This window comes from Paroedura picta, chromosome 2 (genome assembly GCF_049243985.1).
Source record: "Paroedura picta isolate Pp20150507F chromosome 2, Ppicta_v3.0, whole genome shotgun sequence".
Taxonomy (NCBI): domain Eukaryota; kingdom Metazoa; phylum Chordata; class Lepidosauria; order Squamata; family Gekkonidae; genus Paroedura; species Paroedura picta.
In genome coordinates this window covers 97,333,620-97,621,977 of record NC_135370.1, presented here as the reverse complement: position 1 = coordinate 97,621,977, position 288,358 = coordinate 97,333,620, and positions in this window count along the sequence as shown.

Below are 288,358 nucleotides of genomic sequence, written 5' to 3'. Positions count from 1 at the left end.
AAAAATTGTTTATCCGGAATCTGTTTTGGTTTATGTTTGTACATCATAGATATGAAGGCAATATCTACGGAATAAATTTGAATAATTATAAACAAAAAAGATTACATTTTTGTACCAGCCAATTGGTTGAATTTTTTCTAGTTTGGACTATTCCATTTGGCCAGCCCTCTTTTTTCCCCCAGGGGAAAATGGCTGCTTTGCAGGGGGGACTCTGCAATGACAACTCTCCCCCAGGACAGCTTGTTTGGGTCACAGTTTCTTCCTTCAAAGAAAAATTTTAACTGATAGCAAAATTTCCTTGAAAAACTGAAAAATTTTCAAAGTAAATAAAGAACAGTTGTATGCTAAAATCAAACATGAAAACATTGGTTGGCAAAGAACTTACAGAGGGTTTTTCAATTACTGTCACTGTCAGCTTTTCTCAAGTTTTGCCATTGAGAACACCCTGAAAAAGAGAAACCTGAGAAATGAAATCTCCAGGTTCCAGCTGGAGCATCCCTGCCACTGTTCAGGGATGCCAGCCTCCAGGTGGGACTTGGAGAACCCCCAAAATGAAAGCTCCTCTTCAGACTGTAGATATCAGTTCCACTGGAGGAAAGAGCTGCACTCCCCTCTATCCCCCTCCCACAGAGAGAGAGAACACAGAAGGCAAAAGCATTACATCCTTCTCAAATAGCAAGCTTTATTAACCAGGCAATCACTTCTCCGTGTAGGAAATACCTAAGTGTCTCCCTCCTTGGATTGCTCTGAGAAGCCTTTGGCCAGGAGGTCCACATTTAAAGGAAAAGAATCCCCTAACAGTCAATGAGCAAGTCAAAAAAGCCTTACACCATCCTCCTGCGACAGCTTCTTCTGCCTGTGCTCTAGCTACATCTCCTTAAGGCAATGGCAATTTGTATAGCTTGGTGCAGTGGTTTAAGACAGGGGTAGTCAACCTATGGTCCTCCAGATGTTCATGGACTACAATTCCCATGAGCCCCTGCCAGCATTTGCTGGCAGGGGCTCATGGGAATTGTAGTCCATGAATGGAGGACCACAGGTTGATTACCCGTGGTTTAAGAGAACCAGCTTCTAATGTGTGAGCTGGATTTGATTCCCTGCTCCTCCACATGCTGCGTGACCTTGGGCTAGTCACAGTCCTGTTAGACATTGTTCTCACAGAGGAGTTTCTCTCAGAGATCTCTTAGCCTCACCTACCTCACAGGATGTCTGTTGTGGAAAGAAGAAGGAAAGGAAATGAAAAGCAGGGTATAAAAACCAACTCTTCTACTGGGAAGGTGCTCCTGGGAAACAGTGTCTCTTCCCCCTCCATATGTCCCCATGGCCTCATGGTGCGTCTTTCCCCATCTTACATGCCATTAGTCTCAAATTTGTTTGTTGTGATGGTCTTAGAAAGACTGCAGCAAGACTGCAGCAAGGTGGTATCCATATGGAAAAGGAAAGTCTTCCCAGTCTCACCCACATCAGCATTATTTTGCCTGCTGCAATTTCCTGTGATGGTTACCCTGAAAGCATTCCTCTCTTCTAAGATTGCAAATTGCAAGCCTCACATAACTTACTCATGAGTAAACATTCCCAGGGCAAAGGATTTTCCTGGCTGCCCTGAGTCCCAGAGGGCCAACAGGGGGCAGTTTCTGGGCCACCTACAGCACCCCCTCTTCCAGAAGACATGCAGTGGCTACATCAGGAGGTGCCTCTCGCACACACACACCCCATGTCTGCTGAGTTGAAAGAGGTCTGGAGGCCAGGGCAATTTACTAGCAGCAGGGCATGCTCTGAGGCTGGCTCTTCTTCCACCCAGCAAATTTCTGAAACTAGCATGAAGTTAGAGGTGGATAGCTGTTCCCTTATTAGCCCTTCCTTGTCAAGGGTTCCCTCCAGATTGGGGCTAAACAACCAGGGTAGACTATTCCTGGCTGAGAGCCATCTCTTATTGGGATAATATTTGTGAGGGGCCCATCAGGTAGGGAGTAAATAGTCTGCATGCAATTTGAGCTGATTGGTCCTCATTGGCAGAGTGCAATTTGCACTGATTGGCCCTCATTGGCGGAGTGCTCTCTCCCCATTAGCAGCACACCCCCAGGAAGGGCCAATCAGGCAGGGAGTGAATTGTGTGCACACAATTTGAACTGATTGGTCCTCATTGGCAGAGTGATCTCTCTCTCTCTGGCATACCCCCACAGATGGACAAAGAGGTAGGGAGTTGTCAACTTGAACTTTATTATATTTAATGATGAAAAAGTCATATTGAACACACCTACTGAGTAAAGGGTATAGAATTGGGTTGCTACTATACAACCTTTTGCAAAGTTGGTCCAGTTTAAGCCCCTTTAAATCAATGGTATTACACTAGAATAACTCTACTCACGATTGCTGTCTTAAGTCTATTAATTTCATTTCTGGATGAATTGCTCACACAAATCCATGAAAAGCTGCTGATGTTTGACCTACTTTGTCCTGTTTCCCAACTTTAAATGACATCTTTTCTATTTCTTCTACTTCTGCTGATTTTACGAACTTAGGCAGATTGTGAGTAGGTTGCCTGGAAGAGATGTGCCAGTGTTTGTTTCTTGTGGCCCTTCCTTGCATACCCAGGGAATTGCTGGTCTCCACTATAGGATGGTAGGTGAATTTCCTCCAGGCTAGGCTGGATTCTGGAGATTTTTGGTGATCACTTGGGCATGGAATTGGGGTCACTGTGAGTGGGCAGATAGTTGTGGGTTCTTGCATTGTGCAGGGGGTTGGACTAGATAATTTTGAAAGTACCTTCCAACTCTATGATTCTCCTTTTTCTTTCACAAGATAAAGGAAGAAAGCAAAATGAGAGATTAAACAATTTCTTATTGGCTCTGTGCTTCCTATTGTGTATATGCTGCTATTTACTTATTTAATAGTATGGATGAATTGCAAGTTTAATTTACTAGGAATATTCAGAGCAATGTTCAGAACTTCGAAAGATGCTGCCATCTAAAACAGCAGTTTAAACTCTGTAAAAGCAATAAAGTACACACACCCCCATAGAGCCAAACAGAAGCTGACCAGCCAGAAGCAAAACACATAGTGATTACCTTTGAGTATAGCCAAGATTTTAGATGGTGACAAAAACTCAAAGAGAGAACAACTAGCTATCCTTTGGAAGACAGATACAGTTTTTTTTTTAAAGGCCTCATTTGCATATTCTGTCATTTTTATACAGTGGAAAAATGAATTCTATAGCCACTCAGATATCATGCAATGAAGAAGACCTACATTGATGGCATTAATGAAGTAGAGAAGAATGCTACATCTTAGTTAAATAAATCAAGACAAATGACATGTTAAAAATCCAAGGAGAAAATACCACAAGTACAAAATATATTTAAATTGCTTTTTAAAAATAGTTTACTGTAGCCCCAACACAACTTGAATCACAAGAAGAAACAGCCCCAGACTTGCCTGGAGCTGCCTTGGAAACCTCAGAGGAAGGGTAGAGATTGGAGACTGGCTGAGCTGCCCATGTAGTTCTTGATCGCTTGGGTAGTGTGGTTCTTAGTGGACTTAGGGCTCCCCAGTCCTGTGTGCTGCTCTGGACCACCCTCCCTTCCTTTAAAAGTCCACACAGCTACTAGGAGCTCACCAGCCTGTTTGGGGCTGTCCCTTCCTTTTGTTTTCTCTTTAATCATTACAGTTTTAAGCCGTCTTAGGCACTGGGCTGGATATATTTTGAGGAAGGCTATATAGGGCTCCCTGGAATGTATCTGCTTTGTATCTAATCTTCCTTCTCAGTTTTCCCTGTGATCTGATCATATAAAATGTAAAATATCAAATATGGTTCTAACATGTATAGAATCAGTTGGAAGGGGCAATAAGGGCTATCTATTCCAACCCGCTGTTCAATGCAGGATCAGCCTAAAGCATCCATGATAAGTATCTGTCCAGCTACTGTTTAAAGACTACCCATGGATTAGAATTATAGAATCATAGAATAATAGAGTTGGAAGGTACCTCATGGGTCATCTAGTCCAACCTCCTGCACTATGCAGGGCACTCACATCCCAATTGCTCATCTACTGTAACCTGCCACCCCTTTGCCTTCCCAGAATCAGCCTCTCCGTCAGATGACTATCTAGCCTCTGTTAAAAAATTTCCAAAGATGGAGAACCCACCACCTCCTGAGGAAGCCTGTTCCACTGAGAAACCGCTCTGTCAGGAACTTCTTCCAGATGTTTAGATGGAATTTCTGTTGAATTAATTTAATCCCATTGATTCTGGTCTGTCCCTCTGGGGCAAGAGAAATCAATTCTGCTCCATCCTCCATATGGCACCCTTTTAAATACTTGAAGATGGTTATCAGATCCCCTCTCAGTCGTCTCCTCTCTAGGCTAAACAGACCAAGCTCCCCCAACCTTTCTTCATACGTCTTGGTCTCCAAATCGCTCACCATCTTTGTTGCCCTCCTCTGGACACGTTTCAGTTTGTCAACATCTCTCTTCAATTGAGATGACCAAAACTGAACACAGTACTCCAAGTGAGGCCAAACCAGAGCAGAGTAAAGCGGTACCATCACCTCCCGTGATCTGGACACGATACTCCGTTTGATACAGCCCAAAATCCCATTTGCCTTTTTAGCCACTGAGTCACACTGCTGACTCATGTTCAATGTATGGTCTACTAAGACTCCTAGATCCTTTTCACACATGCTACTGCCAAGACAAGTCTGCCCCATCTTATATTGGTGTATTTAGTTTTTCCTATCTAAATGCAGAACTTTACATTTGTCCCTATTAAACTTAATTTTCTTCAGTTTAGTCCAATTCTCGAGCCTATCAAGATCATCCTGTATTCTGTTGCTGTCTTCAGTTGTGTTTGCTACCCCTCCCAGTGGAATAGCATAGATATGGAATAGCATAGATATGATGAGCCCAGCATGGCTTGATTCAGTTTCAAAGATTTCTATGCCAGCACCATAAAAACAGTACAATGAAAAATATTTTAGAATTGCCAATTACCTCCCTTGTGATAAATTTGCCTTTTCTGGGGAAGGAGATCAAGCAGCTCCAGATGTTCTTGGATTATAAAGGTAAATGTATCCCCTGTGCAAGCACTGAGTCATGCCTGACCCTTGGGGTGGCGCCCTCTAGCATTTTCATGGCAGACTCAATACGGGGTAGTTTGCCAGTGCCTTCCCCAGTCATTACCGTTTGGATTATACATCTGCTTTAACCCATGTAAATTCAGTTTTAGGCCTGCTTTGGAACAGAGAGAGCTTTAGTTGCACTGATGGACAATCTTCCTTAAAAGGTAGACAAGGGATAGCCCTCCTTGTTCATACTGTTAAATCCATCATTAGCCTTTGACCATTCCATTCTTATCCAATTATGGGAATACTAGTAAAAAAGCCCGCTGTAAAAAAAATACAGCGGGTGCTAGCTGTTCCCAACCACCCTGGCAGTGCTGCCTGGGCGGTTGGGAAAGGCTGGGTCCCCCCTAACTTTCCCCCCTAAGGAAAAAAGTCTCCCCAGGGCCAGGGAGGGAGTAGTTCCCCACCCCCAGGGAAAAGCGTCCCCGGGGCCTTGGGAGCGTGTTTGCTCCCCCCGATGCAAAAATGCTCCCCAGGCCCCAGGGAGGATGATCGGCGGCTCGGGAAGCCGCCGATCGTCCTCCCCGGGATCTGGGGAGCGTTTCCCCCCACCGAAGCAAAAATGCTTCCCAGGCCCCGGAGCGGATGACGGATCATCCTCCCCGGGACCTGGGAAGCGTTTTTCCGCCCCCCAAGCCAAAAGGGTCCCGAAACCCTGGGGAGGATTACCGGTGGCTCGGCAAGCCGCCGATCGTCCTCCCCAGGGCCTAGGGAGCGTTTTTCCTCCCCCCAGCCTGAGCAAAAACATTCCCCAGGCCCCGGAAAGGATGATCGGCAGATCAGCGAGCCACCCATTGTCCTCCCCGGGCCTGGGTAGCATTTTTCCTCCCCCTAGGCTAAGCAAAAACGCTCCCCAGGCCCCAGGGAGGACGATCGGCGGCTTGCTGAGCCGGCGATTGTGCTCCCCGGTGCCTGGGGTAGCGTTTTTCATCCGTTCGGGGGAAGGGCTCGTCAGGATGGCCCCCCCACAGAAGCGTGTGGGCGGGAGGGAGCGGCATAAGGGTGGGATGGCACAGAGCGCTGGTGGCCGGGCCGCGGAGCAGGCTGTCGGCTCGGCGGTGACAGAAGTTGTGGGGAAGGGAACAGCGGCAGCGAGCAGGCGGCAGACAGGCCATTTGGTGCGCCGTGAAGGTAGAGAAGCAGCGCCCGTTCCCAGGCACACAGGTGGGCCCCTGGCGTCCCCGGGGAAGGTTGGGGGTGGGCCGGGTGGAGGCCGGTGCCGGACTGGGCAGGCAGGGTCTGCATGATTGTGTGGGAGATGAAGGAGTGGGCTCTGGGCAGCGGCGGCGGGACTCCTTGAGCCCCTCTCCAGGATAAGGCGGGTGCGTGTGTGTCGGAAAAGGAGCAGGATGCTCCTTTCCCCAGCGTTGAGGGAACCGAGCTGGGAAAGGAGCAGGGATGCCGTGTCTCTGACAGGGCATCCCTGCTCCTTTCCTGAGGGCGAGGGGAAGGCGGACGGAGCACTTACTTCATGGAAGGTTCTTCCTTGGGCTGGCGAGTCTCCGGTTAGGCCAGGCGAGGCTTCGCACACCTCCCCATTTGCCGCTTGGCTCTGGATTGACACTCGGAGGGCCCAATTAGGAGCCGCTTCACAGCTCCTGATTGGGCCCTCCGAGTTTTTATCCCAGGCAGAGCCCGCCCTTTCTCCTCCCCTTTAGCCTTTACCCTTTTATTTCTACCGCTCTGCAGGAGCGGTTTACAGATGGAGTTGGTGATAAGACACCTTTATTGCTTGCTTTCAACAACACAATGAATCCTTAGCACCATCTCCATTGTGGAGCAACACCTCTAAAACAATACAAGTTTGGAAGCTGGGTGGGGTGGAGGCAGAGACACGCTGGGTGGGGCAGAGACAGGCAGGAAAAGGTTTATTGCAGGTGGGAACAAGACACTTGAGACCACTATTACTTCCGAAAGAAAAGTGTCCCTGAGAACACAGAAGGAAGGGAGGATTCCACCCACCTCTACCAGGACACTGGAGAGTCTACAGTGTGTGAATACATCTTCATTGTACTTTAGTGCTAAGGATGTCAGAGTTTTTCCTGATGATTCTTGCCTGCAAGCCCCCGTCTGTCTGAACCTCTCCCAGAAATCAGTGATGATCTTTAAGAGTGGCCATATGCCAGGTCATCAAAAACACCCCTAAGAAAAGTGGTGATATTATGCCTAGAGACTTCCTACTGCAAGATTTTCCTTTTGATACAAAGAGGCAGTTCTCTTCTGCCAGTTGTTACTGGAGTTTAGATAATGGTTTAAGGATAAAGGTTTAAAGGAACTGGATTGTTGACATTGTGTAATGCTGTCTGTAGTTTCTGTTGCAAATTGTTTTATAAAGTTGGCAAATCATCATACACAAGTGCAGAAGGGTTCAGAAACTGGAAGCATCTGTCAGGCAAGTAAAGTTGGTTTATCCATGTAACACATGTAGCATGTGCTATGGGCCCTACCTTCCCTCTGATGGATGAGAGCCGTAGCCCCTCTCCTTCCACTTTCCCCCTCTTAAGGACACACTCCTTTTAACTGTGGGGGCCACCTCTGCCCCAAGTGTAGCTGCTCCCACCATAATTGTACTGGCTAGGTTCCTGGCTCTGGTGTACAGGCCCCAGTAATCCTTAAATCATCCCTACAGGCAAGGGATCTCTCCATGTACATGAGATCTCCAGCTACCATCTCAGTGATTATTCTGCATAGAAATAGCTGGAAGCTATTAAAAATAAAATGTTACCATCTCCAAAGCATGCAAAGACAGCTTCATCTGGAGTCACAGTGATGGCATCAAGTATTGCTTTGCCTTCTAGATTTCATTCAGTGCATGGCTAAAAACAATGTGAACATTGGAGAATCACAGAATCATAGAGTTGGAAGGGGCCATACAGGCCATCTAGTCCAACCCCCTGCTCAACGCAGGATCAGCCCTAAGCATCCTAAAGCATCCAAGAAAAGTGTGCATCCAACCTTTGCTTGAAGACTGCCAGTGAGGGGGAGCTCACCACCTCCTTAGGCAGCCTATTCCACTGCTGAACTATTCTGACTGTGAAATTTTTTTTCCTGATATCTAGCCTATATCGTTGAACTTGTAGTTTAAACCCATTACTGTGTGTCCTTTTCTCTGCAGCCAATGGGAACAGCATCCTGCCCTCCTCCAAATGACAACCTTTCAAATACTTAAAGAGGGCTATCATGTCCCCTCTCAACCTCCTTTTCTCCAGGCTGAACATTCCCAAGACCCGCAACCTATCTTCATAGGGCTTGGTCCCTTGGCCCCAGATCATCCTCGTCACTCTCCTCTGTACCCTTTCAATTTTATCTACGTCCTTCTTGAAGTGAGGCCTCCAGAACTGCACACAGAACTCCACGTGTGGTCTGACCAGTGCCGTATACAATGGGACTATGACATCTTGTGATTTTGATGTGATGCCCCTGTTGATACAGCCCAAAATGGCATTTGCCTTTTTTACCGCTGCATCACACTGCCTGCTCATATTTAGTTTACAATCCACAAGTACCCCAAGGTCTCGTTCACACACAGTGTTACCTAGAAGCGTATCCCCCATCGAGTAGGCATGCTTTTCATTTTTCTGACCCAGATGCAGAACTTTACACTTATCTTTATTAAATTGCATCTTGTTCTAATTTGCCAATTTTTCCATTGTGTTCAGATCTCATTGAACTCTGTCTCTATCTTCTGGAGTATTTGCCAGTCCTCCCAATTTGGTGTCATCTGCAAACCTGATGAGTAGTCCTTCCACCCCCTCATCTAGATCATTAATAAATATGTTAAAAAGTACCGGACTGAGCACCGAGCCCTGAAGTACCCCGCTACTCACCTCCCTCCAGTCTGATGAAACACCATTGACAACAACTCTTTGAGTGCGGTTCTCTAACCAATTTCCTATCCACCTAACTATCTGAAAATCCAGATTGCAGTCCTTCAATTTATCCATCAGAACATCATGGGCAACTTTATCAAAAGCTTTCTAAAATCCAAGTAAACAACATCAACCGAATTTCCATGATCCAGCAAACCTGTCACTTGATCAAAAAAGGAAACCAGGTTGGTCTGACAGGACCTGTTGGAGACAAATCCATTCTGACCTCCTTGGATGACCAAATTGTCCTCCAGATGTTTGCAGATCGCTCCCTTTAATATATGCTCCATTATCTTCCCTACAACAGAGGTCAGACTCACTGGTCTATAGTTTCCCAGGTCATCCTTCCTCCCTTTCTTGAAGATCGGAACAACATTTACTCTCTTCCAGTACTCCGGGACATCTCCAGTCCTTAAAGAGGTCCTGAAGATGATGGACAAGGGTTCTGCAAGTTCTCCGGAAAGTTCTTTGAACACTCTTGGGTGCATTTCATCCGGCCCAGGGGATTTGAACTCATCCAGTGCAGCTAAATGCCTCTCAACAACCTCTCTGTCCATGTCAGCCTGCCACCCAGACACTATCTCTTGGCTACTGCCATATCTAGATGTGCCTAAACCCTTTGACCTGTGGGAAAAAATGGATGTAAAATAGGCGCTGAGCCTTTCTGCTTTCTCTGCATCCTCTGTTAGAGTTTGTCCATCTGCACCCAACAGTGGGCCTATTGCCTCCTTTACTTTACGTTTGCTCCTCACATAACTGAAAAAAAATTCTTGTTACAGTGGGGGTTCCCTGACCAATCTTAGCTCACTCTCAGCTTTGGACATTCTTATGATTGATCTACAGTGCCTAGTAACCTGTAGGTACTCTTCGTTAGAGCTCTGTCCTTCCCTCCATTTCCTGAACATCTCCCTTTTCTTTCTTAGTTCCTCTTGAAGTTCTCTGTTCATCCAAATAGGCTTCGTAGTGCTCCTGCAGTGTTTTCGTCTTTCTGGGATAGTCATTGATTGAGCATGCAATAGCTCTTGTTTGAGTAGCGCCCACCCTTCACATGCTCCCTTCCCTTCCAGCATTCTCGTCCATGGTATGACACTCATCATGTCTCTGAGTTTATTAAAGTTTGCCCTACGAAAATCCAACATCCGCGTCTGGCTACAAGCTTCCTTGGCTCCCCATCTCAAAAGGAATTCTATGAGGACATGGTCACTTCCCCCTAGGGTCCCCACCTCTTTCACCTCATCCACCAACTCTTGCCTGTTGGTCAGTATTAAGTCCAGTATGGCTGAACCTCTTGTGGGTTCATCTGCCATTTGATAAATGAAATTGTCAGCCAGGCAGGTCAGAAAGTTGCATGACTTAGGACGCTTCGCAGAGTTTGTTTCCCAGCACACATCTGGGAAATTGAAGTCACCCATGATAAGGTCCTGCCGCTTGGATATTTTCTCAAGCTGCTCACAAAGTGCAGCATCCACATCCTCTCGTTGGTCAGGCGGTCAGTAGCAGACACCAACCACCACACTGTTTGTTTCCCCCTCGCTTATTTTCACCCAGATGCTTTCCACTGTAGATATACTCTTCTTCACTAGAATTTCCTGACAGGTAAGCCCTTTCCTCACATATAATGCCACTCCTCCACCTCTTCGATCTATTTTGTTTTTTCTGAACAGTTCATATCCATCCACTATTACCTTCCAGTCATGAGAATCATTCCACCAAGTTTCTGTGATGCCCACTAGATCATACCTATCCATCAGCATGAGAAGTTCCAGCTCTTCCTTTTTATTGCCCATGCTTCTGGCATTAGTATAAAGGCATCTGAATCCTTTTACTTTTGGTTCCCTATGAGCTGGCCTTGCTGGTTGGGCTGCACCCGATTGGTCTCCTTCCTTACACTCGCTATGCTGAACGTCTCCTTCTCCTGCCAAACACATTCTTCCCCAACTTCGATAAGTGCAGTCCATCAGGTGCTTGGAGGGCTTCCTCAAGAAAGCCTATCCCCTGGGTCCCAGAAACCAAATCTCTCCTGCCGGCACCAACTATGCAGCCACTGATTCAGCTCCATTATCTTCCTCTCCCTACCCATTCCTCTTCAGGCAAGATTGAAGAGAATACCACTTGTGCCCCCATTTGCTTGAGCTTCCTCCCCAGATCTTGATAGTCTGTTTTAATAGGAGCGATGGTATTCACGGACATGTCATTCATACCCACATGGACCATCACAAATGGGTAGCGATCCGTAGATTTAAGGAGTTTGGGCAGCCATTCTGAAACGTCTTTAATTTTTGCTCATGGCAAGCAATACACTTCTTGGGTTAGGGGGTCGGGCCCAGCCACATGGCGATCCATTCCTCTTAGCAGGGAGTCTCCAATTACCAGTACTCTCCTTTTTCTTTTCTTCTCAACATCATTTCCTTCTATCCCCATGGCCTCTTCATTTTCTCTGAGACTTTGTTTTGGGACCTCTTCCCTCGTTGACACTTGCACCTCCTCTGCAAGGGCCTGAAATCTATTTTGGAGCTCCAAAGGTCCCGAGAACCGTCTCGCTCTACGCCGTTGAGTTTTTTTTCCGAACTGTCTGCAGAGGTTCTGTAATGAGGTCAATCCCCTTATCCTCTTCAAGACTGGTTGCTTCCTCTTTATTCCGAGTTGCACAGCTCTGGTCTATGAACTCCTCCCCTTTTTTAATTTGGGTCAGGGTAATAATCCTTTCTTCTAAGCCCCTAATCCTTTCCTCCAAGAGTCTTTCCAGCTTACACTTGGGGCAGATGTAGTCCATCTTGTCTTCAGGGAGGAAGGCAATCATGTCACACTCACTGCAGATGATGTGATGGGTGTCCTGGAGGTCCATTGTAACTTGTAGGCAGTGCAACTACTAGGGAAATATAATCTACTGATTCTAATTGCTAGGCCAAGAACCCCAGGCTAAGAGCCACAGGCCAAGAGCCCTTTGTCTCTTGCCAAAGGCTCATGCCTCTGGCAAGGAGCAGCCCTTTTTAATCCTCCCAGTAATTACCTCACTCAGCATGACAATAGCCTCACCTGGTCAGAAGCAGAAGCAGCACTCCCCAGCAGCTTTCTCCATGTGCTCTCAGTTGTCTGAGCTTTGCCTCTGGCAAGCCTTTTTAATCCTCCCAGTAATCATCCAGCAATTACCTCACTCAGCATGACAATAGCCTCACCTGGTCAGCAGCAGCAGCAACAGCACTCCCCATCATCAGACAAGGGGCTTTGTTACATTCTCATATTACTCATTGCTGATTCTTTTGGATCCTGCACATGACTTCTTCCCTCTAGGGGTCAATGTGACACTGAACAGGTGTCCGTCTCCCCCCACCCACTCACCCGCCTCCCTCCCAGTTTTTTTCTCTGAAGATTTACACTTCAGGGAAATGAACTGTGGAAAAAATTTAATGTCAACTTGACCACCAGAGGGAGCAAAACACATGCAGAACGGGGGGGGGGGTTATCTAATGCATGAACATTTTGGTTCATCTTCACTTTAACAATGAGGAATAATAAGAAATGAATGGGAACACTCATGAAAATGATGAAAATTAATAAATGTGCATTACTGTCACTGTCTATTTTTCATCACTGATTGGCTCCTCCTTTATTTCTCTATCAGTTTACTATGTAGGCTGTGGGAATGGAGCCAGAACTGATCAGCTACCACTGTTGCTAATCCAAATGGGCCATGGCAAGTCAGGTAGGAATAAATAACCTTGTCTCTTGGGTATCTTGAAAGTTTCTTTGGATATAGAATCATAGAATCATAGAGTTGGAAGGGGCCATACAGGCCATCTAGTCCAACCCCCTGCTCAACGCAGGATTAGCCCTAAGCATCCTAAAGCATCCAAGAAAAGTGTGTATCCAACCTTTGCTTGAAGACTTCCAGTGAGGGGGCGCTCACCACCTCCTTAGGCAGCCTATTCCACTGCTGAACTACTCTGACTGTGAAAAATTTCTTCCTGATATCTAGCCTATATCGTTGTACTTGAAGTTTAAACCCATTACTGCATGTCCTCTCCTCTGCAGATATACCTTAGTGCATCCTGGGAACTGTAGATTGCTGTGTACTGTTGGCAGGAGCTGAGTGGAGATAAGAGATCCCAGTCTGCATGGTGTTAATGGTATTGAAAATGAGATGCTTCAGGGGAAACAATGAGGTAGTAATAGGGATGCCAGTCTCCAGGCAGGACCTGAGGATCCCCTGGAATTATAGCTCACCAGGTGACAGAGATCGGTTCCCCTGGAAAAAATGTCTGCTTTTGAGAGTGGCCTCCATAGCATTATACTCCCTCCCCACAACAAATCCCTCCCACTCTCTGCTCCAACCCCAAAGTCACCAGGTATTTCCCAACCCAGAGCTGGCAACACTATGTGGTAGTTAGCAGGCAGGCATTCCCAGTTTTATTAAATAATTTCTTTTATAAAAGTTTTGGTCTGCATGCTTATGAAAGAAACTGAATAAAAAAAAATAAGAGTTTGAATAAAATGATCTCAAGGTCCCAAAGTATCTAATATAACTACTAACTTCTTGCAATGAAATGACAGGTTCATGGGAAAGGAACCCAGAATTTTTTTTAAGTAAACACATTTACTTTCACAAGCCTGAGGCAAAAAAACATTTTCTATGTTAAGATTATTTTTATAAGACTCACTGGCATAGAAAAAAATTCATTGGGAAAAAATGAACTGTATACATTTTCTCCATCTTTTGCTCTGCATAAACAAGAAGAAATTTGAAAATAATTTTTCAAAACCAACCTTCAGATCACAGTTATGTCCACATGTAGACATTTCTGAACAATGTCCACAGCTTGATGGAGTCTTGCATTTGACCTTCCGGAACTGACCAAGCTGATATTGTGATTAATGAGCCAATTATTTTCTTCTGAGATGTAGTACAAAACAAATAGCCTATCCCCTTTCCATTTGCTGTTTTAATAAATAAATAGCATTCTGGTTTTATTGGTGCTCATACCCTTAAGTTAATGATGAATTTCCTTCAGTTATTCATTCCAAAAATTAATAGGGTACAAGCAGGGCAATTTTCAAATGTAGGATTTTATTTGTTCTCAGTGTTAACAGCAAAGTAAACAAAGCTACTACATGAGAAAGAATGCTGGGAGACAGTGGTAATTAAGGCCATAAATACACAAAGAAATAGATGTGAAGTCAAGGGCTTGTGGAGATGAATATCATTCATACTACCCTGTAACCTTGATATGCAATTGCACAGTGCTTTTTCTTTCTTTTAAAAGTTTGCCAACTTTTCAACTGGTCCATGTAGCTGCACCTTTACAGTTAGCTTAATTTGCTGTCATTAAGGTGATGGCTACTGTTTAGAGATGTCTATAGAGTTCAATGGCTTTTAGACATCTAAGCTTGGGAAAGATTTAGATGGAAAAGCCCTGAACTGTGAAAAGCATCACTTGTTGATTTCTGCTAACCAAGGTAACAAAGACACATATCAGATTCCCCTTTCTGATTTACCTGCAATCCTATTTGTTAAACTCTTGTAAGAAATTAGCTGAATACAATGGATGTCTAATGGATGTCTTATCCTTTCCCACACATTCCACAAAATGAGGTGGTGATGAGGTGGCAGAGCACTGATAGTAGCTTTTGATAGAGTGGACCATGACAAAATGTGCTCCTCCATGATTCTCCACCTGCAGTGTGATGTGCTACAGTCTATCCTATCCTGCTATCTCACTCCCTTGCATTCATGACTCAGACTTTAGAACCTGGGTCATAGAGCTGCATGCCTATAAAACACATAGATGTGGGTGCAAAGAATTCTTAACTTTTCCTCAGCCATTACTTTTATTCCTCCATGTTTACCGAACCAATGGCGCTGCGCTGGGCTGCTGCTGGTGGTTTATGACAGGGCACTTTGCCCTGCTGCTTCCTACATCCCCATGGACAACCGTTTCTAACACTGTACCCCATTCGCCTCAGATTTCTGCCTCTAGATGAGGCAGAAAGTTTCCATTGCATGGGGGTGGGGGCAGCAGGGCAAAAGGTTTCTTTAAATTTAAGAACGTGGTAGCAATACCACATTCCAAAGCCCCAGGTGGCTCAGCAGCACTGCACAGCACCACAGATCCAGCTGCTGCATGAGCCTGCCCTGATCAGGCCCCATTGCCACCCAGGGCAAAAACGGGAACGCGGATCTGCCGTCCCTTGCCACAGGGCAACGGAGGGCCTGGGTCAGGCTGCCTTTGGGATGGGCCTGATTCACTGCTGATGTCATGTGGAACTGGGAATTAGCCTCGCTACCGGACAAGCTGTAAGGTTGGGCTAATTCTTGGTGCAGAAAAGGCCCATGTATCTCCCTTCAATAGCATTTCTTACTTCTGCCCCTATTAGATAGGAGAAAAAAAGCAAAAGGCTAAAGGCTAAAATTCCAACAGTCCTGTTTCCCCTTGCCTCTATATGACCCATGAGTTAAAGCTGTGCATCAAACCTATATTTTAACACAGAGATGTGTTGCATTCCTGACTAAGTAAGCCTGCCCCAGGCCTAGGATACGCTGTGGAAAATGGACAAGGAATATTTTCTCATGACACATTCTAAACTAGAAAATAATTTTAAAGAAATCTGTCCTCCTTTCTCAGGACAGGAAAGGTCAAGTCAACAAATACATTAGAAAACAAGTGGGGGAAATGCATCTCAGGGGGAAAGTTAATCAGTTGTAATGCTTAAAATAAGGCACATTTCCTGGTTTGTCAGTGCATTAGTACATACAATTTGCTAGGCTAAGTCAGAAGGAACTGTTTATTTACTTATTTATTTTCAGATTTTTATGCTGCCCTTCCCCAAAGGCTCAGGGCAGCTCACAACATTCCATATATACTACACACATATAAAAGCACACTGAAATCATTTAAAAATCAGTCCACTTAATTTAAGTTAGAAAACATATCAAGGACCATTTCTGCATGGAGGTGGCCAAGGCATGCTGTCTCCTGGTTATATATCCATGCCCACTCCCGTGCAGTTTCCATCTTCCTGACAGGAGTCTCCCCTCACTTTATCCCCCAATCTTCTCCTGGATTTTTGCTTCCTGACAAGTCAGATGGTTGAGCAGAAGTCAGGACAGCCCACCTTCCCTCCTTCCCATTTTGGCTTGTCAATCACTGTGACGTGGCATCAGCCACCAATCACCTGTCAGTACCTCATTCTTGCATCCTACAGTGCCGCCAACCCGCCAAACATAGAAAAATATTTTTTACAAAAAAATCAAGATCTGTGCAGCAACACAGAGCTGCAATAACATATAGTAACTTAAAGTTATCCAAGCATTATTTTCATGCCCCCCCCCCTTTTGCAGGGAAGCTCGATTTGCAAGCAGCACAGAGGGGTGAGGGGAAAAGTTGTGGGCTATCATCCCTGAAAGAAAAGGAAGGAAGGAAGGAAGGAAGGAAGGAAGGAAGGAAGGAAGGAAGGAAGGAAGGAAGGAAGGAAGGAAGGAAGGAAGGAAGGAAGGAAGGAAGGCTCCAGTCACCCCTCCACCAAAGCATGATTCAAGAAATGCATACATGAAGTGGACTGGGTATAATTTCATTACACTGAAACTGTGTAGCAACACAGTTCGAGCCTTTTATTAATACGCACACACACACACACACACACAAAATTGCCTCTGCAATGCAGCTCCAGGAAGCAGGCTCCCTTGCCGACCCTGCAGAAGTGGACTTTGAAAAAAGTCCTTTGAAAAAAGGGTGGAGGGGAGGAGGACAGAAATTATTTTTGGAGGTGGGTGGGTAGTTGGGAGGGTGGGGAAAGGGACAGCTTGAGTTTTTCCTTCCTGACATCCCTGCTGTGACTTGCTGCTCAGTGTCTCCCATGGTAAGAAAGGAACTGCAAATCTATCCGTGTTCCCTTATCACAGGGCAATGGGCTGGCAGAGTCGCCCCAGCAAAGCCATGGGAGGAAGGCGACGCCATCAGGAAGCCTAAATAAACCTTGTGAAGAAAGAGGGTAAGGCAAGGAAAATGATTCATGTGGTAATATTCCCCCCTCTCCTCTGTGGCAGGAGAGGGGGGAATATAAATTGTATTTCTAATGTTTAAAAGATCCTGATGTTAGAAAAGCAAAGGTGTTGATAATAATTCAGAATTGTTGGATCCTTCCAGTATAGAGGCCACCAATAATCAAAGACAAGTGAGAACCAAAACCTTGAACTTGATTCAGTCCTCAGTTTGGAGCCAGTACCGCTGGGATAACACTGATCAAATGTGTGCTGTTCACCAAGCTCCTGGGCAAGAGCATTCTGTACCAGTTGAAGCTTCTGAATCAATATCAAGGGTGGCCCTGTATGGAATGAGTTGCAGTAGTCTAATCTGGAGTTAACTGTTGTGTGGATCACACTGGCTAGATTGGATGATAAGAGGTTAGGTGCTACCTGCCACAATTAGTGGGCAGCATTTGTGACCTAAGCTTCCATTGATAAGAAAGAGTCCAGGGTCACACTCAGGCTTCTGACAGTGGCCAAAGTTGTTAATGGGATTCTATCAAGTGCCTCGAGCCAAGTCCACTTGAGCCAGTCCACCACAGCTTCCAAACAACTGACCTGTGAATTTGGTAGAGTGGACTGATGGCTGTCCAATAGCAGAGACAGCTGGCTTTCATCAGCATATTAATGCTGGACCAGCTAGGTGAGGGGACTCATGTAGATGTTAAACAAAATCAGGGAAATAATTATTCCTTGCAGAACCCTGCAAACCAGGGCATGCTGCTGGGAGGGACTCTTCCCTAGCACCATTCTCTGTACCCCACCCCTGGAGACCTTGTATCCCCACATGAGCTAGGCATTGGACAAGTAGACCATGATCAGCAGTGTTGGATGCTGTTGTTAGAACTATCAGAATCAGCAGCATTGAGCCACAGATATCCAGTTTTTTTCAGGAGATTGTGAGGGTGATTAGTGCTTTCTCTATGCTATGGTCAGGTCAAAAGCCTCACTTGAATGGATCAAGAGCCTATGTTTCATTCAAGAAACTCTGTAGCCGTTACATGCACAACCACCATACCCAGAAATGGCCCAAACACTGTCCTTAACAAAGGCCACACAAATGTTTAAAGAATCAGGTTATGGTAGCAGTTGCTGATGTCTATCACCAGTAGTTTTACAGCTGCAAATTTCCACACATTAAGGAACAAGACTTTTCCCCCTCCAGACTGTTGAAAACTCTAGATATAAATATCCTACACTGATTACGGTAAACATGCCTGCCCGTACTATTTGCTGGTCAATTTTATGGAATTAAAACTCTTCCCAATAATACCACAGTATGTTACCAGGATTGTTGTTGTTTGGTGTGAAGTCATGTCCAAACTATCATGACCCCATGGACAATGATCCTCCAGGCCTTCCTGTCCTCTACCATTCCCTGGAGTTTATTTAAGTTTACACCAACTGGTTCAGTGACTCCATCCAGCCACCACATTCTCTGTTGTCCCCTTCTTCTTTTGCCCTCATTCGCTCCCAGCATTAGGCTCTTCTCCAGGGAGTCCTTCCTTCTCATGAGGTGGCCAAAGTATTTGAGTTTCATCTTCAGGATCTGGCCTTCTAAGGAGCAGTAAGGGCTGATCTCCTCTAGGGACTCGCAAGAGTCTTCTCCAGCACCAGAGTTCAAAAGCCTCAATTCTTTGATGCTCGGCCTTTCTTATGGTCCAACTTTCATAGCCATACATTTCAACTGGGAAGACCATAGCCTTGACTAGATGCACTTTAGTTGGCAGGGTGATATATCTGCTTTTTAGGATGCTGTCTAGATTTGTACCATAGATTTCCTCCCAGGATCACCAGGATTACAAACTATCAAATGGTCCTTATATAACTTCGGCCCACTACCACCATCGTCCACCGGCCCGCTGACAATCAAGGTCAGCGGCGGGCCTTGACTGGGAGGCGGGGGGGGGCCTTTGGGGCTGGGAAAGAAGTAGAGCCGGTGCGTTGAAGATACTTTTTTCCCACCCCCTAAGCCGCAACCTTGGGTAGGGGGGAAGACTCGGGGGGAGCGCCCTTCCCCGCCGCCTGGGAAACGTGGCTGCTGGTTCGAAGCGCTGGCGGCCGTGCTGCCTGGGTGGAATGGAAGGGCTCCCCCCCGGCCTCCAGCGTTTCCCCGCCACCCAGGCAGCGTGGCCTCTGGCTCAAAGAGCCAGCGGCCGCGCTGCCCAGCCCCTGGGGAAACGCTGGAGCCTGGGGGGAAAGCCCTCACAACTCCCCCCACACACCCAACCCGCGGACCCTTCCCCCTCTGCCCCGTCCCTTTTCCTGGCACCTTCCTTCCTTCCTTCCTTCCTTCCTTCCTTCCTTCCTTCCTTCCTTCCTTCCTTCCTTCCTTCCTTCCTTCCTCTCTCTCTCTGCCTCTTGCACTCCCTCTCGCTTGCACTCCTTCTCGCTTTCTGTCTTTCTTTCTAACTTCCTCTCTTCCTTCCTTCTATCCAACCACCCACCCCTTAATCTCTTTTCTCCCTCCCATCCATCCATTTCTCTTCTGCCTTTCTTTCTTCCATTCTTTTTTCCAACGCTTACTCTCCTTTCTCCCCTTCACTCTCTCACTTTCTCTATGCCTGCCTGCCTGCCTACCTTCCCTCCTTCTTCCTTCCCTCCCGGGGGGGGGCTCCTGCACCAACCCACTGCTCGCTTGCATGCGCTGTATTTTTCTTACAGCGGGCTTAATTTCTAGTAAGACTATAATAATCAGACCTGTTGCACATGAGCAGAATTGCCATCTATGCAATAATTCATTTTACTGCGGCCTGTCTCACCATACATTTCTTTAGATATGAGTTATGAGAAGACAATATATCTTTTCCTGCTAACTGAGACACAGGCTATGAATTATGGATAAAATATTTTGAAGCTTTTAAAATCTTTTAAAAGAATGTGAACAGAATCTATATATTACTGGAATAATTCGTCTTTCTTGATTCTGATGGCTCTTCTGGCAACCAGAGCCCTCCATTCTAATATTAAATGACATGTTTATGAACTTAACTGTATATGAACACCCTGGCTGGATCAGGCCACTGTTCTACCAACCTGAATGTTTTGTCTCACACAGTGTTAACCAGTTGCCCTGGAGATCAATCATGAGGGCATAGAGGACAAGGCTCCCTAATGATGTTTTCTTTTAGTACCGGCATTTAAAGGTTTGCTACTTTGAATATGGAAGTTCCCTTCACTTAACATGTCTATTAGCCATGGCTGTGCCTTTCGTCCATTATTTGTCTAACCCCTTGTCAAGTCCAGTCCTTTATGCTTGTGGGCATTTTCCAAAGGGAAGTTCCTTTACAATGATCACATAAAAGTATCAAATATGGTTAAACATGTGACCTCTTCGCTTAACTGGATTGACTATTGCTTCTGATAATTAAATGATGGAAGTTGTAGCCAAATGAAAGTAGTCTACATCAATAATAAAAAAAAACAGAGAAAGCTGTATTTAATGGCAGGCTTGACTAGTACCTGAAGAGCTAACTACAGGTTATAAGCAAAAAAACTAGCTGCCATGGTGCTAGAAGAAAAGTAGCTTTGATTGTTGTTCTTGTTGTTGTTGTTAGGTGCGAAGTTGTGTCCGACCCATCACGACCCCATGGGCAATGATCCTCTAGGCCTTGCTGTCCTCCACCATTCCCTGGAGTCCATTTAAGTTTGTACCAACTGCTTCAGTGACTCCATCCAGCTTTAATTAATTTAGTATAAAGAAGAAGCAAGTGGGGAGATGTTGTGTTCCATTTCCAGCCATTATTCCATTGTAAATTGTGCGTGGTTCTTTTATCTTTACTGTAGTGTAAAATATAAGACCATAGAAACCAGTTAAGAACAAGAATTATATTAAATCTTCAAGTGGAGAATATTACAAGTGTGTAATATTCTTAAAAATGCTTATCCTTGTGTCCTTACTAACTGTTACTCTAAGATGTTACATAAGCATAGCCAGAGATACTATAAAAAGTCATGTTTATAATAGGGGGAATTGGGTGATAAAATATTGACATCACATTTGCTTCTGCAAGAAACAGACTTGATTTGATTTCTAGTATGATTATTTTATTTTATCCATACTGTCAGAGAGGTCCAATGACATCTTAGGTAACCATGAGGGACACTAGTTCATTCAGCCATGACAGCTAGTTCTTTCCGGTAATCCCAAAATACAAGCATCAGACATTTGTATGCTTTGATCAGTTTTGTCAGCTATCCTTTCCTCCTTCCCATTTGTACATTTTTATGTCTCTTTCCAAGACTCAAGTAAAAAAAAACCTACTCTAACAAACAGGAATATATAGAGAAGATTATTTTTCTGTTTAAATATCTAATAGTTAGCATGACATAACTCCTGTCAGAATACATGTTTTAAAGAAAATCAGCCATGTAGACCCAATTTTAATCTTGGCATCATTAAATCTATCTATATGGACAACCTAAGTACTGATCAGGTAGTCGTGAAGGACGTATGGTCTAGTATTCAAGGAATTCTACCATCATGGAATTTGCTCATGAGACTGTATATTTGAAATATAAACCTTCATGCTTTTGTCCAAATAGCATGCAGTGGATTCTATCCTGACCTTTTTACTGACTCATTATTTTTGAACATGCTACAAAGGAAGTTTGATATGAGATCTCTTTAAAATAGTAATTTGCCAGTTGAGCATTTGAGATTTGACTGCACCAGTTAACCTGTTGCAAATTTGAACTATTGCATGGTACCATACATGTATTTTATTTTACTGTACTTCATTTATATTCTGCCTTCCTCCCCAGTGGAGAGGAGACCCCGAGAAGCTCACACTGTCTCCCTGCCTACACTTTATCATCACAACAATCCTGTGAGGCAGTTTAGGCTGAGAGTATGTCAGTAGTTCCCTGCACTTCCATGGCAAGTTGTTTCCTGATCAGGAATGGTCGCAGCTGGTTCACTAGGGCCTATTATGCCCGGCCGCTGAAACGGCGGCATGGAGAATGCAGAGGAGGAAGAAGCGAAGCAAACTGCTTACACACGGGACGGAACGCAACGGTGGCAAAACCCAGAGTATCCGATTATGCACGCGGCTACTCCGGAGCCGCTTCTGGTTGCGCCCTGGTCCTGGGAAGCTCCACTTTCTTATGCATCTTGCTAAAGCAGCTTTTTCAGCGGCATATGTTGACTCTGTGCCCGGTTGCCGCCTGCAGCGTGCATAATTGGTGATTTTAGCCACTGCCATTCCACTGTTCCACTCCGTGCATAATGGGCCTAGCTGCTACCTGTTGGTTCAAAAGCAGACCTGGATCACAAAGCACCCCAAGCTATGAACCATCTCCTTTAGGGAGAAGATAACCCCATCCAGAACAGGAGGTATTCCAGTTTCTGTGTCAAACATTCCTCCCACCAGTAGTAGCTTTGTTTCATCAAGATTAAATTTAAGCTTATATCCATCTAAAACTGCCCCAAAGACTCTGTAGGATCTAGAACTTGGTATCATCCGCATACTGGTAGCAACACTACCCAAATCTCTGGATGACCTCTCCCAGAAGTTTCACACATTTATTCCTTAGATTCTTAGCCCCCACTCTCTGGAGACGTGTGACAGGTTACAAAACCACATAAAACCTGATAAAAACCCCATCACATAAACAAAATAAACAGAACATGAGCTTAAAAGATAATAGAAGATAAAACAAGGTTAGCTGCATAAACCTCCCCCATCACTGCAGCGGTCCACCCCTCCCCCCCGGGGTGGGGTCCACTAGATGTTACCATGTAGCCTGAGGAGGGGACCCATTGTTCCTAGCCCTGACCTCAACCTGGTATAAGAGTTCTGTTTTACAGGCCCTGCAAAACTAAGGTAGCATATGGTACAAGATGGAACTCTGCAGTCCCTTGTAGATCAGAGGCTAATGGGTAGAAACCCAATCCAGAAACCTATCTTCAAAGTGGGACTGAAACCCTTGGAAAACAGTGCCTTCCTGTCCCAGGAACCCCAAAAGTGGCCCAGAATTGGTGGATACCATGATTGATGGTATCAAAATCTGCTAACAGGCCCAGGAGAATTAATAGGGTCACACTCACCCTGCCCATCCTCCAGCACAAATTACCCACCATGGTGACCAGGGATATGTATTTTGCCATGTTCCATCTAAGGGAAAAAACAAAACTGGTGACATTAAAAAGGTGTGTGGGGGGGGGGTAAATGCTAGATGGTAACCTCATTTTTCCAGTGCTACATTTTTTTACTGCTTGACAAAAACCTCCAAAACAATGTTGCTCCAAAGTTCCAGTGTTTCTGTTTCTGAGTGGTGCATAGGGCAAGTGCAGCCATGTGTACTGTTGCCCACTTATCATTGCTTAAAGCAGCATCCCCAGGCTCCTTCAGTTCATCTTCTCTTATCATTAAAGTCTCTCTCATCACACTGTTGTTAGCCCCAAAGTCTAGAAGGCTTAACATTAACATTCCAGGAGCTTAAAAGAAGTGCCCAATGTTTATTTAAGAAAATGCCTTGAATGTTGCCTCTAGACAATTTAGTGCGCAAAGCAATTACATGGGAGTCACAGGCAGGTCTCCTCCTGCAGTAAATCAGACCACTTACCTAAGACCTTAATGATGAACTATGTTTGGCTGCTGTTCTTCAGACTCCAACAAAATGACAGAAAGAATCACTGCTACTTCACAGCAAAAAGATCTACTCAGTTATACAATATAAATATTTGCTTAGAATGGATATTAGCTTATTTGTTAGCTATGAGGCCCTAAATCTTCCTAGAACGTCTGGCACTCTGAATTCACTCACCTTATAAATATTACAGTTGTAAATGGTATCAGGCAGAGTGATAAAATCTGTTGAACAAATCTCAGTAGATCTACATTAGTGAACATTTTGGGATGTGAGCCTTTCTTCACAAATTATAGGTTTCCCGAGCTGTGCCTACAGAAGTTTCAGCTACACCGCTTGCTGCACAATTATATTAGGTGTTTGATATCTCAGAAATGAAGCAGCAAGAATTAGACACAGAATCTGTTTCTTATTTTTATTCGAAGTGCCCAGCCAGGCAATGGTGACCTGGCAGACCTTGTATAACTGGACTTTCAAAAGGTTTTTGACAAGGTACCTCATAAGGGATAAAGAACATGGGTTGTTTTGTGGATTAAATATAGGATAAGAGGGCAAGTTGGTTTAGGGCTTAAAATTGGTTAAAGTACAGGAAGCAATGAGTAGGAATAATTAGATAATTCCCTCAATGGAAGGAAGTAATCAGTAAGGTTCCACAAGGACTGGTATTGGAGCCGGTACTATTTAATTTGTTCATTAATGATCTGGAATGGGTAGTGTAGCCAAGTTTGCAGTTGACAAAAAAATTATTTAGGATGGTGAAAACCATGTCTGACTGAAGAGCTCCAGGAGGATCTCCGACAGTTAGGTGTGTAGAGAAAAAGTGGCAAATGAAGTTCAACACTGTTAACTGCAAGATGGTACACTCTGGAACAAAAAAGCCCCCAACTTCAAGTAAAGAGAAGAAGTAGAGCTGTTTTTTTTTTTTACAACTTGCATTTCCCTACCTGAAGGGTTCCCTTAAGCAGCTTATAAACACCATTTCATTCCTCTTCCCACAACAGATGCTCTGTAGGGTAGATGGGGTAAGAGAGCTCTAACAGAACTGCTCTGCAAGAACAGCTTAAGAGAACTGTGACTAGGCCAGAGTCACCCAGTTTGTTGCATATGAAGGAGTGGAGAATCAAACATGGTCCCCTAGATTAGAGTCCACTGCTTTTAACCACTATACCATGCTGGCTCTATAGACTAATGAGGTCTGAATTTACTGATAATGAAATGGAAAATGATCTTGGGGTCATAGCAGATAGCACAATGAAAGTGTCAATCCATCTTATTGCAGCAGAGAAAAAAGCAAACTCTATGCTGGGGATTATTATGATGGGGATAATTTTAAGGCCATTTGCGGTCTTGGTCATGCGTACCTGAGGGACCACATTACTGACGATATCCCCGATAGATCATTGCTCTGCCAAAGCAAACAGGCTCATGATACCTGGCCCAAGAGATGTACGCTTGGCCTCAAACAGGACCAGTGTTTTTTTGTTCCTGGCTCAAACCTGAAATGAGCTCCCGAAAGAACTGTGGGCCCTCCAGGAACTGAAGGGCCCACAAAATGGAGCTTTCCCACCGGGCTTTTGGTTGTGGCCAATAAGTCAGATTACCATCAATAGAGTCCCCCCCCCCGTAACCCTCACCTAAATCAAAGGAAGATCTTAGATCTGATTACATTGATATAGACTATAAAACGTATTGCAGGAGAACCCAAGGGCTTTTAAAAAAAGAACACTTATCTCCCTGGGTTTATTGGAAACCCCTCTCCGCCCAATCTGGGATTTCTGAAATACCATACCGGTATAGGTATCCAGGATTTTTTCAAAATACCAATTTTAATTTAGGTCCAGTAGACCTGAACTGAGAAATACCAAGTTTTTTGCACACTCCTAATGCTTATTGTTCACTGTTGGAAGAATGCTAAAGGAATTTCCTTGGATATGTAGGAATCTTAAATTAAGGAATATAGTAGCAATTCTAATAATAGTCTGCAACTTAGATATCTACACAGAGATACCCCAGAAGCTGTATGTTGTCAACTCTATCTTGATTTTTGCTTGCCAATGAACTAAATGATAAATGAAGTTGATATTATCTTTAGCAATTTTTAATATATTGAAGGACGAATATATTTTCATTCTAGAGCTGATATTAAAATGTATGATTAACTCCCTATACTCACTGTCATATTTGCATTTATGGTGGATGGCAAGACAAGCCAAATTACAATTCTGTTGAGGATGACCCAGTGTGTTCTTTTTTACCATAAAACTCACCCATGGAGGAGGCTAATTCATTTTGAACTTTGATCACAGGCAAGAGGGGAGCATATCTCTCCCTCTCCCTCTCTCTCTCAGCCAGAGAGAGAGAGAGATTTTTCCCAATCTAAACTTCCCTGTCTGAGATAGAATAACAGGCACCTTTGTCTTTTTCCCCTTCTGGGGCTAATTATAACATAGATGGGCTACTTTTGATCAGAAAAGTGGCACAACCTCTTGCCACTTCTGCAACGCCAATTTGAATTCCCTATCTGACATTTACTGCTTAGAAAAAAACAACAAACAGATCAGGAGACTCAGTCAGAGATGCCCCATGCAACAAGTAATATAATCCTTAGCCAGATCTAAATACCAATTTGAAATTAGTGTAGCCAGAAGCAAAGAGCAGCTTGCTTCTATCAAAACATAGTCCTGAAATTGTTTCTTGCACTTATCATGAGGTAACCCTGTACTGTCACCTATTGATGATAAGTTGACTATTCATAGCTCTTTGACAGAATAGTCAGATAATGCAGAAGAGAACTATCAATCCATTGAGTTGTAACAAGCAAATCTCTCGAGAAACTTGAGATAATAGAGACTCCAGAATACTCCTTTAAAAGATTTTCCACTATTTAAAAATATAGCAATTTAAAAGAATGTTCTGTGTTACAATCTGATAGGTACTACAACAATTTTGCTCCACTTTAGACAAATGAACTCTAATGCCATTTCAATCTGTGGCAGTGATTTTAGTCTGTGCAAGACGCATGAGAGCTGAGCAGGTGTTTAACATTCCCACTGAATCAATGAGACTTTAGATTGTTTAATATTGCCTGGATTGTATCCTTTCAAATCAAGAATAAAATAAACCTCTATTAAAAACAAATGAAGCTTTGCAATATATTCCACTGCACACCTCTGTAAGGAAAGATCATCATGTCCCTAATGCTTTAGCTTCTAGTGGTATTGACAACTTTAAAAGTTTATATTAACTTCACTGCAGGATTCAAAGGAAGGTACAATAGATGTGAACCAGGAAGGCAAATGAAGTCCAATGGAATCTAGAAAGTAACTAAAAATATAAGTTGATACATTTGTTGACTATCTAAAAGGTAATTGCTGTATAATATTAATACTAGGAAAGAAATATATTAAATCAATATTATCAGTTATCGAGGTGGCCAAGCTGGACTGTAGGAGTAAGTTACTAATGTATTTTTAGAACACTGGAAAATTCACACACAAGCAACTTTGGTCCTGATGCAGGGACATCAGCATTCATTAGAACTAAACTTCTCATGGTTTCTGACAAGTCAGGAAATTGTCTCTTATAGTCACAACAGTGCCCAGGCTTTAACAGGGAAACCAGAGGAGCTGCTGCTGTCTCCAGGAAAGGCAAATGAACATGGTCAGAGAAAGAGCCAAATCTAGGTGGGTATGTCAGATATGGAATAGGGATGTGCATTCACTAACCCAAGCCAGAAAAAAAAATACTGGAGAAAATCCTTATTGGTATATTTGGTATTTTCTAAAATGCACTCAAATTAATAATCTATTTGAGATACCAGTGCAGCTGTAGGGCTTTTATCAGGCCTAGAGAAGGAGACAAAGGTATAGCAGTGTTATTTTACATCTCACAGACATGACAGATAACAGGTGTGACTAGTGCAAAGAAGGCCTGACCTTCGAAGGCATTTTTAAAAACTGCTATGAGGTCTTCAGATCATCCCTATGATTTGGCACCATGATTAGAGAGCAGGAAGCCATCCAGCAGTTTATAGCGGTAGACTAAGAGAAGCAGATCATAAGGAATAACAGTTCAGGAAGGGATTGTTTAAGTTTTAGCATTTTTGCCTACACTGCAGGAACTGTGTCATTTTAATGTCTGCAGTTTCATTTTTTGAATTCCAGGAAACATATATAGTGATTAATCTGTAACTACATGTGATTCAGCAGGGCATAATAAGTAGCATATAACTGTAATATATTTGATTTGCCTCAGACCAATAAATGAACATTTGCAACTCTTGCCCTGGCTATAAGTCTGGCTGCAGTGGCACCTCCTAATGTGTAGGTTTATGGTCAAATTATTCTGTTCCATTCTTTGATCATACTGTGTTAGATAAAGTTGGAAGGGAAGCTTAGATGGATTCAGTAAATTGAACTTCATAGCTTCTGGATCATCACAGTTTTGTTTGTTTACCGCTGTCAAGTTCCAGCTCACGTACAGCAATTAGACATTGATGAAAGAGATGTTCAGAGGTGCCATCACCTGCCTCTGTATACCAAGCCTACATTTACTTGGTGGTCTTATATTCAAGTACTAACCAAGGTTGACCCTGATTAACTTCCGAGATCAGATGAGATCAGGCTAGCCTGATATCTACCACCAGTATATGATCTATCAAGCAGAGGTCTTCTTCCCTGCCCTGTTGTTGAGTTTCTGGAGTGCCTAGCTGGCCACTTTTGAATGAATCCATAGAACCATGAAACTAATTCCAGGAGCTAAGGTTTCCAACTCTTTAGGCTTGCTTATCCCAAACTTCAACCCTTCAAACAACATGGGGAAAAACCCCATTCCAAACAGAAGATAAATTTCAAAGGAGGTTTGTGCCACGGTATGAGGAGCAGCTGTCAAAAAACGGATTAAAGCCATTGGTTAGCAAAATACTTGGCATGAGCACAAGCTCTTTTTGGCTCTGAGACAGAATGCTGGATTACAAGGATTTTGGTCTAATTCAACAAACCAACTCTTATATTCATAAGAACTGGCTTATGAACAAAAAACTGATTGCATGACAACAAAAGTATGCATTGTAACCTTGCGCAACCATACCCCTGAAATGTCACTGGTGCTACCAGATCCTGCATTATAACCATAGAATCATAGAATCACAGAATCATAGAGTTGGAACGGGCCATACAGGCTATCTAGTCCAACCCCCTCCTCAATGCAGGATTAGCCCTAGCATCCTAAAGCATCCAAGAAAAGTGTGTATCCAACCTTTGCTTGAAGACTGCCAGTGAGGGGGAGCTCACCACCTCCTTAGGCAGCCTATTCCACTGCTGAACTACTCTGACTGTGAAAAAATTCTTCCTGATATCTAGCCTATATCGTTGTACTTGAAGTTTAAACCCATTACTGCGTGTCCTCTCCTCTGCAGCCAACAGAAACAGCATCCTGCCCTCCTCCACGTGACAACCTTTCAAATACTTAAAGAGGGCTATCATGTCCCCTCTCAACCTCCTTTTCTCCAGGCTGAACATTCCCAAGTCCCTCAAACTATCTTCATAGGGCTTGGTACCTTGGCCCCAGATCATCTTCGTCGCTCTCCTCTGTACCCTTTCAATTTTATCTACGTCCTTCTTGAAGTGAGGCCTCCAGAACTGCACACAGTAATCCAGGTGTAGTCTGACCAGTGCCGTATACAATGGGACTATGACATCTTGTGATTTTGATGTGATGCCTCTGTTGATACAGCCCAAAATGGCATTCACCTTTTTTACCGCTGCATCACACTGCCTGCTCATGTTTAGTTTACAATCCACAAGTACCCCAAGGTCTCGTTCACATACAGTGTTACCTAGAAGCGTATCCCCCATCCAGTAGGCATGCTTTTCATTTTTCTGACCCAGATGCAGAACATTACACTTATCTTTATTAAATTGCATCTTGTTCTCATTTGCCCATTTTTCCATTGTGTTCAGATCTCGTTGAAGTCTGTCTCTACCTTCCGGAGTATTTGCCAGACCTCCCGATTTGGTGTCATCTGCAAACTTGATGAGTAGTCCCTCCACCCCCTCATCTAGATCATTAATAAATATGTTAAAAAGTACCGGGCCGAGCACCGAGCCCTGAGGTACCCCGCTACTCACCTCTCTCCAGTCTGATGAAACACCATTGACAACAACTCTTTGAGTGCGGTTCTCTAACCAATTCCCTATCCACTTAACTATCTGAAAATCCAGATTGCAGTCCTTCAACTTATCCATCAGAACATCATGGGGAACCTTGTCAAAAGCTTTACTAAAATCCAAGTAAACAACATCAACCGAATTTCCCCGATCCAGCAAACCTGTTACTTGGTCAAAAAAGGAAACTAGGTTGGTCTGGCAAGACCTGTTGGAGACAAATCCATGCTGACTTCCTTGGATCACCAAATTGTCCTCCAGATGTTTGCAGATCGCTCCCTTTAATATCTGCTCCATTATCTTCCCCACAATAGAGGTCAGACTCACTGGTCTGTAGTTTCCCGGGTCATCCTTCCTCCCTTTTTTGAAGATCAGAATAACGTTTGCTCTCTTCCAGTCCTCCGGGACATCTCCAGTCCTTAAAGAGGTTCCGAAGACGATGGACAAGGGCTGTGCAAGTTCTCTGGAAAGTTCTTTGAGTACTCTCGGGTGCATTTCATCTGGACCAGGGGATTTGAACTCATCCAGTGCAGCTAAATGCCTCTTGACAACCTCTCTATCCATGTTAACCTGCCACCCAGACACTATCCTTTGGCTACGGCCATCTCTAGATGTGCCTAAACACTTTGACCTATGGGAAAAAACAGATGTAAAATAGGCACTAAGCCTTTCTGCTTTCTTTGCATATTCCGTTAGAGTTTGTCCATCCGCACCCAACAGTGGGCCTATTGCCTCCTTTACTTTACATTTGCTCCTCACATAACTGAAAAATCTTTTCTTGTTACAATGGGCTTCCCTGACCAATCTTAGCTCACTCTCAGCTTTGGCCTTTCTGATGATTGATCGACAGTGCCTAGTAACCTGTAGGTACTCTTCTTTAGAGCTCTGTCCTTCCCTCCATTTCCTGAACATTTTCTTTTTCTTTCTTAGTTCCTCTTGAAGTTCTCTGTTCGTCCAAATAGGCTTCTTAGAGCTCCTGCAGTGTTTTCGTCTTTCTGGGATAGTCATTGATTGAGCATGCAATAGCTCTTGTTTGAGTAGCGCCCACCCTTCACATGCTCCCTTCCCTTCCAGCATTCTCGTCCATGATATGACACTCATCATGTCTCTGAGTTTATTAAAGTTTGCCCTACAAAAATCCAACATCCGCGTCTGGCTACAAGCTTCCTTGGCTCCCCATCTCAAAAGGAATTCTATGAGGACATGGTCACTTCTCCCTAGGGTCCCCACCTCTTTCACCTCATCCACCAACTCTTGCCTGTTGGTCAGTATTAAGTCCAGTGTGGCTGAACCTCTTGTGGGTTCATCTACCATTTGATAAATGAAATTGTCAGCCAGGCAGGTCAGAAAGTTGCATGACTGAGGACGCTTCGCAGAGTTTGTTTCCCAGCACACATCTGGGAAATTGAAGTCACCCATGATGATAAGGTCCTGCCACTTGGATATTTTCTCAAGCTGCTCACAAAGTGCAGCATCCACATCCTCTCGTTGGTCAGGCGGTCGGTAGCAGACACCAACCACCACACTGTTTGTTTTCCCCTCGCTTATTTTCACCCAGATGCTTTCCACTGTAGATATGCTCTCCTCCACTAGAATTTCCAGTAAAAACCAGACCCTCTGGATTGTATCCCATGGTGCCAGAAACCCGATCAGCACCTATAACAACAGGCCTCATAGTGGGACAAAAATATAACTTGTGTGCTTCTTCCATCAAGATTCTGGACTTTGAACAGTTGTTCTGGCCTAGACATAAGGCAAAAGTCAGGCCAACCTTTCTCTGCAGAGCATCAGTGAAGCTTGGCATGACTAACTGACCTCATGAACCCAGCATCCCTGCATCCGTGGGAAACACGTGCACAGGGCTGGCAACTTCCAAGAGCATCCTGATGCCCCCTCCAACTAAACCAGCAGATCTCAGAAGAAACCTCTTCCCTCTGAAATCCCCTTCCTATTCACCAACCTGCCAGCTTGCCAAGAGCCTTATTGCTCTATATAGTCACCTAGATCAAACCAGGAGAAACCAAGTTTCCCAGATCATTCTCTTTGATCACATTGTTCCTAGACATCCTGGATAAATCAACCTTTTGGGCCCATTTCAAAAAGGGGCATATGCACCTTTTGTACAAAGCCCACTTTTTGCCTATGTGACTTTTTACCACATATCAGGCTAAGGAAGGGGTATAAAAACCCTTCCTTTGAGCTCCCAGTGTGCTTGCTTCTGGTTTCATTCGTGTTGCTGACCCCTTCCCTCAATGCATCCAACTTCTCCATCTGGTCAAAATAAATAATATGAACCTTGCTGTCCTCTTCCCCAAATTTAATCATTCCCTATCTTATTTCTTTCTGCTGTAGGTGTTAATGTAATTGCTTAGTGTAATTTTGTAAATAAAGCTACAATATTATTTTAACAATATTTGTTCTCTCCCTTGGATTCCTGAAGGGCTGAATCACTTTTTAAACCATACAAAACAGATCCAGCTAGTTTTGCATAGCTGATTCCCCCAATTTTTGATCAGAGTATTTTGGGGATTATAGAGCATTTCACTTAACAGCATGTTTGTGACACCCAAATTTTAACAATGTTTTTATTGGGGAGTAGAGATGTATATGCTTTTAAGGAAATGTTCTAACATGCCTTTGGTCAGAAATTGCTGTTGACTATAAAGAAATGTATTGTTCATTACCATATACGATTATAAACCCACATGCAGCCAATATAAAATTAATCTACTATTTCTCTCTACCAAATGAGGCAATCTCTTAAGGACAGATGTTCCTTAAAAACACAGGGAGCTTGCATATTGTGCAGTCTATTTTGGAAAAAAATACTGTTGTTAAGGGATTTGGCAGGAATGTTTTTGGGCTACCTGCTTGCAGATTCTGGGTAATAAGATGCCTGTAGGGGGGGGAAGGCAGTTTCAGCAAAGATTCCCATACACCACTGTCAAGGGAATGCAATTATCTAAGCTCACTGGCTTACTCTGACAAAAATTTGATTTCTATTCAGTAAACTGATGTTATCTGTAATGCTGTTTAAGAGGAGTACAAACTGGAACAATGCAACAAGGAGACCCCTTGTGATTAGCTGTGTCCTTTGTTTCAGAACATAAATGCCAGGTTTGACAGAAGGATTTCACATTCACAAGGAGAATGATAATGATTCACAAGGCAAGAATTAATCTCATGTTTTTCCAGAACTTCTAGTGTGATCCCCAAGGACTCTGATGTATTTTTTAAAAGAACCTTGAATGCATACAATGCAGAATTATAATATGCTTCAAAGTCATTGCTAACACTTGAGGATTATTAAACCCAAAGTATCCCCCAACAGCTCTTGAATTGGGGAGGGGGGGCAGGATTATGAGTTCCATTAAATTGGCTGTGCAGAATCAGAATAATGTATATACTCGCATATAATCCAAGTTTTTCAGCACAGTTTTTAGCAGTAAAAAGCCCTCCTCAGCTTATACACGGGTAATTGAAATAACAGCCTGCTCCCAGACAGCCAATCGTAGCGTTGCCTTTGCAAGCTGAACTTTTGGCAAGTGAGCTAGTTGCTCCCAGCCAACCATTGCCTTCTGCAAAGATCTTGAAAGCTGAGTGTCCTCTGGCAGCTTGTAGGATATCAATGGTTTGATTGAGGGATTTTGATCTTTCCCCCCTTCTTTTCCATTTCTTTTGGTTTCTGTGGGTGGGGTAGGTTTTGGGGTCCTTTGGGATTTACTGTTTCTTACTCCTAGTGTTTTTTTCTTCTTTTATCTGAGGGGCGGCATTGTTTGCCTTTTCTTCTTGGGGTTGTGTTTCTTTTAAAAGTTGATTTTTACAGTTCTTCCTTTCAATTTTCAGTTTTACAGTTCTTTATTTCAATGTTTTGTTCTGGGGGGTGCACTGTAGCCCCCAGTTTGGTAGCTGTTGTTGTACTAGGTTGCCAACTTTGGGTGCTGTTGTTCTGCTTTGGTTTTCTGGCTTGGGAGGCACTGTTTGGTTCTACTGCCAGAGCTGTTCTCACAGAGCAGTTCTGTCAGTGCTCTCTCAGGGTGTCTGGCATCAAGAGAGGAAGGGAAGGCAATTGTAAGCTGCTTTGAGACTCCTTTGGTTAGTGAAAAGTGGAGTACAAAAGCCAGCAGCTATTCATCCTCTTGACTTTTCTGTGTTTGTTGGAGGGGGAGACTGGAAGGAAGAGCCTGTGATGATGGAGCATAGATTAACCGCTTAGTCCACCCTGTAAATTTACCAGTAGCTTCTGCATTTCCCACCCTCGGCTTATCAATACATTTGCCCAGATTTTGTGGTAAAATTAGGTTCCTTGGCTTATATGCGGGTCGGTTTATACACAAGTATATATGGTATTTTACTCAGGAATCTAGGGCTGCCCTAGATTTAAAATTTAAAAAAAATTATCAGTACCCCCCCCCCCCCCAATATACATGATGTATTTTACTTTAAGTTTTGTCACTTTTATCATCTTTTAGCCCCTAAACAAGAGTTTCTCAACCAGGGTTTATTGAAACCCTGGGGTTTCTTGACAGCCCTGGAAGGATTTCCCAAATGGGTGATAGTTAATTTATATATATATATATTTTAATGTGTTAAACATTTATCACATGATATGACCATATATGGTCCTGTTGACCCTCCATCTCTCCCAAAATGGCCACCCCTTATGGAATCATAAGTCTTGATACTTTCAAAAATTAATCTCAGTCCTGATTTTTTTTTTTTTTTGCGGGAGGGTGGGGTTGAGAGAGGCATGCTTCGTGTTACAACTTTGGGAAAAAATATTTCTGGCTTTCTTTGCCTGCACACTTGTCTGCCTATTCATTGCTCCAGGATGCTAGCCGTTTTTAAAAAGACATTCACATCCCTGGTAACAAGGGAGAAGGAGGCAGGTGTGAGGGTGTGATGAAGCAGGCGCCTTTAGCATGTTTTAGCCTCCATTACTTCCCTCTGTTGGTTGTTGTCCTGTAACTCACACAAAATAGATTGGGGAATCCACTTTAATCCGTTCCCCAACTAGCACTTTAAAATGGAGGATATAGCCAGCCAGTGACTGCCCAGATGTTGGATGTGGGTGACATCAAATGGCAGGACCAGAATATAACCACTACATAAGGTAAGAATTTCATTATATTTAAAGGGTGCGGAAATGCCCTTAATATTGTCCCTCCAGTGCTCAGAGTACTGTGGGTACCAGAGAAGATTGGCAAGAGGCCTTCGAGGTCTGGCAACCTTAGGTGCTGATGTTGCATGCACTGTGACATCATTTCTGGAAAAATCTGGAAATGATGTCACATTGCTCTAAGAAGCACCAGAAACTCTTTTAAAACCAATAATATATCAGTTTTCTCCAGAAGTTAGGTGCAGGTGTTTGCAATGCCAGTGGTTTTTTTTTTTTAAACAAGGGCTGCCAGCAGGAAGTCTCTCACTGTGGCAACTCTACACTAAATTAAAGAAAATGGCATCAAATTGAGTTTCTGCCAAAACAGTGTTGTGTTGTCTCTGACACAAAACAGTAAGTAAACAAAGAAGAAAAAACAGTACCCAAACCACTAAAACTGTCATACTGATCCAGCAGGGCATTTCACTACATTTAATGGGTGTGGAAATCCCCCTAGTTTCAATCCAGTCATTTTTGTTGCTGGAACTAAAGATTGGTGTCATGCCTGTTTCCCACTGCATCCTCAAAGTTGGTACCAGAGGGCTCTGATGCAGAGGGGTCACTCAACCCACTCCTGGAGTCACCGGGAGACTCGGCTTTGGACCTGCTTGATGATGAACTGCCTAGGCCCAGCAAGTCTGATACCCAGCCCTGCTATACCAAACCCCTGGACAAGGCAGCTACCAGCCTGGAATACTTGCCAGAGGAGCAGCACCAGAGGCTGCGGCAAGTCCGAACAGCAGCATCAGAGGAGGTGATCTACCCTAACATCTGCAGAAAAATAAGCATGCCTGCCAGCATGCTGTCAGGATACATGGGGCCCAGGTGTACCAGCTTCCCCTGATGAATATTGACTCCAGCTGCAGGTCCTCTGGATAAAGGCTGTTCCACCCAGTTTCTGGTTATTTTAGAAGGGCCTTGAGGCAAGGTCTTTTGTGGGGGCAATGTGTGCGTTACCCTTCCCATCTTTCCAGAGGACTCCTACTCCAGTTCAGTACAATGAAACTCTGTTCCTGTGACTCCTGTTTCCAGACCCTTGGTTTGTCTTCTGACCATGCTCCAGCTCTTTGACCCCTGGCTTGTCTCTGACTCTGCTCATGAATCTTGTTGGTGCTTGGACTCCCTCCCTGGCTTTCAACCCCAGCTTGGCCTGATTCTGCTCCCCATCCCATTTGCTGTGAACTCTATCTCCCTTGGCTCCTGACCTCTGGAACTGGACTGTAGTCTTTGAGCTAGCCCTGTTCCTTGGCACAACCACCTGGCCAAGAAGGTATAGCCCAGCAGGGCAGCACATTTTATCCTTGATAAATAATAATAAATAAATAATATGTAGTAGATATATCCTGTCTTCATTACAGGTGCTTTTATAATATATATTCTAGGTTTTGTTATCAATAAAATGTCACCCATGGATTTATGTATTATCATATCTATCCAAATGTTTATTTCAAGGACCCAGCTGGGTGTAGTGGTTAGGAGTGTGATTTTCTGCTCCTCCACGTGCGTTTGATTTTCTGCTCCTCTGCATGCAGCCAGCTGGGTAATCTTGGGCTCACCACAGCCCTGATAATGCTCTTCTGACTGAGCAGTATTATTATTATTATTATTATTATTATTATTATTATTATTAAATTTATTCCCCACCACTCCCGTATACCAGCTTGTGGTGGGTAACAAACACCCAGTAAAAATCCCATTGAAAACCCCATTAAAATGGACACAAAACATGTAAGAACAGGCAACATGCCAAAATACTGCCCCCACCTATCCCTACCTCTAGAAGGGGAGGGAAGGAGGTTCAAGCAGCCAACACTAGGGGGGGGCATCGATCTTTCTCACTGCCCCCAGCCTCAACCATATATGCCGAAAGTTCCCACAGGGACTGCAGCTTACCCAGAAGCTCAATCCACCAGGTCAGGGCTAGGACCAAAGAGGCCCTGGCTGAGGACAGGCATGCTTCCCTGGAGCGTAGGATTCTGTGCGGGGCATAGGGCAACAGGCGGTCCCTCATGTAGGGCCTTAAAGGTGAAAACCAAAACCTTGAACTGGATCAAGGGCTCTCTCAGCCTTACCTACCTCACAGGATGTTTGTTGTGAGAAGAGGAAAGGGAAGTGAATGTAAGCCGCTTTGACAGTCATGGTAGAGAAAAGCAGCATATAAGAACCAACTCTTCTTTTTCTAATTACATGCTAACATAGTTTCTGCATTAACCCCACAGCATCTTGTACCAGAACAGAATACAACTTTATTAGAACAGAGGCAAGGCCTGGTCTGGGCCTTGTCAGGCCACAACTAGCAACCAATGTAACAAATAAAAAGCAAAGACTTTTTTCCCCTTAAGGGATCATGTTAAAATAACTATACAATAAAGGAAAGTCTGTTTCAGTGTGTTATTACTATTGTGTTTCAGTAATGGAGACCACTCCAATGTTCTTCCAACAACACAACCTTAATTAACTGAGAACCAACAGGAACAACTGGCAACTAACAAAGTCTTGTACTGGCAATATATACTATCTTTCGGCAACAAACCTTCTGGTGTGTAGGAAACCTTCTCTGCCTCCCTGGACATTCCTATTCTTAAAGATACAAAGACTCCAATACACTACAATTATCACAATCAAAAATCAGCAGTTGTGAATATAAACAATATATAGTACACATTGGATGCATAAAATATTCTGTACAGAAAATATACAGTAATAATAATGTTAAATACTCAACTCTGTTCTTCCATCTTGCTGTGTATGCCAGAGTACTACCTTAAGGATAGATTCAGGTAGGTAGCCATGTTAGTCAGGAGTAGTAGAACAAAGTTTGAGTCCCCGAGCACCTTTAAGATCAAAAAAATATTATTCATGTTTTATTCAAGACTTTTATGTGCTTTGGTATCTGAAAAAGTGTGCTTGTACACAAAAGCTTATTCCTTGAAGAAAACTTTGTTTGTGTTAAAGGTGCCATTGGACTCAAGCCTTGTTTCACCTTAAGGGTAATTTTGTTAAAATAGTTGGGAAGAAGAATAGAAGTATAAAAATAATTTGCTCAATCTGGATATTTGGACAGAACCGGGTAATGTATACATTCCAAATATTCTGGGAAAATCAATGTAAGAAGACATGTTTGATGCTTTCTACCATGCCAGATTGACATGGGAAGACATGTTATACATATGGGATAAAGGAAAGTTAACATATACACAATTATCTTTGATATAACAAGTTCAATTCACAGTGAGCACGGTCTGATGAAATACATGTTTTTGTAAACATATTTGTACAATTTATATTTTATGGTCATACATATATACATTTAAAAGAAGCCACGCCACTGGTATATCCCCCCCAAAAAAGCCCTTTTTATGCCATTATTTTGAAATTAAGAGGAACTTCTAAAGCAATGTGTTATAAAACATTATGCTGTGCTAAAAGAAAATCTCCGATACACCTAAGGTAGGTTTTGGGATTATGGCCATATTGTATTTACTAATAGAAACTTTAGATCTAGATTCATGCTTTTCTTCTCTTAGACCAATTAGGCACAGGGCAGGTAACCCGGGGTGGCGGTGGCTGAGCCGCTGCACGATGCTGCCACCATCCCAGCCCTGGCACAGCACCCTGGAAGGCCTGCGGTAAGGGAATGCGGAATCTTCAGCATTCCCTCGGATGCCGTGGGTGCCAGTGGGGACTAGGTTGGGACGGTACTGTGCTTAATAGCATGCCCCTGTCAGCTCTGCGGAGCCACAGAGCTGGTCAGGTGTCCCTCCACCCCCACCTTGGTGGGAGAGTGGCCTGATACCCATCACTCCCCCCCCCCCACTGCTTCCGGGAAGCATACCGAGCTTTCCAGCCCTGGCGTTTTGCGCACGGGCTACGCCGAGGCAATCTGCATATGCCAGAGGATTCCCTCCCCTGGGCCTACGTGGGAAGTACTGAGGTATGCTGCCCCAACACAATGCCCAGCAGCAGCCCAGCATGGCTGCTGCCATGCATCATGGGCCTTAGTTACTTACTGAATGCAATTACTATTATTGCATTTCAAACATACTTTTTTGCTAAAGATTATCAATTTATATCTTTTCAGGATTCCAGAAAAATATCCATTTTCTATAACATTCATTTGCTCATAAGCTTGGAAATTGAGGTAAAAGGTGCCAGTACTTTGATAATACTGTGCTCTGTCATGGCTCCGCTTCAGTCATCTCACAGAAGTAATTCTCTGTTGTGGCATTTGAGAATGGAGAATGAAAATTACAATAGGCATATTTGAATAGCTCAGGCTGGAAAAGGACTGACCCCTGACAACATTTCATTTGAAGCAGAACCTTACAAGAAATTTCTGCTCACAGAATTATACCTAAGGCTGGCATCTGAAATATGTTTGCTCACCTGCTCAGTAACAGGAATAATATAATGAACAAATCCCATTAGATCAAATATTCTTTCTGTCCCCCTTCCCTCCCCCCCCCAAAAAAAAAACATTTACAAAGTCTAAAATACAAAGAAGTGTTTCAGGTACTCTTTTTTGTGCATTACATATAAAATGCCTCAACCAGCCTTCTTGTTCAGTCAAAACCTACCTTAATATATAACTAAGGATGGGAAGCAGAAGGTAAGGATAAATTGATAGTTTTCAAAGTGGAAGGAAATAGGAAACAATGGAGTCGTGTAAGAATCTCAATTGGTGCCAGTGCTATTATTCAGAAATGATCTGATAGCTGTGAGTTAAGCGGTGTTGCAGAAGACATTGAGCTATTCAAGATAATGAAATTCAGACTCAAGGATTTCTCCTCACTAAGAAAATAGGCAATAGAAAGGCAATGGCAATTCAATGTAAATAAGTACTTCAGATATATTAGAAGTCTATGGAGAAAATAATTATTGGTATTATGGTTCACAGGAAACAGCTTAGTGTGTAGGAGCTGGATAAAACTGTATTCAGAGTTGGGATTAACTAGGGAAGAAATCACTGGCAATACCGCAATGCCTGCATGGTATTCCTGTGGTGCAACCACTTGGGATATTGTGCCAAGCTGTGGTTGCCCAGTCACCAAAGGTTTCCTAGCACTGGTAAGAGTACCCAAAAGACTCAACAAAAAGTTCAAATGGTGGAAACATTTCACTTTGAGGAAAGGTTAAAATTGGCACTGTTTTAAAAGGACTAAATAAGAACATTTGTTGTTGTTGTTGTTGTTGCTTAATTTATATCCTGCCTCCCCCCAGAGGCTCGAGGCAGGTACATGATAAAGATTTGTATAACTATTCATAAAATAGAATGTAGGAATAGATATTTTTCTCTCTAATACTAGATCTCAAGGACAGACAGCCCATGTTGGAGTGGAGACTGCAAATGCACCTTTCCCTTACACTTCTCCCCTGTCTAATACTGCCAGCCATCAATATGGTGGTACAACATGTCAATAGACCAAATTCAGCACATATAGGCTCTCTCACCTAGTTGATCAGCTGCATTTAGTCCATCATCAGAGAAAATAAAAGGTTAAAATGTTATAAATTAAATAATTTAGCTCAATCATTTGTATAGAGTCCAGATTTTGGCCCTGTTGGCTGATAACCCTACCAAATGGATGGTCAGTGATACATGGGGTAGGACAGGTATGCCAAATGTATGGATATACCACATGTAGACCATATGTCATTCTAACCACCCCCAATTGCATTCATTGTCAGTAAGTTCAAAACAAGATGTGCTGTTTCACACAAAATAGTTAGCTTATGGAATGCACTGGGACAGGATATAGTGATGAGCAGCAGCTTCAGTTGGTCTGAATAACATGCTGGAGGAGAAAAGAGGCCTGCTTTCTGATTCTGGACTTCCTGGAGGCTTCCATCTGACCAGTGTTGGAAGGACATGCTAGATTGGATGAACCTTCTCTGTCTGTTTACAAAGGACAGAGCTAAATCCTTCCCCTTTATCCACCAATTCCCCTTTGTCTGCTGGTGCAATAGATATGTTAGAACTAGGGATGGGCATGAAGCTGCTGGTTTATGGTTTGTGAAGCAATGTTTGTGAACTGGAAAACCATAATTGACTTCCATGAATTTTGATGCAGGTTGTAGCAGTTCATGAAGAAAAACAAAATCAGCTGCTTTCTGCTTCCTGTGTTTTTTATGGGGAGCAAAAATTGAGGGTTTAAACTTTAAAAGGCTCATAAATTGATACAACCCATGGCCCAAACTGCAAAAATGCAGATACCCATCCCTACTTAGAATCAGGCAGTCATGTCCTTTGGAACCTGAGAGGGAAATTGGATGGGAAAGGTGGTAGAAGAAATGAAACATTTAATGGCCATTCTCCTTAGAAAAGATCTAGAGCCTTCAGACAGGCAGGTTAATAGTAGCTCTATCTCATAGTCAGGAAGAACCAGGCTGGGTCTAATATGGTGGTATGAAGGGGCACACACTGGTTTTTAAGCTCTCAAGACTTCTGCATTCCTAGATTCCTTTCACACATGCTACTGCCAAAACAAGTCTCCCCCATTCTATATTGTTGTAGATGGTCTTTCCTACCTAAATACAGAACTTTATATTTGTATCTATTGAATTTCATTTTATTCAGTTTAGCCTACTTCTTGAGCCTATCAGTATCATCTTGTATTCTGATTCGGTCTTCTGTTGCATTTGCTACCCCTGTCAACCAGTTATCGATCCACCTGACAGAATTAGGATCCATACCGCATTTTACAAAAATTCAACAGGAATATCATGTGGAATCTTATCAAAAGCTTTACTGAAATCCAGATAAACTATGTCTACAGCATTCCCTTGATCCAGCATGGTAGTCACTTTCTCAAAATAAGAGATGTGGTGGTCTGACATGACTTGTTCTTGTGAAACCCATGATGTGTTTTAGAAGTCACAGCTCTCTGTTCCAGCTGCTCAAGGACTGACTGATTGATGATTTGTTCCAAAATTTTGTCAGCTACAGATGTCAAGTTGATGGGTCAGTAGTTACCTGGACCCTCCTTTTCCCCTTTCTTGAAGATGGAGACAACATTCGCCTGGCTCCAATCATCTGACACCTCACCAGTTCTCCAAGAACTTAAAAAAATAATGGACAGACGTTCAGAGATTACATCTGCAAGTTCTTTTAGTACCCTTGAATGCAATTTATCTGGCCCAGATGACTTTGTTTCATTTAAATAAACTAGATGTTTATGGACTGCCCCTACAATGATCCTGGGCCACCATTCCCATTCCCCCTGTTGTGATATGTTTTTGCCACATTGAACACCATTTTCCTCACTAGAGAAGATTGAGGAGAAATAGGAGCAAAACAGGCCAGCCCTCTCCTCATTATCTGTACAACTTCCCTTTCCTGCCCTCAGGTCTGAGAGATGGCAGAGGGCTGTGGTCCATAATAACAGCTATTGGAAAAACAGAGGCCAGTGCACAAAAATGTCAACAGTCCTGCAAACACAGATCACACTTCTAATAACAGACAGAAATTATGACAGAATTTTCTTGAATGCTGGAAACCATAAGACGGATCTATTGCTCATGCAATGATTTAAATAATTTGGAGCTGCTTTATTTTTGGAGCAGCTTTAAACTATGTATGAGGTTCTGTCGATTACTTCCAATGAGCAGACTTCATTGAAGGAAAATCTCTTTATTGAAAGAATAATGAACTGATCATAATGGGGTTCTTGCTAAGATTAAGAATTCTGCCTCTACAGCCCCCTTATCTACCTTCCACCCAATGTCTTTGACACAAAGGCATTTTCCTGACTAATTGTTGGGATAGATGCAGGTACCAGCAAAGCCCCAAAACAGTGGGAAAGATGGTAATTCCCATAGCTTCAAACATGGAACCACCTGCATAAAACCTCAGGCTGGCTAGCTACATTCATACCTATGCTAATCAATCAACAATAGACCAAATGCTCATATAGGATCAAAGACCACAGTGATATGCAAGACAGGAAACAGCCAGTGGCAAGACATGTTAATTGTTACAAACAATACATGGTAGAAGTATACAGTATGGTTATGACATCAGAACTGTCCATGGCAAGGCAGGTCAAGCAATACAGGCAATACATGGCAAAAGCACAGCTACATTTTAAATGGAAAACACTCCATCTCCAGGAGTTCCCCAACTTGGATCTGGCAATGCCAGGGGTGACGTGGCAACTTCATCCTATGGACAATGGATTTTGTGGGTTTCTTATTCTATTTGTTAATTTTTAATATGAGATCATAACCAAAATTTAAATGACAGTGTGATATTTATATGATGATGATTTAAGTTTTGATGGTTTGAACATCATATAATTAAGAGCTTTTTTGGATGACTCTTCTGGGCCATGGAAACATGGACTTTGGTAGTGTTACCCGAATTGCATGGTCTTAGAGTTTGTGGGGAAGGTTAACTCAAAAGGATGCGAGAAGGTGGGTAACTTAGCACTAATGGATTGTTGCCTATGTATACCAGGGTTATTGCACCTGTAGGAACTCAAGGCAGACACCAATGTAAATGGTAAAACAATAAACATAAGCTTTATTGAAAGAAAACAACAAAAGACACAAAACTAAACTTACACACCTTCAGACAGTCATATAGAGAAGGGGGAGGAAGGGTTGAAAGCTTGGTATAATTACCTGTCTGAAAAATGGAGAGTCAGAGGAAGCGAAACGAACCAGAGTGGGAGGTTTCCAAGGGTCCCAAGTTGGAAGACGTTGGCTATCTGAAGCCATGGTATTTATGGAATTTGGGGGAGGGGGCTATGTGACAAGACTCAGGTGAGCAGGTGATGGAATTTTCCAGGGTCCAGGATGTTGGACAATGCCTTGGCCAAATCCAGAGATGGCCATTGATGGACTTAGACAAAAGTGTTAATGTGTCCGAGGAAGGGAGTTATCATATCTCAATGGGTCTAGCTGTAGGGTTTGGGGAAGAGATTTCCCCTTGCAGAGGGGCCAAGTGTGAATATGTTGCAAGACAAAGAAGTTTTCTTAGGAGCCCCTGGGCAAACAGCATGGAGTCAGTGCACTCTATCAGCAGTACAATGGGGAAGGGGTAAGCTGGAGGGCAAGAGTTGAGCCAGGGGACACCTGGATTAGGCAGAGGTTGTCACTCTGAACCTAAGGTAGAGATCAGGATCACTAAGATGAAGTCTGACCTGGCTTAGTCAGACCTTAGCAGTGTTATGGCTTTGGCTCAAGCCTAGACTACTGAGGGGTGACATTGGTTGTAGAAGACAGTGTGCCTGTGTGTGGGGCAGAGGGTCCTGCCATACTTAACAGCAGAGTTAAATGAAACAATTCTTTTGTTACCAAATTGATTTTATTACTCACACCCAGGACTCCTGAGAGCTGGCACACTCCAAAGTAACTTGAAAGGTTCTTACTATTATACTGCTACCATATTTCATCTAAAATTTTAATGGCACTAAGGCTGCAACCCTAAAGGTATTTCCTGGGAATAAGTCCCATTGAGTAACACAAGCCTTATTTCTGAGAAGATCTGTTTAGGATTGGTTCCTAAATCGGGGGGGGGGGGGGATGACACTATAATGAATTAGTAGACTGAGAAAGACAGAGAAAGTTTCATATCAACCCAAAATCCCTTTAAGGGAGGATTGTTTGGACGTAAACCAGGTTAGTTTCTGGACAGCTTGGATGAGAAAAGAGATCAAATGATCAATCCATGTGAATATAGGGTATATTGATTATAAATGAGCAGATAGCTGAGGCAAGATAAATGTGTGCCTTCATTTAGACAGACAAATACAATTAACAGGCAGTTGCAATGAACAGCATAACATCGATGTAACAATATAGCATCAATATATACCAAGCAAGTCTGTCTCTCTTCAGCTCTCAGGAGCCCCATTACAAAAGCAGTGATTGTAACTCCAGTCAAGGAGTGTGCAGCACTAGGGCCCAGCCTGTACTGAAGCTCCCCTTGGTGAACCAACACCCCACTTTTTATCCCTAATCCTAGGCGGTAAATAGATTTGATTGATTACAACTGGCTCCCGATTCCTGATTCCAAGCATGAATAACACTTGTGCCATGTCCCATTAGCAAAGATAAGAACAGGTGCATGCAATCCAACTTGGGACCATCCTTAATGTTCTACACCTGTAAATCCTCCCCAATTACAAGGAATTTGGTAAATGTGTTTTTAACAAGGTACTGCATATCAGCATGTATCAGCAAAATAAATAAAAGCAAAATATATGTAGAATATGAGGAAAGACATATCACTAAACTCCTCATGACAATATCTTCCACATCACTGCCACCACAGAAGGAACCTCCAGCAGCAGCAACCGTCAGCCTCAGTCAGTCAACCAGCATAATCTCTGGGAGTCAATTGCAATCCTATTAAAATGTCTGGTCACAGTGTCTTATCAAGCTCAGAAATCATTGTTGTTAGGTGCAAAGTCGTGTCCGACCCATCGCGACCCCATGGACAATGATCCTCCAGGCCTTCCTATCCTCTACCATTCCCCAGAGTCCATTTAAGTTCACATCAACTGCTTCAGTGACTCCATCCAGCCACCTCATTCTCTGTCGTCCCCCTTCTTCTTTTGCCCTCAATCGCTCCCAGCATTAGGCTCTTCTCCAGGGAGTCCTTCCTTCTCATGAGGTGGCCAAAGTATTTGAGTTTCATCTTCAGGATCTGGCCTTCTAAAGAGCAGTCAGGGCTGATCTCCTCTAGGACTGACCGGTTTGTTTGCCTTGCAGTCCAAGGGACTCGCAAGAGTCTTCTCCAGCACCAGAGTTCAAAACCCTCAATTCTTTGATGCTCGGCCTTCCTTATGGTCCAACTTTCGCAGCCATACATTGCAACTGGGAAGACCATAGCCTTGACTAAACGCACTTTTGTTGGCAGGGTGATGTCTCTGCTTTTTAAGATGCTGTCTAGATTTGCCATAGCTTTCTTCCCCAGGAGCAAGCGTCTTTTAATTTCTTTGCTGCAGTCCCCATCTGCAGTGATCTTGGAGCCCAGGAAAATAAAATCTGTCACTATCTCCTTTTCTTCCCCATCTATTTGCCAGGAATTGAGAGGGCCGGCTGCCATGATCTTTGTTTTCTTGATGTTGAGTTTCAAGCTGGGAATTGTGGTTTCTTTTTCTTCCTGAGGTTGTGTGCATTGCCTTCCCAACTCCAAACTATATGGCTAGGGAGAAGAAAAAAGCACAGGGAAGATAAATAAATAAAGTTTTAAAAAGAAGCTGTGTCATAAACAGCAATAAAATAACAACCAGCTATGAGAAAAAAAAGTCACAAAGGATTATGCCTTATACCTTCCCTTCAAGTGCCCTGGGGAATTAAAAGGTTTTCACTTTAGAAGGCCATGATTTAAAGCCACGTGGGCTTTTTGAAGCAAAGGGTTCAAAAGACTGAGCGTCATGGCTGAGAAAACCCTCTCCTACATACTCATGGAACTTATCTCTGCTGATGTGAGCATTCAGAGGAATATTTCAAAACTTGAGCATGTTCATAGATGGCAGATTTTGTCCTTCTGCTACCCTTCTCCTGTGACTTTTAAGACTTTAAAAAACAACACCAGTACACTGAACTGAACCTGGAAACAAATTGGTAGTCAGTGAACTACTGGAGTTATGGGTTCCTCACATCAGAGCCCCATCAAGCCCTTTACTTCTTTGTGTTCATCAAACAACATCAGCTCTATCATGTCCCCATCTGAAAATTTTTACTCATCCAGTCAGAGTTCTTAGGTAGATAGATAAATGGTGAACACATGGAGCTGCCTTATACTCAGGACCAGATTTATCAATTGGCTAGGTAGGCTTAAACACAGAGCCTCAAAATACAGAGGATCTCCAGCCAAGATGTATAATATTTTTGACACTGCCATAGGCTTTTTGCACTGCTCTAAAGAACCCTTCAGTAATTTATTCCATGTGCTGGTCATTCTTTAAATTTGGTGGGCTGTTCTGGTGTTGAATGCTGCCTTGATGCAATGAACTGTTTTGGTATTGTGAATGAAATGTATATCTTTTTATCATCCTCCAAAAACCGATGGGCAATTCTAAAATCATTTTTGCAATCTAGGTCAAAAGTGCCTAAATGTTTGTCAGTCACTAGATGGGAGGCACACAGAAGAACCACAGACACTAGTTTGGAAAGTTACAGTGCTATCACTGATGTCCTCAGTCATTTGTATTCTGATGTTAATGGGAAGGGTGATGCCAGGCTTCAAGCTAACAATCTTTTGCAGAAAATGGTAGAACTGGAATTTGTGTTTGTGCTGCATTTTTCCTAAAAAACCCTGCTTATTCCATAATTATTCTCAAAGTTCGGTTATTACAAAAGTTATATTTTAACATGTATGTTTTTTTCCCAATCACTATGGTGTTTATCAATAAAATCTTATTTGTTTTAGAGGAGGGATTGTGATTGTGGAATTTTACACACCTGTCATCATCCTCATCTTTACTCAGTTTGTTTAAAACACTCTTGAATCTTCCATCTTCCTTTAGTTGTGAGGGCAGGAAGGGGATTGGAGAGGGGGTCATAAGCAGAATAGCCTAGGGCCTTTCTTCATCTAAATCCAGCAAAATACCTGAGAACTAAACACAATAGATCCACAACACAAACTTATATACAGGGTTCCTGCCAAAGCAAGTTCCATTGGCAAGTTCCCAGGTTTAAACTAATTGGACCATTCATATGATCCACTGGCAAGACGGATCCTGCATGCCGACCAATAGCATTAAATTTCTCCAGAAACAGAATTGCAGTTTCTGCTCTGTGAGTCTGCTTCACTGCATACACAACAAAGGTGACTTCAGATTAATATTCCATTCACATCAGGAATTTGACATCTATCCAATGCTGTAGTAATAACATTGCATCAAACAATGCAGTGGAACAGAAAGGCCCCTAAACATCTGGAGAAATAACATTCACATTGAATGAATGTAAAATTCTGAATTAATTCATGGAACGTCTGAGATGAGCTCAGACCTTTAACTTGGGAGGGAAGACAAAATGTTTGACAAGTCAAAAAACTTGTCTGGTACTAAAATGCTGTATAGTGACTTTAGAGGCATTAGTTCACTTTTTGCTACTGGTTTCTTGATTTTTTAAATGATAAAAGTTAAGACTAATACTATAAAATAACAAAGTTTGAAATTTTATGGAGTGGAAATGTAAAAAACAAAGTGATTTGGCACTCTGTAATGCTAATATATTTTCAGCATGGTGTACTATCAGGTAGCCAGAAAAAAGTGATTTGTTTATGATCATACAGTGAGCCATGCATTGATTTACCTTGTGTGGCTATATTTTACTCTCAAGGTATTCTTGGGCATAAGAGTTGGGGATAAGACATGTTGTGAAAAGTGGTGCGGGTGAGATAGGTAACTGTCAGAGCTTTAATTATTAAAACAGGAGATTCCAGAGTTGTGCCAGCCTGTTAATCACTCCCTCGCATTTAGAAGCCTAGCACATATTATCTGGTAGAATACTGGATCTATTGAACTTGGACACATTCTGCATGGGTCCCTCCCAATAGCTCGCTTAACATTTACCAGGTGGCTTTCAGACCAAGACGTTAGTGGCTCCAAATAGTTTAGCTCTTTCCCAGAGTATTGTTGTAGAAAAAGGAATACAGAAATCAAAATGGCATAGATATTTTGCCCAATTAGACTTTTAGCTTGCTGAAGAGAAACACTTCTGTAGTGGGAAATTCTGGGGTTTAAGCCTATTATTATGTTCTTTCTTCTTTTTTGAGTCCTTAATGGTGGTGTGGTGGGAGTGAGTAGTTCTGGGGGGCTAATCTGGTTGCTGTGGATAATTAAAAGGCTGAGTAGGACTGGGCATTCCTGTTTCTTCTGCTACCCACTGTAACAGAAGAATTAAAATTCTCAAGCAGATTTTTTGTTCGATGTTTCCACATGTTACTGCTGACATTAAGGAGAGACAACAGAAAAAATCTAATGGGCCTAAGGTACAGATGGGAGATGTCAACTGAACCCTAGATGAAGCTTCCTATGATAAAAGCAGTTTAACAACAGAACAAAGTGGGGCGGATTCTTCTCCTTGCCTAGAAGGTTGTCCAGCATCTGCTTGAAGACAGATGATTGTAAGCCACTTTAAGAATCTTTCGGGTAGTAAAAAGCAGGGTGCAAAATAAGCTCTTCTTTGTCTTCTCAAATCTCAATAGCCTGATATTCTACAACCTCCTGGAATACCTATACTACTTCAGTATTACCCAGCTAACTTAACCTAGCATGTTCCAGCAAAGTAACTTGCTGTTGCAATAAACTGCTCCATTTGGGCTGGTGAAGTCCATTTTGTAAGGACTGATGGAAAAACACAGGCATTTGGGGCTACTTTAATTCCATTGCTTGAAGGATTTCTCTTATCAAGCAAACCAGCTGCATTTGGCTTTAGATGGATGTACCGCCATCCCTCACAGATCATGGCAGTTTACAGAGAACATTAAAACCATGTGACAGATACAACATAAGTTCAGTAACTACATCATCAACATTAACAATAACATCAACAACAGTGGAACATTTGATTAATCACTGTTTAATTGTTAATGTTTTGACCATAACGCTGCAAATTAGTCAGATTGGAAGTGCCCACTGTGCCCACTACAAGAATGGCCTCCATTACCTTAAGCATTTTCATATGACTACTTGCCAGTAGCTAGTATTAGGAGGAGACTATCTCATTGGATACAGAAGACCCAATGTACAAATTGTTCTAGTGGTATGGAGCCAATCTGCTTGTAGCTATTTCAACTATCCTCCAAATGGCTTATGTATAATCTTGTGCTAAGGCTTTAGAGTTAGAGACGAACAATTAAAAAATTCAGAGATAGAAATGCAGTGAAATGACTCATTTGTCTCCAGAGCAACCATGTGTCAAATTGACCTAGGACTATTATTTGGCAGATGAAAGTAGCGCCAAGTAAGGAAATGTAAACCTTCCCAGCAGGGTCTATTGCCTCTTTTTACCCCAAGGCATGTTCTACAATGGTTTGGCCTCAGACTTTTTAACCGTCTACCCCATGCTTGTGGAACAGCCTCCCAGTAGAGATTGGCAGGCTTCTTTCCTGGCTTTCCACCAAGGTTTTAAGGCAAAATCTATCCAGAGAGCTTTGGAGGCAGCTTGAGTCTGGGCAAAGGAGAAATGTTCTGCTTGTGGGGCATAAGGCAACTTTAGACTGGTTTAAAAAATGTTTTTAATGCATTTTATATCTGTTGTACTGCTTTTTTATCCAATTGCTTATATATTATTGTTTCCTTGGACCCTGAGATGCCTGGAAGAAAGATGGGCATATAAATATTTTAAATAAAGAATTATATACAAACTGTGGATGATGTGGTACAGTTACTTTTGGTAGTGATTGTGCGGGGTCACTGTACAGGTTCATAGATGCTTGATGGATTACTACATAAAGCTGTGGTCATTTCTGCTCTTAAACAATGGAATTGGTCTAATTGAATTAAGGGACTTTGTTTTCTAAAACTAATAAAGGTAAAGGTATCCCCTGTGCAAGCACCAGGTCATGTCTGACCCTTGGGGTGACGCCCTCTAGCGATTTCATGGCAGACTCAATACGGGGTGGTTTGCCATTCCCTTCCCCAGTCATTACCGTTTACCCCCCAGCAAGCTGGGTAATCATTTTATCGACCTCGGAAGGATGGGAGGCTGAGTCAACCTTGAGCCGGCTGAGTCAACCTTGAGCTCTGCCTCATGGGCAGAGCTTCAGTGCATGTCTGCTGCCTTACCACTCTGCGCCACAAGAGGCTCTTTAAAACTAATTGAATGTAAATAATTTTGCATATAAATCTAAAGAGAATCTCATGCCACAGAGTGACATGTTGTATGGTAATGTGAAGATTTTGGAAATACAAGATTTGAATAAATTATGTTTGTGACCAAGGAGCATGTACGTCTTCCACTGGCCTTCTATCCACTGCCTGCACAATTTCCTGTAATTAAAATCATTTGCAGAGAGAAGTACATGACTTCATGGCAACCTATTTTTCATGCTATGAAACTGACAATAAAAACAACAAGCTGCGTGAATTCTTCCTGAGTAACTTGCAATAAAAAGTGATTTAAAAATGTAAAGCTTTAATCACTGGGGAAAAAGCCTCTCTCTCTATTTTTTAATTTCCACAGTCTTCTTCCTGTGATCTCAAATGTGATGTATGGTTTGTTTCCCAATATATTCAGTATGCAATGATGGTAAGAGCTCCATTGCAAAAGTGTGTGCCTATGAAAGGGTGAAGCTGTTTCACAATTTTCACAGTTTTTGAAGTGGGTTGAGTCTCATGATTGTGAAGGTACAAGAAATGTAGAAGATGGTAAGTATGGCTCAAAATTAAAAAAAAAACTTGCCAACTACACTTGATCTAATGAGGTTTCAAGTTTGCCCTGGAACTCTTGCCATTTCTGCATCAGGGTTCAGACTGAATCTCCCCAAAAGCTGAGGAATGAGCTTCAGGTTGTGCCAACCATATTCTGAAAACTTCAACATGAAATTGATGAGCTGCTGACTTCTGCTGAATTTGACCAAACACCCCATATATAGTCAAACTGATCACATAGACTGGATCAACTTGGTCATGTTGTTCAATGGTCAACTCAAACATCAAGAAAAGTAGGGCTCCCCCCCCCCCCCGCACAGTAACCTCCGGTGCTCCAGCACTGCAGCCTCGTTGTGCCTTGATAAAGAAATGACACTTGTAACTTCTAGGGCCATTCCGCACCAGGATCTATGTAGCAAATTGGTTGCGGAACGAAAAAACGCCATTTTAAATAGTGGAATTCGTCGTTATGCATACCTGCCTTCGTAGTGGAATCCAGTTGCATTTCTATCGTTTCCCACAGGTTTCCGGTCTTGGCAAAAATCGCTAGCCAGGAAGCGATATTGCTGAGCTTTGTCCCGCCCCTGGACATCAATCAAACGAGCAGCCAATGGACGGCCGTTATCATGCTCCCAAAAAGCCCCTTTCCCTTTAAGGAAGGTTTAAAAAAAAACACGTTACAACGAATCTGCGTTGATTCGTTGCAACGGAGAGACCAATCTAGCTAGCAGGTGGTGTTTGAGCTGCCGTGTCATCATTGCCACGCTCCCCCTGAGTGAAAAAAAAAATAACCCCCCTCCCCACACACAGGCGCGATTTTTGGCCGAAAATAAAGGGAAAAATAAAGGGAAAATAAACCAGCAAACGGGGCTGTGTGGTGCTTGGTGCTTGGTGACTTAAAACAGGTCTGGGGAGGGACTGCAGCCAGGGAAGCCTCACTGGGTAAACGAAGGCTCGCTGGTGCGTTGATCTCCGCTCGCTCCGAGAAAAAAAAATGGCGATCGCTTCGCCGGAAGATCAGAGGAGAGAGCCAGGGGGAGGGACTTTGCAGAAACCGCAACAATGATAATGCACAGAACTTTCCTGATAGTGTTGCAGATTGGTTGCAAGAGTGTAGCACTTTCCGGAGGGTGAATCCACTTTTTGGGATTTCCCTGAAAGCGCTACAACGAAGCGCTTTTTGCGGATCGGTTTCAGGAGTGTTGCAGATTGTCAACGACATTGTGCATAACAGCAAATCAGTAGCGAATTCAATTTGCAACCATTGTGCAATTTTGAATGAGTGCGGAAAGGCCCCTAGTTTACAACTTGTGGTCACTTGTGCGCGTTCACAGTGTGCAAGCTAAATCTTTTCAATCTTTTATCCCCTAGGATCACGGGAGGATCTTTAAAGTAACCTACCTCTCAGGCAGAAAACCACTCAAAACATTCTCAGATTGCTTTCTCTTGTCAATTTATTTCTTTTAAACTTGTGCCTTGGAGGTGGCAGCTGATGTGGTGGAAAGCATAGAGGCAACCGAAGCAAAGCAGCACTGAATCATGCACTCACAGATTTCCCTTTTTCTGCCAAGTTTCAGAACCAATGATGGCTAACTGAGAGCAGGAAACAAGCTGACTTGGCAGCTGAGTGCTATCAATCCTTCTCTACCCACAAGCTGCACAGCTGGTCATATTAAGACAGACCTACCATATAGAATTGTTGTAAGCACTGCTACAGAAAGTTCTTTACATACTCACAAAGCTCTACAAAATGCTACCAATCGTATTCTTTAAATGTTCATGTATTTACTTTTTGTAAGAACCTAAATGGAAGCCAATGCTTTCTTGAAATACAAAATGGGACCAATCACAATATCACTATCACTAAACATTATAAAGTTGAGCTTGCATGCAGCCAACAGGAATGTGACTAACAAAAGGTCATCCAGCATTTGGAGGAGCAAGGTATCAAATCCAGCTCACACATTAGAAGCTGCTGCTCTTAACCACTACAACAAACTATGAAGTGCTATTGCCTTAAGGAGATGTAGCTAGAGCACAGGCAGAATAAGCTGTCGCAGGAGGATGGTGTAAGTCTTTTTTGACTTGCTCATTGACTGTTATGGGATTTTTTCCCTTTAAGTTTGGACCTTCTGGCCAATTGATTCTCAGAGCCATTTAAGCCCTGGTTTTGTCTGAAGCTCCATCCCTCCTACTGGACAGAGCCTGTTGAACATATGGCTGGGCTAAGCTCTCATCCAGCTAAGGCTCTTGTGATGCTGGGAGCTCCTAGCAAGGGTTTTCCTCCAATGAGAAATCCCTAACAAGACCTGGGCTCACAACACTTCCACATGGCCCTGCAACTGACCATTGGAGTGCTCTTTGTTTTTCCCCACCCTTCATCTCCTCAGAGGGGCTTGTGGGATCCAGCAGCCTTCCCTAACCATCCTGGCCCAGCCTTAGGTAGATGAGGGGTGAATGGGAAGGAGGCAGCCCCGCCACAGCCTTCCCTGCAAGGCCAGCTCTTTGTGAGACGGGGATGGGTGGGAAGGAAGCAGCCCATCCCCTATGGTCCTCCCAGAGCAGCCTGGCCTTTGGGAGATGTGGAGGAAGGGGCAGGAAGGAGGCAGCCTCCCTGTGGCCTTCCTCCCTGGCCCAGCTTTTGGGAAATGTGGGAGGGGAGAGGGAAGGGGAGAGGGGGAGCTCCCCCTCCCACATCCTTTCTGGCCTGGCCTTTGGAAGATGTGGGGTTGGATGGGAAGGTGGCAACAGTGGTGACCTATACATACACTGTTGACTAGGGGTAGGGGTAGGAGGGCCAATGCCTCTCCAAAGCAGCAGTTTTCTTCAGGAAATTTGAGGCCTTCCTTCTTTCCTTTTTATTTTTCTCTTTCTCTCTCTCTTTCTTTCTCTGTCTCTTTTTCTCCCTTTCATCCTGTCTTTCTCTCTTTCATCTTCCTGAAGATTTCCAGGCCCCTGTCTGGAAGTTGGCAACCTAGCCAGCTGCATACGGAGGGGGAGTCCGGAATCAAACCCAGCACTTGAGATTAGAGTCTGCTACTCTTTTATCACTTCACCACTCTGGAACTCAAGATTAAGCCGGGGGGGGGGGGCAGAACCCAGGAACGTCACAGTGCAGGAATATATGCTAGAGCCCCATGTATTCCTGGGTACAACAGGCTTTGCCTCTAGTTGAAATATGAATGACCCTGATATACAAGATTGTTGTTAATGACTGTGATGCAAAATGTCCATGTGGAAACTAATAACTATGTTTTCTACCAATTAACAAAAATCCACAGAATAAGTGAAAGACCAATGAACTGTGACCAAATCCTTTTGCATAAGTTATCTTCAGGAGACCAATAATTAGGGATAAATTTTTTTTTTCTGAATGAATGAAAAAACAGCCACGGCACATTTTTAAAAAGAGATATTTTAATGTATCTGAGTTAACTGCCTTGGCCTAGATCCTCCCTCCCCTCCTTCCTTTTCTCCTCCAGTTCTTCCTCCATCTCTTCTGCAGCTCCTCTTCCTCCAGTCCCTCACAGGTGGCCAGCTAATGAGCATGGAAGGATCTTTCTTCCCCTGCTCATCAAATGAGTCCAGGGTATCATGCCTTCATGGACTCTGGAGAATTCAGTCCAGAATGTCTGCCTGCCTGCTGACTACATTTCCCATAGTGCACGAAGGTGAAACACCTTCGCCATCTCAGAAACACGGTCTAAGTGGAGTAGAGATTTTCTCCCATCTATTTGTTGGTTGCTTGGCAAGCCAAAATAGCAGCCACAGTCCTTACTCGCTACACAGTGATAGTGAGAGAGAAGGAAAGAAGAGGCATTGTTTCTAATGGTAAAAAATGCAAATGCAAATGCAAATAAATGAATGCACAATTTTTTTAAGTAACCAATAACCATCAGATATCTACTGTTACTTAAATATTTCCTTTTAGGTCATATATTTGCTTTTTCCTCTCATCTAGACCCAAACCTTTGTTGAGACCATAGTAGAAAATTGTTTGCAGAACACTTCAGGCTCTTAAGACTCCTCCTTCTTCTTCTTCCTTGAATATAAATTCACCAGAGGCTACATGGGCAGATAAAAGCTTTCATAATATTACAAAGCAGACTTTGATAGTTCTAATAAGATAAATTGAAATACATTCCTACTAATTGTGGGAAATTAGGAATGTTCAAAGAAGGCTTGAATGATGGCATTTTTTATCAAACAACTTTAAAAAGATGTACTTTTCAAGTTCACATTTTGAAATTTAGTACAGGAAATGCATTTAAAGCTTTTTCAAATGATCTGCTCTGTAGGTTTGAGTGCATAGTTGTTTGATAGGGTGAAGAATCCATCTGCAATTTCTTGTCTTCCATGTTCTTTCTGTTTTGCCTTTAGGTTGGCTTCAAGCCAGTCCCATTGCTGAACTCAATGGTGGCTCCAATCTAGAGAGAGTTAATGCCACATCTAGGCAGGAGGAACACAGGCAAAAATATGATTCTTTTGTTTCTTTGTAATACAGTAGGGGTTCAAGTCCTATAGTTAGCTCCTCCTTTGCAATCAAAACTTTCCATTATTAGGTACAGAGCTGCTCTTCCTTCCTCTTTTTGTTTTTCCCCACAACTCTCTTTGTCTGGCCCTCCTCTTCTTCTTCCCAGACCTCCAGTTTTGCAGTCATTGACCTAGCTGGGGTTGAATGTTCCTTGTCTTTCTTCCAGTAGCTGGCAGCCTAAGTCATGAGGAGCTGCTGGCAGCAGGATCCCTCCTCCTCTACTGAAGTACATCTCTCTCCTGCTAAAAATCACTGGAGCTCCGGTGAGTTGTTTTTGGACCTCATTTTTCACTACCCAAAGGAGTCTCTATACGGCTTCTGATCATTTTCCCTTCCTCTTCCCACAACAGTCACCTTGCAAGGTAGGTAGAGCTGAGAGAGCTCTAAGAGAGGTCCCTCAGTCACCTGGGAATTACAGTTGGTCATCAATGGGATTTAAGTAAGTCATCATGTACTATTAATATCAATAGACTTTAGTATCACTTTTATATCTGAGAAGACAGAACTTGAGGCTGATCCTTTGTCCTCTGCCAACACCAAGGCAGAGAAGTCTGAATAATCTGTCCTAGAGATGGATGGGCCAAATCAGACTCATCTTTACAGTTTATGGAGGCCTCAACCTTGTTCTGTCTATAATATTTTCCCAAATAACAAATGCTGGCAGTGCCCCTATCCTGCTTTAGTACTTTGTTATATCAGCAGAACATGGACAGAAACCTACTTCCTCTCAGATACCCCACATCTGATTCCCTCCACTTCAAACTTTTGCAAGGAGACCAAGGTCTCATTCTAGGGGAATTGGGGTAATAGCAGGCTGAAGTTTCAGGACCATCAGCTAGTCTATAGCATGTATTGGCTTTTTCAAGGACTTTAAGGCATACCTGCTAGCAGTAGTTACTTCCTGGGCTGGAAATAAGACTGGAAATTAGGCGATGATCTGACATTAATATCTCAACTACACTTTATGATTAGTGTATAGTTATATGTGTGCCTACTGAATAGTCCTTTTCTTCAAAACTAAATAATTGCAACTACATACATTCCAGGACCACATAGTCAAAGTAATAATGGAATGTAGAATTGCTTTCCTTTGTATTGCCTCTTCAAAGGAAAACATCACATATTTTTATTAAACTTACACTCTTGCATTTGTTGTCTCCTAACCACAACCTGGAAGGGCGCATATTGTTCTTTAACCCTCATTTGAATGTTGGTGAATATCTGGTGACAGTGCTGAATCCTTGGTGGAGCTCCTGTCACTAAGTACAGACCTCAGGGTGAGCCAAGCCTCCTAGAGTACCCCATGGACCTTGCCAAAGCCATAGGGAATCACCCATCTAACAGAGAGACAATGCTAGAGCAGGGAGAAGAGAGGTCAGCTACAACATCAAGGTGCAGCTGGGCTCAGGAGTGGCAGCAGCAGCCCAGCTGAAATGCCTCAGTGAGGTCATCAGCTAGCGCTGCAGGAGCAGTGCCAGTCAGGACTAAGACCCAGGAGCGCTTGCTGACCCAACGACTGTCTGACTCCGCAGTAGGATCCAGCCTAATTTCTTCCCAATGGGACTAACCCAGCAGGTGGGGGCAGGGATTGTGTGGTTTGGGGTGGAGCAAAGGGCCAGGATTGCCATGGCCAGGAATGTAAAGGACCTATGGAAGGATAGCAGGGGCTGATTGACACCTGGTCCTATCACTGTAGGGAAAGCTGGGTTTCACTTTTGGTTGACAGGAAGACTGGGAGGTATAGGTGGGTGTCATAGTTAAAAGAAAGGTTCTGGGAACAGTCTGAGAAGGGAGATGTTAGTTCACCCAGAGGAAGCAGCTCCTGGAGGAACAGGACGAGAAAGAACAACAACAAGAAGAGGAGTACATTTTTATCTGCTGCTTTTCTCTGTCAGAAGGAGGCTCAATGATGAGCCGAAGGTCACCCAGATAGCTGCATGTAGGGACATGGGGAATCAAATCCAGTTCACCAGATTAAAGTCTGTGCTCTTAACCAGTACACCATGCTGGTTCTTAATGAAAACACTAAGGTGAAGCAACCCCCTTGGCTTCCATTCTGGGGCCTAGGAAAGGCCCTCTCCAAGCAGTCAAAGCTTCAGTGAATTGCAACTCATTTTTGCTTCCTGTTTCATATTTCTTTTTAAGATGTAAAAATAAACAATTGCTTGACACTTAATAGAGAGGAGAAACGACTGCTGCTTCAGAAATGGTTTTTATAAATAAGCAAACAGAAGGGCTAAAGGCTACCTTGAAAATACTTTAGCTAGAAAAAATGACAAGAACAAGACATTTGCTTTTCAAATATAAAACTACATGGTCAGTAACAGCCTCTTCTGAACAACCCAGCTTCATTACATTAAAGCAATAAAAGGGCATATACCTGCTGCTGATGTGATAAAAATATAAGAGAACCAATTTAAGGAGCATTTTCAAAAATATTCAATCTTACGAGTTCTTATATAACCACTTCTATCATTGCCTCACTTTTTTCCTGAGTCAATGCCTTCGTTTTCCGAATACGTCCCCAACTCAAAGAGTGGAATTATTTTGCAAGGAACAATGCTTCACTCCACTTAAAAAGTGAAAAATAATGCCCAAATGTGCCTAGCTGAGATAAATCCAAGCTGTTTCTCTCTTTTTTAATTAATTGAAGGGGGAATTTCAGAGAAATGACTCTACTTTTTTGGTAGCATTTTCATCGTTGTGCCACAAAGTCCTCTTTGGCTGAGTGAATGAATGGGATGTTTTAATTTTTTAAATAATTAATTAATCACCAGTAATTAGATATTTAAAATAGTCTTTTTAAAGTTGAAGCCTAAGACTAATAATTGCCACATTTGCATAATGTCATAAAACATGAATAGTGATGATTGTGGCATTAATATCAGCAATTCTTCTTGGAAGCAATTAAACTTGGCACTGCTATCGGCACCTAACGTGTTTATATCAGCTACTGTAATTGTTTTTCCAAAGCCATACATTTCTTGAGTTAATTATAAACAAATTGGCAGGCTTAATTAATGGGACCACTAATAATACACCCCCTCATATGTGTATGAATGATATCTAGTTAGCAGCAGTGATGCAGTTATGCTAATGAGGCTAAGTACAGTAACCTTGTTAGTATCACAAGCAGAAAGAAGCCCAGCTGTCTTCAGGACACCAAAGGATTGGATTCCACAGAATAAGATGAAATGATTACAGTCATCATCTGATTTCCCAACATAACCTACACCTCAGCAAGCTGGGTACTCATTTTACCAACCTCGGAAGGATGGAAGGCTGAGTCAACCTTGAGCCGGCTGCTGAGATCGAACTCCCTGCTAGAAAATTCTACCAGCATGCTATCTGTAGTAGTCCATTTTATAAAACCAAAATCCATGAAATACTGAGGGGCTTTTTGCACGGCTTCAAAATCGCACAATGGTTGCCAGTTGGAAACGCTATTGATTTGCCATAATGCACGACGTCGTAGACAATCTGCAACACTCCTGAAACCAATCAGCAAAAAGCGCTTCGTTGTAGCGCTTTCAGGGGAATCCCAAAAAGTGGATTCACCCTCCGGAAAGCGCTACACTCTTGCAAACAATCTGCAACACTAGCGATAAAGACCTGTGCGTTAACATTGTTGCGGTTTCTTCAAAGTCCCTCCTCCTGAGCCTGTCCTCCAAACTTCCGGCGAAGCGATCGCCATTTTTTTTTCTCCGAGCGAGCGGGGATAAACGCACCAGCGAGCCTCTTTCTGTTTAGTGGCTTCCCTGGCTTCAGTCCTTCACCTTTAGTCACTAAGCACAAACCACATAAAAGCCCGTTTGCTGAAATAAAGTCCCTTTATTTTTTACACATTAATTCAGCCGAAAATCGGGCCCGTGAGAGGGGGGGGATTTTTTTTTATCACTCGAGGCAGTGTGGCAACGATCATACGATCAAACGACAGCTCACATTAGGCAGCTGGATGGGTCTCTCCGTTGCAACGAATCTACCCAGATTCGTTGCTATGTGTCTGTTTTTTTTAAAAAAAAACCTTTCTTAAAGGGAAAGGGGCTGTTTGGGAACATGCTAACGGCTGCCCATTGGCTGCTTGACGGCCAGGGGCAGGACGAGCTTGGCAATAGCGCTTCCTTTTCTGCCGAGACCGGAAGCTGTGGGAAACGCTACAAAACGCAACTGGATTCCATTACAAAGGCAGGTATGCATAACGATGAATTCCACTATTTTAAATGGCGATTTTTCATTCAGTGACCAATTTGCAACAAAGATCCCGGTGCGTAAAGCCCCTGATTTTTTCAATTTGTTTTAAAATCAAAATATGAATAAAAACTCAATTTGGGGGATTTTGTAAGATCTGATGGTGATACATAAAATGTAAAAGCTTGAAAGCATGAAAAGTTATTGGTGGTCCGTTTAGATTATATCCATTGTATGCAGGGACAAGAGTCATACATAACATACTTTGTGGCAAAATAGGCATTTGATTGCTACTTTCTTATTCAACTGTATTAAAAGTAGTGATAAAACATTATTTTTTTATAAAGTTTCACCTGGGACTAGAGGCAAAGCCCGTTATACCCAGGAATACAACAGGTGATAGGTTGCACACCTAGAATCATCTTTATACAGCTGTCACTGTATAAACATAAAAGGCTAAGGCCTAAGTGGGCAGAGAATGGGTGGGGACAGTCCGGGTGAGTGCCCAATCGGAAGGCACAAAGCGCCTTCCGACTGGGCCCTCACTAGGACAGACAAGAGTTCTAGCCAGTTGGGTAAAGGCCCAATTGGAAAGCGAGAAGCACTTCCGACTGGGCGCTCACTGGGACAGACAAGAGTGCCAGCCCCTCAGGAGGCACAAAGCCAAAGTTCTGACAGGGCCAACATTCTAACAGGGCCCGCCCACCCATCCCAGCCAGGGGCAATCTGGAGACATCGCTGCCAATCTGTGTCCAACTATAACTTCCTTCACTTTGCCTCAGAACACTGATTGGCAGGAAGCTGGTGAGTGGTCTCCCTCCCCCCTCCCTTAAGGCCTGCTGTGAAGGAGCCTTTAACAGACCCTGACTGAGGGGAGGGAGACGTTTCCAAGAGCAATAAAGGGGAGCCTGTGGGCATGGGTGTGGGCATTCCTTTTGAGGGGAGGAACTTTCCCCTTCTGACAAGTCTGGCTGACAGGGAGGCCACAGAAAAGCACCTTTTCACTTAAAATACTGCTCTTGCCGGGGGTTAGACACAGCCAAGCCATGTGTCTTTCTTCTTTTCAACTCTCTGCAAATGTGAGGCCACTGCACAGTGTTATTCTGCAGATGAAACTGGTTCTTTTGTCTCCTGTTTCATCTGCACAACAACCCTGTACAGTAAGCCTCAAGTCTTTTAATTCAACAACAACTTATGTGGGAGGCCTTAAATGTTTCTTCTCTACCACAACCCTGTCCAAAGTAGCCCTTTCTGCCTGGGGAGCTGATCTTTATACTCTGCAGGTGAGCTGTAATTCCATGAGCTCTCCAGGCCCCAACTGGAGGTTGGCTACCCCTGGGTTGGAAATATTCCTGGAGGTTTGGAGGTGGGACTGCAAAATCATACAATGCCTCAGAGTCCAGCTTTCAAAGGAGCTATTTTTGCCTGTAGTTGAGTGGGAGTGGTGCAGGTGTGTCCCTCCTGGGCTATGGGCTATGGCCAGCCCTTACCAGCAACTGCTTGTATTCTGGGGTACAGACAAACAGACCAGCATCAGTCCTGTGAGTTTGGAAAGTGCAGGAAGATCTAAATAAAGAATATTTACAGCCTGAAACTGTACATAGTGAACAAGTAAATGGCTGGAGAGACATGGGAACTAAAATGACTTTTTCTAACCTTGGCCAGGCAAATAAAAAAACAGTATAAAAACCTTACTAAGGTCAAGACTGCTGTGCACATAGAGACATCTTAGGGTTGCCAGCTTTCATGTGAGGCTCTCTACCCCACCTCCCTCATGGGGAGTCTGCTATGGGGAGGGGAAGGGAAGATGATTGGAAAATACTTTGAGACACCTGAGGCCTGCTGGGTCACTGCGGCCCATTCCCAGTTCTCTCAGACTTCTCACAGCCCCACATCCCTCACACGTTGTCTATTGTGGCAAGACAAAGGGAAAAGGTGTTTGTAAACTTCTTTGAGACTACTTTGGGTAGTAAACAACAGGGTACAAAAATCCAGTTCTTCTTCTGAGGAGCAACCATGAAAGAACCATGTGGGCACATAACATTTTATTAACAGTGAAAAAATGGAGACAGAAGAAACAGAGTGGACACCTCTGTCCTGTGACTACCCCATGTGTATTAGGGCAGGGGGACATTTCAGTGTCTGTGGTCTAATTCACACAAGAAGGAAATGACACAGAACTGGGAGGAATTGGTTGCCATGTAATCTTCCTCTAGGAAGAGTCTCCAGTCTGATTTTCCCTTTACATATCTGAAGACATGGCTCTGGAAAGCTCATCTGTAAACACTATGCCACAATTCCCAAAGGTCAGTCCTGCCACCCCCTTGAAACTTCACAGAATCAGTCTCTCCATCAGATGGCTATCCAGCCATTGGCAATGGATTTCACAATTTAATTACATACATAAGTATTAGTATGCTGCAACTCACTTGTAATGATCCCAAGCAAAGGGCCTGCAAGGGAAGTGAGAAGCAGAAGTGGTTTGCCATTACCTTCTTCTGCAAAATCTTCCTTGGTGGTCTCCGATTCAAGTACTGATGAGTTCTGATGATACCATGCTCACTTTCTTCCTATAATTTAATTACTCTTTGAGTTTTCAAAAATTAATTTAATCTGTCCATCACCTGCATTGGTGTCCATGGATACTGTGAGGGATCTGGTAAGATATGTAAGAGTGCTAACTCAGACCAGCAGTAGTCTTCAGAGGAGGGGCATGTTTATGTTTTTGAGGCAAGTCTGTGGATGTGGGCTCCATTCCAAGAGTAGGACCATATTCAGATGGAGAAGTATCTAGGGGATGGATCTGCCTGACCAAATGAAGTTACCTAAAGTAACACAGTAGAAGGCAACTTTGTATCTAACTTTGGGCCATTCCGCACAAGGACCAATGTTGCCAATTGCTTTCACAAAGCGGAAACGCTATTATAAATAGCGGAATCTCGACGTTCCGCATACCTTCATTTGTGGTGGAATCCAGTAGTGTTTCATTTGTTCCCCACAGGTTTCCGGTCTCGCAGGAATCACTAGAAAGGAAGCAATTTTTTTCTGTGCTTGTCCCCGCCCCTGGCCGTCAATCAAACGGAACAGCCAATGGGCGGTTGTTATCATGCTCCCAAAAAGCCCCTTTCCCTTTAAGCACAGGTTTTAAATACACACACACATTGCAACGAATATGCATTGATTTGTTGCAACGGAGAACTGGCGTGTGAGCTGGCGATTCATCATTACCACGCTCCCCCAAGTGGAACCCCCCCCGCACTAAATTAAAGGGAACTGGCGAACTGTGTTGTGCTTGGGGACCTAGGGGAGCCTTAAAGCACTTCTGTGGAGGGACTGTAGCCGGAGAAGCCTCGCTGGGTGACTGAAGCCTCGCTGGTTCATTGCTTTCCCCACTCTGAGGAGAAAAATGGCGATTGCTTTGCAAGAAGTTCAGAGGAGAGAGCCAGCAACTGCTACATTGAGAACATGCGTGTCTTTTTCGCAAGTGTTGCAGGTTGTTGGCAAGATTGTAGCGATTTTCTGAGGGTGAATCCACTTTTCCCGATTCCCCGGAAATCGCTACAACGAAGTGATTTTGGCACTAGTGTCGCAGGAGTGTTGCAGATTGCTCACAACGTCATGCGGAACGTAGTTTTAGTGGCAAAAACAAAATGTAAGACTAGTGCTATATTAAAGTTGTGCGGAATGGCCCCCAGTGTTCCCCGGAATGAAAACTTTGATAAAATCCCCTCCCCACAAATACTGGATTATAAGAAAGTCAGGGTTTCTTCATTTTATGGTTTCCCACACAACAGCACAATGAGCCAATGAGGGACAGAAATGTTCTCTGCTTCCTACTGTATTGGGTATGGATCAAGCAGCCAGTGTCTTAGATAGACTGAAGTATTTATCCCCATGGAGTATAATACTCTTACTTTCCTCTTCCCATTTCAAGGAGTATTTCACTGGGGATTGGGGATGCAGCAGGAGTGGGGAGTTCAGAAAGTCATTCTACAGAAACACTCTGGTGGATTGAAGTCTATAGGTGTGTGTAGGAGTGTACACCTTAAAAAATTCAATATGAACCTGAGGCTCCCAGATCTCAATCTGAAATTCTAACTGCCATGTCTCCCAGCAATTCTTACATGAAGAACAGTAGCAAGCAGCCAGGCCTGCATCATGTGAGTCATTTGGTAGAAAATCACCTGGTGGTTATTGCCAGGCCTGGTGCTGATGAATCCTCTCTCAAAAGATCAAACAGGCCTGACAACTATCCATCTCCCTCCTTCTGTGTTTTACTAAAGCTCACCAAAGCTCAAAGGCTGACAATATTGCTGTAGTTGTCTAACAATTCCCACAATGACCACTGGACCGGTGCTGCTTTTATCATTTTGATCACATGGTGATTTTTCTTTTCTTAAAAAAAACCCATGTTTATCTGAAAGCTTTTCATAAGTGTGTGGGTTGAGAGATCTGTCATGTCTGTTCATGGGTCCAGTTTTCAGCATCTAGCCTTAAGTATCTACAGATTCGGGGCATCTTGAAAATTAGATATTTTGATGATTACAGCAAAGATACTGACCTTCCATACTGCCCTTCCATACTATCCAAGTGCAAATGATTAAAAAATTCAGTATTAACATGTTTGCTTCTTCATACTAAACTGGTTGTATTCCATCGTTAATTAAAAGCTATAATACCTTATCTAGATGGATCCCTCCCCCCCCCACACTTCACTGAAAGTATTCCACAGCAAGAGCTCTCAGCCTAAATTTCCTGCTTCTTGCTAACTGTAGATATCTCCCCTATTTGTGTAACTTACCCCAATCTTCCCTGACATGTCTTTTGTTTGTTTGAGCCCAAAACATGGTAGTAAAAATGAAATGTCAGACAGACAGTTAGAAATATATGACTGCTAAGGAAATGAAAATTCTGAAGTAGAAATAAGGGCTTGATAAATCATCTAACTTGGTAATTGAAAGCATTCATATGAAGGACAGCAGTCAGAGAATAAATATAGGAACAAAACAGTACATAGGAGAAATGAGAGTTGCTAAAATCAAAAGGAGCTAACTGAGAGAAGAACGGAGCATCTGAAAAGTACTGTGGTGTAGGATCTATTTATTTATCATATGGCATATGTGTAATGTAGCCAGGAGACCCTCAGATTGTCTGGCAGCCACGCAAGAGATGTTCAGAGGTTGCTTTCCCCATGTCATGACCCTGATATTCCTAGCCAGGGTAGACCTCAGCTTCCAAGATCCAACAGGATTGGCCTTGCCTAAGCTATCCAGGTCAGGTTAATGCCTAAGGAGGAAAACGTTGAGCAGGATGGAAGTAGTGGACCAAACCTACTGGGTACCAGGTTTTGTGACCTGGACTAAGAGATGAGCTGAGGAAGAGGTCTGCCAGCTACTGGTAGCCACATGGTCAATCCTCTCAGATGAAGTATTATATGTGAGTAGGAACAGATTCTTGCCCCATCTTGTAATTTTTCAGAAGTCTGGTACGCTTTTCTTGTTCCTCATTCAGACCTTATCTGAATGTCTGAATGTTGTTTTTAAAGTAAGAAACCTCAGCTAGCATTGTTCCTCTTCTGGTGATATTGTTATAAAAAAGGAGGCTTGATGGGCATTTCACTCTTGAATCTGAAGCTGCTGATTCAGGTCAACAGCACTGAGCCTTTTCAGTATTCAGAAAGCAAAAAACATGAGCAGTGGACTCTGGTTGGCCCAGTTGGTCCTGCTCCTGTTCCTCCCACACAAACAAACTGCCCAAGAAGGAAAAACATCTATGGGGGGGGGGGGCAAATGATCACAAACTGATGCTTGGCGTAATCCCCGGAGTCCTTCTGCTTTCTCCCCCTCTCTGCCTATGCACCACAAGTACTGCTTCTTTAAAGCAGGGAACCGGATTTCCACATGAAGGGTGTTCCCTACATTTTCTCCGCCACAGCTACGCATTGTTTCCGTGTACTCAGAAGGATGTAACTCTGCTTAGGACTGCACAATAAATTTCAGCTAGTGCTAAGCATGGCATTGTAATACTGCATTTTAGTTTTAGATGTTCAAGTGAAACTGTGTGTGTGTGGGAGGGGTGTCGTTTCTGACATTGTGAATAGATACAAAATTGCCTGACATAATTGATGCATTGAAATTATAATGGCATTTCTCCCCAGTGGCTTTCTTCTTTTTGCTGCTTTCTTCCTGGCCAATTGTTTCCTCTGTCTTTTAATAGGCTGCAGCACAAAATGTGAATCCAGACAATACTAATTTAAATTGATTTATGCACAGTCAAATTAGGAAGTTTAAGACCTTCCCTCACAATCAGCTTCAATTCTCCATCTGACTTTTGCAGTTCTTTCCCAAGGGTGATCCGCAGCTCTTTCCGTGTTCCTTGGAACCTTTACATCTGTGCAAGGTGCCAGCATTTGTGATCTGCATGGAGACCCTTCCGCAATGTTGCTGATGGAGTTATTACACACTTAACAGTCCTATGGGGCTTCATTAACATAAACTGCTGACTGGTCTGAACTGCACTTACCCCCACTGTGCAGAGTAGCAACTGTTTTAAATGATACTTAGCATATAGGAACATTTATTTAATTGATAATACATATTAATGAATCCATTAAGGCACTTTGGGGTGTTAAAAAGTAGATTAAGGTTGTTCCCATCTGGGTCTTAACAATGTAATAGTAACTCCATCAATTTAAGGAAACAGTAATTAAATTTCTTAAGAATGTTTTTCATAGATAGCTCCACATAACATTATATACCTAATAGGGTGAGTCTCCTATGGAGACAAACAAAACCATCAAAGTGGGCTCCAAAGGCTAGGGTAGATGTTTGGTCATCCCAAAGTTGATGAAAACAAAATTTCAGTGTAAGTTTCCTAATTCTTCTGGACAATTCCAAAATGTTCAGTGCTGGCCTGAGGACAAGTGCTGCACTAGTATGGGAAATAACCTTGTGATCTATGTGACCAGCATAGTTGCTACTTGCATATATTATATGTGGAGCCACAACCATGTGGAAGGAGGAGGTTTTTGGCAGCTGGTAGGCAGCTGGGAAGATTTAAGTCCAAGTAGGCATATTATTATCATCGTCATCATCATTATTACTCACAGCTATCAGCAAGCCATCTCACGGCAGGTTACGTAATAATAAAACCCCACAAAAATGCATAAAATTATTGATCCCCCATTAAAATTATATGTATCCAACCTATTCTCTCCCCCCCCCCCCCCGCCCCCCTGATCAACTAGCTCTCTCTCTGTGCATCATACAGGTAATCTATGGGTGCTGGCAGTCCACTACCAGGTGATGGTTTAGGCCAGTGATGATCTAACCAGGAGGGGCACATCTGATCTCCTGTGTCCTGGCGTCAATCAAAAACCTGGCAGAAGAGCTCTGTCTTGCAGGCCCCGTGGAACACAGTTTTACAAAGTCAAGGTAAGTCTAATGTGGCTTCCACTATACTATGAATGCAACAGTGCATACAGACCTATTCCATTGTAAACCCATTGATTCCATGGATTTAGATCAGAGTGACTCTGCATAGGGTCCCACTATTAGCTTTCTCTGCATGCAAAACTGATGGTACTAAAACATTTCTCTTCAAAGAACGTGGTGCCTAAAATCTTTTCATATGCATTTTGATGGATTTTTTTCTAAATATTAATAATCCACCCCATAGTTAATTAAACTGAGACTCTGAACATCTTACAGGTATCAGTCTATGGATCCATAGATTGTAGCATGAATATCTTTCATTTTATACCACAATCAATAGGACCATTTAGTGCTTGGTGACGTTATTATGCAAAGATCTCCAGTGGTGGACAAATATGAATAGTTACAAACTTAGACAATCTCAACTTTCATTTAATATACATATGACTGAGATGACTGAATATAATTCCCACAGATGTGGGTTTCAATCCATGAAATGTTTTAGGGCTAGGGATATACAGTGTCCTTTAATAGATATATAAAGCAAATTTTACAACGCACTTATAACACTGAAAAATCTGCCAGCCGCAAGTATGACTCTGACTGTAGTCTGTATGGCTACAATGGTAAAGTTAGATAATTACAGCCTTCTGCATTTAATAATACCGAGGAACTAAAATACTTTGGCCACCTCATGAGAAGGAAGGACTCCCTGGAGAAGAGCCTAATGCTGGGAGCGATCGAGGGCAAAAGAAGAAGGGGACGACAGAGAATGAGGTGGCTGGATGGAGTGACTGAAGCAGTAAGTGCAAACTTAAATGGACTCCGAGGAATGGTAGAGGACAGGAAGGCCTGGAGGATCATTGTCCATGGGGTTGTGATAGGTCGAACACAACTTTGCACCTGACAACGACAACAATACCGGGGATCCTCATTTATAATACATGCAGGCCAAGGCAGGAGGTATATGGCTCTTTTTCAGGGCCCCAGCTGAGCTGTGGGGACAGGAATTCCAGGCAATCAACTGGGGATGTGCATTTGGACATTTCCAGTTTGAAAATATATCTAAAAACATGTTCTTGGTATTTTTCCAAATGTATTTGGGTGTCTGGATGGTATCTAGGATTTTTCAGTGTTCTGGGAAATGGGTCCTGAGCCTTGGTACTGAAAAATCATTTTTAGAGTCTTGGCATTATTTTTCTTTAATTTTACTGTGTCTGCCTTCTTATCAGAACTTTGTATTATCTTCCCTTGGATTCTGTCCTTTGAAATTGATTTTGTTGGTCTTTCAGCATTGTGTTCTTTGCTTAAGTTACTTTGCATTGGGTTTATGGTTTGCATTGCAGTCTCTGTTTCAACATTGGCTTGGATGCTTGGGTTCTGAGATGGGACGTTTGTTGGACACACCAGGATGACTTGTTAAATTGGTATGATTTAGAGAAGGCCATACGTGGTCTGGGCCTGAGGGATCGCCTCTCCACCTACACCCCTCAAAGAGCCTTGCACTCTACTACCTCCAACCTCCTAGTGGTCCCTGGCCCCAGGGAAGCTCACTTGACCTCAACCAGGGCCAGAGCTTTCTCCATTCTGGTCCCCACCTGTTGTTATCACCTGTATCTTTTTCCTGTTTTCTGTAAACCGCCCTGAGCCTTCGGGGAGGGTGGAATATAGATATAGATATAGATATAGATATAGATATAGATATAGATATAGATATAGATATAGATAATCATCTGGTTTGACATTGGTTGGGACTTTCTAATTCGTGGTGTTAGGGTTGCCACAGTGTCCTATGTTTCTGCTGGACTTCCCTGGTTCTGCACTGGTTCATTAGGTTTGTTGGTCCTATTTACATTGGGAGGCTTTTGGACAGTGATTTCTTTGCTTACTCTTGAATGTTTGGTGACTGTTTGCCCTTAAGAAAACTTGGCATTTCCCCCTCCACATAGGGAAAAAAGTAATATATCTGGGGCACCTTGTTCAGGGGCCCTTAGAATTGAACCTTTTGGTCCAATTCACTTCAGACCTGGGGATTATTTGGTGAACTGGCACCATCAACTACCCTGGATGTCAACCTTAAATGATACCAACCCTCCAACCCCCCCCCCCCAATAGGGAATAATATAATTGAATAATATCAGAATCCTGGAGAAAAAACCCAAATCTGAATATTAAACCAGTGTTTGGAACCCAAATTACCAAGAATACCAACATTTTTCTGCTCCCTTATATCCAGACGTTTAAAAAAATCCCCCTCCCTCGAGATGCATATCCATACTTACAACCTAGAGTACAAGTATCTCATGCAGTGTCTCTGATGCAGTGTCTTGCTGGTGGGAATATATAGTTCCTAATATTATTTTAGGATTATGCCAAGTGCAAAGACAAAATAGCCCTTTTTGGGGTACAGAAGACAATCTATTTGGGGAACAGCTGCTCCTAGAAGTAGTTATGTTTGCTCTTCATGACAGAACTTCTGCCATGTTCAAGTGGGATTTAGCCCTCTTCTTCCTGTTACCACAGGCCATTATATTTCCCCTTCCAATCTGTTTCAGTTTCTGGGAGTTCTTCTTTGTGTTCTCTCTCATCTTCATGCATCCCAGATGGCTAGCACAGTATATAATTAAAAATGTATGCCTTAAACAGACTGCAGCAAGGCAAATTCATCTGTTGTATGGACTTCTCTACAGCTCTTCCAGCAAACATGGCCTAGCTGTGCTGTTTTCTTGAAATGACAGCCTCATCACCCATCCAAAACAAGTTCAAGTTGGGAAGGGGAGTAGACAAACAGAAAAGGGAATATACACGTGTGTAGCACCTTACATAAAAGGCAGGCTGCTTCTGGAAGCAGTTCTCAGTGGCAGAAATCTCCAACAATGGAGACCTGGGCTCTTAATATCTGTCTTTCTCCTTCTAATGAACTAATTGCAGCTCCAAATGAATGGCTTAAAGTTTTGGACAGACTGTGGAGGAAAATGTATTTTTTTTAAAAGCAAAAACACAAAAATGAAAAACAAAACAACAACTCTTCCCAGTCTTCAAAGTAGCAATGCAAGCCTGCTATTTACTTTTAAAAAACATGTTTTGAAAAGCTTGGTCTTCAGGCCTATCTGGTTTTAAATTCTGCTATGTCTAATCCATGGTGAATATATCATGCAAGAATATCTGTGATTTGTGAGGCTGAGAAGATAAATTGAAATGCTTATATTTTATTTTTTTTAATTCCAGAGAAACAAAAAGTTATGGTTATGGAGCTATGGGCTTAGATTCCATTACATCCTTCCCCTGAGCTTCCCTTGAGAGCCAGCTTGGTGAAGTGGTTAGGAGCCCAGACGTCTAGTCTGGCAGGCTGGGTTTGATTCCGCGTTCCCTCACATGCAACCAGCTCGGTGACTTTGGGCTCACCGCAGCACTGATAAAGCTGTTCTGACCAAGCAGTGATATCAGGGCTCTCTCAGCCTCACCCACCTCACAGGGTGCCTGTTGTGAGGAGAGGAAAGGGAAGGCAAATGTAAGCCACTTTGAGACTCCTTCTGGTAGAGAAAAGCAGCTTATAAGAACCTATGATGGAGCAGGGGTTGAACTTTTCATTTTTATTTTACTATTAAATGTTGTAATTCACTTTTCACTTTTATTGTGTTATGAAATGCTGTAACTTCTTAAGGTGCCCATTCAATGGTTAAACATTGTTTTTGACAATAGAGATACAATAGAGATGCCCTTACAATAGACATATCCTTACAGATCAAACCAATAACCTAAGATCTCCACCGTTTGCATATCCCACCTGGACCACCCCCTAGACTAGCGATCCCCAACCTGTGGGCCGTGGATCACATGTGGTCCTTTGACTAACTGGAGGTGGACCCCGAAGGACGCCTTCTCCCCCCCCCCCGGCCCTTTACTTCATCCCCCTCAGCCCTTTACAACACACTACATTGTTGTGGCGTGTTTGTATCTTATTTTGAAGGGATGTTTAAACATTACCATAGCGATCAGAGAGCGTTAGGGCGGTGGTTGAGAGTAGAGGAGTAAACTACCCCCCCCACCGGGCCTCAGTAAAAGGCGTTGAGTGGTCCCTGGTGAGTGGTCCCCGGCGTTGAATGGTCCCCAGTGATAAAAAGGTTGGGGACCACTGCCCTAGACCACCCACTGCCAATTTGCAAAGTCACTGGAAAGGCCCCAAAAGGCAATGTTTCGTTCCCCTCATCCCTCCGCCCAACCCCAATGGTTTAATATCAAAAATTCTAGTTGCTTCCACTGGCCTTGGAAATAGGCCAGCCTGGTACATAAACATTGGCACTATTTGGCAGTATTTCAAGAGATGGTCCGGTACATCCTCCTCACAAGGCCTTCTGATTAAGACATAGTTCCAGAAGCTAAATTACAGAGCCAAGGTACAAAAACAAAACATTACAGAACTTTGCATTGTTTGAAGCACAGGCTCTTTCAGGACAACCCACCTGTGTCATTTTGTTCTCCTGCAGTTGAATAAAATTATAAAAGGTTTTCCAGTTTAGTGGTCACTGTGTTTGGGTACTGCACACTAGGCAAATGATCCCAAAACACTCAGACCTGGCCCTGGGCTATCACATACTCTTCTTCTCCTTCTTCTCCTCAGCTGCAGCAGAGTCTTTCTTTTACTGCTTCATCCACAATTCGGCATTAGCATGTAACAGCTTCTTGAAAAAGGCATGGCTTTTGTACACACACATGTGCTAGCTGTGGAGGAGGTGAGTGGCACAGCACATGAAAGCCTTCACAGTGGCCAGAGAAAAGGGTTAAAGGGAATGATGTCGTAGGAGTCAAGCTATAATGTCTTGCATTGGTTTGAAATGAAACTCACGTAATCCAAACTGCACCCAAACCAAATAGTGGCATAAATGCACACTGAAAAAAGAAGACTAAACAACAACAGTTCGCATATATGTAAATAAATATATATATATTCAACTTCCTCAGGGTTTTTATTGTTGCAATGCACAGTAAAAAGTAACCAACATTATACCAAGAATGCCAGAGTGTTATCTTTTTAGATTCTTGTTGCTTTTTCTTATCCTTCAAAATCAGGGCAGTCAACGACACCCCTACCAGATGGCCCAAGCTCACACAATAAACTTCTTCACAATTCAGTCATGTGGTATTAAGAAATCAACCATGGAAGCTGGTATCCCTAAAGGAAAAGAAACTGGATTGCAATAAATTGTGAGGAAACTGATTGGTTTAAGAACATTCAATATACCTTGATCCAGCGATCCCTTTAAGGTGACACACCTCAGGTACAAACATGAAACTCTTTTACCTGGAACAGTTTTCCATTTTTCTAGAGAATGTCAATCCTTGTGCTCAGTTGACTTGCAGTGTGGACTGAGTCTTTCAATTGAAATGAATGGGCACTATGATGCATAAGAAATCCATATATATTTGAACACATATGAATTTATAGGTGAAAACAAGGAAGACACTTTGTTTCCGAGCTTTGCACTGCATGTACACATATGGTGGATTTACTTACAGTGATCAATTACCTGTATCAGCACTTGACGATAAGAGATTTTATGTTAAAAGCATTGCTGAAAAGCCATTGCTATAATTCACTATCTGCCCCAGCATGATCCATAATGTGCTTTATATAGTTCTACAGATTCAAGGGGGTAGCCGTGTTGGTCTGAAGCAGCACAACAAAACATAATCATTGTCCAGTGGCACCTTGAATAAATCTTTGTTGGTCTTAAAGGTGCCACTGGACTATGATTTTGTTTTATAGTTCTACAGTTTTACTCTAGTAAAGCACAGAGTCTACATAAAATTTGCTCATAGGTTCAATGATGCAGAAAAAAGCAGCTCAAATTCTGGACTGCATTATAAGGCTGTGGTATCTTCGTCATATTAAGACAGATCTCAAAATATTGCTGAATCCTGTTTAAATGTTAACTGTAAGAAAATGCTGTCACTCCAACCAATTAATGTTATTTAGAACTAATGCATCCAATTATAAACAATAAATACCTTTTCACTACAGGGAAGTGTAGTATAGTTTGAATTATGAATATATGTGTCCCAGCTCTCTTGGGACTTAGAAAGATCAAATGTTTTATTATGTCGTATTTTTCAATTAGCAGCCTAATCCTAACCATTTTCTGCCACTAGTAAAATCTACTGAATTCAGTAGAATTTAACAATTACTGCTTAGGGTGATTGCCTGTAGCATTCAACCGCAAGGCCTATTGTGTTTGTGTTTGTTTGTTTTGTTTTAAGGTAGCACTTATAATCAGTAATTGTTATTTGGTGTTGTAGTCAATTATTTTCTTTACGTAAGTAATCTGCCATTGAATGAAGTTTCTAAACAGCTTCTGTCACTGTCTGCATTAGAATCATATGTATGCAACATACTTTGCTGATGTGGCAAACACACATCTGAAAAAGATGTAGCTTTGCTGGAATTGTCACAAAGAAATTTTCAAAGTGGGATTGCGTCATTGGCTGGCCAGAAAATGGCCTCAGTACTAAATAAACCTATCTGCCAATTACTATGCTAGAACAACTATGACAGATTGTACTCTTGAAGTGCTGTCCTGGAGGGAGGGGGAGCACGAAGGGAGCTGACTAGCCATTACACTGGCTATTATGCCATTATGCCAACATATTAGTAGTCATCATGATAATGTAGAACAAAAAGAAGAGTTGGTTCTTATATGACGCTTTTCTCTACCTGGAGGAGTCTCAAAGCAGCTTACATTTGCCTTCCCTTCCTCTCCCCACAACAGACACCCTGTGAGGTAGGTGGGGCTGAGAGAGCCCTGTTATTTCTGCTCAGTCAAAACAGCTTCATCAGTGCTGAGCTGAGCCCAAGGTCACCCAGCTGATTGCATGTGGAGAAGGAGCAGGAAATCAAAATGACCTCCGAGATAAGAAGCCACTGCTCTTAACTGCTACATCAAGCTGGCTCTCTTGGTAAACCACAGCTATTCAAGAGTAGCTCCCTAGTACTACCTTGCAGTGTAACAAGGTTGCTAACTGCTGGATCTTGTGTGATGTTACATCAGCTTATGTGTCATGTTAACATACTTTGTTTCAGTTCTGTTTTTTAAACTTCTGGTTGGCTCTACAACCCAAATCCTATTTCATTTTTTTTAATATAAATTTTATTGCTATTTCAACAAGAATCAAAAGAACAGTAGAAAGACAGATAGAAGCAAAACATAACAATGTTTATTGAATCTCCCTTGCATCTCAAAGAGGAAGGCAGAGTATGGTTGGTTGGATGGATGGATATTACTTGACCAGAAGAAGAGTTGGTTCTTATATGCTGCTTTTCTCTACCTGAAGAAGTCTCAAAGCGGCTTACATTCACCTTCCCTTTCCTCTCCCCACAACAGACCCTGTGCGGTAGGTGAGTCTGAGAGAGCTCTGATATTACTGCTCAGTCAGCACAGCTTTATCAGTGCCTTGGGGAGCCCAAGGTCACCCAGCTGATTGCATGTGGGGAAGCGTGGAATCAAACACAGCTCACCAGATTAGAGGTCCGCACTCCTAACCACCAAGCTGGTTACACCAAGCTGGCAGATTGAAACAGGCATAGTTTCAAAGTCCAAAAGGGCAGTGTTCCAGCCATGAAAGGCCCAACCTGGTCCAAATTCAAGAAAGGCATAAAACTTAGAATCAGGAATTATTTAAATGAGAATGAAGGGTCTCCCTTCATGCCGAATTATCACCAGATGGCCTGATCCTAGATGACCAATCAAGTGTATTGCTAGCCATGTGACCTGACCGGTCAGGCATGTTGCTAGTCATGTGACCAAATACTTTGCAGCTGCACCTACTCACACTTAAGCAAATTATATCCCCCTCCCCAAGGTACCATGCATTAATGAAACTGAATGTGGAGGCAAAACTCCCTCCTAGTCCTCTAGCAATGAAGCTTCTGTGATCTCATCTGCATCTCTCTCTCTCTCTCTCTCTGAACATACATGTCAGCGAGATATTCTTTAACTTTTGCTAGGCCCAAAGGCTGGACCAAGGTTTTTGAAAGCAAAATTTGGAAGCCAAGAAATGACTAGAGAGGCCCTTTTCCTTACATTTGACTCTCTAATTTAGTAGTTTCTAGATGTTTTATTTTTGAATTTCATTTTTCTTTGTTTGCTTTTTTGGCATCCAGTGTTATTAATATTAATAATAACCATTAAAACAAACATACTAAATAATGCAACTCTTAGTTTTCTTTTAGAAAAGAGGATAATATACTCAAATGTTCAACTGTTTCTGTTCAACTGATAATTGTAAACTTGGCTTGGTAGTTTGGGCTACTTAAATATAAACTAGAAGAAGTGGGAAAAACAGATGCCAGCCATGCTACTCTCAAAACTTGTGCCTCCATAGATAAGAAGAATCACACCCAGGTTTCTGGCTGAGGAGGCAACTGAAAGTTGGACCCCATCCAAACTAGGTAGGCACGCTTCTTCATTTGGTCCTTTCTTACCCAGCCACAGGACCTCCATCTTTGAATGGATGCATTTCAGACAGCTTGGCTTGAGACACCCCATCACTGCTTTGAGGCATCTAGCTGCTCATCTACCAATGAGAGCTCAAGCATCTGCCACTGATACTCTGCCTTTGTCAGCAATCATGTGAACATGCCAATTGCCCTGGCAACCAAGCCAACATTATTGCCTTCTGCAAACACTCCTGAGACTACAAAAATCTAGCTCTTATCAGTGACTATCGGTGGTGGGCTTGTTTGAAAGTTTATCAGGTTGGTGAAGCAGAGGGGTCTGAAATTCCAGTTCCAGCAGGAGAATGAGGAAGCAAAGCTATTTCAAGCTATGGGCAGAAGCTCCCGATTTGGGCTCACCAGTGATTAGGAAATAAAAAACTTTTTAGGGGCTTTAAGTTTGTGGGAGCCTACAATCTGCTGTGGTCCATCCTGCCTACTCTCTGTGAGGAACAGTAAACCTCAAAGGGGGAAAGGTGGTAGTTTGGCATTCAGAAGTCTGTGTGCTCCCATAGAAAAGTCTCCATGTCCATGAACTATAATTCCCATAAGTCCCCACCAGCTAAATGTGCCAGAGTGGCAGTCAGGTGACTTTGCAGCACAACAGAGGAAGTTCCCCCTCCCACAGTTACAGTCAGAACAGTCTAGAATGCATAATCACTAAAAACAAAAACAAAAAAACATAGAATCAGAGCACATGAATTTAGTTTAGCCTATTGACCCTCTGATGGCTGGCCATTCCCATCCTCTACACACTATGTCTGTAGTAGGACTATTATCATCCAGTGATCCCTAGCTAGTTATTTGTTCCTAGTGCATTTATTGATTTATTGTTGGTCTTTATGCTTTTAGTGATACATTCCTCAAAAATCTTTTTTTAAACATATCTAATTAAATACACAAAACTATTAGATGGCTTTTAGTTGCCAAGGAGAGTATCAGGATTTCAGCTGAATCATAGGTCCTGTCTCTTCCCTGAAGACCGTAAGAAAATTTAAAGAATCGTTTGAATTCTGCTTTCAGAAAGTCAGTGAAATACACATACAGCAACATTTTGTGAAATGCTAATTTGAAAAACAAACTGCTTCCCATACTTTAATATTTATTATTATTATTATTATTATTATTATTATTATTATTATTATTATTATTATTATTATTATTATTATTATTTTATTATCTTTCGATTTATTGCCCGCCACTCCCTTATGGCTCGTGGCGGGTTACAACATTTTAAAACCCCCAATAAAATCCATTTGGAGCCCAAAAAGCATTCAAGGTAAAGACTTCTGTGCAAACTTCCTTCTAAGCTAGTTTTTCACTTGAGACAGCTTTTTCATTTTCCTGCTTCATTACAAAGACTACCAAGTATCCTTCTGATCTGGTGTTCACTCAATTGTTAAAAAGTTACTTCTACAGTAATTTAAACCACCAGGCATAGTAAAGTTTTTTTTAAGCATTCTGAAATGTTTTGCTCATATCTTTTTGAAGGCTTGGATGAGAATTTATGTTCCCTGAATATTACCTGAAAGGCAACAACTGTAACTCTGAGGTCATGGGAAGTTGTTTTAGCTTCATCATTAATGCATAATTCTCAAATAACCCCCCCCCCAAAAAAAAGATAAATATTTTTACCAGGAAATTGTGTGAGAGAGATTTGAGATAGTGCTCAAATTTTCTGGAGTCTAAGAAGGATTAACCCCATGTATGTATTGAGAGATTGGTAATTCTGCTATTCAATAATTGTGTAAAACTTTTAAAAAATCAATTTCATTTACAATCTCACAACATAGAAATCAGCTAATTTCTAAATTGCACATAGGACCTTTGTGGGACAATATCTCTGGACAGGGGTTTTGCACACATTTCTGATACCTCTAGTATTGCCCATGAATGGGGAGAGGAAAATGTTCACAGTCTTTTATGATGTTTCTACATTGACTGACAGGTAACTACTTCGGACACTTTTTATAGAGATTAGAAAACCAAGGTCTATTGTTCTGTAATGTCAAAGCTTGTCACCACAGTGTGAATACCACTGTGGCTAGAAAATGGTTCATTTGCTACCTTGCTTAACCTTTCTCTTCACTGCTGAGATATGAATCAAGAATATCAGCTGGACTTCAGTTTTCAAAATGGAAACTTGTGATTTAGATATATGGTTTCTATTCCAACAACTGTTAACTGACTCACTCATAACTTCTCTGGCTACAGATGTATTTCAGAACTTGAACTGCTAATGGTAATAGAATGTTCCTGAGAAAAGTTATTTAAAGCTAGCATTTCTGTGTTATGGTTTCCTATCAAGAGAACATTCCTTCAGCCTTTGTCTATTGCATGCCATTAATATTGAAGGTAACTTACAGCGTAATTTGGGATGGAGGGGGAGACATTAAAGTGCACAGTATGCTGACCAGCTGCTACACCAACTACCCCAAGAAAGATGATTGGTCCAGCAGGTGTCCTGCAAGTCTCTACATTTCCTCCTGGCCTGACATCAGACCCCAAGGACTGTCCTGAGCTGCAACTGTGGAATCCACTCACTCACACTGAGATATTTCACAGATGGGCAGTGATGGGTTGCTTGCTGTTGCACATCCCCACAGCTTCTCTGCTGTTGGTCTTTTTCTTTTCCCGGGTGAAAAGCCCTGGGACTACATGACCTTGTGGCCCCAGGTGCGATGCAGGCAATGGAAGCCCTTGCTCAATTGCTTGATCAATTACTTGTTGACCAACAGTAGGTCTAGTTGTAGGCCACTGGTTTTCTCATTCTATGTTTCCCATTCTATAACTGCTTACTCTGTTTTTTTTATCTAACCCTGGTAGTGAAGAAGCTGAATTTATTTATGAGAAACTTAAAGCCAACTTCTAAGAAGCAGTAGGAAGACCTTGACCAGGAGTAGCCAAAATGAATGAGTGATAATTGTAGGTTTCCCCTTAGAATCACAGAATAACAGAGTTGGAAGGGACCTGCTGAGTCATTTAGTGCAACCCCCCTGCACAATGCAGGACACTCACAACCCTATTGCTCATCCACTGTAACCTGCCACCCCCTTGAACCTTCACAGAATAATCTTCTCTGTCAAAAGGCTATCCAGCCTCTGTCTAAAAATCTCCAAAGATGGAGAACCGACCACCTCCCGAGGAAGCCTGTTCCACTGGGAAACTGTTCTAACTGTCAGGAACTTCTTTTGGATGTTTAGACAGATTTTTTTTTGAATTAATTTAATCTAATTGGTTCTGGTCTGTTTCTCCAGGGCAAGAGAGAACAACTCTGCTCCATCCTTTGGCTGCCTTGAGCCAGTGATAACTGATATGGAATAAACCAGTGGTGGAACAGCACTATAGTTGCAGAAGCAGTTACTACTTCAGCTACATATTACAGGTGATTGCTTCAGTATCTTTGCCTTTTGTTGTTGTTAGGTGCGAAGTCGTGTCCGACCCATCGTGACCCCATCTTTGCCTTTAATGATGGCAAATACTTCTTAATTCTTGATCAATATTATTCCTGGATCAGCCTGTAAAATCAAAGTGCAGATTTATTTTATTTTCACCAGATTCAGGATTTCATTTGAACTCATCTCCAATTCAAATAAGATTTCCCCTCCTTATTATAGCAGTGAGTTTCAATGAGTTCATTTATAATTTAGGCTCGAAGCAAAAGACTCCTCAGGAAGTCAGTAATAAAGCTACCATGATAAGTCTTTAGAGACCTGTATAACTTGACAGTTGATCCTACATGATGCTTTCACAAACATAAAAGAAATCTAGGTCTCAATGAACTTATAAATAATGAAACTTTAGCTGTGTAGTGGGTGATTCTGGAAAACAGCAAAATGCACTTGTTTGAAAGTGCCCTAAGGAATAAAACGGCAAATCAATTTTTATACATAAAATTTGGCTTCCCTGCTTTGTATCATGAGAATATGACATCTCTATTCATACTATGATAATCTAATTAATATTTAAAAGATCGTATCATTCTGCACTTAGCAGTACTCATAAGCAGCTTATGCCAGGGCTTCTTCACACCAAACTTCCTTCCTGCTTCCCAGGGGAAAGGATGCTATCCTATTTATTGAGAGATAAAGCATAATTTTCATTTCATCTCAAAATATATTAAAAGGGCACAATAAAGTTCACCATTGTGTAGTTCAATCCAATTCAATTCAAAAGTGTTATTGCATTAGTTCAAAAGCTGAAGCAAATCATAAAATTCCAATACAGTAAATAATAAATTATACAGAAACACCTCTAAATAATAAAATCTCCAAAGATAATACTAAGTCGCATCATAACATTGAATAATATCCATTTAAACCCAAGTAATAACATATTGCAGATTTACCAAAATCTTGAGGGCCTTGGAGGAAGAAACAGAATCACCTGCTAATATTCTACTCCTGTAATGACGCATGAGAGGCTTTGGCAAGTTCAAGCATAAACAAAATGTTTTATTTAATTTGGTGAGAGAAAGGCCAGGTGGAATCATGGGAAAGGATATATGAGGTGAATAGATGATAAAACCTGTGATATCTTTGTAGTCACACTAAATCCAGGTAAACTAAAACAATTCCATAGGGCCTGCCAAAGGGAGCTCCTCCACCAGGCATTTGGTTGAGGTCGACTGGGATCAACAACACCCACTGGGCCCCTGAACCTCCCTCTCAGAAATCCATGCACCTGAACTGACCTGTTTGATTGTTAACTTGTTAAATTGTTATTCTCTGTTGTTATTATTATTATCATCATTACCATTGCTATATTTCTATTTGACACACAAAAAAACTGTATTTAGAAAACGACTGAAAATGGCGCCGTACTAGCCGGGCTTGTGCCGGGCTCTTAAGCCATGCTGAGGGTCAGGAGCAAATGCACCTGGCAGACCTGAGCAGATACGCAAATCTTGCTCGCCGATCGCCCCAGGAACCGGGAACGGCATCCTGAGGGTCCTACAGATCCATGGAGACTGAGTTCTCCAGATCGCAGTGGCATGTGCTCAAGGTCATGACGGCGCCCTTGTCGTAAATAACTTTCTAAGCCTGAAACGACCAGCTGACCCTACATTCTTCCCAGATCAACTTTTACCAGACTGACAGGAGCCAGAGTCTGCAACAGTAAAGACTGTGAGTTTTCTGGTTTTTCCTTTTTTTCCCCACAAGCTCTTCCCCCCCTCCTCAACCAATTTACAAGTGAATCCTTTCGTTGAGTGGGAGGCACCCAGCTAATTACACTCATTAATCAAACAAAGAGAGAGCTTAAAGAAAAGAGAGACTTTAAAGATTTGTTGGAGAGAGTTCAGTGGGGGATGCTGACTTGATATGGAGATCGACAAACTGATAATTTTGGATCGCTCGAGCTCCCACGAGACCTCACAAGACTTTCTGTTTATAATCTGTGACTGCCTAGAACTATGGAAGAATTAACTAAGGCACAGCTTTTCCATTTGTTATGCGAAGGGAACTCAAAGATACTGAAAGCAGTCAACAAGGTGGAAAAGGAATTCCAAAAGACTAAGAAAGAGCTTTTAGACAGAACCGACAGTTTGAAAAAAACAGCTGATGAAAACACAACTCAGCCAACAATACTTCAAATGAGAATTCAGTGTCTGGAAGTTAATCAACAGGAGGGGGAGAGAGCTAGGGACGTAAAAATCAAAAGCACCTTGGAAGAACTGGGGAAAACAGATTTAAGGAAGGAAAGCACCGAAAACCTGGAAGTCTATTTAGAGCAGGAAGTGATTTGGATCAACAAAATAAACAGAGTCTATTCAAAGGCGACAGCACGCAGGAAGCTATCAGGAGATATCTCTGTGTGACCAGAGGAAGAGATCCAGATTGACAAAGTATACAGAGCCTACTTAAAGGCGACTGCAAGCAAGAATCAAGCAAGAGACTTCTTTGGCCCTGACAGAAAGGCAACCAGAAATACTCATCAGGCGACATTATGGAAAAGAATACAATTTCATTTTCTGCGACCACCTGAAGGATGTGATGAACTGTGGAGCATTCTCCTGGTTTCCTGTGGGAAAGACAGCAGCAGTAACTTTTAGGTCAGGGCCAATATATGAAGGGAACTGACTTTATATTACCTAAGACAATAATAGAATATATTCTTATAATAGATTATACTCTCATATGTATCAATAATTACTCTGCTAAGAAAGATGGTAATAACTTCTAGATCAGGATCAATATGTGATGGGAATTGAATATGTATGCTAATATGTATGCTAAAAGAGGAAGGCAAACTATACATATGTATCAACAAGACAGCAGCAGTAACTCTTAGGTCAGGGCCAATATATGAAGGGGCCTGACTTTATATCACCTAAGATAATAATAGAATATATTCTTATAACAGATTATACTCTTATATGTATTAACAATTATTTCGCTAAGAAAGATGGTAAAAACTTCTAGATTAGGATTAATATGTGATGGGAACTGAATATCTATGTTAAAAGAAGATGGCAAACCATATCAGCTGGTCGCTTTTTCTCTTTTACTTTTCTGTAAATGCTTTATATAATAATAAATAATAAAATTATTTTTAAAAAAACTGTATTTACATTCCATGTTAACTGCCCTGAGCCTCAGGGGAAGGCAATATACAAATATAATACAAAAATAAATAAGTTGTCAACAAGTAACTGGTTTTGCTTTTTCACAAGGACTTTGAAACTTTATGGAGAGAAGTTTTCTTTTCAGTTTCTGCTATAATATTCCAGCATAGGTTTCTGAGTTTCACTTAACAGTTCATGTTTAGACATTCCCCAAATCCTTCTATATATATATAGACCAAGAGATCACTCCTCTCTTTAAAGCTCAGGTAGCTGGGCAAGGATTACTTCTCTTCAATAGAAACAGATCCCTGAGGAGATCAGAGCCCTGCCCGAACTTCCACTGCTCCGCAGGGCCTGCAAGAGGGAGCTCTTCCACCAGGCATTTGCTTGAGGCCGACCGACTCAGAACACCTGCTGGTCCCCCCAGATGCCTGCCCATGACTCTCCCAATGTTACTGTTAATTGTTATTTATATTATAAATATGGTTTTGTAAATCTTTTGATGCTTTATTGAAAGCTGTTTTGATGTAGTCTGTATAATGTTCCATGTAAGTTATATAATGTTCAGTGTAAAATGCCCAGAGCTGCAAAGAAATGGGCGGTATAGAAATCTAAATAAATAAGTAAATAAATAAATAAATTTATCTTTTCAGCATGAATGGGGATCCTCATTGATCTATCCACTACTTCTTTACCTCCTTCCTAGTCCTCAGTCAGTGCTAACCTGTCTCTTCTTCACGTGTCCACTGTCATTTCTTAACTGACAATGTCACTCAAAGATTCTCAGACTCTTTCCCTTGACAATTTGTCACACCCTGCTTGGGCTGGACTCCAGTGGCCCAACAGGATGGGTTTGGTGCCCAGGAGTGGGGCATGTAATTTTCAGGGGATGAGGATAGAACCAGCATGGTGTAGTGGTTAAAGAGAGGCAGACCTTAATCTGGAGAACAGAGTTTAATTCCCCACTCCTACACATGCTGGGTGACCTTAGGCTACTCAGTTTTCTGGCAGCAGAGGATAGGACCCACAGTAATGGCTTTAAACTACGTGTAGAACAGTATCAGCTAGATGTCCAGGGGAGGGGGGATTCACAGTCAGAGTAGTTCAGCAGTTGAAATGGCAGACCAAAAAGGTGTTGAACTCCCCCTCACTGGCAGTCTTCAAGCAGCAGCTGGAAAGATATTTTTCATGGAGGCTGATCCTGCATTGAGCAGGGGATTGGACTAGATGGCCCAATCTCACTCTATGATTCTATGAAATAGTCCATGGATTGAAGTGTTGGCATAAATTCATGCACTGACATAATGCACGGGGACTATATCATAGAATAGGTTGGGCAAGAAACTGTACAGTCTTTATTATGTAAGATAGTTTGCATCACAAATCACTAAACTGAAAACTCTGATTTCCACTGGTTTCATGGGGCTGGGGTGCTCATCAAGCTGTCATTGTAGGGTAACTTGGGGAATCCCCTGTCAGAAGTCATGTCACGTCTGCTTTTCTGTCCTTCCAATATAACCTTAGGAGAATCGTGGGTGGCTCAGTCAGCCCAACAAGTGTTTCTTTTCCTCTGCAGGGCAGAAGAATTTACTGCAGGTTATGTCAGCCTTTGGAGGGCTGTGAGAGTTGTGGGCACCAGGCATGCTTCCCTTGCTTCTCTGAGAGATTGGTGGGGTTCCCACTAAGCTGTCATCATGGGATAAAATTGGGAGCACAAGTCAGAAGTCTTTTGTCATGTCTGCCTTTCCGTCTCATCATTTAAAATGGGAAACTCTGATTTCCACTAGATTGGAGGGACTGGGGTGCTTATTGTCGAGGGTAACTTTGGGGGCCCTCTGTCAAAACTTTATATTCTTCAGAACCTTCCTTTGTATATTTGCAGGGGCTGCAAGCATATAGGGATGCTTTCCTGGCTTCCAGTGTTGAGGGGAGGGTATCAGCCAGGTAAAGTTTCCCTGTGAGTTTTGGGTCACTCATTTGTTCCTGAGCCATTCCATAGGCCCCTGTAATTGCAGAAGTCTTTACCAAAGAGAGCACTGGGAAGAACTTTGGGGAGGAAATAATCCCTCCCCAACTTGGAGAGATAGTAGAGAAGTGGGTAGTAGGGTGAGGTTTCCTGTGCATTTGGTGTGCGTTGTTTGTAGGAGGTCCATTCTATATACATTTGAACCTGTGCCTGACATTTCCTCCAAAAGCACTTTTCTGGCTTCATCTTATTCTTGTTGGGTTTGTAGTGCCAAACTCTCTCTCTCTCTCTCTCTCTCTCTCTCTCTCTCTCTCTCTCTCTCTCTCTCTCTCGTTTCCCCACCTCCACTGGAAATGCTGGGGGTACCTTCTTTGGTGAGCATAACTCACACCCTGTAAATCCAATCATCACCAAATTTGGAAAAAGGGTATAGGAAAGTCAGCTGGAGATCTGTTGTGAATTTGGTGTCTCCAACATGCTGGGGGGGGGGAGGCACCATGAACTAAGATGTGTTTTTCTGGTTCATACCCATCCCTAAACATAATGAACTAATCTTCTTCTACAAGTGCAAAATATGCTTTTGTAAGCCTCATTGAACCATGAGGAATAGCAAAATAGAAACATGTTAATAAATAAATATCCCACTCATTTTATTCCCCTTCTTGAATATGATTCTCCCACAAATCTCATAGCTGGTCAAAGATTTGTACCCTCCTAATTGAAACCTCTTTCTCATTTGGTTAGACTAGGCTTTGTCAACGAAGGTTTTGTGAAACCCTGGGGTTTCTTGATGGCCCTAAAAAGGTTTCCCGGATGGGTGGGAGTTAATTAATTGTCTATATATATTTTAAAATTTAAATGTTTATTGAGTAATATAGCCATATATGATAATGTTGACCCATTCCCCTCCCAAAATGGCCAATGACAGGCTTGGAAGGAGTGGGAAGGAGAGGGGCTCCTGTTGGGCATGTACACAACTATGCTTCTTAACCATATTCTGCATGATCTTGCCACTTCTCAAAGCCTGAAGAATATTTTGGGGTTTCTTAACAGTAAAAAAGTTGAGATAGGCTGGGTTAAACCATTACTTTAATTGGTAATCTAGCTAAATGTAATACAATTGCACACCAGGATTGCACAAAAGTGGAAGGTTTTATAGGACTGCAGTATAAATTGCTATGGTATTTTCAACTGCTTGTTGTCTCTTGTTTTCACCTACGATTTCATTTCATAGAATCATAGAATCATAGAGTTGGAAGGGGCCATACAGGCCATCTAGTCCAACCCCCTGCTCAATGCAGGATCAGCCCTAAGCATCCTAAAGCATCCAAGAAAAGTGTGTATCCAACCTCTGCTTGAATACTGCCAGTGAGGGGGAGCTCACCACCTCCTTAGGCAGCCTATTCCACTGCTGAACTACTCTGACTGTGAAAATGTTTTCCTGATATCTAGCCTGTATCGTTGTACTTGAAGTTTAAACCCATTACTGCGTGTCCTCTCCTCTGCAGCCAACAAAAACAGCATCCTGCCCTCCTCCAAGTGACAACCTTTCAGATACTTAAAGAGGGCTATCATGTCCCCTCTCAACCTCCTTTTCTCCAGGCTGAACATTCCCAAGTCCCTCAACCTATCTTCATAGGGCTTGGTCCCTTGTCCCCAGATCATCTTCGTCGCTCTCCTCTGTACCCTTTCAATTTTATCGACGTCCTTCTTGAAGTGAGGCCTCCAGAACTGCACACAGTACTCCAAGTGTGGTCTGACCAGTGCCGTATACAATGGGACTATGACATCTTGTGATTTTGATGTGATGCCTCTGTTGATACAGCCCAAAATGGCATTTGCCTTTTTTACCGCTGCATCACACTGCCTGCTCATGTTTAGTTTACAATCCACAAGTACCCCAAGGTTTGTTCACACACAGTGTTACCTAGAAGCGTATCCCCCATCCAGTAGGCATGCTTTTCATTTTTCTGTCCCAGATGCAGAACTTTACACTTATCTTTATTAAATTGCATCTTGTTCTCATTTGCCCATTTTTCCATTGTGTTCAGATCTCGTTGAACTCTGTCTCTATCTTCCGGAGTATTTGCCAGTCCTCCCAATTTGGTGTCATCTGCAAACTTCATGAGTAGTCCCTCCACCCCCTCATCTAGATCATTAATAAATATGTTAAAAAGTACCGGGCCAAGCACCGAGCCCTGAGGTACCCCACTACTCACCTCTCTCCAGTCTGATGAAACACCATTGACAACAACTCTTTGAGTGCGGTTCTCTAACCAATTCCCTATCCACCTGACTATCTGAAAATCCAGATTGCAGTCCTTCAACTTATCCATCAGAACATCACGGGGAAACCTTGTCAAAAGCTTTACTAAAATCCAAGTAAATGACATCAACCGAATTTCCCCGATCCAGCAAACCTGTTACTTGGTCAAAAAAGGAAACCAGGTTGGTCTGACAGGACCTGTTGGAGACAAATCCATGCTGACTTCCTTGGATCACCAAATTGTCCTCCAGATGTTTGCAGATTGCTCCCTTTAATATCTGCTCCATTATGTTCCCCACAACAGAGGTCAGACTCCCTGGTCTGTAGTTTCCCGGGTCATCCTTCCTCCCTTTTTTGAAGATCGGAATAACATTTGCTCTCTTCCAGTCCTCCGGGACATCACCAGTCCTTAAAGAGGTTCCGAAGATGATGGACAAAGGCTGTGCAAGTTCTCTGGAAAGTTCTTTGAGTACTCTCGGGTGCATTTCATCCGGACCAGGGGATTTGAACTCATCCAGTGCAGCTAAATGCCTCTCGACAACCTCTCTATCCATGTTAACCTGCCACCCAGACACTGTCCTTTGGCTACGGCCATCTCTAGATGTGCCTAAACACTTTGACCTGTGGGAAAAAACAGATGTAAAATAGGCACTAAGCCTTTCTGCTTTCTCTGCATCTTCCGTTAGAGTTTGTCCATCTGCACCCAACAGTGGGCCTATTGCCTCCTTTACTTTACGTTTGCTCCTCACATAACTGAAAAATCTTTTCTTGTTACAATGGGCTTCCCTGGCCAATCTTAGCTCACTCTCAGCTATGGCCTTTCTGATGATTGATCTACAGTGCCTAGTAACCTGTAGGTACTCTTCTTTAGAGCTCTGTCCTTCCCTCCATTTCCTGAACATTTTCCTTTTCTTTCTTAGTTCCTCTTGAAGTTCTCTGTTCATCCAAATAGGCTTCTTAGAGCTCCTGCAGTGTTTTTGTCTTTCTGGGATAGTCATTGATTGAGCATGCAATAGCTTCTATTGAGTAGCGCCCACCCTTCACATGCTCCCTTCCCTTCCAGCATTCTCGTCCATGGTATGACACTCATCATGTCTCTGAGTTTACTAAAGTTTGCCCTACGAAAATCCAACATCCGCATCTGGCTACAAGCTTCCTTGGCTCCCCATCTCAAAAGGAATTCTATGAGGACATGGTCACTTCCCCCTAGGGTCCCCAACTCCTTCACCTCATCCACCAACTCTTGCCTGTTGGTCAGTATTAAGTCCAGTATGGCTGAACCTCTTGTGGGTTCATCTACCATTTGATAAATTAAATTGTGAGCCAGGCAGGTCAGAAACTTGCATGACTGAGGACGCTTCGCAGAGTTTGTTTCCCAGCACACATCTGGGAAATTGAAGTCACCCATGATGACAAGGTCCTGTCGCTTGGATATTTTCTCAAGCTGCTCACAAAGTGCAGCATCCACATCCTCTCGTTGGTCAGGCGGTCGGTAGCAGACACCAACCACCACACTGTTGGTTTTCCCCTCGCTTATTTTCACCCAGATGCTTTCCACTGTAGATATGCTCTCCTTCACTAGAATTTCCTGACAGGTAAGCCCTTTCCTCACATACAGTGCCACTCCTCCACCTCTTCGATCTATTCTGTTTTTTCTGAACAGTTCATATCCATCCACCATTACATTCTAGTCATGAGAATCATTCCACCAAGTTTCTGTAATGCCTACTAGATCATATCTTTCCATCAGCATGAGAAGTTCCAGCTCTTCCTTTTTTTTTGTCCATGCTTCGGGCGTTAGTATAAAGACATCTGAATCCTTTTACTTTTGGTTCCCTATGAGCTGGCATTGCCGGTTGGGCTGCCTCCGATCGTTTTCCTTCCATACACTCCCTATGTCTCCTTCCCCTAGTGGCTTTAGTTTAAAGCTCTCCTGATGAATCTCCCCAGGTTCCTGCCAAACACATTCTTCCCCAGTTTCGATAAGTGCAGTCCATCAGGTGCTAGTAGGCCTTCCTCAAGAAAGCCTATCCCATGGTCCCAGAAACCAAATCTCTCCTGCCGGCACCAACTACGCAGCCACTGATTCACCTCCATTATCTTCCTCTCCCGACGCATTCCTCTTCCCTTGACAGGCAAGATTGAAGAGAATACCACTTGTGCCCCCATTTGCTTCAGCTTCCTCCCCATATCTTGATAGTCTTTTTTAATAGGAGCGATGGTATTCAGGGACATGTCATTCGTTCCCACATGGACCATCACAAATGGGTAGCGATCCGTAGATTTAAGGCAGCCGTTCTGAAACATCTTTAATTTTCGCCCCTGGCAAGCAACACACCTCTCGGGTTAGGGGGTCGGGCCCAGCCACATGGCGATCCATTCCTCTTAGCAGGGAGTCTCCAATTACCAGTACTCTCCTTTTTTTCTTCTTCTCAACTCCATTTCCTTCTGTCCCCGTGGCCTCTTCCCTTTCTTTTGGACTTTGTTTTGGGACCACTTCCTTTGTTGACCCTTGCACCTCCTCTGCAAGGGCCTGAAATCTATTCTGGAGCTCCAAAGGCCCCGAGAACTGTCTCGCTCTTCGCCGTTGAGTCTTTTTCCGAACTGTCTGCAGAGGCTCCCTATTGTGGTCAATCTCCTTATCCTCTTCAGGACTAGTTGTATTGTCTTTATTCTGAGTTGCAGGGCTCTGATCTATGAACTCCTCCCCTTTCTTACTTTGGGTTAGAGTAATAATTCTGTTTTCTAATCCCCTAATCTTTTCTTCCAAAAGTCTTACCAGCTTACACTTGGGGCAGCTGTAGTCCATCTTGTCTTCTGGGAGGAAGGCAATCATGTCACACTCACTGCAGATGATGGGATGGTCCATTGTAATATCTAGGCAGTGCAAGTACTAGGGAAATATAATCTACTGATATAATCTACTGATTCTAATTGCTCGGCCAAGAATCCCAGGCCAAGAGCCCTTTGTCTCTTGCCCTTCTGCTCACGCCAACGGCTCACGCCTCTGGCAAGGAGCAGTCCTTTTTAAGCCTCCCAACAATTACCCAGCAATCACCTCGCCCAGGCAGCACAATAACCTCACCTGGTCAGCAGCAACTCTCCCCAGTAGCTCTCTCCACGTGCTCTCAGTTGTCTGAGGTCTGCCTCTGGTGAGGAGCAGTCCTTTTTAAGCCCATTTCTTCTTCTTTCTATTTTTACTCAACATATTTACAAATTTCTACCCCACTTTTCCACCCTCACTGGGGCATCCAAGGCAGCAAACATACTAAAAATTCACAAGTTAAAAATATGTGGCTGGGACGCTATATCTTGGGTTGGGAAATAAAGTTACTTGTGTTTAAGTGCTTGTATCTATTTTCTTTTCTTCAAAAGGACTTTATGGTGCTAAATTTGGACTTGTGTATATGCTAGACTCAAACAATCAGTTCTTACCTCCAGACTTGTGTCTTCAGGGTTTTCAAATGTAAGGGATGCTCTCCATATGGTAAACCTAACACAGGAACTGATTTGGGTGAAAATTGTTACTTCATTTTGTGTTTCTTTGAAAACATCATTAAAAACTCAGGCTCCGTGTAAGCCCAGTGGCTTCCTGCATGTGGTGCCAGTTCAGTTCATGATGTAGCCATATGAGACTTCCTCTTCTAGGGCTATAGGCCTTGTATACTTGTCCAGCCTGCCAGCACAACAGAGTAGAGCCGTCTGCCCACGGACCGAGCCAAGACTGATGCCAGCAGCATGCCTGGCTGCCTCCGAGATTGAATTTCCCACTTGCTGTAGTGGGGTCTTTCCATTTTGGTTCAGTTATTATTTAGCTGAGCTTCTTGGCTTGAACAATTTACAGCTTGCATTCTCCCTAAGTCCCATGCTTGTGCCTGGGAGTAACACTCACAGCAATGTGCCTGGAAGTAAACTACGATTCCTGGGCTGTATGCACCAACAGCACTGAGGTATGTTTCATACTGAATATTAAAGTAGGTCAGCCTGTCATGTGAAGACCTATCTCTGCTGTGTTGTTTGGCCCCAGAGTATTTCCCATCTTCTACAGTCAAGTAATTGGCCAACTGAGCATCTTTTTCGAACTGAAATTTCTTTCCCTTTTCTTTGCCATGATGGGTAGAGTTATCTGGTGTTATCTCTTTCCCCTGGCATCTAAAGGTAGCTATTGTTTTAAGAATGTGTAGCACACAATATTATCTTTAAACACAGAGGGCCATTCCGCACGACTTTAATATAGCACTAGTCTTGCATTTTGTTTTTGCCACTAAAACTACGTTCCACATGACATCGTGAGCAATCTGCAACACTAGCGCCAAAATCACTTTGTTGTAGCAATTTCCGGGGAATCAGGAAAAGTGGATTCACCCTCAGAAAATCGATACACTCTTGCCAACAACCTGCAACACTTGCGAAAAAGACATGTGCGTTCTCAATGTAGCGGTTGCAACAAAGTCCCTCCCCCTGGCTCTCTCCTCCGAACTTCTGGCGAAGCAATCGCCATTTATTTTTCCTGGAAGCGAGCGGGGAAAGCAACGAACCAGCGAGGCTTCATTCACCCAGCGAGGCTTCTCCGGCTACAGTCCCTCCACAGAAGTGCTTTAAAGCTCCCCTAAATCCCCAAGCACAACACAGCCCCGTTTTTGCCAGTTCCCTTTACTTTCAGCCAAAAATCCCGCCTGTGCAGGGGGGGGATTTGTTTTCCACTCGGAGGAGCATGGTAATGATGAATCGCCAGCTCACACGCCAGCTAGATGGGTTTTTACGTTGTGAAGAATCAAGGCATATTCATTGAAACGTGTGTGTGTTGTTTGTTTTTAAACTGTGCTTAAAGGGAACAAGCACAGGAAAAAATTGCTTCCTTTCTAGCGATTCCTGCAAGACCGGAAACCTGTGGGGAACGAATGAAACGCTACTGGATTCCACTACAAATGAAGGTATGTGGAATGCTGAGATTCCACTATTTAAAATAGCGTTTCCGTTTTGTGAAAGCAATTGGCAACATTGGTCCTTGTGCGGAATGGCCCAGAGAGTTGGTCTAAAGCAACATGAGGAAGAAGGCAAATTGTCAGAGGGTAGCCTTCAATTAAGAGATGGACACCCCCTAACACTTTTGTATGACTTAATAACAATGCAATAAGCATTTTTATAATTCAACTAACCTTGTGTGGATACTTTTAGACACCATACTTGTTTTTCTCTAAAACTTTTTTTCCATACTTTTTTCCTCTAAAACACAGATTAGAAAATCAAAGCAGAGCAACTATAGACACTTAATTATAGCTATGCCAAGACATAGACAAAATTTTTCTATAATAATTTTTCTACTTTGGAGTTTAGTTTATTTGCTTAAAATTAATGGCTGTCACAAATGACAACTAAATAATATATTATAAACATTTTTAAAAAATAACATAGAATATTATTTGCAGCACAAAGACCGTTTACACCCTGGAGGCTTTGTGCTGGGCTGCAGGCTGGAGTTTGAGCTGGAGCAGGTTGCCCTGCCTCTTCCTGCTCCCACACAGGATCTGGGGCAGCACATTTCCCATTGCAAAAACAGTCATCGTGCCGTATTAGATTATGTCAAAATAGCTCCAGTTTCCTTTGCAATGATTCTATAGACATTTTAAGCATGACATTTAATTCTCCATCTGACAATAAGAGTCAGATTTTTTTTAGAATGGCTTCTGCCTGTAAGCCCTCAACCTGAAGCCAACTCAAGCACATAAAGGTGTGAATAAGACACACAGCATTGTATTACAACAGATGAAAACAGTTCATGGCAGCTGATCTTCTCTGCATTTCTGTAGCAGATCCTCTTGCATCATTGTGGTATGACAGTTTAAATAATTTGTGTATCTTGTATTGTTATTTGATTTTATGCAGTTAATTCAATATTTAGGGTTTCTATGCTCTATTTTTTCCTTCATATTGTATGTTGTTGTACTTTAGTCTTATAGAAATAAATAAAATTTATTTTTAAAAAGGAGTAACAGACACCTGTTGAGATTCTCCAACGCAAAGTGCACCAGCTGCACCTAAACCTGGCCTAGATATATATGGAGGTGCACCTATGTATGAATACAAAGGAGTGCTTTTGAATGTCCTTGGTGTGAGTTTAGCAAAACATTGCTTCTGTATTCAAGAACTCAGTGTCTCATTCCCTCCCCTGGTCCTGCTGGGTCAGAAGGGATTTGAACAGAGGCCACCCTTTCAGCTCATTTGTACTAGATCTAGGCTCACTGTGCCTTGGCATAGCAAAGAGGGGCAATTAACTGATATTGCCTCCCCATTGTGCAAGCATTTCCTCCATTCACAGAACTTATCCCACTTGCAAAATGGTGAGAAGAGAGTCTCATTCCATCTCCCATCTTTGCCTTTGGAATGTTGTGCAACATTGCTCTGGAGGATCCCCTACCCTCAACAGTTCCATTTCACCAGAATCTGGATCCCATCAATGACTGGTAACGTGTTCTATAATTTGCTGTCCACAGATGAACAGGTTCTGCTCCATTGATATTCACCTCTACTCACACACAAACACAGACCTATCACTGCCTCCAGTGCATATTGTGCAAAACACAGACTGCATATCTTTTAAAGATATTAGATGATTAGCCGAATGATTATCGAATAACAGAAGATAGGGTAAGTGTTCAGTAGTGTAGAATTGCAGGTGTTTTGGTTTTGACTTATTTGATTGCCAAGTGAGTACAAACATTAAATCAAAAACTAGAGGTTGGATCAAGTGACCCTCCAAGTGGGGCTCTGCTTGTGAAACACATACATTCTATACACATTCCTCCTCCTGGTGCTGTTGTGTGTCAGCAGACTCTTGGGAGTGATGTGAGACATTGGCAGGGGGGTTCTGCTACAGGGGGTCCTTCTTGTGAAACTGGGAGAGGCACAAGGGCACATTTGAATCCAAACCTACATGTGGAGTTTGTAGATTGAAAGCAGCCTTTGATATTGTTGATACTGTTGTTAGCTAAAGCTCCAAACACAGACATGGATGGTGGGTATTGGTCCTTGTTAATGCTCTGTAAAGAAATACTGAATTGTGTGGCACAACAGATTTGACTGCATTGCTATCTGTCATAATGCCAGCAATGAGTGGATTCAAACAGGGATATGACTCGTCTTATTGCCCATGCTTTTCTTTTCTTACATTTTATATATAATCTATAGGGCCTGCAACAATACTGCCTGTATATTACAAACCATCAGTATTATCATATGTTGATGACAAATGACACAGATAGGTTTGAGGTGGCTCCTAGATTATGTTTGTACTTTTGTTAAGAAGCAAACAAAATATTTTTGGATTGTTTAAAAATATCCCAGAAGGTAGCATTTAGGATGCAATCATATCATATAAGTGGACAGTTTTTAATTTATTGCTTAAGTGCACTTGAATGGAATCATTTCATGAAAAAGACATCTAAACGTCCTAGGTCAGGGGTAGCCAAACTGTGGCTCTCCAGATTTCTATAGACTACAATTGCCATGAGTGCCTGCTGGCATGGACATGTAGAGAGCCACAGTTTGGCCATCCCTGGCCTAGTCTGTTGCAGAAGCTGGGTTGGATCTAGTGATCTGTCAACACAAGGCACTTATGGTTACAGACTTTTCCCACCAGCCAATTCTCGCCCTGGAAAAGGTGATTTCTGGGGTTGTAGAACCTTCATAAAGTGTTTTGTTTGTTTAATACATTTTTCTAATTCTTGTTCCACTGAATTCAGAGTCAGTTACACTCCTCTTTTATCTTCTATTTTTCCCTCACAACTTTGGGAAGTACTTTAGGCTGGAAAAGGATGACAAGTCTAAGGTTGACCAAGCTTCATGGCTGCATACAGATTGTACCTGGGATTGTAGTCGAGCCCCTTAACCACTGATCCACACTGGAGAAACAGCTACATGGATCAGTGAGCTGCACCAAGGATGGAGAAAGACGCAAAAACACCCTTTTTGCTTATTTTGTCCAGAAAAGTGCCTTTCATTATTGGAGTTCTGTTGATGGAAATTGGAGGAGGGAGATAATGGCCACTGTAATTTCCCCCCATGCAGCCACATTCCAATTATACCAAAGACAGGCAATCTTTTTACCCCCAAAACTCATGATGTCCAGCTGTGAATATGTTGGTGTGATAACAGCACAAGAATTGTGCTTGACTAGACACACCGGAACCAAGTTGATCTTCTTCAGTGCCACCAGCACCTCAGGGATTCACTTTGGTCGCTTCAGTGGACAACTGGCTCTGCATTCTGAACAAAATAGTGTTGGCACATACGCCATCGATTGCCCATTCCTGGGTTACATAACCACATGGAGATTAAACTGGTCCCAAACACATTCCAGAAGCAAGGGAAGGGGCATTCAGATTCAGCAAATGTGTAGATCAGCTAAATTGATTTTTGCTTTGGTATCGTTAACTTCCCTGGTCCTTCAATTATTGAACCAGTTGTTTTAAATTTTTTTAAAGATCAGCTCTGCATATAAGGTATTCCAAAGTTATCTTTTGTGTAAATTAGACTCCCAATGAATTCTGCTGGTCTATAGTTGATATCAAAATCAATGTACCTCCCTTATATTGTTAAAAACTCTTATTAGTTAACAGTGAATTAATTAAGCATAGAAATCCATTTTTAAGGATATCCATAAAGTAAAAGTGAGCTTAAAAAGCAAACTAACATCAATTAAAAACAATGACCATAGTCTCACATCACAAGGCATTATAACATTCCCAGTCTAAAACAGCAAAAGCTCCCCATTGCTCCAACTAAACAAACATATTAACATTTGTAGAGCTTTGTTGGAAAAGGCATTCTGTCCATCATTTGTATTCATTAACCTATGCCAGTTCCAAAGCCTCAGCAGATGTGTGATACGCAAACAGGCCTATGCTAATACAGTGTTGGAAAGTTCGGTAGGTTTACTGTGCAAATGGGAGTCTAAAAATAAATGTTGTTCCCAACAGTTCTTAGGAGCCCTCTTTTCCTTCATTACTTTTAAGAATCCTCCGTTCATAGTTAGATGTCAGATCCTCCATGCTAGATATTTTTCTGGTTATAATGTATTTTCTAGTTTCTGTGTTCTGTTTACACCACCCCAAGATGTCATGTGAGGGGCAGTATAGAAGCTGAATGAATGATGGGTGGATCAAGAAGAGTCATATTTATTTGTTTGTTTGTTTATTATTAAACTTTGGATGGGGTGAATCCTTCATGTTCCCTGTGCTCAGGTCATTTAGAGTTCAAGAACTGTGTTTGAACCAGAAATCCACTGGGAACCAAACTATATGTTATCAAACAAGACAAAAAATATCCAGGTTAAGTGACTTCTTCTTACAATCATAGTCCCACTGAAGCAGCTATGTGTAGTTCAGAAGACTTTTCAAAGGGAATGCCACATTTAGTACATTGTAATAATCCAATCTGGAAATCACTATATCATGAATAACACTGGTCATATCTTTCCTGTTTGCAAGTGGCCGAAAACACTCTTAACCAGTAGCATCCCATGAGCCTTCAAATACAGGATCCAGCTGTGGGTTTAAGAGATGTTCTGACACAGGTACCATTATATCACACTGCTTCTTGCCTCAGTAGTTTCATTGGCTGTTTCTTCTAATATGATTACTATATTAGAGTAAATTACATAAACTTCCCTTAAATTCTTTAAAAGTTTCCTATCATTGCAAAATAACTACTCTAATGTCCAGACAGTCATATCTGCAACTACCCTCAGGTGCAAAAAATTCAACAGGAATGCAGGCTATAATCAACCTGCAAATCATCTCTGATTAAAAAGAACTTACATGGTTTCATTTACACCCAAATTATTTATCTGGCAAGTTGGGACTGTAAACAAACCATTATGCCCACTGATTAACATCCTACCACTGGGTATTAGATCTTATCACTGAGGTCACAGGGAACTTCACACATAGTTTTAAAAAGAAACCCATCTTTCTTCTCTAGCTTCTTACCCCATGTAGCTGTCTTTGTTATTCTTCTGGGCATAAGGTAGTACTAAAATACCACTAAATTCCCTTTGGAATACCTCTTCAGGAGATAGTGAATGAAAAATTGCACTGTAATGTGTATGAGGTTTTAGTTCATCCTTCACTTTGAATCCTTCAGTGTGTGAATCTTGAACAGACATTCAGAATGGCAGTACTGGGGCATGGAATACAAACATTGCTACTGATTCCCTGTTAACACCAGCAGTGCTGCTAGTTAAGGCTATCCAGGACACTCACTACGAAATGCTAATGTAATTATTGGAAATAACAAGTTCTATGTGACCATATTGTACGACTGAGCAGCAGAGAAGTTGCATCTGTCTTCTGTTAAAAATATCTTCTAATGAGCAGTCCCTTTAAAATCCATATTAGCTATCTATCTAAAATTATTCGCTCTAGTGCAGGTCTAGTCAGGGTAACTAGATGTGTGGAATAACCAGTTGCAAGCAGCATGTCCCATGCACCCAAGATAAGCACCATCAGGAAATGTTCAAAATACATGTCTGTGGGGATTTCTGCACCCGTTTTACATTTCATTGTCGTTATATTCCAGCCCCTACATATGACATCACCAACATGCAGCATCTGGGCTGGCTACATCCTCCATTTTTAAGTGCTAGTTGGTGAATACCAAAAAATGGATTCACCAACCTATGTGGTGCTAGCTAATGGAGAGCAACCAGCGGAGGGAAGTTATGGAGACTAAAACACACAAAAAAATGCCTGCCTTGTCCTGCCCTCACTCCTATCCCCCTCTCCTGGGGATGGGAGCGTCTTTTTAAAAATGTCTGAAATCCTGGATCAAAGAATAGGCGGACAAGTATGCAGGTGATGCCAGAAAGAATTCTTTCCCAAACATTGTAGCACAAAACATGCCTCTCTAAAGCTCCTGCCCCCTCCCCCCTCGTCTCCACAGAGAAGGTTTGAGGGGGAAGGCAGCGGCACCCAGGCAGGTGCACAGACAGGTGGGGTGGGGGAGAAAAAAACCCTACATGTGCAGCCACTAATGTTTCTAAGGTCAACACCACATAGCAGAAGGACCCTGCCAAACAGCCACATATGGGTCAATGAGTGATGGCAAAAAACTGGCAATGGCAGATGTTCAAGCATTCAAAAAGGAAGCACTTTCTCACTATTAGTGTAATTAACTTGAAGAATTCACTGCCACAGGGGGGCAATTGGCTGTTTAAAGATATGCATTTAAGAAAAAATCAGCGGGCATCGGTGGAGAAAGGGGACTGGCTGCCTGGCTTGATTGACAGGTGGAAGAAAGTCATGTATAAATCGTGTTGCTCTTCCGCCATTTCCAGCAGCACTTGTGGAGGGCGAGAAGCATGAAATGGCAGCAGAGAAGAGCGAGACAGCAGGGAAGGTGAGAAGGGGCTGGGAGATACGATTATATTTAGCGTTACGCCATTCATCTGGTTCTGCATTTAAGGTAGGGAAAAAAATCAAATGCATAAATATAAATTGGGGAAGACATGTCTTGGCAGTAATACTTGCAAAAAGTATCTAGGGGTCTTAGACCATACATTGGCCTGACCCATAAGGGCATCATCTCTTCCAGCTTTCAAGAAAAGGATATTTAATGCTATTTAATCCTATCGTTGGCTCACAGATTTGGGAACTCTATTTCTTTGCTGTAGTAAATAAATAAATATTTAAAAGGCTTTCCTCTCAGTGTAATCAATTGGGAGAGATACACTGGGCAAAAGAACCCTGGCTAGGCCACTTGGCTATCATTAGCAATATCCAATTGCGCACATGTACCACAGTAGCAACAGGAAATGAACCTGCTGAGATGCCTAAAAAATCCTATACTGTGCTTACATATTGCATTTAAGATATCATTGTTCCCATTACATGATTCTGCTTATTGAAGAAAATGAACAGCTTAAGTATCCTTCAGTAGCCAATGGTAAAAAAATAGTGCAAAGAGGTTGTACAGTGTCATATCCCTTCTTGCATTTCAGTGTTTCCACAATATCAGAATCTGGATCACCCTTCTCATAAAGATAACATTCCTTGGCCATATTGCCTTATGCTATGCCTGTTCCTCATATTTCTGTAGGAACATAGGAAATGTACTCTTATTTATTTAGTCAGCACACAGTGCACTCCACTATTTATAGGCTAAGTAGATACAGACGTTTTTCCCCAGGAGAATTTGTGACAGGAAAGGAAACAAGCTTACGATTGAGAAATCAGAGATGCTGGGGAGTATTTTTAGTGCCAAAGTGAAACATGCTTTCTAAATTTGTGAGTCAAGCTTGAATACCCATCGTTTTTCTGTGGAGAATGCATAAATTCATACCCTTCCCCAAACTTCTACATTAACTTTGTCTTCTACCAGCAAGTTTCCTTCAATCTACAAAAAAGATTTGCAAACAAAGGAATTTTGGTCACCAAAACCAATGCATAAGAGGCTTATCTAACCAAATTCTATAGGCTTCTCAATGGCCCATTATGCACGGAGTGGAAGGTCCGCATTCGGGGTGGAGTGGCGGTAGCTAAAATCACCAATTATGCACGCTACAGGCAGCAACCGGGCGCAGAGTCAACGTATGCCGCCAAAAAAGCTGTGTTAGTGAGATGCAGAAGAAAGTGGAGCTTCCTGGGACCAGGGTGCAACCAGAAGCGGCTCCAGAGAAGCCGCGTGCATAATCAGATACTCTGGGTTTTGCCGCCGTTGCATTCTGTCCCGTGCATAAGCGGTTTGCTTCACTTCTTCCTCCTCTGCATTCTCCATGCCGCCGTTTCAGCGGCCGTGCATAATAGGCCTATACAGTACCTTCAATTATCTATACGGTTCCTTCTGTTATCACAAGGTCAAAACTGCTGATTGAGATTCCAGTGTCATCTAGAATCAGCTCAGCAATAAATGACAGTGCAGTAACAAAAGTTAGCAGTGAAACAGTGAGCCAGCTCAGGTGTGGGAATAAAACCTATTGCATGGCATCCTGGTGGCATTTTGCTAAGACAAGTTATTTATTATACTGGTAAATAGCCCTTGCCGCACCAGAGATGATTATATGCTTGTATCATGATCATTAATTCAGTACCACATTACAAGCACTATAACTGTATGATTCCTAATGGAATCATGGACAGGGATGGGCATGAACTGGGGCATGAACCACAATTTCCCATGAAACTGCCCTGATTAATATTCCCTGAACTTTTCATGGCATTTTGTCTGGTTTGGGGTTCAGCTGACAGTTATTTTAGGCTGACAGGAGACAGGTGCAAACATCAGTCCCCTTCCTTTCAAAGGGAGGGAAGGGAACCGGTGCACTGAGATGGCTGCCATGGGACAGAACAGCAGACCCCCCCCCCATGCTGATCATATGGAGAGCTTGCTCACTGCATGATCAGCTGTTTGGCAGGAGGCCATTTTTGGCTGCCATCTGGCTTCCCACCACTTTTAAGGAGGAAGAAGTGAAACAGGCCAGAAAGAACTGGACCAGTTCATTTCAAGGATTTAGGTTATTGGGGGCAGGGGTTTGGGAACATTCTCAAATCAAACCAGAATGTTCTGGTCTGTGCCCACCCAAATCATGAACTAGCAAATTACAGCAGTTTCTAAACTCCAACAGCTACTACCGTGTGTATTACTTAGATCATCCATGAAGTATCTCCTACTTTATAACCTTCAGTTAACGAATGACCAGCAAATTCTTCCATTTTATTTACTTTCTATTCTGTTGATAAATTATGTGCAGTAACTACAAGTCTTTGCTTACATTATATTTTGGACACTTATAGATCAATCATGTGTATGCTGGATTTGCTTCCAAGTAAATCTGTGTGGATTATTTATTTATTTATTTGAGAGTTCTATGCCACCCCACTCTAGAGAGGTCTCAGAGTGATTTAAATGTTAAATAAATAAGTAAGTAAGTCTGGGCTGGCACTTCCCTACTGGATTAAAATTTCCCAAAAACAGGCTGCCAAGGAAAAGGGGGACAGCTGAAGACAGGGGTGTAGATAAAGGTAAGCTGACTGATGGATTGAAGGAGAGAATGAAGTAGGGAATAGACAGAGGTTATAGAGGATTTCAGTATAGACATAGAAGAAATAGTGAGGGAAAGGAAACTAAGATCCCCCCCCCTAAATCTTTTTGGGTCTCCTGCATCTTTTCTGCACAATAAAGGCTGGTCCAGCACTCGTCTGGTAGCGGGGCAGATCCTTGCTTCGAGATGATGTTGGGACTGTCCTGGTCCTGTTTGTCCTGTCCTGGTCCTGTCCCAAATTAGGCCCTCCATTGAATCACAGCAAGGGAACTTGGATTTTTCTTGTGCTCCCTTCCTTGCCATGGACACCAATGGGGCTTATCTCAGGGCAGGCCCATGTGGAAGGGGGAGAGTTGGGCCTTCCAGGCCTGGCTCCTCCCCCACCCCAACCCTGTGTATGGCATTCCAAAAGGGACAAAAAAATGCCCAATACAGGAAGAGTCAGGGCAAACTGCCCAGTTGCAAAGAACCAGTGGCCCAGAACAGTGCCACAGGTTCTGCTTTTAATGATCTAAATAATCTTTAAACCAATACTCGTTTTGAACAGTCCTATTTTAAAGGATATATTCAAAATGACATATTTAATTGGTATTAATTTTAAGGAATTAATGCAGGAACAGCACAAAAAGAGAGGCTTTGCCTCAGAATCTCTCCACCTTCCTTAAAGTGGAATAACAAAAGCAGCAGCAGCAGCAGCAGCAGCAGCAGCAGCAGCAGCAGCAGCAGCAGCAGAAGAAGAAGAAGAAGAAGAAGAAGAAGAAGAAGAAGAAGAAGAAGAAGAAGAAGAAGAAGAAGAAGAAGAAGAAGAAGAAGAAGAAGAAGAAGAAGAAGAAGAAGAAGAAGAAGAGTTGGTTCTTATATGCCACTTTCCTCTACCCGAAGGAGGCTCAAAGTGGCTTACAATCTCCTTCCCTTTCCTCTCCCCACAACAGACACCCTGTGGGGTGGGTGAGGCTGAGAGAGCCCTGATATCACTGCTCGGTCAGAACAGTTTTATCAGTGCTGTGGCAAGCCCCAGGTCACCCAGCTGGTTGCATGTGGGGGAGAGCAGAATTGAACCCAGTATGCCACATTAGAAGTCTGCACTCCTAACCACTATACCAAACTGGCTTTCCTTCAATAGCCAATGGTAAAAAATAATGCAAAGAAGTTGTACAGTGTCATATCCTTTCTTGCATTTCACTGTTTCAAAATGTTACAGTGTAACAAAATGATATCTTGGTTGCAAAAAAGGATTTAAGATCCTAATTTCCTTTGAAAGGCAAGGAGCACATCATTGCAAAGGATTGCCATTATGAAAATTGATAATTTAAAAAGTTGTTCCAATAATAGCCCACCAATGTACAATTCAGTACTTAATAGAAGGAGCCCATTTGTTTACCAATTCTGATATATTTAGTTTATTATTTCTGAAAATGTCTATCAATTTCCAGTTTTGTTGGTGGCCATTTCTCTCAGCCCTTCCGAAACACTGGCCACACTCCACATCTTCAGCAATGTAGCTGAAATGTTTCTTGCTTTGACCTATATAAATGACTTTGTGTAAATAATTTGCTACTCAACTGAAGTGAATAATCAAATTAATTTTGGAGACTAATGAATCACAGCCAAACCCATACCTTAAACTCTAGTTTTGACAGTCTCCCCCAGCCAGAGCATATTTGCATTGAAGCATCCTCTGTTTAACACTTCCAGTATTGAAATCTATCAATTTTATGAAGACTATTATTCTGACTGTTAAATGGCATAGATTTTTAAAAGGTATTTTAGTAAATTAAAGTTTAACCTATGGTCTTTTTCTCTTGGCTGTTTTCCTTCTTTGGTGGGTTGCTTCTCATGCTAACACCTGGCTCAGTCTGGAGCGGGGCAAGTTGTGGTTTTCTTTACAGTGCATGATGCAGAGGTGCGGTGTCTTTGTCTGAGACATGGAAAGGGGTTACAGTTAATGAAAATAATCCCTGTATTCTGGTGCAAAAATGTGAGAGCCTCAAAATATGTATTTTTGGAGAGCACTTTGTTCTCTGCAAGAGCTTCCAGATAAATGCACACAATATCATTCCCACCCAGAGGTGGAAAAGTATGAATTTGGCTACAATCAATGACACAGAGCAATTTGCTAGTTGACATTCCAGCACTAGAGGAAATCACCATTGCAGTAGGAATTCAAGCCTTCTTTCTAGGAATTGTTTCTCATAACAGCTGAGCTTGAGTGCTTAATTCAAGCATTCAATGTCATTGGTGCCATTTAAAAAAAAATCCGAAAGTCAATGAATTATTGCAGCCACATGAGACAAAGATTTTTCTGATCATATTAATGTTTAGAAAAGGATATTTCTCTGGTGTGATCATTGCCAGCCATGCCATGGTGTATGCATGTGTGGCGGGACAGAGAGCGGGAAGATGGTGTGAGCATAAGGGAAGGATCACAAGAGGGCAGGTGGAAGTTCTGCTGGTGAAGTGTTGAGCTGCCTCCCCATTGGCTACGTGTTGCCTGGATGGCAGAAAGAGAATGGTGGATCCATGCAGTGGCAGTTAAGGAAAACAGAATACTGCTGGGGTTGGAAGGAACTGGGGCAGTAGCCCAAGCATCTGTGGCAGAGGAGTGGGGTCAATTACTGGGGGGAAACAGGCTGGTGGTTCAGAGATGGCCCAGAATTTAGGGGCTTGGAAGAGTGCTGATTTGGTGTGAGGGAACATTGGGGGTCAAATCTCTTGTACAGGAGGGCAGGAGTAAAATTAGGAAACTTGCAATGAAGAATAGGTACAGTGCTGTTGTTCTTGAACCTAGATCTCATGTACTGATTTGGTGGAAGTGGGGTGAAGCCCAGCTGGTTGTGAATCTCTGCCCTCTCTAGTCCATGCCTACCTTCCCCAACACTATGACATGCCAAAGTGTGCATGTATGTATATATATGTGTGCATATACACAGCACTAAGCAATAGCTTGACTACTTGTTTCTAAGGATATGTCTCTTCTCACCTGGTGGCATCACGAGTTTAATATAATTGTTCACAAAACGGGATGTGCAGTTTTTGTTCAGCTAAATTCTCCTGCACTAAGGATCTGTATTGTTATTGTACAGACCATATCTATTTAATACACAACTGACTTTACTGTTAATTGTATTCCCAGTCATAAGAACAGACATTTCTCCAAGCAGCATAATACAGTTGTGATTGAGGGCCAAACTAGACATGGCTTTTTACACCAGTTCGCTATGGAGACCACAGCCATACTGCAACTGCAGTTATCACTCCTGTTTAAAAAGCATGAGGCATCCAATTCTGATTGGGACTGGGGTGCGGGAGGAGTATAGGATCGTGCTTTCCTCACCAGCAGCATTGGGGGGGGGGCAGCTAAAATACCTAAGACCTGCCATAAACAACACAGAGGGAAGAACAGGGATGCCTCCTTCCCACGCTCCATGGTCTCAATCAGAACATGGCCTCTATGCACTTTCTACACCCCTGGAGGATGGTTACAAGTTCCCATGGGGAACTCAGGGAAAAAGGGAACATAACTTTGGCCCTCTTTGCATTTGACTTGGAGAACCAATTATTCCTTTTTTTCCTCTGCTGGTCCATTGAAAATTATGAAGTCAACCCTGATAACTTCATGCGCCATAAAGGTAACTTCTGAACTCAAAAGCTTACTATGGTAAAGCAGATCTTATTTCACCAAGAACTTTTCTTCCCTTGTGGGAACTTGAAATACAAGATGCAAGGGAAGCATCATTAACTGCCAAGCTCCATGGCCCCCTTTGGAGTTCTTTTTGGCATCTTGCAAGCACTGGAAATGAAACCACTATTCATTTTATTAAATTTCTTCAGTTTCTTGTGTGTAGAGATAAATGGGGTAATAACCTAGAGTACTGGAATATATTGGCAATTGCAATGAGCCATTGCCTTGTTTCCCACAGCAGTAATGTAGCTGGTAAGAGGACACTTGGTTTGAAAACTATATTGAAAAGGTTAGCAAAGACATAGATATGTGTGTCAGGGATGGTTTTCTGTATTATTCAGGAGTTTTTAAGTACCTGAACAGTAAAACTGCATCCGAGAAAGATAAAACACTTAATACGTTAAAAAGTACTCGCCCAATCATAGTGAAACATTCTGAGAAGTTAATTCCTATCTTGTGTTAGAAGCAGTTTTCATTTCAGGAGCAAATTGTGAAAGTGAGCATCTATAAACTAATGCTAACTGGCCATGTTTTCCCAGCAAAAAGGATATTCTTCCTTCCTACTAATGTCTATTATGCTATTTCTTCAAAGATAACTTTGAGGAATGAACGTGCCTGCTTTTCAATAAATTACTGAACATAGGGAAGCATCCTATTTACCACCATTATAATCTAGTCTTCAGAATATTGTTTGTACAAACAATCCAGCACTCCCAGGACCTCTCCAGCCAGTAAGAGGAAGTATACGGAAACAGGAAATATTCTTGTGACTTACAGTATTATGAAGCATGACTGCCAAGAAAGTTCTGGTGCTAAGATTCACCTAGTAACTGGTGAAACATGAATTGGAATCATGAATGTATGCTGTCTCTCCTAGTCTTCCTTCTTTGGAGCAATCCCCTTTATTCTTCCCTTTATTGACTTTAAATATATAAACCATTGTTAACGCAAGCCAGGTTAACTCATAAGCAGTTTTCAAATCTGCTTCAGATTCTAACTTCAGTTTAACACTGTAAGGCCCATTCCGCATGGTGGCAGCTGCACTGGGCCGCTGGTACAGTCTCTGTGCACACAGGGGGCACATTTCAGTGCCGGATATGCTCCAGCACTAAAATGTGTCCCAGCAGAAAACAAAACAGTGGCAGATTAGTTCTGCCATGGGGGGGGGGTATTTTGCAGGACGGTGAGATTACATGGAACACAATCCCACTGTCCTGCAAAATAAAAATAAATGACCCAGTCCAACCCACAGCATGGCTAAGTGCCATGAATCCAACCAGGACATTTTTGTCCCCTCTGGACCAACAAAGGACAGGTAGGAGCTTGGCCTGGAAGACCCAGCTCTTCCCTGTCCACATGGACAGGCCCTGTTGGCCCTCACTGTGGGCTAAGGGAATTAAGAAGAATCCATGTTCCATTAGCCCAGGGCTCAGGAGGGTGCCAGGCTCAGGAGGGTGGTGGCCTAGCAGCAACATCATATAAAAGTGGAAATTTGCCCTGCCTCCATATGACCGCCATCTTGGCCTTTTTTGCCTGTGCAGAATCAGCCTAACGGGGTTACAGTTTGGAAAGCTAACTTTCTTTCAGTGTTTATGATCCAAACCGAATGTCTGCCACTGAGAACGATAACATGGTACATGATGGAACTGAATTGTGCTACAGTGTGGAAAGCAGTCATTATTGAGGCACATTTAAAATGATGAAAGTAACATGTGATCCAGCTCTGATTTCCGAGTGAGTGAATTTAGGATCACTGTTGAAGATTCATCCTTCACACAGTATGTGGATCAGATAATTGACCACATCCCCCCCCCCCCGTTTTTCATTCTTTCAATGGACTCTCAATAACAGCAGCACAAGTAGCAGTCTGTACTGGGAGGGAGAAATCAGCAGAAATCATTGCTCCCTTTTCTATAAATGGAAGTGCTATTCCAACAGAGGAATTGTGTAGTTGATACATGGCAGTATTTCCAAAGTTTTCAACTTTAAATCTACTTTTGCACAGAAGATTCTGGGAAAAAACTAGTAGACCATTTTTTCTGCCTTATGCTTTAGGTTAGATTTTGGTCCCTTGAGTTGTTTCTGGTGTTTTGATATTGATCATTGTATCTAGTGAAATGTTTTGTAAAGTTTCCAAAAAAAACCCCACAAGAACATTTTGCCCTCCAGAAACATATCTCTAAAAATCCAGCGTAACATCAGACATTTTGCCTGGTATTCCTCTGGTGGAAGCCCTATCTCCACACAGTATAAGATGAAAAGCCTCATGGAAGATTTAGCTCTGTTTATGATCCTGTGTCCAACCTCCTCTGTCTTTCTCAAAATAGCGTTTAATTGGCTTTGTGTAGAGTGAGCATTCCTGACATATCAGATGTATGAAGTCCTTGTGAGTATAAATGACACTCGAGGGAATGTGTCAAAAACATTCATAAATTTAAGAAGCAAAATGAATGAATGACCATTTTTAGGAACACAGAATTTTACAGCTGGAGGCTGTTAGTTATAGACTATAAGTCTATAACTTAAATCATAAAAGGTGGAAAAGGAGGCAACAGTTGACAGATGTGCTACTGCTGGGGTGAAAAATGTTGCTGGACACTTCATACTGACTGGATGTTGAAAATATTGAAGAGAGCTAAATGAATAGGGCTTGATCTTGTTGGGAAGGGTTGTACCCACACACAATGGCAAATGAAGCTGCCATATTTCTTCCAACTTTATGACAGAGAATTACTTCTGCTTTTGAAACCACTGTGATTGTTTAGAGGGAAAAGGGTTTATTGATGTGACAACACCAAATACAAAAATAAAAGGGAAATTATGGGGAAATTGTCACAGTAAAATATGAAAGAGAAGGCAAGAATAACATTTAGTGGCTGAGCAAATAGGCTTAAAGTGATGGTCTTCACAGTTAGAATCACAGAATCATAGAATTGGAAGGGTCCATACAGGCCATCTAGTCCAACCCCCTGCTCAACGCAGGATCAGCCAAAAGCATCCTAATGCATCCAAGAAAAGTGTGTATCCAACCTTTGCTTGAAGACTGCCCGTTCTGCATACAGGTTCTGCCACAATCTATGCAAAACTTGAAATTGCAGAGAAACTGTGTGTTTAGAACAAGTAAAATCAGATTATGGAACAAAACTATTTGTTTTAGCTGTTTTCGCCCTTTGATCATTTCTGCACAAAGAATTTGCCCCTGCCCAGCCTCTCATTGTTCCCAGGTTTTAATGCTGCTTCCTCATGACATCAGCAGCAGCAAACTGTAGCTCTCTAGTTGTTGGCATGAGCTTTTGTCCCCTTTGCCTCATGATGAGGGAAAGCACAAATAGAGGCAAGCCTGTCTGAAAGAAGAAACATGTGACAGTCTCACTAGCATTTTGCCCGCCCTCACAGGGGAAACCTGCAGGTTGTCTACTCTTCCATCTTCTCCACTGCCTTCACAGGAAGGGAAAAGCTACAATGAGATAGTGGGATAACATGAGATGGGTCTCCTGTCAGGAAGTGTCCAAACGCGCAGTTTACAACTGTGCATTTGCAAGTAGGAGGTGGCCTCTGTTTGGAAATGGTCTTCGTTATCCAGGACATTATATTTAGAAATAAGATATTTAATGAAATGTATTAATGATAAAATGTTGCTGGTAGGAAAGACCTATAGGTATGTGGGGTCGATGTTCTGTTGAATTCCTAGAGAGCATCAGCATGCTCACAATGCTTGAACCCAAGGATAAAAGAGTCAACTCCAAATCACAACTAGGATCATAGAATCATAGAATCATAGAATCATAGAGTTGGAAGGGGCCATACAGGCCATCTAGTCCAACCCCCTGCTCAACACAGGATTAGCCCTAAGCATCCTAAAGCATCCAAGAAAAGTGTGTATCCAACCTTTGTTTGAAGACTTCCAGTGAGGGGGAGCTCACCACCTCCTTAGGCAGCCTATTCCACTGCTGAACTACTCTGACTGTGAAAAACTTTTTCCTGATATCTAGCCTATATCGTTGTACTTGAAGTTTAAACCCATTACTGCGTGTCCTCTCCTCTGCAGCCAGCAGGAACAGCATCCTGCCCTCCTCCAAGTGACAACCTTTCAAATACTTAAAGAGGGCTATCATGTCCCCTCTCAACCTCCTTTTCTCCAGGCTGAACATTCCCAAGTCCCTCAACCTACCTTCATAGGGCTTGGTCCCTTGGCCCCAGATCATCTTCGTCGCTCTCCTCTGTACCCTTTCAATTTTATCGACGTCCTTCTTGAAGTGAGGCCTCCAGAACTGCACACAGTACTCCAGGTGTGGTCTGACCAGTGCCGTATACAATGGGACTATGACATCTTGTGATTTTGATGTGATGCCCCTGTTGATACAGCCCAAAATGGCATTTGCCTTTTTTACCGCTGCATCATACTGCCTGCTCATGTTTAGTTTACAATCCACAAGTACCCCAAGGTCTCGTTCACACACAGTGCTACCTAGAAGTGTATCCCCCATCCAGTAGGCATGCTTTTCATTTTTCTGACCCAGATGCAGAACTTTACACTTATCTTTATTAAATTGCATCTTGTTCTCATTTGCCCATTTTTCCATTGTGTTCAGATCTCGTTGAACTCTGTCTCTATCTTCCGGAGTATTTGCCAGTCCTACCAATTTGGTGTCATCTGCAGACTTGATGAATAGTCCCTCCACCCCCTCATCTAGATCATTAATAAATATGTTAAAAAGTACCGGGCCGAGCACCGAGCCCTGAGGTACCCCGCTACTCACCTCTCTCCAGTCTGATGAAACACCATTGACAACAACTCTTTGAGTGCGGTTCTCTAACCAATTCCCTATCCACCTAACTATCTGAAAATCCGGATTGCAGTCCTTCAACTTATCCATCAGAACATCATGGGGAACCTTGTCAAAAGCTTTACTAAAATCCAAGTAAATGACATCAACCGAATTTCCCCGATCCAGCAAACCTGTTACTTGGTCAAAAAAGGAAACTAGGTTGGTCTGGCAGAACCTGTTGGAGACAAATCCATGCTGACTTCCTTGGATCACCAAATTGTCCTCCAGATGTTTGCAGATCGCTCACTTTAATATCTGCTCCATTATCTTCCCCACAACAGAGGTCAGACTCACTGGTCTGTAGTTTCCTAGTTTCAATCTGAAAGAGAAAAGCTGTCAGAAACCCTTCAAACAAAGAGACGTATGAAAAATGTAGAAGAGTGTAACATTTCAATGAAAAACAATGTGCAATAAACCATCTTGAGCACACTATTTGAAAAATGATAAAAAGTTCAGACAACTGGGTACCCACGAAACTCACTAACCTCTTTGCTTCCTGCCACCCTCATTGGTGTCCCCAGACCCAGAGTGGCTCCTAGCTCCCCCACGCACACTGCTTTGGCTCTCAGCCTCCGCCTCCACCACTGGGACCAGCACAGTATAATCACCACTGTGACTACGGACTCCACAGCTGATAGAGGTGGAGGAAGTTGGTGTGTTATCCGTACATGTGAAAGCAATGCTCATACTGGACATGGTATTTAAACCTTCTTAATGTATTTCTAATGTTTTCATATTTCTTCTGCAAACTGGGGGGGGGGGTTCTTATGTCTGTTTTCTGTCAATGTAGCCCCACTCCTCAGGGGGATGCACATTGCAATTAGAATCCAAAAGTGTGAGCCTAGAAATAACTTGTAGGAAGACATCACCCAATCCCTCTGCCTTTTCTTCCTCATCCCTCCTCACACCTTCTTCTCTGTCACTCATGCCCCCTCATTTTCTCTTTTCTTTGTCACTCTGGAGGGGCAGCCTGACCATGCTGCAGCTCCCCCACCTACCTTCTGTATCAAGCAGCAGCTCCTCTCTCATTTATCTTAGCATCATCTCTGCCTGTTTTCTTCAAACCACAGCTCTCTCACCTATCGAACTGGCTGCTTTCTCTCACTCAACTAACACAGTGGAGGCAGGAGGAGGTGGCAGGGGGACTTCTCCATCCTCTGCCAGCCCACCACTGTATCCATCCATCTTTCCTGCCTTACTCTACAGGCTGCCCACCAGCCATCCAGACTGCTCAGCTGAAATGCTGCTACCCTTCTTACTGCAAGGAAATGAGATGTGTGACAACAGCAGCTTCTCACCCATCTGTATCAATACAGCAGTTGTCGGCACATGTACAAACAACACTACTGTGTTGGGGGGATTTAATGCCCCCTCCATTTTTTTCAATTTTCAGATTTTTCTGCAAGTTTGGAAGGTCTCTCAAGTTCAGGAAAAAAAGTCTCCCTTCTCTCAACATGGCTCCAGTCTATGGATTTCAGTATCTACAGATGGAAGCATAATTTACTATCAGAATATATGATATGTATAGTTTCCACTATTTTTACAATACATAAACAGTATAGGGTGCATAAAACAAACATACAAAATGGATCAGTATTAACAAGCATAAAAACGTTAAAAACTCACATTTACCAATAAAGTACCGAGGCATGATTCACATGCTTTCTTCTCAACCAGTTGGATGTATATTCCATTTGAAATGTTTTTACTCCCTTTCAAATGTTAAGAAATTTCTAATAAAAGAGCACAAGTCAGTATTTGGATAACAGTTGAAAATGATAATTTTTTTCTTTATATGATTCACTGTTCCGTAGTTTATTGGTTAATGTGAGTTTCTAATGCTGTTTTGCTTGTTGGTTATTAATAACGGATGAGGCAGACCTTGGGTTTGATCCCCCAAGCCACTTTCTCAAATGCCTGACTATAGAATGTAATTGATAAAATGTATACTGTTATAAAGATAGGAGATTGGATTTGATGAATGTTTTATGTGAGATAATGGCTGATATTTTAGCACATTATTAGAGGACAAAGGCAACGTGCAAGTACACATTCACATAATGCATTAGTACAGCTATTTTGTAGATTTGATGCCCATATCTCGAGTACATATAGGAAGGAAAATTATTGCCTTCCTGACCGGATTATTTATTACTTACTGTCAGGTATTGTGATTTAAACATCCACCAAATATCTATCACCTAAGTACAGATTTCTGAATGACAGGGAAGCAGGATGAGAAAATAGCAATGTTAGGTAAGAAAGGCCATCAACGTATCTTAAAAAGATGGCATGTGTAAATTTAGCACTGAAACTGAGAATTTGGATTAAGATTGCAGACAGGACTGGGGGGGGGGGGGGACAGTATGGTTCTACTCCTCCAGAGTATGAAGGGAAAGAAAGCAAATCTGCCTGTATTAAGGCAGCTAAGAAAGCTTTTAAAGAAGACTGTAATATTGATCATATAGGATTTCAATTATGCTGGAACTGATGAGGCCAAATGAATTCTGCCCCTGACTATCAAGTTGGTATCCTTCCGGGTTTATTAGCCAGATCAAGAGTTGGATAGAGATGCTGGGAGAGGGGTCACTATAAGGATGGCTGGGAGTATATTAATGCCAATTAATGCAGAATTTCCTTAATGTAGGGCACTAAACATTTAACAACAGCAGCAAGAAATAAACCTAGTATCCTCAATTCAAGTTAATTTGCAATATCCAAAAGGATATAAATAGAAGGAGCACTGTCATACAGTCTCCTGAATAAGTTAGTAGAATCTTAATGCTAATTATCCTAATGTGTCACAGTACATTTTTACAGTATCCCCAAGAGCAATAGAAGGTGCAGAATAGCCATCATATAGGGTAGAAAAGCCAACTTTGTCTTGCAACAAAGCCTGTTATTAATAACATATTCCCTCTATACCTCTAGTTGAATAGAAACTCTAAGCCCTTTAGTTACATCAAAGAAATAGATCAAAATTGAATAAAAATTTTAAAGGAACATTAAGATGGATAAGCCACACAAGCCATTGAGAAGACTGGGAGAAAATAAAGTAGAAATATAAAGAAATAATGTAATGGATAAAAGAAACACTCATATCTACAAAAAAAGAAAAAAAAGTAGTAAGCTTGTATAGAGGAATTTTTGGCTGAAATACTACAGACATTTTCTGGCAGCATCTCTCATTAAATTCAGCGGGGTTTGCTTCAAAAGAGACATGGTGTTTGAGGCTACAGATATTACTGAGGCTTTGTGGCAGTGACTTGCAGTCCTCACTCTATTCCCATACAATTAAGGTTGCCATTTCCCGCCCTAGCAGAATACCCATGGGCTCCTTGGAGCTGTGAGTAGAATGAGTTCGTACACTGGATTTCTCCCTGTTAATACTTCCCCTGGTGAGGAAACCTTGGGAATAGAGTGGGATGCAGCACAGGGGAAATCATGAGAAATCACTTCCTTTCCTTTTGTGGGTATTGTTCAGTGATTGTCCAAGAAGATTCAATTTCTGTAAATCACCCACTGGGATTGCTGTCATTACAGCTCCTCCCACTTCCCCCCTACTTCCTATTCTCAAGATGTATTCCACCTACAGAGGAGATTCTGGGAAGGGAAAGAGATCCATTCATGGTTTGGAGCCTGTAATCCACAGTATATAACTCCTACACTATAGGCATTATTATTAATTAATTAAATTCCCAAACCACCATCTCAAGACTGGCGCAGGGTGGTGTACATACGTAGACTATAGCAATTAAAAATCTGTAAACTGCCTCCGCGGGAGCAGTAGGAATAAAGCAGTAAGGGCTAAGTGGGCGGAGAAAGGGGCAGGGCGAGTCCGGGATAAAAACTCAAAGGGGGCAATCGGGAGCCACGAAGTGCGTGGCTCCCGATTGGCCCCTTGCCCCATCCCGGACTCAGAGGTAAGAGGGCCAGGGCGAGAGGCTTCACCGACAGGAAAGGAGCAGGGCCACTGCTTCGAAGCCGGGGCCTCAGGGGGGAGCGGGGGGAGAGGCTTCGGACTGGGGAAAGGAGCAGGCCAAAATACAATGTAACTTTAACTCTAGTCTATTAATAATTTAGCAGCATCTGATTAACAACATTGCTTATCTTTCCAGACAGAAAACTGGTAACTGCCAGGGGGTCTTTCCGGGAGGGTGTCTCTATGCAGGGTGCCTTTTTTGTTGGGAGGGCCCATAGATACTTTATGGTCATGGCCCCAACCAAAGGCTTGGTGGAAGAGCTCCATCTTACAGGTCCTAAGGGACTCTGTCAGTTCCAACAGGCCCCAGATCTCCTACAGGAGCTCATTCCAACAAGTAGGGGCCAGGACTGAAAATGTTCTGGCACCACTTGAGGCCAAACCAGTTGGAATGTGCAGAGCAGAGTGCTCTTTGGTGTTCATAGGCAGAGAGGCAGTCCCTCACTAGGCCCAGATCATGCATGGTTGTAAAGATAAGTACCAAAACCTTAAACCTGATCCAGAATTCAGTTGGTAACCAGTGCAACTGCCAGAGCACAGGCCGAATATGGGCCCTCCAAGGTGTTTTTGTGAGGACCAGAGCAGCTGCATTCTGTACCAAATGTACTTTCCAGGTCAGGGAAAAGGGAAGACCAATGTTGAGTAAGTTACAGAAATCAAGTCTAGAGGTAACTGTCATAAGGATCATGGTGGCTAAGTGATCTGGGGCCAGATAGGGCACCAGTAGTTCAGCTTGATGTAGATAGAAGAACACTACCCACACTACTCTCTTGATCTTAACCTCCATGGTGAGGGAAGCATCAAAGGTCATACCCAAATTTCTGGTGGAATATGCAGGTATAAACTGACACCATCCAGGCTGGGTAAATGCACTTCCTTATATGGTCTGTTCTTAACCAGCCCCAGGATCTCTGTCTTTGAAGGTTGCATTTCAGGTGACTCTGCTTGATCCATCCTGCCACTGCTTCCAGGCATCTATCAAATGACTCCATGGGGGAGTCTGGGCAGCCACAGTGGTAGAGTTTCAGTCTTGGATCTGAGAGATTCAGGTTTGAATCACTGCTACATTGTGGAAGCTCAATGGGTGACCCTAGACCAGTTACAAATTTTTCGTCTGAACTACCTCACAGGGTTGTTATGGGAATAAAACAGAGAAGTAGAGAATGATACAAGCTGGTTTTGGTCCCCAGTGTGGAGAAATGTGAAGTACAAAATAAGGTGTCACTAGGTAGGCTGGGGGGGGGGAGGAGAGGAGGAAGCAGGGAAAGATTGCCAGGATGGAAAGTGAGGGAAGGAAGACGTAGGAGAAAATGAGATGCTGACTGAAAGTTCTTGCAGGTTCTCCAACATGCAATTGGGCCTGGTACAATGGCTGACACCATATAATTGTGCCATAGTTTTTCCAGGGAGAATCTGCCAAGGGAGAAAGGAGGGAAAGCTGAAGATGGGGTAAAGATAGGTTGTCTAGTAGATGAGGGAAGGAAAGGAAGAAGCTGTAAAAGGGGATAATCTAATGGGGTTTCCAGGAAAGAGGAAAAGAAATAGTGGGAGGAAAAATGAAATATCCCCAAAAGTCCTAGCAGGTCTCCTGCTTGATGTTATTGAACTAGAAAATATACTGCACTTCCTTCCTCTAAAAGAAAACCTATTATTAATAACATATTCCCCCAATCCAGGCTTGTTCTTGCTACCATAGCCAAATAAATATTCTAACTTCTTTAAGTTACATCAAAGAAATTGGTCAAAGTTAAATAATTTTTAAAAGGAACATTAGTATCAGGACAAGTTCATAAAGGAAAAACTCTGAAATGTTTTGAGACCCTGAAGATCTGATAGAGGTCTGTGCAGTGTTGACATAGATCTGTCTGATATATTTCTTCATGTAGCAGAGGTTGCAGTTTGCTTCACATACAAATACATTTAAGAGTTTAGCTACATTAGGATATGAAAGCCTATTTTATGTGTGGTTCCACAGAGACATCTTTAAATGATGAAAAGTGGCTCACAGTGATAGAAACCTGAAAGTCACTACCAGCCTGCTTTTCAAATATTAAGCATTGCTTTCATAGGGAATCTTGATCTATAGGAAAATGACACAAAAAGGAAGAATATTTAAAAACTAGAATTAAAGCCCATTTTATTTTTAAATAAAATGGGCGCTAGACTGACCTTGTGGCGGTTCTGCGGGAGTGGCAGCGGTCATCGTCGGGGTGGTAGGCAGTGTAGGGTGGCGGCCTAAGGTCCAGGCGAGGTGGTCGCTGTGCGGGCTCGTGTTGCAGCGCAGCGGCGTCGGGGCAACGGTCCTGAGGCCGCGATGCTGCTGCAGCGGGCGGGAGAAGGCGGCAGGGCTGCAGCTCACCGACAGCAGGCCTCTTCATCCGTCTCCCGGCCGTTGGAGCGGTCGGGAGAAGGTGGGGTGGCGCCCCCTCCATGCAGTGAGCCATGCCGAGGCTTGTTGCGCAGTGGCAGTGAGAAGGCGGCAGGGGGCCCCTCCGGCGACGGCAGACATCTTCAGCCGCCTCCCAGCTGTTGGAGCAGCCGGGAGAAGGCGGCGCAGGGCCCCCCCACATGGCGAGCCATGGCGAGGCGTCTTATACATACACATATGTAGCACATGTTCATGTGATAGCAATGAAGACATACTGCAATACTGGAAGAAATATTTCATTTGCCATTGAGGCCTAGCATAGATGTCAGTGCACCTTATTTTGAACACTATAAGATGGAGATGCATGGCTTAGGATGAAGTGGTGTGTTACTGGAATATAAGTAGCATATTAAAATGAGGCAAAACAGCTCATACAAGCAGTTCTTTTTCAGTCCAAACAGCTAGCATTTTAGAAGCAGCTCTCATACAGTGGCTTCAAGTATAATAGAGACAATGATCCTTTGGGAAAATATATTAGTCACAATCCAATGTGCTGCTATGCTTACTTAGTTGATTTGGCTCCAGTGGGATTTAAAGGCATGTAACTGGGCATAGGATTGCTGCTCCTGTAAATTATTTTGCCCTGGGAAGTGTGCATTTGTTCACAAAGGCTCCAATATTTCAATCAGGCAATTCTGAAGAGACACCGTTTGCCTTGACTATTGAAAATGCATACAAATGCTCCTGTCATTCACTGATGGGTAGCAGAAGCGCTGCTCCTTTCATTGAATACTATATCGTGAATATCTAGAGCTATTTGGCCTGCATATATATTTGTTATTTGGTTTATACCTGGGAAATCTGAGATAATTTGTTTGTTAGATCTCTCCTCAACAGATTCCCCCTCCCCCAACCATTCTTTTTAAATCTAAATAACCATGTATAATGAAATGGGGAGAAAGTGGTCCACTGTTCTATGGAATGCAGAAAAGAATAATAAATTCAGAGTATAATAGCATGGAAAGGCGTTTCAAAGGAACAGGAAATAAAGAAGATATGATTGGTATTAGACAGCATCTTTGGAATTAAATAGAAATCCGAGATCCAGAGGTCCAAGAGCTAACTAACAAAATCAGATCAGACAATTGTGCAACAGGATATGCAAGCCTGTGTGCAAGCTGAATGTTTAATTAGCTTAATTATGCAAATGGTCTTGTATACTCAAATGCAAAATGACATCTTTGAAAATGGTTCCATTTTTCTCAGACAAATTGTTTGAGCAGCCTCCTTTAAGATGAAGAAACTTTGTAATACATGAACACTTGAGTCTCATATGAATGCAAACAATTTTCATACTATTGGATACCTCTTGAAGACACACCATCATCATAGTGTTATGAGTACAGAAAGAAAACTCCTTGAATAAACTTAGTTGGACCCCAACTTGGTTCTACCTGTGCAGTAGGAAGCTTTGGATATATTTAGTAGTTATGCTAACAGGATATGTTCAGTGATTGAGAGTCCAGTTAAATAAGATTCTGGGAGCATGCAGTGTCACAGGAGTAATTACCCTCCAACATTGTATCAGAATTTGTAGTGTATTTTTATCATTTTTTATTGTGAACTGCAACGATATGGTTTGTCATGAGTGGTGGAATATAAATTTAAATATAAATCTGTAACTGCTCCCACGGTATTAAATAAAAGGGTAAGGGCAATGTGGGAGGAGGAAGGGCGGGCTCTGTCCGGGATAAAAACTTGGATGGCCCAATCTGGAGCCGCAAAGCGGCTCCTGATTGGGCCCTCCAAGTGTCCATCCAGGGCCAAGCAGCCATCCCTCCTTCCCTCCTTCCCTTTCTCAATCCCATCCCTCCTTCCCTCTGTTGTGGGGAGAAGAATGGGAAGGCGACTGTAAGCCGCTTTGAGCCTCCTTCGGGTAGGGAAAAGCGGCATGTAAGAACCAACTCTTCTTCTTCTTCTTCTTTTTCTTCTTCTTCTTCTTCAACCTTCCTTTCCTCCCTTATTCTTCCCTATGCTCTCGCACATGGGTAGTCAACCTGTGGTCCTCCAGATGCCCATGGACTAACATTCCCATTAGCCCCTGCAAGAATTTGCTGGCAGGGTCTCATGTGAGTTGTAGTCCATGAACATCTGGAGGACCACAGGTTGACTACCCCTGCTCTAGCGCCCGCTGTATTTCACCAACAGCGGGCTTAATTTCTAGTACATAAATAAATAACATCATATTTAAATTAGGCCTATTAAGTCTGCGGGTTCAGTGATCACAGATAACAAGGCCAATGTGGCTTGCAGGAAGGGCACTGTCTATCAGGGCTTCCCATTCAAAATTCTGGTTGCTTACCTCCATTGTCTTCTTTTTTTACTGAGAAGTTGGCCACATGAAAAAGCCCAGAAGCCGTAGGCAATGCCCCCTGCTAATTGCAATACCTGATAGTAACTGATTTCGATCTGCCAAGTCCGAGTTGATTTGAAGCCTGCTATCATTGGTGAGCTTTGCAATCATGGGTGATGTCTTCTGTTCCAAGGAGGGACTAGCATTAAAGGAGGGACTAGCATAGATCTATGCCTCCCCCAGGGACTTGGGTTCTGGACCCAAAGCAAAACATCATCAGGACCTCCTCTCCACCCGCTAGTAGTGGGAGGGAGGGGGGGGAGTTGAGCTGCCATTCTTGCCATGCCGGCAATATTGGCAATGTTATTATTGTTTTATGGGGTTTTAATGGGGAATTGCGATATTGTTACCCGCCACGAGCCGCAAGGGAGTGGTGGGCTATAAATCTAATAATAATAATAATAATAATAATAATAATAATAATAATAATAATAATAATAATAATAATAATAATAATAATAATAATAATAATAAAGTAAACAATCAGACAGAAAATATTGTGCACATATTTCACACAGTCATCTGTTAATCTCACAGTGCTGTACATTATGCCATTTTAAAGATAGACTTCTTATCACAAGTGAAACTGGCAAATGAGAACTTAAAGCCATGTAAAGTGTTCCATTAGCTCTATTTTTTCTTGCTATCTATGACATAAATACTCCTGTATGGCCAATGAAATTCTGATTCTCCAGAAAATACTCATCTTGCAGGCTGTTGTAGTGAAACATTTGAAATGTGATTCCATACAACATATTTTCTCTATGGTATCAAATCAAATATTAAAGTGAACTCTCATAATCTTACAGTTAATAAAAAGTATAATGAAACTTTGGACTATTTGAAGTATAAATAATAGGGAAATCCATGTCCTTCCGAATAGAACTATAGAATGACATTAGAGATTAGAGATGGAAGGTTCATTCTCATAATTTGCACACCCCAACCTTTGTCTCACCATCCAGGATACTGCAATCCAGTAATACCCACTGTGGTACCTGTGGGTACCATAGTGCCTACCAATGTGTTTCAGAATGCCCATTTGCTTCTTCCCAATAACATATTTTCTCCAAAGGCAAGACATTTGCGGCTTTCCTCAACTTCAAAGGAGCAGGAGGGAATTTAGAAGACCCCAGAAGGCTTCATTTGGAAATAGCTGCATCCACCACAGGAATATATTTGGATTGGAATCTGTAAACATTTTGCTGAACCTCCCAAAAATTTATATCTGAATTCAGACCCCATACCAGTCATTCTGGGATTGGTCCAATATAGCCTGCTATCGTGTCACTCATTGTTTTATTGAACTCATTGCCTCTTCTCAAAATTCCAAAAGTGCCTCCAGATTCAAGAAGGATGGAGACCCTTCCTATAAACTGTTAGGAGTATAGGCTGACCATTGTATCTTCCCTCTGTTTTTCAGCCTCTTGACTGTTACTCAGCTGCTCTTGTCATTTGCCATTTTCAGTACTTGCCAAGCTATTAAATTTATATCTTATTTTCTGCATATTGGGGGAGTCTTCCATAGTTGCAGAAACTTCCACCATGTCTGCAACTGGTACCTTAGGTTTGAAACCACCAGAAGAAGAAGAAGAGTTGGTTCTTATATGCCGCTTTTCCCTACCCTATTCCTCTCCTTCCCATTCCTTCCCATTCCTCTCCACTAGAAGGAATAGTATGGTAGGAAATTGTTGTTGTTGTTAGGTGCGAAGTCCTGTCTGACCCATAGCGACCCCATGAACAATGATCCTCCAGGCCTTCCTGTCCTCTACCACGGTGGTCCCCAACCACCGGGTCACAGCCCGGTGCCAGGCCACGAAGGCCCTGGCACTTGGCCACGGCTCCCTGGCTCCGCAGGGCGGCAACAGGACGCGCGCACACGTTTGCGCGGGAGTGCCGTGCATGCCGTGCATGCGCGGCCGGGTGATCATCCTCCTCGCTGCCACCGGTCCACAGCCTGAAAAAGGTTGAGGACCACTGCTCTACCATTCCTCAAAGTCCATTTAAGTTTGCACCAACTGCTTCAATTACTCCATCCAGCCACCTCATTCTCTGTCGTCCCCTTCTTCTTTTGCCCTCAATTGCTCCCAGCATTAGGCTCTTCTCCAGGGAGTCCTTCCTTCTCATGAGGTGGCCAAAGTGGTAGGATATACATGCAACTATCTTTAAACCGCCCATGGCGCCATGGGCGCCACGGACTAAATAAAAGACTAAGGGGTTCTAGGGCGGGATATGGGAGTCTCCCAATTCGCCCCACCCACGAGTTCGCCCATCTGCGGCCAGACGCCGCCATTCTCTGCCTCGGTTGGGTGGTGGCAGGTCACCGCCTGCCCGGCCGCCCAGGATACCACAGCAGCAGAGGCCGCGGCGCCAGCGCTCCCAGCAGCCGCCACCGCCAGCAGAACGCTTCACCGCGCGGCCGCACACGCCGTAGCGGCCCATGGAGCAACCTCAAGCTGCCGGACAACTCCCTCGCTGCCTCAGAGGTAAGCCGTGGTCCGGGGGGGGCCAAGGACAAGCAGCCCAATGCTCATAGCCCTCCCCATGCCCAGCCTCTCCTCCAGGGACTCGCCCTGCAATGCTGCTGAGCCACCCCAACAACCTCCAGAGCCCCGCTAGCGCCCATTGTATTTGGGCTGCAGTGGGCTTATTTGCTAGTATTTAGCATAAAGAGCCTCTTGTGGCGCAGAGTGGTAAGCGACAGAAATGCTGTCTGAAGCTGTCTGTCCATGAGGCTGGGAGTTCAATCCCAGCAGCTGGCTCAAGGTTGACTCAGCCTTCCATCCTTCCGAGGTTGGTAAAATGAGTACCCAGCTTGCTGGAGGGTAAAATGGTAATGATTGGGGAAGGCACTGGCAAACTACCCCATATTGAGTCTGCCATGAAAATGCTAGAGGGCATCACCCCAAGGGTCAGATATGACTTGGTGCTTGCACACGGGATGTCTTTACCTTTATATTTAGCAGAAATATCTTTTTGTCATACTTTTCATTATTTGACAGTTTTTCCTTCTAGACACATATTGAAATGTCTTGTAGGTGCTACAAGACAGATCATTTCAAAAGAGCACCTAAACAAATATGGTAATCATGCAGATGTGAACAGAGCAGGATATAAGATTTTGATGTAAATATTTGTTCATGAAAACCTGTTTCATAGGTGTAGCAAGATATCAACTCTCAGATTCCTTTATAAATCAGAAGGAGTATTTATGGTTTGGGAAATGCATAAGTGTGAACTATAACCAATTTACACAACAAAAGACATATGCAGAGTATGATTGAAAGTGAATGCAACCCTTTCCCCAAGAAGATGATCTTCTATTCTAAATAGGAATATTTCTTCAATGAGAGTGACTGAGATAGCACGCATGCACCATGTTGTGGGTATTAACTGCAATATATATGAGCCTTTGGGTAAGAGTTAGGGCATCTTTTCCATGATTTCCCAAGGATTCCCCCCCCCCACCACCTATTTCCTGTACATTGTCTATAGCCTTGAAGCATCCCTTTGTTGAAAGGGTTCTCTCTTATCCCATGGGTCTGGACTTCTCTTATTACATCTCACATTGAAATGAAATAGAAGCCAGAGTGACTAAGTTATTTGTGGCACATTTCCATTATCATTAAACTAGGGGCAAAGCCCGTTGTCTCCAAGAATACAACGAAAAGAAAGGGACGGTTCAAAATTATTGTAACAGAAAACAGAACCTATCCCGGGCTATATTAAACAATTCCACAATAAATACAAATAAACGTTTCTTATCTCTTCTTATATGTTTATGTGTATAAGCACAACCAGAACGGCCTCTAGATTAAACCGTTTTCAATTTTGTTTTCCTCAGTGGTTGTCCTTCTTTAAATTATATTATATATATGTGGCCTTTGGCTCTCAGGTTTGGGGAGGTCTGTTCAAAAGACTCATCCCCATTGGCTGCTTGGCCCTGGATGGACACTCGGAGGGCCCAATCTGAGTTTTTAGATTGGGCCCTCTGAGTTTTTATCCTGGACAGGGCCCGCCCTAACTCCTCCCCAGGTGGTCTTACTCTTTTATTTAACCGCAGGAGCGGTTAAAGATTCCCATTGTTTGATTTTGTAATTTGCCTTATTGCCTAAACCATCTTCCACGAATTCCTTCGAATGCCAAAGGACATGATATTGAAAGGGAATCTTCTTGACTGATGAACAAGCCATCTTAATGTATGGATAATTATAGAAAAGCTAGGCAGTGAAGGGTTCCTTTAATGATATGCCACCATCCATATTTCTGGTCTGAATTACTGAATAAACAACTAGCCCCACTAATGGTCAACTAGTGGGGCTAGTTGACATAATTTTTTAACTTTGCTGATATACGGGGAAATGTGCACATGGCTTATTCCAATCAATTGTCTCAGAAGGAATGACGGAAGAGAAGTTACTACAGAACTGATTTTTCATGGTTATTGCTGCATCACATAAAACTTATTGCACTACAAATCTGCTGGCATACAGATGGCTGTTTATTAAGTTTGCATTTAAAAAGAAGAGCAAGATTCTTATCATCATGGCTTTAGAAAAAGGATTCATAAGATGTGGGCAATGCATATTGCCAACTCAGACTATGGAATGTGAAGAGATGGGCCACTGGGATCTCTACTAAGAATAGCCTTCTGCCTGAGAAACCTTGAAGGGGGAGGGGACATCTGATCAGAGTCATATACCATGAACTAGTTTAGCAAAGAGAGGACAATAATGTAAATAATAGAAAATATGTTTTAAATCAGGGCTTTGTTTATACCTGGGTCATTTCTGCATATCATTCAAAATAACAACACATATTCTGACCCCAATTGCACGATAGTATATTATGCCTCCTGTCCCCTCCTCAGCTTCATGCTGTCACAGCTTTTACAGCCACCATCTCACTTATCTTCCCCTCCTTAGCTGTGCCTTGAAAAGGTAGATGAAAGAGCCTCTCATCAACCTGTCAATCACTGTAGCTGACCAATCCCATTCAGGCATATCCAGTGCATAGTTCCTACAATGTCTGATTTTTTTGTTTTAATTGTGACTTACTCGTTGCTATGCATCATATATGCATGATATATTCATTGCTATATTAAAAATTGAAAGCAATGCATTGCAATGCACAGTTGTTGCCATGCAAGACAACAACAAAAAATACAGCAGGGCAAAGGAGGCATAGTCTTGCCACCCAAGCTGTCAAACCCCTGTCCCTTCCACCATTTACCCCAAATACCTACACGCACACATGCTCCCCTGCAAGGCCTCGCCACTGCTGCTGCTGCCACCTCCCTCCACATGTACACATATACACACACTCCTCTGCGAGGCCTTGCTACCACTGCTGCCATAGCCACCTCCCCCCCCCCATGCACACGCCTCCCTGCAAGGCCTCGCTGCTGCCACTGCCCCCACGCACACACACAAGGTACTTACAAGGTATTCGGGGAGGATGGGAGAGGGAGGGAAGGGACTTGTTAAATGACAGGGGACAAGGGTAGGCCTGCATAGAGCGAGCCACAGAAGTCTAACCTGGAGGTGAGTTGCATGGAGCACAGTGGCCAAGTGTTCCAAGATCGGGTAGGGTGCTAGTAGGTGTGCTTGGTGTAGGTGGAAAAACGTCATCTGGGCTACCTTGGCCATCTGAGCCTCCACTGATAAGGAAACATCGAAAATCACCCCAAATTCCTGGCCATTAGTGCCGACGTCGATTTCACTCCATCCAGGCAGGGAAGCCGCACTTCCTGATTTGGTTTGACATATTAATTGGTTCTATGGAATTTACTTTCAAGACACTATAATTTCTGGACAGGAATAGAGTTTCATTCTTTTTCTGATATATAAGCCATCTGTTCTCTTCAGCCCTTTATCCCTGCTAATATTATGGACATCTTCCTATCTGTGAGATTTATTTAAAAACATCCTATTGCTTTGTATTTTTATTAAATTTTACTTTAATAATATAATTAAACTTGAATTTAATCATGCATGACTCCCAAACCTCTTCTAGTTTTCTTAATATAGCACTGAAATCCATTTCCACAGACTCAGCTCTGTCATGATCTGCCACGTCCCTCCTCTGCTCATGAGTCAGCACTGAACCCATTAGAGCTGAAACTAAGTTGTCTTCAGAAATCCTCCACAAAACTTTCCTGCAACCATCCTAACTCTGAACTCCAAAATATTCCATATATATTAACATCAGCAATATATTAATGTAGTTGAGAGCCCATGACGTGTCCCCCAGGCTGTCTGCCAGGTTGCTAGGTTACCTGGGTTGTTTGCCCTTAAATGGGGTCCTTCCAGCTGCTTTTGGCCTGCAGGATTTCATATGCTTCTGAGACTCTTGGAGGAGGTGACATTTAGGGGATGATTTAGAGAGGGGAAATAGTATATAAGAAATGTCATTTCTCCATTCCCAGCTATCTTCTTCTGAAGTGACTTCTTATTGCTTCTGCTCATCAAGTTGCCATTGTGTTATTGCATATCACGTGTAGTTTGGACCATCAACTTAGTGGCATGACAATGAGGGCATGAGGATTGTATAAACATCATCAGTAACATCTAGGACTGATTCAGATGTTGCCCCAGGTGGAGGCTGCTGACAGTTGTTCCTATATGTACTGGTTATCCAGGTGGAGGGCCCTGTTTATTCTGGGCTTTTCACAGTGAAATCCTAAGAAGAGTTACACCATTGTTAAGTTCATTGTGGTCTACAGGTTTAGGAGGATGGATGGCACTGGCTCAGCTAAATTGCACAGACAATCTATAGGCCAGTGCCAAAGACCACCAGGATTGCTGATGTAGAGATATTAAGTCACCTTGGGCAGGATCCTAAAGGGATATCATAACATTTTCTAAATTTTAATTGTATGTTTTTAAACTGTTGTAACCCTGAGAGAACCAGCATGATGTGGCAGTTAAGAACAGTGACCTCTAATCTGGAGAATCAGGTTTGATTCCCCACTCTTCCACATGAAGCCAGCTGGGTGACCTTGGAGCTCTCTTAGAGCTCTCTCATTCCCATCTACCCCACCCGGTGTCTGTTGTGAGGAGAGGAAGGATAAGGTATTTGTAATCCACTCTAGGACTCCTTCAGGTAGTAAAAAGCAGGCTATTAAAAAAAGCTCTTCATCATTATTGATTTTATTTTATTTTATTATTTATTATGGTCATTGACCAGCATCAAAGTATCTACAGACCACATACATTGTTACAGCGTTTTAACAGGACACTCGGCATCAGGGAGTAAACAAAGGCACAAAACATTAATGCAGCATTTTGACAGTCAAGTCACTCAACATCAACAGTAACCAAAGATTTCTGCACTCTGCTGGCAGTGTAGCAAAACTTCGACAACAAAACTTCATCATTTTTTTTTATTATTGTATTTATGTACCGCCCTCCCCTGAGGCTCAGGCCAGTTTACATAAAAACACAGAAAACAGTACATGGAACTCAGCTTTTCACATATTAATATCATTAACATTAAACTGTAACAGAGGTAACAGAATATAATGCTGCAAACAGGTCCAAAGCAGAATGCATGGGTGGATCTCTGGGAGGGAGAGAGCAGGGGCCCTGTAGATGTTGTTGGTTACGTCAGGTCTCAACCAAATGCCTGGTGGAAGAGCTCCCTTTTGCAGGCCCCACAGAACTCTTTTAGCTCCGTCAGGGCCCTGATCTCCTCTGAGAGCTCATTCCACCATGTGGGGGCCAGAACAGGGAAGTCTCTGGCTTTGATTGAGGCCAGGCAGGCTTCTTTAGGGCCAGGAATCATTTGCCGGTTGGTTGTGGCAGAGCGTAAAGCACTTTGAGGGGTAGGGAGGCGGTCCCTCAGGTACACTGGACACTGACCGCATATGGCTTTAAGGTGATTACCAGAACCTTTAGCCTGATCTGGAATTCAACTGGCAACCACTGCAGTTGATGGAAAATGGGACGAATGTGAGTCCTCCATGGTATTGATGTGAGGACCAGCTGATAGTTTCCAGATCAAGGCCAAGGGCAAGCCTGCCTAGAGTGAGTTAGAAGAAGAAGAAGAGTTGGTTCTTATATGCCACTTTTCTCTACCTGAAGGAGGCTCAAAGCGGCTTACGGTCACCTTCCCATTCCTCTCCCCACAACAGACACCTTGTGAGGTAGGTGAGGCTGAGAGAGTCCTGATATCACTGCTCAGTCAGAACAGTTTTATCAGTACCATGGCGAGCCCAAGGTCACCCAGGTGGCTGCATGTGGGGAAATGCAGAATCGAACCCAGCATGCCAGATTAGAAGTCTGCATTCCTAACCACTACACCAAACTGAATCACTGTGGCCAAACTGGCTCACCATCACATGGATCATTGTGGCTAGATGTTGTGGGCCCAGGTAGGGTGCTATTAGCTTGGCTTGGCTGGGCTTCCATTCTGAGTAAAGCATCCAGGATTACACTCAGGTTCCTGACAGAGTGAGCCGTTGAGAGCTGCACACCATCCAGGGAGGGCAGACACACTTCCTCACATGGACCCTTCTTGCCCAGCCACAGGACCTTCATCTTTGAAGGATTGAGCTTCAGATGACTCTGCTTGAGCCATCTCGTCACCGCTTTCAGGCAGTTGGCTAATATTTCTGGGGAAGAGTCGGGGCAGCCTTCCATCAGGAGGAAGAGCTGGGTGTCATCTGCATGTTAAAGACAACCCAGCCCAAACCTCCATACCAGTTGTACAAGAGGGTGCATGAAGATGTTGAATAGGATAGGAGAGAGGTCCACTCCCTGTGGGACTCGACAAGTAAGCTGTCAGCAGCTTGATGTGCTCTCTCCTATTGCAATACCATGTCCGCAACCCCAGAGGAAGGACATCAGCCATTGAAGGGCTGTCCCTTGTATTCCGGCATCGGCAAGGCAGTGAGCTAAGAGCTCATGTTCAACTGTGTCGAACGTTGCTGAAAGGTCAAGTAATATCAGCAGCGCTGACCCATCTCTGTCCAACTGGTGACAGAGATCGTCCGTCAGGGTGACTGTTAGTTGATTTGCGACAGCCCTTTCTATCATCTTCCCCAGAAATGCTAAGTGTGAGGCTGGTCAGTAGTTATCAGGCTCTCAGGGGTCTAAAGATGTTTTCAGTAGTGGGCATACCACTGCCTCTTTTAGTCCCTCCAGGAACTTTCCTGTTGTGAGAGAAAGGTTGATTATCTCCCGGAGATGTCCCCTTATCCTTGTACCAGATGTTTTTAGGAGCCATGATGGACAGGAGTCTAGTGCGCATGTGGTTGGCCAGTATAAGAATACATGTAATTGGGCTGACTTATGACAAGGACCCAAAATTTACCTGTTAAGACCTCCCACATAGGATAAGCATCACATGTAAGTACTTTTCAGTTGGTAGCATTAATTTGCAGATAGTAACATTTTAATCCAGCCAGGAAGAAATATATTGATGTTGAACTTCAACAGTTACATAGACGTATTTCACAGCATGTGGCACTCTTGTTATGCTGGTCACTTTCTGTTTTCTTTTCTTTTTTCCTGAGCCACCTGAGAATTAATGGTTGTCATATCTAGAACAGTAGCAGTTATACAAATATAAATATTTTTGATTAACTCCTCTGAAGCCAATTTAAAAAGTTTTGGATAGTTCACAAACAAAAAAGACGACAGTTCAAGACTGTCAGCATTGTTACTCACTGCAGAAATCAGTCTGCATTCTGTCTGAAATCAGTCTGCATTCAGACCAGCATGGCTACCCAACTGAATCTATATCGTACAGTAGGTGTCAATTTCAAATATTAAATACTACTGACTGCAAATCATCTAGTATTGTCAAGTATAATGCACAAATGATTTTTAATCCTCTGGAGCATACTCGCAGTGCAGTCCTAAGTCATCTCCATAAACGTATGGACCTCAAAGGACTTATGAGGATGTAACTCTGTTTAGGATAGTCATGTGAGTCTGAGAACAAGCACATTCTTGTGGTTTGCTTACTGCTTCTGTTGGTCTTCCCCACTGCACAGCCACAAAGGAATACTGTGTGAGTTCTGTAACAAATTTCACCATTCAAAATGTGAGGATGACCACTGGGCTTTTTTGTCTCTGCAAGGCAAACACAGAGATCCCTTGGCAGAATTCAGTGTGGAAAATGTTGGACATTTGTCCCCTGTCTTGCCTCAGCTAGCAGCAGGGGAAGATTCCTTACCATAAAGCAGGCTTGCTCAACAGTGGTTTCATGAAACCCTGGAGTTTCTCAACAGCCCTGGAAGGGTTGGGGTGTAAGTTAATCAATTTTCAATATATTTTAATTTTTAAAAATTGGGTAGTATGACCATATAGGACCTCTCCTCTCCAAATGGCCAATGTTGGGAGGGGCTCTGGTCATAAAAATCATTGACGGCTGAGGTTCGTCGTACTGGAGTTCAGAGAGGTAAGTACTCTCATTTTAACAGCACTGGGGTGGGGTGGGGTGGGGGGATGATGGATGCCTGCCCCAGCCCTTTTCCCAGCTCAGGGAAATAGGCTGGACCAGTTTTGGCATGGGGTGGGGGCAGGGGTCACAGAGAATGATATCACATACAGTGGGAGAGGCTGGGTTATGTCACTTCTGCTGACATGTGACATCCGGGGGTGTGGCAGGGAGGTATGGCCTGCTGACATGTCTCCTCGAAACCTTAAGAATGTTTCAGTTGTTTCTCAATGGTAGAAAGGTTGACAAAGGCTGCCATGGGAACCTAACCCTATCCCTTTAGGGCTAGACGGAATCTCTTAGGGACAACTTCCCATTTCCTGCTTCTTCAGAAACCTCTCTCCTTTCATCTTGCCTGCAGGATGGTGAATATAGAGATGCCTCCTGCATCTCTCCCCATTCAACTAGCTAGATTAGATTAGGAACTATCTGCTTATCTTTCTTGTCTAGACTGGAGGTCTCTAATAAATAGTTGTTATACTAGTTTGATACTACAACCAGAGTCTGTGCTTTGTTGTTTTGGGCCTACATGCGCTCAGTAGCTAGCAATGACAAGCTGTGCACACTACCTTACTCTACTAACTTTTCTGGGTATTGCAGCCCCATACACCAGCATTCCACCATTCAATGTCCGTCAACTGTGAATTCCTGCATGCTTGCTATGCTGTCTGTGCCTTGCAGAGGGGCATGTGTTGTTGCTTTCCCCTGCAAAATATTTATGGGGTATGGACCAGTGCCACCACCTCTGTCTTTCCAGCCCCCAGGGTTGCACTGCCAGGTCTATAACTAGACAATGCTGTGCACAGCTCTGGTTGCATGGATTATCTATTTCAGATGCAAGAGAGGTCTGCAGTCAGTCCCTACTGTCTACTCATCTGAATAGTGGATCAGCACCATCAGTTTTGACTGTGCTAAGTATCTGCTTATGCCTTTGTGCATGTAGAAAGGCCCCAATGCATAGTTTTTCATTAAATATTAAAGCACTCTGAACACTGAAATTCTGTGGAACTGAAACACTTTACTTTAGCAAGTGGGTTCAGTACAGCAGGCAAAGTAAATACCACATTTTAAATGAGAGTCTATATGAATCTCTACTTAGAAACTCTCTAGATACCTAGCAAGCAGCTGTAAACATTATTCCCTAAGGAAATAATTTCTATGTCATTGCACTTAGTATTAAAGGTTGAATAAACAAGTGTAATAACAGACAAGGTTAATTTGAACCATTATTTATGCTTTGTGTATGATTCAGACCAAGGCAAGCTAATAACAATCCATATCAAAAACAGAGACGGCAAAGGCATAGAAATTCTAATTATTGTTTCAGTAATTGTAGTTGTTTATTCTGTTCTGTGGATTGACCTTTTAGGGTGAACAAGAAAATTAGACCATGTCAAGGCTTTCTGTTTATAACCATTTGAGCTTTCACATAGTGTGAATAGAGTCTACTACTAGTTTGTACAATAACAGACTTAAAACATAAAAGGTTCTATAGGCATCAGAAGTCTGGTCTTTTGTGGCTTGCTGTAGATAATTATTATATGAAAATCAGAAAGCAATTCAATAGCACAATAATAACATTGTTATCAATAAGTGCCAACAGATCTCCCCTTGACAAGTAGACGACTGGCAGAAGAAAAGGGGTGTTATCTCTGGACTGGCTCCCATTCCTTAAGAGGATTAGGGGCATGTTGAATCCCTGGCTCAGAGAATGGTAGGCACACAGAAACCTGATTCTGATCTGTGCTCATTGGGCCCAGGGTTTCAGGAAACCCTGGTTGAGACAGCCTGGCTTAATACTTAAGATTACCAAGGACCGAACGGGTCAGGTTTATAGTAAGTTTCTCTTAAGTAATTTTGGTACAGACCATGATTTTTCCAGTTTCTTATATATACCCTTCTCCAACTTTGATAACTGGAATCTTCTACTAACCAATCCAGAATTGGATATGTGGCATATTCCTAGGCTGCAAGAGCAATAGTCTTCAAGATAGCCAACTGTATAAGTCTTTTTTGCTCCAGTTAGAACAGTGCTTGATAGCTTGCAACCAGCCAAGTGATATTGCATGGGCCAGACAGATGGAAGAAATGTTGTTCACAACACCATGGGATCATTTTAAAAGCAGAACTATTTTATGTTCCAGTCCATTTTTAAAACATGTGAAAAGAAAATATGTAGTTATTTTATTTGCATTATTTATAGTCCGACTTTCTCATCGAGACTCAAGGCACATTACACAGTGTATATCAAATACAGTGAGCAGGATGGCACATCCAACAAGCAAGGCGACAAGAAGTAGATTGCAGAAGTCTGAAAGTGAGCATAAATCTAAAAGTGATGCTGAAACAATGTTGAAACAAATCATAAAGCACTAATATGATATGTTAATGATGCATAAATTACACAGAAGGATCATACGTACAGCAACAGATATTTCTGAAATATTTTGTTATACCCACCTAATTACCTGTGTAGAAAAAGCTCTCCTGAATAATTCAGTTTTGCATAGTCTGTGGAGAGTGGGAGCCTTCCTAGGTGGGTTATGCATGTAACGGATTTCATGAAAGTTTTTTAAATCTTCATTTTTTAAAATGGTCATATTTTTCTTCAATAATTATGCATTGAAAGATGGACTTGCCATGGCAAATAGTGAGGGGGAGGCAATTCCTCCATTGTGCTAGATGTTCATTGGCAGGCCATGGTCAGCTGCAATGTCACATGATCACCACTCTGCCAGATGCTACTGGCAAGGCCTTAGGGGAATTGTGGCTCATGGACACAGAGCCCTAAACAAATAATTTCTATTGGGGCATACAGCCTTTTGAAAACACTACAACCTTTCCCCTCAAAGGTATGCTGTTCCTTGTAGAGAGTGGATTGAAATGCTTACATGTGCCTCTGAGGGAATGAATTAGTTAATTTCTGCTGATGTAATGTCATGTGGGGGGGGGGGGTCTGTCCCAAACAAGAAGCACCTCAAGCTCCCATTGGTGGATGAGGGATTAGAGGCTGTCCATTTCTGCCATTGGTGTATGGTGGCACAGGGGAGGATATCAAAAACACATTAGCATTTATGCATGCAAAAACAAGCATTTTCATGAACTTTTTTTAAAGTTGTTTTAAAGCTAATTAAAAATCTTGCACTGAAAGGACACAGTAGCTGCTATGAGAGGGAAATGCCTACGGTTGAGACTAGGCAGCCAGGTATATCAGGGCCTCTCCTATAGAAGCAGTGGTGGCGAATTCCATCTGTGCCCTCTTCCTCCCTCCCCCTCTAGATGATATTTGGGATACAGTTAGAGCTGGAGTGAGTTTGTTGCTGTGTCTTAAGGGTTTTTATATATGCAATCTGATTTTTATATCTATTTTAAGGGGATTTTATTGGGGCTTTTATTCAGACAACTGTGACCCACCGCGAGTCTCCAGAGAGTGGTGGACAGTAAATTGAATAAAAGACAGACAGACAGACACCAGCGCCACATGTAGAATTTTTGGGCAGAGTTTTTGAAAGTTTTCCTGCCATCCATATTATACCATAGTCTCATCAGGCAGGCTATTCCATAAGATGGGAACCACAACAGAGAATACACATATATAGACAGTTGTTAATTTTGAATCATTTGTAGGGTGGCATCTGCAGAAAGCTCTGATGAATGCAGCTACTGAGGTGAACATAGGGGAAGAGTCAGTTCTGCAGATAAGACAAAGTGAAGAGGCCATGGGGATAGAAGGAAATGGAGTTGAGAAGAAAAAAAAAAGGAGAGTACTGGTAATTGGAGACTCCCTGCTAAGAGGAATGGATCGCCATGTGGCTGGGACCGCCCCCCTAACCCGAGAGGTGTGTTGCTTGCCAGGGGCGAAAATTAGACGATTCAGAATGGCTGCCCAAACTCCTCAAATCTACGGATCGCTACCCATTTGTGATGGTCCATGTGGGAACGAATGACATGTCCCTGAATACCATCACTCCTATTAAAAAAGACTATCAAGATATGGGGAGGAAGCTCAAGCAAATGGGGGCACAAGTGGTTTTCTCTTCAATCTTGCCTGTCAAGGGAAGAGGAATGCGTCAGGAGAGGAAGATAATGGAGGTGAATCAGTGGCTGCGTAGTTGGTGCCGGCAGGAGAGATTTGGTTTCTGGGACCATGGGATAGGCTTTCTTGAGGAAGGCCTACTAGCACCTGATGGACTGCACTTATCAAAGTTGGGGAAGAATGTGTTTGGCAGGAACCTGGGGAGATTCATCAGGAGAGCATTAAACTGAAGCCACAAGGGGAAGGAGATGATCAACATAGGGAGTGTAAGGAAGGAGAACGATCGGGGGCAGCCCAACCGGCATAGGGAACCAAAAGTAAAAGGATTCAGATGCCTTTATACTAACGCCCGAAGCATGGGCAATAAGAAGGAAGACCTGGAACTTCTCATGCTGATGGAAAGGTATGATCCAGTAGGCATCACAGAAACTTGGTGGAATGATTCTCATGACTGGAATGTAATGGTGGATGGATGTGAACTGTTCAGAAAAAACAGAATAGCTCGAAGAGGTGGAGGAGTGGCAGTGTATGTGAGGAAAGGGCTTACCTGTCAGGAAATTCTAGTGAAGGAGACCATATCTACAGTGGAAAGCATCTGGGTGAAAATAAGCGAGGGGGAAACAAACAGTGTGGTGGTTGGTGTCTGCTACCAACCGCCTGACCAACGAGAGGATGTGGATGCTGCACTTTGTCCAAGCAGCAGGACCTTGTCATCATGGGTGACTTCAATTTCCCAGATGTGTGCTGGGAAACAAACTCTGCAAAGCGTCCTCAGTCATGCAAGTTTCTGAACTGCCTGGCTGACAATTTCATTTATCAAATGGTAGATGAACCCACAAGAGGTTCAGCCATACTGGACTTAATACTGACCAACAGGCAAGAGTTGGTGGATGAGGTGAAGGAGGTGGGGACCCTAGGGGGAAGTGACCATGTCCTCATAGAATTCCTTTTGAGATGGGGAGCCAAGGAAGCTTGTAGCCAGACACGGATGTTGGATTTTCGTAGGGCAAACTCAGAGGCATGATGAGTGTCATACCATGGACAAGAGCATGTGAAGGGTAGGTGCTACTCAAACAAGAGCTATTACATGCTCAATCAATGACTATCCCAGAAAGACGAAAACACTGCAGGAGCTCTAAGAAGCCTATTTGAATGAACAGAGAACTTCAAGAGGAACTAAGAAAGAAAAGGGAAATGTTCAGGAAATGGAGGGAAGGACAGAGCTCTAAAGAAGAGTACCTACAGGTTACTGGGCACTGTAGATCAATCATCAGAAAAGCCAAAGCTGAGAGTGAGCTAAGATTGGCCAGGGAAGCCCATTGTGAGGAGCAAATGTAAAGGAGGCAACAGGCCCCACTGTTGGGTGCAGATGGACAAACTCTAACGGAAGATGAAGAGAAAGCAGAAAGGCTTAGTGCCTATTTTACATCTGTTTTTTCCCACAGGTCAAAGGGTTTAGGGACATCCAGAGATGGCTGTAGCCAAAGGATAGTGTCTGGGTGGCAGGTTAACATGGATAGAGAGGCTGTCGAGAGGCATTTAGCTGCACTGGATGAGTTCAAATCCCCTGGGCCGGATGAAATGCACCCGAGAGTGCTCAAAGAACTTTCCAGAGAACTTGCACAGCCTTTGTCCATCATCTTCGGAACCTCTTTAAGGACTGGAGATGTCCCGGAGGACTGGAAGAGAGCAAATGTTATTCCGATCTTCAAAAAAGGGAGGAAGGATGACCCGGGAAACTACAGACCAGTGAGTCTGACCTCTGTTGTGGGGAAGATAATGGAGCAGATATTAAAGGGAGCGATCTGCAAACATCTGGAGGACAATTCGGTCATCTAAGGAAGTCAGCATGGATTTGTCTTCAACAGGTCCTGTCAGACCAACCTGGTTTCCTTCTTTGACCAAGTAACAGGTTTGCTGGATCGTGGAAATTCGGTTGATGTCGTTTACTTGGATTTTAGTAAAGCTTTTGACAAGGTTCCCCATGATGTTCTGATGGATAAGTTGAAGGACTGCAATCTGGATTTTCAGATAGTTAGGTGGATAGGGAATTCGTTAGAGAACCGCACTCATAGGGTTGTTGTCAATGGTGTTTCATCAGACTGGAGAGAGGTGAGTAGCGGGGTACCTCAGGGCTCGGTGCTCGGCCCGATACTTTTTAACATATTTATTAATGATCTAGATGAGGGGGTGGAGGGACTACTCATCAAGTTTGCAGATGACACCAAATTGGGAGGACTGGCAAATACTCCGGAAGATAGAGACAGAGTTCAACAAGACCTGAACACAATGGAAAAATGGGCAAATGAGAACAAGATGCAATTTAATAAAGATAAGTGTAAAGTTCTGCATCTGGGTCAGAAAAATGAAAAGCATGCCTACTGGATGGGGGATACGCTTCTAGGTAACACTGTGTGTGAACGAGACCTTGGGGTACTTGTGGACTGTAAACTAAACATGAGCAGGCAGTGCGATGCAGCAGTAAAAAAGACGAATGCCATTTTGGGCTGTATCAACAGGGGCATCACATCAAAACCACAAGATGTCATAGTCCCATTGTATATGGCACTGGTCAGACCACACGTGGAGTACTGTGTGCAGTTCTGGAGGCCTCACTTCAAGAAGGACGTAGATAAAATTGAAAGGGTACAGAGGAGAGCGACGAAGATGATCTGGGGACAAGGGACCAAGCCCTATGAAGATAGGTTGAGGGACTTGGGAATGTTCAGCCTGGAGAAAAGGAGGTTGAGAGGGGACATGATAGCCCTCTTTAAGTACTTGAAAGGTTGTCACTTGGAGGAGGGCAGGATGCTGTTTCTGTCGGCTGCAGAGGAGAGGACCCGCAGTAATGGGTTTAAACTACAAGTTCAACGATATAGGCTAGATATCAGGGGGAAAATTTCACAGTCAGAGTAGTTCAGCAGTGGAATAGGCTGCCTAAGGAGGTGGTGAACTCCCCCTCACTGGCAGTCTTCAAACAAAGGTTGGATACACACTTTTCTTGGATGCTTTAGGATGCTTAGGGCTGATCCTGCGTTGAGCAGGGGGTTGGACTAGATGGCCTGTATGGCCCCTTCCAACTCTATGATTCTATGATTCTATATGAATAACCAAGGCTAAGAAGGGTTTTCTATGTAATTAATGGACAGGCAATGGGGTGATTGCAGAACTGAACTAATGTTATTTATAGCTGCATTTTATTGTTGATGATACCCACCCTGAGCCTCATAGGAAGGGGGGCAGTTACGAGAATAAAGGTGTTGATGAATTCTTTGAAGTATAAATTTGACTCTTTGGGTTTGGAAATTAAATCTTAAAGGTATCCCCTGTGCAAGCACCGGGTCATGTCTGACCCTTGGGGTGATGCCCTCTAGCATTTTCATGGCAGACTCAACATGGGGTGGTTTGCCAGTGCCTTCCCCAGTCATTACCGTTTACCCCCCAGCAAGCTGCGTACTCATTTTACCAACCTCGGAAGGATGGAAGGCTGAGTCAACCTTGAGCCGGCTGCTGGGATTGAACTCCCAGCCTCATGGGCAGAGCTTTCAGAATGTATGACTGCTGCCTTACCACTCTGCACCACAAGAGACTCTAATTAAATCTTATGGACATGTAAAAAAAAAAGTTTTAATATATATTCTTTCCTTTCTCTGACTTTCCATTAAAAATTCAATTACTCTGAGGGTCATTTTCTTTTTAGTAAAGGCAATAGCATCTTAACAGTGTTCACTGAACCACTTGTACCTTCTGTGTCCTTTTAATAAAAACGTGCCAAGGTAAACAAGGTGTTGTCCTGTTAATTCTTTGCCCTTCACTGCCTGATGTACACATTAAATGGGAAACTCCATTTAGAGAATGATAAGGACTTAAGCCCTTAAAAGAGATCTTCCAATTTCATCCATGAATTATTTTATTGACTCTCTGTGGTGCAGTGCTGTTCAGAGACTGGGGACCAAATTCTTTTGACCAAATTCTACAACACTGCATTGCACCAGTGCCTCAGTTTCCATGTTCTGCATAGTAACACTGAAACAGAGTGGGGCACACCAACCTTCTGCCTACCTCCATTGATAGCATTGAGTGTAAGCTCACACATGGAGACCATTGACATAATTTTTGTATTTCAAAAATGGTTTGATTTTGGGAAGAGAATTGGGGGGGGGGGGTTAGCAATGAAAAGAAAAATACTAAAAATGACTTTATGGAAGCAAAATACTTCTACAGAGAGTTAAAATAAGGAGAAAAACAATTTTAGAAAAATATTTAAAACAAATGCCCCAAATGTCAGATCAATGTCTATCATCCTTTCAATTGTATTTTTATTTTTATTTTATTTTATTATTAGATTTCTATACCGCCGCTCACCATAGCCTCGCGGCAGTTTACACATACAATACTAAAACAATAAAATCCCAATAAAATCCCCATTAAAATAACAATCACATACTAACCAACTCTGCAATGGTGACCATAATCTCTAATAATCACTCCTTGTTCAGGGTGGGGCATCAATCTCAATCTAATATTAATCTGATATTTCCCTACCAGACTCAAAATTTTATATCCTGCCTCCAACAGCCCACCTCAGTATATTTCTGCCAGCAAATATGGCATTGACTATATAACTCATTGGCTTTCAGAACATGTATTGTACAATTCTCAGAGGATCAAATGTACCAAATTAGCAGAAAGCAATTCAGCAGGTTACCTAGAAGATAATACCGATGGCTGACTGTTTGTTTTATTCTTATTTGGCAGCTTTGTTTCAAACAAGATGCAAAAAAAAAAAAAAAACGTGTATGAATTGTACCGAATGTAGTTTTATCCTCATCATTTCAAAACGTGGTTCTTATGGCAAAGTTTGTTTGTTTTTCTCAGTCAAGTATATTTCTATCCTCAGAGTGTAGTTGGATAGAAAAATGACTACACCTTTTTCACAGACCTGTATTTCCTACTTAAATCCAGAGTAGACTGCATCTGTGAGAAGATGGGGCAGGATGACTAAGTAGCCCTGAATAATTTCCTGCTCACACACACACACACACACACACACACACACACACACACACATGAGAACATTGAAAATACCTCATACCTTGGTTTGCAGCTTAAGCCATCTTGGTGTAGTGCTTAAGAGCAGTGACCTCTATTCTGGTGAGCATGGCTTGGTTCCCTACTCCTTCACATGCAGCCAGCATGTCATAGTCCTGTTAGATCTGTTCTCACAGAAAAATTCTGTCAAAGCTCTCAGCCCCACCTACCTCACAGAGTGTCTATTGTGTGAAGAGGAAGGGGATTATAAGCCGCTTTGAGACTCCTTTGGGTAGCTGGAAGTAGAGCTCTTCTTGAAAGACTGCTGCTCAGGATAAGCTTGTCTGTATGATTCTCATCCTTCAGGGTAAGAAAAATTAGCCATTATCTTGGCAAGGGTAAGAAAAATTAGACATTATCTTGGCAAACATGCATTCCAAAATCTACATCTGCTCAGATAATTGGAATGGGCGAGTGGAGAATCATTTACTGGAAGCTATTGGCCAGACGATATCTACCAGAAGGAAGAGTGTTTAGCCACTTTTGTGCCTATTACTTCTCCCCTGCAAATGCTGGTTTTCTCTTGGTCATTTTTATTCCCATCTTTTGAGTCTGGTTGGATAGAAAAGTTCAAATGAGCTGGAGCATTTATATGGAAGGATCAATAAATAGGCACTGAATAAACAGCCCCTTCCATTTACTAATGCTTCCAACAAGTGCCCTGCTCTCCTAGGAGACATGAATAGCAACAGAACACCAGATTCAAATTCTAAATCCCCTGTGTAAATCCCCACTCATCTCCTGCTTATTTTACTGTTTGGAGAGGATAGCATTTGGTATTGTGTAGATTTCAATTTGTTGCAACTAATCTGTCTGTCTGTCTGTCTGTCTGTCTGTCTGTCTGTCTGTCTATCTATCTATCTATCTATCTATCTATCTATCTATCTATCTATCTATCATGATTAGTACTTTTCATGTCATGCTTAATGTTCAAAAGGCTCAGGAGCCTTTCTGAATGTTTGGCTCTGTGGGACAAGTCCTCTGCCTCCACTGTGCTCCATGGAGTTGGCAATGGGGCCAGGGAGCTGGGTAGTGCCTCTCCTGATGGGGAGAAATGCTGTGGGGGACAGAGAGAAGCCTCTCTGCACCTGCCCAAGCCCCTGACTAACACTGGTGCTTTCCTGGACACCCCAGGCTTTCCTTCTAGTAAGAAAATAAAGCAGGGAGGGGGAGAGGGCAAACGGCTTTAAAACTTTCTGGAGCCCAGGTTTCCAAGTGTAAAATGAAATGTTGAATATTTAATAAGAACTATTTCCATACTATAGCAAACTAAGACAATCAACATTCAAATATCACCAAGAACTATTTTTCTGATATGGTTTCTGCAGAGTGTCCTGCTCCATAGTTCAGAAACAAGATAATTTAAAAAGATATCTTAGCAATAAAATCTTAAATCTTTACATTCTATGAAGACCAACAATACTGCAAACTGATAGATTGGCTATGCTGACTTTACAACATGGTGGATTTGCTGATGAAATAAGTTCATCTGTAAACACCTTATAAACGAAGGCCAGGCAATTACAGGAAAATATACTAAAAAGTCACACACAAATCAGAGTTATTAACTGATTATTTAGGGAATGTGCATTAAGCAGGGTTTTTCAAGGATGTGCATGGAAATTTAAGACTGCCAATTCCTCCCTTTGGTAGGATATTTAAAAGAATGTCACAAATTTTAGGAAGGAATGAAAGCCAGATGACATTTCTCAATTATGTAGCTATGAATCTCAATTAACAGGGAGTTCCTATGTGGGCATCTGTCTGCCAACAAACTGCATTTGTGTCTAGTGCCGGAAGGAAAAGCAAACAAACTATTTTACAATAAATTTTATCTCATTACTCACAAAATATAACACAAGCTGGGCTGTCAAAGTTGACCAGATCTCTCAGTTTTATTGAGATAGTCTCGCTCTTATTTTATATTCTCCTCACAGACACAGTTGATGTTCAAGTGAATATGCAACCGTTATGATAATATGGTTTATAAAACTCAACTCACAAAAATATTGCAAGAGTTCAAAAACCACAAGAGAAAATTGGTGTGTAGCACAGCCCAACATCTTAAAGTAATGCATATCAATAATTACAGACAGAAAAACAGTGATGCAGGATAAACATCATAAAACCCCTGTGCAGTTCATATACAAAGATGATACATGACAGAAATGGGATCCATTAAAAAAAAACAATGGTTTCAAATATGGTTTCAAATACCTTTCTAGTTACTTGCTGATGAAAATATTAATATTCCTCCATTCCCCATGGTTCAAGGCAGCTTACAAATCACAAATAATAAAACAATCATAAATCAAAAAATGCAAAAAGGCCAAGCCTTCCTACCTGCCCCCCAAAATGCCTGTAGATAATACTCTATTAAAGCCCTGGCATTTCAAATGGCCTTGCATCATCTCCTGAAAATGTAAGTCAAACACGGATTTCCATTTCAGTGGATGGAGTAAATTTAAGGGTTGGCTTATACCAGCCCTTGAGCACAGAATGTGTGTTTAGTGGGTCAGATAGCAAACCTACTTTTATGGTTTTCCAAAGCATACACCTTCAGTGTGAACTATGGCATGCTCAGAATATTTAAAACTCTGCTTATAGGGCAGGGGAAAACATATTTATCCATATACCAGGGTGGTGTGTGAACTAACCAGAGATGCCACATTATATCTGTGGCTCTATTTACTTTATTTATAAGCCACCTTTCTTAGAAGGACTTAAAGGGGATGACAAATAGTGAGTAAGTACTATCAGCAACATAGGACATTCAATAGGCAATGTATTTGGGATTTAGAAGCCTGGAGCCACCAGAAATAACTGACACACACCATAAGTATTTTCATGACACATTAAGCAATGCAGAAATCACACAATAGGACCCTACTTCCAGTAAGCTAAACAGTATAGACCACAGTCCCTAATCAGTTATCCAAGCCATTTTATACAACCATTATGTTCTATTACCTGCACAGAAAGACCCCGTGGAATGGTTCAGTCTTCTATAGTGCATGGAAAGCCAGGAGAGTGGGAGCTTCCCTGGCCTCCTTGGACAGGCCATTCCAGAAGAGAGGAGCAACAACAGAGAAAGTACATGAATAGGCAGTTGTTGATTTTTTTATTTGTAGGTATGTACCTGCAGAAGGCCCTGTTGATACGAGCAGTTATCACGGTGGAGCATTGGAGAGAGACAGTCCCACAAATAAGAGGGTCCAAGGCCAGGAATGGATTTCTGTGTGATAGCCAATACCTTAAGCTGAGCCTGGTAAAAGATGGGTAGCCAATGGAGCATCTGCCAAATGAGAGTAATATGTATACTCATGACTTGTTTATAAATCACTTTCCCAACATTTTGGAACTGTTTGTTCCTTTGAAGAGTAGATGTGGTACCCCTCTACACTATTTTACAGGCTTCCTTGAGCCCAACCACAAGAACATGTCATTAGAAGTAAAGACCTACAATCCCATACTCCCGCTTTGTTTGCCCAATCTTCCTTCCTTCCTTTTTCCTCCTTCCTTCCTTCCTTCCTTCCATGAGGTTTATAGTCCCCCTATCCTTGGGAACTCAGGGTGAATATTCCTTAATGGAATTTCAATAATAATTGTTACTGGAATGAAGGGAAAAGTTTTGGTGCTATGAAGCATAGCTAGAACATAAACTGTCAAGCATAAAAGTCCTTATGAAGTCCTGTTTTTGTTACAATAATAATCACTCAATTGTCAATTATCATAAATGCAAATAAATTATATTTTTGGTTTAAAATAAACCAGTGTAATAGAACATGCAGTCCTCTTAAAAAAAAACTTCTGGGAATAATTACACCATTTTGCTGCCTATACTTTAGTCTTAATTTATAATTAACTTCAGGTGCTGTTCTGATCTTGCTGATTTTTTCCCCTTATTTTCTTATCAAGACTGCCGTGGGGTCTGTAATTAAGTTTCTTAGCATGACAGTGACTCGGAATGAGTGGATACATTAATAGATACTGTGGAAAACTATCAGCGGAACAAAGGCAATTTGGAGCAATAACTGTGGTATCACTGCAAGTACTGCTGATTAGAAGAGTAAGGTTATAGAAGATGCTTATAGCTTTCCAAAAAAAATAAAACAGTGGTTTCAGGGGGATTTCAAGGAAACAATGTCACTGTTGGCAATATTTGGACGTTTCCAACAATACCAAGTTACTCCATACATTAATTTACTAGGATGGCAATATAATTGTGCCATGTGTTAAATAGGTATTACCAGGTTTCTTCTCAACTGCCATCCTGACATTGTATTATAGACATGGGTCTGCACATGTCGGGGAGCAGAATTTGTTTGTTTTCAAATGTATATGCCACCCTTCCCCCAAGGGCTCAGGATGGCTTAGGATATATTATTACAATTAAATCAACAATTAGAACATTTTAGACATTTTAAAATAATCAAGATTACATTAAAAACAATCAGAAGAACTCATCACTTTTTCTCTGATGGGGGAAGGGGTGGTAGGGTGTTTTGATATTACCTGCTGAGTGGGTGTGCATTCTTGTAGGGAGGCCAGCTCATTGGTGGTATTTGCAGGCCTCAGCCTGGTGGAACAGCTCTGTTGTGCAAGCCCTGATGAACTGTTTTAAGTACAGCAGGGCCCTGATTTCACTTGAGGTTAGGACTGCCAACCTGAAGAAGCTGAGGATAAAGACAGTTTTGGGAAAGAGACTGTTATGGACTTATCAGAACAGTCTAACTCCTGTGCTGACAAGGGCGTCAATCTGAGGTGGAGGGATGTAACTTCACAATAGAAAAATTTATTTGTACTTCTTGTGAGACTCCACTACTCAGGGCTGGATGTAGAAGCCCCACAGAGCTTTCTGCATTATTTTACATGTAGTTAATCCTGTATGCCACCTGGTACAAATGTGTGCCCTGTGAGAGATGCATTCAAAGCTTTCACAGAGCAACTTCCAGCTGTCAAATTGGCCAGCAGCCTGTTCTAGCTCAGTCTACCAGCCAATCAAATCTGTAATTTAGGTCATTAACAAATGTAAGATCAGCAGGAATGCCGCCTTCTGATCTCAAGCAAATTACTCAAGAACATCCCAATGGAAACCCAGAACATGTAGTTTCTATATTATAGCTAAAAGCGTTCTAAGTGTGTTTTTTTGTAATAAAATGTGCAGTAGATTAGAATCATCACATTTTTCTGTAGTAATTTTTTAAAAACAAATAGCTTTAAAATATTTATTGAAGCCAACAGAGTAGACAAAAGATCATTTAAGCAATAGCTTTAGAAAGCACTACAAAATAAGGCAAGAGAAATTCAGGGAGGAAAACAGATTACCCAGAACAAGAATGGCTCATTGCCTTAGCAATATAGAAAAAGTCTTTGGGGAAGGACAGGATCAGCTCAGTTTCTCAACGTGCAAAATAAAAAAGACATATCCTCCAAATCAGCCTAACTTCCTTGCGAATTTGAAAGGAGGAAATCAGAATAAAAATGGAACATCCCATTCAATAAATAACTACTTGGAAATAGAGCCAGTAGAAACACAAGCCTGTCACTTCTGATGTGCTGTGACAGGAGTAGCGCAGTGCTGTGTCTCCCTCATGAATGAAAGTAGACATTGATAAATAGACGTCATGATGGCCTTTCTTCCCTCCCAGTAATTTAGGTTCTGGAAGGGACTTAACTGAGGGATGCAAATAAAACTTAGGGCTTTCCTGCATGTGATAAATATAGTGAAATGCTTACCTTGTGAAGACACTATATTCTGGCCACTCCACATGACGTTGCCAACCTCCCATGTCTGGCCAGCAAACTGCTTGCTACATCTGCCCTTTTATAGTGCTAGTTGGGGAATTGCATAAAGTGGATTTGCCAAACTAAAAGTGCTTTCCCCCAGTGGACAACCAGCAGGCCACCAGCAAAAGAAAGATATGGAGGCAAAGAAGCGCTATATCCTCCTCCAATGTCCCGCCCTTGCATCCACCTCCCTCTCCCTTCTTCTGGGGGACGGGAAGTGCTTTTTAAAAATGTAGAACAGCCTGGAGCAACAAAGAGGCAGACATGTGCCTTGGCTGAGATCATCTGTGCCTCTATGAAGATTCGGATAGGCATTTAAACGAATAAGTCTATTCATCTGTCAATCAGCCATGCTGGGAGGGAATTGGCTGGCCAAAGTGATTGACACTGGTAGGCAGGCCAAAGCGCAACAAGACTAAAGTGGGGGAAATGGTCAGAAACATGTGATACAGCTCTAGAAGTGTGGAATGCCGGTGAGTCGCGATTATTTCTCACACTATGCCAGACAGCAGGCTTCACTCTACAATGCCCAATTTGCAGAAGTGCCCTTAGTTTCTTACCATAGAACTTTGCCCAAAAACAGAACATTACCTTTCCAACATCACTGAAGTGCCTACATCACTTGCAGGTTATGTAGGGATATGCTTATTTCTGGCTTCTAGCCTGTGGTGGTGGTGGGATTTTTCCTAGTTTCTGATAGCCATGAAATGGGGGAGAGGCTCCAAGCCAAGGGGTCCCCCACCCCCAACTGAGGACCGGCAACCCTGGAGTGGCTAGATGTCAGTCAAAACCCCACCCTTCTCATGGGTGTGCCCTTGGAACAAATGATAGGGCAACACTGGACTGACCAACCAATGTTGGGGTAATACCTAATGGTCACCGGGCATGAGGAAAAATTATGACAGTCCCATCTTGGAATGGGGCAATCCTTGCTTACTTGTGTAGGGTACACTGTTCTAGTTGCTGGAGAGAAAGTTTCCCTTTTGTATTTGGGTCTTTTTTTCTTTTTCTTTTTTTATTTAAAAGTAATCATGTTAACAAGAAAAACATAGTAGCAACTATTATAAAAATACATACAATTAAGCATATTGTTGTACTATCTAATAATAGAATCATAGAATTGGAAGAGATCTCCTGCGTCATCTAGTCCAACCCCCTGCACTATGGAGGACACTCACAACCCTATCGCTCATCCACTGTAACCTGCCACCCCCTTAAGCCTTGTGTCTTGAACTAGGTTACCTCTCATAATACAGCAGTGTTTGAAATGTGTTGTAACTAGAGATGTGAAGGCTCAGAGAGGGAAACAAAAAATTCAGTGGAAAAAACTTCTCTCCCATTTTTTCCTGAGGACTTTCTTCAGTTTTCCTAAGGAAAAATTCAGAAAATTGGAGGGGCACTAAAAAAAAACCTCCATGAAATATTTTCTCCCTTAGAATGAATGAAATTATTATTTGGTCACAATTTTTCTCATGCAAAATGTATGGAACGTTTAGATGTTTGCAAGACATCTTGTTTTAAAATGTTTTATTCTAAAATATTTTTTTATTCTAATGGTGTTATTTTAATATATATGAAGTATGAAAACTGTTGTGTAAGACAGCTTACAATATTCGGTAATGTTAAGTGTAAGACAACAAGGACATGCAGGGAGCATTTAATTCCCCCTCCACACACACAGTTTCTTCTTTCTTTCCTGAAAGTCCCAATATTATTTATTTAAAAATTTATATCCCACAGCTCCTCTTTGTTCAAGGCAGTTTACAATAATAGTTAAACAATACCAGTTAAAACCAAAATGATAAAATAAGCTCCAAATCCTAATCCCCAAAAAAGATGTCTACTATGCAAAACCCTTCAAAGGCCCCAGCAAACAGGTAGGCTTTGCAATGCCTCCTGAAGATCTCCAAGGAGAGGGCTCTTCTCATCTCTTCAGGGAGCTCATTCTACAGAAATGGAGCCATAATGGAAATGGCCTGGGATCTGGTTACTACCTTACAAGGTTACTCACCTTACAAGGTGAGATAGCCAATAGATGGTCGTCTGGTGATCATAGTAGGCACAGTGGGACATATGGAAGGAGACAGGTCTTCATATATATGGGGCCTAGGTTGTGAATGGCTTTAAAGGACAATTACCAGCACCTTGAATTGAACTCAGAAACAAACTGGCACCTAATGAAGCTGTTTCAAGATGGGCAAGATAGCAGTCAGGCTGCCTCATTCTGGACCAGTTATAGTTTCCAAGTTTTCTTTAAGGACAGATCTATGTACAGCGTATTGCAGTACTCAAAGTGTGAAGTCACAGAAACATGAATCAGCATGTCAGATCAGGTGAGTCTAGGTAATGAGAAATGTGGTAAATCTGATGCTGCTGATAAAAGGTTCTTCTGGCCACCATGCAACCTAATTATCAAATAGCAAGGAGGGTCTATGAGCACTTGTTGTTGTTATGTGCGAAGTCGTGTCCGACCCATCACGACCCCATGGACAATGATCCTCCTGGCCTTCCTGTCCTCCACCATTCCCCGGAGTCCATTTAAGTTTGCACCTACTGCTTCAGTGACTCCATCCAGCCACCTCATTCTCTGTCGTCCCCTTCTTCTTTTGCCCTCGATCGCTCCAAGCATTAGACTCTTCTCCAGGGAGTCCTTCCTTCTCATGAGGTGGCCAAAGTATTTGAGTTTCATCTTCAGGATCTGGCCTTCTAAAGAGCAGTCAGGGTTGATCTCCTCTAGGACTGACTGGTTTGTTCGCCTTGCAGTCCAAGGAACTCGCAAGAGTCTTCTCCAGCACCAGAGTTCAAAAGCCTCAATTCTTTGATGCTCGGCCTTCCTTATGGTCCAACTTTCACAGCCATACATTGCAACTGGGAATACCATAGCCTTGACTAAACGCACTTTTGTTGGCAGGGTGATGTCTCTGCTTTTTAGGATGCTGTCTAGATTTGCCATAGCTTTCCTCCCCAGGAGCAAGCGTCTTTTAATTTCTTTGCTGCAGTCCCCATCTGCAGTGATCTTGGAGCCCAGGAAAATAAAATCTGTCACTATCTCCATTTCTTCCCCATCTATTTGCCAGGAATTGAGAGGGCCGGATGCCATGATCTTTGTTTTCTTGATGTTGAGTTTCAAGCCAACTTTTGCACTCTCCTCCTTCACCCGCATCAACAGGCTCTTTAGTTCCTCTTCACTTTCTGCCATTAGAGTGGTATCATCTGCGTATCTGAGGTTGTTGATATTTCTCCCTGCAATCTTGATCCCAATTTGTGACTCCTCTAATCTCGCATTTCTCATGATGTGCTCTGCATACAAGTTAAATAGGCAAGGCGACAGTATACAGCCTTGCCGAACTCCTTTCTCAATTTTGAACCAGTCAGTGATCCTATGTTCAGTTCTCACTGTTGCTTCTTGACCTGCATATAAATTTCTCAAGAGACAAATAAGATGCTCTGGTATTCCCATCTCTTTAAGAACTTGCCACAATTTGTTGTGCTCCACACAATCAAAGGCTTTAGCATAGTCAATGAAGCAGAAGTAGACGTTCTTCTGGTACTCCCTAGCTTTCTCCATGATCCAGCGTATGTTGGCAATTTGATCTCTAGTTCCTCTGCCTCTTCGAAATCCTGCCTGTACTTCTGGAAGTTCTCGGTCCACATATTGCTGGAGCCTAGCTTGTAGGATTTTGAGCATAACTTTGCTAGCATGAGAAATGAGTGCAATGGTGCGGTAGTTTGAACATTCTTTGGCATTGCCCTTCTTTGGGATTGGAATGTAAACTGACCTTTTCCAATCCTGTGGCCATTGTTGAGTTTTCCAAATTTGCTGGCATATTGAGTGTAGCACTTTTACTGCATCATCCTTTAAGATTTTGAATAGTTCAACTGGAATGCTGTCACCACCACTAGCTTTATTATTGCTCAGACTTCCTAAGGCCCATTTGACTTCACATTCCAGGATGTCTGGCTCCAGGTCAGTAACTACCCCACTGTGGTCATCAGGGATGTTAAGCTCGCTCTTGTATAGTTGTTCTGTATAATTTTGCCACCTTTGTTTAATCTCTTCTGCTTCTGTGAGGTCCCTACCATTTTGGTCCCTTATCATACCCAACTTTGCATGAAACGTTCTCTTCATATCTCCAATTTTCTTGAAAAGATCTCTGGTCCTCCCCATTCTATTGTTTTCTTCTATTTGTTTGCACTGTTCATTTAAGAAGGCATTCTTATCTCTTCTAGCTTTTCTCTGGAATTCTGCATTCAGTTGGGTGTATCTTTCTCTTTCTCCCTTGCCTTTCACTTCCTTTCTCTCCTTAGCTATTTGTAAAGCTTCCTCAGACAGCCATTTTGATTTCTTGCATTTCTTTTTCTTTGGGATGGTTTTAGTTGCTACCTCTTGTACAATGTTGCGAACCTCTGTCCATAGTTCTTCAGGCACTCTGTCTATCAGATCTAATTCCTTAAATCTATTTGTCACCTCTACTGTGTATTCGTTGGGGATATGATTTAGTTCATACCTGAGTGGCCTAGTGCTTTTCCCTACTTTCTTCAATTTAAGCCTAAATTTTGCAACAAGAAGCTCATGATCTGAACCACAATCAGCTCCTGGTCTTGTTTTTATTGACTGGATAGAACTGTTCCATCTTTGGCTGCAGAGCACATAGTCAATCTGATTTCTGTGTTGACCGTCTGGTGATGTCCATGTGTAGAGTCGTCTCTTGGGTTGTTGGAAAAGAGTGTTTGCTATGACCATTGTATTCTCTTGACAAAATTCTACCAGCCTGTGCCCTGCTTCATTTTGTACTCCATTTTGGGGATTGTATCCCAATACTGCTTTTCCTACTCTCTTATTGATTATGAAGGCTACTCCATTTCTTCTGCGAGATTCTTGTCCACAGTAGTATACCTGATGGTCATCTGAATTAAATTCACCCATTCCTGTCCATTTTAGTTCACTGATTCCTAAAATGTCGATGTTCAGTCTTGTCATTTCTTGTTTGACCACGTCCAGCTTACCTTGATTCATGGATCTGACGTTCCAGGTTCCTATGGAATAAAAATCTTTACAGCATTGGACTGTCTTTTCGCCACCAGTTACTTCCACAACTGAGAGTCCTTTCGGCTTTGGCCCAGTCGCTTCATTCATTCTGGCGCTACTTGTACTAGCCGTCTGCTCATCCCCAGTAGCATATTGGACACCTTCCGACCTGAGGGGCTCATCTTCCGGCGTCATATCGTTATGCCTATTGGAACTGTCCATAGAGTTTTCATGGCAAAGATACTGGAGTGGTTTGCCATTTCCTTCTCCAGTGGATCACCTTTTGTCAGAGCTCTCAGCTATGACCTGTCCGTCTTGGGTGGCCCTGCACGGTATAGCTCATAGCTTCACTGAACTACGCAAGCCCCCTTGCCACAACAAGGCAGCGATCCTTGAAGGGGGCTATGAGCACTACCAAGCTCTTAATCTGGTCTAAAAAGAAAATGTTACTTCATCTGAGTAAGTGGATTCTGTTCCACTGGAATATCAGCCTTCCTAAGCAGCATTGACTCCATCTCATCTGAATTCATCTTCAGGCCAATAAACCCAGCATGTGTATGTATAAAGTGTTGTCAAGTTGCAGTTGATTTATGTAGAAGCAGGGATGGTTTGCCATTGTCTTTCTCTGCACAGTCTTCCTTGGTGATCTGGCTTCCAGGAACCAATCCAGCTTAGCTTCTAAAACACAGTGTCACCTTTCTTCTTATAAACCCTATATCTACTTGAAATTTAATAGGAATTAAATAGAACTGACATTAACATGAGGAAATTAATAGAATGATGAAAATTAACTGAAGAACTATATAGAAGAGATGAATGAGTAACAGATTCCTTCCAAGAAGTCTTTTGAAGAAGAACCTTCAATTTTAGAAACTGAAATGAAATCCATGCTGAGAACAATTTGCAGAAACAAATTATCAGGAGTACATGGAATATCTATAGAAGTATTCCAAACCACAGAAACAGGGTCCATAAAATATCTTAATAAGAATATGCCAACAAATATGGGAAACAAAAAATATTTCACAGATTGTAATCTAATAATAATTGGAAATGCTCAATTGTTATGCTAATTCCAGAAAGGAGACATCAAAGACTACATCAAGTATCAGACCATTGAATCAATTTCTCAGTAAAGTGATGATCAAAATCTTATAACAAAGCCTGTTATCATATATGGAATGATAAGTGCTAGGTGTTCAAGCTGTATTCAGAAAACAAAGATACACTAGAAATCATACTGCAAATATACATCAGTTACTGGAGTATATCAGAGAATTGCAGAAGGAAATCATCTTGTGGTTCATATATCACATCAAAGCTTTCAACTGTGTGAATCATGAAAAGTTATGGTTAAAGAAATGGGAGTGCCATGACCTGCTTGTTTTCATGTACAAACTCTACTCCAGACAAGAGGCTACTGTTAGGACAGAATTTGGAGAAACAGAATTGTTTCTAATCAGCAAAGGCATCAGACAAATATATATTTTATATCCCTGTCTTTTAAATCTATATGCAGAATGTACCATAGGGAAAGCTGGATTCTATTTTGAGGAAGGTGGAGTGAGAATTGGAGGAAGGAACATTAGCAATGTGCAGATGATACCACATTATTGGCAGAAGATAGTGAAGACTTGAAACAACTCATGATTAAGGTTAAAGCAGAAAGTGCCAAAGCAGGATTATAGGTGAATATAAAGAACAAAATAAGGATGTCACTGGTGAACAAGATCAAGATCATTCATATCCCATTACTATGTATCAATGTGAAAGCAGGACAATGAAGAAACCCAACAGGAAGAAATCTGATTCATTTGAACTGTGATGTTGGAAGAGAGCTTTACAGATACTGCAGAAAAATGAGTTCTAGATAAAATCAAAAAAGAAATTCCCCTAGAAGCTACAATAACTAAACTGAGGCTATTGTATTTTGGTCACATAAGAAGACAAGAGTCATTGGAAAAGACAATAAGGCTGAGAAAACGTGAAGGAAGCAGGGAAAGGGGAAGACCCAACCTGAAATGGATTGATTCAGTAAAGAAAGCCAGGGTTCCTCAGTTTGTAAAATCTGAGAAAGGCTGTTAACTGCAGGATACTTTGGAAGTTATTTATTTATAAGATTGCCATATGTCTAAAGCAATTTGATAGCAATTAACACATACAAAATGCCTCATAATGATAATAATGAAAAAATAAAGTTAAAATGTATCTATGTTGAAAATGAAAACATTTTGTGCACATCCTGACCTTAAAAAAAAAATCTTTGAAAGGCTTGTGTTGATGACTGCACTTTAAAGCAAAGGGAGGCATTACTCAGCAAACAAGAAGTCATCTCTTCCTTTAAGAGACTTCACTGCTGTTGTATTTTTTAGAAGTGCAGGTGAATAGTGTGCATGTTTTCTACCCATTTAACAATGGAGATCAGTCGACTGTAGCTACATACATTTAATAGTGTTTTCAGATGTTTTTAAAAGGGATTTAACAGTTCCCCACAGAGAAGAAGGCACACTAGATGATACTGTTTTCAACGCAGAAGACACATTAATGGATGTTTTTCAACTGGGAATGTTAAGAAAGCAGTTGTTCCCTGGTTAACAATTATACCTCTTTTCTGGGAAATGGGGAAGCTTTTTATTCTTACTGCAGAGTGCTAAAGCATCTAAAGAAATCCTCATCCTATAACATCCCTTCTGCCCAGCAATACTGGGTCAATCAAAGGTTAGATGGATACTTTTTGTTTATAAGGTGGTCAGGACTCTACATGACAAGGTAGAAGTGGAATACAATTCTGTGTTTTATCATATAAGTTCATTCTTCATATTTAGAATCTTGTTCCTTTCAAATAACAATACAACCCATGTTCTGATTAAATATGGTATAATTTTGGTTGGACAGAATTGTTTAATCAGATGGGTATATAATTTTACAATCTAGGGTATAAATACATTTCCATTTGGTATGTACAATTTCCTCTTTTTCTGCTTAAGTGAAAATATTTAAAATGATAGTTGAACTGAATGGGGTGGTTTAATGCACATTAATTGAAATGGAATACCAGGAAGTAAGCTTGTTCCGTGGTAATGCATGCTGTACTGGATAATCTGGGCTACCATATATTTAGGACCACATATTTATATTCTGTTAATTCATCTGGAACAAGTGAGTCCTAGAAGTCTATCCTCTCAGTTGCATAACACTCATTTCCCACTCTTTAAGTTCCCTAAGGCTGAGTGGTTCAGGAAGGATCCTAAATATATAGCACTCTACTTGTGCAGAAGAGCCTCTTGTGGCGCAGAGTGGCAAGCAGCTGAAAAGCTGTCTGAAAGCTCTGCCCATGAGGTTGGGAGTTCAATCCCAGCAGCCGGCTCAAGGTTGACTCAGCCTTCCATCCTTCTGAGGTCGGTAAAATGAGTACCCAGCTTGCTGGGGGGGGGGGTAAACGGTAATGACTGGGGAAGGTACTGGCCAACCACCCCGTATTGAGTCTGCCATGAAAATGCTGGAGGGCATCACCCCAAAAGTCAGACATGACTCGGTGCTTGCACAGGGGATACCTTTACCTTTTTACTTGTGCAGAAGGATTCCAGTCAGTAGTGGTAGATGGGAACAGTTTTGGATTAATTCACATGGCTATCTGCTATTCTGTCTGCCTATATATAATGATATGATATTCAAGATCTAAGATCACCGGTCATTTTTGTATTTTTCTATGTGTAGTGTAGCCAGGAGTTCCTACGATTATCTGGCAGCCAAAAGTTTTAGTGTTTTAGAATTATCTGATTTTAGACCTCTGCATGCAGAACAATTTTAGTATCTTTCTTGTCCTTTTAAATCCAAGTTAGCTAACTAACAACACACTTATGTGAAGTCATTTTAGATGTTTTCTAAATTTCTACATCAGTCAGTTTCTTTATTGAAAACTGACTGACATTTCAATGCTTAGTATAATAAAATGTTGCTATCTGAGAATGTAACAGCTGTAGAAACTTTTTCCTCATTGAGCATATTTGCTTGTGACTCTTAAGGTCCCGTGGTTCTCAGTAGCTTGTATCTAATGAGCCACAAGCAGAACAAAGCTTCAGGATTCATAGAACAGGACTTTCCCTCCTCTTTATTCCTACTTCAGCCACTAAGCCCCCCAAAATTCTTGACAAGAAAAGTCTGCTTTTGTGACTTCAGCGACATTAAAAGATAGCAAAGCACAATAACTTCAATCAGAGCACATCAATTTGGCAGGTTAAGAAGATCCATTATCTACCTTCTTGCCTAGTTCACTGTTAGAAGGGCAAGAAGTCCTGGCTTTTGCACAGAAGATTTATCAGAATTACCATACATAAAACTATAAGAAAAATGATGAAATGAAAACAAAGTGGACATGGAGACTCATTTCCCTGTGATTTCTGAAGGAGGAAATGGGGTGGCTCAAACACAAGCTGCACAGTTATTGTGTAGACAACAGATTACTCAAATGCAGCAATCATAGAATAACCAATGAGAAGCCTGTATTGTTGTCTGCTACATCTTATCATGTACCTTAGTTATTAAACAATTAACCCATTAAGGACCAATCAGGTTACTTTGTGGGCAGCCTGAAATGTATATAAGTTCATTGGGGTCTTGTGTTAGTTGTTTGGTGTTTCTGGTTGGAGCTGTGATAATAAAGAGCTGTTGTTTTTGAAGAAACTGTGCCTGTGCCTTGCTGAACCCATAGACTTAATAGTCATGATGCCCCTTCTTCACTCACACAGTGCCCACCACCCTCTTAAACCTCTTTCTCGGGTTAGGGGATACACATAACTCAGAACATCACATTTATGACCATGCTTGTTGTTTTAAAATATATAGCCATGACCATTTCACACTTTAGGACCTCTCTCACAGTGATTTGGAGATCCACAGACAAAGTAGCAGAGCCTCCTTTAATAAGGTATGGTGATCTCATTCTCTTCCCTCCCTCACAAACAGGAGGGGCCATGGGTGGCTATGTTTCTCAACCATATTCTGAATAATAGCACCACTTCTGGGGTTTCTTGAAGCCTGAAGAATATTTCAGGAGTTTCTCAACAATAAAAAAGTTGAGAAAGGCTGCTCAAGAGAGAGAGAGAGAGAGAGAGATGCTGGCCCAGCCCAAGGAACCAATGAAGGAGACAAAATTACTTTCTTATATTCAGTCCCCAATGTGAATGTGAAGATGGAACCATGGGGGGCAGGGAAGTACTGATAATGAATCTTCAAAACCACCATGACTTCCACAAAAACCCAAAAGGTGGCTGTAGTATGGAAAAATGCCTATGTCTTCATCAACTCTGTATTTTTGCATCCAGGTAATTCAGTAAGCATGGGAATATTTTCATTCTTCTTCTAGAACAGAGGATAAAAACTGAAATACAGTACACATCTAACATTCAACCATAAAACAGCTGGTAGGAAAGTGAGACATTGTTTGGTGATATTAGATATATGCCCTCCTAGCTTTTTCACATTTAAACTGTCAAAATGCGCAAGCAGCATATTTCCAGAGGAGCAAACAAAAAGTACCCTATAATACTGAAGGTACTTAGTATTCTGGTCTTTTCATATCCTGTTAAGAAGGCCAATAAAAGATAATACACATCAGCTCCTATAGTTATTATGAAGCCTCCAGTGCTATAAATATTTGAAAGTACTTTTGTATCTTGAAAATGCACTTGAGTTATTAAGATTTTCTGTCAGGTGAAGCAAGGGAATCATTTTATTGAGCAGCTAAAGTTTTTTCTTTTCATTTCACTCAACCTTTGAACCTGAGAGCTTGGAACAGACACAATGGATACAATCCAGCTAAAGTAAGGCACATATTTGCACCATTAATTTGGATAGGAGTGACTTAAAACTCCCTTAATGAAATCAATGGAATTCAAAAGAGTTTAACCAACTAGATTGTAATCCCTGTTCTTTGTGACTATTTAACAAATAACTAAGGCTCTGTAAGAAATCTTATGAATAAAAAAATTGTGATTTGTGTTACTTTTATCAGAATCAAAGTGTTTTACAAGTAATCTGTTTATGTATTTGTAATTAATCCTGCTGCAGAACAGCAGGGCCCTATACCAGGAAGAGAGATTTATACACACAATTAATGCAGATAAAATGTATGTGTGTGTGTGTTCCTCCAGAATCTACATTACAACCCACCATTCAAATCCATGGGTTTGGATCTCATCTAACATTTCCACATGCACAAGGAAAGGGGAACTATCCACCAATATTTATCCTCTTGCCAGATACCGCAATCCTTCCCATGATATTCCTAAGGATCCCCCATCCCGCAGGAGTAGTATTTTGGGGATCTACTACAGAAGAGACAAGTTGGTAAAAATTGCCCTCCCTTACATTCACAGAAAACCTAAGTGGATTCAAACCATGATGTGGTATACTCTGAAATATGTCTATGCATCTAGAAATAATTCACATGACATGGTAACTGTTTAGTCCATAATTTACGATCCTTCTCATAACGTCTGCCTTCTATAATTCCTATATTCTATATCCCAAGTTGAAGAAGGTAACTTGACAACAAGGTTTCTTCAGTGGTGGCACTCTTAACAATTTTAAGAAGAAATGTTTTGTGTATCTAACTAAAGGAGGTGATCTTTTAACACTGTTTTTATAGTCTGATCTATAAGAACTGTTTAACAAGGAGCATTTTAGGCTGCTTGATGTTTTGTGCTGTTTTTATGTTCTCACCAGGATTGTAATGGCTGAATTTTTGATAGTTTGTTAATATTCATAATTTGTATGATTTCATTTGCAAGCTACTTCAAGTGGCTTCTCTGGTGAGGTACATATACATGTTCTACATTAATAAATGGTTGATTCTTAACTACATGTTCTTTTTAATATGCATTGACATAATAATGCTGTGTTGAGACCTACACATTTCAGGATGCAAAGGCACATTATATTGTGCAGGGTAAGAAATATACAAATAGATAAGCATCATTGCTATGAAGCACACTTGAGACCCATTGAATAGGTAGATTAATATTTTGATGTTATAAGCATATATTTCCCTATTACATTGACACATGAAGCTGCCTTACACTGACTAAGACCGTCACTCCATCAAGGTCAATATTTACTCAAACCAGGAACTGCTCTTCAAGGTCTCATGCAGAAGTCCTTGATGTCAGCTACTGCTTTATCATTTTAACTATGGGTTGAACCTGGGACCATCAGCCTGCCAGGCAGTTGTTCTACCAGTGAGCCATGGCCCCTCCTCATCTACAACCACTTGTGTATGACTTGAGCTGAGTCAACACATGGGTTATCTATTGGCCACCTGCATTTGTAAGACTCTTAGCTGCTTCAAATAAACTCGAAGGAATGGAGAGGCAAAGGAATCCATGACTGACCTGACCTTTATTGTGGCTGCCCATAGGAGATTTTACTATCTAGAGACTGAGTCATTTATATAAGACTGTCAAAATCATGCTTTCTTCTTAGTCAAAGCTGAAAACTAAACATGTTTTAGGTTAGTTCCCTTAAAAGACTCAACACATGACTATCCCAAAGCCAACTGTATGTATATAACAGATCCAGAATGTGTCTTCGTTTTTTACCTTTCACCCCCCTCCCCAAGGAATCATAGTGAATCCTTTGTTTTCTGGAGGATAAAAGAAAACAACTGGCAACAAGCATGTCTCATACATGGTAGTTTAAAAACAGAAATATATCACTCTAGTCATAGACTATGATCTGTTGAAATTACAATTATATTCAAAATAATAGCAAGTAGTAGGAGTCTATTAGTCCATACATTTTTATCCTACCTTTCTGCCACAAAGGTAGGTAGAAGAAGCCCAGTTTACCAAAATACAAAACTCATCTCCTGTCAGTTGAATAGACTGTAAATATTAATTCCCATAACCTTTAATTATATAGCATCCACAAGGAAGGTATGTGCAGACTTCTATATAGTTTAGCCTTGTTCAACAGCCTGCATTGGTCACCCTGTGTTGTCCTCTACAGGTGGGTGAGCAGTGAGTGAAAAGCCAAAGCTAGCGTAGTAGGATGGTGTCATGAACCAGAGTATAGAAGGTGAAGAGGCTGAAGACTCAAAGGCAGCTAAGAAGCTAACACCACTGCAGAAAGAAGCTGTTGAATTGCCTCTGGAAGCTGTCTGAGTCAGCCCAGTCACGCTGGGAAACAGCTCTGATTTGAACTTGGACTATGAGCACTCCAATCCACGGCCTTTTACTGAACCAGACATCGCTCATCCACCAACCCCACTAGGCTCTCAAAGCCCTGGATCACTTCATCTCCATTAGAGTACTTGTTAGCATAATTGGACATGGCACTTTTAACTAATGGCAGCCTGCTCCCGGAAAGGAGAATCCTGTATCACTTGAATGAGTATTTAATTCCTTATTTCACTTTCAACCTTTGTTGGAACAAAATGCGGGATGGATCCTAATTCTGCCAGGTGGATCAATAACTGGTTGACAAATCGTATCCAGAGGGTACTTGTTAATGGTGCAGCATCTTCTTGGAAAAGAGTGACAAGTGGAGTTCCCCAGGGATCTGTCCTGGGGCCTGTGTTGTTCAGCATATTTTTAAACAGCCCCGTGGCGCGGAGCGCCACGGACTGAATAAAGGAGTAAGGGCACTGTGGGAGGAGTTAGGGCGGGCCCTGTCCGGGATAAAAACTCGGAGGGGCCAATCAGGAGCCGCGAAGTGGCTCCTGATTGGCCCCTCCAAGTGTCCATCCCAGCCCAAGCAGGCAATGGGGAGCCGCGCAAAGCGCGGCTCCCCATTCCCTGCTTCACCCGCACAGACAGCCACGGGTGAGTGGTGGGCCGCGCCGCCTTCTCCCGGCCGGCGGAGTGGCCTCGCCGCGTCATAGACGCGGCGAGGCCGCTCCGCCGGCCGGGAGAAGGCTCGAGAGAGCCTCGGGGCGGGGGGGCCTGGAAGCCTTCTCCCGGCCGGCGGAGCAGCCTCGCTGCGTCGTAGGAGAAGGCTCGAGAGAGCCTCGGGGGGCGGGTAGGCCTGGCCGCCTTCTCCGGGGACTTTTCCGCCTTCTCCACCTTCTCCCGTCTGTTCTTCCGATGGAGCACCGAAAATGGCCGCCAATGGAACAGCCAGCCAGCCGAGGATGCCCCGCCGCCACACGCCACCGCACGCCCTCAACGACGGCTCCGGTAAGGTTCGTTCCCTTCCTGCCTGCTGCCCTGTCCTTCCCATTCTAGCGCCCATTGTATTTGGGTTACAATGGACTCTTTTCCTAGTTTATAAATAATTTGGATGAGGGATCAGAGGGGGCACTTATTAAATTTGCAGATGATACTAAACTGGGAGGGGTAGCAAACACAACTGAAGACAGCAACAGAATACAGGATGATCTTGATAGGCTTGAGAATTGGGCTAAACTGAATAAAATGAAGTTGAATAGGGACAAATGTAAAGTTCTGCATTTAGGTAGGAAAAACCAAATACACCAATATAAGATGGGGGAGACTTGGCTTGGCAGTAGCATGTGCAAAAAGGATCTAGGAGTCTTAATAGACCATACATGAGTCAGCAGTGTGACTCAGTGGCTAAAAAGGCAAATGGGATTTGGGGCTGTATCAAACGGAGTATCGTGTCCAGATCACGGGAGGTGATAGTACCGCTTTACTCTGCTCTGGTTCAGCCTCACTTGGAGTACTGTGTTCAGTTTTGGGCACCCCAATTGAAGAGAGATGTTTTCAAACTGAAACGTGTCCAGAGGAGGGCAACAAAGACGGTGAGGGGTTTGGAGACCAAGACATATGAAGAAAGGTTGGTGGAGCTTGGTCTGTTTAGCCTAGAGAGGAGACGACTGAGAGGGGATCTGATAACCACCTTCAAGTATTTAAAAGGGTGCCATATGGAGGATGGAGCAGAATTTTTCTCTCTTGTCCCAGAGGGACAGACCAGAATGAATGGGATGAAATTAATTCAAAAGAAATTCCATCTAAACATCCGGAAAAAGTTCCTGACAGTTAAGAGCGGTTTCTCAGTGGAACAGGCTTCCTCGGGAGGTGGTGGGTTCTCCATCTTTGGAAATTTTTAAACAGAGGCTGGATAGCCATCTGACGGAGAGCCTGATTCTGTGAAGGCAAAGGGGTGGCAGGTTACAATAGATGAGCGATTGGGAGTGTCCTGCATAGTACAGGGGGTTGCATTAGATGACCCATGAGGTCCCTGCCAACTCTATTATTCTATGATTCTATGATTCTAATAGCTATGATAAACTGTTGTCTCCAGCTACAGTGCCTTGATTCTTGGATCTTAGGCTTGAGCAGGAAAGGTGTACACTATCCAGATGAAACTTGAATTTAAACATCTGAAGATCAGCATCACCTAATTTTTGCTATGGGTGTTTTATGTGCACTAAATGGTTGTGACCAAAGTTGTGACCTTGGACTAGTTACAGCCCTCTCACCTACCTCTCAGGGTATCTGTCACGGGGAGAGAAAGATGAGGCTGAGAGATTCCTTCAGATAGTAAAAAGTGAGGTACAGAAAAACAGCTCTTCTTTCTATGGGAATTCACACTAACAGGGGAGAATCTTACCCAAATAGTGACTTTCTACTGCTAGAAATTACTCCTGAGCAAGTGTCCCAAATCTTTCTCTCTCAAATCAAAGGGGGGTTGGGGGTAGGAGGCCTTTATTTTCAGTTATGTTGTATGATGAATGATCAAGGGATGAATGTGCTTGTATGAGTTAATTCCAAGTATAATTTTTTTTTGCTGATGTGCTATTTCTTAATCACACTGAGCTAAAAACGACATAACCAATAAATCACCAGCAGATATAAAGTTCTTGGATGACTGCCAGCCAGTTCAAGTCTCAGATGGAATCAATTCTTTCAACACCTTTTTATTTCCATTTTTAAAATAACTGTATACAAACTTACAGCAAAAGCTAACTTCAAAAGCTTTACATTGGCCTAAAATGGTGAAGAAGAATGAAATATGAGAAGCTGGCATGCTGGATTTCACCAGTGAGTTATGAGAATGATAGAGGGTCTTGACAACAGATGAAAAAAAGTTTAAAGAACTGCCTAAGGTTGGCCTACAATTGGATATGCCTAAGGTTGGCCTACAGTTGGATAAAGTTACAAGCATTGTGGAAATAAAAGGAGAAAAATCATTCACCCCAACATCTAAAACTAGGGATGCTTGCAAATGTGAACACAAAGTAGTGTTAAGCTAACCTGATTGTAAAGAATAGTGTCACAGTGATGTGGACTGTAGAGAGGTGAGGCAGGTGGAAGTAAATCAGGTTGTTGTAATAGTTCAGAGTGCTGGATCCATATAGGGTTGCCTGGTTCCCAACACCACTAATTCTGAAACTCCTGGGTTAGCGATGATGATGTTATAGCATAGAGCCTGGTGATGTCAAACTGAATAGCAGCATTCATTGTATTCCTTTCATATCCTGGGGGAAATTATACAGCTTGGTATCTATGAAAACCAATCATATGGCTTTGAAGAGGTGGATTACTGACTACACACAAAATAACATGGGAATTAACTATATGCTAAGCATATAGATAGTGCTAGATTACTGCCTGCACTCTACATTCTACATGTAAATCAGTTACCAGTGGCAAGAAGGTACTGAAGTTTTGGAAGAGCCATCAAGCCTGCAGGGCAACTGATAGCCATAATATTTAATCTTGCCACAATAAAGCCCTGAAAATAAGCCAAAAATCTAGCAACTCTAATACTTTGAATGCTGCCTAGTAACGACTGTGATCTGAAGAATGTAGTCTAAGTATAGTGACAAGAAGGGAAGACCAATTTCATTCAATTGACTTATTTCCAAGTTAATATATGTAAAACTGCTCTTTACCTCTGTATTGCGAGTCTGTATTATAAGTCAGACTATTTGGGAAGGACAGTTGTTTTCTAGAATGAACCCTTAAAAAAAAAAAAGCACTTTCAGAGCTGAGGTGTGTGATTAGCTTTTGTTTCCAGTGTATAAACAACTCCAAAAAACAGATGGGAAGATTACTAAGGAACAGAAGATAGAATTTTCTATGTCATTATCCTTGCTTGACGAAACAACTCCATCTCAGTTACACAGCTGTTGCAATGTGCTTCTGTTTTTCATCTAAAATGGTAGCTAAATTATTTTTAAGATTATTGAAACAATTTTATTTACTTTAATTTAAAAAGAGAAATTTAATTGGAATACTCTAGAGTGATTCATCTTATATGTCACCAATTTTCTTTAAACATTGCCCTGGTTCAAAAAAGGAGATTAAAATTTGCATCAACATGCCAAATTATGCTTTACTCAACTGAATGCATGGATCTTCCAAAAGAGTTCGAGATATGGATCCTATTGAGGGCCACTAGCTGTTGAATATTACTAGTAACCAACCCACAGTATCAATTAGTATTCAATTTTGAATACTCAAAGGGACATCCGTGCTATCCTTTCCACAATGATTATATCTAAAAATGTAACATCTAATTAACAACCCAACTATAGTATTCTACCAATAAAAAAATAACTTACCCATTAATATACCTTTAAATCTCCATTATACAGTATTCACAACAAGCAAGATAGAGCCCAGTTGTTGTTCAGTTCATGTGGGACAAGTTATCCAGAGATGACAGTAGGTTCAGGATGGACAAAATAAAATACTACTTTGCACAAAGAGTTATTTAAATCTGGAATTTGCTGCTTGAGAGTGAAGTGGTGGCTTTAAAAGGGATTTGGATAGATTCATTAAGTTTAGGTCTGAGTGGAACCTCCACATTCAGAGTCAGTAAACCTCTGAATCCCAGAACCAGGAGACAAGATCAGGGGAAGGCCTTGGCCTCTATGCCCTGTTTCTGGCCATCAAGAGGAACTGGTTGACCACTGTATGAAACAGGATGCTGATCCAGCAGGTATTTATTTCCCATAAATGTTAACATAAGTGAGTCATGATGTCCCCTTTCAATCTTTTTGATGGTTAGAAATAGCTAATTAAACACCTCAGAGCCTTCAGAGCAAGATGGGAGGGAGAGTTGTTAGAAGAAAAGGAGCATTTAACTGACAAACCAGTCAGGCTCTAGATATTCAGATAGGCAGGTCAGAAGGTGCTCTTGCATAGCCTGTCTTCAAGACTGGATTTAGAGTGGTGGAATACAGGGGTACACATGTGTTTGTAAGCTCTCAATATTCTTTGGTAGACAGAAAACTAGAGTCTGAGTGATAAAAGGTCCAGCAATCTTAGTTGGAAAATTTGAGGGAATCTTGTTTTAATCTCATGAAATAGACTGTCAATTTCTGGCTGGCTGTCTCAGTACAATGTTATGCTATAGTGAAACCCTTTCTCCAGTCCAAGTCTCACACTTGGATACAATTGTATGTAGTTTATTTTCCAGCACTAGAGCCTTTCATTCCCTATGGGAATAAACAAACTTTTGCTTTTGTTTACCCCTGAACCTATACACAGTAGAACAGGTATAGGTGTTAGAATAGGTATAGGTTAAATACCAAGGTGGGTAGAGAGTAAGAGTGAATCTGCAGTTTAACAAAGAGAGGTGTAAACAGCATTAATTATTTACCACCGATGGGGATAACATTCAGTGGATTACAACACTCTTAACAGATTCAGGAGGGTAGCAGCTGTATCATTCTGAAGCGGCAGGACAAAGTTTGAGTCCTGTGGCAGCATTAGGACTGACAAAGCTTTATTCAAGGTGTGAGGTAATGCATTTTCTCTGTGGAAATTTAAAATGAGCAAAACCTTCATTCTGAGTTTTAAAGGATTTTTTCCCTCCCTGGGAAGAGAACAGGTGTGTGTGTGTGGGGGGGGATTATTTCAGTTGTTTTCTAGATGTACCTCACCCCACATTCATACAAATTCTAACAGATCTAGCAGGAGACATAATGGCTGGGTCAAGCTCTCCCCCTTTTCCAATCAGGAAACAGAGATTTGGAGGACTGTTAGGGTTGTCAGTTCTGGACTGGGAAATACCTAGAGACTTTGAGGATGGAGCCAAAGGAAGGCAGGATTAGAGTCTAATAGAGTCTAATGTCATGGAGTTCATCCTCCAAAGCAGCCATTTTCTCTGGGACAACTGATCTCTGTCACCTGGGGATGAGCTGTAAAATTGGGGGATACTCAAGTCTTACCTGGGGACTGGCATCCCTAAAGGACTGTGGGCTAGAAAGGGTCCAGGAAGAATCTCCAGGAAAAACTTCTCTGATCTGGGCTTATCTCATCAGTGGGTAGAGAAACAAGAGGTGATAAAACTCAAGGGAGGAAGGGCTTTTTGGTGCTGAATCCATCAGAGTGGGCAGACCTCAACTGTGGTTTGGAGGAGGCAGCCAGGAACCATGTGCTCACCTGGACAGTTGAAGTAAGCTTCAAGATAATCAAAACTCTGTAGATATGCAGCATCCTAGAATAAATCAAATGCAAGATGCTAATCTAGTGCCCCTGTGGGATCACTCACTTTTATTCCAGTTCTTTCAAAACCAACAACAAAAAGGGTGGGATGAATAGTTGAGAGGGGATGTAGCAGCCTGACAACTAATAGTCCCTCTTGTCATTCTCAGGGTGCCGGTGCCCCGAATTGCCATCCTGCTGCTCTTGGTAAGGTGTTTCTTCTGGCATCTTTATTGCCTCCCACACTATCATCTCTCTCCGTCTCCCCCCTCCACCCACTCCCAGTGCTTGTTCCTCTTCCCTTTTTAATTACTCCCTTCCTAATCTAGCTCCTCCTCTCTTCCTCCTCCCACTAAGTTTACTTTAACCCTACCCTCTCCTTCCACATTCTGGCTTGCCAGCTAGATTTCAATTCTCAGACAAGTAGCTGACCATGGATGGTGAGGCCTGACTAGGGCTGCCTCCTCATGCTCTCCTGGGGCCTGGCTCCCTGAACTGTGAGGGGCCATGCTCCTTGGCAGCAGCCTCCACACTTTCTTCACTGGGCATCTTCTGGCATCTCACTGCTGTAGGGCCTTCAGCATGGGTTTCCTGGCCTCCGTCAAGCTTATTGCTGGAGTGGGATACTTTGGGGGACTCTCCATGTGGTAGATGGAAGCAGGGGTCATCTCTGGGGCCATGGGGGTGGTAAAGGAGTCTGGGCTGCCAGGCAGGAGCCCCAGGATGCCCCTGCAGCCCAAGTGGCCCAGACAACTTTATAACATTCATTTATTCATTTATGCCACCCTTCCATATGGCTCTGGGCGGTTTTTTAAATTTTGATCCTGGGAGCGATTCTCTGTACCGTACAGACCTCCATCATTTCATTTACACTATTGTAAAATAGTGAGAGAAAGGCCTCAGACCTGGGAAGGGAAGCTGGGAGTCCTATCCCTCCCAGCAGGCAGTTTCATACAAAGGTCATGTGGTGGTGGTGAGTTCCCTGAAAGAAAAAGAAAAGCCTCTCCAGGTGTTAGGAAAACCTTGGAAGGCAGGATGGAACACGGCCTGCGGGTTTGAGCTGGCCTGTTCCACCACTCAAGGTATAAGCTTTCATGTACAACCATATTTCAGATATCTGTAGAAGTGTGCTTGCACATGAAAGCTTATCCTTATCCATGGTTCCTCTATATATTCGTGAAACTGCCTGGGCGGTGGAATGTGTCCGGCTGTCCGAGTTGGAATAGGGCTAATCAGGGTGCAGCCAGCAACGCTGGCTGCACCCTGATTGGCCCTGCCCCTACACCTCCCACCCTCATTCCCTGGACTCTAGCCATGTTCCTCTCAGACATGCCAGAGACAGAGGGAGACATACAGAGCCCTGCCATACTAAACACGAGCCCTCATTCCCTCCTATCACTCTTGCTGTGAGGGAGGCTGACAGAGACACAGAGAGAGCTGCCCCGGCTGTGACAGAGGGAGAGACAGACAGAGAGAGCTGCCCCAAACTGCACACCAGCCCTCCTTCCCTCCTACAAACCAGCCCTAATTACCTGCTATACCTTTTGCTGCGAGGCACACTGAGACACGCAGTGAGAGGGAGAGAGAGACACACAGAGAAATATCTGCACCTCCTGGTGTACCCTGGGTCCTAGCGCCCATTGTATTCCTGCTTGCTTTCTTGCTAGTACCTTCAATAAAACTTTGTTGTTTTAAAAGTGCCAATGGACTCAAAATTTCTAACACTTTAACAGGTCAGTTCTCAAACAACTCTTTGACCTTTCTATGTTATTTAGGTTTGCCTGGTAATTGGACACAGGTGGATGTTTGTCCTCTGAAATTCACAACTAACACTCTATTGAACAGAGGACAGTGTCGTGTAAGGGCCTAACAATGTGGAGACAAATATTTAATATGAACATATTGCTTGTCTTTACCATAAGTCATATATACACAGTGAGACATAATTTTCAATTAGATCATCAGTTTCAGATATTAGAGACCTGAAAATTGTCCATGCTGTGCCAAGCTAAGAGATGTGCCAAGTGTTGGGTGTCATTTTAAAAAAAATGAAAAATAAATTCACAAATTTCAGTATTGCCCAAAGCACTGGCTGTAATTCAAAGGGCTAGGTAGTAAGCTTTGCATATCCTTCAGGGCTGCTGAAGAGACTTCCCTAGCAGTTGCCTCCCTACATGTGCACTCACAGACATCCCCAACACATAAGCACAGCTTGAAAATCTTCTCTTGAAACTTGGAGAGGGTTGAAAAACAGCTCGTATGACACAATGCAAGTTATCTGCAGCTAGAAATAAAAGCAAGAAGCCTTTGTTTGTACTGGATCACAGCCATAAGTTTTCTAATTCCTGTGCAAAAGCACAGTTTTCATTACTCATGGATAAAACGGGCAGCAATCCAATACAACAGGTTGCTCTGAAAACTTTGTACCAACTGAACATCTGTTAGCAGATTCTCTAATCTCTCTGTGAAGGCAGTGTGACTTTAGAAAGAGAAGTCTCAATACTTGCAATAGTGATTGGTGATCTATTCTAACTGATTGTAAGACAACACTATAATTGATTTCTTTTTAAGACTCCACAGTGAAAAACAAATATATTTTTGCTCTGTTAACATTTCTCATCACTGTTAGAAGTGAACAGAAAATAAAATGAGATAAGTGCAATTCCACTACTGATAAGGTTACAATGCAAACAGGTATAAAAAGTTTTCATCCATACTTCCATGGAAAGAATTCCAAATTAGATGTTATAATTCAGTTCCATTTCTGTATATAACTATTTATTTATTTTATTTATCATACTTATATAACACCCGCCCCGGAGGCTACTCTTGGCTTATCAAGTTCTACTACATAGAATGTAAATAACTCACCTAACACAATAGCTCTATGCCAGACATGGCTGCTTTGGCACAAACAGTGTATCTTAGTTAGGAATGTTCAACTATTTGCCAGTTTGGTCCACAACTTGTTCATCACTTTCTATAATTGACAGGGATTTGGGATGTTTACAAACCATACCAATTAGCAGGAACATGCTAGCTGTAGTGGGGGTTCTGAAACTGAATCTTGGCTCATCCTATGATTACCTGGGAGTCAATTTTTGGAAACTCTTGTTTGGTAACTGTAAACATTGTTCTGCCAGTGTGTTAGCAGCCAGACCCCTCCTCACACTGAGGGTAAGTTTACAGACCCTTCCCTGAATATTGCGCTAAATTTCAATTTGCAGCACACTGTCTGGTCAAAATTGACACTGAAATAGTCAGCTATATTTTTGAGAAAACCTTGCATTACCTGTCCCCCCAAAGCAACCAAAATATGGTTGCCAGTCAGATGTCAGTCTCTAGGGCAGACTAGGACACTTAGTTTAGATTCTTGTTTATTTTATTTATTCTGGAATTTGTATTCTGTCCTTTTCTTTTGAACTCAGGATGGATTCTGTGACTCACTAATATGTTCTACTTCACCCCAAAGAGATGTATAATTAGGACAATGGGTTTCCTGGGAACTCGTAAATATTCTTGTCAATTTCTCACTATTTTCCCTCACACCCATTCGCCTAAATTAGCAATTCGTAACACCTTGTCCCACCTTAATAGCTTTCTGTTCAGTAATCAAGAGTTCATCAAGAAACCCTTTCCACCTAAATTCACACCAGATAACACATAATTGTTGCCTACCTGCTGGGAACCCATTAAGGTTCCTTCCAGAGCATTGTCCACACCTGGACAAACATGTCTCCTAAAGTCATTGTCAAACTCAGGAAGTCTCATTTATTTATTGTTTTAGGGGCTAGCATGTCAGCATAGCCTGCTGAATCTGTGGACTTCTCTTCATGCTATACCTTTTTTACCCCTTGTTTATCTCAGACAATATTTTATGTGTGTTTCAAGTGCCTTGTGTGTTGTACCTCCTTTTAATTCTCTTTAATAAAGAACATTTCCAGTTTACATATGACTGGTTATTTAGAGTTTTTTTAAAGAGCCATACCCATAAATACTGGTGGAGATCCCCTAGTTATCCTTTCTTGCTAAATCTCCAATTAAAAAGCTAATTTCCCAAATTAAATCAGAAATCCTCCAATTTGAGTAACAAGAAGTCTGTGTTACACTCATGATCTGATCATGAGTGTCAAACACAGTATGCTCAACTGAAAAACAGGGTGCTGCAAAATGTATGGCATCCCAACTTGGAAGTTAGAAAAAATACAATGAATAGTAACAATCATTGTCTGAGTCACAAAATGCCTTTCATATGCAAAAAATAAGGAAGTCAGGACACTTTACTTTAGAAATGTAAAAGCTCTGGAGTGTTAGGGAGAATATTTTTGCCTTATTTGTGCAAAAATAGACATTTCTAACCCTGCTGTTCTGAATTAGTTAAAAGCAATTTTCAACCAATTCAATTACAATATAATTAAAATTAAAACAACACAGTCAGATAGCCATTATAAGCCCAAAGAGCTTTTTAAAGTAATTCAGAAGCCCCCTACCCATTGTTTATGGTAGACTTTCTCAACTTTTTTTTACCATTGAGAAACCCCTGAAATATTCTTCAGGCTTCAAGAAATCCCAGAAGAGGCACTACAAAGCAGAATATGGTTGGGAAGCACATCTGTGTACATGCCTACCTGGGGCCCTTCCCCTTCCCACCCCCTCCAGGCCCATCGGTCATTTGGCAAGGGCAGGTAGACATGACCTTATATGGTCATATCACCCAATAAATGTTTAACAACTATACATTTACCCACAGGACAATTTTACTGGTGAGGACAAGTAGATTTACCTTATTAAACTTCCTGGATGAAAATCACATTGTAAACTATTCAGTGGAAGAATAGAAAGGAAGTGGAAAACAAGATGAAAGAATGTTCATACGCTTTGAAGAGTTTTTCTGTAAACGCACTCTGCAGACGTGCCAGACAGAAAAGTGAATGTGTCTCATCTATTCATTATGATATAATCCTCCACAGACAGCACTCATTGAAAACTAGCTGTTATTGCTGCTGCTGAAGAGCAGGCCTCTAAATTAAGATGTATGCTGTAACTTAGCACCAAAAGTGAGCTGATGACAAATATGAAATGGAGAGCCAGAGATTTATTTGATCTTTTCTTTGTGTACATGAAGTTTTAATACAGACAGAACTTTTATGTTAAATGAAGTGTCACTTCAGAAAACAAAACTAATACAGACAGAACAGCAAGCTATGCAGGCTGTTAACAAAACACCATGCTGGAAAGTATAAACATGATTCATCCTCCATCTTCTGTGTGGTCCCACATTGGGACTGTGCCTGTGTAAGCTAGTCTCAGAGTTTCTAGCTCTGATAGAACCAAGGGAGAGATAATTCCCCCCCCAGAGCAAATGTGACGGCTTTTTTATCATGTGCTCTGAAGAAGCAGTGTCCCCTTCCCTCAGTTCCTTTCTTGCTGCCATTGAGTTAGGACCTTCTAGCATCTATCTGATCTTACCAAGCATTTTTTCATTGAAGTTTTGCTGTTCTCTTCTTTTTCTTTATTAAAATTCAACAAGATCCTAAAGAAAGAAAAAAAATGATAGTCTGAGGAAAATATGAGTTGTCTGAACCCAGTGTTGAGAGGCTACCCTTGCCTGAGGCCTTCCCACATTTCCCTTTTTTCAGGCCCCCACTGAGTTCTTGGCCAGTGAGAGACAATGACTGTGAAGGCACTTTTCAAAACGTGCATTTGTGGCACTAAAATGACTCATCCTGATTCCAGATGAAGGTTACAATATCTGTGTCTGCAAGATGTGCCAACAGTTATTTATATGTTTGTTTGTTTGTTTATTATATACCGACCTCCCCTGAGGTTCAGGGTGGTTTATATGGAACTGGAGAAAAAAACAGTACAAATAACATGATAAATTGAACAACAGTGAAACAGTCATAACAGGAGAACAGTAACTTAATGGAACAAACATAGTAAGAGGGTTGTGCAAATCAGGGTGGAAACTGCACTAGTCACCTTGATGGATGATATCTGGCACCAGCTGGAGGTGGCTTGGCCATTCTCATGCTTCTGGATCTGTTGGCTACATTTGAGATGGTCAACCATGAGCTATTGGCCCACCACCTCACCAGAATAAGGGGGACTGTGCTGCAATGGCTGGTCTCCTTTCTTCAAAACCAGACGCAGAGGGTTCCTGTGGGGGATGAGATTTTAGATCCTTGCAGGCTCCCATGTGGGGTACCGCAGGGGGCGATAATCTCCCCCACACTTTTTAACGTCTATATGCACCCTCTAGCCCAGTTGGTCCAGGGCTATGGGCTGGGTTGTCACCAGTATGCGGATGGCACCCAGTTCTGCCTCCTAATGGACAGATGGACAGAGTCCCCCCTTGGATACATTTGCCATCTGTTTGGAAGCAGTGGCTGGATGGTTCAGGCAGAGTTGTCTGAAACTCAACCCCTGCAAGATGGAGGTCCTATGGCTAGGTAGAAGGGGGCAGGATCAGGAAGCACAGCTGCCATGCCTGGACATTGTGCAATTAACACCTGCACCGGTCACTAGGAATTTGGGAGTGAACTTTGATGCCTCCCTTTCCATGGATACACAGGTAACAAAAGTAGCCCGTACGGCATATTTCCACCTTTGTCAAGCCCGGTTACAAGTTCCCTACCTGTCCTCTGACAACATGGCCACAGTGATCTATCTAATGCTCACTTCCAGATTAGACTTCTGTAACTCACTATATGCAGGCCTGCCCCTGGCTTTGATCCGGAAACTGCAGCTGGTACAAAATGCGGCTGCTAGGGTCCTCACTAGAACACCATGGAGGGCTTATATCCAGCTGGTGCTCTAGCATCTGCACTGGTTACCAAACTGCTTCTGGGTCAAGTTCAAGGTAGTGGTACTGACCTTTAAGGCTATACATGGCCTGGGTCCTACTTATGCCTCCTGCAGGGCTCTTCACTCTGTTGGGTATGAATTTACTGGTTGTCCCGGTCCCTCAAGACATCGAATTGGCCTTGACCTGGGCCAGGACCTTTTTGGTCCTGGCTCCAACCTGGTGGAATGGGCTCCCAGAAGAGCTGAGGGCCTTGCTGAAATTGTCATATTTCCGCAGGGCCTGCAAAATAGAGCTCTTCCACCAGGTATATGGTTGAGGCCAGGGTCTCAGTGTTTCCATCAAAGGATCCCCCCAATATAATTAGATCTGGTTCCACGCTCGCAGAGAAGAAAATCTGGCCCTCCGGCTGAACGGGGGAGGGAATGGATTGGGAGTTTAGCAGTGTTTTACAAAGGGATCGCCATCTATCTATTGCTGTAAGGGGCGTTTTATGGGAGTTTTATTGTATTTTTATTGATCGCATGCTGGTGTGAATCACCACGAGACCATTGGAAGAGTGGTGGTATAAAAGTTTTAAAAATAAATAAATAGAATAAAATAAATAATACTTGTTTCACGTGGTTTCTCTCATTTCTTACCTGTAGTGAAGGACCAGTTGAAGAGGGGGAGTTTCCAAGATGGAGTAAGTCCCAGAAGTGTCTTGTCATGTTTTTAACATTGAACTAGGAGGAGTGGGTCCCAGTGAAGGGACAAATATAGAATAGTACAGACACACTGGGAAACCAATATGGCAATAAAAAATATCCAAATTGGAATTATATAGAGTCGTCTCTCTTCAGTTTCAGTAATTCTTTTATTCTTATTTCACACAAGTCCCAATGTGTTTTGCCTACAGCTTTTTCAAGGTACGGTTTTTATATTTAAGGACCAACTTCAATTTGTTAAGAAATCTCTTGACAGAGTATAAGGTCATAATAGCTAAACTTAGCTTGTGGCAGGTTACAAGATAAAATGGTAAAAATACAATCCCCTAAAAAACGCACTAAAACACAGCAATTAACAATTCAACAACAAGAACACAGTGGCAAACCAATCCCCCACCTACCCCCGCTGGGAAACTGGGGAACTGCTGGCCACCATTGTTAGAATATGGTAGATTAAGGTCCCTCATTGCTCCTCCTTTGGGGAGGAGCACAGATCTTTTCTTTGTCCTGACCTCAACCACAGACCTGGTAGAAGAGCTCCATTTTACAGGCCCTGCGAAGGATTGAACAGGCTGGAGCTTCTGCTGTTACAACCAAATAGCTCCAAAATTGCAGTGGACTGAGTGCTGCCTGCCCATTAAAAAATCCACACATTTGATGCAAATTGAACCATGGGGCCAAATTACATGGGCCTTCTAAACAAGCTGGCCCTAACCATTGCAATATCATTTTCATTATTTAATTTGTGGGCCATTTTAGGAGTTACTTGAGTAGCTGTTTTTCAATGAAATGATATCAAAACTGCAATGGTGCTATTCTAGGTAAAGGTAAAGGTATCCCCTGTGCAAGCACTGGGTCATGTCTGACCCTTAGGGTGATACCCTCTAGCATGTTCATGGCAGACTCAATAGAGGTGGTTTGCCAGTGCCTTCCCCAGTCATTACTGTTTATTCCCCAGCAAGCTGGGTACTCATTTTACCGACCTCGGAAGGATGGAAGGCTGAGTCAACCTTGAGCCGGCTGCTGGGATTGAACTCCCAGTCTCATGGGCAGCGCTTTCAGGCTGCATGTCTGCTGCCTTACCACTCTGCGCCACAAGAGGCTCTGGTGCTATTCTACCTCTCCACTAATAAACAACCAAATTTCAAGTTAATTGTGCCAAGGGGTCAAACTCGATGGGTCCCTGAACCAATTGCCCCCCAGCTCTCTATTTTCCCAGTCTATTTTACTTGCAAATAATTTAAAAATTTACCCCCCACCACCAAGGAAGAATTGTGGGTGTCTGTGTTTTGTCTCTGAAGGTAGCATTCTGCTACCTCTACAGAGATATGATTGGAAGGGTAAAATGCCATTGTCTGGGCAATCAGTAATATCAAAGAAAAACAAGAGGGCATGCTGTAGCAGACTAGCAGCACTCAAAGACAAAAACCACATAGATTGTTACAGGAGGAAATTTTTTTTAATACCTAATAATCTCAACTTTTTGTTACCATTCTCGAAAAGTGTGGTGATGACTCAAACCAGCAATTTCAGCTTGGAATTTTTGTAATGTACACCCTAGATGAAGTAATGGCAAACACTGCCACTGCTAATTAGGCTAATAGTAAGATCCATCGTCGTGCCTCTGCAATAGGCTAGTTCGCCCCTTTGTCACGTCAAGGAATGTGTTGTTGTTAGTTGCTATTAGTAGTTAACATAGGCTAATTCCCAAGATGCAACAGATTATAAGGATTGATGTTTTGCTTCCCTTTGACTGAATGATGATGAAGCTTGCTCCATTGTAGTATGCTCTGTGAAAGGAAGCCTTCCTCACTTAGCAGAATAGTATCCCAGAGCTCAATATTTGCAATCTTCTAACAAACTGAGGAAGATTGACTTGATAATGTTATCACCCAATATGTTTAAAAACACCTTAAAGACCCCTCAGAGTTATCATGGTTCAACATGCAAGTTAACTGTTAAGCAAACAAAGTCATTATTACAGAACATGAGGAATCATGTTAATTTTCTGTGAGAGTAGAAGACTATGAAGTATAGAAAGTCTCTTGCAACCTACTTTTTAAAATCACAAATCATGATTTTTCTTTAGGGTAGATGGAATTTTGCCAATGAAAAATAATTTTGTATATCACAGTATGAAGGAGAAGGTAGATGTATCAATTCTGTCTTGCTTAGACATTTTGTCACCGCTTGAAATTGTCTGTGGAGAGGCCAGCAATCACCAAGACAGCAGGAAGCATTGCAATGAGTAGAGAAATAAAGGGCACGTGATGTATATACCAAGCCAAAAGAGGTTAGAAAAAAATAACCTCAAAAACTTGAAAATGCAACTGGGGACTCTTAATTTTCCCGCCCTGAAAACACAAGCACAAAAATAACAGTTGTCTTCTTTTTAGGGAATCACAAAAAGAACCTGAGGAGTACAAGAGATAAAGGGAGCTTGATTTGGAAGTCATAAATTTATATTTTCACCACAGTAAATTCTGTGGCAGAATTAATTCTAGTGAAGAATAGCAGATACCTGTAAATAATGTAAGCTGGCAATATGAAGAAATAGAAATAGGAGGAATACTCTATTAGAGAGCTGGGTTGTTGATTGATGTTGTTTGTAAGAAGGAAGGTTGCATAGGGATGTGCAAAATAGATACCCCAAAATACTTTATTGATATTTTCGGTATATTTTGGTATCTCAAAGATATCCAGGGTGATTGGAAAACCACAAAAGAATCCTGAATATACTCAGTATTTTCTAGGAAAATGAGGAGCCAGGGTTTCATTTTTTAAAAATGTTAATTTGTTTCTGTGTCACATGCTTTCTATGACCATTTCAACATGAAGGGCTAAAATGTGAGTGGCTTCCTGCTTGCAAATGGAGGATGGTAAACCTTGCATTTTCAGCCCTCCTCAGAGGGAAACCCCTCCTACATTTTCCCTCTGTACTGTTGCAGCTTTTTGCCTCCTGATGAGGTTGCAAGGGAAAGCAAAACAAACTTCTCCCTCCGCTCCTTGGTTTGTCAATCACAACAAGCCACCAATCACAGCACAGCAGATGATTTTATTTTACCTTTGACAAAGTAGGTTTGTGGTTGTGCTGCAACACAGACCGCGTCATTTTAAAAAAATTACTCATAGCAGGAATTGGAGAGAGGAGGGTGGGTATGAGCATGGAACAATACTGCAGAGACTATTGCACCTCCCCCCCCCCATATGGACTTGCCCCTGGTTGCTCACTGGTTGCTCACCAATGGGATGCATGATTGATTGTGGTAAATTCAGTTTTGGCAATTTCCCTCATCGTGAGTTAAAAATGGCAAAAACTTGACCCAGTTCCTTGACAGCCTTGGGATGCAGGCAACATCATGTGGAGGGGGCTCTAAAATCTGCCTACATTCAAAGGCTGTCCAGGGGCAGATTCCTTGTGCAGAAATGGCCTATGTTTCATATTTCAAACTATTATTGTCAGTTTCAAGAGGTTTCCCCCCCTTTGCTGGGGTTCTTTCATGTTCCCTTACCAGTTTCTTGCATAGAGCTTGCAAAATAATCCCTTGTTTGGATTTCTTGTGACTCTGTATTTTGAAATCAGTCCTTTTAAACTTCCAATGCCAGTAGCATTGGGTTCTGCTTGGCATTCTATACATTGCAGCTAGTTATTCTGGGTTTACAAAATCCATCCCCACAGGCAGATTGGATTTCTTGTGACTCTGTGTTTGAGAGCAGTCATTTTAAGTTGCAGTGTCACAGTGGCATTGGATCGTTCAACCTCCCCCCGCCCCCATTCTGTGCTTCACATCAGCCTTGTTGAGGTCACACTTGCACAATGGCACTGAGTTCTGCTGGGCATTCTGTAATTACACTAGTATGTCTGAGCACTATGTACATTGCACTAGTTCTGTTGGGCTTGAAATTAGCTCTGCCTTCATTTTCTATTGTACAGAGTCTCCAGTTGATCTTAGTTCTGTTGCACTGTAACAGAGGCACTGATTCTGCTGGACTTGCAAAAATGCCCCCCTTCAGTTTCATCTGTAGAGATTCTCTGGAGTTTTGATTCTGTTCTGCTGGGATTTTGTTTTGCTTTCCCCCCCATTGAAAATAATGGAGGATGATGCCATCGTTTTTGGGGACCCATACAATTGTACCCCCTGGTCCAATCTTTTTGAAACTTCAGGATTCTTCTTAAGAAGCACCAGCAGCTATGCTGATAGGTCCTGCTACATTTAAAGGAACAGTTCCTCCTGACATCCAGATATTCCAAGAAAGATTTTCCATTGGCTATAGTGGTCTCCATTGGGAATAATGAAGCCAAAAAGAATGGAATCCCAAAAAAATCCCAATCCAAATACCATACTGTTTTTTGGAATTCAGGAATATTGGGAATACCAATATTTTTCAGGCCCTATACACCCAAGTCCAAAAAATACTGATTTTCGTGTGTGTATATCCTTATACAAAAGTTCAAATTCTTAATTTAAGGGATGGCAGACTGTTCAGTATTTCATAGTTTTTCAATTTTTAAAATATTTTGTCTCAGCTTTAGTTCTCCACTTTTCACTTTTGTCTTTGATGATTTATCTTGTTTATATATGAGTGTATGAGAGTGTTTTTATTTACACAGTAAATTATATACATCCCTCATATGTCTAAATTATTTATTTATTTGACTTCATTTATAGTTCAGCTTTCTCACTGAGATTCAAGGCAGTTCATAAAACATAGAAAGCAATTCACCAGGCTGCATAAGACTTTCCTATTACAATGCCATAGGACTAGGAGTACAGAATTAGAAAATAAAAATTCAGTGCAAACAAAGAAAAACACCTATCAGTGGCATGACATAACAGTGCAGTTCTGATCATTAGACCACTGTTCTGATAACAGGGTTGCCAAGTGTGACCTGACCTAACAACCAGTAAGACACTGGCAAACATTGAAGGCAGCCAAAGATGGGGGGAAGCATAACATCCCCTTTAGGAAAAGCCTGAAGGTGACATCACACCTCCAGGAATTGCTAGTGAAACCATAGGGTTTTCTGTGATTCCGAGAAAGGACTGACATTACATCTGGGAGAGGAATCCCTGTCCCCATTGGGGGCAAGCCACTCTGGTTTGTAAAAATGTTTTCCTGAACATTTTTATTTTATGCATTCTATAAAATGGACCTTTCGGATTTCAGGCAAACCATTCCACAAGATGTGTGCCACAACAGAGAAAGTGCATGTACAGGCTGTTGCCAATCTTATCCACTTGCAGGATGCGACCCTCAGGGTTCACTCAGATGACTGAAATTCACACAGTTGTGGGAAAGGAGGTCCTGCAGACATGTATAGTGATATCTGGCCTACAAAGAACACTGGAAAATGTGTACCAAAAACTGTTGCTGGGTAACCGAAATGTATGAAAATAAAGGAACCTGGGCTTGACACACATCATTTTGTGAAATTTTTACACTCATCTTTTCTTCATAGAGGGATCCAAAATGGCTTATAACCAATAAACAGAAACTATGCACAATCTAATAAATGACAAAACAGCAGCACAACTGTAGACTACATCTGGGAGTGGCCCTGGACTCATATGATGTTTCCTCAAGTCTCTAATCATGCCTAAACTATAGGCCCCTGAAAGTGTGTGTGGAAGGGGGGGGGGTCCTCAGCAAGATAGTACAGCTGGTAAAGGTGTTTCTCTACTACTCCTCTTCCTTCTTAGTGAAGTGAAATAGAAATCAGGAGTTTTGGCTAGAAATGGTCAATTTTAAATCATCATCCCTAATAATCTTATAAAGTTAAAAGGTAGAAGAGATACAGCACTGTGTACTGTATACACAGAACTAAGCCTGGGTCATCTTGTATAGGCAGTTTCATATGTTACTCAGACGTGTGCTTAACATTCAGTAGTTTCTCATTCTGAACTTCTCAATTGTTAATTCTTGTTAATTCAGATCATGTGGTTAGTCTTCAAGTTTCCTTTAAGTCTTCCCATTTTCAATTAATCTGTATCAAATGTTACGTTCTACAACAAAAATGACAGTGTCATATAAGAGGCAATGGCATACTGATTCCTTGGTTCCAAATCTATTTTAGTCACTGAGAGCTGAAGCCTTTAGGCGTACATGTGATGGAGATTTTCAGCAGGATTGGCTGATTGATTATATTTTGTCCTGATGAACTAGTATAACAGGCAAAAAATATTCAGCATGTTGGTACTGCATAAAAGGTGCAATATTACAGATGCCTCCATGAATGCATCAAAATGTCTTTAGAGAACAGTCAAATATTCAGAATAAGAAAAATATGAGCTCTCACCTTGAAGACTGTTTTCTCAAAGATTATCATTTGCTTCTTGACACATTTCTGATGTCAGAATTTGTTGCAGCCTTTTCTGATTACTTTTCCTTCCATGCTTTTTGCCATCATTTTAGCAATTCTGTCTCTTTTCATGTACAGAAAAGTAAAAATAAAAAACACCTTTGGATACTTTTGCCGTGTGGAAACAGGTTTCCCCCTAGTTCTTTCATAAATATGTATCTCGAACACTTTGTTTTCCTGGCCAATTTGCTACAAATTTTAAGTAAGCCTTTAGTTTTGTGAAATTAAAGATGTATTTTTTTCCCCATCCAGATACACAGACCCCCTGAAATCTATCCATAGATCCAATGGGGGCCATGGACCACAGGTTAAAGACCCCTGATTTAGAAACAAGTCAAACTGTCATTTTCCATCCCTCATGAGCTATGAGAGACATTTAACTTAGAGTGCAATTGTGAGGGGGTTGCAAAAGTACATAGGGAGCCATGAAGGTGCTAAGTCGGTGGCTCTTTGAGATACACCAATCCTAGTGGTGCTGCACCAAGGCCAAGAACCAGCATGGCAGCAGTGTGGAGCAACATTAGTGCCAGCTTCTGCACCATCACAGAACAGGGTGGATCCATTGGCATGTCCTAACCTAGGAATGCTCCCCGCAACCAGCTGAAAGTTACACCAGCAAAAACCATGGCGAAGTCTATAGGTGCACATACTACAGAAAGCACCAAGTGCTGCCCCAGATGTTCCTGTGTACCACAAGATAGTTTATAGCAGCACTGCACAAACCTCCCCACACCCCACACCCAATCACAGCCCCCTTAGCACTATATAAATCCTAGCCAGGACTACCCCTTAGACTGACTCTTGGAACCCCTGGTTTGACTTGGCTCACACCCAGATGATACCTCCCTTTTGTCCAGCTCAGGCAGCCAGGTTGCTCCAGCCTGTAACCAGACACGCTCAGCACAATTTGTTTCTACCCTCCACATCAGGGCAAAAAACTTCCTTTTGTTTCTCTTACAGAGAAAAGGGATGGAAAATTCAGTTGCCATACTAGCAGAGCACACAGCCAAGGTACAACAGCTGAGAAACCTGATCGCTCTGCTCTAGCACTAAGTAGCAAATGCAGCAGAACACAACAGTTCAGTTATTACCAGAACCCATGAAGTAAACATATGACACCCTTTCTGCAATTGCTGCATCCATTATCAATTAGTTCCTGGGTTCAGTTCAAGGTATAAACAATTCCCTACAAAGCTTTTCAAGGCCTAGGATGTCTAAAGGACTGCATCTCATATTCCGACAGCTGTGCTCATCTGCCAAAGTCTGCTGAAGGCTCCAGTAGATAAGATCAGCAGCTGCCTTACCTTGCATGGCTTCCACTTTGTGCACTGGCCTGCCTGAGGAGGTCCTAAAAGGACCACAGTTTGGTCATTCTGCAGAGCATATAAAATGGAATTGTTCAGGAAAAAAATATGACAGGAATAGGACTGTAGTTACATGGAAATGTTTAGAAAGACTCTTTTACGAAGAGATAAAATATGTAGTTAGTGGCATCTATTTTTTTTACTACATTTCTAATTTCTGTAGGCTGCTTTTTGGATTTCCTGTCTCATGTGTTATACTGTTTTTATTGCACTGGTCCCAACACTTTATTCAATTCTTAAAACAATTTGTATTGTGTCGTATATTATTACTTTTGCATTACTAAATCTTGTAATCCACCTTGAGTCTTGGTGAGAATGGCAGACTATAAAGTAAATAAATAAATAATAAATGCAAGACCCAGTTCAGTCAGATGGCTTTGTATAAATTGTTTCTGTGTTGTTTCATCATTTTTTTAAGGAGAAAAAAAAATCAATAACAAAGAAGTCTAGGGAATGTCCGTGGCTAGTAGAGGGGAGATATTTTGCAGAACATATTATTCAAGCATGGAGTGCTCAGTGCCATTTAAGCCTTGAAGCTGTGACAAGACACTCAAGGATTTACAAGCTCTGGGCTTTGTTTATTTCAGCCACATACTGGGAATACACATAGCATAAGAGATACAAATTGGCATTTGGTTCCTATTTGTGGGGAGTAAATAAAAGATGGAACATTTTGTCTCTTTTTGAATGTTAAGGGCAGGGCAGTCATTTCCTGAGAAACCATTAGGCCTGCTTGTAATTCCAGTTATCAGATTCACAAATGACGAGTAAGTGGAGGGAAAAATAGAAATAGGAAATTTCCCAGTGTCTCCTTATTTTGTACTGTAGCTTGTCAATGTCAGCCTAGAAGCATGAAACTGCACTTGCAAGATTTTTTTTGTGATCTACTCTGTAAGGCATTGTAAAAGTAGCAGGAAAAGATAGGAAGGCCATGAAAAGCAATACAACAGATGGTGATTTTTGTGACTGAAGGATGAGATTGTCTTTGTTACCTGTCCCAGAACAAGCAAATAATCTTTTGGCATTGTAAAAAAACAAAAATTAAAATAAAATTAGGGGCGCGATCTCTCCAAAATATAACAGAAAAGCCCCGCACTGAAAATATGGTTTCTTTCTTAGTGTTTGTAACAAAAGGACTGTACCTTTCTTTAAAAGAAGGCGCAATTTCTGCATTTGTATTTGTGGGTCTCTTCTGGATCTCTGCCTATATCAGCTGGTGCATTCAGTTAATCTGAACCAAAAATTGCCTGGAAAATACCTTATTAGTATTTTTCAGGTATTATTTCAGCTGCATATTGATGTTTATATTTTTCAGCTATCTGAAATTATCAAAATATTTAGGACTTTTCAAAACTACTAGATAGCTGAAGGGCATCTAAAGGGGTTGCAGTCCCTTTAATCTTCTCCCAGGTGAATTCAAGCCTTGGATAAGGTGCTTAAAGGGACTGCAAGCCCTTTCAAGAGACTTCAGAGTTCATTTGTGCTATTGCTTGCAAAGGGCATTTAAATTTTGAAGGGGCTGCATTCCCCTTTTCCTGTTCCATTGAAAGCAAAAGAGGATGGGGGCATCATCTGGGGGGGGGGCTCCTGCCAACTCAATAAGAAGGAGTACACTTCTACTTTCCTGCCTTTGTACCCATTATGCTCTTTGATAACCCTCACAAGTTGTGGAATGCAGTGCAAAATGGTGTCTATTTTAGATCCTAAAATAGAAAGGTTGTTGGTTATAGATCTCTTTAGTGGGATTTTTAATTGGCTTTCCACTGTCTGATTGGTCACAGAGGGGAATTCCACAATCATGATACAAAGAGTGTGAGCCTTTGTCTTGTTTCTCCTAACCCAGATATCCTGGCTGGGAGGTATGCGTGATCCATCTCTCAAGATATGAGGTAACTTCAGTAAATCACTATGTTTGCCTTTATTTTCCTGTATTCTGTATTTTCTTCATCTATTAGTCCCAAATATTTGAGAGGGTTATTTTGTGGGGGAGAAATTTAAAAACTTTATACTTGGATTGTAGAAAATTCCTGGAGGAACGTACCCGTGAGCATCCTGCTCTGAAGCAATCTATCTTATAGAATACCTGGTCAGCCTGTTGATTAATTGGCTACCTGATTGTCACCAGCGAAGAGGAAGTTAGCTGAACTGGCAGGTGTTTGTGTACTCCTAGTGAATGACATGAATAGAAAAATGATTACCATTTGGCAAGCCAAACTTTCTGTTCTCTTATTTTAGATATGTACACTTTGGGTCAGGCTGATGTTCAGTTTTTCATCATTTTTAGATTATCTTGCATGTCTGGAGACATAACTGAGGATTTTGATAAAAGACAACTGTTGGTTACTTCCATTGTTCCATTGAAAGCATATATCAAGGAATTTTGAGAGGCATTATTGTATCCTAGCAGAAAACACTGAAATCTATTTTGAGATTAATTTACTCAACTGCTTCTTACAATTGACTGCTTAAACTAATCACTGTCTCTACCCAGTGCAGCAAATTCAAATTGCACAGAAGCTGAGGTTTTGCTTGCTTAGCATAATCTTTTTTTCTTTTAACCTCTCCAGAAAATCTGAAGCCTATTCTATATCTAAATGTGTTTTTATTCAAACTAAGCATCATGCTGGAAAAATCCATATGGAGAAGGAAGATTTGTGCTCTTATTTTAAAGTTCTCATTTTAAAACACCAAATAATAAAAGGGGGAAAGGATTCATGGCTTACTGAGTATGCAAGATCCAGCCTGATATGCACACACGGGCATAAGTAAAACCCACTGAGTTAAATTGTTTTTTCCTATTCTCAAACTAGTATGCCAAGCAAGTCCCACAGAGTTAAATTCATTTTTATTGTTCTCAAACTAGTATGCCAAGTCAGTTTTGTGCTATATTGCCGTATGCGTGTAAGAAACCCAGTCTGTTAATTCTGATCATATTCCGCAGACAGTGACATTCCATTGCAGCATGACTTCAAACAGATTAACTGAACAGCAAGCAATGCTTACCCACCCAACATTTCAAAAATTAAAATGCATCTATAAGACATCATTGAAAGCTCTTCACTGACTGCTATATTTGTCTATTTTGCAACATCCAGCTTTCAAAGTAACCCCAGCAGTTTCCCTTTTATTTATTTGTTTATATTTGATTATTATTAAGGTAAAGGTAAAGGTAAAGGTATCCCCTGTGCAAGCACCGAGTCATGTCTGACCCTTGGGGTGATGCCCTCTAGCGTTTTCTTGGCAGGCTCAATACAGGATGGTTTGCCAGTGCCTTCCCCAGTCATTACTGTTTTACCCCTCAGCAAGCTGGGTACTCATTTTACCGACCTCAGAAGGATGGAAGGCTGAGTCAACCTTGAGCCGGCTGCTGGGATTGAACTCCCAGCCTCATGGACAGACAGCTGTCTTACCACTCTGCACCACAAGAGGCTCATTTGATTATTATTATTTAATCTTAAAGAGCCTTTATACTTCTAAGACATATTTGAGCATTGTAAAGACTAAAAATAGTTAATCAAATGTTTAATTTCATAGTACACCTAGTTGTACTTAGTATACAGAATTGCTGTTACTCAAATGCAGTTACTATGTAGATTGACAGGGGAACTGTTATACTCTAGTACAAATGCAAAAAAAAAAAAAAACCCTGTGTGAATGGATTGAATAGGGGCCAAACAGGGACATGCACCAAAACAGGCATTACTATTTTTTGTAGGCACAGCTATAACATATGAATAGGCACAGCTGTAACAGAAGAATATGACATTAGTCATTCAATTGGCACTACGGTAACATACTTTAGGAGCACCGATTGATCAAAGATTCCATTTCTCGGTTGACTTTCCTCAGCAGCAACAATCAAAATGTCTGCAGGACAGTTGGGCAGAAAACTGTCTGGGTGATGGACTTTCCTTGTTTTGAAAGAAGGGTTAACATTTTTAGATATTTGGATGCACAAAAAACTAATGAGAAAATAAGGGGTAAATAAGGAGATAAGCAGCCCTTTGCTAGTGAACCCAAAGCTATTGGAAGTCTGTTGACCTTCCTTATTGGAAGCAATATTGCCTCAGTATCATTATGCTGGACAGTACAGAAGTAATGGTGGAAAACATCCCAGGCCAAGAAGCAACCAGGGATTCAAATCAACTAGGGATTCAAACACTGCTGGGTCCCCTTTCTGTCAATAAGCCAATTATTTCTTAGTGAAAAACTCTAGTTCTGCCATCGTTTAAAGCAGCAGTCCGCAAGCTTCTGCTTGCCGCGGACCACAGCGGCAAAGTGGTGGGAGAGGGCGGCCCAGGGGCCCGCGCACACGCGGCAGCCCCAGCAGGGGCGCAAACGCTCGTGCGCGGCAGTCCGCACATGCGCGTTTGCGCCGCCGCCATGCCGGCGGCCGCGGCTTCCCCTCCCGGCCCCTCCGGGACGTGAGCAAATCGGCCGCTAAAGCAGCCGATTAGCTTGCGGCTCAGCAAGCTTCTTTTCCCTCCCCTCCCGAAGTGAGAAGCTTGCCAGGCCGCAAGCTAATCGGCCGCTTTGGCGGCCGATTTGCTCGCGGCCTGGTGAGCTTCTTGCTTCGGGGGGAGGGAAGAAGGAGCCGCGGCCCGGCGCCGAGGCCTTCACAGCCCGGCGTCAGGCCGCAGCCCGCGGGTTGGGGACCACTGGTTTAAAGGATGCTTGAGCCTATCTACTTAGATCTTCTTCAAAGGCTGTGGTATGTATGCTCCACTGTGAGAGCTAAAATGAGTTGATTAGCAGGGTGGCATTTTTGCCAATGAAGATGTAACTGGCGTTAATATGGCAACAGCCATTTATTATTATGCCTCCTTCAAGAGGGTTGGCCCAGCATGGAAAGGAGCCTGACCTCTCAGCCATCCAGCTGCTTAACCTGAGGGTTCATAGGTGCCCTGAGGCCCACTTCATCCCAGCCGGGAGAGCAGGCTTTACGCATCCAGATTCCCTCACAGGGAAGCAACCATAGCAAGGCCCCCACCAAGTGTCCACCTCACTTTGGTACCCCTAGGTCAATTGGCTATGAGCCCCTGGCCTCCCAGCCAGGTAGGCCATGGTCGTTTCTCAGCCGGTCTCATTAAGGAGACCCCCAACTTCCAGGGATTCCAGTATGCAAACTAGACTCCCTGCCAACAGGCTTCAACCATGGCTAAACTGCAACTGTGACAAATAGAACAGAACCATTCTTAAACAATAATAAAAACAGAACCCAAGATACTGGGTGGGAGGGAGGGAAGCTGTTCAGGTTGAGGAGGCGCAGAGAGGGTGAGGCAGAAGTACGCAATACCTATATAGGCACCCGCGCTCCACCTCCCACTCACACCATGGGGCCACATGCGCTCCAGTGGCTCCCACTCACTGACGTTCTCTTTGGCTGCCCCCTGTTTCATCAATGGCGGCCGCAGCAAGTCTTGGCCGCTAATTCCAGGGCTTTCTTGGGATTGGTACTTTGATTCTGGAACTCTGTCTCTGAAGCTGTTCTCAAAATCTGCTTAGTTTTAAATCTCAGATTTAAAAAAAAACCTTTCAGTTTTATTGGACTACTGGTTAAGTGTGAATTTGGTGTTAATCTGTTGCAGTTTGATTTAAGAAAATTATTTTATCACTGCTGTAATTGTATGCATACCACTACTGCCATCTACATTTGCCAGACTTTTGTATTTTTCTCCATACATTGTTTACTCAACAAAAATGGTCCCTTTTCTCTATAACATCTCCTTTTAAAATTTGAAAGGCATTTTATGGCCCGTAGCTGTACTGAACTACAATTGCTACCCATTAGCCTAGTGGCTTAAATGTAGTCAGATCCTTTGCCTTTTTCTCATTCCTTTTAAACTGTATTTATCACTCAACTCAGTTTATAATGGCAAGCTCCCACCCCCCTCCGTCTCATCACAGATTCTCTAAAGGAAGTAACGTTGAGTATCAATTAAAGAGCCTTGTATTTAGAAGTGTCTCATCTGTTCTCTAAAAGAAATGGGGCTCTTCAAGGTATCAAAAGCTGGCTGCCAAAAGTATGGAAGAATGCCAAAGTAGAATAAACTCTGAAATCATCACTTTGCTCTGGTACTAAGGATGCACAAAATAATTGAAAATCCTGGATTACAATGCCAAATTCTACTGAAAAAACAGTAGATTTTATAAATAGATTATTTTGCACAACTTGGCAATTTGTAGCATAACACTAATAATTTGCATAGTGCTTACAATGTTTAAGGTCATGGAAAGTTTCAAAGCCATTCCACACCTAATAAAAAAGAGAAATTCTTACCTTTGTAAATGCCATATTTTTGGTGTTTTGCATGACGTTGTGAACATCCAACGTTCCAGCAGCAAACCTCAAGAAACATCCTCCTTTTTAAAGCACTTGCAGGGGAATCACGTAAATTGGATTCCCCCTGCCATATAGCACAAGCAGGAGAGCAGCAAGCCACTTGCAAAAGATACGTGCATTACCAAAGTGGCCGAAGTAGCGAGATCTCCAGCTCCAGTGCCCACCCGCAAGCCCACCTCCCACTCTCTTCACCCAGAATGAGGCTTTCTTTTCTTTTTGAAAAAAATGCCTGGAGCAATGAATAGGCGCTCAATCGCCCAGGCAGAGAACAAAATAAATTTTCTCCCACCAGTCTGCTCATAAAGCATCCCCCCAAAAAACCCAAATCACCGAAATAATTTTTTTTGAAGCTTCAAGACTCAGGATTGCAAGAGGGCTTGCAGTAAAAGGAGCTCTATTCATCTATGAATAGATACATATATGAATAGATGCATATGCATTTAAACACAGAAGTCATTAAAAAAAAATTAGCTTGCATCATGGTCCCTTTAAAAAAAAAAGGAGAAAGGTGATTGGCCACGTTTCCCTCTTCCGCCATTTCAAGCAAAATGGCAGGAAGCACGAGGCGGCAGCAGAGGAGCCAGCAGGTGAGGAATTTCCAGAGGCACAAGCTTTTTTTAGTGTTACAACATTGTGCTGGCGTAAGGCTTTTTTTTTTTTACTATATGGAATTTCCCACATAATTCCCTACAAGAATCCCTGTAAGGAATATGATTAGTATTACCATTTTAAAGGTAAAGGTAAAGGTATCCCCTGTGCAAGCACCAGGTCATGTCTGACCCTTAGGGTGACTCCCTCTAGCGTTTTCATGGTAGACTCAATACGGGGTGGTTTGCCAGTGCCTTCCCCCAGTCATTTTACAGATGGAAAAATGTCAGAGGAATATGTGCGAAGGGAAATTCACCTTTTGTCCAAAAATGATTCAGAGCAGATTATGGTTATTTAAAACTATAATACAATACAAATCAAACAGCCAACAACATTTCATTCTATTGGCACAAAATCAGAGAATAAAAGGATGCTGAGACAATGGGGTGGGGTCACATTGGTAGGGAACAGGTGGCTTCCAAACAAGCGTAACAGGAGAGGGAAAAAGAACCAAAATAAACAACAGAATAGGACTGCAATTCTGTGAAGGCTTCTTGAAAGGCAGCTAGGATGGCAGAGGGCAGCGGGGGACTGATAGGCAAGCCATGGGGCACCACACTAAAGAAAATTGAAAAAGAGGTGCAAAATGATATCACCTGCCCTCTTTTGTGTCAGCAGAATAAGCAGGATGCAGTTTAGTCCACATTCCCCTCCGTATCAAAGGGCAATTCGTCCATGACTGTCACCTTGCCTTCTGGCAACACTTATGCAGGGGTTGCTGGGAGTGTTGGGGATGGGGGAAAGATCGGTAAGATTCATCTCTTCAAGTGCACAGGATTCAACCCAAAGAATTGCCTTTCTGGGAAGCTTACTACCTTCTTAAGCATGTGTTACAATAGCCATTTGGAAGCACAAGACACTGCTGCCTTTATGACCAGTTTATTGTACTATAAACTTTTGTAGAGTATAGCCTACATTTCTATTAGCTGCAGAGTACACAACTGTTTACAAAATTTTACAGATGATAACATAACGTCCCTTACTTAGATCTGAATCCCGCTATTGGTGAGCTTGTGGAATAATTTCTGATACGCAGCCACAATGTGGCATCGGGGTTAACATAAAATGACTTAGATATAGTTCTAAGGTGTTGTATTTAAATCCAAACTTTCTGGATTGCAAACATGTGAAACACTTATGGACTTATACAAATGGGTAGCCCTGTTGATCTGAAGTAGCACAATAAAATCAGAGTCCAGTAGCACCTTTAAGACCACCAAAGATTTATTCAGGGCGTGAGCTTTCGAGTGCAAGCACTCTTGGACTTAGACAAAGAACAGTTGGTTTTTATACCCTGCTTTTCACTACCCAAAAGAGTCTCATAATTTGTCCGTGCGATTATGATGGTTGTTCTACTAAGACTGGACATTTTTGTAACAAATATGGACCTTCGTTCGGATGAAATACTATGCTATATATTCTTCAGTGGATTAGTTTCAATCTTTAATACATTATTAGGTCAACTTTGTGCAGGTGATTCAAGGTCCCCATGACACACTTTGACAAGACAGCCATATATTATTGTAAATTATCTGCCGACTCTCTTATCCACTTAAACCAAATGCCAGGTAGAATACTTTGGAGTATGCCGGCCTTCAAAATATCTGCACTTTGGATTAAAGAGTATGTTCATAAACCTGTTTATCCAGCTATATTTCACACTCTAGAAAATTTGCAATCCTGTTCGGTACTGTACAGATCAGATTAAGAACTGCTATAAATTGAGCCCACATCAATGAATTTTAAAAGCCATAAAATTCCACAGTAGTCTTTAGGTGCTAAAATAATTTTACATAAATGAGGAAATACCATTCCATCTGGAGGGTACATATTTGCCTTCTTCTTTACAACTATTATACTAAGTCAAACATTTCAAAATAAAGAAAAACAGTTACTTTGTGTTTGACGCAAAATGGTAAAGTATGACAAATCTGTTTGCGTGATTTAATAGACTTTACAGAACTGCAAGGTATCGAGGTCTGCATCCTTATAACTGTTCATATATAAAAATAAAAATGTGCATACTTTGTCACCCTGGCATTATGTTTTCCTATCCTGCTGTGTTTTCACAAGCTGCCATAAAATACTGAATTTTCTTCATATGTGCGGTTCATTTTTAAGCCACTGTATTTTTATTGCTTATTTGGATCAATTAAAATGTGTGTGAACTTGATCAAATGATTTTCAGAGACTTATGTGACAAATTCTTTCTCACATAGTATTGGCACACCAGGGACAGATTCATTCTCAAATCCACTTACGTTAGCAAAACTCTACCACATGCTAGCATGGTAAATCCCTGCACCAGCAGTGCACTGCAAGAACAAGGGCAACTGGGCAATGTTGAGGGCAATGAGGGCCCAGTCTTCAATTGGGCAATGAGGACACTTAGCCAGCACTACTCCAATGACAAAGGTAGAGTAAGAACACAGACATGACAAAGATTGTGGATGTCAGTCAACCTATAAAAGGTAATTTGCATACATAGTCCAATTAGAATCAAAGCTCCCCAGGAAGGGTAGTTGTTCCTATATGCCTGCTTGGTTCTGTTGTTCTTGATGTGGAAAGATCTATAGCTGCATGCCCAGCAAAGCTGTGCAATGGAAGTGGCCTCTGGAAGTGGGGGATGGGACCTCTCATGGCCATGCACCGTCACCTCCGGCCAGCAACCAGCTGCTGCCTTCTCCACCACTGCCCACCATCACCCAAGGCCACCAACCAACGGCCACTGCCTCCTCCCCCCCCCACCACCATCACCTTAGGTCAGTAAGCAGGTGCCACAACCTTCCCCACCACCGCCTTTCACCACCTTCCCTGTCACTTTCCCTCTGCTCTGCCCCAAGTACAGTAAGAGTTAGCCATCCAGGCAAGGAGGACCTCCGAGGGACAGGCACAGCCATTTCCCATACTGCTTTCCTCTGGCCATGCCTCTGTTGACATGGAGCCGCTGCAGCCGTAGCCCTTTGAAACACCCCGTGCTCATGGGGTCAACTGCATCCATGTGACACAAAGTCAGGGCGAGCCTAGTGGGGATGGAAAGGTGGAAGAGCTGCAGAGGTGGGAAAACTGGATCTCGTTCTAGAAGAACCTGTGAGTCACCATGGCAGTGGTTAGGAGCAGCAGCCTCTAATCTGGAGAGCCATGTTTAATTCCCCACTCCTCCTTCACTTGCAGCTAGATGGGTGATCGTGGGCCAGTCACAGTTCTATAAGAGGTCTCTGCCCTACCTGCCTCACAAGGTGCCTGCTGTGGGGAGAGGAAGGGAAAGGTGATTGCAAGCCAGTTCTAGACTCCTTAAGAAGAACCTGCAGGGGGCAGCAAGAAAACAATTAGGATAGTGAGTTGAGAACCTTCTCTTCTGTGAAGTGTCATTCCTTGCCTGTCTCCAAATTGCTGCTCATAGGGCTAATGAGTGCTAATTCCTAAATTAACCCTTGTCTACTCTTTAATCAGGTTATGCGTCATTGCAGTGTTAACTACTCTGCTAATACCAGGCAGGGGAGTAAAACCCTCCAAGTATGAGAGCTGATCAGTGGAACAGGTTTCCTTGGGAGGTGGTGTGTTCTCCATCTTTGGAAATTTTTAAACAGAGGCTGGATAGCCATCTGACAGAGAGACTGATTCTGTGAAGGCTTAAGGGGTAGCAGGTTACAGTAGATGAGCAATTGGGATGTGAGTGTCCTGTATAGTGTAGGGGGTTGGACTAGATGACCCATGGGGTCCCTTCCAACTCTATGATTCTATGATTCTTAGTTCCAACCCTCAAGCATCCTGAAGTGTACAAAGCTCCAAACATCTGTGGCAACAGAAGCTGAGATTCAGAGCACTGAAAAAAGCCTTAACCAAATCAGAAAGTTAAAAAAATTGTCTAAGTCAGAACTGAATCCCAATTCACAATTCAATCCATTCAAACAGTTTCTTAAGGGGCATGGTGCAAAAGCAACCTAAATAAAGCACAGTAAGTAGAACTATATCTTATGGCCTGACTGACCAATGTCCTCATTAGAAAAATTGAAGTTTTATATAAGCCTTGAGACTTTTACCCATTTTTCATATAAGCATTTACCCCAAAGGCATGTAAAAAAAATGGCCAGCTTTGAAATACTTACAAGCAGCCTTAGTTTTAAGAGCTTATCCCTACCAATGCCACAAAGCTGAATCTTTCAATCACCATAAAATATAAATCAATGGATAAAGCAGATTCTACATGCACAAAACTATTCAAATGGATATTTTAAGCAAAACTATTGTTGAACAACCTATATAAATAGGTAATCAGTCTTTAATGAAACAAAACACAAAGAGATTTTGATTTAGTGTTATTTATACAAATTGAAAAGAACATCAACCACTTTATAATGTGGGAAAGAATTATAGTCCAATTGATGAAGAGCTAGACTGGAAAGTGTCTAAAATAATAAATCAGAAAAGCTGCAGAATCAGCAGAAAGGAAAACGTGTTAGTATGATCTGTGGGGGAAATGATATATGCCACCTGGATGTATTACATTTCAGAAACCAGTGGTAGCCAAGAACAAATTAATCCAGCTGGTATAACGTCACATGAAGTTGAATCCTTTTTTATTTAAAAATGTATACACCATTTCTCCAAGTTACTCTTAAATAGTTTAAAGTACCTCAAGTTAAAAAGACCAAAAAAAGACTGTATTAAAACAAAAGAAAAAAGGAAGAGATAATAGCTGAAGAGACTGGATCTAAGTATGCATAAAGTAATTTAAATTTATAAATCATAATGAAACACTGCCAGGGCAAAAATAAAAGGCAATTTGTGCAAATTCAGGCTGTGTTCATGCAGATTATAAGGTTCTGAAAAGGGAAGATGCAATTGCAGATCAGCCACAATTCAGCTTGGATTTTTTTTTATTTGTATTAAAAACAACAGTTTACTCAAGAACTACTGAATTCTCGTTCATCTGCTTCAAAAACAAAAAAGTCTCAGTTAAGAAGCCATACAGCAACTTGGCCCTCATTACAACTTCTGTGACTGCTGGTGTGTCCACATGTGGAATGTCCCCCCCCCCCTTTCAGTCATTCTCTGTTACTTCACTCCAGAACCCATTCTATGTATGTTAGATCATTCATTTTTAATGTGCTTTTGCAGCTGGATTTTCCTGTGAAAAACAGAAAAATCAGCTTCTAAAGTGCATTGAAAGTTAATTATCCATCATGTGCGGAGGTCAACACAGTGTTATATTGTAGCAGCCTCATTTCTCTGAGGCCCTTCTCTCCCAAAAAGGAGAGTGCTACATTCCAAGCCCTCAATGATCCCAGATGCTTCCATAAGTGTATTTCAGTTCTTTATCTTTTACCAAGGGCTTTAACCCTTTAGGCAAATGGAAGTAAAATTAATCCAGCATGAATGGTTTCAACAGTTGTTAAAAAGTCTCAATTTTTTCTTCCTTTAACCACTGTTTCTCCCTATATGTCATTTTAACTATATGGTGATTGTATGTTTTATTGTGTTGCAGGCTTAGCTGGCTAAACAGCGTTCAAAAATGATCTAGACCCATGGAGAACCTTTTACAAAACAGCTGCTTCGAGTCAGGATATTTTACTCCCCCACCCCCCAATTCCCAGATATTTTATCATATCTGTCCCTCTTAATAAAACAGTAAGGAGGGTTGGGGTGGGCTGTGTCTGTGATCAAAACTCCCGGATTGGCCCCTTGGCCCCAGACTGACAAGCAGAGGGGCCAACCGGAAGGCATAAAGTGCCTTCCAATTGGGCCCTCACCAGGACAGACCAGAGTTCCAGGGCAATCAGAAAACATGACTGCCAGTATGCTCCTGACCACCACAGGGAGAGGAGGTCAGTAGGGCTGCCAAACGGGATGAGAACAGAGGCTTAGACAGGCTGCACCAGCCCTTTTCGCCCCAAGGCTGTCCTAACTGTCATGTCCAACTGCAAATTGCCTCAGAACCCTGACAGAGCTGGCAGGAGGCTGCAGAGTGCTCCCCCTCCCCCCTCCCTTCAGGCCTGCTGTGAAGGAGCCTCTGACAGGCCCTGACTGAGGGGAGGGAGGCCTTTCCAAGAGCAACGCAGGGGAGCCTGAGGGCCTTCCTTTTGAGGGGGGGGGGGCGACTTTCCCCTTCTGCCAAACAGTTGCCTGACAGGGAGGCCACAGAAAAGCCCCTTCTCACTTAAAATGCTGCTCTGCCCGGAGGTTAGACACAGCCAAGCCATGTGTCTTTCTTCTTTGCAACTCTCTGCAGATTTGAGGCCACTGCACAGCGTTATTCTGCAGAGGAAACTGGCTCTTTTGTCTCCTGTTTCATCTGCACAACAACCCTCTGCAGTAGGCCTCAAGTCTTTCAATTCAACAACAACCTGTGTGGGAAGCCTTAAATATTTCTTCTCTACCACAACCCTGTCCAAAGTAGCCCTTTCTGCCTGGGGAGCTGATCTTTATACTCTGCAGGTGAGCTGTAATTCCAGGAGCTCTCCAGGCCACACCTGTAGGTTGGCTACCCCTGGGTTGGAAATATTCCTGAAAGTTTGGAGGTGGGACTTCAAAATTGTACAATGCCACAGAGTCCAGCCTTCAAAGGAGCCATTTTTGTCTGCAGTTGGGAGGGAGTGGTGCAGGTGTGTCCCTCCTGGCCTATGGGTTATGGCCAGCCCTTACCAGCAACTGTTCATATTCTAGGGCACAGACAGGCAGACCAGCATCAGTCCTGTGAGTCTAGAGAGTGCAGGAAAATCTAAATAAATATTTATAGTCTGAAACTGTAAACAGTGAACAAGTAAATGGCTGGAGAGTCATGGGAACTAAAATAACTTTTTCAACCTTGGCCTGGCAAGTAAAAAAAACAGTATAAAAAACCTTACTAAGCTCAAGACTGCTGTGCACATAGAGTCTTCCTCTTAGGGTTGCCAGCTTCCATGTGAGGCTCTCTATCCCACCTCCCTCATGGGGAGTCTGCTATGGGGAGAGGAAGGAAAGACGATTGGAAAATGCTTTGAGACACATGAGGCCTGCTGGGTCACTGTGGCCCATTCCCAGTTCTCTCAGACCTCTCACAGCCCCACATCCCTCACATGTTGACTATTGTCGGGAGACAAAGGGAAAAGGTGTTTGAAAACCGCTTTGAGACTCCTTTGGTTAGTAAACAACAGGGTACAAAAATCCGTTCTTCTAAGGAGCAACCATGAAAGAAGCATGTGGCCACATGATATTTTATCAACAGTGAAAAAATGGAGAAGAAGGAACAGAGTGGACACCTGTGCACTGTGACTACCCCATGTGTATTAGGGCAGAGGGGCATTTCGGTGTCTGTGGCCTAATTCACACAAGAAGGGAAATGACACAGAACTGGGAGGAACTGGTTGCCATGTAATCTTCTCCTAAGAAGAGTTTCCAGTCTGATTTTCCCTTCACATATCTGAGGACATGGCTCTGGAAAGCTCATCTGTAACCACTATGCCACAATTCCCAAAGTCAGTCTTCTCCCACACTCAACAAACATTCCAAACCACAAGTTCTTGACACCCATATCTCCACCCCCATGCCCTCATTTGCCACCATGCCACCACAACCTCCCACACAACACACACATTCAACCCCATGCCCTTACAGACTGGACAACTCCTCCCCTTCCTCTTCCCACTGTCAAGCTCTAGCGCCCGTTGTATTCCTGGATACAATGGGCGTTGCCACTAGTACTCAAGATAATTCAATTGTTACTATCTTGGAAAGATACTTGATTAAATCCACTTCTCACCATTTGGCCCTCCCCAAAATAGACATGTAGACTGATGAATCCTCCCAGAGAGCATAAGTAACAAAATGTTCTACAGTACAGTTTCTATTTCTTGTCTCTGTTCCACTTTCAGGAGTTGGGCTTCTATCTTCTATTGATGTTTCTTGTCATGTAGCTTATTTTTTTCAGCAACAAATCAGGTAAAGAGACATTTTAAAAATCTCTCTTAACAACCCCAGATAGGAATTTCTCCTCTGTATCCAGAGAACTTAAAATCTCCCCTAGGAACAATCCCTCCCACCTTGTGGTCATTTTGATCTTTCTGCCACAAGAGGAAGTGAATAACATTCTAACCATCTAGTTATTTCCCTCTCTGTCTCCTAGTGAGGTATGTAACTAAACTTAGGCCAAATTCATTGGTATTATATAAATATAAAGTGCTCTTGTGTTATGGTTTGATAGCTCAGCCATGGCCCCCTCCTTTCTGCCAACTACTAGTTTGCAGCTGAGTTCTACCACACAAATAGAATGCAGTCACAATGGCTGAAATATTGGCATGAATTCTATAGTGTAGGGCAGGCATGTGCACCCAAATCAGCTGATTTGGATCCGGCTTTGGCCAAATTAACTCGTATGTCTCCAAAGTGATTCAGCCATTAAAGTCAATGGCACCACTGTCTTGAATGGGAATTTTCAGGTTTCCATTGTCTCTGTGGCCAGGGGGGAGGGGTTGGGGCTTGAGTTAGAGGCTCCACACTTTCAGGATAGCTTCAGGAGGCTCTTCTCTGACTCCATCCCATTTCAAAAAGTTTGGAGCAAGGGGTCCAATTCTAGGGGCTCCCAAAGAGGGTGCCCTATCCTACCTCCATTATATCCTATTATGAGAAAAAATAGATTGTCTGTTCTGATCATGAATTTTATCTATCTATCTATCTATCTATCTATCTATCTATCTATCTATCTATCTATCTATCTATCTATCTATCTATCTATCTATCTATCTACCGCCCTCCCTGGAGGCTCATGGCGGTTTACATTGAACTTATGAACCATATATGAAATAATCTGTATTAATAATCAAACAATAATATTAACAACAGTGTTTGTAACAATTAAATAATACAACAAATAAAGTTGTAACAATACAACAAATAAAATTGTAACACAATACAATATAACAGCACGACAGTGCAACAGTGCAACAGTACAATGGCACAACAGGTCCAGAACTAGTCACAGATAAAACGGATGTCAGCTTTGGGTGCTTAAATAAATAAGTGCAACCTCCTTCTTGCACCTTATAGAGGTGATCGATCGATATGGAGGCAGGAGCTGTGGACTGCGAAGCCGTCCCATAGTCGGAATGGGAGGATCAGGACTTGTGTTTTGTCTTTCTTACCTTTTCAGAATGAGGTTCTGAAGACTGAGCTGCAGTGGCTGGTACTGTAATGCGACAGAAGCCAGGGATGAATAGGACATAACCGAGGGAGTGGATGGAACCGTCTTATGTTTTTCCACTTGAGTCAAAACAGCAGTCAGAACGGACCTGGTACAGTGGATCGATGCCGAGTTGGGAACAGGGGTGGGAGTGGAAGAGGGCTCAGAAGCCAGTTTGTAAGGCGGTTGGGAATTAGGTCCCTGCAGGGCTTTTTCCCACAGCGCTGCCTTCAGCCTGACTGAGCGATCCAATCTTGCCTTCATAGTAAAATGCTGACAGATTTTACAGGCTGTCACGTTGTGTGCCTCACCAAGGCAGAGATCATGGTCATCCGACTGCAGAATTTTCACCCACTACGGGAACATTTTTTGAAGAGTGCCTTTGACGCCATGGTAAGAATCAGAAGGAGCTAGAGCAGGGGTCCTCAAACTTTTTAAACGGGGCCAGTTCACTGTCCCTCAGACGGTTGGAGGGCCGGGCTATAGTTTTTTTAAAAAACTATGAACAAACTCCTATGCACACTGCACATATCTTATTTTAAAGTAAAAAAAAAACCAAAACGGGAACAAATACAATATTTAAAATGAAGAACAAGTAAAGTTAAATCAACAAATTTGCCAGTATTTCCATGGGAACTATGGGCTTGCTTTTGGGTAATGAGATGGTCAATGTCTGGTTACATATTTGTCACTGCTAGTTCGGTCGGTGTGTCCCCCCCCCCCCCACAATTCCTCTCGCCAAGTGCCCTTGGGATAGGAAAGGTTCTTTCTCCATGCTCAGGTGGGTGGGCTGGTCTACCAGTTGGCCGCTGAGATCTTCAGCAAAGAACAACAAAAAGGCACCCAACTATGCAAGGAATTTCACAGCCCCAACTTTGCAAGCAGAAAGTTGCAATCCTGATTGTGCTTTTTGGGAAGTGAGCCGAACGTCAGCTTGGGTTGCCCATCGTTTTCCCTTTCTCTCTGCATTCGCCCCGTCTCTCTTCTGGAGTTTGTCCCACTATGGCAGGATGAGAAGCCTGAAGTCGGCCACTGCACAAGCAACCCCCCTTCTCTTTGGTTGCCTCTGCTCGGGCTGTAGGCATGGGTGAGATCATAATGGGCCATCATGGGGGTAGGATTAGGAGCACCTAGAATTGAAGCCCCTGGTCTCCAATCTTCTTGAAAGAAGAGGCTTGTCAAAAAAGAGGCTTCTGAAGCTACACAGAAAGTTTGGAGCCTCTAACTCAAACCCCTACCTCCCAGACCACTGAAACCTGAAAATTGCCATAGCATGATAGACACCTTGTGAAGAAGATGGGGCTAAGATAGCTTTGAGATCATTGTGACTGGCCCAAGGTTAGCTGGCTTGAGGAGGAGTGGGGAGTTGAATCTGGTTCTCCAGATTAGCATCCATCACTCTTAACTATTATACCACACTGGCTTCTGGGTAATCTATTTCTTCTTCCCTTTGTACATTGTGCTTATCATGTATTTCTGTTTGGAGTAGCTTTCATCAAGTAATTCTAGATACTTGGGTTAGTCCATAATATTAAGAAGGGGAATGAAATAGTCATTCTAATCAATAAATCTATAATGCTACAATGGAAGTGTTTTAGCATCATTTAACTTCATGGATACCTAAAGCAGTGACCTTTAGCAAATTGATATGTTCCCAAACAAGCTGCCTCTGAGAGGGGAAAAAACTGTTCAGAAATCACTTTACCAGACAAATTAATTTAGCTGAGGCAGGGTAACTGAATGTGTTTAGCCCAATGCACAAGGACAACATTCACCCTGAAGAGACACTGGTGAGAATGTTATCTATAAAGACACTGTTAGCTAAAAGTTATTTTAGTTATTTTGCAAGTCTAGTGAAAAATGGCCATGCTAGGATAATGTATTTATGCTGAAATAAAAACCTCAGGGGACAGTAATGTACCTTTCAGAATTGGTTTTAGGTATAATTATAACTAAAAAGCTTATGGTAAAGCTTCTCATCCTAATATATAGAAAAACACAGCCATTTATATTTTTGGAGTTAGAACACCATTGCTTCTTTGCACTAGCAGCCTTTAATGCAATGGAGACCTTTTTGCACCTATTTAATTTTACTGAACTGCATATGAGAAGTTGTGTTTGGGACAAAAATAGCCCTGGGTGTATTATACATAGCTTGCAAAACGTCTGTCCCCAAAGATGTTGTTTTATTTCTGTATGTAGCACCATTTTCACTGTGCCAAACCCACCATAATATTTTTTATTCTGCATGGCAGCCCCCTTCATAGTGTCAACTGTGTTTTTTCAGTGCAGTAGCTAAAACTAGCTTTGCAATGACTTTTTGTTTACAATAGTATCAAGGACACCCTTTTTCATGTATAAACACTACCATATTGTTGGTCTTCCCTGTGCCACTGTGATAGCCCCTTTTCTGCTAACAGTCCCTCATCGACCAATGGGAGCTTGATGTGCCTGCTGCTGATTCTCTGCCTCCTCAGTGTCAGTGATCACGTGAACATGCCATTTGCTTCTGGGTGTCCCAGGCAGCCAAGCTAACCATACTGCCATGTAAATGAGAATTACTCCTCTAGTAAGTATGGCATTTTTTGTTACAGTCTTCCACGAATACTCCCGAGACTACAAAACTGTAGCTTCTCTGTAGAACTGTAGCACACAAGTAATTACATGCAGCAGCAGTCTACCTCTGGTCAGTGACATGGCAGGGGTGCATGTTGTTTGACAGTTTATCAGGCTGGTGAAGCAGACAGGTCTTCCCTGTGCTACCTTGCATGGGCTCAGCAGCTTTCTGAAATGCCAGTTCCATCTTGCAGATAAATGAGGAAGCAGATTTGCTTCAGGCTATGGGCAGAAGCTCCCATTTTGTGCTTGTCAATGTTTAAAAAAAACTTCATGTGGGGAGAAGAACATATGGTGGGGGCTTTAAGTTTCCATGGAACCTATGGTCTGCTGTGGTCCATCCTGCCCACAATCTATGAGGAACAGTATATCTCATAGTAAGAAAGGTGGTACTTTTGGCATTCAAAAGCAGCATGTGTCAGAGTGATGGTCAGGTGACATCGCAGCACACAACAACGGAATTTCCACCTTCCAGAATTGCCGTCAGAACTATTTCAAATGCATAATTGCTTCAAAAAACAACAATGCAGTATCAGAGCACATACATGAGCAGAAATGTTTTAAGAACATTTTTTTAAAGGATGATTTAAGAGGATCGGCAAACGGAATACGGTTAAAACCAGTTCATGCATAATAGCCCCTGTTCACCTTGACTGGTATTCTTAGCTGGGAGAATGACAGAAATTCATCCTATTTATTCTCTTGGATTGTTTTCTTCAGCTTTCAATATCTTTAATCAGTTTATTGGCAGTGGCACTGGCTGCCAGTTGAATTCCAGATCTGGTTCAAGGTTTTTATACTTCCCTTCAAGCTCTTATATAGTCTGGTTCCTACGTTCAGCAAACTGAAGAACCATGGCCCTAAAGAAATTTGTCTGACCTCAATCAGAGCCAGGGCCTTTTCAGCCCTGGCTTCTGCCTGCTGGAAAGAACTCCCTAGGGATATCAGGGCCCTGACAGAGCTTGCCAGGTTCCACAGGATGTGCAAGATGGAGCTTTATTTCCAGGTTTTCAGTTGAGGACAGCTAGGGAACATCTTGAAACAACAATACAGGCCTCCCTTCCCTCCCCCTAAACCCCTACCACATTCCTGTAACATCAACAACCAGAAAATATCTACTACTGGCGCTGAGAAGTGGCAAATAGCTATATAGTTTTTTTTAATTACATTATCTTACTGTTTTACATATATTGTTTTACTGTTGAATGCTAATGATTGAAAATTTTTTAAATTTGCTGTGCACTTCACTGAGACAGCAAGTCTGAAAGGGAACAGTATTTAAAGCAAACAATAAATAAAAAACTAAATAAATTGGATACTGGCCTACATCTTGAGGTTCAGGTCTCCTTCATAGCCCATAGCACCTGCTATCAGCTCTGGCTGATAAACTAGCTACAGTTCTTCTTTGAAAAGAATGGTCTGGCTATTGTGATTATATTCAGGTTATATTATTGTAGTCTACTCTTTGACCATTTATGCACTGGGAACTTCACTGCCCCAGCTCCCGTGCAGGAGCACAAATCAGGGGTGGATGAGGTGCACCCGGTTAAATGCTCCCCTGTGTGGGTGCAGGAAGAGGTAGACCAACCTGCCACAACTAAAACTCTAGCCTGCAGCCTGGCATGAAAACTCCAGTGCATAAATGGTCTTTGTGGCTCTGCTTTGAAAACAGTTCAGAATAGGAAAGCCAGCCTCCTGGTACAATCTGTACCAAGGGAATTACAGCTAATCTCCAGAATACAGTGATCCCTTGGAGAAAATGGATACTTTTAAGGGTGGACTCTATGGCACTGTGCAAAAATTCAGGTTGCTGTCTTCCCCAAGCTTAACTTCCAAATCTCCAAGAGTTTCCCAACCTGGATGTAATGGATCTACCCCTGCCCATCTCCCTCCAAGGACCAATGGGGAGTTGGCAACTCTAGTTTATAAGCTTCCAATGGTTCAAAATATCAAAAGGTCAGGAGTAGAATCATAGAATCATAGATTTGGAAGGGGCCATACAAGCCATCTAGTCCAACCTCCTGCTCAATGCAGGATCAGCCCTAAGCATCCTAAAGCATCCAAGAAAAGTGTGTATCCAATCTTTGCTTGAAGACTGCCAGTGAGGGGGAGTTCACCACCTCCTTAGGCAGCCTATTCCACTGCTGAACTACTCTGACTGTGAAAGTTTTTTCCTGATATCTAGCTTATATCGTTGTACTTGTAGTTTAAACCCATTACTGCGTGTCCTCTCCTCTGCAGCCAACAGAAACAGCATCCTGCCCTCCTCCAAGTGACAACCTTTCAAATACTTAAAGAGGGCTATCATGTCCCCTCTCAACCTCCTTTTCTCCAGGCTGAACATTCCCAAGTCCCTCAACCTATCTTCATAAGGCTTGGTCCCTTGGCCCCAGATCATCTTCGTCGCTCTCCTCTGTACCCTTTAATTTTATCTACGTCCTTCTTGAAGTGAGGCCTCCAGAACTACACACAGTACTCCAGGTGTGGTCTGACCAGTGCCGTATACAATGGGACTATGACATATTGTGATTTTGATGTGATGCCCCTGTTGATACAGCCCAAAATGGCATTCGCTTTTTTTACCGCTGCATCACACTGCCTGCTCATATTTAGTTTACAATCCACAAGTACCCCAAGGTCTCGTTCACACACAGTGTTACCTAGAACCGTATCCCCTATCCAGTAGGCATGCTTTTCATTTTTCTGACCCAGATGCAGAACTTTACACTTATCTTTATTAAATTGCATCTTGTTCTCATTTGCCCATTTTTCCATTGTATTCAGATCTTGTTGAACTCTGTCTCTATCTTCCGGAGTATTTGCCAGTCTTCCCAATTTGGTGTCATCTGCAGACTTGATGAGTAGTCCCTCCACCCCCTCATCTAGATCATGAATAAATATGTTAAAAAGTACCAGGCCGAGCACCGAGCCCTAAGGTACCCCACTACTCACCTCTCTCCAGTCTGATGAAATACCATTGACAACAACTCTTTGAGTGCGGTTCTCTAACCAATTCCCTATCCACAACTATCTGAAAATCCAGATTGCAGTCCGTCAACTTATCCATCAGAACATCATGGGGAACCTTGTCAAAAGCTTTACTAAAATCCAAGTAAATGACATCAACCGAATTTCCCCGATCCAGCAAACCTGTTACTTGGTCAAAAAAGGAAACCAGGTTGGTCTGGCAGGACCTGTTGGAGACAAATCCATGCTGACTTCCTTGGATCACCAAATTGTCCTCCAGATGTTTGCAGATCGCTCCCTTTAATATGTGCTCCATTATCTTCCCCACAACAGAGGTCAGACTCACTGAGTAGGACAAAATGACTGTATTACCTCTATGCTAAAATATCTGCACAGGATGCCCATATGTTTCTTGGCCTAGTTCTAAGTGCTGGTTCTAACTATTAAAGGCCTAAATTGCTTGGGACAGGGTACTTGAAGGACTACCCATATTGTCCTGCCTACCAGCTAGGTTCTACTCATAAGTCCTGCTTTACATGCTCCCAACCTTCAGAGACTGGATGGATGGCAACCAGAGACAGTCTTGTCAGTGGTGCCACTTCACCTGTGGAATGCCCTTCCCGCTTAAGGCTTGCCTGGCACCTACACTATTTTCTTTTAGACACCAGAGAAAACTATTTCTGTGTATCTAACCTTTTGATTAGGAAGCTAAAAAACAACCACCACCATTATTTCATACTCTATTTTTATCCAGATAAATATTTAAGACCCTTTTATAATTGTTCCATGTTTTTTTGTGGTATTATGTTCTGGCTGTGATTTTGGTTGCTGGGCTTTAATAATTTCTATGGTGTTTTATGCTTGGTGGATGTTTTGAATAGTAAGCAACCTCAAACAGGTTCCCTGAAAAGGCAGCATAGAAATTTTCCAAAGAAATAAGTCTATAGCAATTTGCAGACATAAGTTCTTTGCCAACATGCTGTTATGATAGACAGCCCTCCTGTCTAAAAAGGAACTTCAATAAATATTTTATCCATCTTGTACAGGGGAGGCAGTCCAAGCTTTAATTCAGAGAGACAAGGGAGGCGTAAAAATAACAGCAGCCCAAGTTTCTGTAGCTTTATCTATAAAGGAAAGAAAGGCTATGACTCAGTGGTAGGGCATTTGTTTGGTAATTTCCAGCATCTCCACTTTGCTAAATGGTAGGTGATGCGAAAGACATCTGCTAAGACCCAGGAGAACTGCTGCCAATCTGAATAGACACTATGGATCATAATGGACCAATCATCTAATTCAGTATAAAGCATCTTCATGTGTAAGTCTGATTAACAGTAGGCCTCTGAATTCCCTGAATAATCCAAGCACTATTAAAACACATGCCAAATAACACCCCCCGCCCCCCCCCCACACACACACTTACATTCGCTTAAAATCAAGCCTGATGAACTCTGTGGCCTCAAAAACTTGCTTACTAATATGTGACATTTTAGTTGGTACTGATAAAAACAGAAGTTGAAAACCATCATTTTGATTTTCTTTAAAGCAGTGGTCCCCAACCCCTGGTCCAGAGACCGGTACCGGTCCGTAGATCAGTCGGTACCGGGCCGCAGCTCCACCTCGTCCTCCTCCCTGGCTGCTGCCTCGGGGGCTGCCCTGCCACTCTGCTGCCGGCTCACCTTTGGTGCTCTCTAGAGGCCGCTGAAGCTGGGGCTCCCCCTCAGTGTGGCACTGCACAGCTGCTGCTGGCAGCTCCCCCTAGTGGGCAGTGGGAAGTAAGGGGCACGGCAGAAAAGCAAGTGGAGCAGGGGCTCAGGCAGCAGCAACATCCCTCAGCAAAAGACTACTCCTCCCCCCGGGCCTCAGTAAAATTGTCAAGCATTGACCAGTCCCTGGTGATAAAAAGGTTGGGGACCACTGCTTTAAAGTATCCAATGGGACACTAATGGCTTAAAAACATTCCATGTGTTCATTAATTTAGATTAAACTGAAGACAACAGGCACTGAAAAAAATGTTTTTCATTTGGTGAGTTGGTTAATATAAGGTAATATTGTGGTTGAATTGGGGTTTACAGCTGACTTACAGAGAAAATAAAAGCTGGCTTTTAAGCTCAGTATGACCCCTGGTCCAAAGCTTCTTGGATGCACATCTGTGAAGTGAAGAGGTTTGTGTGTGTCATCAAAGCTGAGAGAATACCATAAGGATTTCAGGCTCTTTCAAGAGACCTTCAGGGTTCATCAGCCACATCTACAGATGAGAATGGACAGTTCCAATAGTGATGGGGGGGATCCTCAAAGTGTAGCTAGTGGGTACCAGCAGTAGTAGAAGATGACACTGGTGGGGCACTTTTCATAGATAACAGTAGTGACATTTCAGCTAACACAGTTTATTACTATGAAGAAAAAAGCAATGAACCACACAACTGGATTAAAACTGAAAGGGTGTTCAGTTGTTGATGTGAATAGATGGAAAAGGAAACTTCAAAGCTGCTTGATGTATATAATAAGAACACTGAATCAAGATAAGCTCAACATTGATAACTCTAGGTGACTAGAATGCAAAAGTGGGAAACAAAGTAGAATCAAATATTGTTGAAAAATTAGAGCTACAAGCATGAAATGAAGTGAGAGAACGACTTATAGAATTCTGTGAAAACAACACGTTTCAGGCATGAATACATGATCATTGGATGGCCAATACAGAAACCAAATTGATTACATAGAAGAGTCTCTCTGGTAAAACAAGACCAGGAGCTAATTGTGGTACAGACCATAAACTTAAAATATCGAAAATTAGAAGAAAACTGAAGAATCGTAGAATAGAGTATCAAATGTATCCACCAAAGGCACCCAACAGGCCTACAGTTCATAGAATCATAAATCATAGAATAACAGAGTCGGAAGGGACCTCCTGGGTCATTTAGTCCAACCCCCCGCACAATGCAGGACACTCACAACCCTATCTCTCATCCACTGTAACCTGCCACCCCCTTGAATCTTCACAGAATCAGCCTCTCTGTCAATTGGCTATTCAGCCACTGTTTAAAAATTTCCAAAGATGGGGAACCGACCACCTCCCGAGGAAGCCCGTTCCACTGAGAAACCCCTCTAACTGTCAGGAACTTCTTCCAGATGTTTAGATGGAATTTCTTTTGAATTAATTTCATCCCATTGGTTCTGGTCCGTCCCTCCAGGGCAAGAGAGAACAATTCTGCTCCATCCTCCATATGCTACCCTTTTAAATACTTGAAAATGGTTATCAGATCCCCTCTCAGTCATCTCCTCTCTAGGATAAACAGACCAAGCTCTCCCAACCTTTCTTCATACGTCTTGGTCTCCAAACCCCTCACCATCTTTGTTGCCCTCCTCTGGACACACTCCAATTTGTCTACATCCCTCTTCAAAAACACCAAAAAATTAATAGTGTCAGAATACAATCTAAACAAGATTTCTGGAGAGTTTAAAAGCCATGTAATCAACAGATATACATTATTAAATGCAAGTGGATATGAACTGGAAGAACTATTGGTAGAAACAAGAGATCTTATCAAGAAATAATAGCAACTAGATTATAACATAACTGGAACAAATACTTATGACCAAAAGGTTAGTATGACATATAGGTATTTTAAATGTCTACTAGCTATGGTGTATGAGGGAACTCTCCACATTCAGAGAGAGTCAACCTCCAAGTCCTAGTGTCAGAACGCAACATCCATGTAAGCCCTAAGCCTCTGTGCCCTAATGTTGTTCCTCCAGAAGAACTGGTTGGTGTGTCTACAGAAGCCTAACAGGGATGTATGGTGGGAGAAAAGAAGAAGGGAAGTATGATACAAGACAGGAAAATTGTAATATTTTGGTGACCTCACGGGAAGGGGATGAATTAGAAGAGATAGACTTTGACCTGGATGTGACATCACAAGACACATTGCATCACTTCTGAGCTCCCTTTCCCTTCCTCACTCCCCAGATACCACCCACAGATCTCCAGGAATTTCCCAAGTTAGAGCAGGCATCCCTATTCAAGGGGAATGATATTCTGCCCTCCTCTGCGTGTTACCCAAATTGATGGGGAATCATGAATACAACAAGAAGCTGGGTAATGCAAGATGTTTTCTACCAATTATTACGGGGTCTGTTCCCTGGAAGAAACCCTTCTTAAATGAAGACAACAATTAAGCTTACACTCAAGGGATTTATTTAAGAGAAATGTCGGGGTACATTCAAAACACACACATATGTAAAAACATGTTCAGGCAGTAGCGGGGGTGGGGGAGCTGATAGCGGGGGGGGGCTGAAAGAGCCTCTCCTGAAGCTACTCCCAAACCCCATAAGAAAAGGGAAGGGCTTCTCCCAGCTGGGATGACACCTGGTGGCCGAGGAATAGAAAGGGACAGCAGTTAGAGTAGAAAGAAAAACGGTTGATGACACCAGGGAATGGACAAGATGCCGGGTGTGGAGGGATCAGCACAACACACACAAATACACACACTGGGAGTGTGCAAGGTTTGATATAGTTTTTGAAATTCCAGGGCCAGCCCCAGTGACTGCCCACTAGGAGGTACGAGATTGATGACTGGTTATGGGTTATGTATGAATCTGATAGGGTGGCTGGCATATGAGGTCACTGGAGTGGGAGGTATGGAGTAATCTCATCAAGTGGAACAATACCCTGGTTTGGTGTAATGTGTTGCTAATGGCCCTGTATCATTTAATCAGGAAGGACAGGGGGGGGGGGAAATGCACTGGAGACAGTTAGGGGCAGGAGATGCTGCTAGACTAGTGGTTCTCAACGTGGGGGTCGCAACCCCTTGAGGGATCATTTGGCCCTTTCCTGGGGGGTCGCCAGCAGCTGCGGCAACTGCCGCAGTGAGCAGGAGCGGTGGTGGTGTCACATGCACATGAGTGTGCACCCCGCCACCACCCCTGCTGTAAGGGTCACGGCAATAGGGTGGTTGAGCATCGCTGTGCTAGACAGAAATTGTACTGGACAAAAGAGACAAAAGAAGTTGCAGTTAGTACCTGGAAGAAATATTCCTTTCCTGTTGATAGTCTAATGGTCTTTAACTGGAGGGTGGTAGTTTCCATAATGTGCACATTTAGCTCAGTCAATTGGCCAAGCAGGAAGTCGAAGATAAGGTTCTAGTCCAGTTCAGACCAGGTAGAAATCTGGCCTGGCTTTTCTAAGCAAGTGAAAGAAAAAATCTAGTGAAGCCAAAGCAAGATGGAGACCTGGCCTGGTTTCCTAGATTTGTTGAAGGGCCCTACTGATTCCATAGTCAGTCTCTGCCAGGCTGGTTTCTGCATGTACCAGCATACTCAGAGTCAAGTCACAGGCTTCTGTTTGTGAAGGTGTCTCTATGACCCATTATGCACGGGGGTTTTAGCGCACATTCAGGGTGGAATGGCGGCGACTAAAATCACCGATAACGCACGGAGCCGGCTGCAACCAGCCGCAGCTTCGGTGCATGCCGCTGAAAAAGCCGCGTCAGCGAAACGCGGAAGAAAGCGCAGCTTTCGGGTGACCGGGGCGCAACCAGAAGCGGCGCCCGGATCGCCGCGTGCATAATCAGTTACTCTGGGTTTTGCCGCCGTCGCGCCCCGCCCCGTACATAACCGGTATGCGTTGCGTCTTCCCCCTCCACATTTTCCATGTGGCCCAAAATAGCCGTTTCGGCTGCCGTGCATAATGGGCCTATGTGAGGCACCCTTATATTACGGGCTACTTTTATGGTGCTCATAAACCAGTAATCATACAAAGAAGAAGAAGAAAAGAGTTGGTTCTTATATGCTGCTTTTCTCTACCCAAAGGAGTCTCAAAGTGGCCCCACAACAGAAACCTTGTGAGGCAGGTGAGGCTGAGAGAGCCTTGATATCACTGCTTGGTCAGAACAGCTTTATCAGTGCTGTGGCGAGCCCAAGGTCACCCAGCTGGCTGCATGTGGGGGAGTGCAGAATCAAACCCAGCATGCCAGATTAGAAGTCTGCACTCCTAACCACTATACCAAGAAGAAGAAGAAGAAGAAGAAGAAGAAGAAGAAGAAGAAGAAGAAGAAGAAGAAGAAGAATTGGGTTTTATACCCTAGTTTTCACTGCCCAAAGGAGTCTCGGAGCTTACAATCACCTTCCCTTCCTCTCCCCACAACAAACACCCTGTGAGGTAGGAGATACTGAGAGGGTGTCTGATGGGACTGCTCGGTCAGAACAGCACTATCAAGGCTGTGACGAGCCCAAAGTCACCCAGTTGGCTGCATGTGGAGGAGTGGGGAATCAAACCCAACATGCCAGATTAGAAGCTGCTGCTCTTAACCACTACAGCATGCTGGCATGTTCATGCTCACTCTGAACTGATTTCAGATTGATTATGGTATTTAAATGAATGCTTTTGTAGGCCTGGAGTGTTCAGTACTAAGGATCTACCTGCTCTGTACTTTGGCACCTTTTCTCGATTGATCAGCTTTTTTACACTGTTTTGAATACATTGCCATGGATTGAATAATTACACAGCATGGCTCACTTGCTTGAGAAATCGGTTCTTCATGAAGGTAAGAATTTAAGAGACCTGCTGGATCTGACTAGTGGTCCATGTAGTGTAAACACCATGCCAAAATGACTTTTCTACCAACTTTTGTACAGTAGTCCATAAACATAGTCACCTCATTTCACTATGTTTACAGGCCATTAATGACTATGTTGTAATTGTGTAATTACTTTTGTAAAAGGTGGTAAACATTATTTAATGAATATATTATTGGTGGTTATTTCTGTTTTTTAAGCACTTTGTGATGAGCACTTTTGAAGGCAGATAGAGCATTTCAGGGTTTATTAAATACAAGCCACCAAGGGATCTATGAAATAGTCAGGTAGTTTTATTCAGCCATTTACTTTAAACTAGAATCATATTCTGGTAGTCCCTCAAATGGCTTATAAATTTATGCTGTGTGCACTTGTAAGTAACATCACAAAAGTACTGAACATTTTTAAAATACTCGTAATGGTTGTGGGAGCTAACTGTTCTTTCTATCAATGTGGTGTGATGTAAGATTGCCATTTTCCAGCTGGGGGATCTCACACCCCTAGTGAGCCCACCCCACCACACCCCCAGTGAGGTGCTTTCTAGAACTCTCTGCCTGCTTCAGTCTCTCCAGCAATGCACTGATCTCCTTATGGTTGTACAGGAAGCAATACCAGCATGTCACCAGTGACCTCACTACATTTCGGTCCAGCCAGTTGCCAGTCATGTTCTGGCAACTCTATATGTGAAAAACAGGACATGACCTATACTTGTGGAGGAGCGGTCATTTTCTCCACATTAATGAGGGCTAGAACCCTTTTTAAACATTACAGCATAGTTGTTCATGAGTCCAAATTCTTCACTGCGCTAGAGTACAAAAGTCATATTTAGATCAAGGGTCATTTTACACAAATAAATGCCTGTTTGGTTCCCAATAATTATATATGTCAAATTTAAAGGTAAAGGTATCCCATGTGCAAGCACCGGGTCATGTCCGACCCTTGGGGTGACGCCCTCTAGCATTTTCATGGCAGACTCAATACGGGGTGGTTTGCCAGGTTATTACCATTTACCCCCCAGCAAGATGGGTACTCATTTTACTGACCTCGGAAGGATAGAAGGCTGAGTCAACCTTGAGCCGGCTGCTGGGATTGAACTCCCAGCCTCACGGGCAGAGCTTTCAGACTGCATGTCTGCTGCCTTACCACTCTGTGCCACAAGAGGCTCTTATGTCAAATTTAGACTCACACAAAGGAACATTTTTATTGTAGGGGATTTCATATTTCTAGGCACTTGATAAACTTTTTTATTTTTTTACCTTGAAAAACATGTTAAGGTTTGAATCACTTTTGTGATTGCTGTATGGGACGCTGCTGTGAGAGCTCCACTGACACTTTTGAATATTGTTCTGCCACAGAAATGAACTTGGCTGGCCCTCCCCATGACTGTGACACATTATTATTCTTTGTAAAAGAAAGGTATTTTATTTTCAGTGGTTTGGATGTTGTGTGCTCACCTATTGTACAGGTCTTAGGTAATACTGCAACAGTTTTCAACAGCTTTTTGTAAATAAAAGGTGAACAGCAGCACAGCTGTCCCTTATACAAATACACCAATGGCACTCAGATGGAGTGCTACACTGTTTATTGCCTTTTGAAAACCATGTGCAGAGAACTCAGCAATGGCTAAAATGAACTTCGGCAATATTTTGTTTACGCAGAAAGTCCTGTCGCCATTCTAATCCTTCTGATGAATTGATCAAGGTGTCTTAGAAAACATAGCTTTTAACTAAGTGACTAAAACAAAGGGCCACTTCACAAGTTACAAGATAGAGGTGTGCTTTATGAAATGCCAGAGCCCAAAATATACATGGATTGATACCATGGTTTTCCAGAATAGTAACACAAGTCCAGGATTCTATGGCATTATGAAAAGCAGCTCCGGAAAAATCCCTGTTATTTTTCATGTTCAGGTACTTACTGTCAGGCATCGTGTTTTTCTTTAGGTTTTTTTTTTAATTTCTCAGGTAGTGGCATTGCTCCTACCAATGAGATCTTTGCAAGGGATCAGATGGTGGGCACTCCCAGACAGTTACGTTTGGAGAGACGCTGCAGAGATGGAATTTCCAGAGAGGTGCCTGCGCTGAGTTTTTAGTGCTCAGACTTCTCCACATACCACCACCCAAATTTATGCAAATAACTTCCCACTAGGGGGTTCTTTAGCATCAGGGGAAAGTCTGGGGAGAGCAAAAGCTTTCCTTCACTGCTTGGGCTATTTCAAATCAACAACAGCTTCTACAGGTTTTGAACAGCGTTCTTGGTGCTAACATATGACTCTGATCAAGGAAATAAACCTGGAGACAATTTGTAAACAAATATAAACACAAAAACTAAATAAATTAAAATCTATAGCATAGGTATGGAGAAAAAGATAGACAATAGACCTTCTAAAGCCAACAGCTAATCAATCAATTTTGCAAAATCTTCAATGTCTGCCTTGTATTTGGGTAAGTTTTTGTTAGGGTATTATAGAACACTGTGGTTATATCCACAAAGCATGTATGTATGGATTGTGCCATTTTCACCAATCTACTACATAGATTGGTCTATGTAGTAGCTAATGATATGCAAAAACCTATTTAGGCAGTGAATCTCTCTGATGTTATTTTAATGCATCTTTTTACCTGGATTTTTTAAAATTGTAAACTCAGTAGTCACTAGAAAATCTCAGCCTGAAACCAAAAGTATAGGAAAAATTGCACTAATTAAAATACATTTCAAAAAGATTCAGCACTCTTTTTCTGTTTATCAAAGGAAGACAGATAAAATAACACTTTCAAACATTTTTACATCCAACAAACTGTACAAAAGTCAAGATAGAGTTGTTGAAGAAATTTTTCACTGTTTTCATCTAAAAGGTTATGATTCCCAGAATAATTATCATAAAGTGGGTTTCATTTCCTTCTGTTTTCAGGGACCTGTGCAATATTAAAGCTATGAGAATCCACATATCTTGAGATGATACAAGAAAGAACAAATAGAGCTTTTATAAATGCATTTATTCACTGATAACTAATCAAACATTCACTGTGCAAACTTCTAAAACGCAATGTGATTATTCATTTGTTTCTCCCAAATGCATGATCAGCCATGTCTGATTTTGCCTCTGTGGTAATAAGCCTTGAATATTGGTGAGGATTCTTTCCATTTTATTTACCTAAATAGCTTGCTATAGGGGGTCTGATACAGGCAAAGAAGGAAAACTAAAAATTATTTTCTGCTATCTAGATCAGACAAGCAGGAACTACAGAGCCTGCTGGCAATGTTGAATGGGCTGCAAAATGCTGTTAAAATAAACATTTAGTTAATCCTGCAGTCCCACAGTGGTATTGTGATCAGAGGCTTAACAAGCTTCTTTATCTAGTTAATGCACTTTCCAGATTTAAACATTCTCAAAGACACTTACAAAATGGACATATTAATAGTAACTAGTATTGCTGTTCTCAGCAGGTTCTGGTGATGGAGCTATTATACAACAAAGCATGGCTCCTGTGGAACGTGGAAACCAAAGGAAATGTCTTCAGTCTTCACAATAGTCTGAGAGGCGTCTGGATTTTCCCGTCTGGATTCTATTGATTCTTTTAATTCTGTTTCATTTTTTAATACGACAATTCCTAATGCAGAACAAAATTTGAGTCCTGTAGCACCTTTAATACTAAGTATGATACGAAGTAATAAACAAAGTTTTATTCAGGTATCTGAAAAAGTGTGCACATGAAACTTTATATCTTAAATAAAACTTTGTTGCTCTTAAAGGTACACTGGACTCTAACTTTGTTCTACTGCTTCAGACCAACATGGTTACCCACCTGAATCCCTAGTGCAGTTACTTTCCATTTGTGTTTGTGTTTTTCTTCTAATACATCAAACTAAACTTCAGTACTTCCTGGCAACAAGAAAGGAAATATGGAGAAATCTGCAATGGGTAATTAATTCATCCAGCTCATTCATGGCTTGATTTCATATTAGGAGTGTATAACATAATGATATTAGTACTAAGAATTGTGGAATTCAGCCCACTACCCAATTTTTCATTGCAAATGCCATCCAAGGTCCTTTTTATCACGGTTTCACTGGACTAGAGCTGTGAATGGTATCAGGTAAAATTTGCCAGGAAGAACTGGTGGATTTGGGAAATCTTTCCTATTATTCCTCAAAAATAATTGCCTCCTTATGACCGTTTATGCACTGGAGGTTTCATGCTGGGCTGCAGGCTAGAGTTTTAGTCATGGCAGGTTGCCCCACCTCTTCCTGAAACCACATGGGGGATCATTTGGCCTGGTGCACCTCATCTGCCCCCTATTTGTGCTCCTGCATGGGAGCTGGGGCACTGAAGTTCCCAGTGCATAAACGGTCTATATGATACCTGGTCAAATGCTGTCCTGGGAACACAACCTTGCTAAAATAACTTCATTCTACCCAGGATGTGATTAAAGACTCAGGCAGCTCAATCTTAAACCAACATGGCAGCACATCACTGATGAAGCCACAGGGCCAATTTATATCCAGTGTTCCCTCAGCAGATTAAATATCGATGACCTTGATTTGCCTCTGGCATCCTTGACAGTTATTCCTCTGTTAACTTAAGCCTGACCTATTTTATTGAATTACCAATATTATAAAATCCCTTCATTGATGACTTCATGGCCTCCTGCTTCACTGAGTTTAAGATTTCCTTGGTTAGCTATAAACATTTCCTAAAGTGCTTTCTGCTACAGTTAGGAAACTGAAGTGGAATCATTTCTCCTTGTGATATTTCTCAGGCTGAAAATTCAACAGATGTCTCCTTTCTCTTAAATAAAGAAAATTCTGAGTCAAGACCAATTGCCTAACAACTTATGTGACCTAGATATTCTGGTAGAGTTGTGGTATATATTATTCTGTGCTTGAAAATATGAAAAATATTCATAGTTATTTTCCTTCGGGTTTAGGGGTTTTAAAATTTTAATATAGCCATGCCTGTTTAATAGTTCAAATCAGTTCTTTCCCCAAAGTGATTATGAGATTTCAGCTTTTGCATTCTGTTCTGCTAACAAGTCATAACAATTAAAGACAAGTTTTAGTCAACAACACATAATAGGGCTGTTCAGAAGATGGGAGGTGGTGGAAAAACTATAGGAAGGTGGCGTCTAAGCCCTGATTTAAAATGTTTCAGAGAATGCTCAGCAAATAGTGATGGTTTCAAGATTTTTACCACAATTCTTCATTTTGCCACAACTATTTTTACAACACCGTTGGTAAAGATGGCAAGAATTTCACTCAGGCCATTCATCTCAATGGATTCTAGGGGTATTCACTTCTTAATCTCCCAACTAGCATCTAAGTTGCTAGCACTGTAGAATCATAGAATCATAGAGTTGGAAGGGGCCACACAGGCCATCTAGTCCAACCCCCTGCTCAACGCAGGATCAGCACAGAGCATCCTAAAGCATCCAAGAAAAGTGTGTATCCAACCTTTGCTTGAAGACTGCCAGTGAGGGGGAGCTCACCACCTCCTTAGGCAGCCTATTCCACTGCTGAACTACTCTGACTGTGACATTTTTTTCCTGATATCTAGCCTATATTGTTGTACTTGTAGTTTAAACCCATAACTGTGTGTCCTTTCCTCTGCAGCCAACGGAAACAGCATCCTGCCCTCCTCTAAGTGACAACCTTTCAAATACTTAAAGATGGGTATCATGTCCCCTCTCAACCTCCTTTTCTCCAGGCTGAACATTCCCAAGTCCCTCAACCTATCTTCATAGGGCTTGGTCCCTTGGCCTCAGATCATCTTCGTCGCTCTCCTTTGTACCCTTTCAATTTTATCTACGTCCTTCTTGAAGTGAGGCCTCCAGAACTGCACACAGTACTGTGATTTTGATGTGATGCCCCTGTTGATACAGCCCAAAATGGAATTCACCTTTTTTACCACTGCATCACACTGCCTGCTCTTGTTTAGCTTACAATCCACAGGTACCCCAAGGTCTCGTTCACATAGTGTTACCTAGAACCGTATCCCCCATCCAGTAGGCATGCTTTTCATTTTTCTGACCCAGATGTAGAACTTTACACTTATCTTTATTAAATTGCATCTTGTTCTCATTTGCCCATTTTTCCATTGTGTTCAGATCTCATTGAATTCTGTTTCTATCTTCTGGAGTATTTGCCAGTCCTCCCAATTTGGTGTCATCTGCAAACTTAATTAGTCCCTCCACCCCCTCATCTAGATCATTAATAAATATGTTTAAAAGTACCGGACCGAGCACCAAGCCCTAAGGTACCCCACTACTCACCTTCCTCCAGTCTGATGAAACACCATTGACAACAACTCTTTGAGTGTGGTTCTCTAACCAATTCCCTATCCACCTAACTATCTGAAAATCCAGATTGCAGTCCTTCAATTTATCCATCAGAACATCCTGAGGAACCTTATCAAAAGCTTTACTAAAATCCAAGTAAACGACATCAACCAAATTTCCACGATCCAGCAAACCTGTTACTTGGTCAAAGAAGGAAACCAGGTTGGTCTGACAGGACCTGTTGGAGACAAATCCATGCTGACTTCCCTGGATCACCAAATTGTTCTCCAGATGTTTGCAGATCTCTCCCTTTAATATCTGCCCCATTATCTTCCCCACAACAGAGGTCAGACTCACTGGTCTGTAGTTTCCCAGGTCTGAGTTCCAACCCTTTCTCACCTTTGAAATTTCAAGCATAGCTTCAAGTAGGCATGCTAAGAATTCATACATCCCATCTGAATAAGATAAAACCAAAATCACAACACAATAGGATTAAACTCTCAATTATACTGTAGTGAATATTTTAATTGGAAGAACCGATATTTTAGTACCTGGAACCCTGATTGCTAATTAGTGTGAAAAGAATTAGCTGAATTTCTTATTTTATTGCAATGTGAGCTATAACTACAAGTCTGATTGGCATTTTTATAAATGGGATTATATATTTGCATCATGTGCAATCCTAAATAGAGATACACTCTTCTAAATACATTCAAGTCAATGGCTTTAGAATGTTGTAAATCCATTTAGGATTGTGTTTCAAGAATGCCATCCTAAACCCCATGTACATGTTCTTTATGTATTGCTTGTTAATGATCCCTCTCTCCCTCAACAGTTGCTACCAGTAAGTATGCACAGTGTGGGAGTTTGTAGATGTCCTGGCTGTTTTATCAATGTGAAGTCAAGCTAATGTAAATTCCTGCATTCTACTATTTTCTACTACTGACCAAACACAATATCCATGAAACAGCACCAGCATAAAATGCACACACATTCCCAATACAACTACTTACAAGGGATGGCTAGGTAACTTGAAGAGCCCTGTCGGTCAGACCACTGGTCCTTCTAGTCCAGCATCCTGTCTAACACAGTGGTCAACCAGTTCATATCATAATTTCCTTCTTTTCTCACCCACCTTAAATCTCTGGGAGGCTTCTGAATATACACCCACCAGTTTCCCTGGAGGACCAACAACAGTGCATAGAGAGGCTGAGACATTCCCCTGATGTTGTTTCCTTGCACCAGCATTCAGAAGCTGGCTGCCTCTGAATGTAGAGGTTCCCTTTAGTCACCATGGATAATAGCCACTGATAGACCTATCCTCATGAATCTATCTAATCCCCTTTTAAAGCTGTATATGCATGCTGTCATCACTACATCCGCTGGCACCAAATTCCACATTTGAATGACTCTCTGTGGAAAGAAGTATTTCCTTTTGCATGTTCCAAATCTTTTCTCCAACAGCTTCATTAAATGTCCTTGAGTTCTCTTATTTTAGGAGAGAGAGAAAAAGTTATCTGTCAACTCTCTCCACCCATTGCATAATTTTATAAACCTGTATCATCTCCTCCCTTAGTCCTTTTCTTTTCTAAACTGAAAAGCCCCAGACTCTTTAGCATTTTCTGACAGGTAAGGTGCTCAAAAACTGTAATCATTTTGGTTGCCCTCCTCTGTACCTTTTCCAGCTTTGCAATGGCTTTTTTGAGATACATTGACTGGAACTATACACAATATTCCAAATGAGTCTGTATCATATATCTATACTGGGGCATTATAATAGCAGCCATTTTATTTTCGATCCCTTTCATAATAATCCCTAACAAAGAGTTTGCCTTTTTTCACAGCTGCAGCTTCAGCTATCTACTACAATCTTAAGATCTTTTGCCCACTCAGTTTCAGCTAGTTCAGATTAGCCTATACTTGAAGTTGGGGGTTTGTTTTGTTTATGTTTTGTTTTTGGTCTCAACCTTTTTACTGTTGAGAAACCCCTGAAACATTCTTCAAGGTCCAAAAAACCCCAGAAATTGTATGATCATACAGAATATGGGTAGGAAGCATATCTGTGTACACACTCACCTGATACCCCTTCCCTTCCCACCGCTCCAGGCCCATTTTGGGGCACTGGGTGGCCAGGTTGACTTGACCATATATGCTAAAGGTAAAGGTAACCCCTGTGCAAGCACCAGGTCATGTCTGACCCTTGGGGTGATGCCCTCTAGCGTTTTCATGGCAGACTCAATACAGGGTGGTTTGCCAGTGCCTTCCCCAATCATTACCGTTTACCCCCCAGCAAGCTGGGTACTCATTTTACTGACCTTGGAAGGATGGAAGGCTGAGTCAACCTTGAGCCAGCTGCTGGGATTGAACTCCCAGCCTCATGGGCAGAGCTTCAGACTGCATGTCTGCTGCCTTACCACTCTGCGCCACAAGAGGCTCTCCATATATGCTAGGGGTGGCCAAACTATGGCTCTCCAGATGTCCATGAACTACAATTCCCATAAATTGCACATGTTGGCAGAGGCTCATGGAAATTGTATTCTATGTACATCTGGAAAGCCAGCCTTGTTTTTCATCATCTTGAATATTTTTTGTCATCTTCAATCTTGACTATTAAGTAAACAGTGGAGTCCCATAAGGATCAATATTTGGGCTGGTACTATTTAATTTATTCATAAACAATCTGGAACTAGGAGTGAGTAATGTAGTAGTCGATGGGTTTGACCACCCCTGAGATATAGTCATATCACCCGATAAACGTTTAACAAATTTTTAAAATATATTAAAAAATCTCCCATCCATGAGGGGAACCCTTCTAAGGCTATCAAGAAACCTGAGTTTCATGAAACCCTACTTGAGAAAGCCTACCTCATAGTTACCAACACTATCAATTGTCATGCTGTCGTCCACTCACATCCACATATTCTGGCAAGTGCCAACCATCTGGGTGGGCAGGTGTGGATAGCATTGGCAGGTGGTCATGGTGATCCAGAGCTCATTTCATCAGGCAGAGGCCATGGGTACACTGTCCCTCAACCAATGAATCACACCATGTGGTGAGCTAAGGGAAAAATAAGACCAAAAAGCTATTATGGAACATTGCTCATAACTGTCCTCATGACTGTTAGGTTTCTTTGAAAGAAGCCATTAGGACACTCTCCACAGTACAATGCCAGCCAGAACCACATCCTGTGCCATGGTGACCAGTGTGCTTCCAGTGGCTCTTCAATTAAGTAGGATCTGTCTCCCTCTATTGCTCTTTTGCTGACTGAACATAGGATATTGATTAACGCTGCCAGCTTTGCACCAATGTCAACAGTGCATCAACCTTGTAAAACAGATCCTAGAATAGGATTATAAATAGCCTGCCATTTTTCACTCAATCAGAACCATACCAATTTTCACCCTCCAGATTGACTGATTGATTAGTTAAACCTTCTAAGTCCATTGACTTCAATGGATTTAGGAACAAATTCTAAACTCAACAAAATATTTATCTCAGACCCCTACTAAAGTAGATAACACCACTTAAAAATGACTAATGAAACAAATGAAAACAAATTAATGAGCAGGAAAGACTTATCAGACACTCGTTTACACAAGTCACATCATGATAGCCTAGAAGGAGAAACTAGGAGAATACAATAAAGCCATTAAAGTACCTCCGTTTATCACTAGAAAGATGGTTTGGTCAATGGATTTTCTTGAGAAGTAGATTAAAGCCAAGATTGAGCAAAATTAAAATCAGATTCTAATTAGGCCCAGGAATCAATTTAAGCATTCCAATTCTTTATAGCCAATGAAATAGTTTGGGATTGCAGAGTGTAAAGCTATGTTATTTGAATGATTCTGCACATTTGATGTGTGCTGACCTATTCATCAATCATTTACAGGGGGGGCCAAAACAGGGAAACATAAATTGTGCACCTCCAAATGCACACTTTGTCACATCAGTTTCACACAACAGAAAAGCAAGTTTTCTATAAGCTCACTACCAGACAATCCCTTTTCCTCTTTAGGTAGCAATGCCCTGAAGGAAAACCTCCCATTCAAAACTTTTGAAATTTTCTGCCACACCCAATTTCTTTTTATTACTATTTTTATTATTATTATTATTATTATTTGGATTTATAGCCCGCCACTCCCCTAAGGCTAGTTGCTTGTAACAGCATATAAATCCCCCCCATAAAAACCCCTAATACATCAAAACCATGCTAATACATAAACACATCAACCAACCCAACACAGCAATATTACTCAAGGAGGAGACCAGAGATAGCCTGAAAGGACTGCAGAAACTGGTAGAAACTGATTGCTACAAAGATCTAGTGCTTACATTACAAATTCCTCATATATGCAACATGTTTTTAAGACAGAGGTGCATAAGATAACACAAATATACAGACAGCAAGCATGCTATAATATCTACAAATTCAGATATACAAGATATAAATATTAACTGAGTGTGGTTTGAACAAAACCAGATGCCAATTCAATATGAAAGAGGGAATATTTCATTCATTTTCAAAGCTCCCTTTGAAAATATTAATTATCAAACATTCAGCTCAATCCTAGTGAGTTATTTCACATATTTCCATACTACAAAACAATATGTTTCAAGGAAATGGGTTTAATTATTAGAGAATTTACGAGATTTAAAATAATAATGTAATGTCACTTCATGATAGCTTAGAAGGAGAAACTAGGAGTAATGTAACTCCGAGTAATATAAAGTTAAAACATATATGATGTCTGTTCTTTGCATTTTTCTTGTATCCTAATTTCTTTTATTCTTTTCTGTTGTATCTTATAACTAAAAAATAAAGTACTGCATTATAACAATATGATTCAAGGAGAGAATCATTTTTGCTCCATGCTTGGACCTCTGCTTTAACCATTCTGGGACAAAATTTTATGTTGAAATTATTGTTCTCATCCTGGTGCTACAGAAAGCCATTTTCCAGACATTGTGGCAGTGCTTCGGCTGCAAGGACAGGAAAACTAGGACCGTTTCCACACGAGTCATTTTCCTCAGGTCACCCTCTGCTTGTTTACAGGGTTTATTCGGGCTTCCTCGTGATGTTGCCTCCCTCCAGTGCCTTCCCAGGGCTAGCGACTCTGCCAGGCTGTTGCTCGTGGGAGACAATGAGCAGCAAGTCACAGCAGGAATGTGAGGAAGCAAAACCTCTCACTGTCCCTTTCCCTGCCCTCCCAACTACCCACCCACCCCTGAGAGTCACTTCTGCCCCCCTCCCCCATCCTTTTTAAAGGACTTTTTCCAAAGCCTGCTTCTGAAGGGTTGGCAAGGGAGCCTGCTCCCTGGAGCTGAGTGGAGCCAAGGAAAAGTGGTTACTTTCTCCTTTGTCATCAAAAAGGAAAGGAAAGGAAAGGAAAGGAAAGGAAAGGAAAGGAAGGAAAGGAAAGGAAAGGAAAGGAAAGGAAAGGAAAGGAAAGGAAAGGAAGGCGTGAAGCAAAAACATAGAAAAGGCTACAAGAAACCTCACCTCCCATTTTATCCAAATACTGTTGTTGTTGCTGTTCATTAATTGTATTTGTTACCTGCCCTTTCTCTTTGGAATCAGGATGGGATATCTCATAGTAAAACCATACAGAATAAAAAATATGTAAAAATGCATAAACAAATAATTTAAAATCTAAAACATTTATAACAGTTTCATCAATAATTGCCTATTCACCCGCAGCTTGGGTCCTGCCTATTTGATGGACTGCTTGTCTCCTTATGCCCCCCTCAGGGCTCTTCACCCTATGGGTGCTGATCTACTGGCGGTACCTCAACCTGGGCCAGGGCCTTTTCAACTCTGGCCTCAACCTGGTAGAAAGAGCTCCCAGAAATGTTGAGGGCCCTGATGTAGCTAACATCCACAGGGCCTGCACAATGGAGCTCTGGGAGTGAAACTTCCAAACTCTATAGCAGTGGTCCCCAACCTTTTTATCACCGGGGACCACTCAACGCTTGACAATTTTACTGAGGCCCGGTGGGGGGGGGGGGGTAGTTTACTCCTCTACTCTTCCAGGCTTGCGGACTGGGAAGTTTTTTACTGCGGGGGGGGACAGGGAGAGGGAGCCGCGGCCCGGCGCCATGGCCTTCGCGTCCCAGCACCGGGCCACGGCCCGCAAGTTGGGGACCACTGTTGTAAAGGGCAAGGAGGGATGAAGTAACGGGCCGAGGGGGGTAGAAGGCGTCCTTCGCGGCCCACCTCCAATTAGGCGACGGACCACATGTGGTCCGCGGCCCATAGGTTGGGGATCGCTACTCTATAGTATACATTTGTGTTAACTTTGGGTGAGAAAGATCAAGCTGCTGATGAGTTTTGTGAAGGATATTTCTCACACCCATGAATCCACATTGTCTGATTGCAATTCAGTTCCACTGTAACTAGATTGTTCCTTGTGCTGTAGCAAGAAGACATCTGACACCCTCATCTACAGTTCATAGAGTCATAGAATCATAGAGTTGGAAGGGATCTCCAAGGTCATCTAGTCCAACCCACTGCACTATGCAGGACACTCACAAATATCTGCCTACCCGATTTCATGCCCAAATGATTCCCCTCCCTGCAAAACAAAACAAAAACAATCTCTAGAATCAAGCCTGGACTGGAGGAAATTCATCTACCATCCCACAGTGTCCCTTGATATGCAAGGAAGGGCTGCAAGAGACAAATACTGGCACTTCCCTTCCTGCCCTCCCACTCACAATCTGCCTAAGTTCATAAAATCAGCATTTCTCTACATCTTTCTTCAATTGTGGTGCCCAAAACTGAACACAGTACTCCAAGTGAGGTCTAACCAGAGCAGAGTAAAGCAGTAACATCTCTCACATTAACTGGACACTATACTTCTTTTAATACAGCCCAAAATCCCATTCGCCTTTTTAGCTACTGAGTTACACTGCTGATTCATGTTCAGATCCTTTTCACACATACTACTGCCAAGATAAGTCTTGCCTATCATATAGAGATGCATATGATTTTTCCTACATAAATGAAGAACTTTACATTTATCACTATTAAAATTAATTTTATTCTTTTCAGCCCAGTTTTCCAGCCTGTCGAAATCATCTTATATTCTCATTCTGTCTTCTGGTGTGTTTGCTACCCCTTCCAGTTTACTGTCATCTGTAAATTTAATAAGGACCCCCTCTGTTCCTTCATCCAAATTTTTTATAAATATGTTGAACCACACAGAGCCCAGAATAGATCCCTGAGGGACTCCATTCATCACTGCTCTCCAAGAAGACGGTGAACCATTTACAAGCACCCTTTGGGTGCGATCTGTCAACCAGTTCTTGATCCACCTAACAGTAATATGATCCATATTGCATTTTACCAACTTGTCAATAAGAATATGATGTGAAACCTTACTGAAATCAAGGCTAGAATGGATTAAAATAAGTGCCTTTTAGTTTTCTACTGTGGGCTACTTATTGCTGTTGGCATTGCAAGCAACACTGAGAAACCAGTAAAGGATGATTTCTTCCTAAGATCAGTTCGAGAAAAATGTAATGCTCCACTTTCTTCAGTTCTAGCTCTTTCAGCAATATGTTTTCCATTAGAAAATAACAGAGTTTGCAAGAGTATCCATTTACTAGACTTTCTGCCCTTTTTATGTTAGCAAATACAAATGATTCAATATTATTGCTTTCAGTGAGGTACATGATAGAATGCTCAGCCAAGTTATGTATGAAAGTTTCTTTTCAAGGTTAACGGGTTCCTCTTTCAGTGGACTGTTAAAGCCTGAGTGATACACACAAAAAAGCAACCTGTTTGCAGCATCTAGATAAGGTTAAAAGGCAAATTGCTTTTAGCTGTGCCATCCCCAATTTGTCAAGATTCAGGTGTCAATTAGAAAGGCAAGTCTGGTGTGAAGCAAAAGCTATGAGAAGCTGACAAGCGATATTATGTCTAAATTCATCTTATCTTTGATATTTCCACTTAAAGAAATATTGTTGTGTTTTAAAATGAAAAATACACCACTTGCAATGACCTGACTTTTGCTATAATCTTTGGTTCTTCTCTGCTCTGTTTTATGTTCTTAATGAGTTCTTTAAGTGTAATAAAAAAGGCAACTACTTTATAGTTCCCTTTCAGCATCTTTGTTTCATAACATTTGCAGAAGATAAAGGCGGGTGATAAATTTTTGGCTGATTATATAACATCTTAGATATTGTAAGAAAGGCTTGGATACTGAGGCTGATTAATCTTGATGGGGAGACAGTTGTAACCATGTACTGCCTGCTTTAATGTTGAATACTAAATCAGGAGATGAAAATTGTGAAGATTGAACCTCAAAAATTCAATTTAAAGAAACAATGAAATGTCACTAATCTGAAATTTCTGTTCAGAAGAGAAACAATGATAATGATAATAAAATCAATAATATGTAATTATTAGAATTAAAGCCCATTGTAGCTGTAAATACAATGGGCCCAGGCATGGGGGGAGGGTGTAAACTATATGAGAGAGGTAGAAAGAAAGAAAGAAAGAAAGAAAGAAAGAAAGAAAGAAAGAAAGAAAGAAAGAAAGAAAGAAAGAAAGAAAGAAAGAAAGAAAGGGAGATAAAAAGTAAGAGTCAGATATAAGGAGAGAGCTGGAAAGAAATAGAGAAAGTGTCAGAAAGAAGAGAGAGAGCGAAAGAGAGAGATACAGAAAGGGAGAGGGAAACTTGCCCCCAAAAGGCCTGCTGCAGCCTCTCCAAGGCTCAGTGGGTCTTTTCGGGCCAGGGGAGAGAAATATAGTTCCCACCAGCAAACACACCCCTGCCCTGAAATGACCTGCTGAGGCTTGGATAGGCTGCAGCAGGCCTTTTTTGGGGCAGGGGGAGTATGGGCGGGAACTCTGCTCCTCCCTCTCCCCGGGCCTCCCACCCTCCTACTCGCACTTCCCCTTGCCCTAAAAAGGCCTGCTGTGGCCTGTCCAAGCCTCGGCAGGCCTTTTTGAAACCGGAGGAAAGGATTTCCACTGCTCGCTGCCCCCAGCCCCAAAAAGGCTGCTGAGGCTTGGATAGGCCATGACAGTTGTTCTTGAGGCAGGGGGGAATGCAGGCAGGAACTCCACTCCTACCACTCCCTGGGCCATCCTGTCACCTGTACTGCCCCTGCCCCCAAAAGGCCTGCCACGGCCTATCCAAGTCTCAGCAGGCCTTTTTGGGGCCGGGGGGAGGATCTCCATTCCTCGCCACCCCTGGCCTCAAAAAGGCCCACTGAGGCTTGGATTGGCCATGGCAGAAGTTCTTGGGGCAGGGGGGAGTGCAGGAGGGAACTCCACTCCTCCCTCCCCCCCCAGCAGCCCCACCGACCTCCTCTCCCATTGGCAATCAGGGGCAGACTGTTGGCGATTGTACTAGAGTGCCCCTCACCAGGTTGTTGGGGGTGGGAGCGAGCGGGGCCAGGCCAGTCAGGACAGCTTCACTGTGACTTTTAGGATATGAAAAAATTTAAACAAGAATCTTTCCTGTGGGATAGTTGACCAAAGCAGAATGGCAGTAAAGAGCAAAGGCAGAGCTCTTGTTTATTTTGGTAAAGATGTAATAAACTCTACTACTGTGACCTTTTCTATGTTCTTTAATTTATTAAGCTGTTGCCCATTGCCTATTCTCTCTGTTTTATCTATCTGTCATCTATCCATCTACCCATCCATCCTCTATTTATCTGTCCGTCCGTCTGTCCGTTTGTCCGTGTCTGTCTGTCTGTCACCCTCCCTTGTGGTTCAGAACTGTTTACATAGAACAGTGTAATTCAGTAACTGTTTATAGTCTCGCCTAACCTGTGTTAAATGTATTATGAGGAAGAGACAGTATCTGAATCAAAATACAAATGAAATATTCTAACTTTTACTCATTAAGATTTTAAGTTTCAAAAGGCAGATGAATTTTAGGTGGCATTCACAATTGTAGAATAGATATGTGAATGGGTTCCCAGTTGAATGAAAAACACACGTTTGTTTTCAACAGTTTGTGAGTAATGACAAAAAATGAAGAACATGTATTCATTCATCAGACTCAGACTCAGAAAACCTTTATTGGCATACATAGACACAATCTAAGGAAACAAAATAGATTAAACAATATTACGTTCCCACTCTTGCAAACATAAGTTATTTATTTGGAAAATGCTTCCAAGAGTATTGGCTATTGTGGCAAGTTTAATGTTTTTATGCTGCAAACTAATCTAAGAAGTAATCTGGGATACAAAATAGCTAGCGGGCATTTAACATTCAGCATGGGTTGACAATGCCTGAAGCAACAGAACCAAATTTGAGTTCAGTGGTACCTTTAAGACCAACAAAGTTTAATTCTTGGTATAAGCTTTTGTGTTTATGTAAAGACAGGCAAAAGAAGAATTAAATATTATAATTTAATTCAGCACTGGCCTATTTCACATTCTTTAATTTTGTGACATGGTAATATTACAAATACTCATGCGGGAACCTCACATAATAGGCAATGGAACATCAAAGCTTTTCTCCACAGTTACTTCTTTAATTTGTGGTTTCTTTTTTCTGACAGACTGTGAATTGCTCAAGATGGTTCATAAATTATAAAACCACTCAGAATTAAAAACTTACTTAAGAAAGTAGCAATACAAACTTAATTAGAGATAGGGAAATACAGAGTAATTAAAAACCAAGGTCCAAGCTGAAACCATACATAACCAAAATCTACACTAAAAACTGAACTAGGAAATGTGACAAAATAGGAAAAAATAGTTGATTTGACACCACAATATGAGAGCCAGGTGTGTCAAGAAGCTGCAGTGGGAAGAGCAAATGGCAGGAAATCATAATATCTACTTTCACCACCTTCCACTTCTCCACTGCAGCCTTCTGACTTACATGCCTATTATACCACATAGGCCCTGCAACTGCATTTCCATAGGTTATGTAACCAGGGGCTGGAATTGAATAGAAACTCCAGGGAGTCAAATATAGTGGCTTAAATTTCTTAAACCAAGAATTCTAAGAAACACTCCCCCCCCCCCCATGCTACAACTACTGGCTGATCATTCCTTTGTTAGATCTCAAAATAGTGTGCTGTTTCCACAATGGGTGTTAATCATTAGGAGATAATCCGGTGTTGGCCTCAACAAGCATAGATTAAAGAAGGTAGTGGCGAAAAGGACAGGTTTAAATTTAAAGAGGCAGATAAAGACTGTGGGTTGTGCTCTTATGGTCACATCCATATGTTTTATGATAGAAGAGGCCTGTCCTGTTATGCGAGTGCAGTAAAAGCACTGAAGCGCATTTCACTGCAGTGGGCATAGAATGTCTGCATCACAAATGAGAGCACGAAAAAGAGAAATAAAAATAAAGAAGTTGTATCTTTGCCATATGTCACAATCTCCTATAAACCCTATACAGAAGATCATTGAAGTATTTCCCTACCCTGCATTCAGCTCACTGTTTATTCACTGCATTATACTGGACAATAAGCAAAACCCACTAGGTTAAATGTTCTTTTGATGTGAGTCTTGAATTGGCACCCCACTCCTTGATGGGTCCATAAAGAGAAATTCCTTCTCCCCTAGAGTTGCCAGCCATCTTCTGCCCCCAGAGCCCACCCTCTGCTGACAGTGGAGGGACTTACTGGAGCAGGAGAGAGGCCCAAGTTATGTCACTTGCAATGTAGTGATGTTACTTCTGGCATGTACTGCAAGTAATGTCATCACGTAAGCAGCACCTGGGCGATGCCCTGATGTTTGAGCAAAACCCCTGATGTTTGATGCCATTTGTACTAGAGCGTTTTTGCTCAAATATCAGAACATCACCCAATTTGATGAAGTCCCAATGTGATGTTGTCATTTCCAGTACACTCCACATGATATTGCCACATCACCAGCAGTACAGCCTGGACCTCCCTCACACTCCTGGTCAATCCCTCCCATTTCTCACATGCTAGCTTTCTAGACAGAAGAATATCTTAATCTATAGAGCAGGGCTATCAAGAACCATGAAAAGTCCTGTCTGATTCTACTTAGGGTCCCTTTCTCAACACCCAGACTCTCCCCAAGCATCATATGAAAGCAAATCACAGAACTTGCCTGCTTCCATGTATCTTTAGCGCCACCAGGATATCCACAAATTTGCCCTCCTAAACCCCACCGCTCAGAGGTCATGAACATGTGCACTTCCATCTGCATGTGGAAGTGAAAGAAGGCAGTACCACATTACCAGTTCTTACAGGCAAATGAGCTTACCTTTAGAGTCATATCTATAAATGATTTCCCAAGTGTGCCCCCTATCCATGGATCAGAGTCACACTCAAAACAGGTTTTTCTGTAAATGTGAATTATCCCCATCCCAGTTTGCAGAAAACTCTGAGATTTTTTTAAAATATGAGGGTTAATTCCCCCAAAGTAAAACTCTCCGTTTACCTTTGAGGGCCTTGGCTGCTACAGCAGTGGAGTCCAGTGATGGTAGCTGCTGCAATGGTAGAGACCATCCATGGCAGAGCTCAGGTAACACTACCTGGTACATACAGAGCAGCAGGGGGGACTGGCTGGAGGGGAAAGAAAAAGATGAGGGTATTGGTTTGTGGGGAAAAGAAAGAGAAAGCAGAGCCTAAAGGACAGAAATAGATGAGAGGGAGATTGCTGAAGTTGTTTTTCTTGTGTCAGTTCTACCTATTGTGAATCCTTTATTGTGGTCCTTATCTGAAAACATCTCAAATAAAAATGCTCATGCAGGTAAGGTAAGAAAAGCACAAGGCTTAATAAAGGAGATGAAACATTAATGAAGAATGAAATTTCCCTCATGCCAACACAAGTAACATTTCTCCAAGCATATGGGCATAATAAATGCATTTGAAAAACAAGCAAATTGACATTAATGGTGCCAGCATACAGTAAAACATGGTGAGTTATTATGGCAAATTGTCAAAATGTGAGCAGTCTGGTTCTCACTTGTTCTGCTTTACTAAAATGCTAAAAATAAAAAGCATAGTTGTAGGTTTTTTTCTTCAAAAACCTCTGTTGGGATTTATCTACCTTTCCAGATAAGGACTTGCTTGTGCTCTAAAGTTGACTAACCTGTGGTCCTGGCAGGAGCTCATGGGAATTGTAGTCCATGAACATCTGGAGGACCACTGGTTGACTACCCCTGCTCTAAAGCACGGGTGCTGATGTATAACACTCTTTCAGTGCAATCCTAAGCACAAAGGACTTGACCACAAAGAACATCTGCTCTGGTATTCTGTTTTGGTGGTGTGACTCTGGTATCCTATGCTCTCCTAACAGAAAAGACAGTTGACAAAAGATTTGACTGAACATGTTTGTATTTCTTTGGGGGACTTGGTCATGTGTGTCACTAAGTCGGCTCACTGAAAAGTGAAATGGAATTGTTGTTGTTAGTTGCGAAGTCGTGTCCAACCCATCACGACCCTATAGACAATTATCCTCCAGGCCTTGCTGTCCTCTACCATTCCCCAGAGTCCATTTAAGCTCATGCCAACTGCTTCAGTGACTCTATCCAGCCACCTCATTCTCATCCCCTTCTTCATTAGGCTCTTCTCCAGGAAGTCCTTCCTTCTCATGAGGTGGCCAAAGTATTTGAGTTTCATCTTCAGGATCTGGCCTTCTAAGGAGCAGGCAGGGCTGCTCTCCTCTAGGACTGACCAGTTTATTCGCCTTGCAGTCCAAGGGACTCGCAAGAGTCTTCTCCAGCACCAGAGTTCAAAAGCCTCAATTCTTTGATGCTCGGCCTTCCTTATGGTCCAACTTTCACAGCCGTACATTGTAACTGGAAAGACCATAGCCTTGACTAGACACACTTTCGTTGTGGCAGGGTGATGTCTCTGCTTTTTAGGATACTGGCTAGATTTGCCATAGCTTTCTTCCCCAGGAGTAAACATCTTTTAATTTCTTTGCTGCACTCCCCATCTGCAGTGATCTGCAGGAAAATAAAATCTGTCACTATCTCAATTTCTTCCCCATCTATTTGCCAGGAATTGAGAGGGCTGGATGCCAAGATCTTCATTTTCTTGATGTTGAGTTTCAAGCCAACTTTTGCACTCTCCTCCTTCACCCACATCAACAGGCTCTTTAGTTCCTCTTCGCTTTCTGCCATTAGAGTGGTATCATCATGTGCTCACCATGACCTTATTATGCCACTAGCATGAGCCCAGCATGACCCCCTCCTCTTAAAAAGATATATAAAGTCTGGCTTTGCGAAGCCAAAATGTGCATCTGATCCGGAGCCACTTCATGCTGGTTGTGTCGCTCTCTGCTGCTATACTCTTCAAGTTTAGTAAATATACCTACTGTAAGCTTTTTCCCTCTTTGAATTCCTATCCGATTGACTGTTAGTGTGCCTAATATATATTTGTCTATTCCTTTTTATTATTTTCTTTCTAATAAAGACTGTTCATAATATTTATTTGTTTGTTTGTTTGTTTGTTTGTTTGTTTATTTATTTATTTATTTATTTATTTATTTATGTCTTGGACACATGTGTTTCTGGTATCAACTTTGATCTAAAATTCCATGCACAGAAGTGCAACTTTCCTGCCTCTCTTCCCCCTCTGCAGTTCCAAATGCCACTCCTGACCCTCCCCCATGCATGCAGATTGTTCTGTGGAATCCAACCCATTATCATTCCTATTATGACCATCATTCTGTTTTATAGGAAATTATTCCTCCTTTGAAGGCCATTGATGGTGACAATGGTCAGGAGTGATTTCTCATTTTTATTGCAAGTTTCTAGCTACAAAATGATTTACTGTGATTCTCTCATCTATGTCAGTAGAATCTATTATTAAAATATAATAATTAATGTAATACAGAACAGGGTGTCCACTGTACCATAAATCATGTTTTATAGAAATGGAAATTAGATAGACCAGAACTAGTCCACAGTATTTAGAGATTATACATAATTAGTCCACAGTATTTAGGTATTCTAAATTCATAGCTCTGTAAACATGTGGCATGCTGTCATGAATTAAGAGGGCTCATTGAACTTTACATAATGTGGCAATGCATAATTATTTTGCTCCTATTGCACACTGTTAGTTGTTCTGTGAGTAAAACTTAAAATAAATATAAGTACGTATATAATCTAATTAATTAAAGCAATTGCTTTCTTCGTCTTCTTGTTTTAAAAATGAATGTCACCTGCATAAGCTTCACTAAAAAGGTAAGCACCTCATGGCAGACACAAAAATTGTCACTTCTGTCTCAAAATGTCCCAGTTTAAAAATAGGTTTACTATTGACCTGATTCAGAGTATGCTGGCACTGAAAGCAAAAGACATTGGCTATGGAAGTTATGGGATCCAAAGATGTAATTCAAACTTCAGCCATTACATTTAATTCAGGATGTCTATTTTATTTTATTTATTTAGATTTCTATACCGCCAATTTCTTTGCAGCTCTGGGCGGTTTACACAGAACATTATAACTTATATGGAACATTACATAACATCAAAACAACTTTAAAAAACATCAAAACAAAACCATCTAACCATCAGTTCTGATCTTTGAGCAGCCTGAAAGATGAAACTGAGAATACTCATCTAGTACAAGCCTGTGTTATGGCAATCCAAAGCATTAGATTCAAACTCAGTCTTTTAAGGCACCATATGTATAGCAAGGGAGGGAATACAGCAGGGTATTTTCTGATTTATGATATCACCTGATTTTTTCTGATCTCAGAAGATAAGCAGTGTTAGTGCTTGCAAGGGAGACCACCAAAGAAGATTCTTCAGAGTACGGCTACTAGGGATGGGCACAAACTGAATTTTTGCAGTTCAGTTCACGTTTATTGGCCGAACCACAAACCAAACCACAGACCCATAAGAGCCAGGAGGTTGGTTCATGAACTGACCTCATCTGTATGGATTCATTAGCCATTTCAAGGTTAAACCCATACTTTCTGCTCACTGAGAAAGGTGGCATAAAGTAGACAGCAAGGCTTTAAATGGCTCCAAGCCATTTAAACTTCTGCTTCCCACAAAAAGCCACAGGGAACAGAAAGTAGGGGTTTAATTGGCTCCAAGCCATTTCACCATCAACTTTCTGTTCACCCCAGATTTTGGTGGCAAGCAAAAAAGCAGATGGTGAAATGGCTGGGAGGCATTTTACTCCATACTCTCTGCTGGCCATGGCTGTTCCTACACAGCAGAAAGTAGAGTGTGAATGCCTCCGAGGCATTCTTCCCCCAGATTTCTGCTAGCCATGGCTTTTCCCAGAGAGCAAAAAGCAGTGGTTTAAATGGCTTGGAGCCATTAAACCAAAGAGCTGAGTAACAGGGAGCTCCCACCATCCAGCTTCTTTTTTCCTGTGAAGAACAGAAAGCCAGGAATTAAAAGGTCTGGAGACTTTGCTTTTCATGAACCACCACAAATTGCATCAAAATTCATAAAAGCTCATGGCAGTTCTTCAGTGCACAAACTATGAACCGCCTAAATTTCATGACCGACTTTAGTTCATCTCAGAGTAGCTGTTTTATTGCAAAGGAACTTCAAGAACAGACTAGAAAGGGAGATTGCAGAAATGAAAGTAATTACAGCACTCAAAATAGTGGCAAACCTTGGACTCAACAAGGACATAAGTTTGTATTTTTTTTTATTTCAGTATGGATGCTAACTTTGTTCAGCTCTTACATCCACATTCCTTACAATCCTCTCTTCTTTTTAATTTATTTTATTTGGAATAATGTGACTGTAATGTGTTGTTAGTAATATGTAATGTAATTTTGAATTTAACTTACCAGCACAGCTTGTCACTTGCAGGGATGTTTCCACGCTTGAGTGGAGATGGATGGGCCAGCAACAACTGGGAAAGTGTCTGCCATTAATAACTAATGTGGACAGTTTTATTTTCCCAGTGTTTTTATGAACTACAACTGAACACAAAAGAACTGATTAGCGGTTTTAGCAAAGAATTATCATATGGCATCATATGGCTTAATTTGGATATTATGACACAGGTTACTGATTTGCCACAGTTTGCTTTTGCCTTATATCTCCACAGTTATTATGGTTGTTCTTTTAGTCTGAGGAAGAGTGCATGTACATGAAAGCTGATGCCTTGAATAAATCTTTGTTTGTCTTAGAGGTGCTATTTGTCTCTATTTTTGTTGTGCTACTTCAGACCAACATGGCTACCCACTTGAATCTATATGTATAAGGGTGAACTGTTAGTGGTGTTCTAAGCCCATTTGTGTTCTCCTTTATTTTCCAAAGCCATTTACCACACCTGATGTGTGACTGAGTGAACCAACGTTGGGTATAGGGATCTAACATATTAACAACCTGTATGTGTAGTCTGGCCCTCAGTCAAAGAATTTCTAATTAAGAATTAAGTACATACATAGTGTGCAGTCTGACAACAGTGTGAGAGAGGGGAGGTTCTGCTTGGCTCTTATGAGAAGCAATTCTTTAACCTGTTCTCACAGTGTACATACTTTTATGGGAAGTAGGATAGTATCCACCATCATTTAGGTCTCCATGTGAGGCAAATTCAATAAACCCAGTGTTCAGAATTCTTATCATGGCATCCTGGTAATATCATAATAGCCAAATAGATACATTTTCTACACAATGTTGAGCAAATAATACCCATGACCATTTTTATGCTGGTTTAGATAATCACATATAAAAAACAAAATAGGAAAAAAATATGCTAATTTCTCTGGACCTCGATACATGAAATATACTTTAAGACAGATACTGTGTATTTTTAATCTATTAAACTCCAATAACAGCATACCTGCTTCAACATATGTCAACCCTACTATAAAATAGACTTAAACATACAATTTTCCCCCTCTCCTGTTCCATCGACTAATTAACTCCAAATTATTCAGGCCATCAAGATCCTCCCACCCACCCCCTGGGGTTTCACAGAACCTTGGTTGAGAAAAATCTGCTCTAGAAGCTCAGAAGGAAGTCAGGGTGAAGCTCAGACAGACTCCCTGCTCATCATTCAGAATTACCAAGGACATGAGAGCAAGAGAAACTCTGAAATGGTTCATGCCATTTAATATCATAAACATGATTAATGATAGTATAATGACCAGAATAATATCTCTGTTATTTCTGTCAAGTAAATATAAATGTGGAATAAAATCCAAGTAACAATAATAAAAATATACCATGAATAATTCAGGATTTAAATTGCTATATACAAAAGAGAATGATGGAGCTTGAACATATGTTTTAAATGAAACATGGATAAAAGAAAAACCAAGTCATGTCTTTTTCTGAGTAGTAAATGGAAAATATAATTCCATTGTGCTAAATGTCTATTTCATACTCTATTTTGTATATTATCAGAAAACTAATGAAAGGCCAATTAACATGTACTTCAACACTCCTGTCTTCGGGAAGTGTAAGACTGTTTCCACACGAAGAATCTGCCCCTGAGCAGCCTATGGTTGCTGGCAGGTTTTTGAGCCCCCTCCACATGACATTGCCATTTTATTTAAAAAATTAATTTCAATGCTCGGGGCTCAGAGGGGGAGAAAACTTCAGTCCAAGAGAAAACTGCTGTGCTGTGATTGGTGGCTTGCTGTGATTGACAAGCCAAGGAGTGGAGGGAGAAGTTCCTTTTGTTTTCCTTGCAGCCTCATCAGGAGGCAAAAAGCCATGATGGGGCAGAAGGAAAATGTGAGAGGGGTCTCCCCTCGAGAAGGGCTGCAAACGTAAGATTTACCATCCCTTGTTTGTAAGCAGGAAGCCACTCACACTTTACCCCTCCATGCAGAAATGGACCTGGTTTCAGTATTAAGAACCTCTGTAATCTCCAGTTTTCCCTTACATGCTGTGCTTTTTAAGAAATATCGACAAGGTAGTCAAAATTAGCCACTGGAGCATATTAAACAGTGAACTACCATAATTAGATCACGTGAAAAACCACATTCATAAAGCTCAAATGAGTTTTAAAAATGTGAATGGTGTAACTCAAAAGCTTCTATTTCCAAAAACTAATTCTATTGAATCATTTACTCATTTTGAAAAAGCAATAAAAGTTAAATTAGAGGAGCCCTGACCTTTTGTGGTTGTAATTTTAAAGTTTCTGTTTGGTTCTAGCTAGAGCATGCCCTGAATTCTACATCTTGGGTCTGATTTGAGTTAAGCTTTGGGACCAATTTATATTCTTTTAAACCACAAGGAGATTCATTTGCAGAATTAGGCTTTTGTACATATATTGCTCTTCCATTCCTCCCCTCCTTCTTATATGAGGTAACTGCAGAAGAAAATAATTTAGGGTCCAGCATAGTCCTTACACAGTGCTGTAAGAGGCTCTGCTTTTTCTGATGAACACAAGGATTTTCTACAATGTTCTTGGTTTGCAGATTATCACTGTTGTCAGTTCCCGTTCTTTGTTTGGAATGGAGAGTGAAGAAGTTGAATCCACGCCAATGTTTGTTCCCTTCAAGTTATTAGATGACAGTGTCCAGAAAATGTGTATTATTGTGTATGTAGCCTCACACTGCATACACCCATCTCTGGATGAGGAGGAAATTATTTTTCTGTAGATGTGTCAATAAGGGTTTGCAAAAAAAAAAAAAGTGTTTCTCACTGATGGAGCAGTGTCAGTCAAAGCTTGTGTTTGAGTCTGTGTTCAGTATGAAGTAATAAACCAGAACCAGGGTCTTTGCTGCTGTGGCTCCAGCCTGGCAAAACAGAGACCGTTTCTGCATTAGGAGACATATCTTGTTTAAGCCTTGCTTTGTATTTCCTTTGTATTTTGTAAGTCAGCTCTAGCCTTTCCACATTTGGGCTTTCTTCCCCTTATTTCCCAGGCTGAGATTCCCAACATGCTTTCCACAATGAGCCCAAAGGAGGCAGCCTCCCATCATGCTTTGTTCCCTTACCCATTTCCAAAAATGTGTTTTATGCAAAATGGTCAGGAACTCAATAGCTGAGCTGCAAAATAATGTTAAAACAATATTTAAAAACTATTACAAATATTTATTAAAGTGCACCAATAATATATTAAAAACAAAGTAAAAACAGCATATATCTAACTGCACACAAAGAAAAGACCAAACATGTTTTGACCCACAGGGGTCTTCCTCAGTGGTCAATATATACTGTACAATACTCCCTTGTCTAAAAACAAATTCTAAAGTTTTGCTGGGTGGTCAAGAGAAATCCTAGGAAAATAAATGTTAAAGACATGTTAGAATGAGCATATAATATATATTTTAAAGTCTAATTTATTTTATATGTTTGCTGTTCATAAGCATGGTGGTGACTTACTGTTTGGTGTAGCCCCAACCAATGTTTCTAAAGTGTTTCTTTTTGGAGTCCACCTTCTAAGATATATAGGACCACCACTCTAAGACCACCACTCTGTAAAGAAAATTGAGCCACCCAAAAACTCTGAGTTATAACATTATAACATGACAGATGACCATCCTGACTCATCTCCAGATTCATTAGCCAGATGTTTGGAAGCAGTGACGAGTTGGCTCAAGCAAAGCTGTCTGAAGCTTAATCCTGCAAAGATGGAGGTCCTGTGGTTTGCTAGGAAAGGACCAAGTGAGGAAATGTGACTCACCAACCTGGACCAATTGTCAATAGCACGCTCTGCCAGGAACCTTGCCATGATGTTTAACACCTCCCTTTTCATGGAGGAACAGATTGCAAAAGTAGCCCAGTTGGCATTTTTCCGCACCCTACCTGTCCCAAGAACACCTAGCCACAGTGATCCAGGCAATGGTCACCTCTAGGCTGGATTTATGAAACTCAATCTATGCAGGCCTGCCCTTATCCCTGACCTGGAAACTACAACAGGTGCAGAATGCGGCAACCAACGTTCTTCCGGGAATACCTTAGAGCAGTGGTCCGTGACCTTTCTAAGGCTGTGGACCGGCGGTGGTGGGGAGGGCGATCACTTGCGGCCTGGGAAGTTTCTTACTGCGGGAAGGGGGGCGAGGAGAGGGACCACCGCCTTAGAGGGCCCATATTCAGCCAGCACTTCAACAGCTAGTGCAGCTACCAGTTGACTACTGGATCAGGCTTACAGTTCTGGAAATTACCTTCAAGACCATACGCAGTCTGGGCTCTGAGGATCTGAGAAACCACCTCTCCACCTACATCCCACTGACCAATGAGAGGATGTGGATGCTGCACTTTGTGAGCAGCTTGAGAAAATATCCAAGCAGCAGGACCTTGTCATCATGGGTGACTTCAATTTCCCAGATGTGTGCTGGGAAACAAACTCTGCGAAGCGTCCTCAGTCATGCAACTTTCTGACCTGCCTGGCTGACAATTTCATTTATCAAATGGTAGATGAACCTACAAGAGGTTCAGCCATACTGGACTTAATACTGACCATCAGGCAAGAGTTGGTGGATGAGGTGAAGGAGGTGGGGACCCTAGGGGGAAGTGACCATGTCCTCATAGAATTCCTTTTGGTATGGGGAGCCAAGGAAGCTTGTAGCCAGACGCGGATGTTGGATTTTCGTAGGGCAAACTTTAATAAACTCAGAGACATGATGAGTGTCATACCATGGACGAGAATGCTGGAAGGGAAGGGAGCATGTGAAGGGTGGGCGCTACTCAAACAAGAGCTATTGCATGCTCAATCAATGACTATCCCAGAAAGACGAAAACACTGCAGGAGCTCTAAGAAGCTTATTTGGATGAACAAAGAACTTCAAGAGGAACTAAGAAAGAAAAGGGAAATGTTCAGGAAATGGAGGGAAGGACAGAGCTCTAAAGAAGAGTACCTACAGGTTACTAGGCACTGTAGATCAATCATCAGAAAGTCCAAAGCTGAGAGTGAGCTAAGATTGGCCAGGGAAGCCCATTGTAACAAGAAAAGATTTTTCAGTTATGTGAGGAGCAAACATAAAGTAAAGGAGGCAATAGGCCCACTGTTGGGTGCGAATGGACAAACTCTAATGGAAAATGTAGAGAAAGCAGAAAGGCTTAGTGCCTATTTTACATCTGTTTTTTCCCACAGGTCAAAGGGTTTAGGCACATCTAGAGATGGCAGTAGCCAAAGGATAGGGTCTGGGTGGCAGGTTAACATGGATAGAGAGGTTGTCGAGAGGCATTTAGCTGCACTGGATGAGTTCAAATCCCCTGGGCTGGATGAAATGCACCCGAGAGTGCTCAAAGAACTTTCCAGGGAACTTGCACAGTCCTTGTCCATCATCTTCGGGACCTCTTTAAGGACTGGATATGTCCCGGAGGACTGGAAGAGAGCAAGCGTTATTCTGATCTTCAAAAAAGGGAGGAAGGATGACCCGGAAAACTACAGACCAGTGAGTCTGACCTCTGTTGTGGAGAAGATAATGGAGCAGATATTAAAGGGAGCAATCTGCAAACATCTGGAGGACAATTTGGTGATCCAAGGAAGTCAGCATGGATTTGTCTCCAACAGGTCCTGCCAGACCAACCTGGTTTCCTTTTTTGACCAAGTAACAGGTTTGCTGGATCGTGGAAATTCGGTTGATGTCATTTACTTGGATTTTAGTAAAGCTTTTGACAAGGTTCCCCATGATGTTCTGATGGATAAGTTGAAGGACTGCAATCTGGATTTTCAGATAGTTAAGTAGATAGGGAATTGGTTAGAGAACCGCACTCAAAGAGTTGTTGTCAATGGTGTTTCATCAGACTGGTGAGAGGTGAATAGCGGGGTACCTCAGGGCTCGGTGCTCAGCCCGGTACTTTTTAACCTATTTATTAATGATCTAGATGAGGGGGTGGAGGGACTACTCATCAAGTTTGCAGATGACACCAAATTGGGAGGACTGGCAAATACTCCAGAAGATAGAGACAGAGTTCAACGAGATCTGAACACAATGGAAAAATGGGCAAATGAGAACAAGATGCAATTTAATAAAGATGTGTAAAGTTCTGCATCTGGGTCAGAAAAATGAAAAGCATGCCTACTGGATGGGGGATACACTTCTAGGTAACACTGTGTGTGAACGAGACCTTGGGGTGCTTGTGGATTGTAAACTAAACATGAGCAGGCAGTGTGATGCAGCAGTAAAAAAGGAGAATGCCATTTTGGGCTGTATCAACAGGGGCATCACGTCAAAATCACAATATGTCATAGTCCTATTGTATACGGCACTGGTCAGACCACACCTGGAGTACTGTGTGCAGTTCTGGAGGCCTCACTTCAAGAAGGACGTAGATAAAATTGAAAGGGTACAAAGGAGAGCGACGAAGATGATCTGAGGCCAAGGGACCAAGCCCTATGAAGATAGGTTGAGGGACTTGGGAATGTTCAGCCTGGAGAAAAGGAGGTTGAGAGGGGACATGATACCCATCTTTAAGTATTTGAAAGGTTGTCACTTGAAGGAGGGCAGGATGCTGTTTCTGTTGGATGCAGAGGAGAGGACACGCAGTAATAGGTTTAAACTTCAAGTACAACGATATAGGCTAGATATCAGGAAAAAAAATTTTCACAGTCAAAGTAGTTCAGCAGTGGAATAGGCTGCCTAAGGAGGTGGTGAACTCCCCCTCACTGACAGTCTTCAAGCAAAGGTTGGATACACATTTTTCTTGGATGCTTTAGGATGCTTAGGGCTGATCCTGCGTTGAGAAGGGGGTTGGACTAGTTGGCCTGTATGGCCCCTTCCAACTCTATGATTCTATGACTCCGCAAGTGAGTTGTTGGCAGCTTGATGATCTCTCGCCTACTGCAACCCTCTGTTACCCCAGAGGAAGGAGATCAGCCACTGAAGGCATGTCTCCCATATTCTGGCATCAGCGAGACTGCAAGCTATAAGCTTATGCTCGACTGTGTCAAACACTGCTGAGAGATCTGGTAGTACAAGCAGCATCTATCTGCCTCATTCCAGATGGCGACAGAGGTCATACATCAGGGCGACTAGCACTGTCTACCCCATGGCCAGGCTGGAAACCTGACTGAGATGGATCTAGGACTGAACATTCTCCCAGGAATGCTGAGATTTGATCTGTGACTGCCCTTTACACCATTTTTCCCAGAAACGCTAAGTGCGATATAGGTCGATAGTTGTTGGGCTCTCACAGGCCTAATATAGTTTTTTCAGTACCACTGCCTCTTTTAGGCCCTCATGTAGTAGAACAAGCTCCCAGAGGACTTCGGGTCCTGCCAGAGTTAAAACAATTGCATAGGGCCTGCAAAAAGGAGCTATTCCATCAGGCATTTGGCCAAGATAAGTGAATAAGCCACTAACAGCAGCCAGAAGCCCCATAATCTGCACTAATAGAAAACCAGACCAAAGTGCAGACAGACCAAACTTTTGTTTGTTATTGAGTACTGTTGTTATATCACACTGTTTGTTGCTGTTGTTATTAAGTACTGTTGTTATATTACACTGTTTTATACACATTTCATTGTTTTAAAAGTTTTATATTGAACTAGTAGTTAAGCCCGCTGCAGTAAAAAATGCAGTGGGCACTAGCAGGATGGGGGGGGGAAATAGATAGATAGATAGATAGATAGATAGATAGATAGATAGATAGATAGATAGATAGATAGATAGATAGATAGATAGATAGATAGATAGATAGATAGATAGATAAACAAACAAACAAACAAATAAATAAATAAATAATATGGACACATAACACAGCAACCATGCTGAAGTAGTAAATCAGGTCAGAATATGCTATTGTGTGTATATCATCTTGAGGTCCATAATGGAAGAGGGTAGGTTTATAAATGGAATTATAATTGTCCTCTCAGAAGACTATATTAAAGGATTTATATAGTCATTGAAAGTATTAAGTAGGAGGTAATGTACAAAGCAATTCTAAGAATACTTTCCTTAGTATTTAGCACCACTAAATAGATGTTAATAGAATTCTGAGTAGACATGCTCCGATGATTACTATATGGATGATAAACAAAAATAAACATAATGAAGATTTTCTTATTTCAGTATTTCTAGAACATCAGTCCACTAAAACCCCAAAGATAGGAGGCTTTTGTATGAGAGAGTGGAAAATAGCTTCTTATTTATAGAGAGAAGGGGAAAAATACATTCTAATGAATTATCCATTTTACAGTGACATACCCAATATCCTGGAATGTTTCGTCTAATACTCAGGTTGTCATGTTACACCACCAAACAGGTCATCTTGGTTTGTTGAATTTTTTCCCAGTGGGAACAGAAGTTATCATTATTCATGCTCTTCGCTACATGTGCAGTCTAAACATTGTTACTCAAATCTCCCCAAACTGACATGCTGTTAGGTATTGGCACAATAAGTGATGGTCTGAAAAGCTTCTGAGATAGACCTCTTGAAGTGGAATGCTGAACATAATGGCCCTCAGCACCTCTCCCACTATTGATTGCTATTGTCACTGGGTTACAGGCAACATGAATCTCAGTTAATTGGGTTAGGAATGACTGTAAACAAAAAAGTCACAGAAAATAAATCTTTGTTATAGAAGTTGGTGTAGAATTCTTGTGCTACAGATGTAGTGTCTATCTGGGGAAGAAAGTTAAATCTACCAAGGAGATAAATGTAGTGCTACATACATATTTTTCCCATTTGTACCATCAAATATCTATGAATGGTTCTTTCATAAAAGATGGTCCACAAGAAATGAGTTTTTGTTTGATTGACAAAACACAGCAGAATTAAAGGATAAGAAACAAGACAGGCATTTTATGTTGCCACAGACCCAACAGGGAGATAAGAATCTCCACAAAGCATAAATGTTTTTTCCTGACATAAGTGTGTGATTCTTCTCACACAGAATACTATACATTAGAAAAGGTAGATTGCCCTTTATAGCACTGATAGCCCTCTACTAGTAGTCATATGAAATCTTTAGAACTAATCCTTGGAAATGACTTTGCAGATAGATTTCTAGAGCCTTTCATGAGCTATAAAATAATCCAAAGCCATGCAGTCAGTGTCTTTGCTGTACAAAATCTCTACCCTTTATTCTAGAGCACGCTGCACTAGTACACAAATCACATTTTTTCCAGTGAATAAACCACAGCATTCTGATCACAGAGAAATATGCGCCTTCCCTCCATCAGTACGTCACCGATGATAGTGTCCATCAAGACTGCTGTACATATGGTGTTGCTTGCTAGCCCTGGGTTGGAAAACTGAACACATAAACATATGAAGCTGCCTTATATTGAACCAGACCATTGGTTCATTTAATTTTTTATTTATTTGTTTGTTTGTTTGTTCATTTAGATTTCTATACCACCCATTTCTTTGCAGCTCTGAGCAGTTTACACTGAACATTATATAATTTACATGGAACATTATACAGACTGTAACATCAAAACAACTTTCAATAAAGCACCAAAAAGATTACAAAACCACATTTATAATATAAATAACAATTAACAGTAACATTGGGAGGTTAATTCTTTCAGTCATGGGGGGGGGGCGTCTGGGGGGACCAGCAGGTGTTCTGAGTCAGTCAGCCTCAAGTGAAAGCCTGGTGGAAGAGCTCCCTCTTGCAGGCCCTGCGGAACTGTGGAAGTTCAGGCAGAGCTCTGATCTCCTCAGGGAGCTCATTCCACCAGGTGGGGGCCAGGACCGAGAAGGCTCTGGCTCTCATTGAGGTCTGACGCATTGAGGTAGTGGAGCGTAAGACTCCTTTGGGGTATAGGCAGGGAGGCGGTCTCTCAAATACACTGGGCCCAAACTGCATACGGCCTTAAAGGTGATTAGCAGAACCTTAAGCTTAATCCGGAATTCAACTGGGAGCAAGCCAAGTTGCTGGAGTACTGGCTGGGTGTGGGATCTCCATGATGTTTTAGTGAGAATCCTGGCCGCAACATTCTGCACCAGTTGTAGTTTCCAGATCAAGTATGAGGGTTGGCCTGCGTAGCGCAAGTTGCAGAAGTCCAGCCAAAAGGTGCTTTAAGTCAGTATTGTCTACTCAGAGTGGGCAGCAACCCTCCAGGCTTTTAGGCAGAGGTCTTTCACATCACCTACTGATTGTGTGTTGGAGCTTGAAGACATCAAGGTTTGTGGAGGAAAGAGACCTCAGCAAGGTATAATGCCATACTGTCCATCCTCCAATGCAGGCATTTTCTCTAGAGGAACTGAACTCTGTACCCTGGAAAACAGTTTTAATTCTAGGATATTTCCAAACCATACCTGGAGGCTGACAACCTTAACTGTACAGAATGTCATCTATTTAATTAAAATAGTTATATGCTACTCTTTCCTTAATAGCTTGTTCAAAGCAACTTGTATAAGTGAAATTGCCAGAGCATCATGGGAGGGAGGAATAGATACATATCACTCACATGAAAAGCATGAGGTCTACTTTAAACAAAACTGTAGCATGCAAACAAGAGGAGGTTCCATAAAGTAGCATCTTGATTGCCTCTAGAATGGTGACACTTTCTCCTGCCATCATAAAAGTTGACAGGGAAGATTCCAAGAATGAGATGGTGACATCCCAGAGAATGTTATCCATGATGGTGAAGTTACTCCTGGAAATGTGTTTCCTATTGAAGCCAGTGGAAACAAAAGTAAAAAAAGAAAATCATTTGACTGCTCCATAGTTTTATATTCTTGCTTTCTACAGTGTATTCCTTAAATAATTTCATTTTGATCCAGTTAAAAATGATATCTGACTATATGTTTACTCAAGCATGTCCAGTCCATAACTATATTCTTAGTCATATATGGAACTGCCACTTTTCAAAGGTAATAAATTTGTATTGTGCTACAGAAACATATGTATTTCATGGCTATGATTTATTTGAATGAAATTAAACTAAGTCTCATGTATAGAAGTGCAGACTCTTAAAAAACACTGAAGTGGTTACAGGTATACTCATTTCAGGTATTCAAAGGTTGCATCTCTTTGACCCATTATGCACGGGGGTTTTAGCGCACATTCGGGGTGGAATGGCGGCGACTAAAATCACCGATAACGCACGGAGCCGGCTGCAACTGGCCGCAGCTTCGGTGCATGCCGCCGAAAAAGCCGCGTCAGTGAAACGCGGAAGAAAGCGCAGCTTCCGGGTGACCGGGGCGCAACCAGAAGCGGCGCCCGGATCGCCGCGTGCATAATCGGTTACTCTGGGTTTTGCCGCCGTCGCGCCCCGCCCCGTACATAACCGGTATGCGTTGCGTCTTCCCCCTCCGCGTTTTCCATGTGACTCGAAATCGCCGTTTCGGCGGCCGTGCATAATGGGCCTTTCTGGGAACCAAGAAAACCTGAAATATGAACCATTTGTGTTAACTATTATTAACCTTGCATTCAGAAACTTTGTTTTACCTACACAGCAGTAAAGCACTGAACCTCATTTTCAAGCTTTTAATTTTGGACCAAACATCGGCTTTAATTTTCCAGTTCAGTAGTTCATTTCCTGATATGTAGAAGAGGGACAGGCCCTGAAAATTCACCTTTACACTCTCATCACAAGTTTTCATGCATGTTTGACTGGAAGAAAATGAGAAGATGTAACTTTTTCTCACAGCAAACTAACCCCAAGTGTATCTGTTTTTATACATAATATTCCTGTATCTCATCTCTTCCTCCAAGAAATTCAGGTTATAGGATTTTGCTGTCAAGATCTCTCAGAGGGAAAGCTTAGACTGAGAGATTTGCACAAGACTGTACTGTACAAGACTGTGTGAACTTGATGACTGAGTTGACATTTGGATCCAAGTCGTTCTGCCCTGTGTCCAGTAACTTGCATGCTACACCACAGGTCTATACCCATGTTTATTCAGAAACTGTTCTCTCTCTCTCTCTCTCTCTCTCTCTCTCTCTCTCTCTCTCCTCTCTCTCTCTGAGGAAATGCTAGTCTCAGCCAGAGATGAGCTTTCTGTCCCCTGAGAAACATGCCACTGAGTCACAGCAGCAATGGTGCAAAAGATATATTAATAACTGGAAATCCAATTGCATATGCAGTTTTCCTAAGTACTTTCTCTTATACAGGGAGAGAAATGAGGTTCTGCTTTTTGGTAACTGCTCAGAATCTGTGAAGAGTGGATTTTTACAAGCCAACAGGATAAACACCGTGGTCAGATATTTCATGTAGGTATGCTGTCAATTTTTCCATGAATATATTCAATGGCTTAACTTGCCATGTTTGAAGGTAGCAATCAGATGTGAGTCAATAAGTCTGTTTGGTTCATGCCAAGCAGCCATGAATGCCTGCTGAACTGTTTTGCATAGCATCTTCCAAAACTGCCCATGGGTATGACTACTTCTGATTCAAACTGATCAGTAGACATTAGTAACCAAACACCAAAGAGTAGGATTTTACTGAAGCACCGCTTGTATTGAGGACGGATTTCGGAGTGATTCACACATTAATGTAAGCAATTTCATGCTGAGCAGAGCATTTATGCAGCAAGGATGGGAAAATAGTAGACCTCAGCTAGGCTGTGTGAGACTCTACAAGCATGAAAAACAATTGATTGTGCTACAAGGTTAGTCACAAACACAGCAAATCATCCTGTTGAACACCCACATACAGATGGATAGACTATCAGACTGACATTAAAAACTCATGTCAGGGCAACTGCTTCATATCTTGAAGTGTTCTAATTCAGCATTTTTGAGTTTTGTTCCATTTGAAGTTTTTGTTTGTTATTTTGGGAGAATGGTGATTTTTCAGGTCTGTAATAGTATGGCCATGGATCCCCCACAGGTTGTGTGCCCAGCCTCTACAGGTGTGCCCACTTGCCACGCAGACCATCCCGCTCCAGTGCTGCCTCTCCACGGGGCCGGCTCAGCTTGGTAGCCACAGCTCATCCACCTCCTCCTCCGCCATGGGCTGCCACTCCTACCCATGCCACGCCACTATCTCCCGCGCCAGACACCCATTCTCCTCCTCCAGCGCCTGGCCCTGCCCCACATAGGCATGCAGGCAGCAGTTCAGCTCCCATATTTCACCCTCCTTGTCCCGCAACTCGCCCTGCATGGCTGCGTCTCCACCCACTTCCCTCGCCGAGCATGCTTGCCCCAGCAAGACCGTTTATGCACTGGGAACTTCACTGCCCCAGCTCCTGTGCAGGTGCACAAATCGGGGATAGATGAGGCACACCGGGCCAAATGCTCCTCCGTGTGAGTGCAGGAAGAGGTGGGGCAAACTGCCATGATTAATCTTTCAGCCTGCAGCCCAGAATGAAACCTCCAGTGCGTAAACGGTCCAACTGGTGCACCCGCTCTGCTGCGCTACTTTGGGTCTTGCCCTGGCTGGGCGGAGAGCGGGTGGCCGAGGATGGAGGCAGTCGGAGAGCAGCCTCTGCTGGACATGTGCCCTGGCCTGGCCCAGATGCGATGAGAAGCTCTGCTCTCAGGCCCGCCTGCATTGCTTCCCCCAAATCATGGGTTTTCTTGGCTTCTCCCCCACCCTTCTCTCCAAGGGGGACCCAAAATCCCTTTACTGATGTCTCCAAATCAATTTTGTCTGAGGAAGGGTACCTGCACATGAAAGCTCCCACATGCATAAGCAGGAAGCCACTCGGGCTTTACCCCTCCATGTGGAAATGTTCATTGTCTTCTATATGCCTAGAAACTGTCCTTTCATCAGTGCATTTCTGTTTCTAGATAGTAGGTGCCAGTATTACATAGTGAGACAGCCTGGTGACCAGCCGGGATTTCCTCCAGCTCTGTTGCATTAATATGCAGCTAAAAAGGTTTATATTCATAAAAGTCAGAAATAAAACCTCAGCAAATGCTTCAGGAGAAATATACTTTTCTGTTGTGGCACAGAGCTCATGAAGTTTCATGATGTGTAATGTATTTATATTTTCTCAAATCTGTGATATTGTGGCCAATTCTCCGTATCCGCAGCCCATAAAATATGCATTGCTTATCAAGTTCTACAGTACAGAGAGCTGCACAATGTGGAGTCTATGGAGTAGGCAAGATGAGAGGGGCATTGATTTTTGTTTCTAGTATTTCTAGTATTTAAGGAGGCTGGCTGACTCTATTAGTGTTTTATGTTAGCCATCTCTAACTTCCTCCCTATTTATAAAAAAGCATTGTGTACAGCAATGGCTGGTTAGTGTTTGACAGAGCTTCCTACAAAAGCTTTTTCCACAAAAAAAAAAAAAAAAAAAACCTTTGATTTCCTTTGACACCATAGGGTGAGATTGAGATCTTTGGCCTCAGGGATCTCAGTTGACTTATCTTGGATGTTCTGGATAGACAATGATGCCAGCTAACTGATTTTGTAATTTCATTAATATCACTTCCAATGGCCTGAACACAAATACATGAATCTTCCCAAATCTCAAGGCTTGTTATGATCCCATAAGACTGGCTTTTTTCATTTCTTTCTTTACTTACTTGCTTATATCCCACTTTCCCCCCCTATAGTGATCCAAAGCGGTTTACATTGTTCTCCTCTCTTAATTTATCCTCACAACAGTCCTGTGAGGTAAATTAGGCTGAGACTGTGTGATTGACCCTAAGTCACCCAGTTCTTTACTGATGTCTCCAAATCAATTCTGTCTGAGGGAGGGTACCTGCACACGAAAGCTCCCACGTGTGTAAGCAGGAATCCACTCGCATTTTACCGCTCCATGTGGGAATGATCATTGTCTTCTACATGCCTGGAAATTGTCCTTTCATCAACTGGGATTCAAACTTGAATTGTCACATGATATAAAAAGGGGATAGATTATGAAAGAGAAACCCAGTGTTCATTACAGCTGATTACTGTAATACTACAAAAATCCTACTATGCAATTTTAGCAGTGTGGGCTCTGTTATTGCTGCCTTACCCATTATTGTTATTGTTGTAGCTTTCCCTCTGAAGTCATTACCATGATTCAGACCTCAAACGGTAGTTATTATTTTAGACCCGTTATGCACGGGGGGAATAACGCACATTCGGGGTGGAATGGCGGCGACTAAAATCACTGATAACACACGGTGCCGGCTGCAACCGGACGCAGCTTCAGTGCATGGCGCCGAAAAAGCCGCGTTAGTGAAACGCGGAAGAAAGCACAGCTTCCGGGTGACCGGGGCGCAACCAGAAGCGGCGCCCAGATCGCCACGTGCATAATCGGTTACTCTGGGGTTTGCCACCGTCGCGCCCCCTCCCGTGCATAACCGGTGTCTTCCCCCTCCACGTTTTCCACGTGACCCGAAATCGCCGTTTCGGCAGCCGTGCATAATGGGCCTTACAGACGCACATTTACATATTTTGGAGATCAAACTGTCCTCTTCTGTTTCTTATTGTGCTGTTCCTTCCCACTGAATTACCAGGCAACTCAGAAGGTTACATCCTGTGAGCTTCCCATTGGCCCATTATGCACGGCCGCCAAAACGGCGATTTCGGGTCACATGGAAAACGCAGAAGAGGAAGAAGCGAAGCAAACCGCTTATGCATGGGATGGGACACAACGGCGGCAAAACCCAGAGTAACCGATTATGCACACGGCAACCCTGGCACCTCTTCTGGTTGCGCCCCAGTCACCCGGAAGCTGCGCTTTATTCCGCGTTTCACTAACGCAGCTCTTTCGGCGGCATGCACTGAATCTGTGGCCGATTGCAGCTGGCACTGTGCGTTATCGGTGATTTTAGTCGCCGCCATTCCACCCCGAATGTGCGTTATTCCCCCTGTGCATAATGGGCCATTATGGCTTCTATTCTTCTTTGACTCAGTGATGCTATTCTTCACAAACTTTCATATTTTGTGTTTGAGATGGCACTCAACAAGCAAAGAAGCAACTATACTACAGCAGAAAGATTTCCAAAGCTAGACATCTGAACTTCAGAAGCAGTTGCAAGGAGAAATCCAAGGAAGGGTTTTTGCCTCCAGTTTACAGAGCAGCTCAGAGATAGTGCCAGCCCAAGCTGAACATGAACCTTGTCAATGTGAGATAGGATTTGAATGGGCACCATGTTCAGGTCAAGTGTACTTTTGCGTCAGAATACATGTTACATTCACATCATAGATGGAGGAAATAGAAAGAACAATTGAAGTATCACTGCAAAAATGGGCTTGAGTTTATTTTCAGAGATATTTCTGCTGTAATTTGTTGGCTTTAAACTTTTAGGTGGTAAGAGCTAGAGCATCATTAAGCTGCCAAGTAACATGAGAGGCATTTGAGTCAGCATGTAGAACACAATAAAAATAGCTATAGGGCACAACATTTTCATGGGTGCATTTTTTCTCTTCAGAGCACTGTCAGGTAAACAGCTTCAGCTTTTGTTCCTGTTTCCTTCCATAGAAACAATCATATTAGTTCTGCAGCCTTGTAGCATTTTAAAAGTTTGGTAACTGTCATTCACAGAGACTGTGAGCTGAGGTAAGGCTCAGAGAGCAGCTCAGAAAGTAAACCATGTTAGCAGGCCTGAGCAGTTGAATTTTTAAAAAGTATTTTCATTTTATTGGCCAGAATTGAATTTGAATAGCTACCATTATAATACAATGCTATAATCAGCCAGCATTTACAATTTTATCTTTGTAACATTAAAATAAAATAAAAAAGAGTTTCCTTTGGGACATTAAAAACCTAGGATCCTAGTCCTCCATGTCGGGACGATAAAGTTCAAAAACATCTGCCAAAATGAGTCCACAAATGAATCTGATCCCTGGGTACCTAGAGCTTTCCCCACAGTCTCCCTGATTCCCATTTTGACTTGCTCATGGATACCTACAAAGCATAGAAACACCTATGAAAATTACCCATCCTTGTATATTCCACATAATAGTTTATTGCTTTGTTTGACTCAAATAAGTGAACCCTTGGGAGCTGCTGCCAAGAAAGAAGCAGGCTACAGAAACCAGTGATTACAGGATTTGACATACTTTCTTTATTATTAGCTCATGTTCTACAGTCCTTGCCCTTCTTCTTTTTTCCCCTTCCTTTTTACCACTTGACTTTATCCCCTCTTCCTCTTTCTCTGTAAGCATTTTGACATGTTCAATCCAAAGGGCTGTCCTGTGGCAACCAGAGATTTATCAAGTTTTTGGCTTTTAAAAATTTCACAGCTTTCTTGGTTTTCTCACAGTTCCTCATACTTTACTCCAACTTTAGCCTCTCCTTCTTCCTGCAGCAAGAATGTGTCAGTTCATCTCAGGAAAAAAAAATCCTCCAAGTAGCTCTGCTCCAACACATTTTTCGATAACTTCCCCTCTTCCCCTCAGGCAACAGATACCCAGCCATACCTCACCTATCTTTAAATGATGGACCGTTTCTGCATGGAGGCATAAAACATGCATTGTCTCCTGCTTGTTAAAGCAGGATCATAAACTGTGCATTTGGCTGCTTCCTGATGGGAGACACCTCCCTATCATCCCGCTGCCTTGTCGTGGCTTTTCCTTTCTGGAAAAGGAAAAGAAGCCAGAAGCATGGACAACTTGCACTCTCCCCCTCCCTGCTCCTTGGGTTGACAATCAACGGAAACCACCAATCCCCTCTCAGCAATGGTCTTGGGGATTTAAACTTTCCCCCCAAGTCCCAAAATATTTTTTTTTAAAAAGATGGCCAGAAGGTCTGTTACCTCATTATCTCTCCACAATGGCCCCCTCGTGCCAGCAGTAGAAGGAGCAGAGGAAGAGGACAAGGTAGACTCCATGACAGCTCGGCTATGAACATTGGCTTCCTCTTCCTGCCTTGCTCTGCCCAGGGGGAAGCTACATTTCTGATAGGCTGGAGAGCAATTCCGGCCATGGTGCTATGACCCTGAGGATCATGCAGTGGCATTCTTAGCTCCTGGCAATATTTCTCCCCTCCATAGAACACATGACGGCAGCCATTTCACAGTACTGAAGCAGTGCACCCACGTAGCTATGGCCATTTCAGTAAAAAAAAAATGCCTTATGTTTTCAAAACACAGCATTAAAACACAGAACACTGATGCCATGCTAACAGGGAGATGTCTCCAACATAACATTTTTTTTCTGATGGGGTTGCTGGCTGCTCCCAATATATAACTGTGCACTTTTCTGCCTGATATATGTCACAAAGAACAGTTGGGAGTGATAAAGGACAGGTTGTATATACACACATAGAGCAATGGCTTGGTAAAGTGTACTTTTAAATGTTAAATGCTCAGAAACAAACCAACGAAAAGATTATAATGTATTGGAGAGAATGCAAAGTATAGTTTGTATACATCACAGGATTTCTACATATTTGGTGGCAGGTCTCTTCCAGTTTCAATTACTGTATAATACCAAACAATTGTTTCTCATGTTCAGGATTTCCCGGGTCAGTGACTGTGCCTCTGATCTCTTTAAAAAGAAATTTTTTGTATAGTCTTTGCTGTTGAAGCTGGAGGCCATCTCAAAGCCCTCTGGAGGTATGGTTCTACACTGCAGAGAAATCAATGGCAAAATTCTTATTGATTTTTCTGGGTCAAGATTATAGCCTGAGATATTGCTCTCTAGCTGGGAGTTGCCCGGTGCCTTTACATCACAGCCCAAGCAATTTCTGGGCATTACATCTGTCAGAACATTCTAGCTCCACATCATAAAGCATACATGCCACAGTTTAAGAGTGCCTTTTATTTGAGGGGCTTTGATGGTGCTAGTCCCCGCAAGCTCTTTTTATTAGGACAACTTTTAGGTTCTAATAGAGCAGTCTTATTAATTTTAGTGCTTGCTTGCTTGAAGGTGAAAAAGTTATACAGGGATTCATCCAGGGGCCAGAATGCTAGTATAAACTAGGAGGCCAAAGTTGGTTTCTTATGCCTTATTCCCTATTCCTAACTGCCCTGAGTCTCTTTGTGAAAGGCAAACTATTAATGAAGTAGATAAACAGATAATAATGAATTAAATGCTGCAAACCTTCCAAAAAAGAGTTGAGGAATTATGCATCTTCAACATGGCCTGTTTCTTCTGGGGAAACTGTAAGCCAGGCCCAAGTAGCAGTTGTTACATATGCAGTAAGTATGTGAATTTTAACAATGATGGTATCCAGGTAATAAAATAACTTCTGACTCCACAGTCATTACGTACAAGCATTCACCCATCTTCTTCCACACACATTGCTGGTTTTTACTTTATGTAAGATGAGAAAAGAATAACTTAGCTTTTTCTTTGTTTTTTGCAGTTTCTGCCATTAGCTCTAATTAACTTTTATTGCTTGCCATGTCACTTCAGAATCTATTAAAGATTTCTCTTGTTCTCTGTGCCACTTAAACAGAACACCATTTTGTGCTTCTAACTGAGTAATAATTATGTTGGCAGTCTGAGTCCAGTCACAATACCTTTGCTCCTCAGTGCTCTATTCCCCTCTTGAAGAATTATATTAATCAATGAAGGATAAACACTTTTGCTCAGCTTTATAATAAGGTGCATTAAGTAGCTCATCTTTTTGTTTAAAAAAGTGATTCTCTTCCCACATTCTTCGACATTTGCTGCTTTGTCACCCTCTTGCTATTGATTCTTGCATCTTGTTAAGCATTTTCTGAACCAAAGAATTAATGAACCAGCAGGATAATATTAGCTGCTGCTTTTCAAACCAAAATTTGCATTTCAATCCCCTAACTCTGGGTTTAATCATACCCCTGTCAAGTTAAATCCTAACATTGGATGTTGTTTCTAAATCTCCCTTATTGCAAGCCAGTATGAGGAACTGCTTTCCATGCAGAATTTTCTGAAGTATACGAGGCAGAAACATAAAGGGTGTCATTGGTTGAAAATCATTAGGTAGAAGCAAAAACCCATTCATTCTGTGGAATCCTCTTCCACATATATATTGTGATTCAAGATTTCTATTATGAACATGGGAGTATTAAAGTATACACATCTCCCATGTACATAAAGCAGCCTCTAACACTGCAGAGTAAGGGAAACATCTGGTCATATAAAACCCAAGAAGCCTTGGATGGTACCTTGGTAGGTATACTGTGTGTTGAGGAGCCCAGTGTTATACCATAGGATCATTTCAGCAGTGATGAATACCCTGTGCTGCATCGGTGTATAGCTCATGAATCTTCAGTTTCTGTACAGGAGCACAATGATGCACAAACAAGATGTGCTATACTGAAGACTATCATTACATTGTCAGTGTATGAAATGAAGAAGCAGTGAAAAAGTGTAAGGGTTGGCAAAAATGAATATAATTCCAGATGAATTTGGCACACCTTTCCTATTAGAGGCCGTCTCTGAAGTTAGACTTATTGTTTACATGTAGTTGTTTCCTCAGATCTTTCAAATGCAGCCCTAACAACCACTAGGATAACTTCAGTCCCCATTCTCATTAGATCTTTCACATTAACTACTTGATATCTCTTGCATCTGAATGCTACACTGCAGTTTAAGTCACCACAGGCAAAGATAGGCTGAGGTCACACACACACAGATCAAGACCTGGAGGTATATGATCCACTTCAGAGTCCCCAAGTGGCTTGGGCTTGGAAAACTGAACACAGTGTAGCCTGTTTTGCAACAAGCACAGTTCTGTTGACCCGACAAAGACCAGTCTTCCAAATTGTCTTTAGGCTTTTCATATCCAAGGGCTTCATATGGTACATTGCTTTTAGGAATCAGTGTTGCACACTTCATATTCTTTTCTGTGCCTGGGCTTGCATAATCCACTATAGCTCGGAAGTCTAAGCTCCACCCTCAAGGCATGAGATTTCTATATTATTTGCCATTAAACACATGCAGAGATGGAGAATTGTATTGTCTTTAGGCTCTAACATTGACAGTGGAGTTCCATGGTCAGAATTCAAAATGAAGAGATCACTGTGTTGGGGGAAGAAAGGAGTTCGTTGTTTCTTAGGAATGGGCATGAACCAGGAAAATGCAGCTCAGTTCATGATGTATCATCTGTGAATCACAGACCATCATGAATTTGTAGCTGCCTCAAGAATGTGTTCAGTTCATGAGATTCACAGAGCCGTAGAACAACCTTGCCGCTTATCATTTCCCTAAAAAGTACTTTCCTGGGGCATCTTCTTTGGAGGGGGTTGTAACTCATACCCCATATATCCAATATCTACTAAACATGGAGGGCAGGTTAAAAAGAGTCAGCCAGAGATACCCTGAGAGTTTAGTGCCTCTAGCTTGCACATGATCAGTTGTATACACTCCTGAACCTCCTGAACCTGTGCCTGTCAAAATGACAATCACAGTGGCCCATTATGCACGGCCGCCAAAACGGTGATTTCGGGTCACATGGAAAACGCGGAGGGGGAAGACACGAAGCAAACCAGTTATGCACGGGACGGGGTGTAACGGGGGCAAACTCCGGAGCGGTGGGCATCGAAGTCGATGCGGAGCCAAGGGGAAGCAAGGAGAGCGCACCGCTGTGTTGGCAAGCGCATGCCATGTTGGAGGCGGACGCCAGGAAGGGCAGCTGAGGCCTGCGAAGGCACAGCCCTGCCAGGTCCGACAGGCACGGAGGGGGAGGGAGCAAGCGCTGAGCAAGCGGAGGGGGAGGGAGCAAGCGACTCCACTGCTGCCGGACCCTCCTCAGCGCCAACGTGAGCTGTAGCCACGGATGCTTCCGTCCTGAAGCTGGACTTTGGGGGGGTTTCTGGTGTCCACGCATTCCCGTCCCCTTAGTTTGCTCCCAGTTCGCCCCTCCCCTTGTTTGCTGCCCCGTTTCCTCTGCCCCCTAGTTCGTCCCCTTTAATACTGTTTGCCCCTCACGTTTTGAGTTTGTCTTGCTGTTCACACTTGTTTGTATTACTGTTTTGCACTGTTTTATACTGTTTTACTGTTTTATAAAGTTTGTCTGTTTGCATACACCCTGTGCCTGTGCTGTCGTTTGTGGTTGGGGGAGGGTTCGGATTGGTGGGTGATCGGTGCGGTGGCCTCTGTGCCGCCCCTAGATAGGAACATGCTGCCCTCTGTTCCCCGCCGGTGCTCTGCGCCCCGGCCGCTGCCTGTGGTGCTCCCCTGATCCCCCTCCCCTTTGGACTCCCTGGCCGTCTTTCTGTCCCTGTTCCCTTTGGTGCCCTCCTGCCTGCCGCAGCGTTCCAGCAGCTGCTTCAATTCTGGTTCTGGCGCTCAACCCAGAACTCCCCGGTTATGCATGCAGCGCCTTTGGCGCTGCTTCTGATTAGGCCCTGGTCGCCAGGGAAGCTGCGGTTTCTTCCGCGTTTCGCTAACACGGCTTTTTCGGCGGCTTGCATCGAATCTGCAGCCAGTTGCAGCCAGCACCATGCATTATCGGTGATTTTAGTCGCTGCCATTCCACCCTGAATGCGTGCTATTCCCCCCGTGCATAATGGGTCTTTGACAGGCACAGGTTCAGAAGGTTCATAAGTATCTAGAACAGATTCTGTTCAAGCTCCTGTACTTCCCCTCCAAGTTGCTGCTCTAAAGTTCTGTAAACATTTTGATTGAGCAGAGATAGTCTATTGGTCTCTACTCACAAACTAGCACAAAATTAGCTGGTATATATCCACTTTAAGGCTGCACATGCTATACTGCAACTAATATCTGGTATGGGCCTTGGTGGTCTGCTGCTGCAGGGGGAAGTGGATAAGTCCAGCAAAGTTCAGGGATGACTGAATACATCTATTATTATCAACGTTTCCGCATGAGGAATCTGTCCCTGGACAGCCTCTGGTTGCTGGCAGGTTTTAGAGTCCCCTCCACATGTCATCACCTGCATCCCAAGGCTGTCGTGGGGCTGGCTCGAGTTTTGCCCAGATTTGCCTTGGGATGAGGGAAATCGCAAAAAGTGGATTTGCCACTTTTTATCTCGCATCCCATCGGTGAGCAACCAGTGACCAACCAGGGGCAAGCCCATATGGAGAGGGAAAGGTGCAATAGTCTCTGTAGCATTGTCGCACCCTTGCATACACCCTCCCCTCTCCACTTCCTGCTCCAAGTATTTTGTTTTTAAATGGCATGGTCTACATTGCAGCATGACTGCAAAGCTAAATTGTCGAAGGTAAAATAAAATCTTATTTAAAGTTTCCACTGTCTTTTTGGGATCAGGCAGGCAAAACACAGTCCTGTTTGTGTTTTTTGGAGGTGGGTAATGAAAGGGGAAGGGGGGACGGGTGATCAAGCAGCCTTCTCTCCATCATTCAGGCATGCACGCTCCTCATTTTAAAGCTTAACTTTTGCACAAAATGATTATTTGGGCTCCAGTTTCCCATGTTTAGCCTCTCAAATATCAGGCAGGCAAGACACATCCCATTTGTGTTTTTTGGAGATAGAGAATGAAAGGAGAAAGAGGAAGGCGGATGATCAAGCAGCCTTCTCTCAGTCACCCAGACATGCATGCTCCTCGTTTTAAAGCCTTCTGTTTACACACAAGCACTCCTTGAGCTCCAGTTACAATTTCCAATGTCTCACAAATTCACCCATAGAGGACAAAACACCACAAATTTCAAAGGGTGGGTGCTGTATCATTCTGCCGTTTCTCCATAGCAACACAGAAACGTTACTTTAAAAAAAATCCATCTGTGTTGTTGCATTACCACATAGCAATGTAGAAGTGCCTTTAAAAAAAATCATTTCAGGGCTTGGGTGGGGGAGTTTGTTTAGCTTTCCCTTGCATCAGGAGGCAAAAAACTGCAATGGGGCAGAGGGAAAGCACGAGAGGGGCTCCCGTGAGGAGGGCTGCAAATGAGAGGTTTACCATTCCATGTTTGCAAGCAGAAGGCCACTTGTATTTCAGCCCTCCGTGTGGAAACAGTCTATGTATTTGTGGTTTTCAGAAGCATTTTAAAAACAAATGAAATCTAGGATTTTAAAAATAATGTATAAACATAATTTTGGAGATGGAGTTAGGGAGTAGGTGAAAGCAATCTAACCTTCCATGTAGTTTGACCCATTTAATTAATTCTAACATGTGAGCCAGTATAACCAATCAAAAGCTGTTTGAAGATGCAGGAACAAAGGGATGTGCATTCGGCTGAGACAGTCAGGCATGCCCACTCAAACGGGAGTTCCCGATACATACTGCCGCTTCTACTACATTATTCCAAATATAACTTAATGATCAATTCCAAACATGATGCCATTTTCCACTCAATGTAGAAGCAAAGGTTTTCAAAAAATAACTGGTGCCACATCTCATAAAAGAACACAACATGATAAAATACATTGCAAAAAGAAATCCAGGTAAATTAAATTAATCGGATCCAGTAGAATCAAACCACAAAGAGGATAAGTCTAAGCCAATATTTTTCTTCCATCTCTCCCTCTCCCATGTACACCTAATCTCATCAACAAAGAAATTGCATGAGGTCGACTGAAGATGGTGCCGTAATTGCTGGACTTCTATCCAGCTCTTAAGCCATGCCGAGGGTCAGGAGCATCTGCACCTGGCAGACCTGAGCAGATACGCAAATCTGCTCGCTGGTCGCCCCAGGAACCGGGAACGGCATCCTGAGGGTCCTACAGATCCGTGAGGAGGTAGGGGAACCGAACTCTCCAGATCAACAGCGGCGTGTGCTCAAGGTCACGATGGCGCCCTTGTCGCAAACAACTCTCTAAGCTTGAAACGACCAGCTGACCCTACATTCTTTCCAGACCATCTTTTACCAGACTGACAGGAGCTGAAGTTTACAACAGTAAGGATTGAAAGCTTTCTGGCTTTTCCTTTTCTTTTCCCACAAGCTCTTCCCCCCCCCCTCCTCAACCAATTTACAAGTGAATTCCCTCTTTCGTCGAGTGAGAGACTCCCAGCTAATTATACCCACTAACCAAACAAAGAGAGAGATTTGAAGATTTGTTGGTGAAAGTTCAGTGGGGGAAACTGACTTGATACGGAGATCGACAAACTGATAATTTGGGATCGCTCGTGCTCCCACGAGACCTCACGAGACTTTCTGTTTATAGTTTGTGACTGCCTAGAACTATGGAAGAATTAACTAAGGCACAGCTTTTCCATTTGTTATGCGAAGGAAACTCAAAGATACTGAAAGCAGTCAATAAGCTGGAAAAGGAAATCCGTGGGATTAAGGGGGAGCTTTTGGACGGAGCCCATGGTCTGGAGAGACCAGCTGATGACGCAGCTGAGCCAACAATAAATCAAACGAAACTTCAATGTTTGGAAGTTAATCAACAGGAGGGGAAGAGAGCTAGAGATGTAAAAACTCAAAGTACCTTTGAAGAACTTGGGAAAACAGATTTAAGGAAGGAAAGCACCGAAAACCTGGAAGTCTATTTAGAGCAGGAAGTGATTTGGATCAGCAAAATAAAAAGACTCTATTCAAAAGCGACAGCACCCAGGAAGCTATCAGGAGATATTTCTGAGTGACCAGAGAAAGAGATCCAGATAGATAAAGTATACAGAGCCTACTCAAAGGCTACTGCAAGCAAGAATCAAGTAAGAGACTTCTTTGGCCCTGACAGAAGGACAATCAGAAACACTCTACTATGGAAAAAAACACAATTTCATTTTATGCGACCACCTGAAGGATGAGTACAACAGTGGAGTATTCTCCTGGTTTCCTGTGGGGAAGACAGCAGCAGTAACTTTTAGGACAGGACCAATATATGAAGGGAACTGACTTTATATCATCTAAGGCAATAATAGAATATATCCTTATAATAGATTATACTCTCACATGTATTAACAACTACTCTGTTAAGAAAGATGGTAATAACTTCTAGATCAGGATCAATATGTGATGGGAACTGAATATGTATGCCAATATGTATGCTAAAAGAGGATGACAAACTATACTTCATAGGTATTAACAAGACGGCAGCAGTAACTCCTAGATCAGGGCCAATTTATGAAGGGGACTGACCTTATATCATTTAAGATAATAACAGAATATATTCTTATAATAGATCATATTCTCATATGTATTAACAATCACTTTGCTAAGAAAAATGGTAAAAACTTCTAGATTAGGAATAATATGTGATGGGAACTGAATATGTATGTTAAAAGAGGATGGCAAACCATATCAGCTGGTCACTTTTTCCTTAATTTTTCTATAAATGCTTCATATAATAATAAATAATAAAATTAATAAAAAAACAAAGAAATTGCATAATAGGCCACATCTTTGCAGTTGGTGCAACTACCCCCATTTCCATGCAAAAAATATTATAAATTCAGATCATAAGCTTGCAGCCATATTCAAAGCATGAGATTTTTTTTCAGACTTCATAATTGCTTTTATTGGGTATAAATCCCTAACATGCAGGCATAAATATTAATCAGTGACAAATACAAAATCATCAGTGTTGTCTTTTCTTTTTTAATGTAACTCATTTTTAACTAAAATAACTAAGGTGGTAGGCAAGAAAAATGCAAGGACAATAACCTAAAGCAACAGGAATTGAGACAACTGGTCTGATTTTTTATCAAAACATTTATTAAACTTCAGAATACAGCACCATTTTTTATTGTGGAGGAGGGGATTTCATTACTTTGTCAATGCTATTTATAAGACTCTGGCTTTACAACAAAACTAAGAATGATTGGTCTCTGTGCTTCAGGGCATCTTCCATTCTGAAATTATGTGACTGTGAAATTTCACTATAAATTGATACTAGAATTGCTTGTGCCTTAAGAAAAGCTCAGCAGTTGTTCCTTCTATTTTCCCAGCATCAGTAGCCATCATTTGACATTAGCATCTCTTATAGTGAACAATCATTCTGCCATATAATGTATTAGATAGGTATTATACTGAATGCTTACGCAGTTTCTGTTTAATCAAAACTGATGTTTGCTGTTATAGCAGTCAGCATATATCAAACAAAATTCAGCAATGGAAAGGAAAGCTGGAAAAGAGATTTAAAAAATACAGCTGTTTTCTTATCTCAAGGGCCAACCAGTGGTAAAGTCTCTATAGTATTCTAGTGATTCTTTCCATGTGATGATGGTTGTTCTTCATATGCTTATAAAATTATGGTAGCTTAATGGTTGTTCATGACACTGTTTTTGCTTTTCGTATAGAATCATAGAATCATGGGGTTGGAAGAGATCTCCAGGGTCATCTAGTCCAACCCCCAGCACAATGCAGAAACTCACAACTATCTGCCCACCCATGGTGATCCTAATTTCATACCCAAGTGATCCCTCCACCAAAAATCTCCAGAATCCAGCCTGGCCTGGAGGAAATGCACCTACCCACAGCAGCATTTAGCAATTCCCTGAGTATGCAAGGAAGGGCCACAAGAGACAAACATTGGCACATCCCTTCCTGCCCACTCTCTCACAATCTGCCTAAATTAATAAAATCAGTATTTCTGTCTGATGACTATCTAGCTTCTGCTTTAAAACTTTCAAAGAAGAACTCACCATCTCCCAAGGAAGCCTGTTCCACTGAGGAACCACTCTAATTGTCAGGAACTTCTTCCAGATGTTTAGCTGAAAATACTTTTGAATTAATTTTAATCCACTGGTTCTGTCCTGAACCTCTAGGGCAACAGAAAACAACTATATTATAGTATTATATTATTATTATGGAAGCAAGGACTAATGCAAACAGTCTGCCAGAACTGACTCCTAAGAATCAAGCCTTTAGGTCCTTATACCTGCTTAGTTCCTTTTTACATGGAGGGACAGTAGCTGCTTTGCCAGATTTATAGTATAGAAAGACACTTTGACATTCACATTGGAATATAAATGGAGATTATCTCAAATTGAGTGTCATTCACATGCCACAAACATTGTGGCATTACACACATTTCATGAAAATATTTAATTATTGCATGGGGAAACAACTGTATCTCTATGAATCATCCATTCATATACAATTTTAGGGCATATTCACAAGTTATTTGTTTATTAACAGTGTTCATAACCCATACTCTCCAGAGTGTATCCATGGTGGCTTAACTATATAATTAATTACTAGTCTAATAAATATTTGATTACAACAAATTCATCCTATCAGGGCATTTCCACATGCTGTCCCAACTAGTGTAATACCCGCTGAATGGGCCAGCATTTTTTTAAAAAGTGTCCTACCTTTGTTTTGCATGCAGCCTTTTTTTTCGCTAGTCTTTAGCTTCCGATTTTGGTTGGAGGGGAGAGCAAAGCACCTGTTTTGTGTAGCGATTCATCCTGCCCTGCTCTGTCAATCAAGCTGGAGAACCAATCAAATGTTCTGATGTTCCAGAGCCTTCGACTTAGCCCTTTCCTTTATTTTTTTTTAAATAAAAGTACATGCATAAAAGTGTGAGTGAAGATTCAAAGTGCATAGGGCTCTCCAAGCCCTATGTATGCTAGTGATAGCTTTAAAAGGAAGGATCTTTCAGCAAGGGTGCTGTCGTCATTAGTGGTATCACAGCATCAACTGTTTTTCTTCTCTCTCTTTTTGTGCATGCATCTTGGTTTTGTTGGGCCTATTGTAATTTCCCATGAGATAAGGGTGAGGACAAATTTTAAAAATCTAATAACTAAAATTAAATAAATAAAAGAGGGCTTGGCGTGCACATATACAGGAATTACCATATTATCCCTGTGGAAAAATGCCCTCCACTCTAATTTCAACCCTAACATTCTGGATGTTTGGAGCTACAAACTAGTTTCCCCCAATGACAAACAGCAGGCAAACAGGAAGGAATCAGTTCCTCCCCCATCTAGTTAGTTGCTTTCAGATGGCTGGTACTTCCTATTTATTCAGTCATGTAAATTCTAGCAGGCCAAGAAAAATGAAATGGGCCAGCGGGGGGTCACCAGAATCAACAGTGATAACAGACACCCTCCAAATCCATAAAAACATCAGATTCCCACAAAAAATAACCATAGTAAAAGGAGTCACTCAATATCAAGGCACACAATCATTATCAGGGAGCGTGTATGTGTTTTTTAATCAAAAATCACACATTTGCATATAGACTAGACATCAATGACACCTGGAACAAAACTCTATGAAAAACAAGGCAAAAAAAGGAGAATATGTACATATCACAACCTAATATCAGTTAAAACAATATGAAACTTCTCCTTAGCCCAGCATTCCATTTTCCACTACAGCTATCCAGATGCTTTTGGGAAACTCACAAGCAGGTATTGAGTACAGGATTCATCTCTGATACTTTGGTCCCCTAGGACCAGCATACTGTGATGTCACTGGACCTGAAGCTTTCATTTAGCCATCGATAGACCTATCCTCTGTGAATCTGGCTAATCTTATTTGTTCTTTTACGTGTCTTCAAACTTCCACATTTAGATGAATGTAACGCTCAACTCCAAATGATTTACTAGAATTATTCCAAAAATTATTCTAGAAATTATTGTTATTAAATCTGAGCAATCTTGCAAAATCTGAGCGCTATTGAAAAGCGCTGCAATCAAAAGCGGCAGGTCTTGGTAACGGAGACAGCTGTTTCTATTTTTTTTAAAAGGCTCTTCCACTAGCGCTGTTCTCGTAGCTCACAAGTTTCCAGTCTCGCCAAAATCACAACAAAAGAGGCAATATTTTTCCGTGCTTCCTCCCGCCCCTGGCCGTCAATCAAACAGAACAGCCAATTAACTGTTGTGTTCGTGCTTCCCTTTAAGAACTGTTTTTTAAAAACCCGAAAACACCTGTAGCAACGCATAGTCGTTCATTCGATGTATCAGAAAGACCTTTTTTGCTGGTGTAGGAGCTGGCGCTTAATCGTTTACATGCTCTTAAAGTAAAAAAAAATCCCTCCGTGCTATTTCTGGCTGAAATTACAGGCAGTGTCAAACGGGGGGCTGTATTGTGCTTGGAAACTTTACAGACAACTGCTTGTGGAGGGATTTCAGCCAAAGAAGCATCGCTTATTCGTTGCTTTTGCCGATTTAAGGGGGGGGAAATGGCGATCGGGTGGCGATCGGGTGGCGATCGGGTGGCGATCGGGTGCGAGAGCTTAGGGAGGGACATGCTTGCTACCGCTATACTGAGAATGCACATGTTATTTTCGGATGTGTTGCAGGTTGTAGGTCTAGCACTACAATGAAGCGATTTTTGCAGGAGTGTTGCAGATTGTGTATGATGTCGTGAATAATGAAAAATAAATAGTGTTAATCAATGGTAACACTTCAGCAACATTAACGCTGTGCGGAATGGCCCTAACTCATCCCAGTATACTACAATGGTCTTGCCTTATCTAGAAAGAATGGAAGGGGATACAAAAAAAATTATATTTGCTTTTCAATCTTGTAAAGTCACAAAACTGTATATACTCAGTGTTATTTGTATGGCAGGAACAGAAAGAGACAATAGAAAATTTAAAGGAAAAAAGGCAGTGGGCTCTCCTATGCCATCCCAATCCCAGCAAATAAACTGGGATAAACTTCAGAGTAATAAGAATTCTACACCTCTAGAACTTGTGATTTGTAAAGGAATTTTTTTCCCCATGGAAAGCCAATTATTTTGTCCACAATTCCTACTGAGGTTTCCCATACCTCTTTTTCTGGCATAAATGTGAACACTGTGCAGAGTCTATTCAGGAAAAGAGAAGTAAATTGATCTCAATAAAAGTGTCTTTCTCCCTGAATTAATAGCAGCCTCAAGAACGCTTATTTCTTTTGGTAGCAATGACACTTCATGGACTTCTCTTGCTTTCTTCTTGTTTGATCATTTCTGTTTCAAACCCATTTCCCTCTGTTTATTGCAATAGTTTTAATCTATTACCTTGCCCTTCTTCAGGGTGGCTTTCCCCCTAGACTGCTACATAGCTGTAATGGGTACCTCTGCATTGATCCTCAAATTGGCATCATTATTATTCACTGCTATACCATTCACTCATTTAATTACATCAATTTATTTCCAGATCAGAAACTTTAATGTCTGTTTATGCTTTTTGCTGACTTCCATGTTTGGATTTATCTCACCCACAGCTATAGTTTAGGCGGGCTCTTTATCAGAGTGAAATAAACAGACAAGCCAGAAGTGAAGATGAAACATATCAATCAAAAGTGAACTATTGTGGGTTAGGCCCCTCTGTAGAGATTAGTTTCGAAGAACAGCTAAACAGCTCATCTATAGAAGAGAAGCCTATTTGGATATGGTAATAATACCCTCCACTGACATATTTACACTTCACTTTCAGTTCATCTTTAGGGACAGCACAAAGCAGTTTCATAGTTCACAATTTGCTATCACAGTGCCTACATGAGTACAGCAAAGAGAACAATTGTCCCACTATGTCATTGCCAATCCCAACAACAATTTATGGTCCATTGTTTCAATGTGAAGGTTTGCCTTTCCCAAGGACTACACCAGCCCTCATGAGTCATGAATCCTGGAGACAAACACCTGTTTCTCACTCCCTATAATCTAGTCAAGAAAAAGCACTGGAAATACATTATTAATTTTAAAATGCAATTTCTATTCTGTTTAATTCAGCCAGCTAAAGGTCTTAGGTTGGATATGTTCAGTGAAAAGCTTTCTAGTAAACACTTTTCAAAACTGAATTATACAAGCAGATTAAGACAGATTATGTGGATTTAAAAAGCTTTGCCAAACCTGCCTCAGATTCAAGCATTCTTGTTTCATTGATGTATTTGTACTTAAACAAATTAAAGCTTCCACAAAATGTACCTGGTTTCTCTTTGGAATAAAAACACCTTTACTATTCTTCAGAATTACACAGACTTTCATTTCTCATTTAAGATCTGCAGGCAAAGATTGCCTGTTATAGTTTGTTCATTAAGACCAAGATTGGAGCTACAAACTCATTGCAGAGATATCAGTCAAAACCCATTAAATTGATAGTGACTCAAACACTGTGTGTTCTAGCCTTAATTCCAGTTTACCTTGATTCAAACCTTCCATGAGTGGATAAACAAATTATTCAATCATTATCCAGATGGATGTTTATATGTATGTACATGTCATCAAGTCACACTTGATTTAGGACAACCCCAGCAAGAAGCTTTCAAGGCAAGTAAGAAGCAGAAGTTGACTTCCTCTGCAGGGTCTTCCTTGGTAGTCCCCATTTAAAGTACCAATGCTGCTTAGCTTCTTAGATGTGATAAGATTGGGAAAGGTTGCAAGAACTAGGCTTGAAAGAAAGGAGGGCAAGGGATGAAATGAAAGTAGTGTTTTACTCCGTAAAATGTAGATATGTTGGGGGGGGGGGGACTTGTTTACTGCAGATGTAGGAACAAGAACTAGGAGTAATGGAATCATATTATGGGAAAGGAGATTCCACTTAAATATTAGAAAGCATTTTCTGATGGTGAGGGCTGTTTGAAGATGGATTATGCTGGGAATATGGAAGGTGGTGGAGGCTCCTTCATTGGAAGGAGGAGATTGAATGAGGACCCATCAAAAGCATGTGATTTTTAAGTCCCTAAGAAGACGAGGGGGGGGGGCTGCACTAGATAGCTCTTTGTGGTCTCTTCCAGCTGTGATTCTTATTCCATATCCTCTATATGGATGTTTAATGTATACTATATCTGACAAAACAGTTTACACATTTAGCCCTTGTTATTCTTTCAATTTATATGTTATGTTTTATTTATTATTTAAACACTGATTCCACCCCCCTCTTGGCAGACTCAGGGTAGATCGCAACCCTGTTAAAACCCAATAAAATGTTATGAAACAATATAAAATTGAATTTAAGGTTGAAAACTATTTGTATATTTTAAATTTAAATGTGAAAGCATATCAAAGTAAAGGGAAGCTTCCTGAACTCTCTTTTCAGGAAACCAGTTTTGAAATCCACAATAATTAAAATGTGTTTTCATTCAGGAGCAGGTGATGCAGTGTGGTCTTACCAACTGACCTGATCAAGAGGTGGGTTGTTGCACCTTACATATAATTGTAGGAATATGCAAGAGCTGTAGTGTGCATGAATATAGGAATGTCCTACAGGGGGCATCAGAGGAGATGTGTAGTTAGCATATTTAGATCAAGAAGCTTTGGTATGGGCATTTTTGTTTGCTATAAGGCTTTATAAAAACTAGCTATGGAATCTTTGCAAAAGGAACCATATGTTCTTTACCAGTAAAACTTTCACCATCAAGAGTTTCAAAACCCCACAATTTCAACTAATTTGGAAAAATCAGGCTATTTTTACATGCGCAAAATATAGCTGGACAGCCTCCGCATGTTGGCAGCATATTCAGCCCCCTCCACACTATTCACTATTTTTAACTCACAGTTTGGGGGATCCAGAAAACAGGATTTACCACCGTAAATTACATGAACCACCGGTGAGCCACCAGTGAGCAACCAGGGAAATTTAGGTGGTTCTCACAGTTGCTGATAAAACTGTCTTTGCAAGTTAAGAAAAAGAGAAAGATTTAAAATATGAGGATCTATAGAACTGAGTTCAAATGCCTTTTAATAAGTATGTCCATGGTCTCAGATTAATTATTGTTGTGCAGGTTCTGAGAAGCAGAAGGTAGGAGCCATTTCCAGACTTACTATACTGTTCTCTACACCTTGAGACAGAATCTAATGGCCAGCCTGATTATTAAGCTACTGACCTTGTCCAGTTTTCTGTTTTGTGCCTGACTTCCTGTGTGACCTCAGTCTCTTTGTGCTTTCGCTTCCTCATCAATTAAATAAAGAAAAATAGTGCATCCTTTTTTTGCACAGAGGTACAGGATAAAAGACTCTAAAGGTGACCGGTTACCAAGACAACCAAAAACTTAAAAGCACAATGAATTATGTTTTTCAGAGCTTTTCTGAGTTTTATAAGTGCTTGCACCTATCTGTGGCTGCTTCAGTAACGGAGAGCTTTTGCTGAAGATAATCTTTCTTAATAATACTCTTCATTTCCTTTCTGAACATTATCTGACCCCTTATCATGGTGCTTTGAAATCTTGATTGTTCTTTCAGAAAATGATGCTGCACTATTTTTGTAACAAATAAACTCCAGTTTACTTTTTTATATTATTAGCCCTTTTCAGACATGCTCAGGTAGTGTTGCCAGCCTCCAGGTGCAACCTGGAGTTCTCCAAAATTTACAACTGATTTTCAGATTACAAAGATCAGAGAGGCAGGGTTCAAATGGTGGAGTAAGAAGACATCTGTGAGGCTGTCTCCAACACCAGATGAAGATGGACCCATGTATTCGTGTCTCTAGGGGGGGTGCACTAATCCCCCCATTACCTCTCCTGGCAGCTTAGTTAAGCACCAGGGGCTTGAATTCAAACTGGCAGGATTCTAAAGAGACTTACATTCCAGCTAGATTGTCTGAGCCCTGGGCCCAGGCTCTGCCCTTCCATACTTCTTCTCTGCTTTGTTTACCTCTACCTCACACACACACACACACAGTGAAAACTGTGGGGCTTTCCGCACCGGGATCCTTGTAGCAAATTGTTTGCTGAACGAAAAATCGCCATTTAAAATAGTGCAATTCGTCATTATGCATACCTGACTTTGTAGTGGAATCCAGTTGCGTTTCTATCGTTTCCCACAAGCTTCCGGTCTCAGCAAAAATCGCTAGAAAGGAAGCGCTATTGCCGAGCTCGTCCCGCCCCTGGCCGTCAAGCAGCCAATGGGCAGCCGTTAGCATGCTCCCAAACAGCCCCTTTCCCTTTAAGAAAGGTTTTTTTTAAAAAAAAACACACCCATTGCAACGAATATGTGTTGATTCGTTGCAACAGAGAGACCCATCAGCTGGCAGGTGTGTTTGAGCTGTCATTTCATCGTTGCCACGCTCCTCCCGAGTGAAAAAAAAAATCCCCCCCCTCACGGGCCCGATTTTCGGCCGAAAACAGTGTAAAAAATAAAGGGAAAATACATCAGCAAACGGGCTTCTCTGTTGTTTGTGCTTAGTGACTAAACAGCTCTGGGGAGGGACTGAAGCCGGGGAAGCCTCTAAACAGGCTTGCTGGTGGGTTGAACTTCGCTCGCTCGGAGAAAAAAAAATGGCGATCGCTTCGCCGGAAGATCAGAGGAGAGAGCCAGGGGGAGGGACTTTGTAGAAACCACAACAATGGTAACGCACAGAACTTTCCCACTAGTGTTGCAGATTGGTTGCAGGAGTGTAGCGCTTTCCGGAGGGTGAATCCACTTTTGGGGATTTCCCTGAAAGCGCTACAAGGAAGCGCTTTTTGCGGATCGGTTTCAGGTGTGTGGCAGATTGTCAACGACGTTGTGCATAATGGCAAATCAGTAGCGTTTTCAATTGGCAACCATTGTGCGATTTTGAAGGCGTGCGAAAAGCCCCTGTGTGTTTACAAATAAAAGGTGGGTGATTGTGACTTTAGCTTTCTATAAATAACTAAGATTCAGAACAGTATCTATGTAGTTGTGAGTTCCTGCATTGTGCAGGGGGTTGGACTGGATGACCCTGGAGGTTCCTTAGAACTCTATGTTTCTATGATTCTGCACCCCCTCCTGCACTGCTCTTTAGCATGATTTAAATCTTCAGATACTTCCCGATTTGGCAGGGGGGGCAGCAAAAAGTCACTCACATTCAGTGGCTTACAGATAGCATCAGGACTCCGTTTACTTTTTCTGGAGATTTTGTACCTGATTATAAATTGTCATGAAACGTGAACTCCAGCAACAGAAGTTTTATTGCTATCATAAAGTCCCGGTTATTGCCCAGATTACAGAGATCAGTTTCCCCAGATGACAGCTCTGAAGGGTAGAATCCATGGCATCACACCTCCTGACCTTCCTCCCCTCCCCAGACTCACTGCCACCAGGCACTGCAACCTTATCTCCAGGAATTTCCTAAGCCAGACTTGGCAACCATGTTTTTCAAGGCAAAGAATAACAGGCTATAGATTTACAAAGTGCTGTGTATCTGCATAGGGCTGCATGCTTGTATATACATGAGGTCTGATGGTGGTAGCATCACCGCAATCTCCCTACGTCTGACATACAAACACTTCCAAGATGTCCATCTTTCCTTCAGGTGGTTCTGGAAATGGCATTGTTATATAGGGTTAACATTATGTTATATTAGGCAATCTGAGGTAAAGATACCGGACTATTGATTTAGCTCAATAGTCTGGTTGTTTATTGTAGATTTAATCTGGTTGTTTATTGTAGATTTACCAACTCCATCACAAAAATTCCTGGAAACAGGGAGCAGTGCCTTGGGAAGGACACATATGAGGAAGGAGCTTCACAAGGATGGGATGCCATAAAATACAGCTTCTGAAGCTACCATTTCCTCCAGAGGAACAGGTCTCTGTAGTCTGGAGATTAGTTTTAATTTTGGGAGAACACCATGGTGTAAACTGCACGGAGCTTTTATTCCAACCCCAGATCGATTCAGTCCCTGCCCTCTACACAGAATGCGATTTCCGTTTGGATTTTGGGCGATTTAAATTTTCCTTCTGCAGCAAGAAGGATTGATCCGGAGTGACCCTACCTTTATTGTGCGATATCTCAGAGTGCAGGGCAGAGTCTGCACTTACTTTCTTTATTCCATTGTCAATCTTGTTGAATTCAGATCGCTTTGAACACGGGTCTTCCTCTCCCCCCTCCTCCCCATTGAAAAAGAAAAGTCTTCTGCACGTGTTTAGGGAGGCTCAGAAGGTGGGGGGACTCTTTCTTTCTTTTCTTGAAGCCTCATTCTTTCTTTTCTTGAAGGGGGGGAAGAGGAGCCAAGCAGGGAGCCTCTTTCTTTTCTTGGAGGGGAGGGGGAGAGGATTGAAAAAGGCAGAGGAGGGAGGAAAAATCCAGGACCGACAGAAGTTTAGTGAAGTTAGGGGCTTCTCCTTTAAGGCTCCTCTGATAGGCTATACCTGGTCACATGACCAGGTATAGCCTATCAGAGGTTCTCTACCACGGAGCTTTCTTTATTCAGGATTAACAGCAGTCTCAGATATGGCACATGTTCTGTCCAGCCAGACAGCTATTGGCTGGAGTTCTGAGAAACAGGAGATATTCTCCCCTGTCACTTTACGAAAAAGGATTCTGGGTATTGTAGTAGGCTTGCTCTTTCTTGTGTTCCTCAAATGCGATTGGAACTTAAGCCCAATTTCCTGGTAATAGCCAAGGCGGGAAAATACCCCTTCCTCTTTCTTTGCAAACTCTTTCTTAGTCTTCAGCCATACCCAGCAGATGGATGCCTCACTCTTTTTCACCTACCCGAACTTATAAAGAATCACTTTTACTTTAGAAGAACCTTTGCAATTGTGTAAGTGATGCCTAATTAAAGTGATCTAAAACGTTTGGTTTGAGTTGAACACTTTCTGGAAGCAGCTTGAGCTGTGGGACAGAAGAGCACAATAAAGGTAGGGTCACTCCGAATCAATCCTTCTTGCTGCAGAAGGAAAATTAAAATTGCCCCAAATCCAAACGGAAATCGAATTCTGTGTAGAGGGCAGGGACTGAATCGATCTGGGGTTGGAATAAAAGCTCCGTGCAGTTTACACCCTGCTAATCCTGAATATCCCCCTTCAAGGATCGCTGCCTTGTTGTGGCAAGGGGGCTTGCGTAGTTCAGTGAAGCTATGAGCTATGCCGTGCAGGGCCACCCAAGACGGACAGGTCATAGCTGAGAGCTCTGACAAAAGGTGATCCACTGGAGAAGGCAATGGCAAACCACTCCAGTATCTTTGCCATGAAAACTCTATGGACAGTTCCAATAGGCATAACGATATGACGCTGGAAGATGAGCCCCTCAGGTCGGAAGGTGTCCAATATGCTACTGGGGATGAGCAGACGGCTAGTATGAGTAGCGCCAGAATGAATGAAGCGGCTGGGCCAAAGCCGAAAGGACGCTCAGTTGTGGAAGTAACTGGTGGCGAAAAGACAGTCCGATGCTATAAAGATTTTTATTCCATAGGAACCTGGAACGTCAGATCCATGAATCAAGGCAAGCTGGACGTGGTTAAACAAGAAATGAGGAGACTGAACATCGACATTTTAGGAATCAGTGAACTAAAATGGACAGGAATGGGTGAATTTAATTCAGATGACCATCAGGTATACTACTGTGGACAAGAATCTCGCAGAAGAAATGGAGTAGCATTCATAATCAATAAGAGAGTAGGAAAAGCAGTCTTGGGATACAATCCCCAAAATGACAGAATGATCTCAGTTCGAATCCAAGGCAAACCATTCAACATCACAGTGATCCAGGTCTACGCCCCAACCACTGCTGCTGAAGAGGATGAAGTTGATCAGTTCTATGAAGCCCTACAACACCTTCTAGAAGCAATGCCCAAAAATGATGTGCTTATCATCATGGGGGATTGGAATGCTAAAGTAGGAAGCCAAAAGATAACCGGGATAACAGGCAAGTTTGGCCTTGGAGTACAAAATGAAGCAGGGCACAGGCTGGTAGAATTTTGTCAAGAGAATACAATGGTCATAGCAAACACTCTTTTCCAGCAACCCAAGAGACGACTCTACACATGGACATCACCAGACGGTCAACACAGAAATCAGATTGACTATGTGCTCTGCAGCCAAAGATGGAAAAGTTCTATCCAGTCAATAAAAACAAGACCAGGAGCTGATTGTGGTTCAGATCATGAGCTTCTTGTTGCAAAATTTAGGCTTAAATTGAAGAAAGTAGGGAAAAGCACTAGGCCACTCAGGTATGAACTAAATCATATCCCTGACGAATACACAGTGGAGGTGACAAATAGATTTAAGGAATTAGATCTGATAGACAGAGTGCCTGAAGAACTATGGACGGAGGTTCGCAACATTGTACAAGAGGTAGCAACTAAAACCATCCCAAAGAAAAAGAAATGCAAGAAATCAAAATGGCTGTCTGAGGAAGCTTTACAAATAGCTAAGGAGAGAAGGGAAGTGAAAGGCAAGGGAGAAAGAGAAAGATACACCCAATTGAATGCAGAATTCCAGAGAAAAGCTAGAAGAGATAAGAATGCCTTCTTAAATGAACAGTGCAAACAAATAGAAGAAAACAATAGAATGGGGAGGACCAGAGATCTTTTCAAGAAAATTGGAGATATGAAGAGAACGTTTCATGCAAAGATGGATATGATAAGGGACCAAAATGGTAGGGACCTCACAGAAGCAGAAGAGATCAAACAAAGGTGGCAAAATTATACAGAAGAACTATACAAGAGCGAGCTTAACATCCCTGATGACCACAATGGGGTAGTTACTGACCTGGAGCCAGACATCCTGGAATGTGAAGTCAAATGGGCCTTAGGAAGTCTGAGCAACAATAAAGCTAGTGGTAGTGACAGCATTCCAGTTGAACTATTCAAAATCTTAAAGGACTATGCAGTAAAAGTGCTACACTCAATATGCCAGCAAATTTGGAAAACTCAACAATGGCCACAGGATTGGAAAAGGTCAGTTTACATTCCAATCCCAAAGAAGGGCAATGCCAAAGAATGTTCAAACTACCACACCATCGCACTAATTTCTCATGCTAGCAAAGTTATGCTCAAAATCCTACAAGCTAGGCTCCAGCAATATGTGGACCGAGAACTTCCAGAAGTACAGGCAGGATTTCGAAGAGGCAGAGGAACTAGAGATCAAATTGCCAACATACGCTGGATCATGGAGAAAGCTAGGGAGTACCAGAAGAACGTCTACTTCTGCTTCATTGACTATGCTAAAGCCTTTGATTGTGTGGAGCACAACAAATTGTGGCAAGTTCTTAAAGAGATGGGAATACCAGAGCATCTTATTTGTCTCTTGAGAAATTTATATGCAGGTCAAGAAGCAACAGCGAGAACTGAACATGGAATCACTGACTGGTTCAAAATTGAGAAAGGAGTTCGGCAAGGCTGTATACTGTCGCCTTGCCTATTTAACTTGTATGCAGAGCACATCATGAGAAATGCGGGATTAGAGGAGTCACAAATTGGGATCAAGATTGCAGGGAGAAATATCAACAACCTCAGATATGCAGATGATACCACTCTAATGGCAGAAAGTGAAGAGGAACTAAAGAGCCTGTTGATGCGGGTGAAGGAGGAGAGTGCCAAAGTTGGCTTGAAACTCAACATCAAGAAAACAAAGATCATGGCATCCGGCCCTCTCAATTCCTGGCAAATAGAAGGGGAAGAAATGGAGATAGTGACAGATTTTATTTTCCTGGGCTCCAAGATCACTGCAGATGGGGACTGCAGCAAAGAAATTAAAAGACGCTTGCTCCTGGGGAGGAAAGCTATGATTCCCTCTTCCCGCCCTCCCGCAGTAAGTAGCTTCCCGGGCCACAAGCTTGCGGCCTGGGAAGTTTTTTACTGCGGGGGGGGGCGGGGAGAGGGAGCTGCGGCCCGGCGCCATGGCCTTCGCGGCCCGGCGCCGGGCCGGGGCCCGCAGGTTGGGGACCACTGCTCTAAAGTATTAGGATATCATGCGACTGCTTATGCTCTTAACTTTCCCCCTTTACCAGGAATAGTTCCTATTTTGGGTACCTGTCTCTGGGAAATCACTGTCCCTAATTTGGCTTTTCCTGGGGGGTGAGGCAAATGGAGGGTGGCATTTTTAAGAATGTTGTCAGTGTGCTTACTTGCAGACTATAGTAATCAGTCATTCTTTAGGTTTTAAAGATTGGCCATGGACTTTGGGAATTTTTTGTGGTGTTTCATCTGGGCATGGAATTGGAGTCACTGTGGTGGGCAGGTAGTTTTTCATTTCATGCATTCTGCAGGGGGTTGGACTAGATGACCCTGGAGGGCCCTTCCAACTCTGCGATTCTGATTCTTCCATCCTTCTCTAAATGAAATGCCCACATTCAACTGCAAGCATTTCAACTTCAGTGCCCATGCATATCAATACCATGTATAAAAGCTATGGCACTCCGCAGCACGGCAGAAATACATTTTGAATTATCAAACGTTAAACAATATTGGAGGAACAGTTGTTGAAGGGCACATTGATATGCACACAGCAGGTTCTCAAGGACCTTCAGAAATTTTGTAATCTGGTTGTGGCAAACTTGCCAGTCTCCAAGTGGGACCCAAAGATATGCCAGAATTACAACTGCACCCCAGACGACAGAAATCAGTTCCCTTGGATAAAATGGCTGCTTTAGAAGATAGACGTTTAAGGGATTATACCCACTGAAGTCCTTCCTCTCCCCCAAACCCATCCTGCCAAGCCCCAACCCCCAAATCACCAAGAATTTCTTAACCTAGTGTTGGCAGCCCTAGGCTAGAGACTTCAGGAAAGAGAACTAGTGTGGTGCAAATATTTGTATTCTCATTTGTGAAATGCTAGAAGGGATGAGTTTTCCCCTTTCCCCAACTACTGTTTCCTTATGTTGGACCTCCAACAGAATGATTCTCAATGAAATCTTGTGGTGGTATGAGACAGTTTCCCATATACCATGAGGCAGCATAATTTCTTCAATGCTTCACTAGGAAAATATTTGACAAAACTAGTTGGAAAACTAGAGCAAACCTTGGAATTGTAAAGTGCTTTATCTCATTCCAAATAGTTGTTGGACCCACTCCTCCTGTGGCCACCCTTCAAAAAGCAGATGGCTATTCCCTGGGAGCAGAATGTAATTTGTAAACTCACAATGCTGCAAAACTGCCGTGAAGCTGCCATAAATTTTTAAAATGCAGCAAATAACCACATAGATCATTATGTAAGTAGAACAAAAAAGCCAATGGAGGATAAGGGGTGAAAAGAAGGGAAAAAATCTGGTGAATCCAGCTCTATCCATAGCCTCCTGTGCCCTCTTGGTATGTCCTGTCTCATTTGTTTGCGTTCCCCTCACAACCAGGACTCTCCTTATCCATAACAAATGGCACAATGGGACTTCTGTAAGAATAGTAACTGTCAGCAAACTTAATGGGACACTGGCTGTAAGTCCAGTGGGAAGCACAAAACGAGGGCACACAAATGCTACCGCAAGAATAGAATAAAGAAAAAGGTGATGGAGGAAATACATGCAGTTTTTATCTTTCACATATGCTAAATGATTAAGGTAGGGGTTTCAGCTATGTTGACCTCACCTCACTGTGTTTATACATACATAAATATTTTGTCTTGTTCAGGACAGATGCACACCCTCAAACGCCGCTTGTGGAATAATCACATTAAAATAAATGGATTATGGCAAAAGGCTGTGTACCCACTGTTTTGTTGCCTTCCTTCCCCCTTTACATTCTCTGGGTTTTTTCACTCAGAAGAAATATTTAAAAAATCTGCCGCTTTGTGGCTTGCCACACTGTCTGAGCAAGAATCCAATAGCAATCAAGTCAGGATGCTATTGCCTCAACAGTCTTCAAGCAGAGCACAAAATTAGGCACCACCAGCCTTCTCAGAATGTCAATCAATAGTTTTATTCAGCGCAGGCAGAAACAAGCAGGAGGGGAGACATTACAAAATGCATCCAACTGCATCAGCTCTTTAAAAGGTTAACATGAAGCACAAATCCTTTCAGTTGGGATGCAAATGAGATTATTACCAGTGCAAAACAATGCCACTTCACACTCCAGTGCACTCCTTATGCCTCCCAATATGACTACTGTATCCTATTTAACATCCAATCTATTGATCTGAGAGTCTGAAACTTGATCGCTTTGTGACTTCTTTTTGTATTCCCTGGGCAGGATGAGAAGAAAGAAGTACATGCATTCTGAAAAGCATGTCTATCACTATTTATTTCTTATATGTTTGGAAATTCTAAGCAAGTTTTTCAGGGTTTCTTCCTTGGGGGGTAGGGGACTACCCATTTGGTATCCTTCCCAAAGTCATATGGCAGTTGTATACATCCCAGGGTGATCTCACACTCTCATATATCAGACTGAGGAGTCTGTACAGGAGACCCAGCTTGGTATAGTGGTTAAGCATGGTCGCTTGTAATCTGAAGAATCAGGGTTGATTCCCCTCTCCGCCTCAACATGCAGTAAACTGGGTGACCTTGGACTATTCACAGTACTCTTAAAGTTCTCTCAGCCCCACCTCCTCACAAGTATCTGTTGTTGTTGTTGTTGTTGTTGTTGTTGTTGTTGTTGTTGTTATTATTAGATTTATAGCCAGCCACTCCCTTGCAGCTCGTGACGGGTAACAATATCACAATCCCCATTAAAACCCCATAAAAACAATAATAACATTGCCAATATTGCCAGCATGGCAAGAATGGCAGCTCAACTTCCCCCCTACCTCCCACTACTAGCGGGTGGAGAGGAGGTCCTGGTGATGTTTTGCTTCGGGTCCAGAACCCGAGTCCCCGGGGGGGGCATAGATCTATTATCAGCCCCGGCCTCAACCTTAAACCTGGCGGAAGAGCTCCGTCTTGTGGTGGAGAGAGCAATGGTAGGCAATTGTAAGCTGCTTTTTAGACTCCATCAGATAGTATAAAGTGGGATACAAAAAAATTACTCTTTCTTTAGGTAGTGAAATCCACAATGGAAAGATAAGTACAAAATATCATAAAATCAGTAATCATACTTGATGCTAGTTCCTGTGCTAATTCCTATTCTGAATGGTGGACTCTTGTTACGGGACATTGAAGTACATTGACCAGGTTTTGAAATTGTATTTGACCTCTGCTGGGTGATATTGGGTAGAAAGGGCAACCTGTTCCTTGGACAGTGAGTGTGCATAACCCGCATCTCCAATTAAAGAGGCATCCTCATGAATCTCTTACAAACTTAGATCCAGTTCCAAATGAGACACTACCGTTTCTGCATTTGAGACATACCTTGTTTTAGCCTCATTTTGGATTTCCTTTGGATGTTGCGAATCAACAATAGGCTTTCCGCATTTGGACTTTCCTCCCCTCATTTCCTAGGCTGAAATTTGCCATACATTTTCTGCATCTGAGTCCAAATGGCGGAGGAGGAAAAAAACCCTGAATGAAAGCATTTCTCCACTGAACAGCCCTGAATTAAATTCCACCTTGAAAAATGAAATTGCTGTAACCTGGAATTCCTTAACCATGTGGAAAGTGAGAGGGCAATTCAGGTCTCTATCTGGAAAGGCAGATTTTAATGCAGAAAGAGATGAAGAAGTCAGCCCTTTTAACAGGCAAATCCAAACTATATTGCTAGTGTGGAAATGGTCAGTTTTGCAACAGCCCATGCACAATTATAGAAATGCACCAATATTAGAGAAACAATTTAATGCATTCATTCTCAACCAGGGCTGCTGATATCACCATGGTTACTCCAAAGCCCTGAAAGGGTTACTCAAGTTGGGGGGGGGGGCTAATTTTTTAAAATGTTATATTATCCATGGAACCTTATCCATGGTTCCTCTGGGGGGGTGGAACGTGTCCGGCTGTCCAAGTTGGGTGTACCCTGATTGGCCCTGCCCCTGCAGCTCTCACCTTCCATCCCTGGACTCTAGCCTTTTTGCTCTCAAACACGCCTCAGTGCCTGGAGCCAGCAGCAGGTAAGGGGAGAGGGCCCTGGGCAAATAGTTGTGGTGGTGGGCCTGCTAACGAGGGCCTCCCAGCCTGCTGACTGCCTGCTAAGGAGCTCTGTCCCGGCCCTGCTAATGAGCTGGCCAGCCCCCACCCACCCCACTTGATCCTGCTGCAAGCTGCTGGCCAAAGCCACTTTAAACTGCCTGGCCAGGGCAAGGGCCAGGGGACCCTTTCAAGGCCTGTTCTTAGGAACGGGCTTTGAAGCTAGTGTGTGTGTGTGTGTGTGTATGTATATGTATGTATGTGTATATATACATGAGTGACCCATTCTTTCCTAATTCTTAAAGCTAGCCACACAAATTTTACTACTTTGTTAGTTAACAAATTATCTGTATCTGATAGCAATATTTGCAGGTGATGCTCTCTCAGGTCGTGAGGGCATTCTATAAGCATTGGTACGTATGCACCTGTGTGAATATGATTATACCTTCCCTTTTACAAACTGCTGTTGTATAGTAGTGCTTCTAAAATTTTGGTCTAAATGACCGTAAATAAATGATTGCATATATCAAACTCAAGGAACATATATATATAAGAGGGAAGAGCTGAGTCTGCTGTACTCCCTCCATTGGCTCCTCCCATTTCCCCCTCTCAGAATTTCTTCTGAATCCCTCCAGCAGAAAATGGCTGAAGGAAGCCTGTTGCAAGCAAAGAGATTCAGATATTTAAGCAGGAGAGGATTGCCCAATGCCTCAGAGTCTAGGGTCCAAAGCAGCTATTATCTCCAGGCAAACATATCTCTCAGTCTGGAGATGAGCTATAATCCCAGGAGATTCTTAAGTCCCACCTGGGGGCTGGCATCCCTAGCTAAGAGCTACTATATCTGGATCCAATGCAAGGGACTGTGCACAGCCTGCACAAGGATTCCTTTCTTCACAGGTTTCCCCTTGCCCTGGAAGCCATTTCTCACCCTGTGAAAATATATTCTCAGGTCTTGTTAAGATTGCCAACTTCCTGATAGTGCCTCTCCCAAAGTTAAAAGTGATCTCCAAATCACACAGATCATTTCTCTTGAGGAGAATTGCTGCCTTGCATAGTGGGTTTTGTGTGACAGCTGAGATGAATGCTTCCTTGTTTGGTCAGGCACACATAAAAATGAAACTAACTTCTTATTTTTTATTAGTGATGTCATGTATGTGATTTCCATAGGTGTGGCAGGGAGGCATGGCCAGCTGCCATCACTCCTGGGGTTACTTGAAGCCTGAAGAATATTTCAGGGATTAATCCATGGTCAAGGGGTTGAGAAAGGCTGGTTTGTGGCTTTATCAAAAGGTTGAGAGATGACTTTGATAACATACAACTCAGAGCTAGACCAATCAGCAGCCAGAAGAACTCTAGCTTTAAAAATACTGTGAAATGGCAGTGTGGTTCCTGGCTCTAATCTACTGCTGCAGCGACCTTAGGTGCATATTGGTTTCACTTAAACAACAACAAAGGTCTCAGAACAATGTGATCATGCACAAAACCTGGTGGAGGGATATTGTCACAATCATCATGTTCATATTTTAGAACACACATAATGGAGTGTTTATTCTTTTACATGTGGAGGGAGATCAGTAATTCGTAGTGTCTGAGATTTAACTCAGATAGAAGTAGCATCCTGTACTATTCTTCTATTTGCACATTTTGTGTGACTCTTATTTTCTATGTAACTCGCCATTTCCTTTATCTGTGCTTTGAAAGAAGCTGTTCAAGAAACAAGTGTGTGTAATGATTCTGAACTGGAATCATTGCTAATTTTGTCATTTCTTTCTGAGAACATATCATTATAGATTGCATAAAGGACTTTCAGCTTGGTTGTTGTCTGATTTTACAATGTCCCCATCACCCCCACCATGCTAAGAATTGGTCCTAGTGGACAGTTCCAACATAAGTAAATGGTAGTTTATGATTTAGTGTAGCCATGTCGCCTGCTATAACAGACGCACCCCTCAGTTGTTAGCTTGCAGAGAAGTTCTCCTGACTAATAAACAAAGGGGAATTTAGCTATGAACCACTCAATATATGAAAGTCACACAGAGTGTTGCAGTAAAGCTAAGAAGAAGCTGGTGCAGTGACATTTACCTGAGAGAGAACAAAAAGGAAATCCCATTAAGAAAGTAAATAGAGGAAAGTAGTGGAACAAAGTATCAAACTGTGAATGCTTTTTGGCTTAGCTTGAGCAACATCCCAGAAAACTTTAATGCACAGCTTGCACATACTAATTTTTATCCAAGCACCTTTCCAGGGGAGATGCATTTTCAATTAATAACTCTCCACCACATTGCCACTAGCATGGGTAGCTTATATGAAAAAGTGCTTAGAATTGTAATGTGCACTGACTAAAATGTTAGTAAGGCTGCCCAAGAGTGCAGAGCACAGCTTGAACAGCTAACTGGACTTCAGAGGGCACTTAAGAATTAATGAACAGTGAGGGAATCACAGGAACAGGTGGCATTAAATGGAATTTTATGGGATAAACTTGAATAAATGTGACCAGATCTCATGTGCTACCCACTCACATTGCCCCAGTCCAGCAAGAAACGTGTGCACAATGGTAAGTCCAAATGTATTGCAACTAGGGTTCTAATTCATATATGCATGGATTTATTTTGAACATAACATGTTTAAATATATCTCTTATCAGTGGATGCCTGCAGACCATGCCCCTTCAAACTTCTTTTTGTTCCCAAAACTCAAGGAACATTTAAAAGGACCATAATTTGAAGAAGAGTTGGTTTTTATACCCCACTTTTCTCTACCTGAAGACATCTCAAAGCAGCTTACAATTGCCTTTCCTTCCTCTCTTCACAACAAGACACCCTGTCAGGGAGAGCTCTGAGAGAACTGCTAAGTGAGAACAGATCTATCAGGACTGTGACTAGCCTGAGGTCACCCAGCTGGCTGTATGTGGAGGAGTGGGGAATCAAACCCAGCTCAATTGATTAGAGGCTGCCACTCTTAACCACTACACCAAGCTGGCTCTTCAAGTCTTTCAATGATGCCAAAACAATGTAAAACAAAGAGTGCAGAATTCTTTGGGGAAGGGTTAGAGAGATGGAAACACTGCCATCAGAAGTATACAGATCTAGATGGAATTTATGTCAAGAAATAATAACTTGAAATTTGGATATTTTGGGAGTTTTGACTTACCCTCATATATACATTCTGATGCTCATGACACCCACTGAAGTAGCACGTCTGATATAGATGGAGAATTTTCTTAATTCACAGCCACCATCATACAATTGTAGCTCATAATCCTTATGCTTCTGCAAGGGCAGCATTGCAAATGACAACTCCAGAGGTGATCTGCCACTCCTTGTTCAGCTTGTCCATGCTGTTTCCTCTCCCACCCCCATGTTGCTGCTGTCCCAATTGAATTTCCCTGCAATAATAGAGGTATTCCAGTGCAAGGCACCAGTTTCAGTGCCACAAAGCACATTTAGAACTAGATTAGAGCTAACATTGTAGTTGTTCATTTTCCACAGTCTCACTCCTAATGTGTTTGTTTGGCTTGGCAGATTCTTCATGAATTCTGCTGCAGCATACATTCTAATATAGAAACATCATACATAGGGAGTTTGAACTCAAAATAACCATTATAAAAAGGGAGAATTATTTCTGTAGATTGACACACCAAAGTACATCCACAGTAAGCCCCTTCAAATTGCAACTACACCATTCAGGAAAAGCCTGATTGCAGCAGCTGCGCTGGTGACTGCCAAAGCCATGCAATGGCTTAAGTCAGGTGTTGTGCCCTTGTATAGCCTTGGGTTAGGAAAAAGGTGTCTCCAGCTGACTACACATCCTTATTATTGCCATAATTGCCCTATGCCAGCAACACGAATAGACCGTAATTTCTTCCAACTTTATACAACCATTGGTTTAATGTGGAGAGAATGGAGCCATTTAAATACCCTTCATAGTATGGCCCTGTTTAACAGAGAGCAATGTTGTGAGTACCCAACATTTACCTAGCTCAGCAATGACTCTTCAACAAGAACAGAGAATGAGAAGAACAGTTTGCTTCCAGTGGCACCTTTAAAACCAATAAAGTTTTATTCAAGGTATATGCACTCATTTTCAGATACAAAGCTGGCATAGTGCAGACTTTCTCAAATTTTTCGCCATTGAGAATCCCCTGAAATATTCTTCAGGTTTCGAGAAATCCCAGAAGTGACACAGTCATATAGTTGGAAAGCATAGCTGTGTACACGCCCACCCAATGCCCCTCCTCTTCCCACCCTCTCCAGGCCCATCATTGGGAGGAGGAAGTTAACATGATCATATATGGTCATATCACCTGATAAATGTTTAACAAATCTGAAAAAATATATTAAAAATTAATTTACTCTCTAGGGCCATCAAGAAACCCCAGAGTTCACAAAACCATGGTTGAGAAAGCCTGGTGTAGTTGGTTAAGAGTGGTGACTTCTAGTCTGGGAAACTGGGTTTGATTCCCTGCTCCTCCACATGAAGCCAGCTGGGCTTGTCCCAATGCTATTCTGAACAGGCAGTCTTGTTAGTGCATTCTCAGCCCCACCAGTCTCACAGGGTGTCTGTTGTGGGGAGAGGAAGGGAAGGTGATTGTAAGCCACTTTGGGCAGTAAAAATGGGGTATAGAAACCAACTCTTCTTCTTCTCCTTTGTTCCACTGCTTGGGACCAACATGGCTACCGACCTGAATCTATCTTCAGAGAATGAGAAAACTCTGTGAGTTGTCTCTGTAATACTGTCCTGTGTTAAACAGGATAGCAATATGGAGATAAAGAAGAGGTAGCTAATTATCTTGGCCTGGACCGAAACAATGCAGTATCTAACTGTGAAGATGTTCAACAAAACTTGAGCCCAATGGAACCTTTACGTCCAACAAAGGTTTATTTGAGGTGTGAGCTTTAGTGAGCATGCACACTTGTCCTTGCAAAAAAAGCCAGGGGAAAAGAGACAAAGGCTGTACTTGGCTAAAAACATTGCATATGAGGTCTCACTCTCATATGGGAGGAAGAGACTAAAATAACACAGCTTTAGGAGTGTCAGCATGAAACCTCAGCGATTTTGTTTTTGATGTACACACAGAAATATGATTGCAGTGGATAAAAATAATATGACCTATATAATATCTGGTCCTAAAAGATGCATTGTGAGCAGGAGCCTTGTGGGGTATAGATCTTCCACATCTTTCCTGAAGAAGACTGATCCCACAGGCAATAGCTAATGCTAAACCGCATAATAAAGCATTGTGTGTCACATCATAGGTACACAACCAGACTTTACATTATGCATGCATCATAGGAACTTGCTTTAAAAAGCACTTCTTCACTCAAAGCTGTAAGGGACCACTACAAGGAAGGAGAAGGAGCTTCCAATTTCCCATCGACCCAGTTTTTGCCAGCATTAGGGGCAGGCTTTTTGCTCCTTTTCTCTGGCTCCACATATCCTAGGAAGGATGCGCAGAGGCAAAGATAAAAGGCAAAAAGGCCCTTTGCTGCTCTTTCTGCTGGCTAAAGGAAAGTAGGAGGGAACCTGTAAGCTCCTCCTCCCTTTTCACAGCACCAAAAAGGGAGCGCTTTATAAATGAGTAAAAACATGTTGACCTGAAACATGTTGGGCTTATCGTGTGGTTACATTCTAAGTACTAAGGAAGCTACCACTAGTCCTAACTAGTTCCCTTCTCAGTTCTGCAGAGTGACAAGTATGCTTATTCCAAGACTTTTTCTTAAAAGCCTGTTATCAATACCTGTTAAATAAACCTCTCCTGCCTGTCAGGATCAGTGCCTGCTCTCTGCCATGAATTGTCCATGAACAGGGGTTACCCCATCTTGTCTGTATTCCACTATTCTTTTCCCTGGCTTTCCATGTAACCCAAGCCTATTCTCTGTTCCCATGTTATCATGCTTTGTAGTGCCCGCTCTGAATTGTTTGTCCTTTGATCCCTGCCCGCTCGCTCTGCTTTTTGTAACAGCAACATTGTATCTTGGACATGCAAATTGTAGCACCTCTGGCAGGATGCCTGGGATGACACCTGGGGAAGAGGGCACCCCTCCCCTTGGGAACATTCAAGTTTTGGGCGGGAGAATTGTCTTGAAAAGGGCTTGCAATTCTATTGTGGGTTAGATTTGACTTCTTGAGTTATAGTGACTAGAGTAAACTTCCATTAAAGCTTTCTTATTATAGAAGTTTTGTTGTGAGTTCTTTTAGCGCTTGACACTGCCCCATCTTTCTTCCTACCCCCTAAAGCAGGACCTTGGCCAGCATAAAACAAACATTCCTTAAAATGCAAAACTGATGCGTTGATCCTACCCACAATTCCATGTAAATAAGTCCCATTTGAAGGTCCTTGGACTTTCGTCCAACAAATGTAACTGCAAGTCATAAGGCTACTGCAAGCAAGTGTTCAGAGATGCACTGTTTGCCATCACTGCAAATTCTTTCACTTGATTACCCTGGGTGACGAGGGTCACATTTCAGTCCCCTGTAGTCGTATGTCCCTTGGTTTAAAAAAGACAAAAGAAACCATACCGTTATCACCTGTAAGGAAATAGGTATGAGTTCTTATTAACTATTCATTATTTTTATTTATTTATTATTTTTATTTATTATATTTATATACCACCCTCCCCAGAAGCTCAGGGCGGTTATGACATCATCACAGGTCAGGGTGTATCTCCATATAATCAAAAATCCCGAAAGACTTCTTCTTCTATACTTTCATCTCTCCAAGGAGGATTATCTAACATTTTCTCTAACTCTAACCCAGTGAAGTGCCCTGGGTAAAACTACGACAACCCCAAAAGTGCAGCCAAATTTTTATTACAAAAGGATTGAATCTTAAATCCATGGCTTGAAAAGAACACATCTAATCCTAAATCATATCTTCTCTATTTTAAGATGAAATGCCTTTCATACCAGGCGACTCTTGCATTAAATACATCAAAGAAATGTAAGCCTCAAGTACACAATCATTTTTCTTTTAATATCAGTTATTAAACACAAATCTTGTAGCTGCACTGTCAGAATTTCTGAACTGCAGCCAAGGGACTACAGCCTAGTTGACACCAGGGTCATGTCTTATCCTTGCAAGGAAAAACAAGACGCTGATAACAGGCAGTGAGCTAACGGCATACCTAAAAAGGTCCAATGTCAAACTATTTGAGTGTGTGTTTTTAGATTAATAGAACCAATGAAGCAGAATAGATTTAATTTGTGATCAGAGCAACAAAGAAATATTGTGTTCCTTAGCTAGCCTTGTCCCACCCATGCAGCCCTTTCTGCTTCAGCCCATTTTGCTGCATATAGCCTTGCGAGCCTTTGCCTTCCTTCTGATTCCTAACACGAATAATACCGATGCAGATTACGCATTTCAATAAGGTTGCTCTGCTGATAGAGTAAGACAAGTTCTTTTTTGCTCGTCTAATTAAAATTCCAGGATTTGAATAACTTATCATGCCTAGAGACAGAGATAAATGGATGAATAGATGGAAAGATCCATATACCACCGGCGTGGAATAACATTCTGCACTAGTAGACAAGAGAAGGTGGAATTAATAACTGGGCTTTGAACGATAACAGTTCTAAAATGCCAGTAAAGTTATGCCTCTATACCAGAGCACTCTCTTTTGTTTGTGCAACTGTGGATTGGGAAAGAAAAGTTAATGTTAAAATCTACTCAAGGAGAGATGTTAAAAGTTTGTTCAAAAAAGCCCCTTGAATGTTAAGTAGATCTTCTTTATACAGGCAGCTAAAGTCATTGCAGTTTTCAGAACTGGGATGCAGGTATGACCTCCAAGCTCATGCAGCCTCATTCTAATCTCAAGGACTACGTTCCACAGTCATATTTAACTAAAACTGGTTGCCATGGGTTTTCTAGGCTGTTTAGCCATGGTCTAGTAGTTTTAGCCCCTGATGTTTTGCCAGTAACTGTGGCTGGCATCTTCAGTTAGCAAAACTCTGGGTTTGTACTAGGAGGCACTAGGGATTATGGAAGTATCCTTTCTGATTTTGTTTGAAATTTGCCTCACCTTTCAAAATTACATGATACACATAGCTATTTCATTCATAAGGTAAAGGTATCCCCTGTGCAAGCACCGAATCATGTCTGACCCTTGGGGTGACGCCCTCTAGCGTTTTCTTGGCAGACTCAATACAGGGTGGTTTGCCAGTGCCTTCCCCAGTCATTACCGTTTACCCCCCAGCAAGCTGGGTACTCATTTTACCAACCTCGGAAGGATGGAAGGCTGAGTCAACCTTGAGCTGGCTGGTGGGATCGAACTCCCAGCCTCATGGTCAGAGCTTCAGACAGCATGTCAGCTGCCTTACCACCCTGTGCCACAAGAGGCTCTTATTTCATTCATACTGCTAGTTAAATATGAAATGTAGAATTTCAAAATCTTTTTTTATTCAGTCAAAAATCTCCATAAGGACATTACAAACTTCAGTTGTACTTTGGATATGGCAGCAGAACAAGGAATCAGATTGATGACACAAATATAAAAAGCTAACCACAGGTTTTTCAAGTCCCAACCTGCCTGAGGAAAAGCACAATTTCCACTTTTTAAATAAAATTCAGAAATGGGGCTCCTGACTTCTTATTATGTATCTATTTATAAACTGTATATCAACAACACATCCTTTAAGCATGCACATCAGTAGTTGCCAGTTCTGGATTGGGAAATACCTGATGATTTGGGGGGGGGGGGGTAGAGCCAGGACTGGGTGGAATTTAGAGCACAGAGGGACTTCAGTTCACCCTCCAAAGCAGCCATTTTCTGGAAGGGATGATCTATAATTGCAGGGGAACCCCAGGTCCCACCTGGTGACTAGCATCCCTTCATCCCTTCTAAAAAATAAAAGTGTGGAAAGCCGTGTTCCAAATTGTTAAACTGAGTGGAGGTTGAATGGTTAAAATCTCTCCCTCACCAGCATAGCTTTAAGACTGCACAAGCCTGCAGGTTGTACTTTTTGAACAGAATGACCTATGAGATGACTTTCTGATTACTTGTTTGAGACCTGAGATTACCTTTTCAAGTTGATTAAGGAACTCCCTTATTAAACTCCCTTATTAAACAGCCTGATCCTATTTTTTCTTATTTACATAATTTCTGAATACTCGTATGGTTTTTATGTAGATCATCTCAGTCATATTCACAATGTCCTTTTATGGTAGGGCAGTATTAATTTCCATATTATTGATGAGGTCAGTAAGTAGGCTGAGCCTGAAAGAACAGAAACTTCCCTAATACTTCATAAGCATTTGGGTGAATATGGTGAGATTTTAACAGGGGATTTAGCAGCTCACACCCCAAATCAGTAACCAGCATAAGTACAATAAAATCGGAGTCCAGTAGCACCTTTAAGACCAACAAAGATTTATACAAGGCGTGAGCTTTTGAGTGCTTGCACTCAAAAGCTCACGCCTTGTATAAATCTTTGTTGGTCTTAAAGGTGCTAAAGGTAAAGGTAAAGGTATCCCCTGTGCAAGCACCGAGTCATGTCTGACCCTTGGGGTGACGCCCTCTAGCGTTTTCATGGCAGACTCAATACGGGGTGGTTTGCCAGTGCCTTCCCCAGTCATGACCGTTTACCCCCCAGCAGCAAGCTGGGTACTCATTTTACCGACCTCGGAAGGATGGAAGGCTGAGTCAACCTTGAGCCGGCTGCTGGGATCGAACTCCCAACCTCATGAGCAAAGCTTTCAGGCGGCTGCCTTACCACTCTGCGCCACAAGAGGCTCTTTTAGGCTCTTAAAGGTGCTACTGGACTCTTATTTTATTGTGCTACTTCAGACCAACATGGCCACTCATTTGAATCTATCAATATAAGTACACTATTTCTGGTTTTGTATTTTCTAGGATTGGGCATCACATTTTTAGCATTGTTGTAAGAAAGCATCTTGTCCTCTTGAAATGAAAGTCATAGCCATACACGGTTGTTTCTGAGATTTCCAGAGGCTCACAAATGTATCATTTCCAGAAGAAACAGAAACAATTTGTTGTGCCTGCAGCCCTGTCAAGGACCAAGTTTGAGGCCCAAGGCAGGATCCTAGCCTGCATGAAATTGACACATGCGTGGCAAGATTCCATTGGCCAGATCCAGTCAGTTTAAAGTGAAACTGACCAATCGTGTGCACTGGTGGGAAGAGCTACTGTGTGACTTGTATATGTATGTTGGGATGTATTGGGGATTATTTGGTTCAGTTCTCAGGGCCTTTTCGCACGGGGATCTTTGTTGCAAATTGTTTGCGGAATGAAAAATCGCCATTTAAAATAGTGGAATTCGTCGTTATGCATACCTGCCTTTGTAGTGGAATCAGTTGCGTTTTTTAGCGTTTCCCACAGGCTTCCGGTCTCGGCAGAAATCGCTAGAAAGGAAGCGCTATTGCCAAGCTCGTCCCGCCCCTGGCCGTCAAGCAGCCAATGGGCAGCCGTTAGCATGCTCCCAAACAGCCCCTTTCCCTTTAAGAAAGGTTTTTTTTAAAAAAACAGACCCATAGCAACGAATCTAGGTAGATTCGTTGCAACGGAGAGACCCATCCAGCTGCCTAATGTGAGCTGTCGTTTGATTGTATGATCGTTGGCACGCTGCCTCGAGTGATAAAAAAAAAATCCCCCCCCCTCTCACGGGCCCGATTTTCGGCTGAATTAATGTGTAAAAAATAAAGGGACTTTATTTCAGCAAACGGGCTTTTATGTGGTTTGTGCTTAGTGACTAAAGGTAAAGGACTGAAGCCAGGGAAGCCTCTAAACAGAAAGAGGCTCGCTGGTGCGTTTATCCCCGCTCGCTCGGAGAAAAAAAAATGGCGATCGCTTCGCCGGAAGTTTGGAGGACAGGCTCAGGGGGAGGGACTTTGAAGAACCCGCAACAATGGTAACGCACAGGTCTTTAGCGCTAGTGTTGCAGATTGGTTGCAGGAGTGTATCGCTATCCGGAGGGTGAATCCACTTTTCTGGATTCCCCTAAAAGCGCTACAACGAAGCGCTTTTTGCTGATTGGTTTCAGGAGTGTTGCAGATTGTCTGCGACGTCGTGCGTCAATTAGCAACCATTGTGCTATTTTGAAGCCGTGCGAAATGGCCCTCAGTTCTGCTTGTACCATGCTGGGGTCTTAATATGTCCACCTCTGAACCTAAGTTACAAAAAACAGTCACCAAGGAAGCTGAGAGAAGCAGCCTTACTAGTTCTCGCAATAACTAGGATTAAGTAAGATATCCCAAACCAAGTCTGAAAACTATTGTGCCAATTTGCATAGTCTCAGGAAACAGCATATTTGTGAGGCCATGTTAAAGCCTCCTGTGGTAATTCAAAGCAATATCTATTTCCTGACTAGATTTTTAAGAGCTGTGAATGAGTTATAGAACGGTCATTTGAGTATGAAAATCAGCACATCAAAAGATGTTCCTCCACTCAGTGGCTGGCAGCTAGCTTTTCTACTGTATTATTTAACAAGATTACAGATCTGGACCATTTGAAATCAGTTGTCTTAACGGCACCCAACTGTGTTGGATTGTGAACTTGTTTTTTTAGTATATACCACCCGTGAAGTATAAAAAGACTAGAAATCAATGTACCAAGCAGGAGCATGACCTTTTTGTTGTTCCTTCATAAATGGATCTCAGCAAACATTTTTTTCCACTCAGGCAAAGCATCTGCATACCGGTTTCCATGTTTGACTAAGCTGATTCTTAGTTCACTGTATAAACACTCCGTGTTTAATGGATATGTTTACTGAAGCATACACATAGTAGGGAATGTCACATATTTCAAAGCAACACATTACTGAAAAATCTACCAGAATCCCTTTACTTGTCTCTTATATCACCCTGCTTCTTTTATTCTATTACCAGAAAAGTTATCCACCATTACTATGCTGGAGCTACTTTGATGAAATGGAACATGTAATTAATTGCCTTTGCTTCAAAATTCATGGTAATAATCATGTCACTCCACAGAAACCTCGTAATCTCCATGGTCCAGCATGGTGTTGTGGTTAAGAACAATCTGAAGCAAGTTTGATTCCCCACTCCTCCATATGAGTCCACTCAGTGATCCAGGGCTACTCACAGTTCTCTCAGGGCTGTTCTGGCAGAACAGTTCTCTCACCGTGCTTTCAGACCCACCCACTCCACCACACAGGGTATCTGTTGTGGGGAGAGGTAGGGAAAGGGTTAGTAAGCCACTTTGGAACTCCTTTGGGTAGTCAAAAGGGGTATAAAATACCAGCTCTTCAGCTCATCTCTTCTGCCACATAGAGAAGGGTATGACAAAGTTTCACCACACTATCAGTGAGATGGACAATGTGACTTCATGTAAATTGTAGTATACAGAAGGGATGCAATGGTTATTCATATTTATCCAATATGAAGGCACAGTTATCAGTCTGGTTTTCAGGATTAAAAGAAGGGGGATTTCTCATTTTCCTCTCCTACACTAATTTTCTCCTTCCCTTCCCTGAAAGTCCCGATAGCCTCTCTCCTTTTCCTTCTTCCTTCTCTCCTTCCCACCCACCAGCCAACCAGAGGCCAGTTACATGAACCAATGCAGCACTGACCTGCTAAATTAGCACTAAATGTACATGTCTAGCTTAACGTTTTTTGTCCTAATAAATTACAAATGGTTGCTTTGGTTAATCACACACTATTATAATAAAACAGAATTTGCACGAGAATAAAATGAGACCCCACAATTGAAAATATATTTCCTGCTCTCTTTTTATCATCTATGCTTTATGGAAAACCAGTATTCAGCATGCATAACTATTCAATGAATGGTCCCGCTGATTTGATTTCTATGAATCTCTGCTGAAATGTTCTTTGAATAATTTGAACTCAGTATCAGACTTAAATTATGCTGGTAACATCCTACAGGCTGCACAACAATCAGCTTACCTTGCCCTAGTGCTTGAAGGATGATTGCTTTGTAGTGCATCTTTTGTATTAACTCTGCCCAGACAAAGATGTTCTAAACACCAAGCACCGTCTTCCTCAGTATTTTGTCTGTGTATACCCCCCTCCTCTCTCTCTCTCTCTCTCTCTCTCTCTCTTTTTTTTTTTTTTTTTTTTTTTTGCTTCTCACTGCAATTTGGACCATTAAGTTCAAGACATGAGTATCAAAACTCATGTAGTTTACATTTAGTATACACAGATATAAAGATTCATAGGGAATTCTTAAAATATCTTTTCATGCACTTTACAAATGAAACAGGACCAGTATCTGGATAAATGTGGGTTTACAATAATATGTTCATCTGTATGTGTTTAAAAGAAAGTGTTTATAGATGGTGCTTGTATTCAGTGCAACTTATTAGTAGGGCTACGTAGACCATGAAGCCAGGTCCAAAGTCCACATTATTTACTCAGAGTGGCAGTAGCTGTCTGGGGTCTCAGTGGAGCTCTTTCACATCGGCTACGGCCTAATCCTTTTGTCTGAAGATGCTGGGGATAGAACCTGGGACCATTTCCAAGCCCAGCATATGCTCTGTTATAGCTCTTCATCTGAGACTTTGATCTGCATTTTCATGTGTTTGTAATAATTATGCAATTTAGCTTAAAGACATGAATGCCATATTTGTCTTAACCAGTGACTTGAACAAATGATGAAAACAAAATATAATTATATTATAGTAATTGTATTACCCTTTCCCAAATTAATTTTTTCCTGTTTATAATTTATAAGAAGTAGCTATGGTATTGATGTTAACTCAAAAGATTACAGTGCCAAAAGTTAAGACCCCAAGACTGAAAAAGTAATAATTATTTCATGCTAACAGTATATTAGGCAGTGTAGAAAAAAGCCCTTTATTCAAATGTTAATAGGAACAGTTTATGCCTTTTACTTACTGGGAAAATTTGTAGTGGGGGCACCACCCTAGATGGCACTGGTGGCCAAGAGCAATCCCAGTTGGGCCCCAGCAATAATGGCAAATGTTGCAAGAGATGCTCAGCTCCACTTTTTCCCCAATTCATCTTAACTTCTCAATCCACCTCTGAATATTTGGTGTATATAAATGTACTCCATAATTTATAAGTATAGGTTTGAAGAAAAGCAGTCATTTCTCTCTTCTGATTCAGTGTGCTCACCTCTGGAGGCCCCACAACCCAATAAGTGCTGAATATTCTGAAGAACTGATATGTTATAATGAGAAGCATTTTATAGGTTACATAGATTATGAAAGCTGTGATCATGCAAACTGCTCCTCTATTAGACTTTTGACCCTACATTTCACTGAATGTAATGGCATCTCATTGTGATTACTGTTTGAAAAGAAAGTTTTTAAAGATGTGTTCTGGAACAAATCAATTTTGAGAGCTTTCTGTTTCTCATTTGCTATGGAATGCACTACTGCTCTGTCCATTATGGAAGTAATATCTCATTTTTATGTCAATTAGAGGAAACAAGCAGAAATGAAAGTGCAATTGAGTCTTCAGTGAGATGAAAATTATAATTGGCTTCAAAGCTGCTTAAGGTGTGAGAAAAACACATTTTTCAGATATTTTCTATTTCTGGGGTTACTGTCTTGGGACAGGAGGACATAATTACTTGGCATCATTCACAAGAAAGCTTAGAGCAAAATGTATCAATATCTTTGGCCAAATGTTCATTTGGGAAATATTGGTATAAATCTAATTTATATTTTGTGATGTTCACATAATTCTAACTATCCAGTTCTGTCTATCAGGGTTTCACTGGTGATGAGAGATGAAGTTCTAGACTTGCTGGGGAAATTAAAAACCATTATGTCTCCAGATCATGAGGGCATAACACCCAAGAGTTCTCAGGAAACCCCAATGTG